This window comes from Schistocerca piceifrons, chromosome 4 (genome assembly GCF_021461385.2).
Source record: "Schistocerca piceifrons isolate TAMUIC-IGC-003096 chromosome 4, iqSchPice1.1, whole genome shotgun sequence".
NCBI classification, from domain to species: Eukaryota; Metazoa; Arthropoda; class Insecta; order Orthoptera; family Acrididae; genus Schistocerca; species Schistocerca piceifrons.
In genome coordinates this window covers 540148263-540436620 of record NC_060141.1, presented here as the reverse complement: position 1 = coordinate 540436620, position 288358 = coordinate 540148263, and the positions used below count along the sequence as shown (strand labels likewise).

Sequence of the window (288358 nt, the reverse complement as noted above, 5' to 3'; positions counted from 1 at the left end):
TCCAGACAATGAGATTCCAGGCCGAAAACTTGTTTGGAGACTCCCCAGTCAACGGTGGGAGATGAACCTCACTGTCGCCCACCATACAACCCGATAACCAGGAGTGATGGTCTGCAATAATACTCATGTAGTCCATAGCAGTCATGGCGCATTCGATTAAACTACGCGTTAATGTCTCCAATAGCATAGAAAAGGAAACTGAGAATGTAATAGATGACGACTTGTTTGGCTTTAGAAAAGGTAAAGGCCCAGAGAGGCAATTCTGACGTAGTGGTTGATAATGTAAGCAAGACCACAGATAAATCAAGACAAGTTTATAGTTTTTATTGACCTGACTAAAGCATTCCACAGTGTCAAATGGTGCAAGATGTTCGACATTCTGAAAAAAGTAGGGGTAAGCTATAGGGAGAGTCGGGTAATATCCAATATGTACAAGAGCCAAGAAGGAATAATAAGAGAGGATGACCAAGAAGGAAGTGCTCGGATTAAAAAGGGCGTAAGACAGGGATGTAGTCATTCGTTCCTACCGGTCAATCTATACATCGAAGAAGCAATGATGATAGTAAAAGAAAAGCGCAGGAGTGCAATTGAAATTCAAGGTGAAAGGATATCAATGATACGATTCGAGGATGACATTGCTGTCCTGAGTGAACGTGAAGAGGAATTGCACGATGTTCTGAATGAAATGAACAGTCTAAAGAGAACAGAATGTGGACTGAGACAGACGAAATAATGAGAAGTAGCAGAAATGAGAACAGCGAGAAACTTAACATCAGGATTGTTGGTGACAAAGTAGATGAAGTTGAGGAATTGTACTACCTAGGCAGCAAAATAACCAATAACGGACGGAGCAAGGAGGACATCAGAAGCAGGCTACATCTGATAAAAAGGGCATTCCTTGCCAAGAGATAACTACGTGTGTCAAACATAGACCGTAATTTGAGGATGAAATTTCTGAGAAAGGGCGTTTGGAACATAGCATTGTGTGGTAGTAAACATGGACTGAGGAGAAACCGGAACAGAAGAGAATGGAAGCGTTTGAGATGTAGTGCTACAGACGAGTATTGAAAATTAGGTGGACTGATAATGTAAGGAATGAGGAAGTTCTGCGGAGAATCGGAGAAGAAGGGACATCCGTTAAGACATCAGGGAATAACTTCCATGGTTCTAGACGGAGCTGTAGAGTGTAAAAACTGTAGAGGAAGACAGAGATTGGAATACATCCAGCAAATAACTGAGGACGTAGTTTGCAAGTGCTACTTTGAGATGAAGAGTTTGGCATAGGAAAGGAATTCGTGGCGGGCCGCATCAAACCAGTCAGGAGACTGATGACTCAGTCAGCCTGAGTCCTGATGCAGTGAATGTTACGAGCAGGCGTTCATCTAGACAACTATTGAACTGGTATAACAAGAAACGTGATTCATCCAACGCGTTTCCATTGATCCACTGCCCACATTCCACCCTCGATGATCTTGTGCCTACGCAGTCGTAATTGACGATGTAGTTGGGTCGGCATACGAGCACGTAGGGGTCGTATGTTGCGGAAACCCAAGTTAAACAATGTGCTGGCATTCTAATCTGTTATCAGATCATCGACAGATCACTGCCCACATTACTTTACTGAGCGGGCACCGAGCGAGGTGGCGCAGTGGTTAGATACTGGACTCGCATTCGGGAGGACGACGGTTCAATCCCGCGTCCGGCCATCCTGATTTAGGTTTTCCGTGATTTCCCTAAATCGCTCCAGGCAAATGCCGGGATGGTTCCTTTGAAAGGGCACGGCCGACTTCCTTCCCCGTCCTTCCCTAATCCGATAAGACCGATGACCTCGCTGTCTGGTCTCCTTCCCCGAAACAACCAACCAACCAACTGAGCGGGCAAGACTCCGGTCTCCATGTTCTGTAATGAGGCGTGGACATCCAACAATCCCAAAGAAATTATGTACTGAGAGTCGTGAATATTGCCGAAGTATCAGAAAAAAACTGGCAGAAGCCGCCCTCGCAGAAGATCAGTTTGGATTCCGGAGAAATGTAGGAACATGCGAGGCAATATTGACGCTACGACTGCTCTTAGAAGATAAGTTAAGGAGAAGAAAAACCTACATTTATAGCATTTGTAGACTTAGGATGGCTTTCGTCAGTGTTGACTGGAATAGTCTATTTGAAATTTTGAAGGTAGCAGGCCTAAAATACAGATAGCGAAAGATCATTTACAACGTGTACAAAAACCAGATGACAGTTACAAGAGTCGAGGGGTATGAAAGGAATGAAGTGATTGAGAAGGGAGTGAGACAAGGTTATAGCCTTTCGCCGATGTTATTTAATCTGTACATTGAGCAAGCAGTAAAGGAAATAAAAGAAAAAATTTGGGTAGGAATTAAAGGGTAGGGAGAGGAAAATAAAATGTTCGAGGTTCGCCAATGAAATTGTAATTCTGTGAGAGACAGCAAAGGACTTGGAGGAGCAATTGAACGGAATGAACAGTGTCTTGAAAGGAAGGTATAACATGAACACAAACAAAAGTTAAACGAGGATAACGGAATGTAGTCGAATGAAATCAGATGATGCTGATAGAGATAATCAAACGAGACACTTAAAGTAATATATGAGTTTTTCTATTTGTGTAGCAAAAAGCCGATGATGGTCGAAGTATAGAGGACGTAAAATGTCGACTTTCAATGGCGAGAAAAGCGTTTCAGAAGAAGATAAATTTCTTAATATCGAGTATAGATTTAAGTGTCAGGAAGTGTGTTTTCTGAAAGTGTATATACGGAGTGCAGCCATGTATGGAAGTGAAACATGAGCGGTAAACAGCTTAGACCAAAAGGAAACAGAGGCTTATGAAATGCAGTGCTACCGAAGAATGCTGAAGGTTAGATGGGTAGATCAGATAACTAATGAGGAGGTACTGAATAGAATTGGATACAAAAGAAATTTTTGGCAGAACCTGTCTAGAAGAAGGGGTTGGTTGATAGAACACATTAGGAAACATCAAGGGACCACCAATTTAGTATTGGAGGGAAGTTTGGGGAATAAAACTCATAGAGGTATACCAAGAGACGAATGCCGTAAGCAGATTTAGATAGATGTAGGTTGCAGTACTTATTTGGAGATGAAGAGGCATGGACAGAGCAGCATGGAGAGCCGCATCAAACCAGTCTTCGAACTAAGGACCACAACCACAAGAATAAAGAAGAAAGTAAAACACACTCGTATAGATTTTATAATTAAATGTTTCCCTGAGACATTCAAGTCTCTTTTTATTATCTACGATAATGATCGAAGCAGACGAAATGAATTACAATTTGTACTGCGGCCGGGACTCCAACCCGGGTCTTTTTGCTTGCTAGGCAGAAATGCTAACCATTACACTACCACAGCACGATGGTCAGCATTCCTGCACGAACAACCTAAGCTGAGTGCCCTTCCCAATACAACCTTCAATTCATTTTTTCCTTATACATTGTCACTACTGCCAGGGCTCTCCGATATTGGCGAGCACCCCAGCATTGGACGTAATGGGTCGCCCTTGTAACATTGGTGATCTTATAGATATTATTATTAAATGATTCCCTGAGACATTTAAGTGACAATATATAAGGGAAAAATGAATTGAAGGTTGTATTGGGAAGGGCACTCAGCTTAGCTAGTTCGTGCAGGACTGTTGACGATCGTGCTGTGGTATTGTAATGGTTAGCATTTCTGCCTAGAAAGCAAGAAGTCCCGCGCTCGAGGTCTGGCCGCAGCACATATTTTAATTCATTTCGTCTGCTTCGATCATTAAAACACACTCAGTTACTGTTTCCAGCTTGATCCTCCCTGGCATGGGAAAACTATGAGAAGACATAGAGAGAGAGAGAGACAGGACACTCTGAAGAAACTAATGAAACCACGGAATTATAAATTCATAAAATTTTGTGAAAGGTGGACTGACCCCCGCTTTTCAGTCTCTGCTGGCCTTCCATACACTCTCCTTACGGCGTGACGTGCTCGCATCTCACTCTCGCGGGGGTTAGTAGTCATAACGTTTTTGCTCATCGGTGTATTATATCTCTCTGTCCAGAAAGGATTACAAAGCGTTGCAGATTCTCGGGACAGCCACGCCTCTGCAGGCACCAATACCAGTGACAGTCCTGCTTTTCCTGCTGCATAGAACGCCGCCGCCGCTGCAGCCGCCGCCAGTGAAACTGTCGCAGTCTCGACGAAGCTGCCTACCTTTCTGCGGATCGTCGATCGCATGAATTCTGCCTGATTGTGCTTCCCCGCTTTGCACGCCGCGGAATGACGCACAGCCTCAAACAACTTCCTCCTGAGGCTACGACGCCCGTGGCATCGAGCTGATTCATTCACACATCGTAATCCATACTGTGCTTCCTGACGGAGGAATGTCAAGTTTGTGGGACGTGAACCACAGGCACGCAGCTGTAGTGAACTGCTTCGCTAACAGGTGTTAAAAAGTAACTGTCATGGTAAAGCAGTCAAGACATACCTGTGGTGACATGCTCTACAGTTATACAGGCTGCATGCTTATGTATTGCATAACTAAATCGCTGCTTCCGAGAAAACTTCACCTTTTTTTCCCTACTTAAACTGTACTTGTATAATGTTAACGGTTGTATGAGTGTATTGATTAATTCCGCACTGTGCGGATGTCGCTTATTTGTTGTGAACAGTTTATCCTACAGTATTAAAGGTATTTACAACATTCACTTCATCAATACGAGGAATAACTATGATTTTAGTTTATTCTGAAAGCCTAAGACAGTGATAAGTTGTTAATTTTATTTACTCTAATAAGAATTTCACTTATTTTTCAAGACAGGGATGCGAACCCGAATGTAAATTAACGAATATTTCTTGTGGAGATATCTCTTAAACATGGACCATTTTTTTTACTTGTTCGCTGCGACATTTCGGACCATCACATGAAGATTGCTGAAATAAGGAATTTTCTATTGCATTTCATTTTTCCGTTCGTGCCTCAGTGTTTTTTATAGAGTGGCAGCAGGAAATTAATAATAAAAATTAAATGTAAATGGGAATTGCTTGAGCTTCGAATTTTTACCGCAGTCCCCGATATGTCATATTGCATAATCGAAGGTAGTTTTCATACCTACATATTTTTGTCATAGTAAAGCAAAAGATCTCAAACCTTTCCTTTTGAGCCTGCCCTCCCTTATAAAAAGTCATGGTTTTAACAAAACTGTATTAACTAATGCAATTTGCAAATGGATTTTTGTGGTTCAAATTTTTTTTCGGTAGGTTTGCGACAGCAAGCACTACCTTAAAGCATTCGAAAACGCCGCTCATAAACATGGGATTCTTCCGGGACCCATACTTCGGGTTCTGTTTGTGATAGATAGGTAGGACCAAGTCTTTCGGATAGCCCTTGTGCGGGGAACATTTGTATACTCAACAAAAGGATCGTCTTAGTGTCAGTATCCTACAGTACAGGGTCAAAGAGTGAATATTAACCGCTTCCTCGAGCTAAGGCAAATGGAACAAATCGGTTGATTCTCTTTGTATTTGACATGGTCTACAGTAGGCCTTAAAGGGCTCATCGATGCACCATTTGTTCCTTGGAAAAACCCCTAAAATATAGTTTTGTCGCCGGCCGCGGTGGTCTAGCGGTTCTAGGCGCTCAGTCCGGAGCCGCGCGACTGCTACGGTCGCAGGTTCGAATCCTGCCTCGGGCATGGATGTGTGTGATGTCCTTAGGTTAGTTAGGTTTAAGTAGTTCTAAGTTCTAGGGGACTGATGACCGTAGATGTTAAGTCCCATAGTGCTCAGAGCCATTTGAACCATTTTATAGTTTTGTCATATTTTCGTACCAAACCAGAGCCGCAGATTCCAAGACGACTATGCATAGCAAATGTCTGAAATTATTTCGATGTATTCCTAAGACCCCGACCACGACAACGTTGAAAGTTGTGTTGATGCCTTTATCCGTTTCCGAGATACGGAGGTTCATACACTGAAGCGCCAAAGAAACGTGTATAGGCATGAGTATTCAAATACAGAGATTCGTAAACAGGCAGACTACTGTGTCGCGGACGGCAACGCCTGTATAAGACAAGTGTCTGGCGCAGTTGTTACATCGTTTACTGTTGCTACAATGCTAGGTTATCAAGATTTAAGTGAATCTCAACGTGGTGTTATAGTCGGCGCACGAACGATGGGGCACTGTACCTCCGAGGTAGCGATGAAGTGGGGATTTTGCCGTAAGATCGTTTCACGAGTGTATCGTGAATGTTAGGTATCCGGAAAAACGTCAAATCTCCACATCGCTGGTGAGGAAAAAGACCAACGACGACTGAAGACAATCGTTAAACGTGACAGAGGTGCAACCCTTCCGCAAACTGCTGCAGATTTCAATGTTGGTTCATCAACAAGTGTCAGCGTGCGAACCATTCAACGAAACATCATCGATATGCGCTTTCGGAGACGAAGGCCCACTCGTGTATCCTTGATGTCTGCACGACACAAAGCTTTACGCCTCGCCTGGCCCTGTCAACACCGACATTGGACTATACATGACTGGAAGCATACTGCCTGGTCGGACAAGTCTCGTTTCAAATTGTATCGAGCTGATGGACGTTTACGGGTATGGGGACAACCTCATGAATCCATGAACCCTGCACGTCAGCAGGGGACTGTTCAAGCTGGTGGAAGCTCTATAATGGTGAGGGGCGTGTGCAATTTAGTGATATGGGACCCCTGATACGTCTAGGTACGACTGTGACAAGTGACACGTATGTAAGCATCTTGTCTGATCACATGCACCCATTCATGTACATTGTGCATTTCGACGGACTTGGGCAATTCAAGCATAACAACGCGACACCTCACACGTTCAGAATTGCTGCAGAGTGGCTCCAGGAACACTCTTCTGACTTTTTCGCAGTGAACACATAATGCGTAGTGGAGCGATCACTCTGTTGTGGAAATAATTCAAAAGCCAAGATCGCTTAAATACTGTTTACTGGATAACCGGTTTCAACACATTAAAGGTGCCATCATCGTATCTGAATGTAGATTAACATTTATAAACCATTTGGATATAACGATACATGAGGCAAACCAGCTGATATAGAATCATTGTCAGAAACAAAAATAAAAATAACTGCTCTCATGGCCATTCTTTTTCATAAGATATGTAAAACCGAAGTCACAAGATAAAACTATTTAGTACATGGCTGCTGCTCGACTAACAACGTTCGGGCTCACACATCCGACGATGGCACCTTTAGTGTGTTGAAACCGGTTATTCAGTAAAATGTATTTAAGCGATCTTGGCTTTTGAATTATTTCAACACTCTTCTGAGTTTGAACACTTCCGCTGGCCACCAAAGTCCCCAGACATGATCATTACTGAGCATATGTGGGATACCTTGCAACGTGCTGTTCAGAAGATATCCCCCACGCCCCTCATACTATTACGGATTTACGGACCGCCCTGCTGGGTTCGTGGTGTCAGTTCCCTCCAGCACTACTTCAGACATTAGTCGAGTCCATGCCATGTCGTGTTGCGGCACTTCTGCGTGCTCTCGGGGGCCCTACACGATATTAGGCAGGTGTACCAGTTTCTTCCTCTCTTTAGTGTAGTTACCTATCATGTACACGTAAAATATGCACGTAAATTCCAGTGTGAGGCTAAATCCAAATAATGAATAACAGCAGTAAACTGTTCAGATTTTAACGTTATCTTCTCAAGGCATTTATCTAGAAGTTCTATCTTTCCGTTTCCAAAAATCTTTATTCGTTATTAAGAAAAACCCTAAAAACATGGTCTTTGGATTCCAGAACCGAGCCGCAGATTCCAAGGCGAATACGCACAGCAGACTGGTGTTATTTTTACGATGGCTTCCAAGTATCCCGATCTTGAACAACCTAGAAAATTTTCCTAATGCGTTTATCTGCTGCACATGTGAAGGTGTGTAAATTCTTCTGGAAGAGAGCAGTCTTATCTGCCTTAAAAAGTGAGAACGTGTCGAGAATTCACGCACCCCACAGGTTCTGGGAGGCAGCGTAGACACAAAGCGCCAAGAATTCGCACACGGTGGCGTATGAGACTAAAGAAGTGTGTAACAAGTAGCCCTGCCGAAAAAGATGTTTTCTGGCCTGGAAGGACATTGCTTATAAGCCACGAATGCCAACAGATACTTAGACGAAACACAAACATGAGACTGTCCAAGCCTCACACAGAGAGAACCGTTACAAAGAAGTGTTGTGCGGCTGGCTTCACAGCAACTTAGTAATGCAGGAGAACATCGAAATAATGTGCGATCAACGCTGAGAACAGCCTTGGCAGTGAAATCGTGAGAAAGACGCCAGTTCCCGAGTCACACACGAGCCCACTCAAGACTGAGAATTTCCACACTGGAGTGGGAGGTGTGTCCATGAAACGGCAATCAGTCACTGGGAGGCACTACAGATTTAATCCGCCGACGAGAATGTCGAAAGGAAGAAAATTTAGAAGAGCTGAGAGATGGATGAGGAGTGAAGAGGAAAGTCAGTGAGACTGCGCGGAAGCAAGAGGACATGAGGGCTCTTTCAGCCAACATCCGCCTTCCGACACCGTAGTAACGCTGCTTCGGCTACGGCAATATACGGCAACCTTTCAACGTGGAGACCGGTTCGGGCCCTCGCTGAAGAGCCGAGAGCTACCGAGGAGAGCGATCTGCTCGCGCGGCACAGCTCCGAGGCGACGCAGCTTACTGAACCAGCGCTGCTGCCGACATCACCACAGGACGAATAACAACCAAGAATGGTGATATGGTTTACCCTCCCCTCCAGTTCTCGTTAATAACTGACTCGTGTCCATGCCCAATCAAATTGGCCCTGAGATTTGTATTTTTTTGTTTGTTTCGTTTTGTGTGTAAAAGTTACTGAAATAAATGCAGTCATTTCATGTTTTATTCACCTGAACAGTCTGTTCAATTCGCTCATCAATCCCTTAACCACATAAACTTTTCTTCACTTAAGGGGGGTAGGACGTCAAACAGGCCGTCCTGGAGCAGCAGAGACACCACAGGACATTTTAATTTCCAGTGTCTATACTTTTACGAATAAATTCATAAAACTATGTCAGCATGACCAGGAAGGATTCAGGATTCACAATCATAGCAGTGGAAGTTCAAAAAAATAACAAAATAATTTTTTTTACATGTGAAAGTTCATCATTTTTTCACTTCTATTCGCTGCGTTTGTTGCTATAGGTACACGTTTCTTCATATGTAAGAGAGATTCTTCGATGAATTTTGCACAGCATACAAACCATACTTACAGGTGTATGAAACTCTAGAAATTATTTAATTTATGAAAAAATGAATGTGCTGTTATATTTTAAACTTCATGTTTAGAAAAAACTCAAATTTTATAGTTAATTATCTCAATTTTTACCACAGTTTTTAATAGATTTCGAAAATTCTAGAGTTTCATACAGCTGTAAGTATGGTTTGTATGTTGTGCAAAATTCATCGAAGAATCTCCCTTACTTATGAAGGAAAGTGTACCTATAGCAATAAATGCAGCCAATGGTAAGAAAAAAAGGTGAAATACAAATGTCAAAAAATAAATTATTTTCTTATATTTTTGAACTTTCACCACTATAAGTGTAAATCCTGAATCCTTTCTGTTCATTCTGACAAAGTTTTATGTATTTATTTTTAAAATTATAGACAGTGGAAATTAAAAATTCCAATGGTGTCTTTCCTGCTCCAAGTCGTCCCGTTTGACGTCCTACCCCCCTTAATAATTTATGTCGCTTAATTATTGGTTCCCAATCCGGGGCAATATAATTAGTAATCTGTATGTCAGTTTACGCAAGAGATCAAAGAATTCCCAATTCATTACATTTTTGATACCCAATGTGAGCCGATTTGCATGCTGTGTGGTATAAAGAAGTCTTACTTCCCAACATTTTGCCGCCCAATGTCGGGCTATCTCATTACTTATCTTAAGTCATTTCATATCATAGAGGAGATATTTTCAATTCACTACAGTACTATTATCTGAAGTGTGTTAAACTTCCAAAAATTTATAATACAGTTCGAGTGTTATGGTAAAAGCAACAATAATGAATTTAATTAATGACTTGGTCATTACTCGGATGTTCACGCACATCACAACCAGTGCAAGCACATGAATATTAATGTAATTGCCGTATTTTTAGCCAACGCCTTCTCGTTGCTACTCAGCTGTTGCAAACAGAAAAAAAATGGTTCAAATGGCTCTGAGCACTATGGGACTTAACTTCTGAGGTCATCATCCCCTAGAACTTAGAACTACATAAACCTAACTAACCTAAGGACATCACACACACCCATGCCAGAGGCAGGATTCGAACCTGCTACCGTAGCGGTCGCGCGGTTCCAGACTGTAGCGTCTAAAACCGCTCGGCCACCCCGGCCGGCTGTTGCATACAGAAGCCGACATAAATATGTGCACATTTACTCAAGCGGCAGACGTAACTACCAGAGTAGATTGTCTTTATTTAGGTAACAAACAAGTCCAATTTCAAAAAAGGCACGGGCAGACAGAAATCAATATTATCAATATTGCCGAACTGTCAGTTTCATAAGTCATGCTTGCAAAGTATTGGATACTGTTAGTAATTCTCCTAAGGAAATATATTTCCTAACAAAAATATGTCACCCAAAAGACATGGTTGGATGTGAATGTAATTTTTACATGTACGTACCATCGACGAGTATGTAAATAATGGAACGGCCACCACAGTGCATTGGCGCTGTTCCAATTTACCGTTGTTAACAGGCATGGTAGGGTATATACGCGAGTGAACAGCGTCAGCTATTAAGTGATACATACGAAGACATTCGTCTGAAACATTGTTATCAGTACCAGTTATACTACACTGAAGCGCCAAAGAAGCTGGTATAGGCATGCGTTCAAGTACAGAGATATATAAACAGGCAGAACACGGGGTAGCGGTCGGCATTGCTTACATAAGACAACAAGCGTCTGGCGCAGTTGTTTGATCGGTTGCCTAGATTTAACTGCGTCTGAACGTGATGTTATAGTCGGCGCACGAGCGATGGGACACTGCATCTCCGAGGTAGCGATGAAGTGGGGATTTTCCCGTAAGACAGTTTCACGAGTGTATCGTGAATATCCGGAATCCGGTAAAACATCAAATCTCTGACATCGCTGCGGTCGCAAAAAGATCCTGCAAGAACGGGACCAACGAATCGTGAATCGTTCAGCGTGGCAGAAGTGCTACAGTTTTCAATGCTGGGCCATCAACAGGTGTCAGCGTGCGAACCAGTCAACGAAACACCATCGATATGGGCATTCGGAGCCGAAGGCCCACTCGTGTATCCTTGATGACAGCACGATACAAAGCTTTACGCCTCGCCTGGGCCTGTCAACATTGGCATTGGCCTGTTGATAACTGGGAACATGTTGCCTGGTCGGACGAGTCTCTCAAATTATATCGAGCGGATGGACGTGTACGGGTATGGAGACAACCTCGTGAACCCAAGGACCCTGCATGTCAGCAGGGGACTGTTGAAGGTGGTGGAGGGTCTGTAATGGTGTGGGGCGTTTGCAGTTGGAGTGATACGGGAGACCTGATACTTCGAGATACGACTCTGACGGGTGACACGTACGTAAGCATCCTGTCTGATCACCTGGATCCATTCATGTCCATGGTGCATTCCGACGGACTTTGGAATTACAGCAGGACAATGCGACGCACCTCACGTCCAGAATTGCTATAGAATGTCTCCAGGAAAACTCTTCTGAGTTTAAACACTTCCGCTGGCCACCAAACTCCCCAGACACGAACATTATAGAACATTTCTGGGATGCCTTGCAACGTGCTGTTCAGAAGAAATCTCCACCCCTTCACACTCTTACGGATTTATGGACGGCCCTGCAGGATTCATGGTATCAATTCCCTCCAGCACTACTTCTGATGTTAGTCGAGTCCATGCCACGTCGTGTTGCGGTACTTCTGCGTGCTCGCGGGAACCCTACACGATATTAGGCAGGTGTTGCAGTTTCTTTGGCTCTTCAGTGTCGTTAGAAGGAGCCTGACTGTTAGTCTCCATTTGGCTAGCTTGTGAAGCCGTGGCCGTGCAAATCCAGACTTAGGGGGCATTCATACATGACAGTGGCCTCATTTTGGACTGAATGGGTACGTGAGGGCAGACATATTGCGAAGGTTGTTTCGACCATGCGCCAGAAGTTTCGCTGGAAGGCCTTGACACATCCTATATACAATCGCGATCTCTCCCTAAGCGTTTTCCATACTTTTAGACCACTGAAGATAGGCCATCGCGGTCGTCGATTTACATCAGATGAAGAGGTGCACTTCGGGGCACAATTATTGTTCCGTAAGTAATCGCAAATGTTTTTCCATGAAGGCATTAGCCGCCTTGACTCAGAGTAGGCTAAATGTATTAACAGTTCTGGTAATTGATTTTGGAATAATAAACAGTTCACTTACTATTTTTGTCTGTTTCCTTTCCAGTTTACTACATCTTATGTATTATCATTCTTCAGCTGCACAAACTTACACTATAACTATTAAATTAGTAAATCAATTGCGCAAAGTATTTCAATTCTGTGTATTCGTTCTCTGAACGCTGGGCTCGGCACGAGACGCTCCAGGAGGTGATTGGACGTTAAACCCAATCCTCCATCCTTCTTTTCGTTCGTGGGTGGCATTTGTCGCGATGAAGTGCCTGCGTGATACTGAGGTGATCCCTTGACCAGCAATATTCCCAGATCTGTCGCAGATAGAATATGTGTGGTACCTACTTGGACTTGAGCTCTGTCTCAGTGCCAGTATTCAGGATATCAAGGACAACTTACAGTATCTGTGAACCAGCTCGCCTCAGGCTTTATGACAAATTTCCCAACCGAATCGATGCGGGCTTTGATGCTGGAGGGGATGCAACTTCTAACTCGTTGATGGACTCCTACTACCTAGTTCTTCGTAAATTTGACTAGATTTTGTAATCACTGATATAACAGCATATAGCCACTGGAGCTGTGTAGTTTCAATTCGCTCCCTCCTCCGCTTTGAGTTCTCCACTTTTTTTTTGTCAGGTGGTATATTATACGAGAGAAATTTCCAGAAACTGGCTGTATCGCAACGTACAGCGTGAGGGAGAAGTCCCCATGCACCTGTAACTGTAATCATTGTTTAGTAACAAATGTTATTATGCAGCTTGGTAATTATGTTACTTCTTACCAGTTGTTAGAATGAATTGTTGTAATTCATGTTTACATGCTTTGACAGTCGCAGTCGAAGTCGAGTTTTAATTTGCAGCCACGGTAGATGTGAGTGGTTGTAATTACGCTGTTGAGGAGCTCTTAATCCAGGAGTGTGGCTTCAAGAACGACAACAAACAGGGCAGAAAATGAGACAGATTATGGATGCATTCCAGGAAACGACTCCACCGCGAAAGGCAGCTCTTCTGGACTAAGAAAGATTTACCGGTACTTTCTTGGCAGTGTTAAAGACAGGCTGCGGAGTAGAAGGAAGAAGACACGAGAGAAACATTGTCCGTAGTCTCTGCTTTGGTTAAACAATCTTCTATCAAGTAGACACATAAACGCGGGTCGGAATTCGGTACACCGAGAACTACAGTGTGATTTCACATGAAAAAAGACCTTAAGGTCAGACCATTTCGACAGACATTCGTAAACGACGCAGACCGAAATGAGCGCGTTTTAGCATGCCGTGCTTTGTTAACTCAATTTTCAGATGAAGCAAACCGCGCCAAGATTGTGTTTTCAGATGAATGTGCTATTTATTGCAGGTCACGTGCTGGAGATATGGACTTCTGGCCAAAAAGAATCCTCATTATACATTCGTGTAGGAGGGAACCTGCCTCACGTAAAGATATGGGTAGCTATGATATCCAACATCTGCTTTGGCTGTACTTTTCTGGAGGGACTGTGAATGGCACAAATCATTTACACATATTATAAACATGATTACTACCTGAGCTTCTGGAAGGGACCTCATAGAACGCATACATTGATAAGCCAGAACATTATGTCCACCGAACTATTACCGATATAAACCCGTCCAGGCTATAGTGCCGTCACCTGACGAGGAGTCACTGCTAGTCAGACAAACGTCCGACGGCAGATTGCGATGGCCTGGAGGCTCGGCATGAGCATTTCGGAAACTGCACGACTTGTCCGGTGTTCGAGGAGTGCTGTGGTGAGTTTCTTCAAAACGTGGCGAAACCAAGGGGAAACCATGTCCAGACATCGTGGGATTGGGGGGGCGGGGGGGCACTCCTCATACGATGTCGGACGTCGTAGGCTGGGCAGACTGGCAAAGTAGGAAAGACAACGACGTGTGGCGGAGCTAACATCAGACTTTGATGTTGGACAGATTGTATGTGTGTCTGAACCCATAGTGCATCAAACACAGCCTTCCGAAATGCCTTCACAAAAAGAAGATGAAGTAAATATTCCAGAATTCGAATCGAGAACAGCTGCCAACATGAGTAACGTAGAAGTAAATATCCTCGGAGCAGAGAAGCAACTTAAATCACTTAATAAAAGCAAGTCTTCTGGTCCAGACTGTATACCAATTAGTTCCTTTCGGAGTATGCTGATACATTAGCTCCATACTTAACAATCATATACAACCGTTCGCTCGACGAAAGATCCGTACCCAAAGACTGGAAAGTTGCGCAGGTCACACCAATATTCAAGAAAGATAGTAGGAGTAATCCACTAAATTACAGGCCCATATCGTTAACGTCGATATGCAGCAGGATTTTAGAACATATATTTTTTTCGAACGTAATGAACTACCTCGAAGATTCAAAAATGGTTCAAATGGCTCTAAGCACTATGGGACTTAACTTCTGAGGTCATCAGTCCCGTAGAGCTTAGAACTACTTAAACCTAACCAACCTAAGGGCATCACACACATCCATGCCCGAGTCAGAATTCGAACCTGCGACCGTAGCAGTCGCGCGGTTTCAGACTGTAGCGCCTAGAACCGCTCGGCCACTTCGGCCGGCTGTTCATTCTTTCCGCCCGCATCTCGTGGTCGTGCGGTAGCGTTCTCGCTTCCCACGCCCGGGTTCCCGGGTTCGATTCCCGGCGGGGTCAGGGATTTTCTCTGCCTCGTGATGGCTGGGTGTTGTGTGCTGTCCTTAGGTTAGTTAGGTTTAAGTAGTTCTAAGTTCTAGGGGACTGATGACCATAGATGTTAAGTCCCATAGTGCTCAGAGCCATTTGAACCATTTGAACCATTCATTCTTTCCGCGCGCTGTACGAGATTGGAATAATAGAGAATTTAGAAGGTGCTTCGATGAACACTCTGCCAGGCACTTAAATGTGATTTGCAGAGTATCCATGTAGATGAAGATGTAGATTCCTACCGATGGCCTCCACAGCTGACAACCCATGCATGTGCCAATGTTAACACCACGACATCGGCAACTATGACTGAAATGGGCGCTTTCGGCACTGGATGTTGGCACAGTGACAGAGCGTTGTATACTGATGGGAGGGCGCGAATCTGCCGTCTTCCAGGGAAACAGTTTTTTGACATCTGCACTGTGGGACGGAGAAAAACTGGCGGCGGCTACATTAGGCTCTGGGGAACATTCACGTGGGCATTCAGTGGGTTCAGTGGAGCTAGTACAAGGCACTATGAGTATCGTATACTGGTTGCAGACCACGTATACCCCATCAAGACAATCATGTTTCCCGCGGGCAGCGACATTTGTCCACAAGATAATGCGCCATGTCACAAGCCCAGGAATGTGATGGAGTGGTTCGAATTCCAACTGATGTGCTCCCCCCTCCCCCGCAACTCGCCAGATCTGGACCTGATCTTGGCGTCAGAGCTCATCGACCACCTCGCCAGAATTTACGGGAATTAGGTGACTTGTGTGTGCAGATGTGATGCCAACTCCCTCCAGCCACCTACCTAGGCCTCATTGATTGCATGACACGAAGCGTCACCGCTGTTATCCGTGCCAAAGGCGGACACACCGGCTATTAGGTAGGTGGTCATAATGCACTTGTAAGGCGCATCTTCCTAAATGAACACTTCCATGATGTTGGATAGGTCGTGGTTCATTAGGAACAACACCTCCCTTGACATGGCCGCCAAGAAGTCCTGGACTCTCCACACCTGACAAGTCGTTATGGGAAGCCATTAAGTCGGATGTGTCTGCACATCGTTATGCTACAAATGAAGAACTGCGCAATGCTCTTGAGGATGTCTTTCTCACTGTAACGCTGGATGTACTCAAAAATATGTCAAGGAGAATACGGGCCGGCCGATGTGGCCGAGCGGTTCTAGGCGCTTCAGTTTGGAACCGCGCGACCGCTACGGTTGCAGGTTCGAATCCTGCCTCGGGCATTGATGTGTGCGATGCCCTTAGGCTAGTTAGGTTTAAGCAGTTCTAAGTTCTAGGGGACTGATGACCTCAGATGTTAAGTCCCATAGTGCTCAGAGCCATTTTGAAGAATACAGAGGAGTATGGAAATGTGTTTACAGCATGATGAGGAAAATACCGATATACTGGACAGTTTACACGTAAGTAAGTACTTATGCTAAAACAATCCAATCAGTTAGCATTCAAATTCTGAATGTGGCAGGAGTAAAATACAGGGAGCGAAATGCTATTTACAATTTGTGCAGAAGGCAGATGGCAGAGTCGAGGGCCGGCCGCGGTGGTCTAGCGGTTTAGGCGCTCAGTCCGGCACCGCGGGACTGCTACGGTAGCAGGTTAGAATCCTGCCTCGGGCATGGATGTGTGTGATTTCCTTAGGTTAGTTAGGTTTCAGTAGTTCTAAGTTCTAGGGGACTGATGACCACAGATTTCAAGTCCCATAGTGCTCAGAGCCATTTGAACCATTTTTTTTTTTTGCAGAGTCGAGGGGCATGAAAGGGAAGCAGTGGTTGGGAAGGGAGCGAGACAGGATTGTAGCCTATCCCCGATGTTATTCAATCTGTATATTGAGCAAGCAGTAAAGGAAACAAAACAAAAATTCGGAGTAGGAATTAAAATCCATGGAGAAGAAATAAAAACTTTGAGGTTCACAGCTGACATCGTAATTCTGTCAGAGACAGCAAAGGACCTGGAAGAGCAGCTGAATGGAATGGAAAGTGTCTTGAAAGCAGGATATAAGATGAACATCAACAAAAGCAAAACGAGGATAATGGAATGTAGTCGAATTAAATCGGGTGATGCTGAGGGAATTAGATTAGGAAATGAGATGCTTAAAGTAGTAAATGAGTTTTGCTATTTGGGGAGCAAAATAACTGGTGATGGTCGAAGTAGAGAGGATATAAAATGTAGACTGGTAATGACAAGGAAAGTGTTTCTGAAGAAGAGAAATTTGTTAACATCGAGTATAGATTTAAATGTCAGGAAGTCGTTTCTGAAAGTATTGGTATGGAGTGTAGCCATGTATGGAAGTGAAACGTGGACGATAAATAGTTTAGGCATGAAGAGAATAGAAGCTTTCGAAATGTGGTGCTACAGAAGAATGCTGAAGACTAGATGGGTAGATCACATAACTAATGAGGAGGTACTGAATAGAATTGGGGAGAAGAGAAATTTGTGGCACAGCTTGACTAGAAGAAGGGATCGGTTGTTAGGACATATTCTGAGGCATCAAGGGGTCACCAATTTGGTATTGGAGGGCAGTGTGGAGGGGAAAAATTGTAGAGGGAGACCAAGAGATGAATACACTAAACAGATTCAGAAGGATGTAGGTTGCAGTAGGTACTGGGAGATGAAGAAGCTTGCACAGGATAGAGTAGCATGGAGAGCTGCATCAAACCAGTCTCTGGACTGAAGACCACAACAACAGTAGGAGGTACGGGGACTTCTCGCCCATCCTGGATTGAGGCGCTGGGGATGGTTCGGTTGAGAGGTGCTGGGTCGTGTGTGGACGCAGTGGGCGCCAGCGGCCGCCACGTGTGTGCAGACGGCAGGCTCGACCCTCGCGGCGGGCCCCGAGTCCCTAGCGTTCCGCGTCCGCCCCGCCGGTGTCGCCTTTCGTTCCGGAAGGCAGTGGCAGAGCAGTGCAAAAAACACCGCCGCCGGCTCCCTCGCCCCGTTCCCGGCCGTAAAGTGGAACGCCAGCTCGGAGACAACGCTACGCGCGCCGGTCGAGGCGGCTGCGGCGGCCCCGCTGTCCTGGAATAAGCGTTCCGCCTCGCTTTGGCGCGCTTCAGTAGGCCAGCTCCTGTTGCGGGTGTGTTGCAAAGTCGCACGTGAACGACCACCACACTGTCAGAGTCAAGAGACTAACACGCGAGCATTTTCTCGCAGAATTATTGTCTTCGTCACAGCTATTTTATATTGCAGTTTTCCTAACGACATGTTTGGGCATAGCCATAATCGATTCAGTATAAAGGGGGTCCTACTGTGGATGCACCCCTCTGCCTGTTCCCACTTGCCTGTGATACCCTGTTCTACGACGGCGGTGACAACACACCGGTCTCTCCTAGAGAGAAATGTGGTCGTCGCTAGGGTGACTATATCGAGAAATAAATATGTAGCAAGAAGAATAAAGATGTAGAATGTTAATAGAGTTTGCTTTATTTAAAAAGCTTGAGATTTCGAGTAAAAATTCGGAGGCATTACTTACCGGCGCGCCCTCGTCAGATAATAACAGCCTCTGATAATGAGCATTTAAGAGCGAAAATCGTAATTCATGATAAACTGATAGAACAAATAAGTAGTTTTAAATACCTGGGATGTAAGATCTCATATATTACATCCAATGATCAAGAATACAAAATGCGGAAATTTCGACAGTTAATAGGTACTATAATTTGCAGTCTCCACAAAAAAGTTAAAAAAGAGGTAGTATTAAAAAGCAGCAAAGATGTGACTCCTAACAAGGGAACCTCCCCATCGCACCCCTCTCTGATTTAGTTATAAGTTGGCACAGTGTATAGGCTTTGAAAAACTGAACACAGATCAATCGAGAAAACAAGAAGAAGTTGTGTGGAACTATGAAAAAAATAAGCAAAATACACAAACTGAGTAGCCCATGCGCAAGATAGGCAACATCAAGGATACTCTAAGCTCAGGAGCGCCGTGGTCTCGTGGTTAGCGCCTCTTCGACGCGATAAAACTTCGCTTTCTCCTCTCGATGTAGATGCTCCACTTTTTTGTCTGTTGGTGTATTATCGGCCTGGAAATCTTGTAGCTGTGGACGCAGTCGCGGGAGTCTTGAGAACTGCTGATGAGAGACGCAGACACCGGGCAGACAGCACGTGACATGGGGCAGTGATCTCGCACGCGTGTAGCGTCTCCACTAAGTACGCCCCCACAACGCTGAGCGACAACGATAGACACAGTGCGGAGAGAGATAAAATGTCTGTCTGTGTGTGTGTGTGTGTGTGTGTGTGTGTGTGTGTGTGTGTGTGTGTGTGTGTATGAGAGAGAGAGGGAGAGAGACAGTGAGTGTGTGCGAACGGCTTTCCTTATGATTACAAATACCTTTGCACTAGTGCTTTGTTCTCAGTGTAATACGCTGTTAGGTACGAATAGTATACTAATGACAACACACATCCTTATTTTATTTACTTGTTGGTATTAGTTTGTGACCTGCACCCTAGGTACTCTAGTAGGTCGTGTTACAGCTATTGCGAGTAGTACAATTTCCAACTGACTGTACCTCTATGCAGCGCAATGTGAGGCTACCAACCATCTTAACGCGTTACGACGTTACAACAACAAGTCTTACGATAACATTTTACTATGTTAGTATATTACAGCATCTCACTACACTGTGCGATTAGATTTCATTTACTCATTCCGTTGTCACATGTGATGCATCTTAGATCTGCTGGCCTCCGTCTTCACTACTGCTGTTGCTGTTCCTACCTTTCGTCTTCCGCCATGGTCCAGTACGTAAGTTTTATCAGTGAACACAGCCGCTCAATTATATTTCGGTTTTGATTCTGAATTATATTGATGCATCTCGCTAAATACTGGGACCAGCCATTTCTTTCATTTAAGCTGTATCAACTGGTCTTTCATTTAATTTACATCAACTGGGCAAGGAATTTTTACGCAATGTATTACTTGTATCTAAAGCATTACTCTGGTAAATTCAAGAACATTGTTTCAGTAATCAGATAGCTTTTGATGTCGAGAGCACGTGCGTATTTAGTCTTGAACTTACTGGTGGTAGCACAACCTTCCGCTCTCTGACATTTGCAGGAAAGAATTTACCCTCAGTCATGCAAATACTATTATTCACTGAATCCAGTTATCCTCGGTTATTATCACACAGACTAAACAATAACCTAGAAAACTTCGAAAATATTTTAATATCTGAGTTACTGTGCTGGAAGTACAGTATGAATGTTAACCGCTGTTAAACTAAAAGAAAGGCTAAGTTTTAAAATTTATCGTTCATTTTGCCTGCTCAGTTGCAAATGTAATATTTCAGAATGATAAGTTTCGATCAAAGTTGATTACCTCAAAATCTATGTAGCTATGGAAGCAACACGTCATGTCCATTTGGAACTACACATAATTATACTGAACGCGATGGGCTGCATAAACAACTACATAAACTGAAGATGATCAACTTTGATCGAAAATAGTCATACCAAAAAAACTGCAACTGAGACGACAAAATTAACGACAATTTTAATTGTCAAAACGCTTGTTAAATCTCTCGTGACGAATATGTTGGCTATAGTGAAGATTGCTCATTTCTTTGACCAATCTCCACAGCTGAAATGACATAATAAAGGTGTAACAATCACAGACGACCTCGCAATAGGGATTTCAAACCGTAGTTGTGATCACGATTATCGTGATATGAATTTGACAGGAAAAACGGAGGTGCTGGAGCAAAGTTCATGATAAACGGGTCATGCACTTGTGTCACGAAAGAAAGGTAGGACGGAAGATTTTGGTGTAGCATACCCTCGACGGTGATGTCATCAGAACTAAAGCACAAGTTGGGACAGAAAAGGATGGGAAAGGAAATTAGACCTGATCTTTTTACAGGGACCATTCAGCAATCCCCTTAATCTATTCAGAGAAACAGGAAAAACTGGAATTCGGATGTACGGACGGGGATCTGAATTCTTACAGGTTCCCCCTCAGCCAAAAAACATTTTACTGAAAGTGTTTGCATTTGCACATATATCAATTTTCGAAACAAATTCTTCGAATAACATTTGGAAAATAAAGTACGAGGGTGAGTCAAATGAAAACCTTAAATTTGTAGCAACAAATCGAAATTTCCCGCCGTTATCCTGTAAGTTTGTAAGAGTGCTACAAACAGCGTGTAGAATGGCCTGTAGGTGGCAGCATAGTGCAGTTGCACACATACCGTCACAGTAATAGTATAAAGATGGCCGCCCCACTTGCGACTTGCACCAGGGAAGAACAGCGTTCTGTTATTCGGTTTTTCCGTAGTGAAGGTGTGAAAGCTATTGAAATTCATCGACGAATGAAGGTTCAGTACGGTGATGCATGTTTGTCACAGCAACCAGTTTACGAATGGAGTAGGAAGTTCGCAAATGGTGTGACTTCAGTGGAAGTTGCTCCTCGTCCAGGTCAGGCACAACGAGTTGTGACTCCACAGAAGATTGCAGCAGTTGAAGCCATAGTTACTGGGGACGAAACCTGGGTTCACTTCCACCAACCGGAAACGAAGAGAGCGAGCAGGGAATTGCGCCATTCCTCATCACCAAAACCAAATAAGTTTCGAACAGAACTATCAGCAGGGAAGGTTGTGCTGACTCTCTTTTGGGACGAAAAAGGTGTCATTTTTGTGCATTACATGGCTAGAGGGACCACTGTCACCATCATACACAGATCTCCTCAAAAGTCATCTGCGGCCGGCAATCAAATCAAAGCGACGTGGATTGCTGTCAGCAGGTGTCCTGCATTTTGAGTGTCTTCCTCATCCACCATACTCACCAGACCTTGCTCCAAGTGATTTCCATATGTTAGGACCACTCAAAGACGCAATGGGAGGAAAGAAGTTCCGTTCTGATGAAGAGGTACGCCACGCGGTGCATGAGTGGTTGCGCAGACTACCAAAAGAATTTTTTTCTTAAGTAATTTATGCACTTTGTAAGCGCTGGGGGACTTGCATTGAGCATGGGAGAGTTAATGTTGAAAAGTGATACAGCTTTGTACCACTTCTGCAAAATAAGTAATATTTAAAAACATATTTAAGCTTTTCATTTGACTCACCCTCGTAGCATGTATTTGAATCCGTAGAGGGTAATGTAAACTGTAAAGTTACCGGAGGAGCAGGAATGTAAAAGAACTGCGTAATGGTTCAGTTTTATTCAGACTGTAATGAATACTGACACATCTAAGTTAATTACTCATTATTTACAATTACGCTAAAATCCGTAAATGAAAATACACTTCCGGCCGGTGTGGCAGAGCGGTTATAGGCGCTTCAGTCTGGAATCGCGCGACCGCTTGTAACACCATAGCTCTTATGCTGTACGGATTTATTTTGCTTTTGTTTCATTTAATGTTACATCATTGAGCTTCTGTAAACGTGTTTGATTGAATAGATAACACAAAATTGTATACTCCTTTCTTTGTACAAACTTTGATGTCATGGTTTGGTTCAATGCAAAGTAGTGTATATTTCATTTAAACTCTTTGTCCCATTTGGAGGGAACAAAACTTACTGTATATAATTGTAATTTTGTGTGAATAATTTTTGGTAGAAACGTCAATATGTGCAAATGTTCTGTTTTATTTAATGTACGAGGGTAGTTCAATAAGTAATGCAACACATTTTTTTTCTGAAACAGGGGTTGTTTTATTCAGCATTGAAATACACCAGGTTATTCCCCAATCTTTTAGCTACACAACACTATTTTTCAACGTAATCTCCATTCAATGCTACGGCCTTACGCCACCTTGAAATGAGGGCCTGTATGCCTGCACGGTACCATTCCACTGGTCGATGTCGGAGCCAACGTCGTACTGCACCAATAACTTCTTCATCATCCGCGTAGTGCCTCCCACGGATTGCGTCCTTCATTGGGCCAAACATATGGAAATCCGACGGTGCGAGATCGGGGCTGTAGGGTACATGAGGAAGAACAGTCCACTGAAGTTTTGTGACCTCCTCTCGGGTGCGAAGACTTGTGTAAGGTCTTGCGTTGTCATGAAGAAGGAGAAGTTCGTTCTGATTTTTGTGCCTACGAACACGCTGAAGTCGTTTCTTCAATTTCTCAAGAGTAGCACAATACACTTGAGAGTTGATCGTTTGACCATGGGGAAGGACATCGAACAGAATAACCCCTTCAGCGTCCCAGAAGACTGTAACCATGACTTTACCGGCTGAGGGTATGGCTTTAAACTTTTTCTTGGTAGGGGAGTGGGTGTGGCGCCACTCCATTGATTGCCGTTTTGTTTCAGGTTCGAAGTGATGAACCCATGTTTCATCGCCTGTAACAATCTTTGACAAGAAATTGTCACCCTCAGCCACATGACGAGCAAGCAATTCCGCACAGATGGTTCTCCTTTGCTCTTTATGGTGTTCGGTTAGACAACGAGGAACCCAGCGGGAATAAACCTTTGAATATCCCAACTGGTGAACAATTGTGACAGCACTACCAACAGAGATGTCAAGTTGAGCACTGAGTTGTTTGATGGTGATCCGTCGATCATCTCGAACGAGTGTGTTCGCACGCTCCGCCATTGCAGGAGTCACAGCTGTGCACGGCCGGCCCGCACGCGGGAGATCAGACAGACTTGCTTGACCTTGCGGCGATGATGACACACGCTTTGCCCAACGACTCACCGTGCTTTTGTCCACTGCCAGATCACCGTAGACATTCTGCAAGCGCCTATGAATATCTGAGATGCCCTGGTTTTCCGCCAAAAGAAACTCGATCACTGCCCGTTGTTTGCAACGCACATCCGTTACAGACGCCATTTTAACAGCTGCGTACAGCGCTGCCACCTGTCGAAAGACAATGAAACTATACGAGACGAAGCGGGAATGTTTGAAAATATTCCACAAGAAATTTCCGGTTTTTTCAACCAAAATTGGCCGAGAAAAAAAATGTGTTGCATTACTTATTGAACTGCCCTCGTATTTGGTTGCTGTTATGTAAACTGCTGATCCTCACTTAGGGTTCTTAGTTAGTTTGTATGTAAAAGGTGTAGTGGTTCCCCTCGGGAACGGAACTGTGTAGCGCGCGCAAATTGTGGTTGGCCTATGTAGGAAAGGTGGAACAAGAGTCAGTCGGAGACGAGCTACGAGTCGGAGATGAGCTACCAAACTGTGCACTGCCATGTAAAAATTGCATATTGTGCTGGTTCCGAGAGAGACTTTTCTGCTTCTTTCCAATGCCTCGGATGGATGGATAAATAGCTGGAACTATTCTGGAATTAGTATCTATCATCGCCACCAAGAAATGACAGAGTCCAGCAATTCTACCTGCAACTCCACCTACCAACATGCAGTTGCCACCACATTGCGCAATCATTGCATCGGAATGCTATAATGATGTACAATGAAGGATCAGCTTAATGGATGTGTTAGTGTGTTCAAATATAAGGTAATTTATATCTGAATTTATATACCAACCTTGATTTTTCTCCTCATCATAACACCTCTCTGGTTCCTCTCCGTTTGAACTAAAGTGATTTCCGAGTGTCCTTACTGAAAGAAATTAAAGCCTAGAGTTTTGCTAATTGATGCCTCTTGAACATAGTAAAGAGAAAGTTAAAGTTAATGTGGCAAGAGAGTGAGTTAAAGTTAATGATGCTTGCTGAAAATATTCCTATTAAAACTGCTTATTAAATTGCAGTAGCCAACTTCAAAATTAAAAGTTCTTAAGACTGAGGCTTATAAAGTAAATGATCACATTGTTGTCTGTAGTAAATTCTAAAAGGTGAGTTAGTTTCTTGTAATTTTGCCAACATTGTGTCTCACTGTAGTAAAAGTGGAAAACTGCAATAGTAGGAAATTATATGTTCATGATTGCTAAGTGTTTATCTCTCTTGTGTATTAGAAGTGCATATTAATAGTAATGTTATAAAGACCATTCACTTTGTGTAAGCCCTGAAAGTAATAGTGTGTTTCGGTATCTGTTATAATTTTGCAAATCGTTTCTGCTGCTCTGTTAGTTCCAATCTTATCGTAAACATATGTATGTGTAATAGTTCACTGCACTCGCGTGTGACAAAGTATAGGTTGTGTGGATCCGTTATAGCTACTGATAACTATTTTCTTAAACGAGAATGTTAATCATTCTCTTGCCTAGTTAGGCTGGCGACCGTTTTCTTTCTCAATTGAAAAGTACAGATAGACAAAATTTTGTTAGTACTGTTCAAATATTTATGTAATTCTGACTTTCATTTTCGATAAGCCATTCCCGTTAGGTACAGCACGGTCAACCTAACAAAATTCCTCTCAGAGGGTAACACTGCTCTGTTGCTATATACCATAATTGCTTGAACAAAATAGTTTTATTTCATAACCTGTTTCCAGTTTTAAGGTTATGGTACAGTAGTAGCAGACAGGAGTGTTATACGCTACGGTCACAGGTTCAAATCCAGCCTCGGGCATGGATGTGTGTAATGTCCTTAGATTAGTTAGGTTTAAGTAGTTCTAAGTTCTAGGGGACTGATGACCTCAGATGTTAAGTCACATAGTGCTCAGGGTCATTTGAACCATTTTTGCAAATACACTGTAAGAAAAAAAAAAAAGATACGCCACGAAGAAATTATCCGACTGGGAAGGAAATCAATAGATGTGAGGTTCTCATACAGACAAACAAATGATTACAATTTCGGAAAAAGTAGATGGTTTGTTCAAGGGAAAGAGCTTCACAAATTGACCAAGCCAATAACGCGTAGGTCCAACTCTGGCTCTTAAGCAAGCACTTATTCGGTTTGGCGTTGATTGATAGAGTTGTCGGACGTCCTCCTGAGGGATATCGCGCCAAATTCTGTCCAACTGACACGTTCGTCAGGTTGGTATACCAACGCTATTCGGAGCCTCTCCAGACGCGTCTTCGGCCTCGAACCCCACGTAGTAGAACTGTCTTCAGTGGTGAGTCCTGCTTCGAGCTGAGCCCCGGGGAAAGCGGAGACGTACCTGGAGGCGCCCCAGACAACGGTGGGGTACCAACCTAACTGTCTGTCGCCGTATGACATGACAACCAGGAGTCACGGTCTGCGGTGTCGTTTCTTTTCATAACAGGACCCCTTTGCTTTGGTTGTCATCCGCAGCAAGCACACAGCACAGCCGTATGTCGACGACTACGCTCCGTTTTGTTGCCCTTCATGGCAAGCCATCCTGGACTTACACTTCAGCAAGATAATGCCCGCCCGCACACAGCGAGAATTTCTAGTGCTCATCTTCGTGCTTGTCAAACCCTAGCTTGCCCGACAGTGTCACCTGATCTCTCTCAAATTGTGAACGTTTGGAGCAATACAGGCAAGGCCCTACGATCTTACGTGCGAATTGGACAGAATTTGCCAGGAGGACATCCAACAACTCTATCAATCAACGCCAAGCAGAGTAACTGCTTGCATAGGAGCCAGAGGTGGACCAACGCTTTACTGACTTGCTCCATTTGTGATGATCTTTCTCTTGAATAAATCATCCAACTTATCCCATTCCAATAATTCCTTCGTTGTGTGTCTTTTTTTATTTAGTGTGTGTTTGCCGTTTGGCGAACAAGGTGCGCGGGCAAAGAGCTATTACAACCTATTAACCGAGTATCCATTCACCACTGTTCTACCCTCGTGTCGGCCACTAGACCCAACTGAAGATGTAGCCTGCTGGTCATTGTCCCTCCAGTACAAATAGTTCTAGAGGGAATTGATTTGTCCAATCAATGACTCGGTCAAATGTAGCAACCAAAGAGCATGAAAACTAAGAGTTTGAAAAACGGAATGGCATTCTAGGAAAAAAAAAACTTTGTGCAACACAGGTTTCTTTTTAGTTGTTTGTCTGACTGCTTCCCACGTTGAACATTCTAGAGTGGAATAGGTGCCTATTCACAGGCTGATAACGCTTGCTTTCAGTAACAAATCTGATAAGTCAAGTGGTTCAATTGGCTCTGGGCACTATCGGACTTAACATCTGAGGTCATCAGCCCCCTAGAACTTAGAACTACTTAAACCTAACTAACCTAAGAACATCACTCACATCCATGCCCGAGGCAGGATTCGAACCTGCCACCGTAGCGGTCGCGCGGTTCCAGACTAAAGCGCCTAGAACCGCTACGCCCGATACAGTCCGGGAGCGCACAGGAAGAACCTGCAAACCGTAGAAAACTGAGTACGAGAAGACAGAAATGGAAAGATAGTCCCCTATGAAAACATAGCACTCACTCCGTCTTCAGGCCATGAGTGGCCTACCGGGACCATCCGACCGCCGTGTCATCCTCAGTGGAGGATGCGGATAGGAGGGGCGTGGGATCAGCACACTGCTCTCTCGGCCGTTGTGATGGTATTCTTGACCGAAGCCGCTACTATTCGGTCGAGTAGCTCCTCAGTTGGCATCACGAGGCTGAGTGCACCCCGAAAAATGGCAACAGCGCTTGGTGGCCTGGATGGTCACCCATCCAAGTGCCGACTACGCCCGACAGGGCTTAACTTCGGTGATCTCACGAGAACCGGTGTATCCACTGCGGCAAGGCCGTTGCCTTATGAAAACGCAGACAGTCCCAAAAGTAGGAATGACTGAAAGAAACGGCATTCCCACCATTTACAAACCTGCACAGTCATAGTCTGTGGATTTTTGTTCATAAGTGTAGTACTACGTGAATCACTGTTGAAGATAATTGTGTAATTCTTTTATTATTACGTAAGCTAGCGAATCTTCCACATGTGACACCAAGCATCGACGACCACACTACTTGTCAGGTTTGGCGGTAATTTAGTTTTTAGGTCATTGTGGAGAGTTATGGGTAAAATTCAGAGAACAACATTACGAAACTGAATATCGTCAATTTCATACAATTTTAAAAGATTTGGTCACTTGGCAGCTGCGAAAGTCTGTGGTAGCTCGCGCCAGCCTCTAGGTAGCAATAGCATGCGCCGGCCAGCTGCTGCAGTCTGTCAGCCTTACACCTACCTCCTGTGTTCATAAAAATTCCTCGTGAATCAGTCACTCTTATTAGTCAAAACCATATCGGAATTGCTACAGCAGTTCCTGAGAATAGCTTTCACATATAGGCAGAAAAATTTGGCAGGAGACCTTAATTTATAATACATATGGATGATTCCATGGTGTTCTGCTATTCACCACTAGATGGCAATGGCATTGTTTTCACAGTGATACAGGATTTTAATTCATAATAATTTGTATGAAATATTTATCAATTACACAAACTTTCCTAATGAATCAGCCTATTTGTTACCGAAAATCCCCAGTTTAACCTGAACACACTGACAGGGGTGGTAATGAAGCAGTTTATATATGTATCGATAAACAGAAGATAGATAGAAGAAGATAGACAGATTATATCGTTGTCATACCCTGATTCCTTAAATCGTAATGACTGTATATTATTGAGCAAAGCATTTAAAAACTAAGGCAATCTGTTCCGAAACGTAACCAATACGGGATGGAGAAATGTACGTATACTACCAAAAGTGAGCGTCTACTCTCCTCTTTTCAATGCGTGCTGATTTTGATAAAATAGGATGTAAATCGCTGTGGGACTAAAACGGCAGAAAAAACGCTGTATTTGCAGAAAATAAAAAAAGCAATAATTACTACAAAGCGTTCTGGTCGTCAGTCCACAACGGACAATTCCACTTAAAAACAGTGGTTCATATAATTTAGACATTTTCATTATTGTGTGATTGCGTTGCGATTACAAATCGAAAATTTGCTTGTCCGATTCAAAACATAATTACTCTGATTTGAGAAAACGCACTGCCTGCCAAGTTTTAAAGAAAAGTTAGTATTATATAATTTCGAGAGTAATTATTGAGACTCTAATAATATGTACACGAGAATACAGACGTGCCGCGACACAATAGCGTTTACTGGCACGGATTTGCTCTCATTACTCTGGCCAAAACTATTAAAATAAGTTTATTGAATAACAAATGAAATAATATTGCACTCTGAGCGGTGATTCAACGTCAGAATACTGCATGCCAGGCCACAACGAGATCGACTGAGTAAAATCACGGATACATATACAGTAATAATCAGCATGTGTGAAAATCTTGGACAAGAATACCTATTAGCACACAGATAAATAAACTACTTTCATTTTTAGACTAAAGATTCTTACTAAAGTCTAGAGACCAAGAAGAAACATTTTTGAATTTCTACTGCTCAGTTTCATCACAGATATGCGAGTAATTTCAAACACCCAAATAAACTATGTTATGAATGGGAAGAATATGGGATCATATCGCAGCTAATAATGATCTGAGCTAAGGACGGATATGGGCATCTGGAGAAATTTATCCAAGAGGAGGCAAGACTCTGACATTTTAAGAACCAAAGTGCCCAAAGAAATCAGTTTTTTAGGAAATATACAAAGCTTACTGTATCTTAAAACGTTTAATAGTTATCCTGTAAACATTTTTTTGAAGGTAGATTACTGTGTAACTTGAAGGTAAGCACATTTCATGAGCGTAGCGGTATCCGAAGTATAGCTTTTGTATCCTTAAATGGATATGGCTGTAGGAAAAATTCGAAAACAACCATAAAATTGGTCGGCAGAACCAACTCTTAACAGCCGAGGTCTGAGTCAAAATCATCCTCGCCTCCCTGCTTTGGCACGTGACTGTGTAGCCATGGCAACTGCGCTATAGAATTTTGTCACTCTAGCTGGAAGTCAAGCTGGGTTTCACTCCGTATAATTCAAGAACCGTGTATTTTAGGAAGGTCTAAACAGCTTTTCGTCCTTGATATTTCACCATTTTTTCCTCTCTTCCAGAGCAGAAATTGGTATTTCTTGTGCATTTGAGTCTACAGACAAAGAATAGGTGAATACGCCTGCACTTATAGCATGATCGTGTTCTTCATACTCTAGTACAATCAGTCTACCGTGTAAAACTGAATGAAGTCTCAGCAAGCCTTGACGTATCAAATGCGAATCTACTGTCGACATTAAGATGTGCAGAAGGCGACAGGGTAATTGAGGACTCTCGTGTTGTGCAGGTACATTGCAGCCACGTTTGTACTGCGCTGGGTGCTGGAACTGTTTGCTATCTAATTCTGTGTTGGCTGTGGATGTAGGCGACAGCGCAAAAGATCGGCTGCTTTATTTCGGTAATGTTCAGTAAAGGTCCGCATCCCTTGAGATAGCAAAACAACACACCGAGACTGCCGCCATGAGAAAAAAAACGACATAATTTCTCGTAAACAATCTGACAACCAAAGACTGTGGTAGAATGAAATTTTCACTCTACAGCGGAGTGTGCGCTGATATGAAACTTCCTGGAAGATTAAAACTGTGTGTCGGATCGAGATTCGAACGCGGGACCTTTGCCTTTCGTGGGCAAGTGCTCTACCAACTGAGCTACCCAAGTACGACTCACGCCCCGTCCTCACAGCTTTCAAAGACTGTAGTGTTTACTAAAGCTACAGCATTTAGTAATACAAGTCTGCAATTCAGCACAATCAGAAACAATCATTTCTAGAAATATATAAGAATTCCCTTAAGAATAAAGGGTCTGTACCCTAGATTCCAGGAGGGGGCAAGTGGCCCTTCTTGCCGCCCCCCTCCCAACCTTGCGGACGCCGAAGCTGGCGAACGCTGTGGAGTAGCTACAAAACTGCAATTAGAATAAGACATCTGTTTTATTGTTTAACCACTCATGCGATGGCACTGTCTTTTACATGGTAAACCGTCAAAGCGATGCTCCTTACAAATTATTAAGTTCTTGGTTTTGGTGTCATCAGATGATGGTTATCTTCGTCTCTTTGGCTCTTCGCAACTGGGGTGCAATAATTCTGTTTTGGACTTTTGCCAAACAGCACCCCACCGAAGGGCCAAAGAAACTGGTATCGGCATGCGTATTCAAATACAGAGATGTGTAAACAGGCAGAATACTGCGCTGCGGGCAAAACAAGTGTCTGGCGCAGTTGTTAGATCGGTTACTGCTGCTGCAATGGCAGGTTATCAACCTTTAAGTGAGTGTGAATGTGGTGTTATAGTTGACGCACAAGCGATGGGACACAGTTTCTCCAAGGTAACGATGAAGTGGAAATTTCCCCGCACGACCATTTCACGACTATACCATGAATATTAGGAATCCAGTAGAACATCAAATTTCCGACATCGATGCGGCCGGAAAAATATCCTGCAAGAATGGGACCAATGACAACTGAAGAGAATCGTTCAGCGTGACAGAAGTACAGTCTTTCCTCAATTGCTGCAGATTTCAATGCTGGGCCTTCAACAAGTGTCAGCATGCGAACCATTCAACGAATTATCAATAAGGGATTTCGAAGCCGAAGGCCCTCTCGTGTTCCCTTGATGACTGCACAACACAAAGCTTTACTCCTTGTCTGGACTCGTCAACACCGACAATGGACCGTTGATGACTCGAAACATGTTGCCTGGCCGGACTAGCCTCGTTTCAAATCGTATCGAGCGGATGGACGTGTACGGGTCATGAATGCATGGACCCTGGATGTCAGCAGCGGACTGTTCAAGCTGGTGGAGGCTCTGTAATGGTGTGGGGCGTGTGCAGATGTAGTGATATGGGATCCCTGATACGTCTAGATACGACTCTGACAGGTGACACGTACGTAAGCATCTTGTCTGATCACCTGCATCCATTTATGTCCATTGTGCATTCCGACGGACTTAGGCAATTCCAGCAGGACAGTGCGACGCCCCACATGTCCAGATTGCTACAGAGTAGCTCCCGGAACACTTTTCTGAGTATAAATACTTCGGATGGTCATCAGACTCCCTGACATGAACATTATTGAGCTTATCTGGGATGCGTTGCAACGTGCTGTTCGGAAGAGATCTTCACCCCCTCGTACTCTTACGGATTTATGGACAGCCCTGCAGGATTCATGGTGCCAATTCCCTCCACCACAACTTGACATTAGTCGAGACCATACCACATCGTGTTGCAGCACTTCTGCATGCTCGCGGGGTCCTACACGATATTAGGCAGGTGTACCAGTTTTTTTTGGCTCTTCAATGTATAATGAGTACACTAACTGTTTCACAGTGATTAGTTTCTTTGTGTTCGGTAAATGCTGCTATTAAGTTAACGAAAAGCCGGTCCAGATAGTTGCTGATATGTGATTTATTTAAGTCCCTCGACCGATTCTGGCCTTCACATTTAGATTATTTTCGAATGGATGTGAAAGTGTCATTGTTGATGCATAAGGAACCGTGCGACAGCGCAGGATCGATAGAAGATGTCAGTGTATTTTTACTTAACTGCCGTGAGCGTGCTTGCTTTCTACCCCCAACAGAGGGCAGCCGGCACAACGCTGAATTAAGAGCTCGTCTTATGAGTGGTGTGGTGGAGATAGCTGTGATACTATGACCGGTGATGGTGTAGGCGTGGTACATTGTCACGTTATTCTATGTTGTGACGGGATGAGAAAGTTGTTTTTCGTGCGTTTCTTCTTCCTGTGCTTTTCCTACTGTACAGAGCTCATTGTCAGCTGGGTGAAGTGCCGTGAGAAGAAAGTTAGTCCAAATAATAAGAGTGGAACATGATATCGAGGACTACCAATCCTTTACTCCAGGACAATCAAAGAGGCTAATCAGTCGGTGAGAACTTTATGTTAAGCTTATTGCTGTCATCGCTCCAGATCTCACCCGAAAATTGACCTGAACTTTTACATGTTTTGGTTGTCATGATTAATGCTTTAGTTGTGTATTCATCAAAGTTATTTGAACGTTAGTGTAAGTGACGGCAGTTAACGATTTTTGAAGAATACGTCTTATCTTTTTCTGCGTCGGTTGGTAACTGAGGGCTTTTTATAACTATCGAATTTTTAAATTATTGTGATAATAAAGGATAACTAAGCAGAACATAGTTTTAGCAGCATTGGGCAGCAACTGCCTTTTATTTATATTCTGTTATAACTTTTTTAATTTTTCAGAGCATATTGGCATATTAAACTTTGATTATTTATTGAAGTATAATTGATATTTCTTTTGCTTTTTATATAGTCAAATCTTGTTTTGGAGATGCAAATGCTTTTTTTAAAAATGATTCTGCATCCTAATTGTTATCACTATTCCGAAGCTCTAGTGGGCTTTTTATGTTACTGGCTGTGAACCTAACTATTTTAGAAGTATATTCCTTTAACCGTGCTGAAGTCAAAGTTATTTAATGAGTTTAAAAGTCATTCAAAGGCCTTCACTGCTTATTAATTTCACAAATACTGTATTATAAATCAACTGGATGAATGTTCTTGTCTTATTAAATGTTGAGATCTACTTTTTCAAAAAATTCTGTGTCGAAAACATTTATTATTATTCCTGAAAGCCAATTTAAATTTTGTCATTTCTGCTGAAGGCCAGCCTAATGAAACTGTTGTGCAAATATCCAATCTCATTCATCGTCTTACCATGTAAACCTACCTGATTGCTCCTTCTCACCTAATATGATGGATATATTATTACTTTGCATAGTAAGTTACAAAAAACGAAACATACAGATGTACAGTATAGGTACAGAAAGAATGTATATCTTACAATGATTTGTTGTGAAGCCGTGTCAAATGACAAAAAGATGTAGAAATCTGGCGGATTTAAAGGTTACATGCCGAATGATACCGTGAAAAAAAAGTATATTATTTTAAACAAATTCGATACCCTGAAAGTTTGGAATGCTATAGCTTTAAAATTGAAATTTAAAACTTCGAACAACTCAGATTACAGCTCCTCTTAAACCTAAATAATGCACATTTAAAGCCCTCCAAACACGAATTGCTTAGTATTAGTGAACCACTTCCGGCTTCACTTAAGCCACCCAGTGGCAAAGTTCAAATGGTTCAAATGGCTCTGAGCACTATGGGACTTAACTACTGTGGTCATCAGTCCCCTAGAACTTAGAACTACTTAAACCTAACTAACCTAAGGACATCACACACATCCATGCCCGAGGCAGGATTCGAACCTGCGACCGTAGCAGTCGCGCGGTTCCGGACTGCGCGCCTAGAACCGCTAGACCACCGCGGCCGGCAGTGGTAAAGTAATGGACGTCATGGAGGTGACAGAAATGTATACCCATCTAAGGGACATATCTGCTAAGAGTTTCGAAAGGGCTAAAACGCGAGATGGAAAATTTCTGGACAATTTTGCTCCTATTCTGCCTGAATGGGTTGCATGACGACAAGCAGCGCAGTCATCACTTCGATGACATACCTGACCACTACTTCAGACGACCATCATAAGTTGTGGTGGCTCTATTTTATTATATAGCAGTCAGGGTAATCATTTATTGCATATTATTCTTGTTGAATGATAAATCGTACACCTTGGTCATTTTATTTAAACCTCTCCCATATTTTCTGACTCTTTATTTTCAGGAGATTGTGACTCACAACTCTTTATATTTGAAATGCGTCATATTATCGCCTCTGCTGGTAAAATTGTTTATTTACAGAACCAGTTTCAGTAATCTGACCATCATCAGGGTCATAAACAAGTACGCTACCTAGTATAGTTCTTATGGAATGAGGATGTAATTTATATTAGATATGATAACAGTATACAATTCATGATTTTATCATTTGACGATAATGATTTTACATTCCCCTTATATGATCCTGTGAATACTTTTATAAACTTGATGGTGGTCAGACAATTGAAACTGGTTCAGGAAACAAATAATTTTACCAGCAGCTCAAAAAGGCGGTAATACGACATTTTTCAAACTCATAACCCTATATGAAGGTAGCTGATAGCCAGACTATTCAGTACACGTGTGTAAATCATCTCTATTGTCGAGTACATCACCTCTGTATGTCTGCTGTGTGCTCTAACGAAGAATTCTCTATAACAATGTTTTCCATAGGGTTATGTCTGCATTAAGTACTGTACACGCATAATGTGAGGGTAAATACATCCATACATAATTTAAAAATTTATGTATGTATGTATGTGTTCCGTATCTCCTCCTAAAACACTTGATCGATTTCAACCAAACTTAGTTGTATTACTGGGTAGGTGAGAACCCCCCCTCCCCCCAACTTCCTACTGGGATAGGGATGAGAACGTGGCGACGGAGAGAGGATGGGGAAGGATGATATAGACAGATGGGGAGGGGGAAGGAGGAGATTCCCACATACAGGGGGAGGAGGGGATGGAAAGATACAAGGAGGAGGAGGAAATAAACAGAGAAAGGGAAGAGGAGGAGGTGGACAGAGAGAGGGGGGAGAACGAAGTGGACAGACAGAGGGGGAAGGAGGAGGTGGACAGAGAAAAGGGGGAGGAAGATATGGACAGAGAAAGGGGTAGGACGAGATGGGCAGGGAAAAGGGATGGAGCCGATGGATAGAGATGGCTGAGACGTATATGGGCAGAGAGAGGGGAGGGGCAGATGCACAGAGAATGGGAGATGGTGGGAGAGGGCAGAGAAAGGGTGAAGAAGGAGATGGACTAATAGAATTTTGGAATAAATACATACCCAGGCAAGGGCAGGTTCTCAGCTAGTGTAATTATAAATTTGTGACATGAACCTGTATTAACAGTGCTAATGACACTAGTACTATGACAACCAAGAAATTTGCACTCACAAACACAATGACATTGGCTATTACCCTTGGCTGCTCTCAGATTAGGAATCTTGCTAAGGAAAAATTTCCTCGCTGCATCATCACTGTATTTGTCATTACCATTGCCATCAGCTGTCACCGCCAGTAATTTTCTTCGAAGCCAGCCATTGATCTCACTGCCACCAATCGCTCTCGCCAATAACCATCAACCTCGCTGCCAGGAATCAGTTTCATAAGATTTAAGTTTTTCTGAGAGGGTAACGTGATCTACGCAATCAAACGACGAGAAAAAATCCACAAACATACCAACTGGAGGTATTTTATTATTTAGGCTTGTAATATTTCGTAAGTGTATTTGTAAATAGTATTCTCAGTCGAGGAAACCTTCTGGCATCCAAAGTGTGACGTGCTGAGTAAAAAGACTTTGGTAACGTAAGAAGACGATGATACTTAGATCTTCATCCTCAGCTTTCTGATAAACAGGTTTAACGACTGCATATTTTAATCCGTCTGGAAAAATTCCCTGCACGAGTGATGCATTTTATATATATATACAGGGTGATTCAAAAAGAATACCACAACTTTAGGAATTTAAAACTCTGCAACGACAAAAGGCAGAGCTAAGCACTATCTGTCGGCGAATTAAGGGAGCTATAAAGTTTCATTTAGTTGTACATTTGTTCGCTTGAGGCGCTGTTGACTAGGCGTCAGCGTCAGTTGATGCTAAGATGGCGACCGCTCAACAGAAAGCTTTTTGTGTTATTGAGTACGGCAGAAGTGAATCGACGACAGTTGTTAAGCGTGCATTTCGAACGAAGTATGGTGTTAAACCTCCTGATAGGTGGTGTATTAAACGTTGGTATAAACAGTTTACAGAGAATGGGTGTTTGTGCAAAGGGAAAAGTTCTGGATGGCCGAGAACGAGTGATGAAAATGTAGCACGCATCCAGCAAGCATTTGTTCGCAGCCCAGGAAAATCGACTCGCAGAGCTAGCAGAGAGCTGCAAATTCCACAATCAACTGTATGGAGAGTCCTACGAAAAAGGTTGGTTATGAAACCTTATCGTCTGAAATTGGTTCAAGCACTGTCTGCAGCTGATAAGATTAAAAGAATCGATTTCTGTGATTTTATCCTTGCTCAAATGGAAACAGATGAATCTTTCGTTTCAAAGATTGTGTTTAGTGATGAAACAACTTTCCACACTAACGGGAAAGTCAACCGTCACAATGTCTGTATATGGGGCACTGAGAATCCGCGGGATACAACTCAGTATGAACGTGACTCGCCTAAGGTGAACGTTTTCTGTGCCATTCTGGACTACAGTATCTGGAGATGTTAGAGAATTGGCTGTTCCCTCAGCTCGAACAAGAAGCACAACAATTCATATTTCAGCAGGATGGAGCGCCACCACATTGGCACTTATCTGTCCGTAACTACCTGAACGTCAACTACCCGAGGCGATGGATCGGCCGCCAGGCAGCCCGTGACAGAGCACTTCATCACTGGCCTCCAAGAAGCCCTGATCTTACCCCCTGCAATTTTTTCTTATGGGGTATGTTAAGGATATGGTGTTTCGGCCACCTCTCCCAGCCACCATTGATGATTTGAAACGAGAAATAACAGCAGCTATCCAAACTGTTACGCCTGATATGCTACAGAGAGTGTGGAACGAGTTGGAGTATCGGGTTGATATTGCTCGAGTGTCTGGAGGGGGCCATATTGAACATCTCTGAACTTGTTTTTGAGTGAAAAAAAAACCTTTTTAAATACTCTTTGTAATGATGTATAACAGAAGGTTATATTATGTTTCTTTCATTAAATACACATTTTTAAAGTTGTGGTATTCTTTTTGCATCACCCTTATATATATATATATATATATATATATATATATATATATATATATATATATATATATATATATATATATATATGCCTAAGGACATTCCTTTGAAGTTCGAACAACTTTCCAGAATTCTGTTTGAAAATATATGAAGAACATATCAGTCTATTTTCTGTAATTCCATTAATTTCGTTGAAAGCTACTGGTGCTATTTCTAGTCACTTAAAAGTTTTTTGGAGTGATGTTTTTAATAAACTTCCTTGCGTCTTTAAATGAATCGTTCAATTCTGTTTTTGCTGCTATACTTGGAAACTGATTCTTAAAAATATCTCAATCCGAGAATTATCTATCAAAACATTATCATTTAGTTTAATTTTTATGATATCTTGGATACTGGCTTGTTGTCCTATCTCCTGTTTCACAATATCCCGAACAGTTTTAATTTTATTATCTGGGTTATTAATTTGTGTTAGGATGTGCATATATCTGGACATCTTAATGACTTTCCTTAAACTATTACAGTATTTCTTGTAGAACGTAAGTAAAGACGGATGTTGACTTATTATGGCTTTTATATAGATTTCCCATGTCACCTTACATGAAATTTTAATCCGTTTAGTTCTCCACAGCTTTTTTTTTTTTTTTTTTTTTTTTTTTGTAAATGACTTTCTGTATTAATTTTTGGGAGAGTTACTTTCAAATGTGGGCACAAATTTACTATGGGATATACTGAATTGCACGTAAGCAATTTTTTCTAAATGTTAGCTGGATAAACACTAAATTTTTAGTGGATCCCATACCACCACATTTAACTTATTTATAAAAACACGGTGCCCTGTTCTCGTTAACAAACCTCGCCACTTAATATGAATATGCCTCAGAGCTATAAGGTGCTACATTGCTACATTAACTATGCATCATGATTGGAAAGCACATTAACAGTTGGTTGCATTTTAATAGTTTCAGCCACAGCACTGTGTATAAAAATGTTGTCAAGCAAGGTCCTGCTATCTTACTGCACACGAGTTGTAAAATTTACTTATGAAATCAGATTTAAACAGCCAAATAATCATTCCTGTTTATTTTTCTTGTCACAATCTTCTAAGAAATCTGCACTGAATCTCCACAAGCTACTAACTGTTGCTCCTTTCTGACAGATAGCTTAGTAACTCACCTAGATTTCTCATAAATAGGTGAAAGTGTTCTGGATGTGATCTGTAGACTGTTCCAGTTGCAAGAGAAGTATTCTGCAGTAACAACTCACAGACACATGCTTCTAGGTTCTGATCTACATAAAAACTGCTTGTTTCAATATTTTTGATTCTGTCTCCAGCATTTACATAGTTTCAACTCCTCCTTTTTCCATGTTAGCTTTGCACGAAAATACTGTAAATCTTTTTCAGTCCCCTAACCTTGTGATGAAATATACTAATTTTTTTGCTTTCCTGGCGACTGTTACATACTGTATTTCAGGTCCTTTTCTTTTCTAATTTCTCAAGTCTGTCTACCTATAACTTGATTCTAATCTAAAAAAAAAAAAAAAAAAAAAAAAAAAAGCCGGCCGCGGTGGTCTAGCGGTTCTAGGCGCGCAGTCCGGAACCGCGCAACTGCTACGGTCGCAGGTTCGAATCCTGCCTCGGGCATGGATGTGTGTGATGTCCTTAAGTTAGTTAGGTTTAAGTAGTTCTAAGTTCTAGGGGACTGATGACCACAGATGTTAAGTCCCATAGTGCTCAGAGCCATTTGAACCATTTTTTTTTAATCTAAAAAATGTGCCCTCTGACTCCAGTAATCAACGGGATTTTTCCTTACGTGCTTGTCCCAGTCCCCTCCTACATTTTCTGCAAGATTCACAGGTAATCTGTTGTCCCCTTCTTATTCAGGTGAGGGCCACGTCTTGTATATTCCCATCTTCCAACCGCACCAAAAGGTACCGCACAGGCTTCATTTCAGCCAAAATCCATCCACTCAGTTCCTTTTTTACAGAGCTGACTGCTTTGTCACCATTAGTGTTGTTCGTGTTTAAGGTTTAATGTAGGCACTGTGCACCAGATTAGAGTCAAAATTCCGAGGACACACATTCCAAAGCGAATGAATGGATAGAGGGTGTTTCAAAAAATATCCCATATTCGTAGATCTAATTGATCAAAAGTAGAAAAAAGAGCGGGAAAGAAGTGCTTGTTGGGATCTAGGACATCTTAATTGGTCGAAGACGATTAATATTCCGTGGTGTAAACTTTCTTTCTATCAATCTTCATTTGTCCACTTTTATTGGTCGACATTTTTTTTTTTTTTTTTTTTTTTTTTTTTGCCTCTGTACTTAATTTCCAGATTGTGAAGCTGTTACCAAACATATCACGTACAACTGGCTGGTTTATAAGCCATCCCGTGCGTATCATTTAGAGGTTGAACTGACATCAGAACAAGATTAGTGATTCCCTGTACAGTACACAATATTGTAGTGAAATAGTCTTATTTTACACTGGAATGGCAGGCATGGTATGTCGTTTAGCCAACTGCTTAATCGAAAACCGTGCAATCAACAATATGCCGAAGGAGATCCTCAACGCCCCTTTCCATAAAAATGGTCGGTCGAGGAGGTCTTACTTGATTTTAACAGCTTAGATTTTTTCCTAAAGATCTAGTGTTGTCAGATCCAATTTGCAGAAAATCGGGTCTTAGGGTCTGGTGGATTAATAAATTTGTAGATCAAGGAACTAAACGTTGGGACATGAAAAAAGAAGGAGAAAAAGAAATGTAAGTTTTAAATCGTTAGATAAATTACGTATATTATGAACAAAGGTGGTACATTGTTACAGCTACAGTAACAGACAAAAGATGGGATCTCCTTACAGTTATAAATGAGAAAATTTTTGTCATAACTCAAACAAATGCACATAAAACTATTTTGAACCTCCAGTACGGTGCATTGAGTACTTGCAAAGCTTTCTTGGCCCACTGTAATCGCACTGCCTGTCAGAGCAAGTCAAGCACCCTGGAAGACATGACTGGATGTCAGTGTAACTTCATACACATACATACCATCGACGGGTAGTAAGTGATCAAAGTTGCAGTTCTTTGTGACAGGAAGGAAGGTCACCAGAGGCGTTAGTGCTGCTTACGTTTAGTATCGTTCCCAGACCTAGTATGGTATACAAGAAGAGTGAACAGCGTCAGATATTACTTGATCACGGAGATTCCACGTTCTCGTGTGAGACAGGGTTATCAGCACCGGCTTGTTTGTGGGTCTCCACTTGGCCGACTACTCGAATAGTGCAATAGCCACGATTGTAAGGCATTCGCATCTGACACGGACTCGATAATGGAATGCATGGGAATGTAAGAGGAGGCGACAAACAACGGACTCCCTGCAAACATTCCGTATCATCCTGCACAGTTGGTCAGCGACTAGGGTACTTCTGTCCCGGGAAAAGGCTGTCATTAAACAACACAAACTCCTGTGTTAGCAGTGGTGCCGTGACCGGGATGCATTGTCTGCTGATGAATGGTGTCACATTGTGTTAAGCGACCCAGTATGTTGTCCTCGACGGCGAGTGTTCATCAGAGACACGAGTATCGTCAGGAGTGCCCAGGGAAGTGTGATAGGACCGCTGTTTTTTTTCTGTTTTTCTTTGTGGTCATAAGTCTTCTGAATGGTTTGATGCGGCTCGCCACGAATTCCTCTCCTGCGCCACCTCTTCATCTCAGAGTAGCACTTGAAACCTACGTCCTCAATTATTTGCTGGATGTATTCCAACCTCTGTCTTCCTCCACAGTTTTTGCCCTCAACGGCTCCCTCTAGTACCACGGAAGTCATTCTCTCATATCTTAACAAATGTCCTATCATCCTGTCCCTTCTCCTTATCAGTCTTTTCCACATATTCCTTTCCTCTCCGATTCTGCGCAGAACCTCCTCATTCCTCACCTTATCAGTCCACCTAATTTTCAACATTCGTCTGTAGCACCACATCTCGAATGCTTCGATTCTCTTCTGTTCCGCTTTTCCCACAGTTTTACTGCCATACAATGCCGTACTCCAGACGTACATTATCAGAAATTTCTTCTTCAAATTAAGGCCGATATTTCACATTAGCGCACTTCTCTTGGCCAGGAATGCCCTTTTTGCCATTGCTAGTCTGCTTTTGATGTCCTCCTTGCTCCGTCCGTCATTGGTTATTTTACTGCCTAGGTAGCAGAATTTCTTAACTTCATCTACTATGTGACCATCAATCCTGATGATAAATTTCTCGCTGTTCTCATTTCTACTACTCATTACCTTCGTCTTTCTTCGATTTACTCTCAGTCCATACTCTGTACTCATTAGACTGTTCATTCCGTTCAGCAGATCACTCAGGATAGCAATGCCATCCGCAAATCGAATCATTGATATCCATTCACCTTTAATTTTAATTCCACTCCTGAACGTTTCTTTTATTTCCATCACTGCTTCCTCGATGTACATCATTGTCTTACACCCTTTTTACTACGAGCACTTCGTTCTTGGTCGTTCACTCTTACTAATCCCTCTTGGCTGTTCTACATATTGTATATGAACCGTCTCTCCCTATAGCGTACCCTACTTTTTTTCAGAATTTCGACCAATTTGCACCATTTTACATTGTCGAACGCTTTTTCCAGGTCGACAAGTCTTATGAACGTGTCTTGATTTTTCTTTAGTCTTGCTTCCATTATTAACCGCAACGTCTGAGTTGCCTCTCCGGTGCCTTTACCTTTTCTAAATCCAAACTTATCGTCTTCTAACATATCCTCAATTTTCTTTTCCATTCTTCTGTATATTATTCTTGTAAGCAACTTGGATGCATGATATGTTAAGCTGATTGTGCGATAAATCTCGCACTTGTCAGCTCTTGCCATCTTCGGAATTGTGTGGATGATGCTTTTCTGAAAGTCAGACTCATACATTCTACACTCCAACGTGAAAAGTCGTTTTGTTGCCACTACCCCCAATGATTTTAGAAATTCTGATGGAATATTATCCATCCCTTCTGCCTTATTTGATCTTAAGTCCTCCGAAGCTCTTTTGAATTCTGATTCTATTACTGGGTCCCCTATCTCTTCTAAATCGACTCCTATTTCTTCTTCTATCACATCAGACAAATCTTCTACCTCGTAGAGGCTTTCAATGTATTCTTTCCACCTATCCGTTCTCTCCTCTGCATTTAACAGTGGAATTCCAGTTGCACTGTTAATGTTATAACACTTGCTTTTAATGTCACCGAAGATTGTTTTGACTTTGCTGTATGCTGAGTCTGTCCTTCCGACAATCATTCCTTTTTCGATGTCTTCACATTACCTCTTTCAAATGATCTCTCATGCAATCACCACGAAAGTAAACTTAGAAAAACTGGTGTGAAATCAAGGGGTATGGAGAATTTTTCTACTAGCGCAGCAATCACGAATGAGATTTCAGACCGGGACGTGGATGACTTTGGTGCACGATGTACGCTCCACAACACACCGTTTTTCCTATAACATCTGCAATCGGCAAGCGACTTTACTATAGTGGCTTGTCGAGTGCAGATGTTGATGTAGGAAAAACGGCCATAGTTTAGAAAAACATGCTGAGGTACTACGTTGTAGATGTCAAATAGATTGATGGAAACCGAGTATTGAACCAGCGCACTGAATGGTTTCTTACACAAGAGTTGACTGCCTTTATCTCATCAAAATCGCTCTAGTACTTTCGTGACTTCCAGTCCAAGTCGAGCTTAAGAAGATTTATAATTCACGGAACTTTCCCAAAAACTAAAATTTCTCCGAAAGAAACACGTAATATACGATTTATGTCTCATCCATATCAGCCCTGAGAGCAGATATTGTTTTCCTCCTTTAATGGAAACCACGGTAACTCTGCAGGGACCGCCACCAGTCACCTAGGCGCCGGCAAACTCTAATCAGAAAACAAAGACCGAAGAAGTCAAGATTCATGTGAAGTACTCCAGCATCGACATGAACCACAGGTCGTCGCTATCGATCAGCTCTATATTATAAATCGTTTTTATGTGAGTGCAACGACCGACTGTTGATACCAGCGCGGGGGCGACCATGTGTGAGCCTCTTTGTGTAGAAAGATACAAGGCCTAGTCTGTCTCTCGGCACGACACGTATCTGATCTGAATAACAGGTACAGATTACTCGTATTTACTGCTCTCAGTCATTAAGCATAGCACGGAAAACACACGAAGATGATGTACATTAATAATACGTGCCTTCGCTACGGGAACGACGGTTTTTGGACAACATGGTTGTGGAGAGAAGTAGCGATTAGTATGATTAATCAATAATTCAGAAACAGTCTTAATCGCATTTATTATTGTGATAATACCGCCAACCGGTTTCAGTTAGCAGTGGCACCACCAGCCAGAAGAGGACCCCTACGTCGGGTTGAAACCGGCTGGCGGTATTATAACAATAATAAATGCGATTAAGACTGTTCTTGAATTATTGAGGAACGACGGTGACTGAAGTTACGAAAAGAATGTATGTCGGTTTAAAATCTTCATTGTTCATGGTAGTTTCCCGCAAAAATGCTTGGGTATTCCGTCAACAGTGTCGTTCACTATTGTACATGAGATGGTTTTCTTCACACCTTAATGCTGTTTTTTGTACTAGAATTAGCTTGTAGCGGTTCATTACGATACTTAAACTGGTTTCTTTCTGTGTTGAGCCTTTCAAAACATTCCGTAATTAATGATTCAATCGCCCTTAATTGTCTTCCATAAGAGATGAATTTGAAAGTCGTTGAAGGTAACTGAAACTAACTTTGAAACTTGTAAAGGAATGTGTAGCTGTCACTGCGGAAGTGCATTTTGACTAAAAGAAACTGTATGGAACTTAAGGAATATTTTGAACAATAATAAGGAAAAAATGTATAAGATAACTGTGTTCTTTGAATTCTGGGATGCTCCAGGAACAGACCTCCTCTCTGATAGAAATTGATATAAAAGTAGCATCCTTTTTCATACATTTAACACTGTCACAAACGGGTGAAAAATGACAGTTGTTCACGTAGCAGATTTCATATTGCTTGTTCCAATACTTTGCTATGAAGCAAAGTTGTAGAATGTACAAGATGTAACGGATATAAGTGCAGATATTTCTATTGGTGACTGAGGACGATGTACTGAACAACATTAGATCAATGTTTACGTTATGTGCAGACTAATCATTATCGCTATTACAAGTCGTATGTTGTTAGGTTGGGTAGCACCTCCAAGTACATGTGGTAAGAGCAAGCCATTAACGCTTGCTTCCCACCGGGCAGTAGGTCAGATGTAGAAGTGCGGACACGTGGACGCAAAACGGTTACCCTACACTGACAGACGTAGTCGCTTACAAGTGGTGCAGTTTACGACCATGCAGAAAACATCACGTTCTTAAGTTTGCGTCGAGTTTGTGGGAAGATTGTTAGATGCAGAGAAAAACCAACAAACACAATGATGTGCATACATATTAAGGTATCACATATTAAATTATCTGCAGCTATACCCGTTGCACTCCGTATTTGAAGAGTGGATGTGCCAAACCTCACGTTTGACAAGAGCATAAGTAAAAAAATTCTGTTTTTTGTTCGTAACTTATTTGTATTCAAAACATAACATTGAGATGCTATTCTGATACTACAGAATTAATTTGCGCACCTATCATGCCATATATATATTCGTCAAGAACAGTCTAAGTGCCATACACAGGAAACTGACTGATACTAAGTGATAATAAGGAAGTGCGATTAATGTAGTGGCACTTCGTTTTATTTGTACTGAAATACAGCAGTAATACTTTAACTAGTAGAGCTGTGGCCTACAAAAACAATTTCTCATTTATTTTATATCTTTTGCAAGAGAATAAAAAAACAAAATTATTTAAAAGTTCTCAATATTGACTGTTTCTTAGACAACTGGATGCTTGGTTTCAGAGGTTGCGAAGTTTACTGTAAAACTCCCTGTGCTGTTGAGGAAGAAATGGTAACGTCGTCAACAGGTCTCTCTCTGTTTTAAACTCACGAACATGAGTGATCTTTAAGGTGCAATGCGGCATGGCATACACCTGTCATGATCCCTCCTCCTTTGTATACACATTCATTTTCCCATTCTTCTGTTTCACAATAACAATTCTTGATAGCTATTTGAGATGGAGGAGTACGAGGCACTTTGATCGTACTGCATTTCGAGATCTCACACATGGGCATTGACGACATCGTTTTAGCAGCATTTTTAAAATCAAGAAAGTCAGTTGTATGCATTATAATTACCTGGAATGGGTTCATAGCTGTAAATGACTCAAAAATGTTGTATAAAACAGAGACGGTGACGCAAGGCACTTGGAACTCCTGGGAAAAACCTGCTTGGCACAAACATGAGCACCGTCCATTTGTGAATGTTGGGAACATTCTGTCCGTGATTTGACACTTGCAGAAATTCCAGGGACACGCAACGAAGTACCAGGATCACAGTACCACTCACACAAGAACTGTACATGATTATTTTAAGAAATTGTCCGGCCATGGTTTCTCTAAAACGTATTGGCTATGTGCATTATACAGTCTGACAGTTCTTTTTATTTAAAATTTACTGATGACATGAAATGTGTAGTTCATACCTGAAACTTTTCTTGGATTTTTCTCCGAGCAGAGGGGTATAAAGCATAATATAAATAACTGTACAAGCAGCTTGCGTGAAACCAAGTCTTCACTGAAAGTACGCCTACACAGAGGTGATAGATATAAAAAAATGTGCTTTAAATATTTGAGGAATTAATTTTTACTGAGAAACTTAGAAATAACTCGTAGCTAACAATATATTATTTATATCGGGATTTCGGTCAATTTTTAACTTTAATATGGCTTTACGGTAACTAGTAAGTCAACATTCTTGTTGCCACAGTGACTTTGTGAACAGAAAAAGGACATATAATTTAACTTTATCTACTTCAGTCAGTGTTTCTTCCGTCACTGTATTACTTTCGTAAAATAAAGAGCAACCTTCTTCAGTTTCAATCGTGATTTTATTTCAATGCACGATGCATTTGGAGCCACGGAGGCCCGTCTTAGGGCGATTTGACAGTGTATTCGTCAAAGCACCTGAAGATGTGTCCCCGGGTCTCGAAACGCGTCGTGTATTGATATAAAACCGTGATTGCGAAGGTTGTTCTTTATTTTAAGAACATTTAATTAAGGATCGACAACAAGATATGTTCTGCAACGCCGTGTAATTGTTGGCATTTAACGGCAGTAGCCTATTGTCAGGAGAACGCTGTGTAATTGTTAGCATTTAACGGCAGTAGCCTGTTGTCAGGAAACGAATGGAAACGTTCCCTCAGCAGTGAGGTAATAATTCATGACCAATTGCAGGGTCGACTGAAGAAACGTGAACGAAACTTTATCCCAGAGTACGCCTGAAGTCGTTTAGGAAAACCGTGTGCAGTCATGATCAGGATGTTCGGACGGGAATTGGGGCTGCCTCTCCACACCACAATTTCAGCCAATTGACCACAAGAGTAACCTCTTAGACTGCAGTGAAACAGAGAAGAAGGAAGGATTGCGGATTTACGTTTAATGTCCCATCGCCAACTAAATCATTACAGATGGAGTAAAAGTTCTCAAGAGGAAGGTTGGGGAACGTCACCGACAGTGTCCTTTTCGATAGAATCAGCCCGTTATTTATCTTAAGTGGTTTAGAGAAATCATGGAAAACCCAAGTCTGGATAGCCGGACGCGGCTTTAAAACGATATCATTTCGAATGTAAGTCCAATCATCGAATGCGGTGTCTTCCTCACAATGATTAATAATTTGTTCACTCCAAATTCGGTCTTCGTACCCGAACTACTAACACCCCAAGACGGAACCTTATTTCTGCATAGATGTGCAGTTTACAGCAAAATGGTCTCACACGCACTGTCAGCAGATAATCGGTCGCCAAAACTATGGGGTTACAGCAAGACTTGGACAACATGGAAACAGCACAATCCAAAAAACTATAGTCTTAAATATATACAATATGCACTAGTTATATAAGCTGCTTACTTTTAAGCACATGCGTAATGGACCTACGTGTGCACCACCAGCATCACAAGTGATCAAGAAATTGTACAAGATATCCTAGAAATACTGCAACAATCTTCGAAGGGTTGCAGAGTGCGGCTTGAGGTGCATATTGAGGATAGGAACTCGTGTCTGAAAATGACATGCAGCGACGCTACAGAGCGTCGAAGTTACAGGCGCGGGGGCCTACCGCTAGGTCACCTCTCCGGCACCAAACGTGCACTGTACGCTGATGCAGTGTTCTTTGTTATTAAGTGATCGCAATTGACTGGCACGATGGCCAGGAGCTGCGTAGAGAGGCCTTGTCCCCTGTGAATGCTCTGTTGCCCCACTTGATGACGGTTTCTGACATGGGTTTCTACCTGCAATTTATTTTTCTCTTGTATACCGAAAGACAATGGAGATTTTAGAGGGTCCCAGGAAATCTGTAACTTGGACGCTATGCAGCGTCGTTGGATGATGTTTCTGGACACTGGTTCCTGTCCTTGATTTCTTCCTCAAGACTCCCTCTACAGCTCATTTTCGTTTTACGCAACATTTCTTTGCAACCCTGTACATAAATTACCTAAATCAGGCAACAAACAAAACAAAAAAAGTCATATCAATTCTTATCAGAGAGGACAAGGTTGTTTCTCACTGTGTTTAAGTTCGTTTCCAACCTGCCAGTCAAAGAAATTTATTGAAATATGTTGCCTGTAGTTTGCTATAAAGATAGTAAATTACATCTGAACAAACGTAACAAGTTTCTCAGAATTAAGTGAACTAGCACAAGAAAATTCTTGTTACAGAGTATTACCCCACAGATCAAGCTACTTTTTTTGTACTCAGCGTACTCTAAGTATATCAGGTCCATTATAGAATCTCAGTTCTTTTCATTCAAATACGAGATGAGTAGATAATGGGAGGGAATTACAAGTACCAGCATTCGTCTTACAATCAATGTAGGGAGTGGATTTCCATTTTTGGCATTTTCTTTAAAGCCGGAGGAAATCTCCTGAGAACAATGTCCGGAATCATGGGATGGGAACTACTTTTTAATTTAATTCTCAGGCGGTACGTCCCACACAAAAAATTTGCAAGCTAATGTATGTGTTCCTGTGTGTTTGCTACTTTTCACTCCTTCCCCGGAAAAGGGGAAAGGCGGGCACTTTGAGAACTTTCTTCCTTCGTGACTTGTTTTAACTTCTGTTTTCTGATTTCACTCAATTTACTGACAGATTTGCAAGGGTGGGTGGGGAGTGGGGGCGGACGGAAGATCCGGCATATCCCTTCCGGCCAAGGACTGCCTCCGTTACAAACGTGGCTGGTTGTGAATGTGTGACGTCGGTGTTATCTAACAAATCGCTCATGCAGTCGCAACTGCGAGAATTAGTTACACAGAATGGAAGAGTGACAACGCGTCCCTGAGATCACGCTGTTTTTATTCGATAATGTGTATTGCAAGTATTCACTAAACTTTTAAATAATTGATTACCGTTCAGTTTTGCAGTCCTACTTGTTTAATCATTGTTACTGATGTATACAGAGGTAGAGGGAGTGGCAGTTTTGTTTGAACGACTACAAAATCAAGGGTATTACGTTCTCCGGTGATTGCCTTACTCGCTGTTCTATTATCTGTTTATAATTATCTTTGACAGCCGATGCGCTATTTGACGATGTTATTTTGTACCTTTAATTCCAGTATGCGAAAATACCAATTGCTCTTTCAATTTATCTGTCGAGTACAAACCCTCCTTCAGATAACTTGCTGAAAACTGAAAACCAGCCTGACAGAAACACGATTCGGGATGTGGGAGGTAATTTTTCTTCACGGGACTGAAGACTCAGGTATTTAAATTTCTGATATATGCACAGAAACTGAAATTTCTTAACACGTGCCTGCACGTTTGGTTCTCAGAAGACCACTGAATTATGAAACCACGCCTCCACAACATTTTTATAATTGCTACTCACACCAGCAATAGTAATTATCTTTCCTTCATTGCATTACACTTGTATTTTTAAATTAACACTGATTTCCAAACTGCTTGGCATACTTTGTACTTCTCATATCCGCTTCTCGATTTCCAAAAAGTCATCAATGTGGCTACTACATCCATTTTATCATATTATATGTCGCATTACATATTAACATATTACATGTCTTTCCGCATAGCTTAGATATGATTATTCTTGAGAATCTTGTATCATTTTACATTATCGGATACATTTTCTAGGTCAACAAATTCTATGATCTTATTCTGATTCTGCTTAAGTCCAGTATCCATTATCAAGCACGACGTCAGAACTTCCTCTCTGGTCTCTTTTAACTTTTCTGAAGCGATACTGATCGTGATTTTCCTTTCCGTTCTTTTGTATTTATTCTTGATGGCAGATCTGTAGCATGGGATTTTCAGCTGATTGTAAAATAGTCCACTTATCTGTACTTGCTGTCCTCGGGATTGTATGGATGACATTTTTCCGAAAGTCTGCTGGTATTCTCCACTGTCACAGATTCTATAATCCAACTTGAATAGTGGATTGATTGTTACTTTTCCCAATAATTTCAGACATTCCAAACGAATGTTACCTATGCCTTCCGCCTTATTTGATCGCAAATCTTCCTAAGCTTTCTTAAACTCTAATACCGGGTCACCCGTGTCTTCCACACCGACCCTAACTTCTTCTTTTGCTACTCCAGATTCTCCCCTTGCAGAGGCCTTCAGTGGACTCTTTGTACGGTTATCAACTCTTTCCTCTGCGTTTAACAGTGGAATTCCTCTGATACTTTTGATGTTGTGTATTTATAAGCACAAATAATTCGTAGTGTGAACTGCTGAAATGATCGACATATTCCGTAAATGTGTTATTACCTGCTCGATCATGTTCTGCTGAAGAGTCGTCTGCTATGTTGCGATGGGATTGGGTAATTATACTCACACATGTGTGAGGAGCAGAATCCACGCACCTGTTTCAGATCCATCTGTTTCGTTAATCGCTGTTTCCGGTTCTCCGCAACGTCGTGGTTCCCCGGCTGGTAATAATCATGTTGTTCCGGTACTAGGCGCTTCAGTCTGGAACCGCGCGACCGCTACGGTCGCAGGTTCGAATCCTGCCTCGGGCATGGATGTGTGTGATGACCTTAGGTTAGTTAGGTTTAGGTAGTTCTAAGTTCTAGGGGACTGCTGACCTCAGATGTTAAGTCCCATAGTGCTCAGAGCCATTTGAACTATTTTTGAATCATGTTGTTCTTCGAGTAAATGTGTAACTAGTTATTTCCCAGAAATTCTGGCAATCCTTTTGTTATGCTCGTCCTGGTATATGTATCTCATTAATTTGTTGAAACTACTATTTATTGGCACCGGTGAAACAGTGTCCTTACTATTAACCTGAACAACTAACTTGCGGAAGTTTCTGTAATCTACATGACATTTTATGAAAGGAATGGGGATGAAACTCATTTACTGGTGAAACTCTACGTTTATACAAGATGAAACAGGAGAAAGGCTGACCTCATGAGTACGGAGATCCTCTGGGATAATCGTACATAGCAGAATGCACGCTGTTAAACACAAAGTAGACCTACCCACTTATTCAGTGTGAACTACTACTCCACCGACATGAATTCAGAGACTTTTCATTGATACATTCTGAGTGTTTTGGTACAACGAACCCACAGCCTCCAGCGGCTCATTACAGAGTAACACACTGAGGTGAAAAAAAGTCATGTCATAGTGATACGCACATATACAGATGGCGGTAGTGTCGCGTACACGAGGTATAAAAGGGCGGTGCGTTGGCGAAGCTGTCATTTGTAGTCAGATGATTCATGAGAAAAGGTTTCCGACCTGATTATGTCCGCACGACGGGAATAAACAGATTTTGAACGGGGAATGGTAGTTGGAGCTAGACGCATGAGACATTCCATTTCGGAAATTTTAGGAATTCAATATTCCGAGTTCCACAGCGTCAAGAGTGTGCGCAAAATACCAAATTTCAGGCATTATCTCTCGCCGCGGACAATGCAGTGGCCAACGCCCTTCACTTAACGACCGAGATCAGCGGCGTTTGGACAGAGTTGCCAGTGTTAACAAACAACAATGTGTGAAATGACCGCATAAATCAATGGTGAACGTATGCCGAACTTATCCGTTAGGACAGTATGGCGAAATTTGGCGTTGATGGGCTATGGATACGGTAGACCGACGCGAGTGCCATTTGCTAACAGCATGACATCGCCTGCAGCGACTCTCCTGGGCTCCTGACTATGACGGTTTGACCCTAGGTGACAGGGAAACCATCGCCTGGTCAGATGAATCCCGATTTCGGTTGATAAGAGCTGACTGTAGGGATCGAGTGTGGGTTATGTTTATATGGAATGGACTGGGTGCTCTAGTCCGACTGTACCGATCATTGACTGGGGACGATTATGTTCGCCTGCTTGGAGACCATTTGCAGCTTTCATGGACTACATGTTCGACACAAAGATGGAATTTTTATAGATGACAATGCGCGAAGTCAGAGCTGATCGCGATTTATTTGAAGGACAGTCTGCACAATACGAGCGAATGATTTTATCTCTCTGATCGCCCGACACGAATGCCATCCAGGACTTGTGGGACGTAATCGAGAGTGCACCGGCAATATCTTAGCCGTTATGGACGGATAAAGAGGCAGAACATCTCAGTATTTCTGCACGGGACTTCCAACGACTTTTTGAGTGCATACCACGTCGTGTTGCTGCACTACGCCGACCAAAAGGAGGTCCGACTCGCTGTTAGGAGGTATACCATGACTTGTCACATCACTGTACTATAATTACGATTTATTTGGCTTTCTACCTCCGTAAATTCATTTCACTAAAAATGCCTGCAAAATAGTGAAAAACCCGGTAGTATGCCACCTTTTGAAATATGGAAGCACATATTTTCTCGTATGTGCGCATGTAGAGATTCAAAAGTACTTTGAGGTTGTTAGAATTACTGCGGAAACATCTCAGCATAGTGTCAGTGTGTCATTCTTTCATTGTATCGAGTGAAGCCGTACAACAGGCAAACACCAGTCAACTCTTCACCAGTAAACCTCGTATTCATACCGTGTGTGACACAGCTAACCTGCAGTTAAGATTCCTGGAGAAACAAACGTAAGCAGTTCTGAATGCAACTTTGAAGGTGAGGTGTAAAGTGGGCATTCTGCTGTCAACAGTAAAAACAATGAGTGAACGGAAAAAGTTTGTCTCCAAACAATGTGCATACCGCATACTGTCAATATTCGCACTGCTGTGTACTATTTTCAGTGCAATAAAGCAACGAGCTGCCGGTGACCATAGGTCCCCTATGCCAAAATACTACCAAGATATCCCTGAACAACTTACGGGACTTCATCGGTGGAGTTCTGGTTCAGGCTGCATATGCTGGTTATTCAAGCATATGAATAACGGGTCCACGTCCGCACCTCTAGAATCAGAATCGGTCAAGAAATTATGTATAAATTTCGTAAATCAACGCAATTAAACGAAAGAAAGCTTTCCAAATAGCCTAGCGTAATTTCATCATCTCCTTCCAAGGACTAGGTGTTGTAATCACCTGTTCTGGTCTCCATCATCCATCCATCCGTATGTAAGGAGGTTTGTCTAGTTATCTCTTTCCAGTCGGCTGATAATTCAGTACCTTCTTTGACAATCTATTTCCTGCCATTCTATCAACATGATCCTTCCATTTCTTTCTATTCTCTTCTATATTGGCGTAACTGGAAATATTTTTAAATCTGTTTCATTCTTTACTTCATCCATTCTATTATAGCCTCTTACATATCTCATGAACTTCATCTCTACTGTTTGTGTACGTAATTTTTTTCTTTTTGTTACTATCCATGATTCGGAACCAAATACAAGAGTAGATACACCTATAATTTCAGCGAATTTAATTTGTATTTCATTTCTTGTTTTTCTTCCTAAAATTCTTCCAATTGTTCGGCAGATAGCTTGATATTTATCAACCTTCTTCTCAATGTCTTTGTCACAGTTAAAACTAATATCACTAATCATAGATAATTGAAGTGGAATACTTATTCTAAAATGTTCTCATTTATTTTTATTTTCGGTCTTCCTGGATTATTTCCTTTGAAAGTCATTGTCTTTGTCTTATTTGGAAATATACTTGAGTTGTCATATATTGGATTTTGGTTCAAGCTACTTACTGCTCTTTGTAAGTTATCTTCTGTTTGCTGTATAATTATCTGGTCTTCAGCATATAACAGAGTATTTAATGGTACGCTAGATCGTCTTTTAATTACTAGGTGTATTGCATCTTTTCACTTGATAACTAGGTCGTCAATATATAAGTCGAATAAAGTGGGTGGTAGGGTACGCCCTTGCCTAACACCTTGATTTGTTAAAATTCATCTTAAATTTTCGGACCTGAACTGATAACTATCTTTGTATTTACGTATAGACTCTTTATGGTATTAATAAGGTGTTTTGGAAAACCCTTTATTTCCGATATTTTCCGCAAAAGGGATCTATTCACCTAATCAAAGCCTTTCTCAAAATCAATAAATGCTAAATGCGTTTCTAAGCCAAATTCCCGAGGTTTTTCAATAATTTGCCTTTTATAAATATATTACCACCACACGAATGTCCCTTTCTGAATACAGTAATCGAGTCAAGCACAATTCTTAACGCTGAGCGTTTGCTCCATCAGTACCGAGAGTAAATAAATTGCATGTAGTATTATCTTTATAGAGAGAATCTGTAAACCTTGAAAGCGTGTTGCAGGCTAGATTGTGCTGAGAAAGAATTGTTAAGAAGATGTTCGATATGTTGCACCTTCTCCGAGTTAATTAGCGTTGAAGTTTGCCAATCAGGCCGTTGCGCGCTCAAATTCAAGCGGTCCTCCAGAGACGGTGTCGGCAAACGCGTTCTTCGTTTAGTTTTCTAAAACCGAACAAGAGAGCATGTAAAAATTGGACATGGAAGGTAGTAAATATCGAACCCGAGCCAAATGTTGAGCACTCTCGTGCACTATCATCTACGCTCTGAGGAAAACTGACACTTATTGTAGCCGGCGGACCGCTTGAATATGCACGTGCTACGTCCTGATTGACTAACTTCAGTATTAATTAACTCGGAAACGGCGGAAAGTATCGAACTTTTTCTTAACAATTATTTCTCAGCACAACCTACTCTGCAACACCCTTACAAGCTTTTCACACTGTTTCTGACTCTCCTGCATATACCGTTTATGTTATTCATAGGGCACAATATTGTTTTGAGCTCGTCAGATAATTATTAGCATGCTGCCATATGATAAATTAGCTCGGATTATTGTAAGCGGGCGATATTTTCAGCAACATCTCTAAAAGAATGTTCATCACATGGCAGTTTGAACACAGTCTCTGAACCTCTCTGGCTCAAAACTATCGTGGATTTTTGTGACATTAAAAGTTATTTATGGAGAAATAAAACAAAAGACAAGTGAGATGACCCAGAGCTTATACTTAAGTTTATCAGGTGTGGGCCCAAGTTACATCACGAGTGATTTACGGTCACTCACGAACAGGCAGTTACCAATTTATCACTGAAAATGGTGGCGACGAGAAACACTGCCACCACCAGGATTCGAACCGGAAGCCATCATATCAAGTGCCACTATCGTGTGTGCAAGAGAGACAGCGAGTTTATAGGGAAATAAACCCGTTCTGATACAAAATAAATGAAAGTTGTGGCTACACCCATGCAGTATTTTACGGACTACATGATGCAATTTTTCTTCGAAAAACTGCCTCTAAAACTCAGGTGCGTCTTATACTCGAAATTAATATAATAAGTCCAGTGTTGTTTTAAAATTCCTGTCAGTCTTAAAAATGGACGTTTATTCGATGCCGCGGGAAACCCATCTGTGTCTGGCGACAATGTATTCAAATGGCAATAGTAGCGCACCTATGCGACGAATATGAGTTGCGGGGATTCATAAACTTGCTAACACTGTTTCCCTCCCGCCTTGCCACCACAAACCCAGAACACTGTCTAGCCTATGACGCCTGATTGCAGTCTACGGTGCCAGCGAAACTGGAAGTGAATTTTGTTATCGGTAACAGTACAATATTTTTGTTTGTAGCTAGTTTCATAACGGAAAAAATAAAAATTATTCATATGATGCGAGGAGCTATAAATTGGAAGTAAGAACACATGCCGAAGAACGTAGAAACAGAGCCGCTGAGCGCCTTTTAGGCCCTCAATCAGCAGAAAAAACTTTCCGTGATTGGCGGGGTAGTAAAGAAGAACTGAAAAAAATAGGGAAGACTAAATGTGCAAATAGAGGACTGAAAGCACACTGGCCAAAACTGAAAGATGACGTATTGAAATGGTTCAAGGACACCCTCAAAATGGCATTGGAATTAATACAAACATGATTCAAATTCACGCTCGTAGCCGGCTGCGGTGGCCGAGCGGTTCTAGGCGCTTCAGTCCGGAACCGCGAGACTACTACGGTCGCAGGTTCGATTCCTGCCTTGGGCATGAATGTGTGTGATGTCCTTAGGTTAGTTAGGTTTAAGTAGTTCTAAGTTCTATGGGACTGATAATCTCAGATGTTAAGTCCCATAGTGCTCAGAGGCATTTGAACCATTTCACGCTCGTAAGCTATCGCTACAGTGGAACTTACCAGACTTTAAAGGTGGAGTTGCATGGTGCTATAGGTATATGAATTAGCTTTCCATCGCTTTATTTTTCGATATCGAAAGAAAACTAGTGTGGACCTAAGCCAAATAGCGAATGTTGACGAAACTCCTCTGATATTTGATGTGCCGAGTAATGGAACTGTTGCAATGGAACTGTTGCCATTAAAGGTGCTAAAGTTATAACTATAAAAACTAGTGGTCATGAAAAATGCACTACACAGTTGTCCTTTCGTGTTGTGCTGACGGTACTAAACTTAATGCAATGATCATTTTCAGGCGCAAAACAATGCCAAAACTTTCTGAAATACCTCTCACATACATACCAAGGATTGTACGGACGAGGCTGGTGTGAAATCATGAATTAACAGAGTGTTGGAGAGAAGGAAAAGCGCTTTATTGAAAAGCAATTCTCTTTTTGTGCTAGATCAGTTTAGAAGTCGTTTGAAAATATCCGTGAAAGAGAAACTGTGACAGGGAAATACAGAGCTTGCTGTTATTCCAGGAGGACTTACTTTACAATTGCAACGTCTTGATGTCTCGACAAATAAACCATTTAAAGTATATATGAGAGGGGATTGAAGCAAATGGATGATGCAGGAAACCCAGAATGAATTCACGCCGAATGGAGCTTTAAAATGACCTACAATCAAGCAAGTTTGTCAGTGGATAAAACAGTCGTAGTCTAGAGTGAGAATAGACATTACTGTTAAATCATTCAAGAAGTGCCGCGTAAGTAACGCTCACGATGGCAGTGACGACCATCTTATATATGAAGAGGACAACGATGACAACGAAGAGGAAGAATGAATATAAGAAAGATGAGATGACGGTTTTCAGGGATTTTAAAGGTCAGTTCGGTTTCATAAACCAAGTTTTTTTATGTTTTGTAGGGAGCACATTGTGCTCATGTGGGAGCGACCTAGATGATTGTAAACAATAAACTGGTAGCCAAGATCGCAGGAATTCTTTTTACTCCATGATCGGCGAAACTAAAGCCGGCATCATCGGATCTAGGGAGGACAGAAAACACTATAAAAGTGGGTTTGGATTCCAGATGTGCACTTGCGTAACTAGTCATATGACCAGACAGATGTGTATTTGTCTAACTCGGCAGTCTCAGAATTATGTACAAGCCCTAATGACGTAGTGACACATGCAGAGCCTGTTAAGACGCGAGCTGTGACAGTCATTGGCGCCTCTTCTGCTAGCGCCGTCTCGCGACGCGGCCTGTAGTGTAAGAACAGAGCCGGAGTTGCGGTTGTACCTAGCTTGCGCTTGTATGTGATGGAGACACTTAACATTTATAATTTCATCTCTCTTGGACGCCTATGTGCTACTTACGACAATTTTGTAATGCCAGCGTGTTATAGGCAACTATTAATATTACCATTGTTTGCCTTAATGTTGTAACCAGTATGTGTCCTAAGGTATGTACCTAAATTTATATGTATACATGTTATTTAAGTGGAATCCAAGCCCACTTTTATAGTGTTTTCTGTCCTCCCTAGATCCGATGGTGGCGGCTTCAGTTTCGCCGAAACCGGTAATCATGGAATAAAAAGAATTCCTGCGATCTTGGCTACCAGTTTACTGTTTTACAAGTTTTTTTGTTTGGCTTTGCAATCTAGTAATAAAAATGTGAAAAATGTTTAAAAAAACTGCTTAAAATTAAGGTGCTTCTTATAGTCCATATCGTTTTATAGTCCGTAAATACGATGTTTGATTGGTTGAAGAGCGTTGGCTGCGTCACATGATGTGGGTGCCCCAACGTAAGCGAAATTTGTTCCCGTAAAGAAAGAAAAAAAGTCCTTCTGCAATCACTTAAGGTGCAATATCCTCAGAGCGTCTGTCTCTTTTGTTCTTGTCTCCTCTTCCTCAGAACTGGAAAATTTCATGAACTGAAAAATTTTCTGCTTGTCATTCCACTCTTTATTTTGTAAGTAGGCTGTTTAGGTTTTTATATTAGTAACGCCACGTAGCGCTCGGTATGAAAATCAGTGGCTGTGCTGTGTGCAGTCTGTGGCTGGTTTGCATTGTTGTTCGCTATTGTAGTGTTGGGCAGCTGGATGTTAACAGCGCGTAGCGTTGCGCAATGCGCAGTTGGAGGTGAGCCGCCAGCAGTGGTGGATGTGGGGAGAGAGATGGCGGAGTTTTGAGAGCGGATGATCTGGACAGAGACAGTAAATTTGTAAGACTAGACGTCATGAACTGATATATATATATTATGACTTTTGAACACTATTAAGGTAAATACATTGTTTGTTCTCTATCAAAATCTTTCATTTGCTAACTATGCCTATCAGTAGTTAATGCCTTCAGCAGTTTAAATCTTTTATTTAGGTGGCAGTAGTGGCGCTCGCTGTATTGCAGTAGTTCGAGTAACGAAGATTTTTGTCAGGTAAATGATTTGTGAAAGGTATAGGTTAATGTTAGTTAGGGCCATTCTTTTGTAGGGATTATTGAAAGTCAGATTCCGTTGCGCTAAAAATATTGTGTATCAGTTTAAGCACAGTCATGTATAATTTTTCAAAGGGGACGTTTCAATTTGTCCTGAGTGCAACAGTAACTGCATCTGTTTCCATCTAAAACACAACACATACTCATCACCAGGCACGAATTTCACTTGATCGGGCTGTACAGTGATGAGTTGTTATTGTATGTGTTTCACTGAGGGGATCCACAACCGCCTGCAAGAGCAGTTAGTGGAACACGCTAAACTTGACACCTCCATGGGGGCTTCGACCGCCAGGGCCACCCGTAGCTCCGGCACACCTGCCGCGGCGGATCTTTTGGGCTGTTATCTTGCGGACGTGACTAGGCCCGAGGCGCCGGAATAAGGGCGCTCTCAGCTTTTACGACAGCCAGCATGCTCCCGGTGAGTGTTTATTGCGGTAGCCGCGCAGCTTTCTGCGAATTCATTAATCACCGCCGCTGGGACAGTGAACGATGACTGCGCAGCCGATAAGGCCGCGAATAGAGCGGCAGCGCGCGAGCAGCTGCCCCGCGGTCGTTCACATATCAGGGTCATTTGAATTAATACCGCGGGGGCGGCCCCGAGAGCCCCCATCACTAAATGAAAAATTATCCACGGGGTGCGACCTTACTTGGCGTAAACCGCCATCTTACGATGCCCACATTTCAGGAGGGAGAGTGTCTAGATAGTTCTGAGAATTTTAGAACTTCCGTAACGGAACGGAAAGATAGTTTCTACAATGATCAGCCTGACAGGTGCGGATCCAAGGGGAGGGGGCCGGAGGAGATCACTTAGATCATGATACCTCGCCCCCCCCCCCCCACCCCCTGCAAACCAAACGGCTGTGTCAACTACTGATGTAAACGATCCCTGTGCCACGTTAAATGTGTGGGTGACCGAAAGTTATGTCTTGTGAAGCGGGGGGGGGGGGGGGGGAGGTTGGGGGGAGGGTTGTAGGGGGGGTGAGGATAGCGAATAACTTTGCCCCTTTCAAAACCGAGCCCCGAATCCACACCTGAATTCACCGAGGCCATAATGATCCTCCTATGCACTCAAAACAGCTGTAATTTATCGGGCCATGATTTACACAAGTGCGTGGTACGAGGTTGAAGATGGAAGATAACACATGCTGAAACATAGATTACACAGTTATTGCAGTATAGAAATATCGAAGAGATAGTTTGTGAGTCTTGTCTTGGCTTTCGGTGATAGACTGTGCGTGCCTGATATGGACGACAGTGCAGTTCTCTGTGGAACTCTTGAGGAACCGCACGCTGCATGCTTTGTAACATTTCACGTTCTTTTTATTATCGCATATACGAAAAGAGTTACGTGAAATACTTTTAGCAATGCTGTGCTTTGCTTTTCTTTATCATCATTACCCTTTAGCGGAATAAAATGTATATATGGAAGTCTTATTGTTCTGTATCTGGCCTACAATTTAAGGAACGATTTTTCGTAACTGCAACTCATGCTAAGAATCAATATATCTTCCCTACTTCATAGTGATTAAAAGCTGAAATTACTTTGTTATGAGCACTGATGTTACAGTCCATGTGATCGTTCAAAAACACAAGTTCGCAGTGGATTTTATTTCTCGTTAAAATGCTATTTCATACCACGACTAGCCCAAGAACATGAGACTCTCATTAAAAAATACGTTGTCACTATAAAGTTTGCCAGATCAGAACGGAGCACAGCAAGATTCCTATCAGATTCTGAAGGTACATTAAATTATTTGCACTGTAAATTATATCCTATCAGCAGCCCGCGTCAATCTGCAACACATCATAAAATCTGCTGATCTTCACTGCCAGTCTGGGAGCTAAAAGAAATAATATTATTTTACTATTATTTTACCGCTTCCTTGCGGTATGCTCGACTATATTGTAAGTCGTTTAAATACGCCGCGGCAGCGGCTCTTCGTTCTCCACGCAGCTCAGCACCACAGATAATATTTATATAACTGAAAAATGTCTCAACAGGATGGGATAATATGCAAGCAAGCTTAACAATAAATAATACAAGTTTTCATTTAAACAACTCTATTAAAACCTTTAAATATCTCAGTGATTACAGACCTTTGTGAATTCACACGTAATGGCGTACATTGCTTAGTCTCGACAAAAGAATGCTACACTAGCGTTCGCTACTACGACACAGGACATCTTACTCGTTCGACTCCCAGATGAAGAAGACAAAGAAATTGCTATTCGTCACGTATTATATACTAGTTACTTATTTAATCTCTGTTTAACATTTATCTTCTGTGTCGGTTTTATTACTCGCCGACGCAGACGTTTTCAGAAATAAATAATAAAAAAAAAATACATAATTTTATACAATAACACAATATGATACATATAATGTTCTCGTTACTACATAATATGTTGTTTTTGTTTCTTACTAGACGTTACAAACACACAACAGGTCATGCTGACAACCACCTAAAAAATAAAGTATTATCTCCAAAAACACCTGCAGAAGTCCTAGGAAGGTAAAATAATAAATTGCACGACAGCTGAAGACACCGGTCCAGCCAAAATAAAAATAAGTAAGCGGCCTTCCCTATTATATATTTATAATGTTGTTTATCAACTTCATGATATTCGTTGGTACTTCGACATATGCTTATTGTCTTCAGACATCAAATCTGCTCAGCACACTAGCTACCTTTCCTGAAGCCTATTAGATACTCACCAATCAAATGTTCTGTTTACTGTCCAACTCTGTTTAAGAGAGATCTGGATAAAACCTTGTACATAAGTGGCGGAAGAGACAGACTTCTGTAGTTGCTAGTGTCTTCTATATTACCTTTTTTATACAAAGGTTCTAAAACAACTTTCTTCCAGTCCTTTTGGAGTCATTTTCGTTTTCCATTGTTGTTGTTGTGGTCTTCAGTCCTGAGACTGGTTTGATGCAGCTCTCCATGCTACTCTATCCTGTGCAAGCTTTTTCATCTCCCAGTACCTACTGCAACCTACATCCTTCTGAATCTGCTTAGTGTATTCATCTCTTGGTCTCCCTCTACGATTTTTACCCTCCACGCTGCCCTCCAATACTAAATTGGTGATCCCTTGATGCCTCAGAACATGTCCTACCAACCGATCCCTTCTTCTGGTCAAGTTGTGCCACAAACTTCTCTTCTCCCCAATCCTATTCAATACTTCCTCATTAGTTATGTGATCTACCCATCTAATCTTCAGCATTCTTCTGTAGCACCACATTTCGAAAGCTTCTATTCTCTTCTTGTCCAAACTATTTATCGTCCATGTTTCACTTCCATACATGGCTACACTCCATACGAATACTTTCAGAAATGACTTCCTGACACCCAAATCAATACTGGATGTTAACAAATTTCTCTCCTTCAGAAACGCTTTCCTTGCCATTGCCAGCCTGCATTTTATATCCTCTCTACTTCGACCATCATCAGTTATTTTGCTCCCCAAATAGCAAAACTCCTTTACTACTTTAAGTGCCTCATTTCCTAATCTAATTCCCTCAGCATCACCCGACTTAATTAGACTACATTCCATTATCCTTGTTTTGCTTTTGTTGATGTTCATCTTATATCCTCCTTTCAAGACACTGTCCATTCCATTCAACTGCTCTTCCAAGTCCTTTGCTGTCTCTGACAGAATTACAATGTCATCGGCGAACCTCAAAGTTTTTATTTCTTCTCCATGGATTTTAATACCTACTCCGAATTTTTCTTTTGTTTCCTTTATTGCTTGCTCAATATACAGATTGAACAACATCTGGGAGAGGCTACAACCCTGTCTTACTCCCTTCCCAACCACTGCTTCCCTTTCATGTCCCTCGACTCTTATAACTGCCATCTGGTTTCTGTACAAATTGTAAATAGCCTTTCGCTCCCTGTATTTTACCCCTGCCACCTTTAGAATTTGAAAGAGAGTATTCCAGTCAACATTGTAAAAAGCTTTCTCTAAGTCTACAAATGCTAGAAACGTAGGTTTGCCTTTCCTTAATCTTTCTTCTAAGATAAGTCGTAAGGTCAGTATTGCCTCACGTGTTCCAGTGTTTCTACGGAATCCAAACTGATCTTCCCCGAGGTTGGCTTCTACTAGTTTTTCCATTCGTCTGTAAAGAATTCGTGTTAGTATTTTGCAGCTGTGACTTATTAAGCTGATGGTTCGGTAATTTTCACATCTGTCAACACCTGCTTTCTTTGGGATTGGAATTATTATATTCTTCTTGAAGTCTGAGGGTATTTCGCCCGTTTCATACATCTTGCTCACCAGGTGGTAGAGTTTTGTCAGGACTGGCTCTCCCACAGCCGTCAATCGTTTTCCATATATATGTTAAGAGTGCATAATTTTTTCTTATCTCATCGTACACTCCTATTTTCAACATTTCTGCAGTTATGACATCCTTTCCCGGCGCTTTTGAATGGTTCAACGCTCTCTTTTATTTCAGGAACCGTTTCAGGATGAGAGTGTGGGTTTGTTACAGGTTCTTCAAAATATAGTCATACAATGGAGGATCACAGTTCACTAAATTTTGAAAGTAATCAGCCAATATCATGCAGTCCCCTTTATTGTCTGTACTCAGATTTTCATTAATTTGACGCAAACACAATGTTGGCGGTTTATACCCACATAAATCATCGCAGAAAGTCTTGTAGATATTTCGGGTATTGCTTTTATGAAAATCCTGCTCTGTCCTTAAGACCTTGCATTTGCGTAGGCACGTTACTCACCGCGAATTGTTTTCAGGTAGATTTTTTGATCTTCATGAAGAACTCCCGTTTTTTAACCGTCTGATATCAGCTCCAGTGATTCGATGCTTTGATTCTCATTGCCAGCTTTATTGCAGGTTGTGTTCGATGTCCTACCACCTGTATTTTCATTCATGGTTGATGTCATTCGCAGAAAAGAGTCCTCTTCGTTAATTCACACTTTTCTCAACATCCAAAACAATTACTGATTAATCCAAACAAAGCAAAAAACGGTCTTTGGGCACTTCCCAGGATCGTTGAGAGACATTCCCGCAGCGTTAGAGACTGTGTATTTTTTCCTTTCGTGTTGCAAAAAAAAAAGAAAAATAAAAAAAAATCACAGCATTAATTGAAACTTCTCTTCTTTCTCTTTTAATAATAATAATAAAATACCTTTTATGTTTAAATATATTGTATATCATGCTTTATGAACAAAACTTGAAAATAAAAAATTTGAAAAAAAACTGTCAAATGTGTCATGAAATCAGTTGTCTAAACGTAAGAAATAAACTAGGTTAGAGAAACATTTGACGTGCCTTTGAATGATGAAATCATCATTTACAGCATTACAACAGTTGAGGTGCTAATTGAGAATTTGAATTTCAATATTTGATTTGCAGTCTTAGAATTTTAAAGAGTGTTTGGAATATCTGTATGGTGGATTATGTAGACAGTGCAGTCCGCTGTTGTGTCTTCTTGATATAATTTTATCATCTACGTCGGAAGGTGTAAAAATGATTTTATCATCTATGACAGAAGCTGGAAAAAAGTGACAATAACTTTAAGTCTCAAAAATGTCTCAATAATATTTCAAATACCAGAAAAGAGAGTAAGCGTGGCGCGAGAAGTAATGTCTCCCTTACAAATTCTGTCGTCATCGTTGCTCTTGCTCACTTATTTTTCCTAACAAAAAAATCTAAATGCTTTCGAGCATCATTCAAAGACAAAAAATTTCATAAAACGTTTGGCCCTTAACAAATATCCACAGTACCTTGGAGCTATAACTGACAGAACGCTGTCAGTTAAACAGCATCTAACAAAGACAGCAGCTAAACTGAAGTCAAAAATTAATAATCTGCAAAAAAAGTGTGGTACAATGTGGGGTTTGCACTTAGGAGCTTATTATCACCTGACTTGGGCTTGTCTAGTCATAGAAAGAATATTCCAGTCGTGTCTGCATAAATAGCACCCACACAAAGCTGGTAGATACGCAATAATATCAGACGGCACAGATTGTTGCAGATACAATTAAGTCCACTCCAGTTCTCTGACCACCTGTCCAGGGCCGTATTACACCACCTAGCATGAGAAGAAAGAACAGCCTCCTGAGGGAATATACGAAAATCATCAACAACGAGCAGCTTCCTATTCGTGAGGACATAGCAACTACCTGAATCAACAGACTCCACTCCAGATATCCCCCATTCATAACAGCTACCAACCTGCTGGACCATAACTTCTATTCTAAGAAACTTGGACGTAAGAATGGTACAACACTACACTATAGCTCCACAATACCTCCAAGTCGACAACAAACCATGGGTACTTGGTCTGCCCTATAGGACACGAAGTACATTCAACAAGATCCGAACTAACTACGGAAAATGCAGTCCTGTTGTTGAGGTAGCGAAAAGCAACCACTGCGGAGTTCACCTTTGGCTCTGCAAAACACGCTGACGCTTATTGTCGATGAGTGCCATTGAAATTGGTACCCTGGAATATTCTTGAACTTCTTGGACACCACAGCAGATGTGATCAGTTATATAAATAAGCCGGCCGAGGTGGCCGAGCGGTTCTAGGCGCTACAGTCTGGAACTGCGCGACCCCTACGGTCGCAGGTTCGAATCCTGCCTCGGGCATGGATGTGTGTGATGTCCTTAGGTTAGTTAGGTTTAAGTAGTTCTAAGTTCTAGGGGATTGATGACCTCAGCAGTTAAGTCCCATCACTGGTGTGATGTGTCTTGCTTCTCTTTTCCAGGGTCTCTCAATAACATCGGTAGCCAGTACAAGCAGGCGTATCGTATGAAATCGCTTCTGAGTAACAGACATTCCACGCGACTCCAAGCGCTGTTTCGTTAGTGCCTGAAAAGACTCGTTATTCTCATTAGAATTATCTATAAATACCTCCAGCTGCTGACGGACGTTGATATATATCAACGGGGACAGGTGAAAATGCGTGCTCCGACCGGGACTCGAACCCAGGACCTTCTGCTTGCATGGCAGGTGCTCCATTCATCTGAGCCACCGAGGGCACAGAGGATAGTGCGACTGCAGGGACTGTCTCGCGTACGCCTTCCGCGAGACTCACATTCTCACCTTATATGTCCACACACTACAACCGTAGTGTCCTTACCCAACACACTCATTGCTCGTGGAAGACATTCTTACCAAGCCCCGTAATAGTTCGGGGAATATGTGTGCATTTTCACCTGTCCTCGTTGATATACACTCCTGGAAATTGAAATAAGAACACCGTGAATTCATTGTCCCAGGAAGGGGAAACTTTATTGACACATTCCTGGGGTCAGATACATCACATGATTACACTGACAGAACCACAGGCACATAGACACAGGCAACAGAGCATGCACAATGTCGGCACTAGTACAGCGTATATCCACCTTTCGCAGCAATGCAGGCTGCTATTCTCCCATGGAGACGATCGTAGAGATGCTGGATGTAGTCCTGTGGAACGGCTTGCCATGCCATTTCCACCTGGCGCCTCAGTTGGACCAGCGTTCGTGCTGGACGTGCAGACCGCGTGAGACGACGCTTCATCCAGTCCCAAACATGCTCAATGGGGGACAGATCCGGAGATCTTGCTGGCCAGGGTAGTTGACTTACACCTTCTAGAGCACGTTGGGTGGCACGGGATACATGCGGACGTGCATTGTCCTGTTGGAACAGCAAGTTCCCTTGCCGGTCTAGGAATGGTAGAACGATGGGTTCGATGACGGTTTGGATGTACCGTGCACTATTCAGTGTCCCCTCGACGATCACCAGTGGTGTACGGCCAGTGTAGGAGATCGCTCCCCACACCATGATGCCGGGTGTTGGCCCTGTGTGCCTCGGTCGTATGCAGTCCTGATTGTGGCGCTCACCTGCACGGCGCCAAACACGCATACGACCACCATTGGCACCAAGGCAGAAGCGACTCTCATCGCTGAAGACGACACGTCTCCATTCGTCCCTCCATTCACGCCTGTCGCGACACCACTGGAGGCGGGCTGCACGATGTTGGGGCGTGAGCGGAAGACGGCCTAACGGTGTGCGGGACCGTAGCCCAGCTTCATGGAGACGGTTGCGAATGGTCCTCGCCGATACCCCAGGAGCAACAGTGTCCCTAATTTGCTGGGAAGTGGCGGTGCGGTCCCCTACGGCACTGCGTAGGATCCTACGATCTTGGCGTGCACCCGTGCGTCGCTGCGGTCCGGTCCCAGGTCGACGGGCACGTGCACCTTCCACCGACCACTGGCGACAACATCGATGTACTGTGGAGACCTCACGCCCCACGTGTTGAGCAATTCGGCGGTACGTCCACCCGGCCTCCCGCATGCCCACTATACGCCCTCGCTCAAAGTCCGTCAACTGCACATACGGTTCACGTCCACGCTGTCGCGGCATGCTACCAGTGTTAAAGACTGCGATGGAGCTCCGTATGCCACGGCAAACTGGCTGACACTGACGGCGGCGGTGCACAAATGCTGCGCAGCTAGCGCCATTCGACGGCCAACACCGCGGTTCCTGGTGTGTCCGCTGTGCCGTGCGTGTGATCATTGCTTGTACAGCCCTCTCGCAGTGTCCGGAGCAAGTATGGTGGGTCTGACACACCGGTGTCAATGTGTTCTTTTTTCCATTTCCAGGAGTGTATATCAACGCCCGTCAGCAGCTGAAGGTATTAATATATAAATCTAATTTCGTTCTAGCCGTCTGCAGGTCATCAATGGTGTCTGTTCTTTCAGACATGTCCGAAAGAACAGACACCATATCCATATAAGCATATAGTTCTGGCAATACACGCTATGACCTTCCTCTTCTGTGCGGATGCACACATATTACCCGAACTCTTACGGGACTTGGTAAGAATGTCTTCCACGAGTAATGAGTGTGTTGAGGAGGGACACTACGAATGTAGTGTGTCGACATATAAGGTGAGAACGTGGATGTCGCGGGAGGCGTGCGCGAGATAGTCCCTGCAATCGCGCTATCCTCTATGCCCTCGGTGGTTCAGATGGACAGAGCGTTTGCCACGCAACCAAGAGATCGCGGGTTCGAGTCGCGGTCGGGGCACACATTTTCTTCTGTATCCGTTGATATATACCAACGCCCGTCAGCAGCTGAAGGTATTAATATATAATTCTAATTTAGTTCTAGGCGGCTGCAGGTCATCAATGGTGTCTGTTCTTTCGGACAAGTCCGAAAGAACAGACACCATATCCATATAAGCATATCGTTATTCTAAGTTTTCTTATCCGCATGCGGTTCATGTGCGACTCAGACAGAGATGAAAAGTTTTGTATTCCACCAATTCGATACTCTCAGTGGACCCAAAATAACTGAAACATTTCGGTACTCACTTGTTTCTTTCCGGCTTAGAAGTTTTCATATTTGTCCAGTATCTCATTCTCAGTGGAGCAAATCGTTAGCGACACAGAGTACCGAATACATTCTCAGTCGCCATGTTTTCTTTCTCGCGTGGAATTAGTGCACGTAGTCCTCCAACTCCCAGATCACAAGTGCGGTGCCTGGTTTTTTTTTTTTTTTTTTTTTTTTTTTTTTTTTTTTTTTTTTACAAATTATTCACATCGATTATACACGGTCCAGTCACATTAATGTGGCCATCACTTATGTTCGACGTCAATGTGCAATAACCACTCACAGACCGCAGGTGACAGCACTAACAGTGGAGGATGTATTAAGCTTGTCAGGGGGATGTGGAAAACACTGCACTGCGGAAACGGAGTCATTTATCTGACGTCCAAAATGGCATGGTCATTGGTTTTCGGGCTAAGAGTGGAAGCATTTCCATGACAGCTATGTTTGTAATCTGTTGGTGTGGTGTTGTGGCTAAAATATACCATGCATGGCAAAATGGCGCAACCCGAAACTGGTGCACCACGGACCATAGATGACGGGAGTGGACGACGGCTGCTGGGATGTGTACGGACGAATAGACGTGCAGCTGTTGAGCAACTGAGTTCCAGATGAACCAACGTTGCCTCCTTAAAGACGGTTCAGCGAACATTGCGTCCTGAGCTCCGCGGTTGGCACCTAGTTCCTGTGCCCGCGCAGGCTGGAATTTACATACTAAAACCGTAAATGGACCTCCACTGAATGGCAACAGGTGATTTTTTAAAAGATGAATCGTCTTTTATGATTCATCAGACAGAAAGCCTTGGCGTGTGTGACGTCTCCTGGCAAGACATTTACAAAATCGTCATAATATACACTACTGGCCATTAAAATTGCTACACCACGAAAATGACGTGCTACAGACGCGAAATGTAACCGACAGGAAGAAGATGCTGTGATGTGCAAATGATTAGCTTTTCAGAGCATTCCCACAAGATTGGCGCCGGTGGCGACACCTACAACGTGCTGACATGAGGAAAGTTTCCAACCGATTTCTCATACATAAACAGCAGTTGACCGGTGTTGCCTGGTGAAACGTTGTTGTGATGCCTGGTGTAAGGAGGAGAAATACGTACCATCACGTTTCCGACTTTGATACAGGTCGGATTGTAGCCTATCGCGATTGCGGTTTATCGTATCGGGACATTGCTGCTCGCATTGGTAGAGATCCAATGACTGTTAGCAGAATGTGGAATCCGTGGGTGTAGGAGGGTAATACGGAATGCCGTGCTGGATCCCAACGGCCTCGTATCACTAGCAGTCGAGGTGACAGGCATCTTATCCGCATGGGTGTAACGGATCGTGAAGCCACGTCTCGGTCCCTGAGTCAACAGATGGGGACGTTTGCAAGACAACAACCATCTTCACGAACAGTTCGACGACGTTTGCAGCAGCATGGACTATCAGCTGGGAGACCATGGCTGCGATTACCCTTCACGCTGCATCACAGACAGGAGCGCCTGCGATGGTGTACTCGACGACGAACCAGGGTGCACGAATGGCAAAACGTCATTTTTTCGGATGAATCCAGGTTCTGTTTACAGCATCATAATCGTCGCATCCGTGTTTGGTGACATCGCGGTGAACGCACATTGGAAGCGTGTATTTGTCATCGCCGTACTGACGTATCACACCGTGTGATGGTATAGGGTGCCATCGGTTACACGTCTCGGTCACCTCTTGTTCGCATTGACGGCACTTTGAACAGTGAACGTTACATTTCAGGTGTGTTACAACCCGTGGCTCTATCCTTCATTCGATCCCTGCGAAACCCTACATTTCAGCTGGATAATGCACGACTGCATGTTGCAGGTCCTGTACGAGCCTTTCTGGATACAGAAAATGTTCGACTGCTGCCCTGGCCAGCACCTTCTCCAGATCTCTCACCAATTGAAAACGTCTGGTCAATGGGGGTCGAGCAACTGGTTCGTCACAATACTCCAGTCACTACTCTTGATGAACTGTGGTATCGTGTTGAAGCTGCATGGGCAGCTGTAACTGTACACGCCATCCAAGCTCTGTTTGACTCAATGCCCAGGCGTATCAAGACCGTTTTACGGCCAGAGGTGGTTGTTCTGGGTACTGATTTCTCAGGATCTACGCGCCCAAATTGCGTGAAAATGTAATCACATGTCAGTTCTAGTATAATATATTTGTCGAATGAATACCCGTTTATCATCTGCATTTCTTCTTGGTGTAGCAATTTTGATGGCCAGTACTGTATAAAAAAATAATAAACATTTATGTGTATTATTATTATTTCATTACTGTATAATTGGTTGTGGATTATGTATAAAAGGAAATATCAATTTTTCATTTTTATGTTTCTGCAATATTTATGTTTTATATTTCACAAATAACGTGTGGGGTCGACGAATGTATATATCGAAGCAGACAGTGATAATTAGAAATATGTACAAAGATGCTTATTAAATTGCCTATAAATAGTGGAGGTTAAAACATTACTGTCTCTGCCTTCTTGTAGCCGTTAAATTTGTAAGAGCCTGTGACGCTCGCTCGAATGCTTAGGTAGCCTTCGTTTGTCCTTTGATCGAGAAAGACGCCGTTGGAGGCTGATGTTTGCAAAAGGTGTGTACTTTCAATTTATGTTGATTTTTTGAACATAGAAATTGTTAAAATTATTACCTGTAATAGTTTATTGCTATGTTGCCCAAGATTTCATTCCACATTCTTAGCCGTTTTCAGCATATCAGGTATTTTTCATGACGCAGAGCCGTGCAGTGATCGCGGGAACCTCTGCCGCCGCAAATTCAAATCAAACTGAAAGAAAGCAGTTTTGCCGCAATATAGCGGGCAGGTAACGGTACATTAAAATTATCTCTTTCAGCTTCCTGGAGACTTCAGAGAGAAATTGTGGATTTTATTATGTCATTTTCAGGTGGACATGGGCAGCTGCTATTATGTTATCAATTACGTAAATAATTCATGAGTGATAAAATTTTACTTGTGATCAAAGACTACTGTGCAAAATCTGTTCTGGCTACCAACATAAAAATCAAATTTCATTTTTTTTAGTTTCATGCTCTCATGTTAGTCGTGGCTGTTAATAGTGTTCATATATTTTTAAAAAAATCCACTGCAGCTTTTACGTTTAGCGAACATAACATACTGTAACTTCCGTACAGGTAATAAGAGTAATTTTCAGTGCATTCTAGAGATGAAAGAAAGTAGCGAAGGGCATTTGTTTTTCATAGCAAGTTACAGTAATGATACCATGTTCCATATCTAACAAGCTAGATCAGTATTATATAATAATAGTTTGCAAATTAAAGATCGTACGTCGACAGCAGGAAATCTTTCAGTGTTGTGCGTATCCTTACATAATAGGTAAACGTGCATAAGTTAAAATACTTTCAACTTCAGAAACTAATAGTGAGAATCGTATTTTATCTGTCGTGCTCACAACAATAAGCAATATAAAATTAATTAAAATATTATGCCTTATAAACTGCATATAAAGTAAAAAGGGTGTGCGGTGGGGATTACGTAACACGTGTACGGCGTGAAACGACTCACAGCAAACACCTTGCAACAATCGTCGGAAGGGTCCAGGCCGTCGCTGGAAGGGTTATTTTTTACTGAATGTTTTCGTGGCATTCCCTGGGTGATCTCGTCATTCAGTAAGGCACAGTGGAACAATACAAGTACGGATCTATCCTTGGGGACCATGTCCACCCATAAATGCAGTTTGTTTTTTCCTCTTCACGATGGCATCTACCAGTAGGACAATGCAACATGTCACACAGCTCGCAGTGTACGTGGAAGAGCACCAGGATGAGCTTACTGTATTTCCCTAGCCACCGGACACCCTAGATTTAAACCCAATCCAGAAACTGTGGGGCCACCTCGATCGTGCCATTCGCGCTATGGATCCTCAACAGAGAAACCTAACGCAGCTGACCGCGACACTGGGGTCGGCGCGGCTCCACATCTCTGTCGTTACCTTTCACAACCTCACTGACTCTCTTCCTGAATGTCCGCCCTGCCGAAGACGGTTATTAAGGCTTCAGACAGATGGTCACGTTAATGCGACTGGACCGTGTAAAACTGTGGCCTGAGGCGAATGGTGAGATTAATTCAATTTTACAAACACTCGTTACACATCTGCGTCTACATGAGCACTCACACTTAAGTGGTTGACAGAGGGTTCATAGAACCACTTTAAGACTATTTACCGACCTTTCCACTCGCAAATAGCACATGGGAGAAATGAACACTTATACATTTCCGTGACAGCTCCGATTTCTTTTACTTTCCCACGAAGGTCTTATTTTCCTATGTAGGTAGGAGTTAACAAAACATTTTCACATTCGGGACAGAAAAGTTGTTAACTCAAATTTCGAGAAAAGTTCTAGCCGCTACGAAAAATATGTTTGTTTCAATTATTGCCTCCCCAACTCGCGTATCATACCTGTAACACTCTCTCCACTATTTCAAAGTCCACCATTAATAGTATTTGGTAAAGACCGTTTACAACGCAGTAGTAGTCTAGAAGAGAATGGATAAGCGTAGGGTTAACAATCTCTTTAGTTAGTTGTTACATCTTATAAATATGCCACCAATAAAGCGCATCTTTGGTTCGCCTCCCCCATTGCATTACCTGTGTGGTTGATCAAGTTTAATGGGGATATGAGGTTTAAAAAATAGTTTTTTCAAAAATATGCCTGTTTTGTAGCGCATGTCCTCCTGAATAGTTTGATGTCTAAAACATGTATATTGGAGAAATTATGAAGCACGTTACTTGGTCTTAAGTGTACCAAGGCGCAGCTCCAAATCCCTTTCCATAGCATTCTTCTGTCATACGTAAGTGTATTTCGCTCTGTAGAATTCGAATGTTTATATTTTCGCCAGAGATTCTCTACCAACCGCTGTAATGGAAGCCATCAAACCTATACTCACGGACCTTGCTAATGAAATGAAAACTTATTCGCAAATGTCTTCATGGCGGTACCCAAAACCCAGATGAAAGTTTTAACCAGTTTGTATGGGAAAGATTGTGCATAGCTCGTGGTCTTGTGGTAGCGTTCTCGCTTCCCGCGCACGGGGTCCCAGGTTCGATTCCCTGCGGGACCACCTCCGCTAGAACCTTGCCTAGTACGGTAGTGCGGGTCTCCCGCATCGTCCCCTACGCTCCTCGGAGTATGGGACCTCATCATCATCATGGGAATGATTGCCAAAAACAATTTTTGTGGGACGAAATGCACTTGCTATTGGTGTTCATTAAGCAGCTTCGTGTTTTAATGATGGTGTGCAAAGTAAGAAATACGTTATACAGAAAATGGGAATTAAGCCCGGAGTGAACTGCATCAGAGCTTTGTATGCGATAGACAGAGAGCGTGTAGTGTAAGCAGATAAATCATTTGTGGAGGTGATAAAATCAAGAAGAGTGCATCATAGGAATGTGAAAAGGAAGAAAACTGATTTGTAAAATTAAAAATAACCTGCTTATGGAGCTTGGCAGTTCTAAAATAATACCAAATACAAACAGGAACTTTAACAGCCATTTTCCGCAAAACACAAATTTCTGTACTTAGGTACATGTAACATCCAAAATAAATATCGTATTACTTTAAAACTTGGTATGCTTACTAAATCACAAACTCCTTAGTGAAAAACTCTAGAATTTTCCAAATCTATTAAAAACTTTGGTAAAAATTGAGATAATTAACTATAAAATTTGATTTTTTTCTAAACATGAAGTTTAAAATGTAACAGCTCATTCATTTTTTCATAAATTCAATAAATTCTAGAGTTTCATACACCTGTAAATACGGTTTGTGTGCTGTGCAAAATTCATCGAAAAATCTCTCTTACTTATGAAGAAAAGTGTAACAATAGCAACAAATGCAGCCAATAGTAAGTGAAAAAGTGGTGAAATTTCACATGTAAAAACAAATTATTTTGCTATGTTTTTGAACTTCCATTGCTGTGAGTCTGAATATTGAATTCTTCCTGGTCATTCTAATAAAGTTTTATGAATTTATTTGTAAAATTATAGGCAGTGGAAGTTAAAATGTCCTGTGGTAACTCTCCTGCTCCAAGGCGACCCTTTGACGTCCTATCCCCGTTAAATAGTTTGTGATTGTAATCCTCAGTTTCATTAGCAGACGCTTGTGAGGACCGGTGTCAAAAGCCTTCTAGAAATTAAAAATTTGGAATCAGTCTGAAATCCCTTGTCGACAATTCTAATGGCTTCGTGTGAAAAAAGAGCAAACAGATGTCAGTGACATGGATCTATAATTCAGCGGATTATTTCTATATTCTTTCTTGTGTATTGGTGTTTCTTGTTCGACTTTCCAGTCACAAGGTACGGGTTTTTCGTCGAGCGAGCTATTGTATACGACTGCTAGAAATGGAGCTATTTCTCAATATACTCCGAAAGAAACCCATTTAATATACTCATACAATCGGACCGGGAGTCTTGCCTTTACTGAATGACTTAAGATGCTTCGCTACACCGAATGTATCTAATTTTAATTAATTATTCATGTTGCCGGTTGTACTTGATTCGAAATCTGAATTATTCACTTCATCTTCTTTGGTGAAGCAATTGCGGAAAAACATGTTTAGAACATCGGCGATAGTAGGACTTTCACCGGCAACATTAGCACTGTAGATGCGCAGTGAGGCTATTGATTGTGTCTTGTCGCTGGTATTCTTTGTATACCAGCGGAATCTCTTTGAATGTGCTGCAAAATTTTGCGACAGAGCTGCATTGGAGGAACTATTAAAAGCATCTCGCACTGAAATCCGCGTGAATTTCGGGATTTTGAAAAACGCTTCCAATCTTGGAGATTTCTGCATTCTTTTAAATGCGACATGCTTTTTTCTTGCCTATGCGACAGGGCGCTGACGCGTTTTGTGTACCGTGGGGTATCTGTTCCACTTCGTATTAACTCACTTGATGTGAAACTTTCAATTGGTATCAATGCTGTTTCTTTGAATTGGAGCCACATCTGGTCGACACTTATACAGTCTGAAAGGACTGGAGACTGCCTCTTGGGAAGGCGTTAAGCAAATTTTAATTTTTTGGGTATATTTACTTGGAGTTCATTTTTGGTGGATTTGGATGTTTGATGATTAGTCTCGCTATAACGATCTTATAGTTACTGATCCCTGTATACATCATGATGCTCTCTATTTGCTCAGGATTTTATATCTCTAAGAGATCTGGTACGTTATCACAAATAATTTTTGGAGAAACTATTTACAACAATTTCGGGAAATTTATACTCTTCGTATGAGTTCATATTAATGGTAATTTAGTACACTTCCTCATCGTATAATACAATCGCCATGAAGCGGAAAAAAAACAAATTGTGAGCTTTTTTTTCAGAGAAGAGGAAGGAAACAAAGCAATGTGAAATTTATGTTTAGTCAGAGGAGGCTCCATGAAAAATTACTTGGTAACGAAACATCGATGACTTTTATTTCCATCAGAACTGCAATAAGATGTTTCTGCACTTCCATTTCCCATGTAAACAGCGAAAAAATGCTCAGGAAAGTCATAAGAGTCTATATGTTGTTCAATTTCAGTCTCCTTCTGTGAAAAATTCGAGACATACCAACGGCTCAGGTTTTGTTAAAGAACATATTAGTATGGTCGAAATAGATGTTGACATAGTCCCGTAGAAGAAAAAATGGCTCTGAGCACTATGGGACTTAACATCTGAGGTCATCAGTCCCCTAGAACTTAGAACTAGTTAAACCTAACTAACCTAAGGATATCACACGCATCCATGCCCGAGGCAGGATTCGAACCTGCGACCGTAGCAGTCGCGTGGTCCCGGACTGAAGCGCCTAGAACCGCTCGGCCACCACGGCCGGCTCCCGTAGAAGATTCAGACTTTACTGAACTACTCATCTTCTTCTTTTTCCTGGTCTTATTCCGTAGCTTCGCAGGGTATGGATTTGGCAATGTTAGCAGTAAAGGATGACCGGATGACTTTCCTGACGCTACACTTCCAACTCCCCCTCCCTCCTCCAGCCTCCAGTCCCCTTCCTCGGATCGAAATTTGTTTATCAAACTTGTCTGAGGTCTAGTGTTATCCAATCTGAAAGTATGTGAACCGTTTCTAAACGATCGTGAATCGTGTAACTGGGGCAGGACTCGAGTATCATCCCTGTATTCACCTAGTCGGAGGTGGGAAACCGCCTGAAAACCCGCTTCCTGGCAGGACAGAATACCGGCCTTCGTCGTTAGTCCACCGGTCGGATTCGACCCGAGGTGGCACACCTCCCCGAATCCCGGAAGCTGCATGCTAGTGCCCGCGGCTATCAGGGAGGTTGTTTACTGAACTACTCCCTTACATGGAAACAAATTATGCAACTTCATCGCGACATTTGCTGAGTGCTGATTTATCTAATACTCGTTTTATGTCGACATGCCCTTTTCTGCCAATTTATTTCAACAAATCGTGCCGAAATTCGCCAAAGAATAGGAGTAGAATTATTTTCGTCGCCAACAAATTATGATAAAAACTATCCCATTTGACATTTTGCCTTCTCAACTATGAAACCAAATCTGACAAAAAAATCTTTGAATATATAAAAAATCAGCGCGTTCATTTTTCAAAGGGAAAGTTATATTCTAGAGGCTTTGTCCAGCAACAAAAGTAACGAGTGAGAAACGAGTATGTTTTGCGGCAACACCGAATGCATACGATACAGAATTTAGTCGTTACTTTCACAGCCCTAAATACAAGCTCCGACATCTCCGTCACGTGGCACAGCAGGCTAACTGATTTTCTGTCACGGAATTAGTTTCCAACACAGCGGTTGTCTTTAAATGAATTGTTTATGCAAGTAAATAATTTATAGCACTTGTAGTGTAATTTAACGCAAGCATTGCAGCCGTGCCATCTCATTCACGCGTGATACACTTTCAGTTATGCAAGCATACCAACAACTACACGTTCCAGCGTGGCTAGCGACTTCCTGCAAGTTTGTATTGGAAAACGTCGGTTGAGATTCGGTCTATGTTAGCGGTATTTTATTGAGTGATCTGGAGAAAGCTATCGCAAGCAATTGGGAGAATTTATTAGCGCTTAGGAAAAACAACCTTGTCTCTGTAGTGCTTTATCGGAAGTTCACTACGACAAGGAAAAGAGGGATGCTACTTACGACGTGAATTAATATGTGGCAGTTTACCTTACCACATAGATAACTTTAATTAATAAAAATGTAAGTTCCTTGAGGTCCAACTACAGATGGGAAAGTGCAAACCTAGCTGCTAATTCCTTAATTGAGGGTACTACTGGTTAGGTGTGTAGGTACTACAGACGCCGATGCACGATCTGATCAAAAGATCTTAGTGGACAGTTTATGGGTTGTGTCCGCCATTCCCCTTTATGATGGTTTCACCCCTCCTTGGAACAAACAGGTATGTAAATATCTGTGGACGAATAGCAGCCTATTATTCCCGAAGAGCCGAAACCAGAGGGATGTAGCGACGATGTGCTCTGGGGTCTCTAGGGAATTTTACCTTCTAACTCAACCAGAGGTGTTCCATCGGATTCAGTGTGGAACTATGGGTAGGCCATCCGACTTGCAGGAATAGGAATGTCCACAACCCATTGCCTCATAGATACTGCTTTATGAGAGTGGGCGTTGTCATGTTGATAAAAACGGGTATGGAGGCAATCTCATGAATCAATGGACCCTGCGTGTCAGCAGAGAACTGTTCAAGCTGGTGGAGGCCCTGTAATGGTGTGGGGCGTGTGCAGTTGAAGTGATATGGAACTCCTGATACGTCTAGATAGGAGTCTATTAGGAGACACGTACGTAAGCCTCCTGTCTGATCACCCGCATCCATTCATGTCCATTGTGCATTCCGACGGACTTGGGCAATTCCAGCAGGACAATGAGACACTCCACACGTCCAGAATTGCTACAGCGTGGCTCCAGAAACACCCTTCTGAGTTTAAACACCAGACTCCCCAGACATGAACATTATTGAGCATATCTGGGATGCCTTTCAATGTGGTATTAAGGAGAGATCTCCACCACCTCGTACTCTTACGGATTTGCGGACAGTCCTGAAGGATTCACTGTATCAGTTCCCTCTAGCACTACTTCAGACATTAGTCTAGTCCATGCCACGTGTTGCGGCACTTCTGCGTACTCGCGGGCGCCCTACACGATATTAGGTAGGCGTACCAGTTTCTTTTTCTCTTCAGTGTATATTCCACTTAGCGCATAACCTATAGTTTTCTCACGTTACAAGAAAACAACGAGTGTTTCTTATTTGAACTCAGCACATTCGAAGCACAAACAAACGCTGATACAATCAAGTTTGCTTTGTTTTTCAGAATTTATTTACACGAGTGAGCAACTTAAATCTTCCATATTTCTTATAAGAAGGAGGGTGAGGAGCAGATTAATGTTTAACCTCCGGTCAACAACAAGTCCATTAGAGATGGAGCACAAGCTCTAATTAGGGAAGGGTGGGAAACGAAATCGGCCGTGCACTTTCAAAGGATCTATCGCGGCATTTGCCTGAAGCGATTTATGAAAATCACGGAAAACCTAAATCTGGACGGCCGGAATCGCGTTTGAACCTCGCTCGTTCCATGTTGCTTCTTATAATGGTTATTTTATGTTAGCGTTGTGCTTTCCTAATGCGCCTTTGCAAGCCTTTCATTGTGTCTTTCACGTTAAAGCTAATAAAAAGTGCGATGTGATGAAATCAAGTTTTCTATTCTTTTGATACGAATTTTTATTTGTTAATTATCCCATTTTATGCAAACGGCAACTATGAAAGTGTCTTCTGTGCTACTACTACGTAAATATGCCTAACTGTAAAATCTGAGGCAATTCTTGTGATGCTTACTGGTAGAACAACTTTATATTCAAGAATGAAACTATAAATCTGAACGCTTCACTTCAGTTTATTCATCTTGAGAGAAAGATATTTGTTGTTATTTCACAGCACGGTCGATAGCCTTCAAGATACTGGTATGGAGGAAAATATTGTAACAAACATCTTTGAGGAGTGACTGTCATAGGCTGTTAACGTAAGTATATTAGGAACAGAAAATGCAGTCTTTGACAGTATAACTGCAACATTACGCTTGTGTTTGTGCGACACGAGTTTCATTTCACAGTTACTGCTGCTATCGTACTGTGAAAGATTGTTTTTATTGCAGTCGCTGTCGTTTCAAAGTAGCTTTTGATGTTTTCCTGTATATTATCTCTTTTACGGCGATAGCCAGCTGTCACATGTTGACGACGTTGAAAGCTGTAAAAGGCTTGCAACGTAAACGAGCTGGATCGGAACGTAAGGAGTTCTGTTATTCACCTACATACAGCTGCAAGCGTGAAGGAAACTGGCAGTTTAGTAATTTTCCAGTAAGAGGAAGATTGTTTCATTATGTTGTGTATCAGCGACCTCCTTTTAAATGCTATGGTACTACATTCTATCCTTTTACCAAGGAGGCATCGCTATTGTTCATTGTAGAACACTGTTTTACACACGATGTGGGACATGGTAGGATTTTTAAGAAAGGGTGCAAGCTTGACTAATAGTTTTTTTTTCATCCACAGGTCTCCTAATAGACATTCTTTCATCTACAGGCCCTTTAAGCCTTCAGAGCGTATTACTGTTTTCTTCCTCATTATGAAACGCATGCGTGGCAACGTTATAAACGTTTACAACCATGTTATCAAGGGACACTGGGTTCTTGTTGCATAATCAGTAGTCGACGGCAGTCTCACTCGTTCTCATTAGCAAAATTTTGCTTTTTTTAATGTACAGAAGGCAGTACACTGCGGGATCAGGAAGTGTGCTCTCCTTTGTTACTTAGCTATATAAATGCAATTTATAATGTTCCTATACATCCAGTCCAGCATGTATACTCATAATCGAAATTCTTTTTCACTTTTTGTGGGCCAGGAAATTTGTCTGTATTTACGAAGTTACAAGAAAATGGAAAGAAATCAATGTGATTTTTAAAATTTTTGAAATTGAGCGTGAACTATGAGTATCAAGTAAAAATCATCCTGTGAATGATTACCGTGTTTTAATTCCCTGTCAAGGCATCTAGATTTAGATTCCACATGGTTTCTCTAAATGCTGGGATGGTCCTTTTGAAAAGAACACGAGCACTTACGACCCCCTTTTCCCCACGTGCCGTCTATGTATTTGCTCAAATCCGAGCACGCTGAACATTAAAATTTCTTGCTTCCTTCCTTTTGAACGGAGTACCTAGTACCAGGCAGATGGCAGCCGTACACTGCTTGATGAGGCGTTAATTGACTTGGAGGCTTTTTATTTTCTTGTGGCTCAGTACGCTTGTGAGTCTATAAGCAGGCGCATGAAGTCCCAGTCCCCTTCGCTAGTCTCACCACTGTTGCTGTTTGTGGTATCATGAGCATTCGATTGACTTTAATGGATGAGGAAAACTCAGAAGTAACAATATTCCCACGTGAAATGACTTAAAGCGACACTAAAAACGAACCCCACGAAACTCAAAATGTATAGAAACGCCAACAGCTGTTTCTATTTTACACCCGGTTTCGTCTTTTGTACCACAATAAACACATGTTCTCTTTATGATTTCCTAACATTTTTCAACTGTTGATAAGGAAGTTTTGATACAAACTGGCTTCATAAACATGTTTTACAATCATAATGTGAGCTTGTATTCACTATGGTGTGGTTTGTATATTTGAAGAGGACCTGAAAGATGTAAACTGGCTGAAAAATAAAAACAGTTCGCCTAGAAGCTGGTAATGTATCTATACATAAGTAATTATACAAAGTACTCATCAGCTGCGTAGAAGCTCTTAGCAAAATTGCTCAAAAGTACTTTTGGGATATCTTTTATAAAATTTGGAGCCCTGTTGCGTCTTTTATAAAAGATATGTCAAAGATCTTTGGCCAGTCTTTTATAAAAGATTTGTCGAATATATTTGACCGTGTAATACGGGCCATTGTACTAACGTCGCATTTTCAAATGGTTCAAATGGCTCTGAGCACTATGGGACTTAACTTCTGAGGTCATCAGTCCCCTAGAACTTAGAACTACTTAAACCTAACTAACCTAAGGACATCACACACAGCCATGCCCGAGGCAGGATTCGAACCTGCGACCGCAGCGGTCGCGCGGTTCGAGACTGTAGTGCCTAGAACCGCTCGGCCACTCCGGCCGGCTCGCATTTTCAATTATGCATCTGTTTTTGTGAGGTCCAAGAGCAAAATGAAAAAGTTGAGATCGTATAGGCAGAGGAAAAGACATGGTCAATTCAGTAGTCTTGCTCAACAGCAACCCATTAATGCCACACTTCAGACTAGATGCCGTCGGCGTCACGATGACTTACAATTTTAAAGGCTTTACTATTCCGGCTCAGGACCAAGTGACGCTGGAACATAAAAAGGTTGGCCAAAAAATAGAAACACCATCAGGAACGCATGCATATGAAACTTCCTGGCAGATTAAAACTGTGTGCCGGACCGAGTTCGAGTCTCGGTCCGGCTCACAGTTTTAATCTACCAGGAAGTTTCATATCAGCGCACACTCCGACGCAGAGTGAAAATCTTATTCTGTAAATGCAGATGCTAGCGAATCCTGCAGGGGGCAATGTTGTATTTGACTACGAACACCACCTGTGGAATGTCCCCAACGCGTAGAAGGCGTCAGCTGTTGTCAGACCAGTGTTCTATTTTTAGCCTGATCTTGTTAACCCCATGTACAATGCTTGTTCCCCAACGGTGATGCAGTGTTCCAAGACAACAGAGCTCCTGTTCATACAGCTCGCGTAGTACCGAACTGGGGAAGAATTGTTGCATCTCCATTGGCCAACACAGCCACCAGTCCTAAATATTATTGAGCCTTTGTGTTCTTCTTTCGAGACAAGAGTGCATGATTGCTTCTCACCTCCGTCGTCGCTACCTGAACTCAACGCTATTTAGGAAGAAGAATGGTATAAGATTCCGGAGAAAATAATACAGGATCTGGATTTACCTATCCCGAGACGACTGTAAGCTGTTTTGAATTCCAGTGGGCTTCCTACCGGATGTGTTAACTTTGTGATGTTTCCATATTTTTGTCCAACCCCCCGCATTTCATAAGTCGTTGCAGGAAGAGACGTATCTGCAGCTACATCTATACTCCGCTGGTCACCTTACTGTGTGCAGTGTATGATACCTTGTTCAATTCGCTAATGGTGCACGGGAAGAATGGCTGTCTGTAAGTCTACGTGTCAGCTCGAATTTCTTCTCTACCTATTCTGTTAATTAAAACTGATAAGCCGGCCGCGGTGGTCTAGCGGTTCTAGGCGCTCAGTCCGGAACCGCGCGACTGCTGCGGTCGCAGGTTCGAATCCTGCCTCGGGCATGGATGTGTGTGATGTCCTTAGGTTAGTTAGGTTTAAGTAGTTCTAAGTTCTAGGGGACTGATGACCACAGCTGTTAAGTCCCATAGTGCTCAGAGCCATTTGAGCCATTTTTTAAAACTGATAAGAGTCCCAAATTGATAGGGTATGCTCAAGAATCGGCCTTATAAGCGTTTTAGAAGTTGCTTCTTTCGTGAATGAATTAGATCTTCCATTTAAAAGTGGAATATCCATTGTACTCTTAATGTTACCACCATTGCTTTTAATTTCACCGAAGTCTGTTTCACTTTTCTATTCGTTGAGTCGGTCCTTCCGACAATCTTTTCTTTTTCGCTTCCTTTACGTTTTTCATGCACATATTTCGACTAAGCTTTCCTGCACTTCCTATTAATTTCATTCCTAATTTACTTGTATTTCTCTATTCCTGAGTTTCCCTCAATATTTTTGTACTTTCTTCCTTCGTCGATCAACTGAATAATTTATTCTGTTACATGGGTTCCTTGCTGTTAACATACTTATACTTATATTTTACTTTCCAGCTTCAGTGATTGCCCTTTTTAGAGATTTCCGTTCTTGTTGAACTGAACTGCCTACTGAGCTATTCACCATCGCAATATAGCCTCAGAGAACTTCAAGCGTATCCCTTCATTCCTCAGCATTTCCGCATCCCACTTATTCGCGGATTGATTCTTCCTCACTTGTCTCTTGAACTTTAGCCTACCCTTAATCATTACTGAATTGCGATCTGAGGCAATATCTATCCCTGCGTACGTCTTACGTCCAATATCTGATTTCGGACACGCCTTGAAGTCTAAAATCTGATTCTGGAATTCCCCTGTCCTTGATGTAATCTGACTGAATCTTTTTGTACCTCCCGGCCTTTTCCAAGTACACCTACTTCTTTTGTGGTTATTGTACAGTAAATTCATTATTACGAGCTGAAATATTTTGCAGAGCTCAATTAGTCTTTCTCCTCTCGCATTCCTACTACCAAGCCCTTATTCTCCTGTAACCCTTTCTTCTACTCCTTCGCCTACAACCACATTCCAATTCCTCTTGACTGTTAGATTTTCAATTCCTTTTACGTACTGAATTGCCCTCAATATTTCTTATACTTTCACTACCTATCCGTCTTCTGTTCCGGTGTTGGCAGGTATAACAGAACTGTTGTTGTCGGTGTTCGTTTGCTGCCGATTTCGACGAGAACAACTTTATCACTGAACTGTTCACAGTAAATCACTCTCTGGACCACTTTCCTATTCATAAGGAATTCTACTCCCGCTTTATTGAAATGGCTCTGAGCACTATGGGACTTAACATCTGAGGTCATCAGTCCCCTAGAACTTAGATCTACTTAAACCTAACTAACTTAAGGACATTACACACATCCATGTCCGAGGCAGAATTCGAACCTGCGACCGTAGAGGTCGCGCGGTTCCAGACTGAAGCGCCTATAACCGCTCGGTCACAACGGCCGCCCCCTTATATTAATTTCTGTTACTCTTGATATTACCCTATACTCATCTGATCCGAAATCCTTGTCTTCTCTTGGTTTTACTACTCTGACTACATCATTATTCTATCTACACTCCTGGAAATTGAAATAAGAACACCGTGAATTCATTGTCCCAGGAAGGGGAAACTTTATTGACACATTCTTGGGGCCAGATACATCACATGATCACACTGACAGAACCACAGGCACATAGACACAGGCAACAGAGCATGCACAATGTCGGCACTAGTACAGTGTATATCCACCTTTCGCAGCAATGCAGGCTGCTATTCTCCCATGGAGACGATCGTAGAGATGCTGGATGTAGTCCTGTGGAAAGGCTTGCCATGCCATTTCCACCTGGCGCCTCAGTTGGACCAGCGTTCGTGCTGGACGTGCAGACCTCGTGAGACGACGCTTAATCCAGTCCCAAACATGCTCAGTGGGGGACAGATCCGGAGATCTTGCTGGCCAGGGTAGTTGACTTACACCTTCTAGAGCACGTTGGGTGGCACGGGATACATGCGGACGTGCATTGTCCTGTTGGAACAGCAAGTTCCCTTGCCGGTCTAGGAATGGTAGAACGATGGGTTCGATGACGGTTTGGATGTACCGTGCACTATTCAGTGTCCCCTCGACGATCACCAGTGGTGTACGGTCAGTGTAGGAGATCGCTCCCCACACCATGATGCCGGGTGTTGGCCCTGTGTGCCTCGGTCGTATGCAGTCCTGATTGTGGCGCTCACCTGCACGGCGCCAAACACTCATACGACCATCATTGGCACCAAGGCAGAAGCGACTCTCATCGCTGAAGACGACACGTCTCCATTCGTCCCTCCATTCACGCCTGTCGCGACACCACTGGAGGCGGGCTGCACGATGTTGGGGCGTGAGCGGAAGACGGCCTAACGGTGTGCGGGACCGTAGCCCAGCTTCATGGAGACGGTTGCGAATGGTCCTCGCCGATACCCCAGGAGCAACAGTGTCCCTAATTTGCTGGGAAGTGGCGGTGCGGTCCCCTACGGCACTGCGTAGGATCCTACGGTCTTGGCGTGCATCCGTGCGTCGCTGCGGTCCGGTCCCAGGTCGACGGGCATGTGCACCTTCCGCCGACCACTGGCGACAACATCGATGTACTGTGGAGACCTCACGCCCCACGTGTTGAGCAATTCGGCGGTACGTCCACCCGGCCTCCCGCATGCCCACTATACGCCCTCGCTCAAAGTCCGTCAACTGCACATACGGTTCACGTCCACGCTGTCGCGGCATGCTACCAGTGTTAAAGACTGCGATGGAGCTCCGTATGCCACGGCAAACTGGCTGACACTGACGGCGGTGGTGCACAAATGCTGCGCAGCTAGCGCCATTCGACGGCCAACACCGCGGTTCCTGGTGTGTCCGCTGTGCCGTGCGTGTGATCATTGCTTGTACAGCCCTCTCGCAGTGTCCGGAGCAAGTATGGTGGGTCTGACACACCGGTGTCAATGTGTTCTTTTTTCCATTTCCAGGAGTGTATATTGAGGCATAGAATTTCCCTTTTTATATTTTCTATCTTCAATACCACTTTAAAACTTCTGATATTCCATGCCCCGACACGTAGAACGTTGTCATTTCTATCTTTAAAAGCAAGGACGTTAACATTAGGAGTACCGTTAAATGCAGAGAAGAGAGCGGATCCGTGGAAAGAGTACACTGAACGCCTCTATGAGCGGGAGGACTTGTCTGCTGATCTGGTAGAAGAAGAAACAGGAGTTGACAGGGAAGAGATATGGAATCAAGTATTAGAATCAGAGTTTAAAAGAGCTTCGGGAGACTTAAGATCAAATAAGGCAGAAGGGATCGATAACATTCCAACGGAATTTCTAAAATCGTTTGGGGAAGTGGCAACAAAACGACCATTCACATTGGTGTGGAGAATGTATGAGTTTGGCGGTATACCATCCGACTTTCGGTAAAACGTCATCAAAACAGTTCCCAATATTTCAAGAGCTGACAAGTGGGAGAATCATTGCACATAAGCTAGCTCATGGATCCAAATTGCTGACAAGAATAATATAAATAAAAATGGAAAAGAAAACTGAGCACCTGTTAGATAACGATCAGTCTGGATTTAGGAAAGGTAAAGGCACGAGAGAGACAACACTGACGTTGCGATTGACAATGGAAGCAAGAATAAAGAAAAATCAAGAAACGTTCATAGGATTTGTCAACATGGAAAAAGCGTTTGACAATGTAAAATGGTGCAAGACGTTCGAAATTCTGAGAAAAATAGGGGTAAGCTTTACGGAAATGCGGTAATATACAATATGTACAAGAACCAAGAGGGGAAAAATAAGAGTGGGAGACCAAGAACGAAGTGCTGGAATTAAAAAGGATGTAAGACAAGGATATCGTCTTTCGCCGTTACGGTTCAATCTATACATCAAAGAAGCAGTGAAGGAAATAGAAAAAAGGTTGTAAGGTGGGATAGAAATTCAGGGTGAAAGTATATCAGTGATAATATTCGCTTATGACATTGCTATCCTCACTGAATGTGAAGAAGAATTGCACGATATTTTGAATGGAATGAACAGTCTAATGAGTACATTATATGGATTGAGAGAAAATCGAAGAAAGTCGAAAGTAATGAAAAGTAGCAGAAAAGAGAATGCTAAGAAATTTAACATCAGAATTGATCACGAAGTAGATGAAGTTTAGGAAGTCTGCTACCTAGACAGCAAAATAACCAATGACGGAAGAAGCAAGGTGGACATAAAAAGTACACTAGCACAGGAAGAAAAGACATTCCTGGTCCAGAAATGTCCGCGGTATCTAACATAGTCCTTGATTTGAGGAAGAAATTTCTGAGAATGTACGTTTGGAGTACAGCATTGTATGGTAGTGAAACATGGTCTGTGGGAAAACCGGAACAGAAGAGAATCGAAGCATTTGAAGTGTGGCGCTGCAGACCAACGTCGAAAATTAGGTGCACTGAAAATGTAATGAATTGGTAAGTTCTCTGTAGAATTGGTGCAAAAAGAAATATATGAAAACACTGACAAGAATAAGGGACAGGATAATATAACAACTGTTAAGACATCAGGGAACAAGTTCCATGGTACTGGAGGGATATGTAGAAGGTAAAAACTGTAGAGGAAGCCAGATATTGAAATACATCCAGCAAATAATTGAGGACATAGGTTCCAAGTGCTGCTCTGAGATGAAAAGGTTGGCACAGGAGAAGAATTCTTAGTGGGGCCGCATGATTCTTTTTAACAGAAAAAGTAAAACTGAAGTCCTTTCAATGAATCTCGTGTGCTCGGATTTCAAGTTCATGTGAAAAGTATGGTCCTAACTGTTACTCCTACGTGTTAAGGTTTCCAGCGATATATCGCTAGTAGTGTTAAAGAACATTAACAGTTCACTTGCCCTAACATTATGTCATACTTATTTACTGCCAGGGTCGAATGCCAATTCCTGCACCAATCGTCGAGCTCCTACAGATCTTCCTGTATTTCGCTACGTTCATCCAGCGTTGTAACCTTTCTGTAGACAACAGCATCGGTCACGAACAGCCTCACGGTACTTCAGATATTAACACAAATTTACAAAGGTAGCTGATGAGATACCTTTATCAGATTCATTCTATACACTCAAAGGTTATCAAAGCTTTTAATCGCATTACATTTATGTGTTTCACGTGCCCTGTTGATGGGTGAGAAACTGTGAGACAATCTCCATACAAAATGGCAGCTCCTCAAGAAAGGATACAGTGTGTATTTTGGTTTACTGTAGCCTCAACTAAACTTTAGAACTTAGTATCGAAGACATTCATCGACATGTCCATCAAATAATGCATGGCGCAAGAAATTTGTGGAGACAGGGGGAGTAATCGATAAAGCGAGGAATGAACGACTGAGATAGTATGAAGAAAATATTGATAGTGTAAAAGATATCGATTGTTCTTTCAGAAAATTTGTTCATAGCCCTTACTGCTGTCAGACAGTTCAAGCTCTTAATTGCAAAGTGTACAAAGACGCACACAAAAATATGTGAGTATAAAATTTGTGATTGTACACGTACAAACTGCAATTGTTACAGGCACGGAAGTTAAACGATAAGAAAAGTGTTTCAGTTAACATGCTTGAACCGGATCCATGCGGTTGAAACATTCCTCAACCGAATTTATTTCAGTGTCGAGGCAACCATTCATCTTCCATGAAAAATGATGACACACAGTGCGGGAATCTGGTGATCATAAAACGTCTATGTGACTGGCGAACTCCAGCGAGATACTCCAAAAGTGATTGTGTGGCATCGTGTGTAGCCTCATCACTCGTCCGTTTTTTCTTCGGCGAGGCATCAATCGAGTTTAATTGCACCTTTTGGCTGAATACGTGGCATCGCAACTACACGACTTTCAACAAACCATCATTAACCAGCTAGATGATACTCCATCGCATTGGGTACTACATGTCCATGTGCTTCCAAATGAAAATTTTCCAGACCGGTGGATTGGAAGGGGCTGGTCCAGTTTCCCGGCCAACTCGTCCGCCAGATATCATTCCCTTCGACTTCTTTCTATGGTGTTGTGCTGAAGACGTTACGAATCGAATACAAGCAAAGGAGATCACTGAGCTCAAGAAGAGTCTTAGTGATGCCATTGCCACCAGGGACTGATACAGCGAACGTGGCAAGAAATCTAAAGTCGTCTTCATGAGCTTCATGTAACTAATGGTGCACATATGGCAGTGTACCAGTTAGCGCAAAAAAAAAAAAAAACTTAAATATGTGTGTCTCGTTTTGTTATAAATTACGAATGTGTGATAATTTTTTTTTTGAATTTATATGGAGGTATAGTGTACAAAATAACGTAATCGAACGATACTGAATCTCTTCGCCCATCATGCGCAGTACGGTACATTTATTTACTTTCAGGATCGACTGCCATTCGCTGTACTATTCATTTACCCTCTGCAGGTCTTCCTGCATATGACTCCCGCCTTCTGGCGCTGCAATCTTCCTACAAAAGACAGCGTCGTGTGGGAACAGCTTCATGGATCTTCCGACGATATCCACTACTCTATATATACATTCCATTTAAATATGTGAGTTCCCCATCCCCCTCCCCCCACCTCCTTTAAGAATGACATCTTAAATTCCATATGCAAAGAAGTCAATCCAGTTACAAGTTGAACCCGATTTTTGGTAATCGGTAATCTCGTATTTTATTCATAAATCCCATGCGAAACTTTGCCAGTTGCTTCCGAAAGTGAAGGAGCATGGTATCAATCTGGGAACCGTTATTATTATTGCAACAAGATGAAGCAAGACCCCGTGTTCTCCGTTCCGCTCTGACCTACTTCGATACAGAGGGTGTTCGACTGTTGGTCTGGCCAGCACGTTCTCCATGTCTCTTACCTGTGACATCTAGTTATAGGTTACTGGGAGGCTAACACACCACCACTCGCCGGCCATTGGTGAACTCTGGCACTGAGATGAAGCACCGTGGAATGAAGTACCCCTTCCCGTCATACAAGATCAGTTCAAGCCGATACCCAGCTGAGTTGAATTCGTTGTTGCTGGCAGAGGTGGCAACTCTTCACAATCTGATCAAAAGTATCTGGACACAGTGGACATTAATAGGGGTGTAAGGTGACTATAATTTCGCACCTTACAAGCACTCTTCTACACACTTTGCCGTGATTTACAACCGCAATTAGGTATCATTTGATAGGTTGTATACCGTACATATGAATATTTAAAGAAGACTGACATTATCACGTTGTTGTTGTTGTTGTTGTTGTGGTCTTCAGTTCAGAGACTGATTTGCTGCAGCTCTCCATTCCACTCTATCCCGTGCAAGCCTCTTCATCTCCCAGTACCTACTGCAACCTACATCCTTCTGAATCTACTTAGTGTATTCATCTCTTGGTCTCCCTCTACGATTTTTACTTTCCACGCTGCCCTCCAATACTAAATTGGTGATCCTTTGATGCCTCAGAACATGTCCTACCAACCGATCCCTTCTTCTAGTCAAGTTGTGCCACAAACTCCTTTTCTCCCCAATTCTATTCAATACACCCTCATTAGTTATGTGATCTACCCATCTAATCTTCAACATTGTTCTGTAGCACCACATTTCGATAGCTTCTATTCTCTTCTTGTCTAAACTATTTATCGTCCACGTTTCACGTCCATACGTGGCTACACTCCATACAAATACTTTCAGAAACGACTTCCTGACAGTTAAATCTATACTTGATGTTAACAAATTTCTCTTCTTCAAAAAAGCTTTCCTTGCCATTGCCAGTCTACATATTGTATCCTCTCTACTTCGACCATCATCAGTTATTTTGCTCCCCAAATAGCCAAACTCATTTACTACTTTAAGTGTCTCATTTCCTAATCTAATTCCCTCAGCATAACCCGATTTAATTCGACTACGTTCCATTATTCTCGATTGGCTTTTGTTGATGCTCATCTTATATCCTCTTTTCAAGACACTGTCCATTCCTTTCAACTTGCTGTCGCTGATATAATTACAATGTCATCGGCGAACCTCAAAGTTTTTATTTCTTCTCCATGGATTTTAATACCTACACCGAATTTTTCTTTTGTTTCCTTTACTGCTTGCTCAATATACAGATTGAATAACACTGGGGATAGGCTACAACCCTGTCTCTCTCCCTTCCCAACCACTGCTTCCCTTTCATGCCCCTCGACTCTTATAACTGTCATCTGGTTTCTGTACAAATTGTAAATAGCCTTTCGCTCCCTGTATTTTACCCCTTCCGCCTTCAGAATTTGAAAGAGAGTATTCCAGTCAACATTGTCAAAAGCTTTCTCTAAGTCTACAAATACTAGAAACGTAGGTTTGTCTTTCCTTAATCTATCTTCTAAGATAAGTCGTTGTACAAGTATTGCCTCACGTATTCCAACATTTCTACAGAGTCCAATCTGATGTTCCCCGAGGTCGGCTTCTACCGGTTTTTTCATTTGTCTGTAAAGATTTCGTGTTAGTTCTTTGCAGCTGTGACTTATTAAACTCATGGTTCGGTAATTTTCACACCTGTCAACATCTGCTTTCTTCTGGATTGGAATTATTGTCACGTACGCCTTGTAAACAATTGTTAACGCTTATTGCATGAAAGGGGATGGAGTGTGTTTATTATGATTGCCTATACTAGTAGAGGTTGGAACGCTAGTGGAAATGAAACGGCAGGCGTAACTCAAGACCTGGATGGAAAAGCCCGCACAGGTGTATTGGTCCTGCTTCACAGAGGAAGTGCCAAGACAGACGGTCTGGTCACCTGAGCGCGGAAGCACAACACAGTGGCGGCCGGCCTGTTTGTAGCGAGGCCGGAAGGATAACCGGAAAATACTTCGTAATCTCTGAAAATCTTGGACGCTGCAGAGAGGAACGAGGAAGCGTTACCTCGGAAATCGTAGACTGGGTTATTTCCGAGGATTTTTATTGTGAGAAGTGTCCCATTATATGAGTATAGGTATTTCCTTGTAAACTTACCGCTCTGAACAACAAAAGACTAAAATATGGTTGGTCGGCGGTCGGAAGAATCTGTAGAGAGGGAGAATATTCCGTGGTTTCGAGAATACGATTGGCCTTCTGCAGTTACGAGGGAGAAGAGTAGAGTTTTGCTGGGAAGCCAGTTGTGGAGAGGTCTTCCGTTTTGAGCACCTGGGTTTGACATTCGCTCAGTATCAACTTTTGTTGGTACAGACGGACTCACTGTCTTTGCTCTCAGGAGATTTTGTAGTTAAAACGGTTAGGCACTGTACTGTTGCGAACTTATACGGTTTCTAACTTCGCTTCCAGGTAGGGAGTCGTCGTTGAGTACGCAGCATTCAGTGACTGAGGGCACTTCTACTGTCCGTACTCATGTAAAGACGTTGTCTGAATTCCGTCCTTGTGGCTGCGAACTCGCGTTTCTTGTCTGTAGAGCACAGAGAGGAGAAGACAGTATTAGATCATATTAGTCAGAGGACAGCCTTCTGCCGTCCTAGTGTTTGACAGTGTTTTTATTTGTGGCTGGAGTTCTTCATCGTCGCAGACGTGTACGAGAACCATCACTTCGAAGCACCTGAAGCAGTACATACAGTGATATTGATAATTGCTTCGGCTTATTAGGGATATGAAGCTAAACAGCTATGATCACGTAAGTTTTATTTCCACTGAGGTTGCACACCACTGTAGATCATCTTTGAAAGTAGTGTCTTCTAGTGTTTGGTACGTAGATGATATCAGTCATTTGGCGTTATTTATATTAGATCGCGTAGCTATAAAAAGGGGCAAATTTCGGCAACTGATCAATCGTATTAGTTAGGAAATTCATCTGTATCTCTTGATATCCATTGGACGTTAATATATAAACAGTTGTAATATAAAGGGGTTTTAATCTACAATAAGCAGGAACAGCATTTATCATTTTGTAGTTACAAGTTCACTTAATCATTCATTTATGTTTATGTTGTAATTTATATGTTAAGGAGCAAGAAGGAGGAGATATCGTCATTAAGAGATCCTAAGATCTGCTTCAGGGGGTAGTCAGACAGGGCCAAATCTTCATTTAGCGTTCAGTATTTTCCGTTGCACACATTCATTTTACACCCGCCTGGAGTAGAATATTGGATGGGGTGCGTCCACCCGTCGCTTTTATAACGAGTTGACCTCTACTGGGAACTTTCTCAATGAGGTGTCTCGGTATCTGTGTAGGAATGGCGCCAATTCATCCCCAGGAGCCGAAATCGTCGTCTTCGAATTGTTCCGCTACTGTAAGCAGTACACAACGCTGTAAAATGTGTTCGTATCCTCCCGCATTTAGTGTTTCCTTAAACTCAAAGAGAGGGCAACAATCTAACCACCAAAATCACCTCCGTTCCGTAACACCACCTCCTCCGTACTTCAGTGTTGGTACTACACATCATGGCAGGTAACGCTTCGCAGGCGTTTGCCAAACCGAAGCTGTTCCAGCAGATTGCCGCAGAGTATAGCGTGATTCATCACTCCAAATCACTAGTTTCTAGTCATCCACTGTGGAGTGGCGTAGCTCTTTACACCATCTCAAGGCCTATTAGCACTGACAAGAGAAATGTATGGCTTGCGAGGAGCTGCTCGGCCACTGTAGACCACTATTTTTAACTCACTATGCACAGTCGTTGTGTTAGCTGCAAAGTCGGTAGCGCTTTGGAACTCACGAGGGATTCCTTACGTTTATTTCAGGCTCAACGGTACCTGTTTGTCAGTACATGAGATGTGCCTGGTCTTCGTTTAGCTATGCTTGTTCTTTTGCGCTTCCACTTCACAATAATGTCGTCGAGTGACGACTGGGACAGCTTTCGAAGTGATGAAATATCACTGATGGATTTGTTACTCGGTGACATCCAGTGACTACTCCACGTTCGAAGTCACTGAGATCTCTTGACCGACCCATTCTGCCGTTACTGCTGCTCTACTGCCAACAGAACACTCCACGCCTCCATTTATACCGGCAAGTCCGCCTCTCGTGGCATCTAATAGTCAATTCTGCATTACATAGAGGGTTATGCTACTTTTGATCAGACAGAGTATACCATACTAAATTTCACACCCTGTCTTCGAAGACTCAGCCCGCGTTTCGTAACGTGAGAATCACTAGTAACCGAGTAATTTGGGGCTGCTGCTGAATACGAGGTTTGTCCGGAAAATACGTATAAAAGTTGAATAATAACTTTATTTTACAATTATTCAGGTATTACAATATGGTCTCCTTCAAAGTACTCGCCCTGAGACGCGATACACTTCTGGCAACGCCGTTTCCACTGTTGATAACATTGCTGAAAGTCTTCAGTTATGATGTTGTTCAGTTGCCGTATCGTTTCCGCCTTGATGGCTTCCACATCTCCCAACTGCCGCCCCCGAAGCACCATTTTGCATTTCGGGAACATGAAGAAGTCACACGGGGCTAAATCGGGTGAATAAGGAGGGTGGTCTGCCACGGAGATTGAGCTTCGGGCTAAAAACTCGCGCACAACGAGCAACGTGTGAGCGGGCGCATTGTCGTGATGAAGAATCCACCGGCCCCCTTTTGCCAACTCCGGTCGAACTCGGGCCACACGAGCTCTGAGACGTATCAGAACTTAAACGTAAAATTTTCCGTTCACTCTCCGGCCGGGAGGGACAAATTCCTTGTGAACAATGCCGCTAGAATCAAAGAAAACAATCAACGTTGTCTTCACATTGGACCTTGATTTTCGCGACGTTTTTGCTCTCGGTTCTCCTGCTAGTTTCCATTCCTTGCTTTGAGATTTGAGCTCCACATCGAATTCGTAAAACCAGGACTCGTCTCCAGTTATGACTCGGTTGAGAAAGTCCCCTCGTTCCTCTGCTTCCAACCAATCCTCACAGCACTCAACCCTCTTCGCTTTCTGTTCTGGCGTCAAGAGCTTCGGTACGATTTTCGCACACAATTTCATCTCAAGTTTTTGTGTCAGGATTTCGTGAACGATTGTTTTGTAGATTGACAGCTCGTCAGCATTCATTCTGACTGTCAATCTACGGTCTTTAGGAACACAAGCCCGAATTCGTTCAACATTTGCATCGGAACTCGAAGTCGACGGGCGTCCTGGGCGAGGGTCATCGTTCACTTCTTCTCAGCCATCCCGGAACCTTTTTAACCACTTGTTCACGGTTGGTTCCTTCAGAGAATTGTCTCCGTAAACCTGTTTCAAACACTCAAAAATCTCACGGCCATTCTTGCCTAGCTTTGAAGGAAACTTGATGTTGGCGCGCTGCTCCACAGTCAGAGAGAGCTCCATGCCGACGGCAGGTGAAAAAGGGTAACTGTCAACAAGCTGCCGCACACTCCCACCTTCACGCAGAGTGCTCTGACTCGAACTGAGCGTTGATGGGATTGATTACAGCAGTAGTCCCACCTGGCGGTGACTGCAACATGTAACATAAAGACATTATTCAACTTTTATACGCATTTTCCGGACAAACCTCGTATACTGAACAGGCAGCACCGTGTTTCTAAGTGACGGGCATGGGGACCTCCTGTAATGGAGGTTGCTACTGAATGTACTGTGCAAGTAGTTCTGGACAGATCACTTATGGCCACGACACAACCCTGTCATCTGCTCGGCGATTACCATTGAAAGCTACCCTAGTTCTATCCAACCCCTTTGCGATGAGACTAAGTAGGGTAAAGGGCGATTCTTACAGAAACTTCTTTGCAGTCGTGTCACTGACCTCGGCGATAACTGGTCATACGCTGGGAGAGGGAGTCTCAAAAATACGATTAGTGTCGTGGGTTCAAATGGCTCTGAGCACTATGGGACTTAACATCTTAGGTCATCAGTTCCCTAGAACTTAGAACTACTTAAACCTAACTAACCTAAGGACATCACACACATCCATGCCCGAGGCAGGATTCGAACCTGCGACCGTAGCAGTCCCGCGGTTCCGGACTGCAGCGCCTAGAACCGCACAGCCACCGCGGCCGGCTAGTGTCGTGGGTAAATACCACATTAACAAGTGGCAAACGCTGGGATAGCTGTTAGAGAAGTCGGCCTACGCGGTGGCCTGGACTAGAAACCGAACCCCGAGTGGTCTCGGCGATATTGGTTTACCGGTGAACTGCGCGGACGGGAAAATATCACAACAACAAGGAGTTGTGCGACATAAACGAATGTTGGCAGGTGTGTTTCTGCGTCTGAAAGTTGATGTTTATTCGTATTTCCCACCAGTCGTGTAAGAGTGGCGATAGTAGCGCCACTATAAGGATGCAAATCAGATTTGATTTAAATACGAGGTGTAGAGGTCGTGAGCATTAGTTACGTTTGAGATTGGACGCGGTGAGTGCATGCTAGGCAAGGACGCCTCTGCGGCGACAAAGACGCCATTATCAGCATCTCACTGAGTTTGAACGAGGTCGTGTAAAAGAGATACGAGAAGCTGGATGTTCCTTCTGCGATATTGCAGGAAGACTTGACAGGAATGTAGCCACAGTACATGATGGCTGGCAGCAGCGGTCACGGGACTGTGTAGTCGCAAGAAGACTGGGCTGCGAACGGTCACGTAGCACTACCCAGAGACAAGACCATCGTGTTCGGCGTATGGCTCTAGCACATCGTACTGCATCTGTAGCAGTAATTTTAGCAGCAGGTGGAAGCATACTGTCACAACGAGCTTATTACAAATCGGTTACATCAAGGACAGTTCCGAGCCAGACGCCCTGTAACGCGCTTTCCACTGACTGCAAACAACCGCCATTTGCGACTTCAGTGGTGTCAAGCGAGAGCTCGCTGGAGGACAGAGTGGAGGTCTGTTGCGTCTTGTGATGAGAGCCGGTTCTGTCGCGGTGCCAGTGATGGCCGTTTGTTGGTTAGAAGGAGGCCATTTGAGGGAGTGCAACCAAACTGTCTGCGTGCTAGACACACTGGTGCCTACAAAATTGTACGGCATTCTGATGATTCGACTTTTTGTGCTGCCATTCATGAATGACATTCCTGATGGTGTTTCCCAACAGGATAACGCTTTAAACACATACCGTTCTTGTAAGCCAACATACTCTACGGAGTGTCGACATGTTGTTGCTTGGCTTGCTCGATCACGAGATCTGTCTCCAGTTGAGCACTCTACGGCGTGTCGACATGTTGCTGCTTGGCTTGCTCGATCACGAGATCTGTCTCCAGTTGAGCACATATGGGACATCATCGGACTACAACTCCAGCATCATCCACCGCAACACAATGCATGCACGTTTGCATGTTTTCGTTCAACAGCCTGGCGGTTACACCTGTCATGAATGTACCAGCATTTCACATTTTCAATGGCTTATCTCGCGGTTACATGTGATCTCGCACTGTTAATCACTTAAATACAGTATGTTACCTAGAAAACTATATTCCCGTTATTTCATTACTCTACATGAATTATGTTTTAGTGTTGCAATTTTTTTCCGTCAGTGTAGTATCCAACTTCTCTTTAAGAGATACGATGAGCCCCTTGGCAGACCGTATCACAGTTACCCACGAGGTGTCTGGATTCTACGTCATCTCTTGTTTTAAGATGTTACAGAACAACGGGCGTTGAAGTCAGTATGAGATGAGCGGTAGAGCACGCGAAATGTCTTCGGCAGTTACTCTTCACATGTGGTGGGACTAACACAGCGACACGAGTGTTGTTCGCAGTACACTGTATGCGCACAGTAAGTAAAGTCTCATTATTTGGTATCTTCCCTGCCATTTCAGTTTAGGAATGGGAAAAACCGACCGGTTAAAACCGGTACCAGTGTTTTAGTCCCGAATAACCGGTATTTTTCGGTATATATTTGGTCTCGGTTATAACAGATGTTTTTATTTTTTACTAATAACCGGGTACAAAACAGAAATATCAATCAGTTACAGCAGCAGGGGTGAAATTTTTCGGTTTTAAATAAATTGGGAATTAATTTTGAAAATTTGTGGTAAGGGCTTATGGGACCAAACTGCTGAGGTCATCGGTCCCTAAGCTTACACACTAGTTTTAATCTACCTTAAACTAACTTACGCTAAGGACGATGGAGGACTCGAACCTCCGACGAGAGGAGCCGCGCGGACTGTGAAAAGCCGCCTCAGACCGCGCGGCTTTAAATAAATCTTTTTTAAAGAAAGTCTAATATTTGCATTGAGTTATTATAGAAAATGGGAAAGTGATCAGTACTATTTTGCAAACAATGCCGACAGAAACGAGCAACAAACACAAGGCATTAGAATTAGCAAAGCACTGCAGAGAGAATAATGTAAGTGTTATCATGTTGCGCGGCCTATTAGATGGTGTGTGCAGGACTTGCTCCATCTGGTCTATGTGGTAGTTTCTCACTGTCGTCCTCGGACACCAGTTGTAGTACAGAATGAGACCGTCCTTAGGCTGGAAGTATGTTACGAAGTGCTGTATCAGTGAAGTGCAATGCTCCATTTGCTTTTAAAGATTAAAAACGGCAGAAGCCACAACAAACGTGTGACATAATATAAGGATAAAACATAAAACTTAACGATTAATTCATATTTACAATAAAAATAGACAGCAGCTGATCTGCTGCCTGTGTCTACATAACACGCCTGTAGCCCTTTAAAACGAACAAATTAGCGCGAAAAATAAAATTCTTCTACTTCGGTTTCCACTCATTAGCAGTGTATATTCGTAACGTCCAAATAGTGGTATGATCTCCGATTACTACATAATTTTTGAACAGTTTCAAAAAATTGGAATCAGTAGGAAAATACTGGTGATTTTTTGTAGTAGTCAACCACTTATCACTTTTCGAGAAAAGCAGTGGAACAATGGATGGCCTAAATTTTCTTTTATTTGCCTATTTCATTTAATATTTTGATTCTACGTACGTTGAAACTGAAGGAGTTAAAATGTTTCAATCTTTGTTTGATATCTAAATGTATTACAGGAAATAACGGGAATGTTGTTGTTGATGTAGTTATTGTGGTCTTCAGTCCGAAGGCTGGTTTGATGCAGCTCTCCATGCTACTCGATCCTGTGCTAGACTTTTCATCTCCGAGTAACTACTGCAACGTATATCCTTCTCAATCTGCTTACTATATTCATCTCTTGGTCTCCCTCTACGATTTTAACCGCTCCCCCATTCCCTCTCCACTTCCCTGCAGTATTGAATTGGTGATCCCTTGATGGTTCAAATGGTTCAAATGGCTCTGAGCACTATGGGACTTAACATCTGAGGTCATCAGTCCCCTAGAACTTGGAACTACTTAAACCTAACTAACCAAAGGACATCACACACATCCATGCCCCAGGCAGGATTCGAACCTGCAACCGTAGCGGTCTCGCGGTTCCAAACTGAAGCGCCTAGAACCGCTCGTCCACACTGGCCGGCGATCCCTTGATGTCTCAGAGCATATCTTATCGACCGATGCCTTCTTCTAGTTAAGTTGTACCACAGATTTCTTTGCTCCCCAGTTCTATTCATTACTTCCTCATTCGTTATATGATCTACCCACCTAATCTTCAGCATTCTTCTGTAGCACCACATTTTAAAAGCGTCTGTTATCTTCTTTTCTAAACTGTTTATCGTCCATGTTTACTTTTATAGACAGTTACACTCCGTACAAATACTTTCTGAAAAGCCTTCCTGACAGTTAAATCTGTACTCAGTCTTAAAAAATTTTTCTTCTTCAGAATTTCCTTCCTCGCCATTGCCTGTTGACACTTTATATCCTCTTTACTTTGGCCATCATCGGTTATTTTGTTGCACAAATAGCAAAACTCATCTACTACTTTAAGTGTCTCGTTTCCTAATCTAATTCCCTTCGCGTCACCTGATTTAATTCGACTATATTCCAATACCCGTGTATGCTTTTCTTGACGTTCTCCGTCTTCCAAGTCTTTTGCTGTGTCTGAGAGAATTATAATGTCATCGGCAAACCTCCTTTCTCCTCCCCGGACATTAATGCCTACTCCATATTTTTCTTTTGTTTCCTGTACAGCTTGCTCAATGTATAGATTGTATAACATCGAGGATAGGCTACAGCTCTGTCTAGCTTCCTTCTCTGCCACTGCTTTCCTCTTATAACTGCCACCTGGTTCCTGTTCAAGTTGTAAATATCCTTTCACGTCTTGTATTTTACCCCCGCTGTCTTCAGAATTTCAAAGACGGTATTGCAGTCACCATTGTCAAAAGACTTCTCTAAAAGTCTGCAACCGTTATAAATGTTGGTCGGCCGTTCGTTAACCTATTATCTTTGATAAGTCGTAGGCTCAGTATTGCCTCGCGTGTTCCTAAATTTCTCCGGAATCCAAACTGATCTGCCGGCCGTCGTGGCCGAGCGGTTCTAGGCGCTTCAGTTTGGAACTGCGCGACCGTTACCATCGCAGGTTGGAATCCTGCCTCGGGCATAGATGTGTGTGATGTCCTTAGGTCAGTTAGGTTTAAGTAGTTCTAAGTTCTAGGGGACTGATGAACTCAGATGTTAAGTCTCATAGTGCTCAGAGCCATTTCAAAAAAACTGATCTTCTCCGAGGTCAACTTCTACCGGCTTTCCATTCTTCTGTAACAGAAATAAATAACCGAAAATCGGTTATTTCACAAACCGGTTATCCTGACCAGTTTTAACCGTCCGCTTAAACAGTTATCGGTTGTTTCGGTGATTACCGCCATCCCTATTAGAGTTGCAATGGCCGGCAGTGTATTTGCCTACTACTAGCGTAAGGGGCCGGTGTTTGCGACCTCAGCCACATAGGTGTGACGAGAGCAGGCCGCAGTGGTGACGGTGGTCTCCTGAGGTGCCGCGCCGTTTGTACGACCACCGCAGGTCGTTGCCCCGGCAGGTGTTCGGCGAGGAGCGGTGCTGCACTGTAACGATAGCTCACCACCGCCAGCGCTGCCGCCCCACTGTCAAGGTAATGACGGCTATATAGCTGGGGGCCGGCCCGGTGCTCGCATTTTGCACCATGCCCGCCTGCAGGCGATTGCTGCTACTGCCTCTTCTGTTGCTGGCAGCCGCCGGCGTCACCACGGATGCTTCGTTCACACCTGTTGTCGAGGTAAGCATTGCCCCTAGTTAACGCAAGTAGGCGACGATACCATTCTTTTCTGTGGCGTTCGTGTAGCAGCTACACATGTCGTCCCACACTAGGATCATTGCGTTACAAGAGTAGCAACTTGTCAGTATGGTCCGCGTTTCCTTGGCCCGCAGTTCTGCTGTTGTACGGATGGCAGAAGCATCTCACGAGGAGGACGACGGTTCAAATCCGCGTCCGGCCATACTGATTTAGGATTTCCCTAAATCGCTTCAGGAAAATACCGGGATGGTTCCTCTGAAAGGGCACGGCCGTCTTCCTTCCCCACCCTTCCTTAATCCGATGGGAGAGATGACCTAGCTGCTTGGTCGCCTCACCCAAATCAGCCAACCAATCTCATGAGAACACGGCAAGTTCCATAACCCGTTTTGCCAGAAACTTCACTCAGTAGAAGAGAGTTCAAAATATGCAACACGTGTCTCGAGGTATCCTTAGATTACCAAAAAAATGTTCAAATGTGTGTGAAATCTTATGGGACTTAACTGCTAAGGTCATCAGTCCCTAAGCTTACACACTACTTAACCTAAATTACCCTAAGGACAAACACACACACGCACGCCCGAGGGAGGACTCGAATCTCCGCCGGGACCAGCCGCACAGCTAGATTACCTTTACTGACAAAATAACGATCAAAGTGATTCAGACCAACCGAAGCGGTGGTATAGTGGCTAGCTTCGCGACTTTTAACTCATCCGTCCCGTGTTCGAAATCCGAGCACTATTTTTATTTTTATTTTTGTTTTTCATTTATCTATCCTCGTCCATAGAAGATTACTGCACGAATATTTTCCATTGTATATTGAAGTAACGTTGTCCTTATTCGTCTACTAACTGTATGTCATTTGAATTAATTTTAAAAGAAAGGAAAAAATAAATGAATGGAAAAATTGTTTGAAGTTTTTTCGGGAAAATTCCTATGGTGTATCTTGATTCATAGTCAACTGCATGCGCCGGTTTTCGGCAAAACGATCCGTTACGCGTAGTTTCATACGAAATTATTGCCAATGAATGAAATGTTCCGCAATTCTTATGACGTTCTTTTGCCAAGTGAGTTACATACGAAGAAATGTCGGTGATGCAAACCTGGCTTCGACCGATGCTCGTGGTGTTCAGAATTTGTGTGTTTCGAATGTTTCTGCATCATCCGAGGGAATGCAGCACATCTTCATGAAGAATAAATGTAACAATAAAATAAAAGAATAATGCATTGATATAAGAATTAAATACAAGAATATGAGAATCTGAAAAGATTGTAACCCCTGGAAATACCAGGAAATACCACAACACACATATATAATAAATGTATGGTACATATTTTGAAACCCAGTTGTAATTTTACAATTTATATGACGCCCTTATATGCCCTAAACTGATAAGGGACATTCGTTTAGGAAGCTTCTACTGCCATGGAAAAATGAATGAAAAATGAAATAAAAATAATAATCGACTTTCGAACGCAGGACGCAAAAGTTGGAAGCCACGACGCCATAAACTATTCCAGCAATTATGATTAACTTACCGCTCACTAAATGGCATCTAAATTACGTCGAAAACTTTGTTTTCTTAGAAACGGTCGAGACACGAGTTCGCTTATTTTGGTTCCTCTTACACTCAGCGAAGTTTGTCTGTGTGTTACTTTAATGATCTTTTGGATATCGTAGCTCTTCTTACTTTCCGTGTTTGGAAACGAAAATCAGCAATGTGAATTCCGTCTTATGGAAGACACAGTTTATTTATTTTTCATTTAACCATACGTGTTTCAGCAGTTTATCGGTTATCTTCAATGAGTTTTTCTGTTAATCTGTCTGAAAAGTTATTGTGACATGATAACGACTTTTGGATACGAAATTCAGATCGAAAGTATTCCTATGTAGAAAAGGATGATAACTTGACTTTTAGTTACGCATTCGGCCGAAGCCAATAGTTGAGCCATGGGCTATGCTGTAATAAAAATTAGGCATCCAGTGATATGTTATAAATTTAGATAGCTACTTATAATTTACCTCACATATAAATAAATGTCGACTGCAAGTAACAACACGTTTTCTGTTTTTCCGTCTTTCTTTCTCTTCAGTCTGAAAATCGCTACCACATCGCGTTTTGGCGTGTTACTTACCGTTTCTCCTGCTGTCGTCTTTACTGTGTATTAGACGTGTTATATAATCATTTGCCTGCTATTGCATTAACATTGGTACATGTATTTATTGTGCTACTGTAAAGATGTTTTTCACTTTTTCCGCTAGTTCAGAATTCAATAATTCGCTTTTGCTTTAGGCGTAAATGCGCACGTGGCAACTAATTTTAATCGCGGGATAAATGTAGAAACTATGCATGCTAAGCGTTCGCTTATAAGTCTTTGATTCTTGTAAAAGTTCAGGCGCTGGCTTCATGATTCCAAAGAAGGCATTTAAAAGAAAATGGACGATTTTAGCTTACTGTTATGAAAATTTCTAACGGCCAAATATGCCGTCACATTTGATGTATTCATTAATGTTTGCAGTATAACTTCAAGTGACGTTATTGCTGATCAACATTATAGGTTTTTTAGCAACTAAGTTCCAGCGTACATACTCTACAGAAAATTGAAATTGTTGTGGAAGACAGTTTATCCACACTCTCATAATATTATAGACTAAAATTCAGAATCACAATCCTAAAAATTTTCAAGCGGAACCATTGGTTAATTTTCCGTTTATGTTTTGTTGCAGAGGTTTTGTTTCTTAATACTGCCACCCCTAGCTCCTCCCAGTCACACATGGTATTTGCTGAGAATGTAATCAGCTGGAAGATGACATATCCTAACACAGTCACTAACAGGATTTAACAGCAACTGTGCATGACTTGAACGTGGATCACCTGTTCGTTGTTACTTTTTTAAGTCAGCATGAACCCATGTCCATTGTTGTTGTAACTGAGAATGCCTTTAGACTAACAGGTGCATATAAGAGTCGTCGTTCAGGAATTTCAATTGCAGCGCTGTACGGAGAATAGAGTATCCGCTGGCACTTTTGGCTCAAAAATGGTTTAAATGGCTCTGAGCACTACGGGACTTAAATGCTGAGGTAATCAGTTCCCTAGAACTTCGAACTACTTAAACCTAACTAACCTAAGGACATCACACACATCCATGCCCGAGGCAGGATTCGAACCTGCGACCGTAGCGGTTGCGCGGTTCCAGACTGTAGCGCCTAGAACCGCTCGGCCATTCCAACCGGCACTTTTGGCTCCCTGAGAACTATACGCCTCTGTCAACTGTAGCATGGATTATAATTCAGTCTGCTTAAGAGATTAGGAAATCATGTTACTCTGTAGAATGTGTCAGGCACTTCCAACGTCTTATCCCGCATTATCTAATCAATTTCGCACACATTGACCCACTTTCGCTAGATACTGTTCGGTGAGGTCGTGCATTGTCATGCGTAAAAATAATGTCAGGGTCGAATGCAACCCTGAAAAGACCCGCAAGGGAAAGGAGTACAGTCTCTTAGTAGGTCGAGTGGTCAGTGCACCGCATCGAAGAGCGTGGTTGAAGGAGCTCTTGGAAAGAGAGGATATTCGGCGAATGGACTCACTGTCTGTTTTCCCGACTTAAATACCAACGAGCAGATGTGGGATGCGTGGAGGGGACGTTTTGCCGCTCGTCCACTTGCACCAACGACGATCCAGCAGTTGAAAACTGCGCTGATGGAAGTGTTGTTTGTTGTGGTCTTCAGTCCTGAGACTTGTTTGATGCAGCTCTCCATGCTACTCTATCCTGTGCAAGCTTCTTCATCTCCCAGTACCTACTGCAACCTACATCCTTCTGAATCTGTTCAGTGTATTCATCTCTTGGTCTCCCTTTACGATTTTTACCCTCCACGCTGCCCTCCAATACTAAATTGGTGATCCCTTGATGCCTCAGAACATGACCTACCAACCGATCCTTTCTTCTAGTCAAGTTGTGCCACAAACTCCTCTTCTCCCCAATTCTATTCAATATATCCTCATTAGTTACGTGATCTACCCATCTAATCTTCAGCATTATTCTGTATCACCACATTTCGAAAGCTTCTCCATACAAATACCTTCAGAAACGACTTCCTGACACTTAAATCTATACTCGATGTTAACAAATTTCTCTTCTTCAGAAACGCTTCCCTTGCCATTGTCAGTCTACATTTTCTATCCTCTCGACTTCGACCATCATCAGTTATTTTGCTTCCCAAATAGCAAAACTCATTTACTACTTTAAGTGTCTCATTTCATAATCTAATTCCCTCAGCATCACCCGATTTAATTCGACTACATTCCATTATCCTCGTTTTACTTTTGTTGATGTTCATCTTATATCCTCTTTTAAGACAATGTCCATTCCGTTCAACTGCTCTTCCAAGTCCTTTATGTCTCTGACAGAATTACAATGTTGTCGGCGAACCTCAAAGTTTTTATTTTTCCTCCATGGATTTTAATACCTACTCCGAATTTTTCTTTTGTTTTTGCTTTACTGCTTGCTCAATATACAGATTGAATAACATCAGGGTCAGGGAGAGGCTACAAACTTGTCTCACTCCCTTCTCAACCACTGCTTCCCTTTCATGCCCCTCGACTCTTATAACTGCCATCTGGTTTCTGTACAAATTGTAAATAGCCTTTCGCTCCCTGTATTTTACCCCTGCCACCTTCAGAATTTGAAAGAGAGTATTCCAGTCAACATTGTTAAAAGCTTTCTCTAAGTCTACAAATGTTAGAAACGTAGGTTTGCCTTCCTTAATCTACACCACTGGCCATTTAAATTGCTACACCAAGAAGAAATGCAGATGATAAACGGGTATTCATTCGACAAATATATTATACTAGAACTGACATGTGATTACATTTTCACGCAATTTGGGTGCATAGATCCTGAGAAATCAGTACCCAGAACAACCACCTCTGGCCGTAATAACGGCCTTGATACGCCTGGGTATTGAGTCAAACAGAGCTTGGATGGCGTGTACAGGTACAGCTGTCCATGCAGCTTCAACACGATACCACAGTTCATCAAGAGTAGCGACTGGCATATGGTGACGAGCCAGTTGCTTGGCCACCATTGACCAGACGTTTTCAATTGGTGAGAGATCTGGAGAATGTGCTGGTCAGGGCAGCAGCCGAACATTTCTGTATCCAGAAACTCCCGTACAGGACCTACAACATACGGTCGTGCATCATCCTGCTGAAATGTAGGGTTCCGCAGGGATCGAATCAAGGGTAGAGCCACGGGTTGTAACACACCTGAAATGTAACGTCCACTGTTCAAAGTGCCATCAATGCGAACAAGAGGTGACCGAGACGTGTAAGCAATGGCACCCCATACCATCACGTCGGGTGATACGCCAGTATGGCGATGACGAATACACACTTCCAATGTGCGCTCACCGCGATGTCGCCAAACACGGATGCGACCATCATGATGCTGTAAACAGAACCTGGATTCATACGAAAAAATGACGTTTTGCCATTCGTGCACCCAGGTTCGTCGTTGAGTACACCCTCGCAGGCGCTCCTGTCTGTGATGCAGCGTCAACGGTAACCACAGCCAAGGTCTCCGACATGATAGTCCATGCTGCCGCAAACGTCGTAGAATTGTTCGTGCAGTTGGTTGTTGTCTCGCAAACGTCCCCATCTGTTGACTCAGGGATCGAGACGTGTCTGCACGATCCGTTACAGCCATGCGGATAAGATGCCTGTCATCTCGACTGCTAGTGATACGAGGCCTTTGGGATCCAGCACAGCGTTTCGTATTACCGTCCTGAACCCACCGATTCCATATTCTGCTGACAGTCATTGGATCTTGAGCAACGCTAGCAGCAATGTCGCGATACGATAAACTGCAATCGCGATAGGCTACAATCCGACCTTTATCAAAGTCGGAAACGTGATGGTACGCATTTCTTCTCCTTACACGAGGCATCACAGGAACGTTTCACCAGGCAACGCCGATCAACTGCTGTTTGTGTATGAGAAACCGGTTGTAAACTTTCCTCGTGTCAGCACGTTGTAGGTGTCACCACCGGCGTCAACCTTGTGTGAATGCTCTGAAAAGCTATTCATTTGCATATAACAGCATCTTCTTCCTGTCGGTTAAATTTTGCGAATTTCGCATAAGTAGTACGTCATCTTCGTGGTGTAGCAGTTTTAATGGCCGGTAGTGTATCTTATAAGATAAGTCGTAGGGTCAGTATTGCCTCACGTGTTCCAATATTTCTACGGAATCCAAACTGATCTTCCCCGAGGACGGCTTCTACCAGTTTTTCTATTCGTCTGTAATGAATTCGCGTTAGTGTTTTGCAGCCGTGACTTATTAAACTGATAGTTCGGTAATTTTCACATTTGTCAACACCTGCTTTCTTTGGGATTGTAATTGTTATATTCTTCTTGAAGTCTGTGGGTATTTCACCTGTCTCATACATCTTGCTCACCAGATGGTAGAGTTTTGTCAGGACTGTCTCTCCCAAGGCTGTCATTAGTTCCAATGGAATGTTGTCTACTTCCGGGGCCTTGTTTCGAAAAAGATCCTTACCAACCTCGTGTCCAGCATGGGAAAATGTTGTAGAGCGTGCATTGCTGTCCGTGGTAATTGCACACCGTATTAAGGACCATGTCTCGCCTTTTTAATGTCCAGGGACCATCACAAGTCGCGGTCCATGTCCAGGTGTGTCAGAATGGCCAGCGAAGGAGTTCCTGATTTCAAAATTAAACATTTCGAAAACTACGCTTGACAGGCGAGTGTAACCAAAGGTGTGTTTATTGTAAAGCTGTAAGAATTTTGTACTGAAGTTATACAGAATTTCGAAATAGTTCAAAAAGCTGGTTACAGGCGAGGCTGTGCGTTGTTCAGCTCGTACAGTATCACGTTGCATAATTGAACTTGTCCTTTGCGTGTAGTCTTTGCAGTCACATCGGAATATTTGCGAAATGCCCACTACTCGTGAATATTGAGGCTAGTCCATCCAAGTTTCAATGATCCAACGCAATGATTCTGTTCCCGAAGTATTCATCAAGAAACCGAAACACATGTTCGGTGCGATGTGGTCTGGCCCCATATTGCATGATCCACTGGGTGTATGGTCGATTCTCCAACGGTAGCTGTGTGGCAACAAACTGTTACAAAATTGCAAAGTAACATTCAGTTATCGGTTGTCATTTGAAAAATGTGCCAACAATGCCTCTGTTGCATACCTCAGCCCAAACAATAACTTTGGGACAACACAGAGGTTTAGCTTCACACAAATAGCGATTTTCGGAACCTCAGAATCACCGTTTTGTTTATTCACTACTTCATTCAAGAGGAAGTGTGATTCATCTGTGAGCCAGATGCAGCCAGCACCAAATCATTCAATATTTATCATTGTGAGGGTCTGGTTCGCAAAGTCGACACTCTTTTGCACTGCTCGTAGAGGTATGGCCTGGTGGCTTTGGATTTTGAATGGAAACATCTGCAGGCTCTGTCTCGGTATTTCCTGCGTGCTGGAACGCTTCAAACCATTCCCTGGTGCAGTTTTTCGGACGGATTCCCTTGGAGTCTGCTGAATATTTTCAGAAACCGCAGTAACTTTTACAGAAATAACTACACATTGTCTGGGATCAAAATTCCCCATTAGGTCATCAACCCCGCTGCCTGTCCGTTGAAATTTGCCGAAGAGCTTCCGAATGGTTTTCGCACTGGGTCCTTTTGAAACATTAAATCGTATCTGAAAACTGCGCCTTCTTGTCGCAGCACTTTGTTGTAACATGTTTCTCTTCTTCAGAAACTATTTTCTTGCCATTTCCACCCTGTATTTTATATCCTCTCTACTTCGGCCATCATCAGGTATTTTGCTGACCAAACAGCAAAACTCATCTACTGCTTTTAGTGACTCATTTATTAATCTAATTTTTCAAACATCGTCTCATTCAATTTGACTGAAATTCCATTACCCTTGTTTCGCTCTTATTAATGTTCATTTTAAGCCCCTCTTTCAAGACAACTGTTCCCCTGAACTGTTCTTCCGAGTCATTTTCTGTTTCTGACAGAATTATGATGTCATCGCCAAACCTCTAAGTTTTTGTTTCTTTTCCTTGAACTTAAATTCACTTTCCAAATTTCTACTTGTTTTCCTTTACTGCTTGCTCAGTGCACTGACTGAATAAGATCAGAGATAGGCTACAACCCTGTCTCACTGCCTTCTCAACTACTGCTTGCCTTTCACGCCTCTCGACTGGTGTCTGGTTTCTGTACAAGTTGTAAATAACCTTTCACTCCCTGTATTTTATGTCTGCTGTCTACTAAATGTTCAAGAATGTATTCCGGTAGACATTGTCAAAAGCTGTCGCCGAATATAAAAAAAAACTGAAAACGTAGGTTTGCCTCTCATTTGCCAATTTTCTAAGATGTTGTTGTTGTTGTGGTCTTCAGTCCTGAGACTGGTTTGATGCAGCTCTCCATGCTACTCTATCCTGTGCAAGCTTCTTCATCTCCCAGTACCTACTGCAACCTACATCCTTCTGAATCTGCTTAGTGTATTCATCTCTTGGTCTCCCCCTATGATTTTTACCCTCCACGCTGCCCTCCAATACTAAATTGGTGATCCCTTGATGCCTCAGAACATGTCCTACCAACCGATCCCTTCTTCTGGTCAAATTGTGCCACAAACTTCTCTTCTCCCAAATCCTATTCAATACTTCCTCATTAGTTATGTGATCTACCCATCTAATCTTCAGCATTCTTCTGTAGCACCACATTTCAAAAGCTTCTATTCTCTTCTTGTCCAAACTATTTATCGTCCATGTTTCACTTCCATACATGGCTACACTCCATACAAATACTTTCAGAAATAACTTCCTGACACTTTAATCTATACTCGATGTTAACAAATTTCTCTTCTTCAGAAACGCTTTCCTTGCCATTGCCAGTCTACATTTTATATCCTCTCTACTTCGTCCATCATCAGTTATTTTGCTCCCCAAATAGCAAAACTCCTTCACTACTTTAAGTGTCTCATTTCCTAATCTAATACCCTCAGCATCACCCGACTTAACTCGACTACATTCCATTATCCTCGTTTTGCTTTTGTTGATGTCCATCTTATATCCTCCCTTCAAGACACCGTCCATTCCGTTCAACTGCTCTTCCAAGTCCTTTGCTGTCTCTGACAGAATTACAATGTCATCGGCGAACCTCAAAGTTTTTATTTCTTCTCCATGGATTTTAATACCTACTCCAAATTTTTCTTTTGTTTCCTTTACTGCTTGCTCAATATACAGATTGAATAACATCGGGGAGAGGCTACAACCCTGTCTTACTCCCTTCCCAACCACTGCTTCCCTTTCATGTCCCTCGACTCTTATAACTGCCATCTGGTTTCTGTACAAGTTGTAAATAGCCTTTCGCTCCCTGTATTTTACCCCTGCCACCTTTAGAATTTGAAAGAGAGTATTCCAGTCAACATTGTCAAAAGCTTTCTCTAAGTCTACAAATGCTAGAAACGTAGGTTTGCCTTTCCTTAATCTTTCTTCTAAGATAAGTCGTAAGGTCAGTATTGCCTCACATGTTCCAGTATTTCTACGGAATCCAAACTGATCTTCCCCGAGGTCGGCTTCTATTAGTTTTTCCATTCGTCTGTAAAGAATTCGTGTTAGTACTTTGCAGCTGTGGCTTATTAAACTGATTGTTCGGTAATTTTCACATCTGTCAACACCTGCTTTCTTTGGGATTGGAATTATTATATTCTTCTTGAAGTCTGAGGGTATTTCGCCTGTTTCATACATGTTGCTCACCAGATGGTAGAGTTTTGTCAGGACTGGCTCTCCCAAGGCCGTCAGTAGTTCCAATGGAATGTTGTCTACTCCAGGGGCCTTGTTTCGACTCAGGTCCTATAGTGCTCTGTCAAACTCTTCACGCAGTATCGTATCTCCCATTTCATCTTCATTTACATCCTCTTCCATTTCCATAATATTGTCCTCAAGTGCATCGCCCTTGTATAGACCCTCTATATACTCCTTCCACCTTTCTGCTTTCCCTTCTTTGCTTAGAACTGGGTTTCCATCTGAGCTCTTGATGTTCATACATGTGGTTCTCTTATCTCCAAAGGTCTCTTTAATTTTCCTGTAGGCAGTATCTATCTTACCCCTAGTGAGATAAGCCTCTACATCCTTACATTTGTCCTCTAGCCATCCCTGCTTATCAATTTTGCACTTCCTGTCGATCTCATTTTTGAGATGTTTGTATTCCTTTTTGCCTGCTTCATTTATTGCGTTTTTATATTTTCTCCTTTCATCAATTAAATTCAATATTTCTTCTGTTACCCAAGGATTTCTACTAACCCTCTTCTTTTTACCTACTTGATCCTCCGCTGCCTTCACTACTTCATCCCTCAGAGCTACCCATTCTTCTTCTACTGTATTTCTTCCCCCCATTCCTGTCAACTGTTCGCTTATGCTCTCCCTGAATCTCTGTACAACCTCTGGTTCTTTCAGTTTATCCAGGTCCCATCTCCTTAAATTCCCACCTTTTTGCAGTTTCTTCAGTTTTAATCTACAGGTCGTAACCAATAGACTGTGGTCAGAGTCCACATCTGCCCCTGGAATTGTCTTACAATTTAAAACCTGGTTCCTAAATCTATGTCTTACCATTATATAATCTATCTGATACCTTTTAGTATCTCCAGGGTTCTTCCATGTATACAACCTTCTATCATGATTCTTAAACCAAGTGTTAGCTATGATTAAGTTGTGCTCTGTGCAAAATTCTATCAGGCGGCTTCCTCTTTCATTTCTTAGCCCCAATCCATATTCACCTACTACGTTTCCTTCTCTCCCTTTTCCTACACTCGAATTCCAGTCACCCATGACTATTAAATTTTCGTCTCCCTTCACTATCTGAATTATTTCTTTTATTTCATCATAGATTTCTTCAATTTCTTCGTCATCTGCAGAGCTAGTTGGCATATAAACTTGTACTACTGTAGTAGGTGTGGGCTTCGTATCTATCTTGGCCACAATAATGCGTTCACTACGCTGTTTGTAGTAGCTTACCCGCATTCCTATTTTCCTATTCATTGTTAAACCTACTCCTGCATTACTCCTATTTGACTTTGTGTTTATAACCCTGTAGTCACCTGACCAGAAGGCTTGTTCCTCCTGCTACCGAACTTCACTAATTCCCACTATATCTAACTTTAACCTATCCATTTCCCTTTTTAAATTTTCTAACCTATCTGCCCGATTAAGGGATCTGACATTCCACGCTCCGATCCGTAGAACGCCAGTTTTCTTTCTCCTGATAACGACATCCTCTTGAGTAGTCTCCTCCCGGAGATTCGAATGGGGGACTATTTTACCTCCGGAATATTTTACCCAAGAGGACGCCATCATCATTTAATCATACAGTAAAGCTGCATGCCCTCGGGAAAAATTACGGCTGTAGTTTCCCCTTGCTTTCAGCCGTTCGCAGTACCAGCACAGCAAGGCCGTTTTGGTTATTGTTACAAGGCCAGATCAGTCAATCATCCAGACTGTTGCCCTTGCAACTACTGAAAAGGCTGCTGCCCCTCTTCAGGAACCACACGTTTGTCTGGCCTCTCAACAGATACCCCTCCGTTGTGGTTGTACCTACGGTACGGCTATCTGTATCGCTGAGGCACGCAAGCCTCCTAAGATAATAATTGAAATTATGACGTCAAATACCACTTTTTGCGTACTACAGCAACGGCTGCGAGCAATTGGTGATATCGCAACTGTAAGGGTCAACTGTGGTTCTTCAAGGGCACCCCGCACTCTCAAATTTGGAGATGACATCCTTTGTCACGTAGAAGAGAACCTCACGACGATTACTCACAACACGACCCTATCATGGGCTCCTGTAGAGCACGCTGGTCGGACTTCATTGTCTCCGCTATGTGCAGAAGAAATTCTATCTTCTAACTTATTATGTATCTAAATGGTACACTTAGGGCAATATGTTCCTTTACAGATATTTGTCTACCAAGTACCCTGTACAGCCTCTAGAAACTTGCAATAGGAATTATGACCACCATGTACATGCATGTACAGAAACCATATACTATAGCACGAGTGGTGCTATATCGAGTAGTATTTCACATGAAGAAGTGTGTAGTGATTCAAACAGACTTGAGGTTATGCAAATAACAGCGACGCTAAACGAAGGAATACCCCATAATCGTGGTAGCAGACTACTCTTCCTGAAGTAAGCGAAAAACAGACATAGAATACCCCCACTGACGATGTTTCACATCAATAAAACGGAAGGCGTATGGTGATATAATACCCACTTTCTCGTAGTTGCACAAATGGTTTTAAAATCCTGTAGTGATTGTAGAGGAATTACGAACAGTATGGCCACACAAATGAAGAATCAGCTACAGAAAACCAGGTAACAATAGTGGTTGAACTATCCACAATGAATACAACTTGCTCAGTGGTATTTATAGCACCGCACTGCCTGGGGTAATTTGTGATGAGAATTAAAGGAAGAGGACATGACAGTATATAACAGTATCGTGAATTTCTTCACAAAATAAGAACTGCAAGTAGTTTTAAAATGTATGATAACAGGAAATCACGTGGACCAGATGGTATTAACACCGAAATTGGAACAGTTGGTGGTCCCTTTTGTGATTTTAAATTATTATATTTATTTAATGAAAGTTGGCACGGATGTAAAATATCGAGCTCTTGGAAAACTTCAGAAGTGGTATGAATTTCTAAACAAGGTCAAAGAAAGAATTGTGGAAGTTACCGAGCAATTAGCCTCCAAATCTCAGCCTATAAAAATAATTAATAATTTTATAAAAACCATGAGAGACACTCCCCTAATATAAGAACAAAGTGAATTCGAAAAAGGTCATTCATGCAGTGAAATTTTTATGCTAACCACAAAAAGAATTTTAGAGATGTCAATATAGAGACATATGTCGTTGTCATTGATTTCCAAAATGCTTTTGATTAGATTGAATTAGAAATTAGATTAGATTTACTTTCATTCCAATGAGAGTGCGAATAGAAAGAGACTGTGGGAGATAATGCCTGAAGGTGGATAGCCTATACATCTTACTGAAGCTTTAAAAAGCTTGTACAAGGGTACAAAAATAATAAAAATTTGCGATAATAAAACTGAAGGAATCAGTACCAATAACGGACTTAAAGGCTATAGCCTTTCACCAACATTATTTCATGTGTATATAAATGATTGGATCGAGAACTGAAGACAGGGGGTACATCCACATGTACAGATTAATAGAAATAAATTTGTTAATATCTTCATGCACATAGATAACGTAAGAATTTTGGAAGCAAGTGAAAATGAACAACAAAAATCATAGAATAAACCACATCAATCAGTGAGAAGAGAATATAACCTTCGTCTATCAGATAAACAAAACTAATATTATGGCTCATGATGGGAAATACCCAATTCCCTAAAAAATAGTGATAGATAAACCCCCTTGTGCAGGTCTCCAGCTATAATTTTGTGGAATACGATGTAAGCTATTGTATGAACAAGGATATAGAACATAAGACTAACAAATATCAGTCAATATAAGGAATCAAAAAAGCATTTCAGAACAAAATTAAAATTTTATAAAATCGTGGCTACAACTGTATTGTATGGAAGTGAATCATGAACCAATTTTTCTGAGAAATATTCTTCTGCAGTAGTAGATTAGGTGCCAGCACGCATTCGCCATGTATCTTGGCTGCAAAATGACGGAGCTCCAACTCATTTTTATGCAAATGGTGAAACGACATGGTCGCTAGATCAATGGACTGCTAGAGAGAGAACTGTTCTACCTGGTAACTGTTCTACCTCCTCCACGCTCACCAAATGTTGCACGTGATCATTTTGTGTGTGGTAGGCCTACTGGGAATACTATGGTATATGTTACTCCTATGACGTTGGGCGAGGACTCTAACGTACTGACCTACGTTGCAGTCGCAACGAGCACAAAGCCACACACATTTCACAGTGTGCGTCAGTCTCTAAACGGTCTAAGTGCGCTCTGCAGTCAGGGTGGGTGTTAAAGCGGTTAAACCATTTAGTAACCTACTGCATGGTGTGATACTCTTGTTGGATTTTTGGAACGAAATGTGGAATATTGTCCCATAACTATAATGAAATTACCTCTAACTTTGACAACCTACAGTGTCCAAACCAAGAACTACCGAACATGGATCCCGAAACGAAAAATTATCGGTTTGCTGTTGCGCTCACCGTATAAAGCGTTCGGCACACGCAGTCATTGCGGCCACTTTACACTGATGGCTAATGACTTTCATAACTTTATGGGCTACCAAATACACCTCCAAGAAGACGTGACGTTACCGTCCTCAAATTACGACGCCTTTCAGCGCCGAATCTAGGCATTTCCGGGCAGGGATTTGCTCCGGAAAAATACCTGTCTGCCGACTCAGAACATACTAAAAGGTGTTGAAGTTTTTTGGTACTTCTATTCTTGCTCATTTTATAAGCTCTTTCTTTCTGTTCATATGATCTTCGAGTCAATTTCCGCTCCTAATAGGATTATTATGTCACCGACAAAACGCTTAAGTTTTTAATTCTTCTGACAACATCCCATTTGTTGAATATTTAATTACGTGTCCCATAGATCATCTGAAAGATTTTTGCCATCAGAATGATATGGAACAGGACAGTTTACATTACACGTATACATTATTAGTTCCAGTACTAATGAACGTATGCATTTTTGAGCCCGACCCATGCAACTACACTTAAAAACGAGTTTTTTTTTTAAAGGCTGCCGTTTTTAAATAAAAATTCTCCTATAAAATAGGAAGACTTGTCTAGAATAAGCCGTTTTAGATTAGACTTACAACTCGCTTTACTGTCTGTTATATATTTTGTAATGTTAGGAACACGATCAAAAATTTTTGTTGATGCATAATGAACTCCTTTCTGAACCAATGACAGATCTAATAATAAAGGGAATTGTTTCTTTTAATTTTGTCCATATAGACATCGCTATACTTCACGAGCTGTGATTTATCATTTATAACGAATTTTTTGGGCTAGTATATGTATTGTGAAGGGGCAGTAAAAAAGGCTAATTCCTTGAAGAGGTACCTACAGTTTGACTGCGGGTGGACACCACATATTATTCTTACTGCACGCTTTTGAGGAATCAGTATTTACTTTCTAAGAGATAGGGTATCAAAGAAAATTATTCCACGAGACATTGTTAACTGGAAATGAGCAACATATGTTTGGAGGCTGATACATTGTGCTTCCCAGAGTAACAATTACACGAAGAGAAAAAGTAGCTGAACCTACCTGTTTGATCAGTTTAGTAGTATGTTTCTTCCAGTTGAAGTTTCCAACAATATGCACACCTAAAAATTTGGAGATTCTACCCTGTTTACTGACTCATGGCCATGTTCTACATCAATTGTTGGTATGACTACAGTTTTGTGAAAATTTAGAGGAAGCCTCTTTTCTGATAACCACTTCATAATTCTTTGAAGAACGTCATCACCATTTCATTTTGTTGTGTTATATCAAATGAGATTTATTATAAGACTGGTATCGTCAGGAAAAGTACTAATACTGCTTAATGATTGATGCATGGAAGTTGATTCACATATATTCGTGTAAGGAATAGGAATGGACTTAAAATGGAACCCTGTGGGATTTCTCCACAGTCACTATTATTTCCACTCCTTCTCACATTGTTTGAATTATTGATCACAACCTTTTTGCACTCTGATATGAATGCCTGAAACCAGTTGTTAGTAAAGCCATCATTTGTACAAAACAAAAGTTTTTCCAAGAGGATAACATGATACACTCACTAAAACATCTTGGTAAGATAAAAAAAAAACCGTTGGTGATACGTTATTATTTAAGTCTTGTAATATCTGGTGGGTGATTATGTAAAAAGTTGACCAACGCCTCTGGAATCCTAACTGTGATGGTCTAAGTAAAATATTTTGTACTTAAATATGAGACTGGTCTTGAGTACACTGCTTATTATAATATTTTGGAAAAGGATGTTAGTACGTAAACTGGACAGCAGTTATTTAAGTCAATCTTGTCACCTTTCTTATAAAGATCTGTCTGGAAAAATGTCCTGTACCATTGAAGCAATATATACACCACTAAGAAATGACATACAAAGCTACAAAAGCTCTTCAGAATTCTTTTTTTTTATATTCCATCATCACCTTACGAGCTTTTTTTTACAATTTTTATAATTGTATTAATTTCAGTGAAGGATATTGATGCTACTTACAGCTCCTTAAAGTTTTGTAGACTGACATTAATATATTCTCTTGGTTCTTCATCTGGACCATATAATCCTGCTTTAGGTGCTACGTTTAGAAACGTATTACTAAAAATAATGTCAGTTTGTGAATTATCAGTCGCAACATTTTCGTTCATTTCAATAGTGATAATTTCTTGTGCAGAGAGCGACTCACCTATTTCCTGTTCCACAATATTCCATACAGATTTAATCTTTGCGCAGTCGCTCCATGGAATCCTAATGGGAGATTACTTTATGTAGAGCTTTTTACCTGTGAAGATTCAGTCATTATTAAATCATGCGGTAGAGCGACATGTAGTCGAGAAATATAATAGCTGCAATGTCCACTTTGGTTAAGTTGTTCAGCAGTATCGAAGTAGCAAAGCCATGTTAGTTAATTTGAAAAAGCCCGATTAATCTTCTAGACTGTTACAACCTGTGACTATTGAAAACACTGCTCCCTCTCTTCTGGAATCATAAGTTAGTCTGGCCTCTCCACAGATACTCGTTCGACGTAGTTGCATGTTTCCTCGATCAGTCTTCTGCCTGCTTCGATGATACCCTCCACGAATTCCTCTTCTGTACTAATCTCTTCACAGAGTGCACGCTATATCCTCACTTATTTGTTACATGTATTCCAATCTCTGTCTTCCCTTACAGATTTTACCTTCTACAGCTCCCTCTAGTTTCATGGAAATTACTCCCTGATGTCGCAACACATATCCTATCATACTGTCCCTTCTTGTCAGAGATTACCACATGTTCATTTCTTCGCCGATTCTGCGGAGAACCTTTTCATTTGCTTGCCTTACTAGCGGAGTTCTCTTGGTCAAGAGTGACCTCTTCGCATGAGCTAATCTGCATTCTATGTCCCTCTCTATGTTGGGGAGGACTTACCTGATGACGTGACAGAGGAAGAGACAGGAATTGATAGGGAATAGATAGGGGATCCAGTATTACAACTGGAATTAAAATAGGTTTGGAAGACTTAAGATCAAATAAGGCAGAAGGGATAGATAACATTTCAACAGAATTTTTAAAATCATTGGGGAAGTAGCAACAAAACAACTATCACGTAGGTGTGTAGAATGTATGAGACTGGTGACATACGAGGTGCGACAATAAAGTAATGAGACTGATTTTCTTTGCGAGATGTGGCAACCCTCCAGGCTTGCGTAGGCACAATATCTTTGACCTTGTTCTATAAGCTGCTTCTAGTCCAAGCGGCACATCGATGCAACTGCTTAGTCGTGAGTTGTGCTGTAATAAGTTAGCACGTGTTTGTGTCTCTCGTCACGGAAATGGAACCGCATACTATTGCGATTTCTTTTTGCATTAAACTGGATGAAAACGCGACGACAACTTCACAAGACTTTTGGAGAGGAGGTTATGTCAAGAGCTCAAGCTTTTCGTTGGCATAAAATGTTTAGTGTAGGCAGAGCGAATGTTGAAGATGGAGACCGCAGTGGACGACCATCAACCTCACGTACGTATGTCAACTTGGCCAGGGTGCGTGAACTCGCACGATCTGATCGAAGATTACCCGTGAAAATGACTGCATAAGAACTGAACATCAATCGAGACACGGTTGGTCTAGTAATAACTGAAGATCTTGGTATGAGAAAGATTTGTGCAAAAATGGTCCCCAAAAATCTCACACCACAACAGCGAGAAACACGGAAAAATGTGGCAGCCGATCTGTAAGAGCAAACGGAAATCAATCCAGAATTGTTGAGCTGTGTTATCACTGGTGATGAAAGTTGGTTTTTTCAGTACGATCCAGAGACAAAACGCCAAAGTTCGCAATGGTGCTCAAAGGGATCACCCAGACAAAAAAAAGCTCGCATGTCAAAGTCAAAAGTGAAATTCATGCTTGTGTGCTTCTTTAATTCCAAGGGAATTATTCATAAAAAGTGGGTGCCTCCTGGACAGACAGTTAAGCAATATTACTACAAAGAAATTTTAGAAAGAGTTCTTCATGTCCGTGCAAACATTGTTGATACTTGGATTCTGCATCATGATAATGCGCCATCCCATACTGCTCTGTCAGTACAGAAATATTTAACCACAAAACAAATTTCAGTACTACCACAGCCACCTTATTCACCAGATATCGCTCCGTGCGACTTGTTTTTATTTCCAAGAGTCAAAATGGCGGTCAAAGGACACCATTTTCAAACAACACAAGATGTCCAAAAAGCTGTGACGCGGGTCTTGGAGGATATTACAGAAGATGAGTTCCAAAAATGTTACCATCAATGGCAGAAGCGCTCGAAAAAGTGTGTGCAATCAGAAGGAAACTACTTTGAATGAGACAACACTAAACTTGACTAACACGGTAAGCAACATTTTTTTTTCACATCAGCCTCATTATTTTATTGTCGCACCTCGTATCATTGGACAGTGGGAAAACACAATCTACACAATTCTGAAGATAGCAAATCCGACAAGAGCGAGAATTATCGCAAGGTCAACTTAAAAGCACAGGCACCCAAGTGGTTGACACGATATCCTGAAAAATGGAAAAGAAAACTGAGGATTTGATAGATGGCGATCTCTTTGGCATTAAGAACGGTAAAGGCACCAGGCAGTTCTAACTTTGCGGTTGATAACGGAAGCAAGACTGAAGAAAAATCTAGAAACGTTCATAGAATTTGTCGTCCTGGAAAAAACGTTCGATAATGTAGAATAATACAAGGTGTTCAAAATTCTGAGGTAGCTATAGGGAGAGACGGGTAATATACAATACGTACGAGAACCAAGCGGGAATAATAACACAGTAAGACCAAGAACGAAGTGCTCGGATTAAAAAGGTTGTAAGACAGGGATGCAGTCTTTCACCCATACTGTTCACTCTAAAGGTCGAAGAATCAATCTCTGAAGGAAAAGGTAGTTTCGATAGTGGAATTAAAATACAAGGTAAAAGGATATCAGTGGTAAGATTCGCTGATGTCATTGATATCTTGAGTGAAAGTGAGGAAGAATTAAAGGATCTGCTGAATGGAATGACAGTCTAATGAGTACAGAATATGGACTGAGAGTAAATCGAAGAAGGACAAAAGTAATGACAAGTAGTAGAAATGAGAATACCGAGAAATGTGTGTCGACGAGGTACAAGAAGTTAAGGAATTTTGCTACCTAGGCAGGAAAATAACCCATGACAGACGGACTAAGGAGGACATAAAAGCAGACCAGCACTGGTCAACAGGAGTCTACTAGTATCAAACATAAGCCTTAATTTGACGAAGGATCGGCGAGGAAAGGAATATATGGAAAACACTGACTAGAAGAAGGGACAGGATGATAGGGCATCTGTTAACTCATGGGAGAATGACTTCCACGGTCCTAGAAGAGTATGTTGAGCAGTGGTTCCCAACTTGGGGGAAATTACCCCCTGACGGGTAAAATGAAATTTTATGAGGGGTACAAACTAAAGGATTCGATTTTGTTTCAGTCAGGAAAGTAAATTATTTTCAAAATATCGTTACTAATATCACAGTTTTGTAAGACTGTAATACTGATTATGTAAGTTATTACTAATTACTTTTTCTCAATTAATAGCAATAATGCGGTGGAGATTACAGGTTCCTTACATAGTCCATGCATTACACTCATATGTTGTGCTTTGCCCCGCAAATCACTTATGATAAAAGTGAGACATATACGTAACAAATAATAAATATCTCAAGAAAATGTCTTCTCCAAGTTGTAGATGGTGCCCGCAGTAATCCATAAACTGGTTTATTACTTGCTTCCAAACAGATAAATGAATTACTTGACAACACAGCACCTTAGTACCTATAAAGGGCTACTATAGTGCTGTACACAGTATTATTATTATTATTATTAGAGTGTTGAGAGACAAAGCATTAACAGCCTGTAGTCTTCCAATTTCTGCCAGTTCCAATGTAAGGAGTGCAGCTATCAAGTGATTTACGAATGGTAAATATACTGGACACATATGAACTTGTTTGATTTTAAATGGGGTTGCAGTGAGCAAGTCAAGCAAGTGCTGCAATGGAAATGAGTATTGGAGGGGAAGTATGTTTTGTAACACGTGTCTACCCTCACTGTGGATAGTTAGCTATCTTATCTGAAAAGAACTTGTGGATAGCACTTGCGTTGCACCACAAATTCCTTCGTCATTCATTATAACACCCCCCTCCTCCCCCACACGAAGTAAATATAATTCATTTTTTATCAATTTCAAAATAAAAGTGTGCTAAGAAAAGTCGTTTATTCTAGAATTTAGTGAGGTGCTAAAGTTGGCGATAATGTGGAGATGGGGTAAGGAAAACAGACGGCTGGGGGGGGGGGGGGGAGGGGGGTACTAGCTGATGTGTGACTGCGTTCATCAAGGGTAATGGTCTAAGAAAGGTTGGGAATCACTGCTGTAGAGAGTAGAAACTGTAGAGGAAGACAGAGACTGGAGCAGAACCAGCAAATAATTGAGTACATAAGTTGCGAGTGCCACTCTGAGATGAAAAGATTGGCACAGGAGAGGAATTTGTGGCGGGCCGCGTTAAGCCAATAAGAAGTTGAAAACAAAAAATTCCTTTTTGCTTCATCGTCCCGTGTTCAAATGGCTCTGATCACTATGGGACTTAACAAATGGTTCAAATGGCTCTGAGCACTATGGGACTCAACTGCTGAGGTCATTAGTCCCCTAGAACTTAGAACTAGTTAAACCTAACTAACCTAAGGACATCACAAACATCCATGCCCGAGGCAGGATTCGAACCTGCGACCGTAGCGGTCTTGCGGTTCCAGACTGCAGCGCCTTTAACCGCACGGCCACTTCGGCCGGCTGGGACTTAACATCTGTGGTCATCAGTCCCCTAGAACTTAGAACTACTTAAACCTAACTAACCTAAGGACATCACACACATCCATGCCCGAGGCAGGATTCGAACCTGCGACCGTAGCAGTCGCGCGGTTCCGGACTGAGCGCCTAGAACCGGTAGACCACCGCGGCCAGCCGTCCCGTGTTGTTTTGCTTCCAGGCTAGAGGAATTCATTAACTTTGTCTACTTCGTTGTCCCCAATTTTGATGTTAAGTTTATTGTTAATCTCATTCCTGCTACTCCTGTTTACTTTAGTCTATTTTTCTCTTTTCCTCAATCCTTGTCTTATGCCATTTCTAATCGGCGTATTTCGTTGTTGGTCTTCCATTCTTATTTTCCCCATTTGTTCCTTGTGTGTGTTTTATATTACCCGTATTGTAGCTTTAGCTTATGAATTACGGAGAATTTTCAAAAACCTTGTACCATTTTACAGTGGCGAATGCTTTTTCTAAGTAGACAAATCCGATGAATGTATCCAGAATGAGATTTTCACTCTGCAGCGGAGTGTGCGCTGATATGAAAGTTCCTGGCAGATTAAAACTGTGTGCCCGACCGAGACTCGAACTCGGGACCTTTGCCTTTCGCGCGCAAGTGCTCTACCAAATGAGCTACCCAAGCACTACTAACGCCCGGTACTCACAGCTTTACTTCTGCCAGTGCCTCGTCTCCTACCTTCCAAACTTTACAGAAGCTCTCCTGCGAACCTTGCAGAACTAGCACTCCTGAAAGAAAGGATATTGCGGAGACATGGCTTACCCACAACCTGCTAGGTTCGCAGGAGAGCTTCTGTAACGTTTGGAAGGTAGGAGACGAGGTACTGGCAGAAGTAAAGCTGTGAGTACCGGGCGTGAGTCGTGCTTCGGTAGCTCAGTTGGTAGAGCACTTGCCCGCGAAAGGCAAAGGTCCCGAGTTCGAGTCTCGGTCGGGCACACAGTTTTAATCTGCCAGGAAGTTTCTATGAATGTATGTTGCTTCTGTTATCAAGCTCGACGTCAGAACTGCCTCACTGACGTCGCTACCTTTCCTGAAGCCCAATGGTTCGTTAAAAGTAACGATGAGGCATGCAAGCATTCCTGTGACGACAGTAACCACATTTCACTGGGCCTTTGGCCGTTATCACGTTCTTCTGGTACTACCAGGCCGTTAATGTTCGTTTGAAATACGCTGATGCCATGCTGCAGCTGGGTGTGACGCGTTTGTCGGCAGGCGCTGCACGAGCACATGACGGCGGACGAGCTGGCGTGGTACTTCGGCGGCGGGGCGCGCGTCTCGGTGCCCGACTACCAGGTCGTCTTCCTGCTGCCCGCTGAGCCCGAGCTCAGCGACGACGGCGGGCCCGGCGAGGGCCACCTCCGCTACAGCTTCAGCGCCTTCGGCAGGTCAGTGAGATCACCTTGCGAGCAATGTGGTACAGCGCAGCTGCAAGCCCTGAATACAGTACTGCCGTGAACAGTTCACAGCCTCACGTGACCAGATGCCAAAGTGGAGACGTATCATTAACCAGTATACTGCATCCCAGTGGTGCTAGAGAAACACGTAACACAGGAGGCAAACATTACAGGTTAAAAGATGAACTTCTACATCTACATCTACATCTACATGATTACTATGCAATTCACATTTAAGTGCTTGGCAGATTGTTCATCGAACCACATTCATACTATCTCTCTACCATTGCACTCCCGAACAGCGCGCGGGGAAAACGAACACCTCAACCTTTCTGTTCGAGCTCTGATTTCTCTTATTTTATTTTGATGATCATTCGTACCTATGTAGGTTGGGCTCAACAAAATATTTTCGCATTCGGAATAGAGAGTTGGTGACTGAAATTTCGTAAATAGATCTCGCCGCGACGAAAAACGTCTTTGCTTTAATGACTTCCATCCCAACTCGCGTATCATATCTGCCACACTCTCTCCCCTATTACGTGATAATACAAAACGAGCTGCCCTTTTTTGCACCCTTTCGATGTCCTCCGTCAATCCCACCTGGTAAGGATCCCACACCGCGCAGCGATATTCTAACAGAGGACGAACGAGTGCAGTGTAAGCTGTCTCTTTAGTGGACTTGTTGGATCTTCTAAATGTCCTGCCAATGAAACGCAACCTTTGGCTTGCCTTCCCCACAATATTATCTATGTGGTCTTTCCAACTGAAGTTGTTCGTAATTTTAACACCCAGGTACTTAGTTGAATCGACAGCCTTGCGTATTTCTTTTGGAACTCACGTGGATCACCTCTCACTTTTGGTTATTTAGCGTCAACTGCCACCTGCCACGCCATTCAGCAATCTTTTCTAAATTGCTTTGCAACTGATACTGGTCTTCGGATGACCTTACTAGAACAATCTAAGAGAACTGCTCAGATTGTCACCCAGGTCATTTATATAGATCAGGAACAGCAGAGGTCCCAGGACGCTTCCCTGGGGAATACCTGATATCACTTCAGTTTTACTCGACGATTTGCCGTCTGACAGGAAATCACGAATCCAGTCGCACAACTGAGACGATACCCCATAGGCCCGCAGCTTGATTAGAAGTTGCTTGTGAGGAACGGTGTCAAAAGCTTTCCCGAAATATAGAAATACGGACTTTGATCAAGAGACCAGACACAGAATGCTGTGTTCCTTTACTCGACGTAAATTTAAGCCAAATTGTCAAAAAAGGCACAAGTGATATCAGTACTGGTGATACAAAAAGTTCAGAGTCTAGAGTATGCTTAGCTCATAGGATGAACAGTGAAAGTTGTTGCAGCGAGTGCAGGAATCGCAGCATGCCGTCAAACTGTTAGACAGCCTCTGCCCTTTCCTCTTAACGCCAAAGATCGCGAGTGACGAGTCTACGTTCGGCACCGAGGACGAAAGCACTAGTGTCGACCAGAGCGATGCGCCAACGCAAACTGTAATTGGCCTGCATCCATAGATGCCGCGCCTCGATCCAGCTCCATGTAAGACGCTGGCGTTAAAAGCGACTGCTGAACTTCGGGTCAAAGCATCGTTGGACTGTGAAGACGGCAGGTGCTGGTTGGTTGGTAGACACTCCCCCGCGCTGTTAAGGATGGTATTCGAGACCAGAGTTTAGTATCAAGACTTAGGTCAACCCTTTAAAGGGCACTTCGGAGAGTTTTAGATGCTGTAGAATTGGTTGGAGGCGGTCAGGTGTCCTTCAAACGCTGACTTAAATCATGGCAATGAAGTGGCGTGTATGTGGTTGTCGGTTGTACGGAATCAGCGCAGTAAGACAGGTCGGCAGCAGGCGTGACAGAATAGCATGACATTCACATGACGAAACCGAGAATAAAGTTCGAAGATTTGATTATACGCTGAAGCGGCAACGTAACTGGTGTACGCATGCGTATTCAAATACAAAATATAAATGAGTGTACGGCACTGTGAGCCGGGAGTCCCCCATTCGGGGAAGTGTGGCCGCCGAGGACAAGTACTTATTGCATTCGACGCCACATTGGGCGATTTGTGCGTCGGAAATGGGTATGAAATGACTATGAGAACAACACAACACCCAGTCCCTGAGCGTAGAAAATCTCCTGCCACAGCCGGGAATCAAACCCGGGCCCCTTGGCATGGCATTCCACCGCGCTGACCACTCAGCGAACGGGTTCGGACATTAAAATACAGAGATATATAAACAGGCAGAATACTGCTCTGCGGTCGGCAACGCCTATGTAAGACAACAATTGTCTGGCGCAGTTATTAGGTCGGTTACTGCTGCTATAATGTCAGGTTATCAACATTTAAGTGAGTTTAAAAATAGTATTAAAGTCGGAGCACAAGCGATGGGACACAGCATTTTCGAGGTAGTGGGAATTTTCCTGTACGACCATTTCATGACTGTACCTTAAATACCAGGAATCCGGTAAAACATCAAATCCCCGACATCACTGTGCCCGGAAAAAAATCCTGCAACAACGGGACCAACGACGATTGAAGACAATGAAGAGAATCGTTCAACGTGACAGAAGTGCAACCCTTCCGAAACTGCTACAGATTTCAATGCTGGGCCATCAACAGCGTGCGAACAATTCAACGAAACATCATCTATATGGACTTTCGGAGCCGAAGGCCCACACGTGTACCCTTGATGATTGCACGACACAAAGCTTTACACTTCATCTGGGCATGTCAACATCGACATTGGACTGATGATGACTGGAAACATGATGCCTGGTCGGACGGATCTCGTTTCAAATTCTATCGAGAGGAAGGACGTTTACGGGTAGGGAGACAGCCTCATGAATCCATGGACCCTGCACGTCAACAGGCGACTGTTAAGCTAGTTGTAGCTCTGTAATGGTGTGGGGCGTGTGCACTTGGAGTGATATGGGACCCCTGATACGTCTAGATACCACTCTGACAGGTGACACGTACGTAAGCATCCTATCTGATCACCTGCATCCATTCATGTCCATTAAGCATTCCGACGAACTTGGGCAATTCCAGCAGGACAATGCGACACGACACACGTCTAGAAGTGCTACAGAATGCCTCCAGGAACACTCTTGTCAGTTTAGACACTTTCGCTGGCCACTAAACTCCCTAGACATGAACATTATTGAGCATATTTGGGATGCCTTGTAACGTGCTGTTGAGAAGAGATCTCCGCCCCCTCGTACTCTTACAGATTCGTGAATAGCCCTGTAGGGTTCTTGGTATCAGTTCCCTCCAGCACTACTTCGGACGTTAGTCGAGTCCATGGCACGTCGTGTAGCGGCACTTCTGCGTGCTCGCCTGGCCCCTACACGATATTAGGCAGGTGTAGCAGTTTCGTTGGCTCTTCAGTGTATAACAACGAGCAATGGTGAACCACTCACTCGCCAAGCAAAAAGGCGTAAGACCAGTGGCCGTAAAAGGACTCTATCCGACAGAAACCAGAGACGAATGTCACGTGTTATAAAAGGTGTAGGGGTCGCCCTCTGTCGGGCTGGAGACCCCGACTATTTTGTCAGGATGCAGACAGAGGAGCTGTGTGGCGTCGTTAGACACAATAAAACAGTATTCAAGATTATCACACTTATTACTCGGAATACGTTGCCATGTCTTCTGCGACGACTGGTGTTTATGTAGTCTGGAGATGAATCCCCTGAATCCAACAGCGAAATCACTGCTGCCGAGGACGCTGCATCAGCTAGGAGCACAAGGCGATGACAGCCTGGTGCGCCGGTTTGCCGTCCCCTGGCGAGGTATGATCGCGTGCCAGGTAGCCTCGCTTGGAGATGGCGGTGACAGCGACTTGTTTCTGTGATTCACACGCCGTTCCGGGGAGTGCTCATTCCCCCCTAGATCACTGCCCGTGTCGTTCCCTCCGGTAGACCGCGATGACGGGTGCCATGATGTCGTGATGAATGCTGAATCTGGCCCACCGGTATTGTAGGCCAACAGACTCGTGAGACGCTGGAATTTTACTCTCCAGTTTTACTGCTAATTTGTCGTGTAACAGTGGCAATAGGCGTCAGTCAGTGCAGGTCCGTCTAAACAAGTTTTCGGGCGATCACTGCGAAGGGAAAAGCATGCGATTGGCATTTGGTGTCATGTACGTCACAAAAGGGTGTTATTAGTAGTTGGGGACGAAACTGCACGTTTTCACTGGCTCAAACAACGCAGAATCTGTGTAGTAGTTGACTGGAGGCGTGTAATGTGGTGTGCAGTTTTACCTCTTTTGAAAAGGTGCAAGGCGTCGTCTGCACCGACAGCTCAACGAGGCGTCAAAGCAGCAGGGTGTGGAAGGTGCATTTCAGTCGTAGCTATTTCTGTTATCTTTTGCGAATATTTTTCGTACCATGACTTGACTCGTACCGATTATTATGAACATGACTCGGAATTGATTCCACTCCATTTTGGCTGTCTGATGCCGCAACCGGTTGAGAATATTTTTGAATGAAAACAGTTTCGGTTGCAAAATTGTTTTTGTTAATGAAAGTTGCGCGTTTCGCTCTTGTAAGGGATCATCGGATTATCTGGAGACAACAGAACAAATAATCAATATGACGAAATGGGGAAATAAAAGCGGCCCGAACGAGTGGATACGACTGAACGTGAACGTATGGATATGACCACACCCCGTGACGCGCACACCACGTGTATGCCCGCTACGTGATGGTTCAAATGGCTCTGAGCACTATGGGACTCAACTGCTGAGGTCATAAGTCCCCTAGAACTTAGAACTACTTAAACCTAACTAACCTAAGGACAACACACACATCCATGCCCGAGGCAGGATTCGAACCTGCGACCGTAGCGGTCGCGCGGTTCCAGACTGTAGCGCCAGAACCGCTCGGCCACCAGCGGCCGGCTCGCTACGTGATCGATACTGGTTCAGAGCGTAGTGCGGGCTGTATCACTGTGACTGGAGCAGCGCAAAAGGGACGAAGATACCCGCAGTGGAGCAGCGGGTGTTCGTTGTGGAAAGTTTCGTGACAACAAAGTGGTGGAAACGGTGTGGTCAATTGTTTGCCGAGACATTTAGTGGTGTCAAAGTGCCAGCAAAGAGTACCATGCAAGACTTAGTCCGAAAATGGCGTCACGCAGGATCTGTTTTGAACAAGTCAAGAAACAATCTGAAACGTGCCGGCACACCAGAAAACGTGGTTGCAGTTCAGCAGAAAATGCTTTTGAATCCTACCAAACCAACCCGACAGGAGAGCGGCATATCACGTCGATCATGCGGACGCATAGTCCACCTGGACCAGCACATGCATCCCTGCCGAGGGTCTGATGTTCACGCATTAACACCAGCAGATGCTTCTCAGCGCCTCTAGTTTTGTGAGTGGCTGTTCACTGAGATAACAATGAATGGCTTTGACATAGATCTGTTCTTTATGTCTGATGAAGCCTGGTTTCATCTGAGTGGTTATCTCAAGTCATAGAACCGCAGGTTCTGGGCAGCGAAAATTCCCATAACTTCACGAAACACAACTACATGATCAGGAAATTGGTGATTGGTGTGCAGCGTCTGCACGCCGCATTATTAGTCCCTTCGCCGTTCATAAGACGCTGATTTCGGCGCGTTACATTTTGAACATTTTAAACCATATGTGGCAGCATTAACGAAGGAGGAAAAGACCTACAGTTACTTGCAACAGGATGGAGCAACTGCCCACTAAAGGCAGCCGAACCTTGGAGCAGACTTACACAATCTTCACGCCTGACGGAGTTGCAAGCAGAGGTCAGTCTGGTTGCAACACTAGATGACGAACCAGGTCACCTGACCTGTCAGTGTGCGATTACTTTCATCTACATCTACATCCATACTCCGCAAGACACCTGACGGTGTGTGGCGGACGGTACTTTGAGTACCTCTATCGGTTCTCCCTTCTATTCCGCTCTCGTATTGTTCGTGGAAAGAAAGATTGTCGGTATGCCTCTGTGTGGGCTCTAATTTCTCTGATTTTATCCTCATGGTCTCTTCTCGAGATATACGTAGGAAGGAGAAATATACTGCTTGACTCCTCGGTGAAGGTATGTTCTCGAAACTTCAACAAAAGCCCGTACCGAGCTACTGAGCGTCTCTCTTGCAGAGTCTTCCACTGGAGTTTATCTATCATTTACGTAACGCTTTCGCGATTCCTAAATGATCCTGTAACGAAGCGCGCTGCTCTCTGTTGGATCTTCTCCATCTCTTCTATCAACCCTGAGTGGTACGGATCCCACATCGGTGAGCAGTATTCAAGCAGTGGGTGAACTAGTGTACTGTAACCAACTTCCTTTGTTTTCGGACTGAATTTCCTTAGGATTCTTCCAATGAACCTCATTCTGGCATCTGCTTTAAAATGGTTCAGATGGCTATGAGCACTATGGGACTTAACATCTCAGGTCATCAGTCCCCTAGAACAGAACTACTTAAACCAAACTAACCTAAGGACATCACACATATCCATGCCCGAGGCAGGATTCGAACCTGCGACCGTAGCTGTCTCGCGGTTCCAGAGTGAAGCGCCTAGAATCGCTCGGCCACATCGGCCGGCGCATCTGCTTTACCGACGATTAATTTTATATCGTCATTCCATTTTAAATCATTCCTAATGCCTACTCCCAGATAATTTATGAAATTAACTCCTTGCAGTTGCTGACCTGCTATATTGTAGCTAAATGATAAAGGATCTTTCTTTCTATGTATTTGCAGCACATTACACTTCTCTACATTGATATTCAATTGCCATTCCCTGCACCATGCGTCAATTCGTTGCAGATCCTCCTGCATTTCAGTACAATTTTCCATTGTTACAACCTCTCGATATACTACAGCATCATCCGCAAAAAGCCTCAGTGAACTTCCGATGTTATCAACAAGGTCATTTATATATATTGTGAATATCAACGGTCCTACGACACTCCCCTGCGGCACACCTGAAATCACTCTTACTTCGGAAGACTTCTCTCCATTGAGAATGACATGCTGCGTTCTGTTATCTAGGAACTCCTCAATCCAATCACACAATTGGTCTGATAGTCCATATGTTCTTACTTTTTTCATTAAACGACTGTGGGGAATTGTATCAAACGCCTTGCGGAAGTCAAAAAACACGGCATCTACCTGGGAACCCTTGTCTATGGTCCTCTGAGTCTCGTGGACGAATAGCACGAGCTGGGTTTCCAACGATCGTCTTTTTCGAAACCCATGCTGATTCCTACAGAGTAGATTTCTAGTCTTCAGAGAAGTCATTATACTCGAACATAATACGTGTTCCAAAATTCTACAACTGATCGACGTTAGAGATATAGGTCTATAGTTCTGCACATCTGTTCGACGTCCCTTCTTGAAAACGGGGATGACCTGTGCCCTTTTCCAATCTTTTGGAATGCTACGCTCTTCTACAGACCTACGGTACAGCGCTGCAAGAAGGCGCGCAAGTTCCTTCGCGTGCTCTGTGTAAAATCGAACTGGTATCCCATCAGGTCCAGCAGCCTTTCTTCTTTTGAGCGATTTTAATTGTTTTTCTATCCATCTGTCATCTATTTCGATATCCACCATTTTGTCATCTGTGCGACAATCTAGAGAAGGAACTACAGTACGGGGACTGGTGACATCAGATGTTAAGTCTCATGTGCTTAGAGCCCTTTGAACCATTTGAACTACAGTGCAGTCTTATTCTGTGAAACAGCTTTGGAAAAAGACATTTAGTACTTCGGCCTTTAGTCTGTCATTCTCTGTTTCAGTACCATTTTGGTCACAGAGTGTCTGGACTTTTGTTTTGATCCACCTACCGCTTTGACATAAGACCAAAATTTCTTAGGATTTTCTGCCAACTCCGTACATAGAACTTTACTTTCGATTTCGTTGAACGCCTCTCGCATAGTCCTCCTCACACTACATTTCGCTTCGTGTAATTTTTGATTGCATGCAAGGCTTTGGCTATGTTAATGTTTGCTGTGAAGTTCCCTTTGCTTCCGCAGCAGTTTTCTAACTCGGTGTGGGAGCCCTCAAATCTAAGGTGCATCGCAACCCCTCATAGTCTTCGAGGACAACAGCAGAACATTTCGGATTAGGCTGCAGAAATTCCACAGTCCAGCTTCGATCCACCTTCAGCAACTTGCTGACCAGAACCCATTACTGCCAGAAGGTGAATGGTGATCACTTTCAACATCTGCTGTAGTCCGGTTAGTACCGTATATCCTTTCCCCTGCTGTGTTTCTTTGCGTTACGGAACTCTGCTCTCTAGGGCACTTTTATTTGCCCCATCCTGCAGAATGAGGCATGGTTCTAAGTTGTGCAGCCATGAGTACAAGGGACAGTAATGTAAGCATGAACTCACCTAAAAATATAGCGGCGTGAGCTTCATCCGTCAACTGCCGCTGAAGAACATTAAATATGAAGAAGAAGTGTTTGGACATAACATCCGGCTGTCAGATGACTTATCAGATATGTGAAGAACCTAAACGGGAAGTAAGAGGAGAAAATTAAAATTAACCAAGAAAAATGAGAGTCTAAAACAGATAAAATACTAGACCAATTAAGTACCTTATGTATACTGATACAGGTTCAGCATGGTGTGAACAGCACACAGACACTAGTACAAGTCCGTGATGTACTGCAGTGTTGACAACGTGATTGAGTTAGGAGTATTGACGTTAGTATCATCAGCATTTCACTAAACGCCTGCTCGGAGCAGGAACTCGTTCTAGTTGACCTAAACTTTAAGTGACTCATATCGAAATAAATAACTTAGAGCGGCTAGACACTGATGCAAGAAATTGTCATCTTGCACTAAGGTACAAGTTATGAGTCAAGATCGTAATACCAAAAGTAGGGGTAAATGGAATTGTAATGACATGACAGTAAAAGTAGCCTAACGTATCTTGCAATCCCAACGTAAAGTCGCTGAAAGTTTTCATTGAATACTACATGCGAGATGGTAATTAAATGCGTATAAGGTGTGGATTCAGTTGAAGTTGAATGAGGGAAAGGAGGAGCACTGGATGGGTGGAAGAGGCAAATAAAGATAAGAAGCATAAAATGGTTTCGAAACTAAATCTGGAAATGGGAGACATTTATAATGAAATTGATTAATTAGTAGTTCAGAGCTCTTTCGGATAAATGACCATCCTCAGAAACATAGGAACTTTGGTCATTGTTCACTGTAGCGATTATTTTTCAGATTTCACATTTTTTTGCGAATGTAGTCCTTTAAGCTGGGATGAAACTTAAGGAAGTAATGCGGAAAGATGGTACCACACAGTCTACACTCTAAATCTATTACAAAGCGACAACAGAGTCGTTTAGCGTTTTTCCATAAGAATAAAGCAAATATAAAGCAATAGTGCTAAGGGGAATGGCTCTGTGTAATTATTCTGCAGTATTTTGATCAAAATAGGTACAGACCTCGACTTCGCCATTACATAATTTGATTTACGCCAGCACGTGTCATAAATAGCACAAAGTGGAATGCCTGATCAACTGTTCAGCTGTTCTTGGAAGAAAATGAGATATCCCATAAGTTTTTAGGAAGTAGCTGTGTGTGTATGCATTAAAGCGAGAAACAATTCTGAGATAAATCCAAAACGTATACCAGAAATGCAATGCATTCACAGGCATAATAAGCAAGAGAGGTTTTGCGAACACGGACACAGTGTTCCTCAGTCTGACTTCTCCTTTTAACTGGTTTCCTCTGGTCATCAGGGCAGTGACGTTGCCTTACCAAGGCACTCTGTACATCAGTGAAGGCACCACCTTCAGAGCTTTCATGGTGTTGGGAACTGAAGTCGGCCGGCCTTGTGGCGGAGCGGTTCTAGGCGCTTCAGTCTGGAACCGCGCGACCGCTACGGTCGGAGGTTCGAATCCTGCCTCGGGATAGATGTGTGTGATGTCCTTAGGTTAGTTAGGTTTAAGTAGTTCTAAGTTCTAGGAGACTGATGACCTCAGCTGTTAAGTCCCATAGTGCTCAGAGCCATTTGAACCGTTTTGAATTGAAGTCGTCGGGACATTTATATCCGTGATTAATTATACTCTTTGTAAAACGTAATATGTTGTAAATTCGTCGTTAAATGTATGTTCTGTGGCTTCTAAATAAAGTGGTGTGTTGGGCTGCCAATCGATGCTTACTACTGTGATTCACAGCATAAGAATTGGCGCTGAAAAGCGGGAGATTTCCAGGATTGTAGATTTTTAACGTAGGGCGGGCTGGCAACAGCTTAGTACGCCGCTCTTCAGCCTACAGAATTTTTAAAACATAAGAAGATAAGAAACAATAAAAACAGACGATAAAACGGTGACGTAAAATGTTACTACGAGAAGCTCACTGCAGTGATTTGTCACTCCACGCAACAAATTATCCGACGACAACCGCCTGCATACACAGCTAAGTTCAACTGGATTATCAAGCCTCATATTTTGTAGCGTCATTTGTTAAGGGAATTGATTACATTATTGCTCCTCTATACCCGGTAGTGCTATTGTAGCTTTGACGGATTATCAGAAGTTACGCTACGCCTGTAGATTGTTTATGACTGGCGCTGCCATCTGTTAGTTGTTTACCAAACTACGTACTATCTTGATCCGCTTAAACGAGTGCAATCACATCACGATGTCTGACATGGAAAACGCTGATAGCAACCATCAGTTACAACGCTTGAAAAGAGCTAATATCACACATATTTTGAACGAAGTACATATATTTAATGACACAACTACCATTGAAGATTATGAATATTTCGAAAATCGATTGCAGGAACTGTTGTGTTCACTAACAGGTCTTAATAACAAAATACACAATGTTCTCGATGACGCTGATTACGCTGCTGATGTGCTCAAATGTGAAGAATACATAGACGCAGCTAAGCGAGCTATCGTACGCACGTCACTGGGAATAGAGGAGAAACTTACGAATTCTAAGGCTCACACTACCATCAGTTATAAAAAACCTGCCGCGACAGTTAACTTCAATTGTTTCTTCGCCTAGTACGAGACTGCCCACTATAAAACTTGAGACGTTTTCTGGAAATGTTGAGAGCTGGGCTCGTTTTTGGGAACAGTTCTAGCAATCGATTGATCAAAATCTCACGATATCCACCATTCACAAACATATTTGTCACCGTGGCTGCTTAGAAGGGGAACCAAAGCATTTAGTTAACGGTATTGGTGTGATCTCTGACACATATAAAGAAACAAAGAGAATCCTCAGAGCACTCTATGGCGATTAACACAAAATTGCACAAGCTCACCTTGATTATTTAGAAACCATTAAACCCACTCAGTTTCCGAATCCAGAATCCCTTAATTCTACATTTATCGAGCACAACCGCCGCGTCCAAGCTTGTACTCTCGGTGAAGACGAAAATACTTATAGCTGCCTGCTAGCTCCAAAAAATTCGCAGAACTTTTTTTTTCCTGATGATAATTGCCGACGCAGGCTCATCCGCGTCAAGCAAACCGGTCTTTCAGAAGGGAACATACTTCGGTTGATGGAATTTGTAGGAACGGAAATAGACGCAGCGCCTTCACCGCAGAAGATCCGCTGTGACAATAAAACGTTGACTTACACTCCTACAGCTGCAGCCCGTCATGTCCGCGCTAATCAGAAACAATCATTACCCAAGGGCATTGAAAACTACGCTCCATACTGCGTCTTTTGCGAAGAATGAGGACATTGCGCCCAAGAACGTAATAAAGTTACCGATCTCACTGAAAGAAAACATAAATAGAAAAGTACTAACTGATGTTTTCTATACCTAAACAGAGGACATAAAATGTGAGATTGCGGGAAGAAGGGAAGGGAATTTTGTGCTAACTGTAAAAAAAACATATCACAAGTCGATATGCATGGAAAGTACGACGTGTAAGAAAGCAGCAGAGAGCAACGTCACTTCTGCTGGCAAAATAGACGCAACTACAGCCTCATTTATCTTCCTGTAAACTGCTCAGGTGTGCATCGTAGGACCAACAGGATTAAGTAAACTCACTCGATGCGTGCTAGACAATGGAAGCCAAGCATCCTTCATAGCAAAGTCATTAAGAAGATTTGAAACTGTGTGCCCTGGACCAACGGCGACTTTGTATTTACACGATCGAATCTCATACTAGCTCGTCACTGTGGCGTAACCTTGTAAATTTCTAAATTAGAGGAGTCTGGACTAATTCTGCGACTTACATAAACGCGTATGAAAGTGAACACTACTTCACGCCTCAACCAAGAGTTCCACAATATACTAGGAATGCAACACATGTCTGATCCACAGACAGATTCCCAAGAAGATATGCCCATCGAGCTTTCCATTGGTGGTGATCATTAGTGAAAGACTGTTACCGATGATTTACCAATCCGCATTTCTAAATCCATTCCTCTGTTTCCCACCATGCTCGGTTGGATCCTCAGTGGCTAGAAATCTGCTGTCTCTGCGAATTTAGCTGTTGTTAACTTTGTACTTCAGACTCAGATGTCCACAGATGACCAGTTGAGATGACTCTGGGATCCAGATACTATTGGCATGTTGTTGTTGTTGTGGTCTTCAGTCCAGAGACTGGTTTGATGCAGCTCTCCATGCCGCTTTATCCGGTGCAAGCTTCATCGTCTTCCAGTACTTACTGCAAGCTACATCCTCCTGAATTTGTTTAGTGTATTCATCTCTTGGTCCCCCTCAACGATTTTTACCCTCCACGCTGCCCTCCATACTAAATTGGTAATCCCTTGATGCGTCAAAATATGTCCTACCAACCGATCCCTTCTTCTACTCAAGTTGTGCCACAAACTCCTCTTCTCCCCAATTCTATTCAATACCTCCTCATTAGTTACGTGATCTACCCATCTAATCTTCAGCATTCTTCTGTAGCACCACATTTCAAAAGCTTCTATTCTCTTCTTGTCCAAACTATTTATTGTCCATGTTTCACTCCCATACATGGCTACACTCCATACAAATACTTTCAGAAACGACTTCCTGACACTTAAATCTATACTCGATGTTAACAAATTTCTCTTCTTCAGAAACGCTTTCCTTGCCATTGCCAGTCCACATTTTATATCCTCTCTACTTCGACCATCATCAGTCATTTTGCTCCCCAAATAGCAAAATTCATTTACTACTTTAAGCGTCTCATTTCCTAATCTAATTCCCTCAGCATCACCCGATTTAATTCGACTACATTCCATTATCTTCGTTTTGCTGTGTTGATGTTCATATTATATCCTCCTTTCAAGACACTGTCCATTCCGTTCAGCTGCTCTTCCAGGTCCTTTTGTAAATAGCCTTTCGCTCCCTGTATTTTACCCCTGCCACCTTTAGAATTTGAAAGAGAGTATTTCAGTCAACATTGTCAAAAGCTTTCTCTAAGTCCACAAATGCTAGGTTTTCCTTTCCTTCATTTATTTTCTAAGATCCAAACTGATCTTCACCGAGGTCGGCTTCTACATAACTGCGCATAATGATGCGGTAAACACTAATAGGTATTCTCCCTCCTCCAAGAATTTCAGGCATGCTATCTTGTGCAGGATCGTCGAAGAGTTGCTCGTCTTCCAAAGAAACAAAATATTATTTTATATTCTACTAACCGACTGAAGGCAGAAAGTAGATTTCGAAGTTTACATAAAAGACTTCTTAGCAACGAATCCTCAAAGGACACTTACCACCGTCTTATGTTGGAGTGTATTACAAAGAATCGTGTAGAAGTTGCTGCTCCTGAAGAGCCAGGTACTATCATGTTTTACCTTCCACATCGTGCAGTTAGGAAGGAGAAACTTGCGAAATGAAGTGGAGGATCGTTTTTGATGTGTCTTCTCACGTGATCGACGCACCCTCTCTCAACAACACTTTAGAGACGAGACCAAATCTTCTGCCAGAAATACTTGCTGCTCTGATACAGTTTCGAATACGCCCCGTGGCTATTATTAGCGATATTACGTAAGCATTGCTGCAACTAATCTTGCACGAAGACGACAGGGACTTGACTATGGCACAAAGTTTTTGAAGACAGTCGCGGTAACTACCATACGACAAATGAAGTAACGACCGTTTCACTTGACTTCCATTCGACCTAACATGCTGTCCGTTCTTGTTTTCGGCAACGCTGAAAGAACATGTTTCTAGACATGAGACCTCATTTCCCGTTGCCGCATAGGTACTAGGCAACGATGGATGACTTCGTGTTTTGTGCAGATGGCGACTATGAAGCTATCGCTATGTATTACGAACTAACGGCCCTTATGAAACTACTGATTTTAATTAACGAAGTGGGTCACTGCTCCAGATCAGTTACAGGATATATGGAGATCCGAAGAACGAGAGATTACAACATCTATTCAAGTTTTAGGCGAAAATTGGATCACAATAACGGAAGCTTTTATTTTAAAACGGATGATGTCACAGAAATATTATCTCACAAACCTGCTACCAAACGGAAAATATTACGGATTGTAGCTAAATTTTACGATCTACTAGGATTATTCTCTCCTGTGTCAGTCATGGCAAAACTATTATGCCGAAAAACCTGGTGTAGGGGAGTTGACTTGAAGAATTGCTACCCAACCATCTGACAACATACTGGAATTCTTGGGAGTCTAATTTACCTCCATTCTCTTGCATTACTATCCCACGATGGATATTAACTACCAAAGATCGTGATGTTCAGATACACGTATTTTGTGATGCTTCGGAACGACCGTATGGTGCAGCTCTGTGCATCTGCATAGTTGTACACGGCAACACAATGGTTCATTTGGCCTGCAGCAAGAACAGACTTGCACCTGTCAACTGTCAAACGGATGACACTGCCTCGTCTCGAACTTATAGGTGCACTTGTGGGAGCACGATTACTAAAATATTTTTGCAGAGCTACAGGGTACTGGTCCCTTTAATCCCACAAACCAACCAACCAAGCTACATGGTACGTCATTACATATGCAATGTTGTGGGCGGACGCTGCAGTGACTTTAGGCTGGACACGTAGTAATGCGAATCGATGGAAGACTTTCATGTGTAATAGAGTGACAGAAATTCTAGATTTACGTCCCTTATTCAATGGAGGCATTGTCCTGGAAATATTAACCCAGTGGATCACCTAACACGGAGTTTTCTTGGCAACCAAATCCAATTTGGGCGTGTTTCTTGGGAAGGACCGCCATGGCTTGCACACCCAGAAGAATGTTGGCCATCTGGTACTCCAAACATGTATCATGAGCTCTCGAAAGAAAGAAAGAATTTTAAAAAAGTGATGGCAGTTACTGTACCTCCCAGTATCATAGACATTTCCAAATTCAGTTCCTACTGGAGACTAATTTGCACAACTGGCTGGATCCTTCGCTTCATACGTAAGATTCGTCACAAAGATAAAGTTGCTGAAGAGTTGGTAGCAGTCGAGCTCGCAAATGCAAGCACTTACTGGATCAAAACAGTCCAACGCCAGTGCTTCACGCCGGAATTCCACGCACTCCAGAACGGTAAACCGATCCCGCAAACACTAAAATTGGACACTTTCACCTATTCCCTGAAGACGGACTTGTTCGACTGGGAGGTAGACTACAGTCTGCAGACCTCACTAGTGAGGAACGACATCCGTTACTTCTAGATGGTACACATCGCTTCACGAGACTCCTGATATTTCAAATACATATTGATGTTCATCATATGGTGTCCGAATTGTGTCATCCAAACTTCGGCAAGAATTTTGAATACTTAAAGGTCGTCAAACTATTAAAAGATTCCTACTATGCAAGATCATAAAGACTTCAAGAGGAAAACAAATTGAAGCTCGCCCACCAACAGATCTAATGAGACCATCTAAGCCTTTTACTGTCAGTGGCTTAGACTTTGCTGGTCCTCTTTACATCAAGACACTCATGGCCATGGGAGAGGCCTACATAACACTCTTCACTTGCGCAACGACACTTGCAGTACATTTATAGCTCTGCTCCAATAAGAATACCAACACATTTTTTATGCCTTTACAGCGATTTGCTAGTTGTCGTGGATTACGTGGATTGCCGCATACCATCTACACCGACAACGCAAAGACCTTTCACGCCGCTGATCAAGAATTCAAGAATTATCGCAGCTATGGAACTCACTATCCATCTCAGAGTCCCATAATTTTCTCGTCAAAAACGGAATCACTTGGAAGTTTATTGCGCTACGGGCATCTTGCTGGGGAAAATGGTGGGAGAGGATGGTGGGCACCGTCAAGCGATGCTTACGGAAGGTGTTGGGACGATCAAGTCTAACTGCAGAGCAACTCTATACCATCTTGATCAGCATCGAAGCTGCAGTATACTTAAGGCCAATCTCTCCAGGAGAAGACGCAGAACCTCTGACACCAGCACACTTTCTGGTTGGTGAAGACCTGTTAAATGTGCCACCAGGATCAGAACCTACCGTCACACACAGTGTGACCAAAGAACTTACACTACAGCAGAAATAGCAGATGAATGTTGGAACCGATGGTCCAAGGAATATCTCAAGGAGCTTAGGAACTTCCACGAAGTTATCGACGCATGTGAAAGATGTATTGACTTCGACCTGGTGCTCTGGCTTTGATTCAAGAGGATGGACGGCCAAGATACATGTGGAAGAAAGGGAAAATAGAAAGATGTGTACAGGGAAGAGACAATATAATACTGCGGACACCAGAAGGACAGCACATAGCACGACCGGTTCAGCTGGTCATCACCCTGGAGGTTGACAAGTGTAGGGAGGATGTTGGGAATTGAATTCGTCGGGACCTTTGCATTTCTGATTATTGATATTCTTTCTAAGACATAACATGTTGCAAACTCTTTTTTATGCATATGTTCTGTGACTTGCAAATGAAGAGTTGGGATAGACTGCTAATCGCTGCTCATTACCGTGGTTCACAACACATGGTGATGGTCACACATACCCCATCACAATAAAGGTCGTAATGTAGACGAAAAATCATCAACATAATCATTTAATGTACTCAAACCGTAAGATGATGCAGAAATTTGTGAGGCAAGGTCACAAACGAAAAGTTACAGTCAGATACCAATGTTGCTACTTGGCCATTGATACGTGTAGCGCCAGTTGAGACGCGATGAGAAAATAGCCTAGATAATGGACAAATACACTACTGGCCATTAAAATTGTTACACCAAGAAGAAATGCAGATGATAAACGGGTATTCATTGGACAAATATATTATACTAGAACTGACATGTGATTACATTTTCACGCAATTTGGGTTCATAGATCATGAGAAATCAGTACCCAGAACAACCACCTCTGGCCGTAATAACGGCCTTGATACGCCTGGGCATTGAGTCAAACAGAGCTCGGATGGCGTGTACATGTACAGCTGCCCATGCAGCTTCGACACGATACCACAGTTCATCAAGAGTAGTGACTGGCATATTGTGACGAGCCAGTTGCTCGGCCACCATTGACGAGATGTTTTCAATAGGTGAGAGATCTGGAGAATGTGCTGGCCAAGGCAGCAGTCGAACATTTTCTGTATCCAGAAAGGCCCGTACAGGATCTGCATCACGCCCGTCGTGCATTATCCTGCTGAAATGAAGGGTTTCGCAGGGATCGAATGAAGGATAGAGCCACGAGTCGTAACACATCTGAAATGTAACGTCCACTGTTCAAAGTACCGTCATTGCGAACAAGAGGTGACCGAGACGTGTAACCAATGGCACCCCATACCATCACGCCGGGTGATATGCCAGTATGGCGATGACGAATACACGCTTCGAATGTGCGCTCACCGCGATGTCGCCAAACACGGATGCAACTATCATGATGCTGTAAACAGAACCCGGATTCATACGAAAAAATGACGTTTTGCCATTCGTGCACCCAGGTTCGTCGTTGAGTACACCATCGCAGGCGCTCCTGTCTGTGATGACTGTGATGCAGACATTGGTCCCCATCTGTTGACTCAGGGATCGAGGCGTGGCTGCACGATCGGTTACATCCATGCGGATAAGATGCCTGTCATCTCGACTGCTAGTGATTCGAGGCAGTTGGGATCCAGCACGGCGTTCCGTATTACCCTCCTGAACCCACCGATTCCATATTCTGCTGACAGTTATTGGATCTCGACCAACGCGAGCAGCAATGTCGCGATAGGCTACAACCCGACCTTTATCAAATTCGGGAACGTGATGGTACGCATTTCTCCTCCTTACACGAGGCATCACAACAACGTTTCACCAGGCAACGCCGGTCAACTGCTGTTTATCTATGAGAAATCGGGTGGAAACTTTCCTCATGTCAGCACGTTGTAGGTGTCGCCACCGGCGCCACCCTTGTGTGAATGCTCTGAAAAGCTAATAATTTGCATGTCGCAGCATCCTCTTCCTGTCGGATACATTTCGCGTCTGTAGCACGTCACCTTCGTGGTGTAGCAATTTTAATGGCCAGTAGTGTACATGTATTAATCAAAAGCTCCTCTTTGAAGAAAAGTTAATCACTACAATAGTTTCGGTAAGTTCGTGATCAGCATAAGTTCGAAATTAGGCTGGCGACTATGATGATGAAACATTCAAAGTTTAATATTCACTATGAAGTAGAACGAAATAACGTAGTGAAGGTCGACGGCCGATACCAGGTTCCTGCTCCTCTGTAGTGCACAGGCCAAGTCCTTGCGATGGTGAGGCAGACACCGGCAGCTCCATTGGTGAACGGTGGCTGGCGAGCGGCACGGCGTCGTACGTAGCGAAGATTCCAAACGAGACTCTGATGGAAGGACTGCGGATGCAGTTGGCACCTGGCCCAGAGCTCGACAGAAGACTGCTTGGCTTGGATCGGCGTTTCGCCTCCATAAATATCGATGCCACGTAGAGATACCAGAGCAACTATTTGTGTCCACGTGGCCCGCGGAAGCAAACGAGTCCTCGAGGCTGGCGACCTCCAGTGGCGCCCGCGCTGCCATCTGTTGACCTAGTCAGCGTGTGTGATTGAAATTCTGTCGTCTGATGATGTAACCCCTTCCGCGTTAGCCGCGGTGGTCTAGCGGTTCTAGGCGCGCAGTCCGGAACCGCGCGACTGCTACGGTCGCAGGTTCGAATCCTGCCTCAGGCATGGATGTGTGTGATGTCCTTAGGTTAGTTAGGTTTAAGTAGTTCTAAGTTCTAGGGGACTGATGACCACAGTAGTTAAGTTCCATAGTGCTCAGAGCCATTTGAACCATTTTTGAACCTTCCGCGTTAGGCCGCTTGCTTACCACAGGTGGAAGAGGGATTGCAGATCCGTCGGACGAGGGGCCCGTACGCCACATGCAGTGTCTCCCGAAGTAGGCGGCGTGTATTAGGCTGGTGCGGAAGTTTGTTTTTGTCTTGCAGGGTGTTTTATTTCGGTTGCTACAAGTACATTACTGTTGTGTACATAGTTCCGCGTAGTCAGCGCGTACACAACTTTCCCATTAGAGCGCGCCCCACTAAGCACAACAGCGCAGGCGCAGCGCTCGTCCGTCTCCGCACTACGTGATGGCGCTGCCATAGAGAAGGACCAAATTCTGCTTCCGCCGATGAGCGTATTAATATGGAACGCAGCCAATGAGATTGCTGCAACCGTAGAACCTTTTCTCCTCACGGATCACACTCGCGCAGTGATACCTGAACGTGCGAGGTATTATAACGAGTGTACAGACCTCTGATTAGTCAGTCTGCATTAGTCTGCATCAGTCTGCATTGGCCTGCATTTGTCTGTACCAGTCTATAGTCAAGTTTCAGTCTGCGCCTAATAAGATTACCATATTCCTGTACATAGCCATGAAGAGAAATGTATAGACACTTTGTCAAGTATCAGAGATATGTGACAATAAGATTAACATACCAAGACCAAAGGAACTTCAGATTGTCAATTGTAAATAGCATCCAGAATCAAGTTAAGTAAGGTTTATGATTGTTATTATTTTAATAAATGTGTGTGAAAATTAATCAAGTTCTGTTTAAAGTTGGTCACCGTCAATCTGCTACTCTAAGCGAGCAAGAGGCATTTCTATCGTCTGACCTAACAGCAGAAGATAAACACGCCACGATAAGACCACGAGACATATTGCTGACACTCGCCTACTTCGCTAGAGCGACAAGTCAAATAACCTGATGGTGTGTGTACCGAAAGTCTTACAGTACGCACACCACAATTACAAAGTGTCATTTTTTTATTTGTAGGTTGCTGTTGCTATTTGAGTTATATATTCTCATTTTGCCATTTGGAGATAGAGAGTGGAGCTGTGGATGCTATAAAATGGAGTGCCAAGTAGAAAAATCGAAACATTTACGACATTTTCTTCTGTTCGAGTTAAACAGAGGGATGACAGCATCCATACACATTCGCGCTGTGCATGGGGACAATGCCACTGAAAAGAGCACGGCGATCAAATGGTTTTCTCGTTTTAGAGATAATCATTTTGACATTAGTGACACTCCGCATTCAAGATCTTCGAGGTATGTTGAAGATGGTTTAAATCCATTAATCTACAATGATCCACGTGAGTGTACTCTAGAACTGGCATGTGTGATGAACTTTGAGCATTCCACCATCGTGCGACTTTTGTATGCAGTGGGAAGGTTCAAAAAATGAGTGTATGGGTACGGCATGCTCTAAGCCAAAATCACAAAATTCAGCGGACGGCTATATGTACATCTCTGCTTGCTCGTCATCAATTGGCTCGTGAACAACACCACCATTCCTGTCACGTATCATTATGGTGACTAAAAATGGTGCCTTCGTACTAACATATCCCCCCCCCACCCCCCACCTCACCCTTAACTACGATTCCAAGGATATCTAACATGGCCAACGTCTTGACCAAGGAAATGTAACAGTTTCAAAACGTGTAGCTATGTGGATGCTTGGATCCACCTCTCTCCTCCCCTCCCAACCCTCTCCTCCTCAGCTCTTCCGCCAGATATGTGTTCCTTGGGCCCTGATAAAACCAGTTTCTGTCAGTTTAGGGCGGGAGTTGAGTGGTCATGCGATTTCTCCCCAACGATTTCGTTGTCTAGTGGAGACCGTTCCGCGTGCATTGTTGACTCTTCTTGGCGAAAATACAAGGGACGTTCAGTTAGTAATTTTTTCTGAATGCAAGTTGGCTTTACTCAGAATTCCAGTACACTATATTATGCCCCACACTTTTGTCTACAAAAACCTATTTTTCAACATAATATCCGACCAATGCGACGGCCTTACGCCACCTTACTGGGAGGGCCTGAATGTGGGAATGGTTCCACTCTATTGGTTGATGTCGGAGCCAACGTTTTACTGCATCAATAACCTCCCCATCATCCACGTACTGCTTCCCGCGGAATGCATCATTCAGTGGGCCAAGCAGATGGAAGACGAAAGGTGTGAGACCCGGCCTGTTGAGTGGATGAGGAAGAACAGTCCAATGAAGTTTTGCGAGCTCCTCTCAGGTGAGCAGACTTGAGTGTGGCCTTGCGTTCTCATGGAGAAAGAGAAGTTCGTTCTGCATTTTTGTGGGGACGAACAAGCTAAAGTCGTTTCTTGAGTTTCACAGCTGTATTCTAACGGCTGTGAGGCCAGGGATCGTGTAGGTTTGGGCGACCTTGTTGCGATGGTGACAGACGCCTCGGTCAACGATTCACGGTGGTTTTATTCACCGCCAGATCTCTACAGGCATTCTACAAGTGCCTACGAGTATCTGCGATGCTTTGTTTTTCCGCCAAAAGGAATTCAATGAAAGCTTTCTGCTTGGAATCACCTCCGTTACAGACGCCATTTTATAAGTTACGTACAGCGCTGCCACCTATCGGAGCTTCATGAGACTATGGGGTCTGAAGCAGGATTATTTGACGATGTCTCGCAACAAATTCCGCATTTTTTTTCAACCGAAAGTGGCCGATAAAAATATGTATTGCATTACTCATTGAACGCTCCTCATACACATGTTACTAATCTCACCGAACAAAATGTGAGTCACCCACTTAAAAGGGCACAATGGTCGCTTTAGAGCTCTGTGGATGGTGTAGAATTGGTACCAGACAGTATGTGACCTTCCACCCTGACTTGTGTGAAGTGGTGTGTGTGTGTGTGTGTGTGTGTGTGTGTGTGCAGGAGGAACAGTCAATATGGAGAAGTGACGCTTTAGCAGAAAGGAGCTACGTATTTAAATGTGCAGATATGTCGGCATTTCAACGCCAAATGTCTAATGTGTCTACAGCTAATGGTGTCAGACTCACACCCATCTAATAAATGCGAAAAGCAGTGGTCATTAAACTGATAATCGGCGGGGCCACAGACGAGTGTAACGCCTCACCAGTGACCATCGGTTTCAAACTTTATATAATGTGTGAGCATAAAACATATTCCATAACTTTGTTCTTAGACGTGTCGGGCACACAAGCAGCTGTTCCGTTTTCACTTTTTACTGCCGCTTTGTGCTGAGTCTTCCTACGTCTCTTCTTCCTCTTGGCTGGTGCTCCTTCTTTGTAGGTGATGTTTCCTTGAAGTTTTATTGTCTTCAGTCTTTTGCATTGATTTTATAAATATCTACTTGCTTCCTAATATCTCGATTTATTGCTTGTCCTTCCTTGGTAACACCTCAAACTTTAATGAGAAATTTCATTTTTCCTCCTTATGGTTTACTTCTATCACGTTTTTTAGTGAGCCATGACTCACTTCAGTACAGCAATATGGGTGTAGCCACAATTTATAAAATTTTAGTTTTATTTCCACCTGTATTTCTAAATTTTTTTAATTCGCCTATTGATTGATATTTGGTAATCTTATTTTCTACAGAGTGCTTCCATGATAATGTCACAAACTTTCAGGAATGATGGAGAAGGGTAATTGTACGAACTTGAGGTAAGGGACCACGGTCGATTCGAAAGTTACAAGTGAATATTGTTCTGATACCTCTGATAGTGGACCTGTGGACCTCTTCTTTGCACATTTTGGGAGGAGGTAGTATGGACCACAGCATGAAAAATTTGTCTTGTACACTACGGCTCTCAATTACTTACGTTAGGAGTTATGAGCATTTGTTCAGTAGAAGACATGTGTTTCATACTATCAATCATGAACAAATGCCCATAGCCCTTAAGGTATGGATTTTGGAGCCGGTGTTGAATAGTAATTTTATTGTTATTTTGGTCCATATTACCACCACTCAAAATGTAGAAAGCAAAGACCTTGCAGTAGAAGAGGTCCACTGTCAGGGGTATAGAACGATTCTGGCTTATGTGGAACTGTACGTTAGCACTTTCCATCTTCCCTTAAAGTCTGTAACATCATCACGGAATTATCCTATATCTTTTTTTTCTTTCTTTTGCTTGTGCTGTTTTCCTGCGGATACCCAGGGTCGGCATGGTTAATCGGATGTGGCAATGTTAGTTGAAGGGATGGCCGGTGCCATTCCTGCCGCCACCCCGTACCCCCCAGGAAGGAATTAGTGTACCTCAACTGTCTGCGACTAGTGTAATCCATGGAATAGTACGAAAGTGTTCAGATGTCTGCGAGCCATGTAACTGAGGCGGGACGTCGGGACCAGCCCGGTATTCACCTAGGGGGATGTGGAAAACTGACTAAAAACCACATCCAGGCTGGCTGGCACACCGGCCCATGTAATTAATCCGCCGGGCGGGTTCGATCCGGAGCCGGCGCACCTACTCGAGTCCAGGAAGGAGCGCGTTGGCGTGCTCGGCTAACCTGACGGGTCCACGGAATTATCCTGTATATCATTGTTAATATCACACACTAAAAGTGTGAGCTGGATACCTGCTCAAGTGGGGTTCTATCTTTTATTATTTTTGATTTTTTGGATATTCTGCATGGGTTGTGGGTTGTTTTGGAGGAGGAGACCAAATTGCGAGGTCATCGGACTCATCGGATTAGGGAAGAATGGGTAACGAAGTCGGCCGTGCCCTTTCCAAAAGAACCATCCCGACATTTGTCTGAAGACATGTAGGGAAATCATGGAAAACCTAAGTCAGGATGGCCGGACGCGGGACTGAACTGTCGTCCTCCCAAATGCGAGTCCAGTTTGCTAACCACTGCGGCACCTCGCTCGGTATTCCGCATGATGAGCCGTGATTTCAGTTTTCTTCATTTTTTCCCTGGTTGTAGCTTATAGATTGGTTTTTGTAGTTCAGCTTCACTTTATTCCAAAATTGTTCCATTACCTATATACGTAAGAATATTAACATATTTATTTCCATTGATCTGTAGCTCCTGATTTACACTACTGGCCATTAAAATTGCTGCACCACGAAGATGACGTGCTACAGACGCGAAATTTAACCGACAGGAAGGAGATGCCGTGATACGCAAATTATTAGCTTTTCAGAGCATTCACACAAGGTTGGCGCCGGTGGCGATACCTACAACGTGCTGACATCAGGAAAGTTTCCAATCGATTTCTCATACTCAAACAGCTGTTGACTGGCGTTGCCTGGTGAAACGTTGTTGTGATGCCTCGTGTAAGGAGGAGAAATGCCTACCATCACGTTTCCGACTTTGATAAAGGTCGGATTGTAGCCTATCGCGATTGCGTTTTATCGTATCGCGACATTGCTGCTCGCGTTGGTCGAGATCCAATAACTGTCAGCAGAATATGGAATCGGTGGGTTCAGGAGGGTAATACGGAACGCCGTGCTGGATCCCAACGGCCTCGTATCACTAGTAGTCGAGATGACAGGCATCTTATCAACATGGCTGTAACGTGCAGCCACGTCTCGATCCCTGAGTCAATAGATGGAGACGTTTGCAAGAGAACAACCATCTGCACGAACAGTTCGACGACGTTTGCGGCAGCATGGACTACCTTCTCGGAGACCATGGCTGTGGTTACCCTTGACGCTGCATCACAGACAGGAGCGCCTGCGATGGTGTACTCAACGACGAACCTGGGTGCACGAATGGCAAAACGTCATTTTTTCGTATGAATCCAGGTTCTGTTTACAGCATCATGATGGTCGCATCCGTGATTGGCGACATCGCGGTGAACGCACATTCGAAGCGTGCATTCGTCATCACCATACTGGCGTATCACCCGGCGTGAAGATATGGGGTACCATTGGTTACAGGTCTCGGTCACCTCTTGTTCGCATTGACGGCACTTTGAACAGTGGACGCTACATTTGAGATGTGTTACGACCCGTGGCTCTACCCTTCATTCGATTCTTGCGAAACCCTTCATATCAGCAGGATAATGCACGACGGGCGTGTTGCAGGTCCTGTACGGGCCTTTCTGGATACAGAAAATGTTCGACTGCTGCCCTGGGCAGCACATTCTCCAGATCTCTCACCAATTGAAAACGTCTGGTCAATGGTGGCAGAGCAACTGGCTCGTCACAATACGCCAGTCACTACTCTTGATGAACTGTGGTATCGTGTTGAAGCTGCAGGGGCAGCTGTACCTGTACACGTCATCCAAGCTCTGTTTGACTCAATGCCCAGGCGTAACAAGGCCGTTATTACGGCCAGAGATGGTTGTTCTGGGTACTGATTCCTCAGGATCTATGCGCCCAAATTGCGTGAAAATGTAATCACCTGTCAGTTCTAGTATAGTACATTTGCCCAATGAATACCCGTTAATTATCTGCATTTCTTCTTGGTGTAGCAATTTTAATGGCCAGGAGTGTGTTTTGGAAGGGGTGATCGATGTTTTGTTCGATGTGGTTAGATTGGTCCTGAGTGCGTTAGAGAGTACATGTGCCACAGAGGGACACGGCAGTGGAATATTGCTGTACTTGTTGGCTGCGGACAGGCCCGTGGAGCTCCGGCTGCGACCGAATACAGTGCTGGCGCCGCCGTGGCTGCGCGTGCTGAGACGCGACCGCCCTGGCGCGCCGCCCCAGCAGCTGGAGGCCGGGCCGCCGCCGCCCTGCCACTACCTGCACGCCGACAGCGCCGCCGTCGCCGCCGTCTCCCTCTGCCACAGCAGGGCCGTGGTGAGTCGTTATGCCAGCAGCATGTGACGCACGGCGAAAGTCATGTGTCCTCAAATATACACCAAATCGCCAAAGAAACTGGTATGTTGTTGTTGTGGTCTTCAGTCCTGAGACTGGTTTGATGCAGCTCTCCATGCTACTCTACGCTGTGCAAGTTTCTTTATCTCCCAGTACCTACTGCAACCTACATCCTTCTGAATCTGTTTAGTGTATTCATCTCTTGCTCTCCTTCTACGATTTTTACCCTCCACGCTGCCCTCCAATACTAAATTGGTAATACCTTCATGCCTCAGAATATGTCCTACCAACCGGTCCCTTCTTCTACTCAAGTTGTGCCACAAATTTCTCTTCTCCCCAATTCTATTCAGTACCTCCTCATTAGTTATGTGATCTACCCATCTAATCTTCAGCATCCTTCTGTAGCTCCACATTTCGAAAGCTTCTATTCCCTTTTTGTCTAAACCATTTACCGCCCACGTTTCACGTCCATACAAATACTTTCAGAAAAGACTTCCTGACACTTAAAGCTATACTCATGTTACCAAATTTCTCTTCTTCAGAAACGCTTCCCTTGCCATTGCCAGTCTACATTTTATATCCTTTCTACTTCGACCATCATTAGTTATTTTGCTCCCCAAATAGCAAAACTCATTTACTACTTTAAGCGTCTCATTTCATAATCTAATTCCCTCACCATCACCCGATTTAATTCGACTACATTCCATTATCCTCATTTTGATTTTGTTGATGTTCATCTTACATCCTCCTTTCAAATCACTGTCCATTCCGTTCAACTGCTCTTCCAGGTGCTTTGCTGCCTCTGACAGAATTACAGTGTCATAGGCGAACCTCAAAGTTTTTATGTCTTCTCCATGGATTTTAATTCCTACACCGAATTTTTCATTTGTTTCCTTTGTTGCTTGCTCAATATACAGATTGAATAACATCGGGGAGAGGCTACAACCCTGTCTCACTCCCTTCCCAATCACTGCTTCCCTTTCATGCCCCTCGACTCTTATAACTGCCACCTGGTTTCTGTTCAAATTGTAAATGGCCTTTCGCTACCTATATTTATTTTACGTATGCCATCTTCAGAATTTGGTATAGCCATGCATATTCAAATACAGAGATATGTAAACAGGCAGAATACGGCGCTGCGGTCGGCAACGTCTACATAAGACAACAAGTGCCTGGCCTAGTTTTTAGATCGGTTACCGCTGCTGCAATTGCAGGTTATCAAGATTTAAATGAGACTGAACGCGGAAGTAGAAAGTCGGAGCATGAGCGATGGGACAAAGCATCTACGAAGTAGCGATGAAGTGCGGATTTTCCCGTACGACCATTTCACGAATGTACCATGAATATCAGGGATCCGGTATAACATCAAATCTCCGACTTCGCCGCGGCCAGAGAAAGAACCTGCAAGAACGGGGCCAACGACTGAAGTGAATTGTTTAACGCGACAGAAGTGCAACCCTTCTGCAAACTGCTGCAGATTTGAGTGCTGGGTCATCAACGTGCGAACCATTCAACTATATATCATCGATATTAACTTTGTGAGCTGAAGGCCCACTCGTGTACCCTTCATGACTGCACGACACAAAGCTTTACGTCTCGCCTGGGCCCGTCAACACTGACATTGGACTGGAAACATGTTGTCTGATCAGACGAGTCTCTTTTCTGATTGTACCGAGATGGTCGTGTACGGGTATGGTGACAACCTCCTGAACCCACGGACCCTGCTTGTCAGCGGGCGACTGTTCATACTGATGGAGGTTCTATAACTGTGTGGGGCGTGTGCAGTTGGCGTGATATGGTGATGTGGGACCTCTGATACGTCTAGATACGAATCTTGGCAGATGACACGTACGTAAGCATCCTGTCTGATCACCTGCATCCATTCATATTCATTGTGCGTTCCGACGGACTTAGGCAATTCCAATAGGACAATGGGACACTCCACAAGTCCAGAATTACTACAGAGTGGCTCCAAGAACACTCTTCTGAGTTTAAAAACTTCCGCTGGCCACCAAACTAACCAGACATGGACGTTATTGAGCGTATCTGGGATGCCTTACTACGTGCTGTTTAGAAGAGATCTCCACCCCCTCGTACACTTACCGATTTATGCACAGCCCTGCAGGGTTCTTGGTGTCAATTCCCTCCAGCACTACTTCAGACGTTAGTCGAGTCCATGCCACGTCGTGTTGCGGCAGTTCTGCGTGCTCGCGTGGGCCCTACACGATATTAGGCAGGCATACCAGTTTCTTTGGCTCGTCAGTGTGGTTCTATTTCCCACCTTGGCATTTATACATCGTGCTTGCGTATGACGTTCTAAAATTTTCAGAGATTGTAGAAGATGAAATTCGGAAAAATATGCAGCAAGCCGGAAACGTAAAATAAAGTTTCCACTTCTATGGGAGGTTTTTGACCTCCTACCACGTGGGTAGCTAAGCACTCATCTACTGACGTTATGTTATTGCTGAGGAGCTCAAGGCTGAAAACACACAACCACAGTATCTACCTGAGCTTGTGAACAGGGAGTCGTTTAGTATTGCTTGCCCTCCTTCAGTTGACCCCTGACACACATTGGCACTGTGCTATAAACACACGGCTCATCAACCTGAGTCAGAGGGCAGTTGTCCCCTTGTTGTGCTTTACATACTTAAGTTCTGACTTCATGGATGTTACTTAATGATCTGGAGAATTTCATGATATGCATTTCTGTTAACGGGAAAATGCTAGTGCAGCTCGTCGGCTGTGTGCAGGAAAGTACCGAAAGAGGCCATTCCTAGCATTCCTTATTTGCCAAATATGATTGTTGACTGAAGGTGCTGGGTAGGGCCAGGGATGGATGTCAAAGAATAAGTGGTTGCCGAGACAGAGAGCAATATAATTAGAAGCACACATAATACGTATGTAACGTCGTTTACTTAATTTTTTTCTGCAAGTCCAAATAGTATTCCACACTAGTCCGTTACACGTTCGTCATAAACCAGCACAATAACAGAGGCAAACTACTCTCATGCTAATATATTAAGGATAATGCTGATACATGGTAAAACAACGCTCTGGTGACCGGTTTGCGGGTTTAAATCGTATCGGGGTATGACTATGCGGTGCATGTGACCTCTGGTCGTCGCACTGTGGCGCTGGCAGCAGTCCACGTACGCAGAGGTGTGTTGGTGCATGTCAGCGTACGGTGCAGCGAGTAAGTGTGCAGACGTTTCCAGACGTGCCAATGGTGACTGTGTGTTGAAAATGGCTCAAAGAACACATATTTATGACGTTATGAGGGGTAGAATACTAGGGCGACTGGAGGCTGGTGAAACACAGCAGGTCGTTACACGGGCGCTCCGTGTGCCACAAAGTGTGATCTCACGATTATGGCAACGATGGCAACGACTCCAGCAGACAGGAAACGTGCCCAGGCGCATGAGTGCGGGACTTCCACAGTGTACAACGCCACAAGAAGACCGATATCTCACCATCAGTGCCCGCAGACGGCCACGGAGTACTACAGGTAAGCCTTGCTCGGGACCTTACTGCAGCCACTGGAACTGTTGTATCCAGACACACAGCCTGCAGATGACTGAAAAGACATGGTTTATTAGCCCGGAGACCTACAAGGTGCAATTCCACTGACCTCTGTTCACAGGAGAGCCCGTAAAGCTGTTGTCAAGAACACAGTACATGGTCATTGGAACAGTGGTTTCAGGATGTGTTCACAGACGAGTCCAGGTAAACTCTGAACAGTGATTCTCACCGGGTTTTCATCTGGCGTGAACCAGGAACCAGATACCAACCCCTTATGTTATGTTATGTTATGTTATGTTAACCGGGGACCTAGAAACGACGCAGAAGCTCTGTCCCTGGCGCAGCCGCAGCCCCACGACGACTACCGCAGTCGACTTCACCCCCTCCGCCGCCCCACACCGAACCCGGGGTTATTGTGCGGTTCGGCCCCCGGTGGACCTCCCAGGGAACGTCTCACACCAGACGAGTGTAACCCCTATGTTTGCATGGGTGGTGTACGCTTATGTGGAGAACTTGTTTGCGCAGCAATCGCCGACATAGTGTATCTGAGGCGGAATAAGGGAAACCAGCCCATATTTGCCGAGGCAGATGGAAAACCGTCTAAAAACCACCCACAGACTGGCCGGCTTACCGGACCTCGACACAAATCCGCCGGGCGGATTCGTGCCGGGGACCAGGCGCTCCTTCCCACCCGGAAAGCCGTGCATTAGACCGCACGGCCAACCGGGCGGGCTACCAACCCCTTAATGTCCTTGAAAGGGACCTGTATGGAGGTTTTGTGGTGTGGTATGGGGTGGGATTATAATTGGTGCACGTACACCCCTGCATGTCTTTGACAGAGGAACTGTAATAGGTCAGGTGTATCGGGATATCATTTCGCACCAGTACGTGCGCCTTTTCAGGGGTGCAGTGGGTCCGACCTTCCTCCTGATGGATGATAACGCACGGCCCCACCGAGCTGCCATCGTGAAGGAGTTTCTTGAAACAGAAGATATCAGGCGAATTGAGTGGCCTGCCTGTTCTCTAGACCTAAGCCCCATCGAGCACGTCTGGGATGCTGTCGGTCGACGCGAGGCTGCACGTCTTCAAACCCGTAGGACATTTCATGAGCTCCGACAGGCACTGGTGAAAGAATGGGAGGCTATACCCCAGCAGCTGCTCGACGATCTGATTCAGAGTATGCCAACCCGTTGTGCGGCCTGTGTACGTGTGCACGGTGATCATATCCCAAATTGATGTTGGGGTACATGCACAGGAAACAGTGGCGTTTTGTGGCACATGTGTTTCGGGACGGTTTTCTCAACTTTTCACGAACATCGTGGACTTACAGATCTGCGTCGTGTGTGTTCCCTATGTGCCTATGCTGTTAGCGCCAGTTTTGTGTAGTGCCACGTTGTGTGGCACCACATTCTGCGATTATCCTTAATTGATGAGCATGAGTGTAGTAACGCTGCGAAGGCTCAGGGTTAACTCGACGATTAGACTGGATGGCGTCGGTGCGGCGTCTTCCTAAGGCGGCTCGATGGTGGCGGTACTGGCTCGTGCAGCAGTTGATGCGTCTACGGTCACCAGCTGCAGATTGGCAGGGCGGTCACATGTGTTACTGCCAACCTCTGGACGCAGAACGTCTGTCATGGCGTCGATAGTGTGTGTCACCACAGGAGGAGGAAGGAACCGAGACAGCTGATACACATCACACAAGTGCAAACGAAGGACACGAATATCTGAATCTAAAGGAGACGTTATGGAATTTGCAGCTACCAATCCAAGATCAATCACATTAGTATGTGACTGGTTCTGCATAGTGAACACAAAAAATCCATTACATGGTCGACCCATTACAATTATGGGGCCGGCCGGAGTAGCCGAGCGGTTCTAGGCGCTACATTCTGGAACCGCACGACACCTACGGTCGCAGGTTCGAATCCTGCCTCGGGCATGGATGTGTGTGATGTTCTTAGGTTAGTTAGGTTTAAGTAGTTCTAAGTTCTAGGAGACTGATGACCTCAGAAGTTAAGTTCCATAGTGCTCGGAGTCATTTGAACCATTTGAACAATTATGGGACACGATGAGTTTGAACCACGACAACCATTCTCACAGGCGTTCCTTTGTCAATGTCCTGTTGTCCCCAATTTTCCAGATCTCGTGCTGTTTATTGGTGAGTCAACTTTTACAAGGGAGGGTATTTTTAACTCCCGTAACAGCTACAACGGACTGTCGAAAATCTATGCACTACCTTAAGTTACCAGGTGAGCTTATCATAAACACTTAGAATGGAATTCTTGGAGATCAACTTATTGGCCCACACATCTTACTATATTGTTTGAAAGTTGCATGGTATTTCAACTTTCTGTCGAATGCATCGCCTAAACTTCTGCAGGAATTTCCCTTGGAACTGCGAGCTACTCTTGGTTTCAGCACGATTGTGCTCCAGTGTACTTTGATCGTCGGCCCAGGGCATATCTCACAGACAACTTCAAGCGGAAAGTAATTGGAAGGGGAAAACACAGTGGCTTGGCCTGCGCGCTCCCGTGACCTCACCCTTCTTGACTTTTTCCTCTGCAGTTACGTAAACACTCTTGTGTACTCAACACCAGTAGCAGGCCTACCTTACATTGATGGGCTCTTCTTTAAAGCGTTTAATACCGAAGAGGGGAGCATGGAATATTAAAGAGAATCGATACGTGCCAAGGAGATGTTGCTCGCTATCATGTGTTTTTTATCGGTAATTATCACACGTATACTCTACCTTGCACAGATAAATACGTTCATGTTTGCGTCATTTCATGTAATAATAACTTAAATAGGTCAAACGGGATATAATTTCAACGCCACGCGTAAAAAGCACACATAGTTGACTGAGAGCAATAATTACACAGTGGGAAGGCATACCAAGGAGACCACTCACACCATTTCAGGGGCCACCAAAGTCCTGCAAATACTACATACAACCAAGAAAGGAAAAGTTATGGAAACACTCCAGGAAATGTACGCGCATGCTGCAAGGGAGCACCAAAACATATTGAACGACCAAACAGAATTACTTATCATACGGTTTTTAAAGAATATTAGCCAAGTACTTGATGAAATGGTACCGTATACATGCTGTAAGTAAATGCCCAGACAGTCTTCAATTATGTGTATGTTATTGTATGATAACTTACAGCCTTCCAAATTTGTGAAAGTTTGAAATTTCAATGGTTTAAAATGATTGTTTTTTAAGTCTTGACTTCATTTCGTAGAATGACTTATTATATGGCATAACATAAGCATCAACATATTTGTGTGTGAGAGTTGAAATTTATTCCGCCCTGGCTGTTATACATTCATTTTCATTTATAGTACGATCCTTCTCATATACTCGTAAATATCGACTGTCACCCTTTGTGAGTGTTTATAACCGTACATCACCCATTTCAATACGTAACAACTATCTTAAGCAACACGCGTAAGGACAACATTCCATATTCATCAAACCTTTAACATAACAGTGCACCGTAGCGTGTGTAGCTAAAAACTCTTAATACAATAAACAGAACATATGTGCTTGTCGAGACAGAGAGCAATATAATTATAGCACACGTAATGTGTATGTCATGTCATTTACTTAACATTTTTTCTGCAAGTCCAAATGGTATTCCACACTAGTCCGTTGTACGTTCGTCTTAAACCAGCACGATAACAGAGGCAAACTAGTAACGCTGCGAAGACTCAGAGTTAACTCAACGATTAGACAGGATGGCGTCGGTGCGGCGTATTCTTGAGACATTATGGTGCTGGTTTATGACGAACGTGTAACGGACTAGTGTGGAGTACTATTTGGACTTCCAGAAAAAAGTAAAATAAATGACGTTGCATACGTATTATGTGTGATTCTAATTATCTTGCTCTCTGTCTCGGCAACCATTTATGTTTTGACATCCATCACTGGACCTACCCAGCACCTTCAGTCGACAATCATATCTGGCAAATAAGGAATGCTAGGAATGGTCTCTTGATTCGTGGCCGTCCAATTTACAATAAACAGCTGTTCAAAGACATACGGCAACCAGTCACCAGCACCCATCTGATTTCACTTATCGGTATGTGCCGGGGACATGGCACCTCGCAATGATACTCTCTAAGAAAAAAAAGAAGTCACCCCGCAATTGTGTTCTCTAAGGGAAAAAAAGAAAGAAAATGAAAGCGATGCACCGCGAAGAAATTATCGGAACGTGACGCAAATCGATAGACATCTTGTACATGTACAGACAAAAAATAATTACAATTTCAGGAAAGTGGACGATTTACTCAAGAGAAGGAGCCTCACAAACTAAGCACGTCAATAACGCTTTGGTCCGTCTCTGGCCCTTATGCAAGCAATTACTCAGCTTGGCATTGACTGATAGAGTTGTTGGATGCCCTCCTGAGCGATATCGTGCCAAATTCTGTCCAATTGGTGCGTTAGATAGTCAAAATCCCAAGCTGGTTGGAGGGTCGTGCCCATAATGTTTCGAACTTTCTCAGTTGCCGAGAGATCCGCCTACCTTGCTGCCCAATGTTGGGTTTGACAAGCACGAAGACAAGCAGTAGAAAATCTCGCCGTGTGCGGATGGGCATTATCCTTACTGATACGTAAGCCCAGGATGGCTTGCCATGAAGCGTAACAAAATGGAGCTTGGAAAATCGTCTAGGTGCCGCTGTGCTATAAGGTTGCCGCCGGTGACAACCAAAGGGGTCATACTATGAAATGAAATTGCATCCCAGACCATCACTCCTGGCTGTCGGACCGTGTAGCGAGCGACAGTTCGGTTGGTGTACCACCGCTGTCTGGGTGCAGACTACTAATTAAAGTATGAGCGTATGGGATTGGTTCCCAAATATGTGAGTGGCTCGAAGACTTCTTAAGTAATAGAACCCAGTACGTTGTCCTCGATGGTGAGTGTTCATCGGAGGTGAGGGTATCATCTGGAGTGCGCCAGGGAAGTGTGGTGGGTCCGCTGTTGTTTTCTATCTACATAAATGATCTTTTGGATAGGTTGGATAGCAATGTGCGGCTGTTTGCTGATGGTGCTGTGGTGTACGGGAAGGGTCGTCGTTGAGTGACTGTAGGAGGATTTGTGATTGGTGTAAAGAATGGCAGCTATCTCTAAATATAGATAAATGTAAATTAATGCAGATGAATAAAAAAAAAAGAATCCCGTAATGTTTGAATACTCCATTAGTAGTGTAGCGCTTGACACAGTCACGTCGATTAAATATTTGGGCGTAACAATGCAGAGCGATATGAAGTGGGACAGGCATGTAATGGCAGTTGTGGGGAAGGCGGATACTCGTCTTCGGTTCACTGGTAGAATTTTGGGAAGATGTGGTTCATCTGTAAAGGAGACCGCTTATAAAACACTAATACGACCTATTCTTGAGTACTGCTCGAGCGTTTGGGATCCCTATCAGGTCGGATTGAGGGAGGACATAGAAGCAATTCAGAGGCGGGCTGCTAGATTTGTTACTGGTAGGTTTGATCATCACGCGAGTGTTACGGAAATGCTTCAGGAACACGGGTGGGAGTCTCTAGAGGAAAGGAGGCGTTCTTTTCGCGAATCGCTACTGAGGAAATTTAGAGAACCAGCATTTGAGGCTGACTGCAGTACAATTTTATTGGGGCCAACCTACATTTCGCGGAAAGACCACAAAGATAAGAGAGATTAGGGCTCGTACAGAGGCATATAGGCAGTCATTTTTCCCTCGTTCTGTTTGGGAGTGGAACAGGGAGAGAAGATGCTAGTTGTGGTACGAGGTACCCTCCGCCACGCACCGTATGGTGGATTGCGGAGTATGTATGTAGATGTAGACGTAGATGGGTGACCTTCGCTGGTTAAAGTTGCTCCATTCGAAGCGGGATTCATTACCGAAGACAATTCTGCTCCAGTGTCTGGTGACGCCACGGACGGCGGTGTGATACGAACCTGACTGCCGTCCGCCATATGGACAGACAACCAGGAGAGATGGTTTGGGGTGCAATTTCTTTTCACAGCAGGACCCTACTGGTTGACATCCGGGGCACCCTTACAGCATAGGGGTACGTCGACAGTATTCTATGTCCCGTCTTGTTACACTTCATGGCAAGCCATCCTGGTCTTAGGTATCAGCAAGATAATTCACTCCCGCACACCGTGAGAGTTTCTACTGCTTGTCTAAGTGCTTCTCAAACCATACACTGGCGACCAAGGTAGCTGGATATCTCCGCAACTGAGAACGTTTGGGACATTAAGGGCAGGACCGTCCAACCATCTCGGGATTTTGGCGATCTAATGTGCCAATTGGACAGAATTTGGTACGATGTCTCTCAGGAGGACATCCAACAACTCTAACAATTAGTGGCAAGGAGAGTAACTGCTTTCATAAGGGCCAGAGATGGACCAAAGCGTTATTGACTTGCTCAGTTTGTGTGGCTCTTTCTCTTCAGAAAATCGTCCATTTTTCTGAAACTGTAAATATTTGTTTAACTGCACATATACATAATATCTACCGATTGCCGTCAAGCTCCGAAGTCTCTGAACAGCTGTTTACTGTAAATTGAACAGCGACGAATCAACTTGAGTAGGTAAACATTCTGCGCGTTGTATTAAGAGTTTTTAGGTCTGTACATACGCCACTACAGCCTTAATGTTATCTTAAAGCGATGATGAATATGGAGTGCTCTCCTCGCTCATGTTTCTTACGACAGTTATCACACATTAAAATGACATATGTACATTTGAGTACGCTCAAAAGGGATGACAGTGTAAATTAACGAGGTTACGAGGACGCACATGAAAATGGCAAACGGCCAAAATCAGATGATCATGGTGTAAATAGACAGTAGCTATGTAACAGTCAGGGTGGAAAATAGAATTATATTTTAATAAATTTGCAGTTGTGGCACCCAAAATTGAAAAAAAAAGTTATTCATGTGTAGTGTACTTAGCATGTTGTCTTGCTTGTGTACTGAATACCAACTTCGAACGACACACAGAAAATATGAGGGATAATGCAGTAAACAAGAATGAAAAGGGAAAATAGTACCACATAGCTTAGGTCCATATGCTCACAAACCTATATCTGAAGCCGTTGCGGACTGCAGTGTCGTTTGTGTGTGTCTGGACGCAGCAAGGGTTCGTGGTGCTGGACAACGACACGCTGGAGATCACGCCGCTGAGCGAGAGGCTGCACGCGCTGCTGCGGCAGGCCGTCTCCGCAGACGAAGCCTCAGCAGGCGTGGGCGAGGGCGCTGCAGCCCCCGCCGGCGTGCCGCACATCGTTCGCCGAGCGCCCTTCATCGCACCTTCCTTCGCCGGAGACGCGCGTAAGTGCTCTATTATATTTACCCTTCTCAAGCACTCGTGTAGTTCCACACAATGTCGGAAGTGATACTAAACACTATATAACAAAGTACAAAAGAGTAAAAGACTGTCAAAACCGTTTGCAGCTAATACACGAGGCTCCTTCAAATACAGGATGTTTAAAAAGTGTAACTCATTCCTACAGGAGGTAGTATTGGTCAAAAACAGAAGAAGAGTTCTCACAATTACATGACTGGCCATTAAAATTGCTGCACCAACAAGAAATGCAGATGATAAACGGGTATTCATTGGACAAATATATTATGCTACAACTGACATTTGATTACATTTTCGAGCAAAAATGGTTCAAATGGCTCTGAGCACTATGGGACTTAACGTCTGTGGTCATCAGTCCCCTAGAACTTAGAACTACTTAAACCTAACTAACCCAAGGACATCACACACATCCATGCCCTAGGCAGGATTCGAACCTGCGACCGTAGCAGCCACGCGGTTCCGGACTGCGCGCCTAGAACCGCTAGACCACCGCGGTCGGCATTTTTCGAGCAATTTGGGTTCATAGATCCTGAGAAATCAGTACCCAGAACAACCACATCTGGCCGTAATAACGGCCTTGATACGCCTGGGCATTGAGTCAAACAGAGCTTGGATCGCGTGTACAGGTACAGCTGGCCATGCAGCTTCAACACGATACCACAGTTCATCAAGAGTAGTAACTGGCGTATTGTGACGAGCCAGTTGCTCGGCCACCATTGACCAGACGGTTCCATTTGGTGAGAGATCTGGAGAATGTGCTGGCCAGGGCAGCAGTCGAAGATTTTCTGCAACATGCGGTCGTGCATTATCCTGCTGAAATGTAGGGTTTCGCAGGGATCGAATGAAGGGTAGAGCCACGGGTCGTAACACACCTGAAATGTAAGGTCCACTGTTCAAAGTGCCGTCAATGCGAGCAAGAGGTTACCGACACGTGTAACCAATGGCACCTCATACCATCACGCCGGGTAATTCGCCAGTATGGCGATGACGAATACACGCTTCCAATGTGCGTTCACCGCGATGTCGCCAAACACGGATGCGACCATCATGATGCTGTAAACAGAACCTGGATTCATCCGAAAAAATGACGTTTTGCCATTCGTGCACCCAGGTTCGTCGTTGAGTAGACCATCGCAGGCGCTCCTGTCTGTGATGCAGCGTCAAGGGTAACTGCAGCCATGGGGTCGGAGCTTATGGTCCATGCTGCTGCAAACGTCGTCGAACTGTTCGTGCATATGGTTGTTGTCTTGCAAACGTCCCCATCTGTTGACTCAGGGATCGAGACGTGGCTGCACGATCCATTGCAGCCATGCAGATAAGATGCCTGTCATCTCGACTGCTAGTGATGCGAGGCCGTTGGAATCCAACACGGCGTTCGGTATTACCCTCCTGAACCCACCGATTCCATTTTCTGCTAACAGTTATTGGATCTCGACCAACGCGAGCAGCAATGTCGCGATACGATAAACCGCAATCGCCATAGGCTACAATCCGACCTTTATCAAAAGTCGGAAACGTGATGGTACGCATTTCTCCTCCTTACACGAATCATCACAACAAGGTTTCACCAGGAAACGCCGGTCAACTGCTGTTTGTGTTTGAGAAATCGGTTGGAAACTTTCCTGATGTCAGCACGTTGTAGGTATCGCCACCGGCGCCAACCTTGTGAGAATGATCTGAAAAGCTAATCATTTGCATATCACAGCATCTTCTTCCTGTCGGTTAAATTTCGCGCCTATAGCACGTCATTTTCGTGGTGTACCAATTTTAATGGCCAGTAGTGTATTTACGTACACATAACCAACACAACAACACGGTACAAATAACAGCGATAAAACATTAGTTATTGTTCGTTATTAAAACCAAAAGTAACAACGTGGAATAAGAGGTAAATGATAAACTGAAGTAAATAACTGACTGGAGAAAACTTCCTATTACAGCAAAAATTGCGTTGCCTTACAGTAACGTTTACTTGCATGTACACACCTCATGAAATTTGCAAATGAAGTTCATTGAAATGTTCTATCTTTAATAATTGGTAAGGTACATGAGTGAATAAATAAGAACTAGTTTGCTGCAAAATATCAGTGTCGGAATGAGAAGTTGTTAAGCCGTCAGAAAATAACAATCTGATAAACAGCATGGAGTAAAAATATGCAAAAGTTTTGTAGCTTTAACTTGAATTCTAATTTTCCGATCTTACTTCAATTAAACTTAATTTGCTGTTATAATCATAATACCGAACATTGGCCTTGATTATCATGGAACAGAATGACTGACTTGTTGAGGCGTCATTCCTGATCAGTCTCACTCACATTTTAACAACATAACTATTGTGAGGCATATAAAAGCAAAAATGAGAGGTCTTGATATAAAATTAAATGTTGCTGTGATGTTAATGTTTTTGTTTTTACGGTTTCAGTTCCGCTTGTGGCTGACAGAGAGGCACTAGTCAACGAAGTATCTGACATTTTTGTGAGTATCTCTCTCCTACGTTAAGGAAATTCAACAAAATTATCTAAACGTGTGTTTTTTTGTCACAAGTCGGGTCAGAGAAATGGAAACATGTAGCTATCGTACCACGCTGGATTGTTTAGTCTATATATGGAACACAATAAGAAATCTTAAGTCTTAGAAAATGGAATTTAGAGAAACAATATAGCAAATGAAAATTAATTATTAGGGCTTGGATATTATGTAATACCAAATTAATAAATATGTACATAAATATTTAACCAAAATTGGTGAAATATGTAAATTTGTAATGAAGCAATCACATGTTAAATCCAAAATTTATTATTTTTTTTTTTTTTAGAAAATATAAGTTTACATAGAGTCTAGTCTAATACCTATGTCAATTCTTAATCAGTTCACTTTTGCTACGAAGTATTCAAATACAAATGTCTCCTATTCAATCATTTAAGTTACACTGGAACGGGATGCACAATTAATTATAATATAGGCCGGCCGGAGTAGCCGAGCGGTTCCAGGCGCTTCACTCTGGAACCGCGCTGCTGCTACGTTCGCAGGTTCGAATCCTGCCTCGGGCATGGATGTGTGTGATGTCCTTAGGTTAGTTAGGTTTAAGTAGTTCTATGTTCTAGGGGACTGATGACCTCAGTGCTCAGAGCCATATGAACCATTATAATATACTTTTCCAAATGTTCTTTCGCCATGCACAGCCTTCTGTCTGGCAAAAAGTTTTTTATAAATAGAGAAAGCTCGCCCAATTTTGAAGAAATCAACGGTGAGGGATTGTACTGGAATAATATTCCAAGGGGGTTCGACAATTTCACTACTAAATAAGCGAAATAAAATCTGAGTATCCAGGGTTCTTATGCAGCATAGATTGCAGTTCACTGGAAACTACACCACCCACTTCAAGTGGTACAACACAGTCCTTGCGAACTGCATGTTTCATTATTCCCACAGGTATACGTGAAGTCTCCAGTTTCTTGATACTTTCGGTCCGCCAGCTGTAGGGACTGTATGAAATTGAAATGAGCACTTTAGAATTGTTGAATACTGGTAATGAATCACCCCTAGATGGTGTAGGATCAGAAGCAAAGTTCTCCATCACCGACTTACGGATCAAAGTTCTTACTGTAGAGAATCACAGCTTCAATCTATGCTGCCCATCTTGTGATCACTGGCTCTGGAGGCAAAGGTACATCAGGCAGCTGTTGCTTCCAGCGTTGTACACGATGCGGACATTTCAAGAAAACCTTCTTCGTTGCTGGTCAGTGCATTTACTTTTGAGAATTGATGTCTGTCTTAACACCTCGTTGCAATAGACGAGCCTTAAATGTAACATGCACTAAATTAGGATAAAACTCATTAAGTGATTTCCCCGCTTTCAATACGTATGGAGTAGCGTCTTTGTACATCAATAGGACCCTCTCTTCTTTTACGCCATCTGGGCGTAGTACCTAAGTCCATCTTTAATGAATCTAGTAACTGTCGAACTATCTGCTACCTCGAAAGGTTTACAATAAATTAAATAGGGTTTAGATGCTTCTTCAGAGTCCAACTTTCCCACAGTTAGATTAGCGATGAAAAGACCTACAGCATCCGTAGTCCCATCATTAGAAATCCTTGTAGGTGATTTTCAAATGTCATCCCCGATTTTCTTCTACTATGTCAACATAGAAAGTCCAGGTAATTTTTCCTGAGAGTGGGCTCGTCGGGAATGTTGCTGTTGTTGCAGTACTTTTGTAAGAAATGTTTAGATTCACGTACATGAAGTTTTTTCCAGGATATGTTCCCTGCAACCAATACAAAACATTGTTCTTTGTAAAATTCACTATCAGATGATGTAGGATGTGCCTGCAACTATAGAAGTAGAGCCTGTTTCTTAGAAGAAATCCGTTGTTTATTCCTAACACGTAGATTGCATCGTAAATTTTGTTCTTTGAGATTCCATCGTACATCGTATACGTTTATCACAAGTGTGACAGAGGACGATTTTACCATCATTGGTTATAGCATTGACAATAGAAATAATATCGAAATATATAAAATTATGCAGTAGGGTGTGACATGTGCGTTATACCTCAAAATATGTAATTTGCACTTCGAAATAAGGATCTTTTCAGTGTAATTCATCGACATTTTAGTTTTTCTTGTAACTACACGTAAAGAAACGGAATATGTAATTACATATAATCCGGGCTCTAGTAATTCTTAAATTATATTTCGTAAGTGAAAACTTCATATGACTCGTGTGATCACGCTCATATTTTCAGGGTAGGGATCGTCAGTTAACTTCAGCCTCCCACACTACTACTGCAAATGGTTTTGAGAAATTAATTCAGGAGTCCACACCTAGTGTAAGTGATAGCGATAAAATACTACATTTCTTTCGCAACAAACAATCCTGCGAGAATACAGAGAGCGTTGTGAAGGATACTAAGTTTAGTGACTGCAAGATCGTTGTAGCAAGAATGCTTAGCTTAAGAACCAAATTCACCATAAATAAACGGATAATCACTGTATTTAAAAAAGCAGATAAAAGATTTCCTGATGTTTTCATGAGACAGTCCTTATTTCTAGCTATGCAAGCACAGACCCGACCTGGGTCACATTCAAAGATATGGTTCTGACGGCACCTGAGAGTTTGATACCAAATAAATTGATAAGAGACTCAACACATCTCCCAGGTCACACGAGTGTGGTCAGGACACTGTTGCAAAAACAACGGGGAAAACATGCTAAATTCACAAGAATGGAAAACCTCTAAGATATGCATAACCCCGAAATTTAATGCGCAGTTGAATGCGAGACGCTTTTAATAGTTTTCACAACGAAATTCTGTCTCTAGATGTGGCTGAAAGTCCAAACGGATTCTGATGGTATGTAAAGTAAATCAGCGACAAGATTCAATAGACAGCGTGACAGCAACGATAATGATACAACTCATTGGGTACTAAACGCAGTTCTTTGAGATTTATTCACCAAGTAACATGATGTAAATATTCTAGAATTCAAATCTAGAACAGCTGCCAACATGAGTAACTTAGAAGTGCACTGCGCAACATAATTAAAGGATCACTTTTTCGAAGCCCCGTAATTGTCTCCCATTGCGACCCATAACTTAGAAATCTGGCTCCAAGGCGCCTCTGCAACAGTGCAGAAGCGTGGCGCCGTGCGTCATCACCATCAGGCTCATTGACGTATCAGACAGCGAGGTCTCGACACAGGTGAAAAAACGCCCACAGTTTGGAAGTTAATGTTAGCTGTAAAGTAGGTTAATGAAGTCACACTGGTACCAAATTTCACCGCAGGTCTGCCCAACGCCACCTTGGATGTGCCACACGATGAGGAGGTAGCTACAGTCCTCTGACCTACAGTTCGCCCCTTGTTTTGACGTCTCTGCAGTGGAGGTCAGAACCGCGACACACTGAGTTGAAATCACGCGGTTTTGTTATGAGTGACCGAGGAAAACATACCAAACACACCGCCGCTCAGAATTGACAGGAAAAGACCTCAGGTAGTAGCACAACGGGAGTTAAAAAACCACCCCTTCCCTTGGGGCGCTGATTCCACACATTTCGCGATCGAAAACCAACATCTCTCATTACGATGAGCAATAGAAAGATGTTCTTGACAGTCTTCGACGCCTGTGACACCTTCGGGCGTTTCAACCCTTCTCTAACCATAATGTGGGGTACATCTCCACGGAACGTGATCGAACTCATTTGGAGTGCAGCGCGACCGCAATTTTTGCTCACATGTACAGGATGCAACCATGCCATAGAAAGGCGGAAAACAGGAGAGCTGAACGTCGGAGGTCAACCTGCAAACGTTCTTCCATTTGTCGATTGGAACGGGAGAGGAGGGAACTGACAGCGGAATCAGAAGTATCCTTCACAGCAAACCAGAAGTTGTCTTGTGCAGTAGGTGTGTACATGCAGACTTAGATGTAGATCAGCACAGATACGGTTACTTGTTGGCAGGAACCGGAGCGGCAGCGGCGGGGCAAGGCCTCCGGCTACACGGTGGAGGCGGCGCTGTTCTTCGACGAGGCCGCCTACAAGCTGTTCGCGCCCTTCTTCCACAACAGCGACGAGAGGCTACGCGATATGTTGCTCGCCTACGTCAACGGGGTACGTACCAGCCTTCCTGTCAGGAAGGTAGCAGTTCGTAGTAATAGACGGTAAATCATCGAGTAAAACTGAAGTGATATCAGGTGTTCCCCAGGGAAGCGTCCTAGGACCTCTGCTCTTCCTGATCTATATAAATGACCCCGGAGACAATCTGAGCAGTTCTCTTAGGTTATTCGCAGATGGTGCTGGAATTTACCGTCTAGTAAGGTCATCCGAAGACCAGTATCAGTTCTAAAGCGATTTAGAAAAGATTGCTGTATGGTGTGGCAGGTGGCAGTTGACGCTAAATAACGAAAAGTGTGAGGTGATCCACGTGAGTTCCAAAAGAAATCCGTTGGAATTCGATTACTCGATAAATAGTACAATTCTCAAGGCTGTCAATTCAACTAAGTACCTTGGTGTTAAAATTACGAATAACTTCAGTTGGAACGACCACATAGATAATATTGTGGGGAAGGCCAGCCAAAGGTTGCGTTTCATTGGTAGGACACTTAGAAGATACAACAAGTTCACTAAAGAGACAGCTTACACTACACTCGTTCGTCCTCTGTTAGAATATTACTGCGCGGTGTGGGATCCTTACCAGGTGGGATTCACGGAGGACATCGAAAGGGTGCAAAAAAGGACAGCTCGTTTTGTATTGTCACGTAATAGAGGAGAGAGTGTGGCAGATATGATACGTGAGTTGGGATGGAAGTCATTAAAGCAAAGACGTTTTTCGGCGCGGCGAGATCTATTTACGAAATTTCAGTCACCAACTTTCTCTTCCGAATGCGAAAATATTTTGTTGAGCCCAACCTACATAGGTAGGAATGATCATCAAAATAAAATAAGAGAAATCAGAGCTCGAACAGAAAGGTTTAGGTGTTCCTTTTTCCCGCGCGCTGTTCGGGAGTGGAATGGTAGAGAGATAGTATGATTGTGGTTCGATGAACCCTCTGCCAAGCACTTAAATGTGAATTGCAGAGTAGTCATGTAGATGTAGATGTGGAATGACGTAAACACAGGGGGCGCTACCATCTCGTTCAGTCGAGCAGTGTCTTATTGTCTCCGTTTGAACAAATTGAATAAATACATTGTCTACGACTGAAAACTTCAGATGTAGTCGCAAATTCTCATACAACTAGTCTTGTAAAACTTCCTGGCAGATTAACACTGTGTGCCGGGCCGAGACTCGAACTCTGGGTCTTTGCCTTCCGCGGGCAAGATCCCGCGAAAGGCGAAGGTCCCGAGTTCGAGTCTCGGTTCGGCACACGTTTTAATCTGCCAGGAAGTTTCATATCAGCGCACACTCCCCTGCAGAGTGAAAAACTCATTCTGGAAACATCCCCCAGGCTGTGGCTAAGCCATGTCTTCGCAATATCCTTTCTTCCAGGAGTGCTAGTTCTGCAAATTTCGCAGTAGAGCTTCTGTGAAGTTTGGAGACGAGGTGTTGGCAGAACTGAAGCTGTGAGAATGGGTCGTGAGTCGTGCTCGGGTAGCTCAGATGGTAGAGCACTTGTCCGCAAAGGCAAAGATCCCGAGTTCGAGTCTCGGTCCGGCACACAGTTTTACTCTGCCAGGAAGTTTCATATCAGAGCACACTCCGATGCAGAGTGAATATCTCATTCTGGAAACTTGCCTTGTATTCGCACCATGTCACCGCTTGGTCTTTTATCGTCTCCAAAGCACAAATATCTCCTCCCACACCTGCCAAAGCTCTCCGTTGGAGGCAGAGCGTTTTCCACCCACAATTTCTTACCATTTCTGAGTAGGGCGTAATAACGTACTAAATATAATGAATAGAGGAAATGCTCCAACAGTTAATAATGCAAATCCCACGGTTCTGTCATTGTCAAATATTTGTGGATAAATAAATGGTGCTCGTGAAACACGAATTAGTTTCTTTTGCTTTCCGGACCTCTTCTTTGAAATTTTTCACGTAGTTGTTGTAGATGACCTAAATAGTGTTCCCCAGATATCGCTTTACCCTTTGCTAGAAAATCGATGCACCAAGGAAAACACGGGTTATAACCGTTCCGGTGGATGAAATGGACAAATCTTTTTCTTTTAGCAGGGCCACTGAGTTCCTCTTACCCAATGATTTCATTGCTGTTTTGTTCCTACTCTGAAGTGGTGGACTTGCGTCTTGTCCATAGTAAAAAATTGTTGTGTAAAATCAGTTTGATTAGCCTATTTTGACATTTAGTTTTTTATTCGTTTTTGGTTATAATTATTGACGATAAAAGCGTACCGCGCTCTTTCTTCTAGTATGCCAGTGGATTCAAGTATTTAGTACCGTTAACAGTCGATCATCCTGTTGTTCACACGTTTGGTCGTTGTTTTGGGAAGTTCTTCACGTTCATCGTCAGGGGTATTACTACGCACTTAGTTCACACTCTAGTTTCTCGAAAGGTGGAAAATAAAGCTTCGCTCGTTCTAAACTACCTATATTGATTAATATACATCGGTCAAACAGAATAATTTTTTGACGACCCAATACTCGAGTTTTTCTGCTTGAACGAAACTTAGTCCGAATGCCTTCTTTAAAAAGCTGTACAAAAATCTATTACGTAGACCGAATTAATACTTGTCTAGTTTATTGTGCAAACTGTACCAGCATGAAAAAATGGATACATACGCCGTTGCTATAGCAGGCCGAAAACTTTTCACGTAGCCAAGTTAAGATACGTTTTTGCTGATGCTGTAACGCAACATTTTTTTTAATTGGCCAGTTTCAGCTTCATAGTCATTATCAAGCATTTGTATGTAAATGATCATATGTCTAATTGTGACCTGTAAATGAGCCGGCCGGGGTGGCCGAGCAGTTCTAGGTGCTACAGTCTGGAACCGCGCGACCGCTACGGTCGCAGGTCCGAATCCTGCCTCGGGCATGGATGTGTGTGGTGTCCTTAGGTTAGTTAGGTTTAAGTAGTTCTAAATTCTAGGGGACTGATGACCTTAGAAGCTAAGTCTCATAGTGCTCAGAGCCATTTGAACCATTTTGAACCTATAAATGAAATAAAACAATGCCAAGGGATTGTCTACAAACAGCAGAATTACGAACACTTCCAAGGAAATACTTGATAATGACTAAAGAGGTTCAAAGTGTCTAACAGCAAATAAAAATGTCACTTCTAGTTACAGCCTCTACGAAAACATGTCTTTAGTTCATCAGCATTCTATGGCTGTGAATCCACATTGAGTAAGTTCTAGCAGTAGACTCCCAAAAAGAGAGCCAGGTAGTGGAAGCTCTAAATGGACTTTTATGCCTGTGCTGCCAGCTCGGAAGTAATGACGTCTGAAGTATTTGACACTGCTTTCACGATTTGTAATATTAGTGTCTGTTTAGATAGCTCAAAAAATCTTACTTTCGATAATCTAACCATGTAGGTTCGAAAATCCCATCTGTGTAAAAAAATTTCTTAGATTTCAAAGAATATCTTACGCGCCACGGCGCGGAATACGAATTGTTCATAATTTGTATCGATAGAGATATTTTGTGTTTCTTATGTTTTTGACAGCTGAGGAACTGTAATCTTCTTCTGTTAACACAGTCGTGATATTTTTTAAAGACGGCGGACGCGTAAATGGCGTGGTCCGCAATCACTAATTAATTATTATAAAATATTAGTATTGTGCAGTGCTATGTAAGAATTTATGTGTGCAGCTAAGATGAAATGTCGAAAATTCTAAAGGACTTTATTTAAAGAAACAGCCGCCAAGGTATAAAATTGAAATGTACGGATCCTATTGTTAGAAATACTGACTAAGGTAATTAAATTCATTATTGTGCTCTCAGATGCTGTAATGCCTACTTATTACTTAAAGTATTTCTATACTATCCATATCCTATTAATGGCAACAGAAATCACGGTGTTTTTATAGTTTTCATACAGCTACCAGGGACAGACTGCATGTCGGCAAACGTCATAGTTAAGGCAGAAGGCGCATTGCTATTTACCTTGTTTGTGATTTAAATCCACCTTCTTTTAATGTGTGGTGTAGTATAGCAAAGAAAATTCCAGCTCTGTCTGGTCCCTTAGGTTTCTCTGTTCGTAGTTGCTATGTCTCATATACGGTCGTGACCGAACATGATCACGACACAAATAAATTAAGTGGCAATGCGAACTCTGTTCTTGATCCTGAGAAACGGTTTCAGGTGAAATATAGATAAACTATAACTTACAATACTTAAGTCTTTTGAAAAGTCTTTGCTCTTCCCGCCAAGAATTGGTACAAAACTCACAACAGATTTCTGAATCTTCACAAGAGAATAATAATTTGATCAATATATTAAAAAAAACACAGATTACTCTGCTTTTTTCTTAAACTGAAACACAGTCACGGTACAATAAATGAAATAATTCGTAAGCTGTCCGTGTTGTGACAAACTCGACAACAACCACAAATGAACAAGGTCCTTTAACCAGGAACCCCAAGAATCGGAAGCCGAATAGTCGTACGCAGTGAAGTCTCCCAAAGCAGCAATGCGTTAAGAATCGAACTGCACTGGCCATGGCAAATATTCGTGGTCACTCAAGAGACGCCGAAAGCTGCTAAACGATTCGAAGTGAAACTGTGCGGACGTTGTTGGTTCCCAAATACTGGCCACGAGCAGTAATTAAGAGCACTATTGGACGCGTTGCGAACGCTCCCTGGCGGTGGCCGTGGAGTCTTTCCGAGCGTCTCGTAGCGCTGGCTGCAGTGTCTGTCAGCGACTCTGCGGTCTCCATATGTGTGTCTGACTCGGAACCTGAGTCGCCGTTAGGTCGAGATGATAGGAATATATCGGCACTGAAGGAGTAGTCCTTCAGTCCTATAAGCAAACAATTATAAGCTTACACGCACAGGCCTTGTAGCCCCACCACATGTACCCATTAATATCACTGGCATCTCATTGCTAGGTCGAGAAGTTTTGCGTGTGTCCTCATATGTGTAGCGCTCTCTTCAAATGGGAGTCACATACTTGAAGCTGGAGAGGGGCTTTTGCTGGAAGCCCTCAAGTGGCACGTGGTGCGAGCCTTGACCGGATGGTGCCGAGGAACCAACATGAGACTCGATTGGTGGGCAGGTGCAGGCGCTGTACCACCACCCCAGCCTGGGCGGCCGGGTGGAGATCTCGCTGGTGCGGCTGGAGCTGATGAGCAGCCAGCCCGCCGACCTGCCGCACCACGACGGCGAGCGCGGCGCCCTGCTGGACTCCTTCTGCGCCTTCAGCGAGAAGCACAACCCCAAGAGCGACAGCGACCCCAACCACTGGGACATGGCGCTCTACGTCTCCGGGTGAGTACACGCTGGCTGGCTTCTGGCTACTTGTCCTCTTGCTACGGACGCCTCTTCTGCGACGCAAAGGCGACAGGTTACTGTTTAATTACACTGAGCAGGTGCAGAGAAAGTAGTCCCTCTCTCCTTTATTTAAGTGCGTCGATAATTTCTAGTATGAGTTTTCGCACGTTCGCCAGTTTTACATGCTTTCAGCATTGAAATACGCTGCATAGGCGAAAACAGATTGCGTTAGTTCTTTGTGGAAGTTCGCTTCTTAATACAAACACACTTCCAACATATACTATTCACGTAGCTTGTCGAGAAAAAATACAGAGGGGTCCAAAAAAATGTATCCACTGTGTAAGAGTACATAACTGGCCAACTAATTGACGGAGTTGTTTCATCTTTAGAAGACACTGTTATCCTACACAGAGAAGACAAAGGGCGTAGATTAGATTTGTGGGAAGAGTTACAAATTCTCAAACATCTTGAGCTCAAGGACCGTAATATACTGAACGACCAGTTGAACCTTGCTTGAAGACAATTTTTCGAATGCTTTAGCCGGCCGGAGTGGCCGTGCGGTTCTAGGCGCTACAGTCTGGAGCCGAGCGACCGCTACGGTCGCAGGTTCGAATCCTGCCTCGGGCATGGATATGTGTGGTGTCCTTAGGTTAGTTAGGTTTAATTAGTTCTAAGTTCTAGGCGACTGATGACCTCAGAAGTTAAGTCGCATAGTGCTCAGAGCCATTTTTTTTCCGAAGGACTGTTTACAGTATAACATTAATGCTGGTAATCTTAGTGGTTTATTTCCTCAGGAAGCTATGATGCACCTTCAGTGCTTTAAGCTCACTACCCCTTATGTAATGGTGGTTTTGTCACGATGTATGTTTGCTACTACATCGGCCCTTATGTGATTTTGCCTGGCTCTAAAATTTTGTTTTACCTGTGAATGTGTATTAACAGGATCGTGTACCAATATTTGTAATTCCTTCATGAGAAGAGCCATTATTGTCAATTTTAAAGTTCTGACATGTATACCGTTTGTGGGCTTCACTGATATAGTAACGTAATTTTTTTATATTTTGGCTGTATTTGCCACTGGGCGTAAGTTTCTCGGCGTAAGCACCACCTGCCTTTTTTGATGTATAACTACATTATTTGTACCAATGCTCCCATATTGTAATAACGGGAGTGTTAATTTCCTTCCTTTTTTATTGTTACTCTACCTAAGGACGTTATTAACACTGATAATTTACACGTTGCCTTTGTACGGCATTTAGCACAAGTTTCTCGGCACGAGCGCCACCTGCCCTGTTTTCAGAGTAACTACGCTCGCCGATTACACTCAGTCGGTTGTGAGCTCTGCAAGATCCATGAGCTATTTTTTATTAACAAAACAAACCCTAATTCTAGGGCTATATTTTATTTTTGACACATGGATCTATGCCGACAATTGTAAAAACTGCGATGGTACATTAGTCATTACCAACGTAAAATTGTAAGTACCGCTCGTCGTTATCATACTTCTGTAATGCAAGAGTTCTCTAAATTGTCTTAAAATTTATTCTTGGCTTATAAGTTTCATACTTTTCTAATGTAAGCTATGATGTTCATTGTCCTCAGGTTACCGTCTGAAGAAGACAAATTTGTATTTGTCGAAACCTAGGTAAAGAGTTTCTTTATCCATTGCAACTGGTCGGCTGTTTATAATTTTAGTACTTTGGTAGTGTAATAGTTTGTAGTTCCGGCAATCGCCACACAAGCGTCGTACATCCTACGATTACTACACGCAATGAACGAGGACGACCCAGATCGTAGAATGGAGTACTGCGAGTGGTTTACTAACATGGTGCGGAACGATGAAGAGTTTGCAGATATGATTGTGTGGTCTGATGAGGCACAGTTCAAACTAAATGGAACAGTAAATCGCCACAGTTGCATCTACTGGGCCGCCGAAAATGCGAACGTCCATGTAGACAAAGCCGCGAATTTGCCAGGAGTAAATGTGTGGTGTGGGTTGTCTTACCGGGGCTTGATTGGGCCATTCTTCTTTGACGGCACAGTTACCGGTGAGGTGTACCTTCAGAAGCTTCAGACATCCATTTTACCTGCCATCCGAGACTTGTATGGAGACGGAAGAGTTCACTTTCAACAAGATGGTGCCCCAGCCCACTACCAAAATCGTGTTAGGGCGTATCTCGACGAAAATCTACCAGGAAGATGGATAAGTCGTAGAGGTGCTGTGGAGTATCCACCACGTTCCCCAGACCTAACTCCTCTGGACTTTTACCTGTAGGGAACACTAAAGGACGTCGTTTATCGACAAAAGCCATATACATTGGATGAACTTCGAAAATCCATCGTACATTCATGTGCTAATATCCAACTGAACATGTTGCAGTCAGTAGCTCGTGCTGCAGTTCGGCGGCATCGTTTGTATGTAAATGTTAATGGTGACCATTTCGAACACCTACAGTGATATCTTTAAGTTGGACTTTAAGCTACACTTTCACCAAAAATGAGACAACTCCGTCAATTAGTTTGCAAGTTATGGACTTTTAAACAGTGGATACATTTTTTTGGACCTCTCTGTATATGCACCGATCAGGCAGACCATTATGACCACCAACCTGCTATCGACACAAACCCGTCCAGGTGATAGCAGCGTCACCTGCCGAGGAATGACTGCTAGTCAGACACAAGCACAGTGCATGTAGTATTAGTGAGCATGCTGTCCATGTGTAGAACGGGGGAGGCGCCGTCTTTGTGAGTTTGACCGAGGGCAGATTGTGATGGCCCGGAGGCCATTTCTAAAACTGCACGACTTGCCGGGTGTTGATGAGTCCTGTGGTGATTGTTTTCAACACGTGGCGAAACCAAGGTAAAACCACAACCAGATGTCGTGAGATTGGGCGGCTACCCCTCATTACAGATGTCGGGCGTCGTAGGCTGGACAGACTGGTAAAACAGGACAGGCAGCGAGCTGTGGCGGAACTAACATCAGACTTTAATGCTGGGCAGTGTAGAAGTGTGTCTGAAAACACAGTGAACCGAACACTCCTAATGAAGGGCCTCTGTAGCCAACGACCCATGTATGTGCCAATGTTAACAACACGCCATCGGAAACTACGGTTCAAATGGGTACGTGACCATGTTTTTTGAATATACTTTGCTGTGGATGACATGATGTATGGCGAGAAAAACGGCAACAGAAAAAGCACAAAAAATATGCCGCAAACAACGACAATAATGCTCAAAAACATGCTATAATGCTATAATGATAATAATAAATAGGGTAGTGTGAAAGTACCCACTAAAAACTATATTAAAAAAACAAACACTACAAATTTGATAATGTGTTACAGTATTTGTATAGCTATGCTATTTTCTGCATGTTTTAGATTTAAAGAACCTACTGATGAAGACGATATTTGCGCTGAAACTAGTTTGGGGAATAAAGAAGTAAATAAATAACAAAAAGTCTTTTGCATCATGGCCTTATTAATGATAATCGCTTTTCAACCTGACAGGAATTTCTGCTGTGAGTGACCATAACTACACGTCAACTAGTTTCCAACAGAATATTGCGAAGGGAATTGCCTGCAATGGAGATTTCTAATCGGACACCTTGTGGAAGGCCATTGCTCACAGTCGAATATAAAGCAAATCTGCGTTGGGCCAAACGGGTCAGTAGATGAGTGGAGACGCGTAGTGTTGTCTAACGACACGAAAAATTTCTAAATGATGCAAGATGTTGAGTGCACCGACGAACCAATGAGTCGTTTAATCGTCAGTGTGTGGAGAGTGTAATTCAAGCCGGAGGCGATTCTATGATGTTTTGGTGGTGGTTTTAGTATCACTGTGAAATTCCTCTTATTTTGGACGCTGTTTATTTTGTTTGTTTAATAATGTGTTTGAACGCTGCAGTTAGGATAACGAATTCGCTCTCTTAAGCAGCAATATAGACGACTATCGTGGCGAGTAAGAAAGCATTTCCTACATGTGGAAAGCAGGCTGCTAGGCCGTTAAGCGACGTTCAATTATAATGATAATTCTATTAAAATGTACGAAGAACGTTGTGTTTTAATAAATCTACGATACTGCATGTGGCGTTAAAAAGACGTCATGTGTGCATCAAGTCCTGCGAGCAGCTACTTGCGTGAGAGGGGGGCCGCATCGAGAGCTAACGGAAGTCGACAGCAGTTCCTGCGATTGTCGATATTGCGTGTGACGTCAAAATGACGTCGTGTTTGCAGGGTGTCTTGTGAAATGAGTATTACCCGATTGATTAACAGTGTGCTTCCGAGATTTCTGTTGAGTTGTTGTTTAAATTTTCTGCACAATGTTTCGACGACCGGTCCAGATAACTTATTCAGGTGCTACGAGTTGTGCTGTTATGTGTACTCACTGACTGGGTACCAACCAGACTGCGAACTGTTGTTGGTCTCACGCCGCTATTATAGCCGAGTTCGATTCCCGAAGCTCCTTACGCCCTTTGACGCTCTTCTTTCTCAGAGGTGTCACTGGTATTCCGTGAAACACGTAGCCTCCCAGCGTTTTCAAACTCTGGTGGATGTGTTGGCTGTCGAGATCAAAGGGCGTAGTGAGCGTACTGAATCGAAATTTTCTATAATTGGCGGCGAGAGACTAACGTTAGTTTACAGTGTGTTTACACCCCAAGCAGTGTGTACACGTAACAGCACAAGTCGCAGTATCTGAAGAAGACGGCCGTCTAATTCGTCGAAATACTGTGCAGAAAATGGAAACAACAAAGCGGTCGAACACCTGGAAGCACACCATTAATTGCATGAACCAGGATTTTCAGGAAACATTCTCGGTAACCAAGTTTCGCTCTTTCTCCCACATCTTCACGATGAGCATGAGTGGACACTCGCGTGATACAAGATAACAATAAGTGTAATCCCAGGACTGCACCTATTCCACTTGGATTGGACCTCCGAAAGCACTGACCTTAGTCCCATAGAAATGTTTAAGGCTGCTCGGAGCAACGGATGAAAAGTAGCAAGGAGAATCCCCAGTAATTCTGTAGTTTTGCGATATATAATCAGAAATGGGTACGGCATACCCTCTTCCTTGCCGAGATGAAACCGTTGTTAAGGCCGGAGCTGGTGTTGCAGGATTTTACCGTGATGTCTGCTGGGGCTTACTTATTCTTTTGCCGTTATGATTAGTTTCCGAAAAGCAGGAAGTATGAACAGATAAAAGTGTCGCAGCGTGTGCAAGCAGTGGGGAGAAATTATTTTAACATTTAGTACTGTCGATATAGTAGCCAACGCAGCAACGCAGAGATGAACGTTTTGCAATCTGTATAGTTCAAAGATGAGGTCTCATTCAACCGTGATGGGGTTTATAAGTGCCGCTGCAGCCATATCTAAGCGACAAAATTTCGTCTTCCAAGCTCGTCTCAGATCACCAGCAGCGATTCTTTATCCTCTTGGGAGCTACGGTTGTCCAAGAGCAACTAATGTGACGTTATTTGCGGTCACCCACTTGGAATGGTGCACTCTACCTGATGTTCATTCGCTATGTGGTGACACTGTTGTCGCACAGTGTAACTCTTCTTGTCAGTCGGCGAATGTGCTTATGACATGACCGTGCACAGCACCACTTCAGTGTTATTTACCATAAGTGCGTGGCGGAGATGTACCCACTGTACATGATTGCTGGCACCGGTCGACACGATAATGTACGGTTGCAAGAAGACCGGGCTCTGGACTATCACGTGGCACTACCGTCGTGTTCGACGTATGTCTCTGGCACATTGTGCTGCATATTCAGCTGCAATTTGAGCAGCAGTTGGCACCACACTGACACAATTAATTATTACAAATCGGTTATTTCAAGGACAGGGGTAGAGGTCTGTTGTGTTTTGTGATGGTGCCATTGATGACCGTGTGTTGATTAGAAAGAAGCCAGTTGAGCGCCTGCAACCAACCTGTCTGTGTGCTAGACACACTGGGCCTACATCTGGAGTTATGGTCTGAGCTGCGACTTCGTATGACAGCAGGAGCACTCTTGTGGTTATCCCACGCATTCTGACTGCAAATTTGTACGTCAGTCTGATGATACGACATGTGCTTCCATGCATGAACATCATTCCAGGGGGTGTTTTCCAAGAGGGTAAAGCGCAACTACAACCCACTGTTGTAATCCAACATACTCTACAGAGTGTCGACATGTTGCCTCGACCTGCTCGATCACTATATCTGTCTCCAGTAGAGCACATATGGTACATCATCGGACGAGAACTCCAGCGTCATCCACAAATAGCATTAACCGTCCCTGTATTGACCGATGAAGTGCAACTGGCATGAAACTCCATCCCACAAACTGACATCTGGCACCTGTACATCACAATCCATGCACGTTTGAATGCTTGCCTTCAACATTCTGACTGTTACTCCGGTTATTATTGTACCAGCATTTCACATTTGCAATGGTTTTTTTAGCGCTTGCATTAAACTGTGCTCTTGCAAGATGTTTCTTCCGTCAGGGTAAAGAAACTAAATGTGCTCTTGCAAGATGTTTCTTCCGTCAGGGTAAAGAAACTAAAATCCTGTCCCATGCTTCAACTTACTTGGATCCTGTTATTGAAGGAGCAGTAGAAATTAGAATCTGCGAGAACAGTTTCAACCGGGACAGAGACGTTATTAGTGCTTAGAAGCGGGCTCTTGACGCTGAGGAGACACAGAGAAACGCGCTGAACTATTTATGTTCCTACGAGAGCGCTGTTACCACCGTCCAGACATTGGACCAATCTATGGCAGGATGACGTAATGATGATAATCACTCTAGCATTCTGCGTGGTGTCTGTTTGTTCTAAGTTGTGTCTCCCTACCACTTTCGCGAAACGACGCCCTGAGCGCGTTCTTTTAGGGAATTGACTAGTTTAAACCTGTGACCTGTTGCTGGTAAGGAGACGCCAGACCACACATGACATGTAGAGTTCAGAAGAGTTCAGTGAGACTAGCGATGATATAACCAAATACTTAATGATTTCAGCATCAGCTCCATTGCACTCCCTGTAAAAGAATCTTAATACTAACTAAATTTAGTGGAAGGGGTACAAGGCTTTCCTATTTTTAGTTATCTGGTAAAAAACGTCGAAAACAGTTAAGTTTACCATTGGAATCTTTATTCTACTCACTAAACATTGTTTATAAATTGTACTATTGATAAAAGGAAATAATTTAATACAGGATGATAAAAACGAACTGCATTCAACTACAATGTGAACGAATATTCCCTGAGTGGGTTTCCAAGTTCTACAATGACCTATGCCATATCACATCTATAATCTAGGTTAGGTTTAAATTAAGTTTCATAAAAGAGAAAACTATCAAAAATGGTCTGCAGTGACCCTCAATTATCTTTAATTACTTATTTAACTTGTCGTAAATTACAGTGGCTGATGTGGCTGCTCAATAATTATATAACAGAAAAATCATCACGTTTCAGATTTTAACTTCAAGTAGCAAATGTGAATACCATGAAGTTTAATTGACGATCGACACTAGTATTACGTAAAAAGGGGATGCAACAGATGAGATTTCTGCAGTTCTGAGTGAAGCCTTATACGCTCTTATGCGGCATCGCATGCGTTCATTACCTTGTCGGTGGTTAGGCAGCGTCAGGGGCGGCTGGCAGCGCAGCTCCACACACCTCGCCATCTCGGTAGCAACTCTTTCGAGCTTATCTTAACTACTGTTTGCCGAAGTTGGTTTAAGAAAAAGGTATCTGGCTGTGTTTTCAACTGACCAGCCAGCGTCTCAATGTTAACCTAAAGCTCCGCCTACAAAAAATCTGTCTATCCAATGAGAAACGTTATGCTTTTCGTGGTGGGGCAATGTTTTTAATGTTTGCTACGTAACAGAGACGCGTATAGTCTCATGCTAAAAAATGCAGCTGGTGTGGCCCTTTTAGTATTATCGTAAGATCTATACTGTTCTTCTGGAGGGCTCTATCTTTTAACATGGGCTGGGGGAAGGACCTCTTGGCGGTCGGCCGGCGATGTGGGTGTCCCATTGTCCCGCTCTTATCGTAGGGCCTTCTAGCCTACACGGCTCTGTTCTCGGCTTGTGTTCTCGTTTTTCCCCTCGGAACTGCGTCTGTTCACGGTGGGAAGGTATGACATGCATTTAGACGTTCTTGTGTTAGTCTGTGGTATTCCATTTCCACATTCGTTGATCATATTACTTTGGTTAATTTAATGTCAGGATTTATCCGGAGCTGTGTGACATATTGCTGGATTTGCTATCATGTCAGGGTTTCCATAGAAGGTGTTGGATTTGTCTGACACCTTACAACACCGACCAATCACAAGACGTCTATAGACTATGAATGGTCATCACAACGGGAACCATGACAGTACACTGTTCCCGACAAAGACAGTGCAGGATTTCCTCGAAAGCTCGAGATTTTACCCAAATTTCAAGCAACATGTTAACTGAGAATATTTGTACGCAGAAGAGGGGTACTGAAGAGTACAGAAAAACTTTTTGCGATTTTGTGATCGGGACTGGCAGTCGTCAGTATTAAAAGCTGATCCGAGCTTAAGTGATTGCTATCAGATGTAAGTTGTTTACGTCAGCATCGCACCAAATATTCTTTTCTGCCCATTGTTTCCGTATCTCAGTTTAGGATTTTCTACAATCAGTATTATTTTGTTCAAAAAGTTTGAGTCACCCTGTGTGGAGGAGACAATTGTATCTAGGCTTTTACTCTTGAGAACTATGGAACTATCGGAAATAACTGACAGATTGATATTAAGAATCGAACGAACGCTGCTTCGCAAACAATATTTTGGTAGGATCACGTTTTATGAAACATTTTGATATTCGCCGCAGTAGCTATTGCCCTAAATCAATAACCAGAAATTTTCTCATCCAGGCGCCCTAATTTAGATTTGCCAAATCGTTTGTATAGTCCTGTAGCAATGTCAGCTACCTCCCAGATTTGTTGCCCTGCCTATAAAGAGTTTGTAGTTTGACGAAACGCAGAATCAGCCTTCCATCCGTTCTCAGTGTGTTATTCAGAGTGAACTGAGTTTGTTGAAAGCTTTGTTATCACAGATTACATGACACTGAAATTATCACATCAAAAATTTCCTAATTGTTCATTATTTGAAATATACTTTGACTGATAGTCAAATACATAGTTTGTTTTTAAGATGAATCACTCTACATGGTCCAAATAAATGACAGAATACATACATCAGTAAACTCTGATTCTTTACAGAATCCACTCGCATTTCCACCGTGTTGCGAAAATAGTTCGTAGGAAAGAAGTAATAAATTAAACCGTCATGTGTGATGCTAAATCTTTACTGCATGCCATTTTAAGCAGAAGCTAGTTTTTCACGCATCTAAATGTTTATGATGTCATATTTCCTGAAGTATGTGTCATAAAATAATATAACGTAGCAGGTACATTCAGTGGCATATGTGAATACTGTCTGAAAACTGTGTTGTGAGTAGAGTAGGGAATAAAGAAGTAACAAATTTAAACGTCATGCGTGATGCAGCAATTTTGCTGCGAAGATCAGAGCGAAGCTTATAGGAAAATGTAGTAAGCGATAAACTTTTTTCCTTTCTTCATTTTGTGAATAATTCGAGCGAGAAATTATGCGTGAAGTTGGTTGGAAGACGTTAAGTGCTCTCATTCTCAAACACTGGATGAATGAAGTTTGGTATTAGCGCGCCGTTAGTTACGCTGTCTCGGTACAAACACAGCTTCCGATTCTAACAATTGTTTTATTGGGTTAAACTTTTAAAACGAGATTATACTTCTGAATGAGTAGATGATGACAGCGTTTTAAATTTTTAAATTCGGTCAGTAAACACGCTAAATAGAGAAAATGTTCCCAAAGGAAGTCGTTAGGTAGGCAACCTTCTATTGGTCTAGTTTTGCCGGATAACGGTTTAGTAATAAAGATTACAGAAGAATTCCTCACGCGAGATTAGACTGACAAGAGGTGAAGATTCCAAAAAGTAAACATCTCTCTAGACAACTGAAGAGAAAGCTTGTACTGCACTTTACGCTTAATGTAACTTGACACATCGCTCGGAGTCAGCCTATTTCTCCGCTGCTCACATCCCCGCGTAAAGTGATAACTGTAAGGCAAATTCTACTTATAGTATTTATTTTTCCTAGAATGTGTGAAGCTTCTATGTTACCGCTGCATTTACTGCTGTTTTGCAATCACTGCGTCTTTCCTGTTTCAGACTGGACTTCTTCGCGTACGAGAATGGACGCAAAAGTGGTGTTACAATGGGTGAGTACAGACGTCGCTCACGTTTTAGTGCCTCGACACACATAATCAATGCAATTACTTTTGACGTAGTGCTTCGTTAAATTAAATTTATGGTTATTATTTAGGATGATTCTGTGTTCAGTATTTACTACAAATGATACAGTCGATCGTACTGAAGAGCCATTAATTTTTTCTGTAGATTATCTTGAGAATTATGTACACGTTTACTACAAAAACTGAGGACATTTCCAGCGGGAAGGAACATTTCTTAATTACGACAGTAAATATTTAGTTCTCGAGGGTGTTCGGGTTAAACATATAGTGACATACAATTGAATAATTTGAGATGTAATTGAGATATTTATTGGTAGATTGCTTCCACAAGTGTGGTAACTTGAAATGTTTTCTGTGTTTGCATGCGGCAATTGGTACCATGTGCGATGCACTAACTGCTTTACTTGTGTTAATGCGAGCCAGTAGCCATGTGGCATACACGGCAGAAGGTATTCTGTCTGCTTTATTTCGAGGAACTAAAGTCTGTTACAACTGGCACAACGTCGTTTTCGGCTTGAGTATGGACTGCGCCCACCTGGCGATGTTCCCTCTTACGTAATCATCAAGAAATTGGACAAGCGGATTCGGGAAACTGGGAATTTTCTTTCGACATCGGGCCACCACACCAAGCACGCAGTTCTAGAGGCTATGGATGAATGAACCTGTACGTCGTTCCAACGGAACTCATGTAAATATATTCGACAAATAAGTAGGCAGTTACAGTTATCTCGTTCGACACTACATGATTTCATCCATAAAAGACATTTTGCGAACATTGTAAGGGATTTCTTGCATTACGAGTTTCCAGATCGCTGGATTGGCAGAGGTAGTTCAGCGATTGTTTGATCCCGTAGAAGCCTAGACATTAGGCTACTTGATATTTTTCTGTGGAGGTTTAGAAGGATAAAGTGCACCAGACACAATTTCGTGATCTACCAGACCTGCGCCATCGTATTGGTACAGCTATAGCAAATATTGCGCCTGCAATACTGGGAAACATTTGGAGAGAAGTGGAATGTAAATTAGATGCCTGTCGCGCTTCTTTTGGTGAGCGTATCGACGGGTATTAGGGGTGTAAAAATAAATAAATAAAAAAGTAAATAAAATAAAAAATTGAGTTATCATACTTGTAGAAACGTACCATCAATAAGTATGTCAGTTACTTCTGCTGTTATTATGTTTGACATTATTACATGTTTAACCTGGAAACCCTGTATTTTGTTTAGTGTGACTGTAGGCTCACCGGATCAGATATTAGTCATCCCTTTAATAAAATCACACACTAGTCATTTAGGAGCACTGTAGATAACATAGAATTTGTACCAGGTGGCCATGTGACAGTCTATCGCTGACGTAAGTGATGTGTATATGATGAGAGAACGGAGCTGTCGTCTGTGTGCTCATGAATAAGTCGTGAATGTAGCTGCCCGTTTCGCGGTGTATCAACACAGACTATTCAACATGTCTATAAGGAATGGCGTACCATTCATATGCACATAGCACGGCGTAAGAGTTCTGACTCTAAAAAGACAGGAAGAGAGACGAGAGTCACGCGTTGTCAAAGACAGTCGACTTAAAACGCTTCAAGAACTGTGCTGCCAGTGAGTGCAAATCTACCACAACCAGTTTTAGGGAGAACATTGCAGAGGGACTGCCTTCAGTGGACTCGGGTATCTCACAGCATCACATAAAGATGTACCTCTTCAGTCGACCAAACAACTCATAAAACTGCGCAGAAGTTGACTGGAAGCCTACAGTGTCGACATACGAGTCACGATTTAGCCTAATCTCAGATGGTGCAAGGCACCGAGCGCATCGACGGCTCAATCAGAAGTTTAACTTGCCATATGAAAGACGTAGTTCAGGCCGGAGGTTGTTTTGTGATGTTTTGGGGCTGCTTTTTGTAGTACGACCCACTCATTCAGCTTACCATGAAGACGAACTAGAGTTTTTAATTTAACATTCTCGGTGATGAGTATGCTATGGACATTCCCGTTTTCCATTATGACAACAGACGTGTTCACGGTGCTGCATACATAGGTTCCTGGTTTGACAAATAGACTCTGTCACACCTCGACTTGTCCCCGAAATTACCCGACCTTCATCCTACAGAATTGGCTGGAACTGTATGGGAGATAGTGTGAATGTAGCAATTAATATCCTCCCAATTTGCTCTCTCTACGGTATCTAGTCACCAGTAAGTGGCTTCAGCTGGATATGGTATATGTGAAGAAGCTTGTAGACTCTCTTCCTCTCCGAATGGATACCATTGTCTACGTACGGCACAGGTGATGTTACACGGTATCAGCGTGATGTCTCCTTTGAGTGTCAAATTTTTTGTGCGGTGTGCTTTTCACCAGACCTGACACCGTGTACCTCACTGAGACGCTCATGCAAAATCTGGATCCTACGTCCGAGCTTCAGCGAAAGAGTATTTGCTGACAGCAGTGATCACTACGAAGGCGTTTTGTCTCCGTTGAGCCACCCAGATTTGGGTTTGCCATGCTTTCCCTAAATCACTTCCGAAGAATAAAGGCATGTCATTTTCCTTTTCTTCAACTCAGGTTGATTTATCTATGTATATATAAAGAGAATACCTTGACTGACTGCCCAGTCCAAACCCCTAAGGACAAAAACTTGCAATTTGGAGAGAGTGTTGATCTTATACTGCAGGCGTCGTTTAGGAAGGGACTTCTCGAAATTCCATCCCTAAGGGTTGAAATAGGGGATGACGTATTTTTGAAAATACGTCTCTATTAAGGCAGTGTTGAGGCTAGACCTACGAAAACTGGTATTTGATCACTCGGTCAGAAATAAAGATATTCATTTCAGCATTTTTGGAAACTTAATCTCGATGGGGGTTAAATAGTGGGTGAAATTTTTTTGAAAATAAATCATTAGTAAAGAACTACTGAGGTATTTTTGTTCCGTATCCTCTCATCGATCAATCCCTAGAGTTCGTACACGGTGGAAAAAGTCACTCTGTATAAAACGTCTTCAGACATCTGATTTCAATGAGTTAATGTGTACTGGTATCTGACTTCTCAGTTACCAATAGAAATATACGTTTTGTGGGAATCCATGGTGATACAGGAGATGAAAATTTTTATGTAAATATTTGATTATGGAAGTATTTGGCTTCTCGGTTAGAAATGAAAAACACGTGTATCACTGTTTTTGGAAATTCAACCCATAAGGGGGTGAAACGGGTCCACACTGATTCGCTGACTTATCATCGCCCAGCCCGAACCTCTACAGGTACAAATTTGAAATTTGGAGAGGGTGTGTATCTTATAAGCCGGCTGGAGTGGCCGAACGGTTCTAGGCGTTGCAGTCTGGAACCGCGCGATCGCTACTGTCGCAGGTTCGAATCCTGCCTCGGGCATGGATGTGTGTGATGTCCTTAGGTTAGTTGGGTTTAAGTAGTTCTAAGTTCTAGGGGACTAATGACCTCAGGTGCTAAGTCCCATAGTGCTCAGTGCCATTTGAATCACTTTTTGTATCTCATACTACAGGCATTGTTTAAGAAAGAATTGCTCGAAATTCCACATCTAAGGGGTTGTAATAGGGGACAAAAGGTTTTTGAAAATATGTCGCTAGTAAGGCAGTTCTGGAGCTAGAAGAACTAAATTTGCTGTTTGGTCACTCAGTCAGAAATTAAAAAGAAACGTGTTTCAGCAGGTTTGGAAATTCACCTGCTAAAGGGGTAATATAGTCAGAGAACGTTTTTGAAAATAAATCATTATTAAAAACCTGCTAAAGCATTTTTGTAACTACATCTACTAAAATTGGTTTTTGGCTTCTCTGTTAGATACAGAAAAATACGTGTTTCAGGGTTTTGGAAATTCACCCCTTAAGGGGGTAAAATTGTGATGAAATTTTTTAAGAAAATATTTCGTTGTATTAAACAAATTTTAAAGCTTAATTAATGAAAGATGGTATTTTACTTCTCGGTTAGAAAAAAAGAAATATGTATTGGGGATGAAAGTTTCTGTGGAAATATCACCACAAGAACGCAAAAGGCATGATTAACAGAAACGTTGGACTCCAGCTACCAGAATAGTATTTTGGTCAGAAGTATATTAAAAAAAAAAAAAAAGAAACATGCTTATATGGCCTTAATTAGCGTGAAACGCTTAGAAGGTGTTGCAATTTGTGAATAACATAAAAATTCGATTAAAGAAAAGCAAGAAACAAAAAATGTGCATACCATCCAGTGTACGCTAGCAAAACAGCTGGCACTAAGCTTGTTCTATAATAAGTTCGACCTCGATGAGACACAAAGTCTAATCTTTCTTTCGATTTTCATGGAAATGTTGGAAGCGTTAGGTGTTTACTGCCTCATAATAATAAGGAATAAGATGGCAAAATCAGCAGGAACTGTCTGACGATGCTTATTATTACCGGACTTTCTTCGAACTTCGACTGTGGCTTTACACTGTGACAAATTTCATGGAAGTCGTCCACTCCATGCCATCTAAGGTGTTATTTATACGCCATGCTACATACGTTTCTTACACGGCTTGAAACTTTTCTGTGTATCGTTGCAATAGATTTTCCCCGTTTTTGCTTTGCGACGAAGCACAAGAACACGCCTGTAGTAAGTAATCTGTTAGTCCGTTTCCACTGGGTTGATGGATTTTGATGAAACTACTAATAGTACAAGACAAGTAATAACGTGAGTGACCTAGACAGTATACTTTAGCTCACAACATTATCATAATATTATAATTAACAGGAAGCAGTCAGTGGGAAGTGGAAGCTTTGAGCCTAATCGTGGAGCATAATCGGATATCTCCGTTCATAAGACATGTGTACGGAACGTAATTTGAACCAGCCACAAAAGATAATTTACTGACCTGCAGAAAATAAGCCTGCTCTTCGCTCCTCGCCCAAATTATCTCATTGAGACGAAATGGAAATTTCCATCGCAGTAACTGTCACCAAAAACAACAAAACATATCGAATGCCCTCTAGACTGTCGCTGAGAGAAGAAGTAAAGACGGCACCTATCTTCGGCGTAACACCGTTTCTATTTCCAGCCCTTAAAAATAAGCAACCATATTTGATGTGAGGGGACGAAAAACACAAGTGCATTAGCATGGCTGAGCCTCATGCCACAACGAAAAACGTCTGCTGATGCACGGAACTTTTTTCTTTCATCTCCCGCATCAGCTCTCACGAAGCTGCTCATTTGTTTGTAGAAACAACACGCTGTCTGTCACAAGAAACAGTTTCTGTTTGGGATGTTTGTCTTACGCTAGTGGTAACGGGTTGCAGAGGCTTATAAGCGGCGGCTTTCCTGCTAGAGTGTAACTGTTACGTATAATAGCAGAATGTATCAAACACAAGGGCTAGCTGAGGTAAACACTACCTCACAGGTACATTAGTTAGAACAAGCGATGTGAAATGGTCCACAGGTTTATCGGTACAGAAGTCAGCTTTCTGCCGTGTGTAAGGAAGTATCAGTCCATACTGTAGATATCTGCTGATAATTAAAAGGGGGCAGCCAGATTGAAACTAGACAGACTAGTTATATATAACGAGCATGGCGCGAACGTCGGTAACGCAGGGAAGATTGTAAGGCGGTCATATCATTTTGGTGTTTGTATGTTACCGATGTGCACGTCAGAGGGAGAGAGAGCAAATTACATTAGAATTAACCAATCTTTGGTCTTGTCGTGGCACAATCTTTGCCTCTGCACAATCTGATACGTTCTTAGTGAAGTGTGGTAGGTGGTGTACGTACACTCCTGGAAATTGAAATAAGAACACCGTGAATTCATTGTCCCAGGAAGGGGAAACTTTATTGACACATTCCTGGGGTCAGATACATCACATGATCACACTGACAGAACCACAGGCACATAGACACAGGCAACAGAGCATGCACAATGTCGGCACTAGTACAGTGTATATCCACCTTTCGCAGCAATGCAGGCTGCTATTCTCCCATGGAGACGATCGTAGAGATGCTGGATGTAGTCCTGTGGAACGGCTTGCCATGCCATTTCCACCTGGCGCCTCAGTTGGACCAGCGTTCGTGCTGGACGTGCAGACCGCGTGAGACGACGCTTCATCCAGTCCCAAACATGCTCAATGGGGGACAGATCCGGAGATCTTGCTGGCCAGGGTAGTTGACTTACACCTTCTAGAGCACGTTGGGTGGCACGGGATACATGCGGACGTGCATTGTCCTGTTGGAACAGCAAGTTCCCTTGCCGGTCTAGGAATGGTAGAACGATGGGTTCGATGACGGTTTGGATGTACCGTGCACTATTCAGTGTCCCCTCGACGATCACCAGTGGTGTACGGCCAGTGTAGGAGATCGCTCCCCACACCATGATGCCGGGTGTTGGCCCTGTGTGCCTCGGTCGTATGCAGTCCTGATTGTGGCGCTCACCTGCACGGCGCCAAACACGCATACGACCATCATTGGCACCAAGGCAGAAGCGACTCTCATCGCTGAAGACGACACGTCTCCATTCGTCCCTCCATTCACGCCTGTCGCGACACTACTGGAGGCGGGCTGCACGATGTTGGGGCGTGAGCGGAAGACGGCCTAACGGTGTGCGGGACCGTAGCCCAGCTTCATGGAGACGGTTGCGAATGGTCCTCGCCGATACCCCAGGAGCAACAGTGTCCCTAATATGCTGGGAAGTGGCGGTGCGGTCCCCTACGGCACTGCGTAGGATCCTACGGTCTTGGCGTGCATCCGTGCGTCGCTGCGGTCCGGTCCCAGGGCGACGGGCACGTGCACCTTCCGCCGACCACTGGCGACAACATCGATGTACTGTGGAGACCTCACGCCCCACGTGTTGAGCAATTCGGCCGTACGTCCACCCGGCCTCCCGTATGCCCACTATACGCCCTCGCTCAAAGTCCGTCAACTGCACATACGGTTCACGTCCACGCTGTCGCGGCATGCTACCAGTGTTAAAGACTGCGATGGAGCTCCGTATGCCACGGCAAACTGGCTGACACTGACGGTGGCCATTCGACGGCCAACACCGCGGTTCCTGGTGTGTCCGCTGTGCCGTGCGTGTGATCATTGCTTGTAGAGCCCTCTCGCAGTGTCCGGAGCAAGTATGGTGGGTCTGACACACCGGTGTCAATGTGTTCTTTTTTCCATTTCCAGGAGTGTATGTTGCAGTGCTGTGTTGACATGTGATTGTATCTATTAGATGAAGAAATATTGATTGTAAAGGACAGCAAGAACGAAGAAGAAGTATATATTAGAAAGCGAAGAGAACATAAATTTTGAATAATGTTATTATTTCCTGAAGAGAAGAAGCTTGAGGTAAGATTGCAGCACTGCGTAGCTAGGAGGGCTGGTCGGAAGGTAGGGAACGATAGGTCGCAAAATGGAAATCAAAGTGAAAATAAAAACTGTTTTATTTGCAACGGTTAGCTACATCTTCCAGCTACTTCTCTACACAGTCGACGACATCTGTCGTAGCGTTGTACCAACTTTTCAATTCCCTCGTTATAGAAGACAGCCGTGAGTGCTTTTCGACAATTTTCTACTCTGGACTGCAGCTCGTTGTCTGTGTCAAAATATTGTCTTCATAGCCAGCGGTTCATTTGAGCAGAGATGAACCTCAGGGGTAGGCAATTATGGGCTCTTTGTGGGTGATCAAACACTTCCCATCGAAAAGCTGCAGGAGCATCTTCATTGCGCCTGCAGAGTGCGGCCGAGAATTGTCGTGTAGAACGAACCGCATGACAGTTATGTTATGTGGATTGCGTAGCTTCAGGCGAAATCTATGGCCAGGCCCTCATACTTGGCGGGAGACGCTAATTTCTAGCCACCTTTACGTTCTCGCTGTGAGCTCAGAACTGAAAAAAGCGACATGATGCGATCGACGGGCGTAATAGACACAGTGCCCGACGCATCTCTGCAAACCTTCATCAGATTTTCACTGTATTTTCCATTTTGCGACCCTCGTAGTTTGTCAGAATGGTTATTGTCAGCTAGTGAACTTGTACAACCCAGACCCACCAGGTTAGCCGAGAGTGCTAATGAGCTGCTTCCTGGACTCGGGTAGGCGCGCTGGCCACAGATCGAATCCACCCGCCGGATTAACGACGAGGGCTGGTTTCCCGGCAAGCCTGGATGTGGTTTTTAGGCAGTTTTCCACATTCCTCTAGGTGAATACCGGGCTGGTACCCACGTCTCGCCTCAGTTACACGACTCACAGACATTTGAAACACATCCGCACTGTTCCATGATTTACACTAGACACAGACATGTGGGGTCCTCTGATTCCATCCCAGGGGGTACGGGGTGGCGACAGGGAGGGCATCCGGCCACCCCTTCAAATTAACATGCCAAATCCGATTTAACCACGCCAACCGCGCGCGAAATGCGGGACAAAGACGCAAGCGATAGATAGATAGATGGATAGTGAACTAGTACATCCCACTTCCCTGAGTCATGCATTAACATATTAAGTGATTAAGCTGTTTGTTTTTTACAGAAATTTCTCTGTTAACATTGTAACCTCTTTCGATCATTGTCCACTTTGTTAAACACAGTATTGTTCGGATGTGGCCGTGCGGTTAAAGGCGCTGCAGTCTGGAACCGCAAGACCGCTACGGTCGCAGGTTCGAATCCTGCCTCGGGCATGGATGTGTGTGATGTCCTTAGGTTAGTTAGGTTTAACTAGTTCTACGTTCTAGGGGACTAATGACCTCAGCAGTTGAGTCCCATAGTGCTCAGAGCCATTTGAACCATTTTTTTATTGTTTGGATATATGTTATATGTGAAGATCATGCAAGTTTCACTCTGTCTGTTTTAATATATACTTCGTTCTAAAATCGTTGCCTATGAATATCATTTCATAGGAATAGTTACTCTCCCATCCCACTGTTTATCATAACGCCTTTGTCACAACTTACAGTTTGAATACAGTTTGGAAATTTTATTTAAAAATAGAAATTTAGCTTAGCCGCTGCCTGCTTTCTATTTGCTGTTGTTTTCGAGAAATTTGCAACAAAGTTGTCAAGACGCGAGGTAAGTGGAAATTTTTATTAGGGCTAGATAATTGTTTTACTTCAGTTGCGTCTTTAACATAAGACAAGTGGATTCAGGTTAGTTACACTTCAGTTGAAATTAGATTTTGTTTGATGAAAGGTTAGCATATGAGTTTAAGTTGGATAACGGGTTCGGGGACATAGTTTTGGTAATAGGTAGATTTTTATATGGTGGGAGGTAACGTTGAGCTAAATTTCATACTGAAACAAATGTAGTGGGAAGGTTAGAGGATGTGTGTACAGAAATGCCCTCTATTGGGAATCTGGAAGGAAGATCGCGAACGTTCACCGCTGAGTCATTTGCTTTTTAAGAGGTGCTCGATGTGAGGTCAGCGAGTTTTGTGGGCGTCCGGCTTCCCTATGGACGCCGGGTGAAAGGGGCAGTGAAGTGAAGTGCGGTTTTTGTCTGCGGAAAGAATGTTAGGAAATGAAATTCATGCCCGAATGTCTGCTATGTATGGCGAACGCAGTATGTCACCTGCGCATGTGTTCGCACCGAGTAAACGATTTCGAGAAGGTCAGGTGTCAATGGAAGACAGCAGTCGACCAGGAAAGGCTCGTAGTGTCATTACACCTTCTGTCATTGCTGCAGTGGATGCTGCTTTCAGAAATGACCGGCAGCGGACGGTGGAAGACATTCGGCCCACGTTGGGCGTCAGTCACAGTACCGCTCATGCCATCATCACAATCATCAGAGTTTGGTAAAATCTGTACGCAGAGGGTTACACAAAGCCTACCTGTAAAGGAGGAGCAAATTTCAACAAAATGTCGACATCACTGCAGCTCCTGAAACGGTACTCCGGTGAAGAAGGTCGTTTCGTGCCCCGCACTGTTGTGCGACAGGAAACACGGTGTCATCATTCTGAGACGTAGAGCAAGCGTCAGCGCCAACAAGGGAATCACATGGATTCACTCTAAAAAAAAAAAAAGTCCAAAGCTATGCTCGCCAGTTCCAGGAAAGTCGTGACGACCAAAGGCTGTTGCTCATTGACTTTCCAGAACACGGATCCACAATTAAGGGACAGCAGTACGTGGACACTTTGCAAAAAATGAAGCGCGTCATCAAGTCCGAACGCCCAAGAATGTTGACGGACGGCATCATTCTGCTGCAGAACACTGCCCACGCACATATCACCATGGTTGTTACGACTACGCTGCAGAGGTCTCGCCGGGAAGCCGTTACACATCCGCCATGCAGTGTCCATGTCTCCCCATGCGATTTCCATTTTTTTGGTGCCCTGAAGAAAGACATTCGTGGCCATCGATATGTTTCGGACGAGGTGCACGCCTGGCTACAATGATAATTTTTCTATGAAGACGTTGACGATCTTGTCTTAAGTAGGATAAATGTATTAACAGTTATTGCGCTTACTTTTGAAATAATAAACAGTATACTTCCTTTTTTCCATCAGTCTCGTTTTCATTTGACTGATCCTTATAATTTTGAATGACGAGACGATGATCGTGTAATTCTACAATTACATCGACATCTACATTTATACTCCGCAAGCCACCCAACAGTGTATGGCGGTGGGCACTTTACGTGCCACTGTCATTACCTCCCTTTCCTGTTCCAGTCGCGTATGGTTCGCGGGAAGAACGACTGCCGGAAAGCATCCGTGCGCGCTCGAATCCCTCTAATTTTACATTCGTGATTTCCTTGGGAGGTATAAGTAGGGGGAAGCAATATATTCGATACCTAATCCAGAAACGCACCCTCTCGAAACCTGGACAGCAAGCTACACCACGATGCAGAGCGCCTCTCTTACAGAGTCTGTCACTTGAGTTTGCTAAACATCTCCGAAACGCTCTTACGCGTACCAGATGACCATGTGACGAAACGCGCCGCTCTTCTTTGAATCTTCTCTATCTCCTCTGTCGACCCGACCTGGTACGGATCCCACACTGATGAGCAATACTCAAGTATAAGTCGAACGAGTGTTTTGTAAGCCACCTCCTTTGTTGATGGACTACATTTTCTAAGGACTCTCCCAATGAATCTCAACCTGGCACCCGCCTTACCAACAATTAATTTTATATAATCATTCCACTTCAGATCGTTCCGTACGCATACTCCCAAATATTTTAGAGAAGTAACTGCTACCAGTGTTTGTTCCGCTATCATATAATCATCCTTCTTTCTATGTATTTGCAATACATTACATTTGTCTATGTTAAGCGTCAGTTGCCACTCCCTGCACCAAGTGCCTATCTGGTGCAGATCTTTCGGCATTTCGCTGCAATTTTCTAATGCTGCAACTTCTCTTTATACTACAACATCATCCGCGAAAAGCCGCATGGAACTTCCGTCATTTATATATATTGTGAAAAGCAATGGTCCCATAACACTCCCCTGTGGCACGCCATAGGTTACTTTAACGTCTGTAGACGTCTTTCCATTGAGAACAACATGCTGTGTTCTGTTTGTTAAAAACTCTTCAATCCAGCCACACAGCTGGTCTGATATTCCGTAGGCTCTTACTTTGTTTATCAGGCGACAGTGCGGGACTGTCAGGTTGTAACAGATAGGAACATGATTGAACGAAGTCTTTTTACGTTAACATTAACTTTACACTGTATCATGAAGTATACATAAAGTGGTTATACATATTTGAAAGCGTTTGGTGTAGTGATTTTCTTTCGTGCTCTTTTAAAAGTATAACTAATATTTCGTATAGTGAGCTTACGTCGCGTTTCTTTATAAACCGAATACTGCCATTGTATGGCGTAATAAGAAGGAATCATGTTGGATACCAGAAATCACCGCTAATATCTTTTCCAGCATAATACGGGTTGACTCTTACAGAGAAAACAACAGCAACCAGCCACTTTTTACATTGCTACTTATTTATAAAATAGCGCTGTTACCGGTTTCGAACCGAAACGTTCATCTACAAAAGGCTAGTTCACGTCACGACACATTTAACATGTTTTGGTTCATTGGAATCATTTGTTTACATCATCTAAAATCGTTGTGAGCCACAATTACAATTAAAAAGACATTGTCTCACATCTTGTTTTGTTTGTTGGACACCACCACCCCATCGAAATTCCATCATTTGGGAAAACAAAAAGTGAAAGCTAATGTAAAATGTATCGTAACCTGAACTAGCTGTCTGGAGATAAACCTTTCGGTTCTAAACCGGTTATTTAAATAAATAAATAGCATTTAAAAATGTCTGGTTGCTGTTGTCTTCTCTGTAAGAGCCAACCTGCGTCTTGTACACAGCCACGGGCTGAGAATGTCAGTTTTCGACAAAATAGCATCTTTTCCAGCACTGTATAGGGTCACTGCATTACGCACACTGCTTTGGAAGGTGTTTTATTTCTGCATATTGTAGTCAAGAATCGTGTCTTCCATTGCGACGGATTGGAGCACGAAGTCCATTATGTCTCTTTTTTTAAAACTGCCAAGTATTGTTCAGAAATTATTCCAGTAAAATGTGCTTCAGAACTTCTTCCGAGATACTTGTGGTGTCAGATGTTTGCCACTTCAAGGCCTTCCAACGTGAATGATTTTCTTGTAGGGTTTACTCCCCTAGGAAAGCTGGCTACTCTACGCCTCTAGAGACCTCCCTGCCCCCTGTTGTGGGACACACTTCGTCTGGCTCCTCTGTCAAGGCCTGTCCGATTTGGGTGGCCCTGCTGGTACCTACGCTTCCGTCGGCATAGCCCTTGACTTCATCGAAACACGCAAACCCTCGCGCCCCGTTAAGGTGGTGTCCCCTAGGAGGGACAAATCAAGATTACTACTACATTTTTGGCGATATACTCCGCAAGGTAAAAGATGCATTCAAAGACCTGCAAAACGATGGAAGGACCAGGTGTAGCCTGACGCATGACGAGAGAAGAAGACAGAATTTACTTAACATAAGACTCTGTAACAGGAGAATTAAAAAAATTTTCGAAACAAATTTCACATACAGGGTGAGTTAAAAAAGACTTTACAATTTTGGAATTTATTGAGATAACTTATAGAATCAGTAGACGTGTCTTTCTGTAGCAAACAACCTCAAGTTTCATGTAGTGCATTCAGTACCCCATTCTGCCACCAGGAGTGCCAGCATAGTGCACAGTTAAAATGGCTTCATTCATTGGTGCAGAGCGTGCTTGCTGTGTGTTTTGGTTCATGAACGACTTCTTTCTCTAGGGTTTCATTAAAGATCGTGCGTATGTTTCTCCTTTACGAAACAGTCGAGTCGACCTTAAAAATCGAATCTATGCTGCCGTTGCAAAAGTTGCGCCCGATATGGTGCAACCCCTAATGTGAGAAGAAATTGGTTACCGGTGGAATGTTTGCCGCATCACATCGAACCAAAAAGACACTTGGCACTTTTATGTGTTAACGTTGTTTGCGACAAAATAACGCCTCTATCGATTCTGTAAGCTATCTCAATAAATTTCTCTATCATTCCAAACTTGTAAAGTCCTTTATGACTCACCCTGTATTATACAGCGCTTAGATAAGTAGAACTCCTATGTTTTACAAAAGCACAAAACACAACCACATATCTCACAAAAAACATACAGTTGAAAAACATCGGAAATTGTTTATGGTGGTTTCTACTGAGCATTCCTTCATGTGATTCTAAATTAAGTCACTGCATGGAAACAGAAAGAAACATTTTGTATTTCTGGGTACACTATTCTCCAGGTACAACACTCCCCAGTATTAGAGGGAGCAGTAGGGGGTAAAATTTAAGGGAAAATCGAGATTGAAACATGTCACACCAATAACTGAGGATTGGTTTCTTTGCTACTCTGACATGAAGAGTGTAACCGGGTAAACTATTCGCCAACCGGTTTGTCGAGGACGTTACCTAGCTGCATTCCCATTGGTTATTCGAATGTTCATACCGTGCACTATCTTGAGGCTTTCTTCTGTGGTGCAGTGGATGATTTTCAAGATATGTAATACGATATTTGAATTATACTGTCAATTTTTTAAGTGATGCAAATGAGGGCGTAGAATATTGCCAAATAGTACGAACTTCAGTTGGCGATAGACCGTAAAAAGCAAACAGTTTACTGACTTCAAAACTTTTCACTATATCCATTTGACGTAAACATGGATAATGCGCCTATTTTGAGATGGCTTAGAAAGAAAACTATTCTGCAGGTCAAGTGCCAATGTAAGGAAAACTAATTCACGTGTCACACTGATAACTTTATCGACAGAAAGCTGTTGACATCCAAATGCTCTTGCCGCTATAGTTACTGTGCTTCAAGAACGGTGCACCTGGAGTACGAACGCACTCGACGCTCGATCGAAGCGAGGGAGTGGAATGGAGGACGGACGTTGCGAAACAGGTCGGGCCAATTCACGCCACTAAAATCCTGCCCACGTATCCAGCTGCCTGCCGTCGGTCCAACCGTACGGCATGGGCTTTCCGTTTATACACTCAGCGTGCACTGTGCCTGTTTATCAGTGACACAATCAAACTCACTGTCTGCATTTAAAATTGCATTACAGCTGTCAGAGTGTAACAGAAAATAAAATAACCATGCCAGAAGTTAAGGACATGACCAGTATTTCTCAAATGACCGTGGTTATCAAAATCTTTCACCCTCGTCTTAAATAGTACAAAAAGCCTTGATATATTTTTCCTCGTACAATTATTTCCCATTTAAAGTCATGTGCATGACAGTAACTGGGAAAGAACTACTTATACCTGGAGACAATGCATCCTTTTAGTCTCTTCCTTTGTACTGAGAAAAATGAATAACTTTTGAAAAAGCGATTACAAATTTTAGTCGGAGAACTTTGTCGCAACATTTCTACTAGACTAACAATAGCATTCGTACTAAACGTACCTTGACGAGGAACAGCTGAACTGCGAAATAACGAATCAAGCCTTGAGCACATTATTAGGGTGCGGGTTGATGCGATGTGTACTCAGGTATCCCACTGATATGCCGGAAAACAGAATGGGATCGTACCTTCTTGCGGCGACATCCTTTCATAAAGCGTTATTGATTTATTTGCCGCGTCTAATCTGGGTGAAATCTCAAACTTTCGCCTTCGTCAGGAACAGGTGACTGTCGTGATTGCTGCCGCGGTGACCATATACATCTTATGATTGTTTGGTTGTATGACGTAATGACGACGTACGCCGACCAGTCACAAGCCTTAAATGGACTTTAAATGGCATCACGACAACGGCCACGACAGTCACTTGTTCCTAAGGAACACAGTGGGTGACATTGTCAACAGTTTGAGGTTTTATCCAGTTTTGACACAGGAAGTAAACCTAGAAAGATTTATACCAAAAATACCGATTGTACTGTTATTTTAATTTATCAAAAGACAATACGTTCCTTTTCTACACACTATTCTCAGCAGTTCGCGCTAATGTCAGGAACTTAATGATGACAAAAAAGCCAACGTCGGCCGCATAGAATGAATACTGAAATTTTATTATACTCGACTGATATAGAACCAAGTCCCCATTTATATAGTGTGTCTCCGAAGATGGGCTTGTGGCACAATACCAGTCCGATATAGAAAAATTTTAAACGCAATCGCCGGCCGTGGTGGCCGAGCGGTTCTAGGCGCTACAGTCTGGAACCGCACGACCGCTACGGTCGCAGGTTCGAATCCTGCCTCGGGCGTGTATGTGTGTGACGTCCTTAGGCTAGTTAGGTTTTAGTTGTTCTAAGGGACTGATGACCTCAGAAGTTAAGTCCCTTAGTGCTCAGAGCCATATGAACCATTCCTTAAACGCAATCCTAAGTACCGGGTATAGAATTTTTTTGTTATCATGCAGTTCCTGACAATACAATTCACGTCTTTTACTAACACACGAGAGTCGCTATGGTGTTGAAGTATGTTTTAACTGACACTGGTAGTTTCTGAGTATCGTACCGCGTCATAATGTAAAAAGAAAACACCGGAGAAACAGACATTTCGGTCACGGTAACAGTGGCCGATACGTTGGCTTGTCCAGTATAGTTTTTTTATCTTATGGCACGATAAAATATTCAGAAAACTTTTTCTTCGACTGACTCTGGCCGCGGGAGCCTACGCAATTATGTATTTTAACTGTTTCGATTCAATTACTGTTCCTTAATAAAAAAAAAACTGAATGTGGTAACATTTTTATCGTATTCCACAACACCAATCCAATTCAGTAGATGTTGAGCACTATCTCAAACACAGAAACACTTCCACATCAACCGTGATATATCACGTTTTACTTGATTTATTTGGTATTGTCTCAGACGTTTTCTGTTCATACCAACAACAGTTTCATTGTACTTTATGTACGCTCGATAGATTCTTATACGGCAGCTCGACGTAAAGAAACTTTATCGTGTACCCTCATTCTTGGTGGAATGCAACAATTTCAAGGAAACTTTGAAATATCACCTTACATATTTATACCCGGGCCACCGAAACACGTCATTTCAAGGTCATTCCACAGGTGCAGAAAAGTTGGCAGTATGAGTGACAAACAAACGTGGAATGCTAGATGCTGCGTCTAATGAACCAATTAAATCACAGCAACGACAGACGGTTCCAGCGTCGGCGGTACAACGTTGCCGGCTTCTGTGTAAATGTTGTGTGTTAGTGAGCGGCCGTGTGCTTCTCTACAGTTTTTACCGCTTCGAGTACAGTTCCTGTTTATTAAAGAATGTCAACCAAACGACATTGTTCACCAAGTGACAATCCGTTTCGTCTTGGAGCGTCTTTAAATAGTCAGGCTTTGGTGAGCTACGAAGGACGAGTGAGTTTTACGAGCAAGAAACAGAATTTGTTTCTTTTCATGAGCATGCGTCTGTTGCTGCTGATAAAGTATTACAACGCACCTCGAAAACTCTAGGACTCACTCAAAGAACTGTTACAAGGAAAGGGATGCTACTTCAAACCTTGCAATATAGTGTAGTAAACCGTGTGAAACAAAGCCCCTGTGGCGAAAACAGTGTATTTTTAAGTACACCTGAAAAGAAAAAAAACCGGCAACGTCCAGTTACATATCTTGATACGTTCCAAATCGATGTAGTTCGTCGGCACATTGCGGATATTATAGCAGGAAAGAATAACGCACAACAGCGAAGTTGCTAATTTCTTTGAAAGAATGTGAACTTTCCTCAGGGAAAAGGCGGGGGGGGAGGGGGGGGGACACGTCACTTCAAATGGTGTTAATAAGTATGGACTTCCGCTCTAAAAGGTTAGTCGGGTGAAAATTGTTGCTCGAAAAAGCTCGACTCATTTCTTACATGAAATTGTAGGAAAGGATATAGGCCTACATTCATTTATATGGCTAGATGAAACCTAGGGAAGCGCTGAAGAAGCAGCTGCTAAATGCTGGACAGATGATACTCCGAAAAGCGGTGATCATCAGCCAACGGGAAGAAGACCACGATTGTGGCTCATGCAGGTTCTTCAAACGGTTTTGTGCTTGAAGGACTTTTTATTTTTTCGATCGAGAAAAACATGTGACTACTACTAGGATATGGACACCCACGATTTTTGCAAAGGATCAAAAATTTGTTGTCGCAGTTAAGTGTTAGGACAGTGTTTGTAATGTATAGCGTTATACATTACCAATCTGTGATATTAAACAAAACTCCAACATCTAGTGACTGTAATGAAACGGTGGCGCAGTGGTTGTAGGCGAGACATATTGCTGCAGACATGAACATAGCAAAGCCGCTGCTACATTCACTTGCAAAACAAAATAACCCCCTGACGCCTACATATGTTGCAGAGGAAACTGCAAGGGAAGAGGGTCATATGCCAATTAGGCTACTGCCTTATCGCTGCCATTTTAACCCATTTGAATTGGTCTGAAGTGATGTCGAGGCTTACATTTGAAATAATAACAATTCTTTTACAATAGACAAGTGGAACGGCTGCTACGCGAAGGTCTTGCTACTGTAGACGTCAACTCATCCAGGAAGAAAGTAGACCATGTTGTAAGCGTGTTAGAGAATCACGAACCAGAGACGGAATTATAAACGAGAATGTACAGTTAGTGATTTCTCTTGATGATGATGGTGACGATGGTTCTGCCCCAGATTCCGATGACAGTGAAGCAGAACTGGATGGAACTGCGCCACTGACATCGGAAATTGTTGAGTGTAAATGTATATCGAGTTAATTCTTTCTCTCTGCAACCGAGTAGGCTGCAGCTTTCTCTTTATTCCGTTCTGCGATTGTGGCTAGCATGCTCTTTGGCATTCTTAGGTTTACATTATTATGCCACGTTTTATATGCAGCTATTACTATAACAAATCGTAATGACTTCTAATAGACATTGTCATTAACTTCGGGTGTTGTTTGTTTCCGGATTTCATATACTGTAATGTCAAACACTTTTTCTCCGTCGCTATTCTCTCCATTCTTAGAAAAACGTTCTTTGTTGTATTTACGTATACATTATTGTGCGACGGCTTATATACACGTAGCTTACGTTTACAAAACATAATTCGGAGATGTCAGCTGTGATTGTGTGCGGTGGCAGGTACTGCAACCTCGCAATCGCAATATAACCAACTACAAGCGCGCTGTCAAGTGACATGTTTCAGCGGCCCGGATATAGTGTGGCATTTATGGTTACTTAACAGTTTTCCTTTCTTTTCCAACATGTAGTCGGTCATCAAGGAATTTATCTTTTTGATAACGACATTTCTGTCTGCAACATCGTCAGCTGCTCCCATGTTCTGACAACACCAGACAGAATACACCATCATCCCTCTTTACATTATCGTGATCGGCTTTCTGTTTAGTCTTCCGAAATTCGCTCACCAAAGAAGATGCAGTCAATATTCCAGAATTCGGATTAAGAACTGCTGCCAACATGAGGAATTTGGGAGTAAAATTTGGAAATTTATGGTAAGATCTTATGGGACCAAACTACTGAGGTCGTCGGTCCCCAAACTTACAGACTACTTAATCTAACTTAAACTAACTTGCTCTAAGTACCCATGCCCGAGGGAGGACTCGAACCTCCGACGGGGGGAGCCGCACGGACCGTGACAAGACGCCCAAGACCGCGCGGCGAATTTGAGAGTAGCTACCTTCTGTATAGTGAAGCAATTTATTTAAGAAAGGCAGGTCTTTCGATAATTTATATACCATTTAAGTTCAATTACAGACCTATATAGTAGGATTTTGGAACATAAACTGTGTTAGAACATGATGAAATGTCTCTAAGAAAAACAAATAGGACGGATTTAGAAAACATCGTTCTTGTGAGACACAAGTTGTCCTTTTTTCGCGTTAAGTAATGAGTGCTATCGACAGGGACTCTCAAGTTTATTCTATCTTCGTAGATTTCCAGAAGTCTTTTGTCACAAGCGGCTTCTAATCATATTGCGTGCCTATGGAGTATCACCTCATACGTGCGACTGGATTCATGATTTCTTGTCAGAAAGATCACAGTTCGTAGTAACTGACGGGAAGTCATCGAGTGAAATCGGAGTGATAGTTGGTGTTCCCCAAAGAAATGCTTCAGGCCCTATGCTGTTCGTAATCTACGCATACGATTTATGAGACAATTTGAGCAGCCCTCTTATACTGTTACCAGACGATTCTTTCATCAGAAAATTAATACGAATTACAAAATGGTTTAAACAAGATATCCACATGGTGTGCAAGAATAAAAAAAATGTGAAGTCCTCCACATGAGCACTAAAAAAGTCTATTAAATTTTCGTTACACTTTAAATCATACAATTGCAACGGTTGTCTATTCAACAATAAGTAAATACCTAGGGATTACAGTTACAAACAACTTACAGTAGAACTATCATATACAAAATATCGTGGGAAACGCGAACCAAAGACAAGATATAACAAATATACAACAAATATAAGGATACTGCCTGCGCTACGTTTGTCAGTTCTTTTATGGAATACTGCTGCACAGATATATGATCCAACCGCATAGGACTGACGTAAGACATCGAAAAAGTTCAAAGAAGGGCAGCTCGTTTTCTGTTATCGTGAAACAAGAGAGAGAGTGTGTGTCACAGATACGACAAGCGATTTGGGTTGGCAATCATTAAATCAAAGATGTTCTTTCTTGCGGCGAGATCTTTTCACCAGATTTCAGTCATAGGAAGAAATGATCATCGTAATAAAATAAGAAAACTCAGAGATCGCATGGGAAAATTGTGTTAATTTTTCCCAAGTGTTGTTTCGAGGGTGAGTCTGAAAGTGGTTTTACGAAAAACCAGGTGTGATCTGCAGTCCAGTGATTCACGGTTGATTTCTTCGAAATCTCCCTTTATGTCCCCCTACGAAGACTGTCTCGCAACTTCCGCCCTCAGTCATGTACTTGTTTGTGTTCTTGCACAATTAAACGTGACTGAAAATCGACGAAGTCCCACGACGCTTCAACAACCGAATTGCTGGAGCAAAATTATCCTACAAATGCTGAAATATACTTGCGTAAAGTTTTTCTAAGTTTTGCCTTAAGTGCGTTGTTTGAGGACCAAGCTTCAATTCCACATCCGGTCGTAATAGTTCAGATTGCTCGTGGACTTCGGAAAATACATAAGGGGAGAGCTCACTTTAATCTACAATTTACTTTAATTATAATTAAAAATGTAGTCTTCACTCTTCATTGACTCACTCCTTCACAATTCTTGGGATAGGAAACACATTCGGTTAAATGACTAAAAATGAAAATATTGCTGTTCTGGTATCATTTAGTCGCGACCGATGGCCTTTGTTGTCTGGTCCCTTCAACCCCCACAAGCTAACCAACCATATCATTTAGTCAGATATGCAAATCTCAGAAAGGATGATATCCTTGAGAGGTTAGGCTACAAATTTGTCAAAATAAATATGGAATGGGACGGAAATCAGTAGATGTGATATACATGTACAGACAAACAAATGTGGACAATTACAGAAAAATTGGATGATTTATGCAAGAGAACGAGCTTCATGCATTGAGCAAGTCACTAACGCGTTGGCCCTTACGGAAGCAGTTATTCCACTGGGCACTGATTAATAAAGTTATTGGATGTCCTCTTGAGGAAGATCGTGCCAAATTCGGTCCAACTGTAAGTAGGCTGTTTAGGTTTTTATGTTGGTAACGCCATGTAGCGCTCTATATGAAAATCACTGACTGTGCTGTGTGAAGGCTGTGGTTGGTTTACATTGTTGGAGTAATATTCGCCATTGTAGTGTTGGGCAGTAGGCTGTTAACAGCGCGTAGCGTTGCGTAGTTGGAGGTGAGCCGCCAACAATGGCGGAATTTTGAGAGCGGATGATCTGGACGTGTGTCCATCAGAAACAGTACATTTGTAAGACTGGATGTCATGAACTGCTATATATATTATGACTTTTGAACACTATTAAGGTAAATACATTGTTTGTTCTTTATCAAAATCTTTCTTATTCTAACTATGCCTATCAGTAGTTAGTGCCTTCAGTAGTTTGAATATTTTATTTAGCTGGCAGTAGTGGCGCTCGCTGTATTGCAGTAGTTCGACTAACGAAGATTTTTGTGAGGTAAGTGATTTGTGAAGGGTATAGGTTAATGTTAGTCAGGGCCATTCTTTTGTAGGGATTATTGAAAGTCAGATTGTGTTGCGCTAAAAATATTGTGTGTCAGTTTAGTGTTGAACAGAATAAGTAAAGAGCGAAATGTCTGAGTACGTTCAAATAACCTAAGGGGATAACCAGCATAGTAATTCAATAATTTTTCTAAGGGGACGTTACACAACTAACGCGTTAAATCGTCAAAATCTCGAGATAGTTGGAGGATCCTGCCCATAATGTTCCAAATGTTTTCAATCGGTGAGAGATCCAGCAACCTTGCCGGCCAAGGTATGGTTTGGTAAACACGAAGACAAGCAGTAGAAACTCTCACCGTGTGCGGACGGGCATTATCTTGCTGAAATGTATGGCCAGGGCAGCTTTCCATGAAGAACAACAAAACGGGGGCTAGAATATCGTCGACGTATCAATGCGCTATAAGGGTGCCACGGGTGACAGCCAAAGAGGTTCTGCTACGAAATGAAATTACACTCCAGACCATCACTCTTGGTTATGGGGTCGTATGACTGGCGACATTCAGACTGGTATCCCACTGATGTATGGGGTGTCGCCAGACATGTCCTCGTTGGTCATCGGGGCGGAGTTCAAAGAGGGACTCATCACTGAAGACAATTCTACTCCAGTCAGTGAAAATGCAGGCCAGAAACGTGTATGGAGACGTCCTGGATAGCGGTGGGATATCTACCTGTCTGTCGCTGGTCATATGGCGCGACAACCAGGAGTGATGGTCGGGGGTGTTACATTTCATAGCACGACCCTTTGTTCGTCATCCGCGGAACCCTTATAGCACAGCAGTACGTCGAAGATATTCTTCGCCTCGTTTTGTTGCCCTTCATAGCAAGCCACCCTGGGCTTACGTTACAGCAAGATAATGCTCGCCCGCACACAGCGAAAGTTTCTACTGCTTTTCTTTGTGTTCGTCAAACCCTTACCTTGGCCAGCAAGATCGCCACATATCTTCCCAATTGAGAACGTTTGGAGCATTATGGGCAGGACCCTCTTACCAGACCGAGCGAGGTGACTCAGTGGCTAGCACACTGGACTCGCATCTGGGAGGACGACGGTTCAGTCACGCGTCCGGCCATCCTGATTTAGGTTTTCCGTGATTTCCCTAAATCGCTCCAGGCAAATGCCGGCGTGGTTCCTTTGAAAGGGCACGGCCGACTTCATTCCCCGTCCTTCCCTAATTCGATGAGACTGATGACCTCGCTGTCTGGTCTCCTCCACCAAACAGCCCAACCCCTCCAACCAGCTCGGAACTTTGACGGCCTAGCGCACCAGCCGGACAGAATGTGACACCAACAATTCAATGCCAAGCCGAACAATTTCTTGCATGAGGGACAGAGGTGGCCCAACATGTTATTGACTTGCTAAATTTGTGAAGCTCTTTCTCTTGAATATCCCGTTTTTCTGAAATTGTAATTATTTGTTTGTCTGTTCATGTACAAGACATCAACCCATTTCTTTCTCATTCTGATTATCCCTTCGTTGTGTGTCGTTTATATTCTGTTAGAGTGTAGTATGACTATGAAACTGGATCTGAGGTCGGAGTGGTGTAGAACAGACATATACAAAGTGCTGCGTGATATTTTAGGCGAAGGTTAGAGATGTACTGGCGTGTTTTCAGGTCTGGCAACGGTGGGCGGCGTGTGCCTGGAGAAGTACAACTGCGTGATCGCTGAGCTGGGCACCACCAACGTGTTCGGCAAGCCCTACCCGTCGGCCGGCTTCACATCCGTCTACGTGCTGGCACACGAGATCGGACACAAGTAAGACCTGCAACTGCAGCCGATTACACTTTCCATAGTGCCCAGTATAACTTTTATAATTGTTCGTCTTGTACTCCATGGCATCAAGTTCCTTCATTTTTAAAAGAAAAAAAATTATGGGACCCAACGGCATTTGTAGACGTTTTAATCTGTAATTACTTAATTGCATTCATTAACTGCGTGCAGTGCTTGCATTAAAGAAATAAATAACAAAAGGAATAGTTGATCTCGTTTCAGAAATGTAAATAGCGTACTTAACAATAGTTTTATTTCCGCAAAATATACGGGGTGTCCATAAATCAAGTTCCAGTTTCGAAACGATGTGGAAAGAGAACTCTTGCTCAGAATGACGTCAAAACTGAACAGGCTATTATTGTCGCAGGGAGAAATGTCACGTAACAAAAAAATTAACGAGAATTTTTCCAATAGATAGCGCTGTAAGCGTCGTAATGTACACTACCGTTGTTGGAAATTGGTACACCAAGAAGGAAATGCATGAATTCAATTAAGTTAATGCCACAGGTTAGGTAATGACAAGTAACAAATGATTACCTTTTCAAATCTGTACATATCTTTTGAGCCCTACTATTCAGTAAGTCGAGTGGCCACCATGCGCTGCAGTTAGAGCTGCTATACGCCGTGGCGTTGAATCAATAAGGTTCTGAATACGTTCCTGAGGGATTTTCCTTCACGCAATTTGTATCCGAGCCCACATATCCGTGACATCAGTTATTGGAGGACCGTGACGCACCAGGTGCCGACCAACCATATCCCAGACATGTTCGATGGGCGGAATGTCTGGCGAACGTGCAGACCAGGGAAGCAATGGTACTGTCGCTCTTCGAAGAAGGCCTGTACATTCCCCGCAATATGTGGCCGGGCATTGTCCTGTTGAAATGTGACCTGTGGAGAGGCCTGAAGCAGGGGGCGTACCTCAGGCTCCAAAACCTCCGTTAGGTACCGGTTGCTGCTCAAAGTGCACGCAATACGTACGAGGTGAGATCAGTTGTTGTAACCAATGGCGCCCCAAACCATCACATCTGGTTTTCGTCCGCTATGCCGCTCGACAATGCAGCCCTCCAGACTGCGCTCATCACGGTACCGCCGGACACGTATGCGGCCATCACTGTAGGACACATTGAAGCGGGACTCATCCGAAAAGATTAGATGTTGCCGCTCAGCACCCCAGTGACGGTGTTCACGTGCTCATTGCAGTCGGAGGAGCTTACAGTTTCTGGACAATGGAAGCCGACGTAATGCCATGCGTGCAACCAGTGCAACCTGCAGCAGACGGCGACGAACCGTCGATGCAGACAAATTCACACCTGTTGTAGTTCTCCAGCGACGAGCCAACACTGTGGATGACGCTGTACGGTCCGGACAAGATGACGGTCATCCCGTGCTGTGGTCATATTCCGTGGTCCGGTTCCCGCTCGTCGCTGTGTACGCCCTTCCTCCATCCACTGCCTCCACACCCGCATCACTGTCGGAGCAGCATCCCCTGGGTGAGCCAAAAGGTCACGGTATGACAAATGGTTCAAATGGCTCTGAGCACTAAGGGACTTAACATCTGAGGTCATCAGTCCCCTAAAACTTAGAACTACTTAAACCTAACTAACCTAAGGACATCACACACATCCATGCCTGAGGCAGGATTCGAACCTGCGACCGTAGCAGTCGCGCGGTTCCGGACTACAGCGTCTAGAACCGCATGGCCACCACGGCCGGCGCGGTATGACAACCCCGTTTCCCGGAGACCGATCATTCTGCCCCGTTCGAACTCGCACACATGCAGATATGGCTTCCTTTGACGTCAACAAGGCATGCTGGCACTGTATTGTTTCCACCTGTGTGACAGCTCTGCACCGACTACACTAGGCGTAACACCGACCCTGTCGGACCGACACGAGAGGGCTCTCCTCGGCCTACGTGTACGCCATCTCACTACAAAACGTATCACATATTCCCTGCACATCGTCGCCACTTCCAACAAGTGTGGCGCTATTCGGGTAATTCCTTCTCGGTGTTGCACTTTTCGCAAACGGAAGTGTAAATGGGGACGGCTACAAATGACAGGTAAATCGCAATACGATGACTATGGTTTAAGATTCACTTTACAACATGCGTACTTCTCAACGTTGATCACTGCACAAGTTCGGCACTCAACAGTTGCGGCACTGCTAGTTAGGTAAGTCCACCAACCACGGCAAGGCTGCACCACATCGGATGGGAAAATGCTGTTTTTAATTGTTGTGAGGCTAGAAGCCTGATAAAAAGCAAACTGACAACGATTTTTAATTGTTCTGAGGCCAAAAATTGTCTGTAAAGCAAAGTGACATAGGTTTTCAATTGTCCTGGGGTCAAAGCCGCATAAGAAGCAAAGTGACATCGGTTTCTAATTGTTGCGAGACTGGCGCAAGACATGTACAATACGCTGTCCACCGTTTTGTGCCACAGATTGAAATCGACAAACAGCATGTTCCACAATAGATCGGGTTGTTTCGGCGGTAACTTTCAGAATGCGTTGGTCAATGCTTGCCTTCAAGTCATCTACGTTCGTAACTGGAGCACTGAAAACGACATTTTTCAGATAACCACACAGTCAGAAGTCATACGGATTAAGATCAGGTGAACCGGACGGCCAGGCTGCTGAGAAATCGCGACTGATAATTCTTGTATTGCCGAATTGCTTCTGGAGCAGGCATTTCACTGGTTACGCAATGATCCTACACACACAACCACGCTGTTGGAAGACTGGAATGACGTTGGCGTGCAAAAGATTCTCGTAGCATTTACCGATGAGGGTGAAAGTAACAGGACCAGCAGGACTCATTTCCACGGAAAAAATACGACAGTCGTTCATCCCGCGAACCATACGCGACTGGAACAAGATAAAGAGGTAATGACAGTGGCACGTAAAGTGCTCTCCGCCACACACCGTTGGGTGGCTTGCGGAGTATAAATGTTGATGTTGATGTATAAACGATGGCGTCAACATGCACCACACAGTCACCTCTGCAGAAAGAAGCTGTATCGGTATGTTTGCGTTCGGATTTTCCGTTGGACATATTCTGGAATTCTGCGTATGGACATGTCCTTAGAGACAGAAACGGGCTTCGTCTGTCCACATAATGTTGCACGGTCATTTATCGTCCATTTCCATGCAAGCAAGAAATTCCAGAGCGAACGTTTTTCTTGCTGGCAGGTCAGCAGGAAGCAACATCTGTATATGGCTGATTTTGTGTGGATTGCAATGTAGGATGTGTCGTAGAGTTTTATGACCACGCTCACAGGCATATCCAACGTTCTAATAATTCCCCTGCGTTGCGTGCTGTTTTTGCACACCACCGCTCGACCCCCCCTGCAACGCTGTGGCCACATCTTCGGCAGAAGTCGGATCAATTGATTCTTCCCCCTGACACATTGCACTTCAAAAGAACTTTTTTTCGAATTTTGTAATCAATTTCTCCAGGCCCGTAGACACATCGGACTAGTGTCTTTTTTCACACCCTCGAGTGTCTAGAATTTCTGCAGGGCTACTGGCGCACAGTCATCATTCTTGTAGAAGAGCTTTGCCAGCAGCGAGTGATCCTTCACGGAGACTGTCATGCTGGGCTCCCGGACGAAAACTGAGGAACAGCTGTGTTCCGCGCGTCTGTTGGTGTGTATTTTCTTGTGTTTACAGCGCAATCTATTGGTCAACTTTCCGTTAAACTTTTCTGGTTCCATGACGTTTCCAACTGCGTCAATAATATGCTGTTCAAATTTGACGTCTTTTTTAGCCGTGATTCTCTTTCTCCAGCGTTTTGAAACTGGAACTTTTATTATGGAGTCCCTGTACTTCGTTTGGACCATAGTTAGATTGATTGCAGTTGCACTTTATAAGTGTCATTCTGAATCAGTTAATAATTTTTCATAAAACAATAGAATTAAACAAGCAGTATTGTGCCCATAACGTCAACAAGTATCTCAGATCACTTTACAGGCTTTTAGTTATTACTTTGAGACAAGTGAAATATTGTCAGCTAGACTATATCCTACTGCTTCAAAGCACATCATTACCAGACCGATGCATGGTGGCGAGTTGACACAGTGACACTCGTGGCACTTACTCCAATTTCTATGTTGTAGACGTGAAGGCACCAGTTAGACTACGGGTTTTCAAATCTGGCTGGACGGCAACTCTGCCATTCGTGGCACGAACTCCCGCTGACTGCCACTGAGTTCAGTAACAACGTCTTGAGTCGCCTCTAGGCAGTAGCTGAAACCCATTACATTTACCATGCCTGTGTCCATACACCTTGTTTGCCAATCGAATTTATCTTCCAGCAACTTTTGTTGCTGTTGCATACTGATCTCTTTTCGCATGCTACGAGAAACACACAATCTCCAAAAATGTTCCCCTATAGAGGCATTCTTGCTTAATATTAACTGCTGTTTAGTGACTCCAATATCAGCAAAATTTCGTATCCTATTGAGTTATCAGTTTGTCGGATCTCTTCGACAGTCGAGTGTGCCACCACTGTATTGATGCTGATAAACAACACTCTTGCATTGACTGCTTCGGACCTACATCGGCAACTGACCTCTGAAAGGCGCCTACAGGTAAGTTGTCCAACGAGATGACTGACTCTACTTTCCCTGTCTCTGCCTGGGTAGCTTGAGCGTTGCCTTCGAAGTATGTTCACGATCTTTTGCAGAAACTGAATGCTGCTGTCTTCATTATAAGAATACACCGAGGTAACAAAAATCATGGGATACCTCCTATTATTGTGTCAGATTTCCTTTTGTCCGACGTAGGGTAGCATGTTGGTGTGGTATGGACTCAACAATTCGCTGGAAGAAATATTGAGCTATGCTGTCTCTGAAGCCATCCATAATTTGAAAGTGTTGCCGGAGCAGGATTTTGTGCACGAACTAACCTCTCGATTGCGTCCTGTAAATGTTATGTGGGATTCATGTCGGGCGATCTGGGTGCTCAAATCATTCGCTCGAATTGTCCAGAATGTTCTTCAAACCAATCGTCTGGCCCAGTGACATGGTGCATTGTCATCCATAAAAATTTCGGCATTGGGAACATGAAGTCCGTGAATGGATGCAAATGGTCTCGAAGTAGTCGAACATAACCATTTGCAGTGAATGATCAGTTCAATTGGACCGAAGTATCCAGTCCATACAATGTAAACACAGCTCATATCATCATGGAGCCACCACCAGCTTGTACAGTGCCTTTCTGACAACTTTGGTCCATGATTTCGTGGGGTCTGCGCCATACTTGAACCCTACCATCAGCTCTTACCAACTGAAATCGGGACTCATTTGACCAGCCTACTGTTTTCCAGTCGTCCAGGGTCCAACCCATATGGTCACGAACCCAAGAGAGGTGCTGCAGGTAATGTGATCTAGCAAAGGCACTCGCTTCGGTGGTCCGCTGCCACAGCTCGTTAACGCTAAATTTCATCGCACTGTCCTAATGAATACGATCGTCTTACGCTTCACAGTGATTTCTTTGGCTACTTAACCCACTACTGCTTGTCTGTTAGTGTTAAGCAAACGCCACTGATCTCTGTCTTCAAGCGACGGCCGTTGGCCACTGCGTTGTCCGTGCCTGTAATCTAGTATACTCAGCACACTCTTGACACTGTGGATATCGGAATATTGAACTCCCTAACGATTTCAAACTACCATTCCGCGTCCAAACCTGCTAATTCCCGTCGTGCGGCTATAATCACGTCGGAAACTTTTTGACGTGAATTATCTGAGTACAAGTGACAGCTCCACAAATGCACTGCCCTTTATACCTTGTATAGGCGATACTACCGCCATCTCCATGTGTGTACTGCTGTCCCAGGACTCGTGTCACCTTACTGTAACCCCACTGTCTCTGACACAGATATTTGGAGGAAGTCTTGTTTCCTTTGCTTACTTGGTATCACATTTTGAGGCAAACCTGTTACACCTCCTCCGTTAAGACGTAACCCAGGTAAATGCATTGTAACAGACTGACTGTGCACACGAGGGCTGTAGTTTTTGGTGTACAACATCAGGCACATATAGAAATATTTCTCAGCTGGCGTATCTTAGAGACAGTAGATGTGGACGTCCTCTTCTCTGCAGAAGAGAGCTCCTGGCAATTGCTCGGTTTTCAATGTGACGCTGCTAAGTTAAGCTATAATAATAGGAGGAGCTGTTTTGCAGTAAAGGGCACTTCAGTGTTATCTTAGGGATGCCTTGCGACAGCACACAAAATGATTACACTAATGATTACACAATCTGTCATTTCTGTAACTTGCCACTACACAGATCCAGTGGTGCTTCACTACGCTTACAATAGCGCTGTACTTGTTACTACGATCGCACTCGACTCTAATAACACAACATTTCTTAAAAGTCGTCTACAGCCATCTCATACGAAACCGTTCACTTTGGCCATCACCACCAGACTTCAGTAACGCACCATCGTGTCGCGACGCAGTTAACACTTCGCAAGAGGTAATCAACATATTTACCGAACTTCTCTACCAGGAGCTTTGGTTCACGACCGCTTACTGTGGCCGCCAAAACTCGCGTCCACTCCCCCCCTTGTCCACGCCATATTCTGCTCTCAAACTTTTCGGAGAATCAGGGGCCAGGAATTTCCTTGCTACCAAATAAGGTTCGGCTTCTTTCAGCCAATGGGAAGCGACTTCATTGTCTCCAGGTTTGTTTTGACACCGCAACTGGGCACCTGAACGTCACCAGCTTGTAAAAGAATCTCCCAGCAATAGGGCCTGTTACCTATTGCACAATATTACATTTGTATTAACACTAATTTCAAATAAATATTACACTCTGCACCCACCAGCCATATTCTTAATCTAGAAAAGGCCAATCAGACCGATCTGCTGTATTAGTTTTTGAACTTCATGTAGACCATTCTTCTGAGCCTGCCATCCCTATACAGATACACTGCATCATGGGATTTCTTACTGACAATATTGAGTGACTGAGAAGAAACTGAAATATTCGTTCAGCAAACCCTACGCATTAAATGATTTTCATCTGGGCAACAGTTCCTTAAGCATTGTACAGAAGGGTGTGCGCTATTCAACAGGCTTAATGTTCAACAGTGTTCCAATAGAAGTGAAAAAAATTGAATGATAAACCCTAAGTCGAAGGGATTCCTTGTCGTACACTCCTGTTCTGTACAGGAGGTCCTCTCAGTAGCTGATAACTTTTATTTGTTCGTGAACACTCTCACGATTTCTTTCCTGTTTCATTAATTTTTTAGTTACTTTGTTTATAAATTTTCTAATCAGCATTATGTAAACTATCTACATCTACATCTACATCTACGTCCATACTCCGCAAGCCACCTGACGGTGTGTGGCGGAGGGTACCTTCAGTACCTCTATCGGTTCTCCCTTCTATTCCAGTCTCGTATTGTTCGTGGAAAGAAGGACTGTCGGTATGCCTCTGTGTGGGCTCTAATCTCTCTAGTTTTATCCTCATGGTCTCTTCGCGAGATATACGTAGGAGGGAGCAATATACTGCTTGACTCTTCGGTGAAGGTATGTTCTCGAAACTTCAATAAAAGCCCGTACCGAGCTACTGAGCGTCTCTCCTGCAGAGTCTTCCACTGGAGTTTATCTATCATCTCCGTAACGCTTTCGCGATTACTAAATGATCCTGTAACGAAGCGCGCTGCTCTCCGTTGGATCTTCTCTATCTCTTCTATCAACCCTATCTGGTACGGATCCCACACTGCTGAGCAGTATTCAAGCAGTGGGCGAACAAGCGTACTGTAACCTACTTCCTTTGTTTTCGGATTGCATTTCCTTAGGATTCTTCCAATGAATCTCAGTCTGGCATCTGCTTTACCGACGATCAACATTATATGATCATTCCATTTTAAATCACTCCTAATGCGTACTCCCAGATAATTTATGGTATTAACTGCTTCCAGTTGCTGACCTGCTATTTTGTAGCTAAATGATAAAGGATCTATCTTTCTGTATATTCGCAGCACATTACACTTGTCTACATTGAGATTCAATTGCCATTCCCTGCACCATGCGTCAATTCGCTGCAGATCCTCCTGCATTTCAATACAATTTTCCATTGTTACAACCTCTCGGTACACCACAGCATCATCTGCAAAAAGCCTCAGTGAACTTCCGATGTCATCCACCAGGTCATTTATGTATATTGTGAATAGCAACGGTCCTATGACACTCCCGTGCGGCACACCTGAAATCACTCTTACTTCGGAAGACTTCTCTCCATTGAGAATAACATGCTGCGTCCTGTTATCTAGGAACTCCTCAATCCAATCACACAATTGGTCTGATAGTCCATATGCTCTTACTTTGTTCATTAAACGACTGTGGGGAACTGTATCGAACGCCTTGCGGAAGTCAAGAAACACGGCATCTACCTGTGAACCCGTGTCTATGGCCCTCTGAGTCTCGTGGACGAATAGCGCGAGCTGGGTTTCACATGACCGTCTTTTTCGAAACCCATGCTGATTCCTACAGAGTAGATTTCTAGTCTCCAGAAAAGTCATTATACTCGAACACAATACGTGTTCCAAAATTCTGCAACTGACCCTTTCAGAGATCAAGCAGCTTTGGTTCGCATGGCCTCACAGAACTTGATAATAAATACAAAAAAATAATATGAAAATGAAGCCCATATTCATGTTCATGAGGGCCTTAGCACAGAGCTCATTGGTCAGCCGAAACTTGCTGCAATAAGCTTGCGTGGCTGGAGCGGTTATACTGAAAGACATTAGACTTAAAGGAGCAGAGAGTAAGACGCATTCGGAACATTAGCGTTAGTTATAAGAGAATGGCGAATCAAGAAACAAATATCAGCCGCTTTGCACAGTGAGGAATAGAAGTTATGAATTACTGGTGATTTTGTTTCAACTGACCATGGATTTTGCGTCATCGATTCCACTTAAATTTAATGCTTATGTATTGCGTTAACATTATAAGCCTGCATTGAATGTATTTTCTTTGCCACTTTTCTCCCCTTCACCTTAACCATTTCTGCTCTCGACGTTAACTGCTTTGTAATCATTCACGTACATGACATCTGCCTCTCTGCATGGCCCCAACATTCTGCGTTTTATCGAATTAACCACTGACTCAAGATTCCTCCTAAATTTCAGTCATCTTGTCGAAAACCCAAGTTCTATTAGCCCACATAGAACTATACTTGTCAAAACATTCCTCAATCTTCACATGCCTAACTAATCATGCTATGACGTTAGGACAGCAAATATCTTATTCCAAAATTTATTTCATTTTCTCATCGTTAGAGTGGTCCACATCTTCAAGTGGTAAGGAAGTAATAAGACGAATACGTTTTGTGAACAGAGACAGAATGTTTTACAGTGTTGCCTACTTGTTATCCGTCTCCATTCAACAAAACATGCAACAAGTTCTCTCTCCCAGAAGCTGCCAGTGATGGGCATCCTACAAATTCTGTCATTATTTCTAGTTCTGGTGCTCTCTTTACAAATTATACACACGGAACACTGTCGCTCTCTGTTTTTCATGCAATATACACTGCTGCCTATTAAAACTGCAACATCACGAATCTTTTGTCTGTCGAGATGTTGCTTACCTTATCTTCTGACCATCTGTCTGAATAGAATCATCACCCTCTGTACAGGTGTTTTTCGCTGTGGACAACCAAGCATTAGTAGTTGGCAGTCTTTTACTTGACAAATTTCTTGTATTATACCACATTACAAACAGCCTTTGCAGTAGGTATGAATTTCGGCGAAGATATGACATTTTACCTATTTAATCCTTTGAAATTCTGTTGTGAATCTGACACATGTGTCATCAACAGTAACTCATTTGTTTCTGAAGTGTTTGGCTTCACTGTGTCGGACAGCCTGGGCATGCACCACGACGGCACCAGCAACAGCTGTCCCAAGGAGGGGTTCATCATGTCGCCGTCCCGCGGCACCACCGGCGAGACCCAGTGGTCCACCTGCAGCGCCGACGTCATACGCGGCCTTGGGTAAGTAGGACACTCGGTCAGGTTCATTCTAATTTATCTAGTCTAAATTGCTTTATAGCACAGACGATTACCCAGTCTTTCCGCCCGTGGAGAGACAATCAAGGGAATACGGTACCAAGAATGCTAAAAGACATTCGTTATTACATGACGGATGATTCGTATTATGGTACTGGCTCTAATTACTTTTCATCATAGTCACTCCAAGGCACTGGTCCCTGCGTAGAAGAAATGAACTTGAAGCTCCTGCAAACCACGCAATGCGGATGTGATGCACATTAGTGCTGCCTGCGGACAGTTTACGACACTTCTCCAGTAGTTCAATGACATGGAAGTACCTTGGAGCCAAGTGGAGGCTCTACGACGGAGGTAGCGTCGCAACATTGGCCCCCATACAGCTGCTTAATTTTCACCTCTGCGGACCACTGAAGAGGTGAATAGTGATTTGTGATGTTTGAGACAGTTTTGTTTCGTCAATGTACCACACAACGTTGTGACTGGGAACTACGGAGCATTACTTTTATCACTTTGATGTCCAATCATCAATGATGAGAATTTTTCCCATCAACTCATTCGAAGAGAGTAGTGATTCAGTATTAGATCGAAACAAATGTAGAGGCAAATAGTGTAGACAGTCAGAGCCTATTGGAAATGAGTTCGACTTGTTCACCATTCGACATGAGACTCACGAAGATGAATTAGAAACACCCACCTAGTAGCGATCAAGTAGTCCCTTTCACCTTTCTGAGGGGGGCGACGATGCGTGGCATGGACTACACGAGACATCGGAGGCATTGAGGAAGCATTAAGACCAATAATGGCTCCACTGTAGCTCACAGCTCGTGGGAATTGATCAGAGCAGAGTACAACGCCCGCACGCCTCACAAGATGGGGTCACAGATGTGTTCAACAGGTTCGAGATCATGTAACCTGAACGGACACAAAATAGGGTCAATTAATGGCTCACAAAATCATGATTATTTTTTTAAATTTTCGTCCCATCCCTGAAGAGGATGGCGGGCCCTTTTTCGAGCAGGCAATGAGTTCGTTTTGGCCAAGGATAACTGTTTCTTACTGTTGACGGTCTATGATCCCTTCAGAGCAAATGGTCGTCAGCAGCGTTCTGTAGCCGAACAAATGGACTCATATGACTGGACTGCAGATTACAGACCATCCCCCCTTGTCCTCACATTCACACCTCCTGCGATACATTGCAGAACTAGCACTCCTTCCTTTCAGGAGTTCTAGTTCTGCAAGGTATCGCAGGAGAGCTTCTGTTGAGTTTGGAAGGTGGGAGATGTACTGGCAGAAGCAAAGCTGTGAGGACGGGACGTGAGTCGTGCTTGGGTAGCTCAGTTGGTAGAGCACTTGCCCGCGAAAGGCAAAGGTCCCGAGTTCGAGTTTCGGTCTGGCACACAGTTTTAATCTGCCAGGAAGTTTGAGTTTCCTAAATAGGTTGTATCGATAGGCTGAAAATGGTTAGAATAAATTCTCTAAAAAGTAAATAAGCGTAGCAATTCACAAAAGGCTGAATATACTTGAGGAGATGAAAATGCTGAATAAATGAGCGCCTTACTACGCTTTATACGAAGTCAGAGCTCAGGTATGTTGGCTGCACTGTGTTAGGACACAGGGCTTGCTCTCTGCTTGCACGCTCCTCCCCTCCTCCCCGCCCCCAGCTCGCCCGCTGCTTCATCCTCCATTGCATGATCTTGCATACCGAAGTTAGTTTGATGTGGTATCTAATTTCCTAGTATTTTACTTTCTCCCTTTCTAATTCTTTTTAAGCAGATCGTCTGATGATGATTTGCTAAGGATCCGAAACGTAATAATGTCTGTATGACACGAGGCTGAGAAATACATTACAAATAATTCAAAATAAGGCTCTGTCTTACTGAATGCAGAATCTTGCCTGAAAGTGAATTCGAAGGCATATCATACTCTCCTTCGCACGTCTGCCTGGCAGTCTGAACAGTGCAGGCAGCTGTCACGGGTCACAGCTTCCTGGCGTCTCTTCCTCCAAACGTGCACGGCGCGTTATCATTGTGTCCACACAGCGGCAGCCGCCTAGGAACGTGTCCTCGGCGTTATTCCGTCTGACTCACGGCCGTAGATTACCTTTATTCGGGTATGCCGGCTGACTCATTCACTGTGGACGCTGTTAACTCCAATATGCATGCTGTGAGGCACTTCGGGCGCCGCCGGAAGTCCAATACAGCACCAGCGCCGTTCGTCGGAAGAAGTCGTAACTAACAGCCAGCGACTAGCAATCATATTTCAGCTTTGAAATTTCGCGTAACACCAATGCATTTATCATTCTGATGTCAGCTTTGGTTTCTTAGTCTAAGAGATCCCATGAAATATATACTGGATATCAAAATTAATAGCAATACTTATTGACGTGGGTGAAAGTATTCGACAGCGCCAGTAAAGGAGCACTTCGTGAAATAGTGGTCAATATGTGGTTATGAGCCGCCACCGGCTTCATTAACAAGCATTGTCGTAGTTAGAGGAAATATATTTCAATCGTAAACTTTTCAATTAACAAGTTATACATGTTAAATACAGTCTTTTTCAACTGTAATGAAAGTCTTATGATTCAAATGGTTCAAATGGCTCTGAGCACTATGGGACTTAACTTCTCAGGTCATCAGTCCCCTAGAACTTAGAACTACTTAAACCTAACTAACCTAAGGACATCACAAACATCCATGCCCGAGGCAGGATTCGAACCTGCGACCGTAGTGGTCGCGCGGTTCCAGACTGTAGCGTCTAGAACCGCTCGGCCACTTCGGCCGGCAAAGTCTTATGAAGACCAAATGCCGGCCGCTGTGGCCGAGCGGTTCTAGGCGCTCCAGTCTGGAACCGCGCGACCGCTACGGTCGCAGGCTCGAATCCTGCATCGGGCAGGTTTAAGTAGTGCTAAGTTCTAAGGGATTGATATCAGATGTGCTCAGAGCCATTTGAACCTATTGAAGACCAAACGCGGTTCGCTTTCTTTTAAAGTATCTCCAGTAGTCACTGTGAGAATCTGATTTTTCTCTTACAACTCAGTTTTCTGGGATCATGAACGGTACGGGAATGTGGTAGGCTTTAGCTCTCTCTCTCTCTCTCTCTCTCTCTCTCTCTGTGTGTGTGTGTGTGTGTGTGTGTTTATTTTTTTCGACGAGTGTGTGTGTGTGTGTGTGTGTGTGTGTGTGGAGCTAACACATCCCAACTTCTGTGTATGTAAATTATTGCTTTTCTATGATAGTGTGACAGGCGATCTAAGGTGGGAATGACGCCTAGTTTGTGATATTATTTTTTGGTATCTAGGGGATTGTTCTTTAGCTGCAATGTATTGTATCAGCATAAATAATGCTTGGTTGCTTATGTTTGGTCTTTTATTATGTATTTATTCCCTATTTCTGCATATTGGATTTGGATGTTCTCTTGTAAGGTAAGGAGATGTTTCTTGTTACTGAATCTGACTATTTTCACGTCCTTTTCAGTTGTCATAGGGTGGTGGTTTCCTTGCCGAAGGTGTTCTGTAAATTTTGAAGGGCTGGTGTTCTCTATACCTCATTTTAAAAGTTTTGTTGTAAGTGTGTACGTGCAGTGTGGAAGCTTTGCACCCATTTGGTAGTTTTCGCTGCCGTCCTTGGATGGAGAATGGTACCATCTCTAGTTTGGAAGTATTTTGTGAACTCTGGTAGCGATGAAGTACAGTGCTACATTTGCCTTAAAAGACTGAAAACGAGAGGAGGCACAACAAATTAGTAACGTCATATAAGGCGATATCATCCACAATGTTCCTTGGATGGGAAGGTAAACTTGGTTGATATATCTATTATATAAACTTGGGATAATAACTGAACCCTTAATTTTGTGCTTGCTTCAGGGTGAAAAATTGGCATCAAGCAAAAGAGGTGATGCAGGGAAGTCGTCAGCCTACGACCTTTCGCTGTCGCTGCCGCTGCCGCCACGCCCATCTCCTTCATTTTCGCAATTTTTGCGGGAGACAATAAAACCGATATCTGTCCCAGGCTTAACCCAGTATCGTTCGGGATCTCCTACTCCTTCACTCCGCTAGAATTTAAAGTCTTTGTCCCAAGCTTACTTTTGTTACTGGAAGTAATAACATTTAAAAACCGAAAATGGGTTATTTCACATATGGGTTATTTTGAGCGGTTTTAACAGTCAGGTAAATCTGGAGACGAAAAGAACTGGTGTAATCTAAAACCGGTGTTTCAGCGATAACTACCATCCCTAACCTGTATATTTCGCTGCTGACGTAAGACAACATCTAACGCATCAAGATGGATAGGTCCAGCAGGGCTTGTCCCTTGGCCTTCGAGATCACCTCACTTCAATTATCTGAATTCTTCTGTGCGGGACCGTCCAAATAGTGAAGTATACAGCATTCCCGTTGATACAGTTGAAGAAATGGAGTGTCGAGATGTACAATCTTGTCAATACTTACGATATGATCCTAGGGCGCTTGAAAAATTTCGTAATTCATCCCAGATACGACTGCAGTATTGGTTTCAAATGGAACGAAGACTTGTAAAACACGATCTATACAGATACTAGTTTACAGTAAATTGTAACGCGTAACGTGCTGAAGTAGTATTGTATTTCTTGCTAACGTAGACCACGGGCGAAATTTTATCCCATTTACACGGTGACCTAATCGCAAAGTTTAATTTCAAATCACGTTTGTGCTAACTAAGGCAATATTTGATACAGAAGTCAGTCGTGGTCTGTAACCTCACATTCGACTCTTTATTTTGCAAACAGCTCGTATGCGGACCCATGTTTACTACGGGAATGTTTTTTTCTGTTATCGTATACTTTCACCTATATCAGTCAGTTTCAGCTATTAATTATGTTGTACCCTGTATAAAACTAATTCTGTCCCAGATTCTGAAAATGAGTTTTTGGGGCAGACCCAGGATTTCTCAATTGTTGATCGAAACTGTGCTAGAGAAGGTGATGTGGTGTTGCTTTCTTTCGACCGCCTTTTAAGCATACAAGGAAACCTCCGAGCTTCACGTCCCCATCCAAAGAAAGTATTACCATCGACAATGTCACATGTCCTCTGTGCTTAGTTCACGAGAAGCTACTGAGAAGATTTGAATTGTTCCGAGAATATGCACGAATTTTGGTTACCAGTATCTGTGCACCATCACCTCTCCTCTTCTTACCGCAAGAGAAACGCAACACTTCAGTGTCTTAAAAATATATATTTTAAATTTTTAATTTTAAATCCTAGCGACTTTTATGACACTAATCTACTATTTTATGGTAAAATAACGTGGTACGATCCCACCTAGGTGTCAAACAATGAAGAAAGGCGATTATAAATAAAAAAATGCGGAAGTAACACGAATGGATTAACACTTCAAGAAAACTTTGAGAAAGCTTACGAATGGCAATGCATCTCTCTTTTGGCTTTCTGCTCTTCACTATTCATTTCACAGACCTCTCTTCACATTTTCAAAAGTGAATCTTATTTCCTCTTGCGCCAGTCACGGCATCCAGTCTTTGGGTATGCTCCAGATTAATGCCGCATTGTCCTCTTGAGCAATCGTCTTCTCTTGAGCAATCTTGCCCCATACCCGCCGTATACCGTCAGGTGATCTCAGATCAAATCGCAACTCATCGGTGAACATCACTTGCTCCCATTATTGTACTCTCCTGCCGGGATATTTCCTTCCGAAACGTAGTCGAGCTGAGATTCTCTCTGGCATGTTCTGAGCAACTTGCAGGTATTCTGGACTGAAGATTGACTTCTCCCAGTCTTCTTCGGACGATTCTCTCTCTAATATTGACCTGTAAATCTTGATTGCCTTTTCGTACTTCAACGGCAGTGTTGATGCCGTTGTGAAGTATTTGTAGTTGGGAGAACTGGCAACCTCTTTCGAATATTGCTCTTCTAGCACCTGATCCTGGTTTCTTGCGCACCCTCCAGTTTCCTTGTACCTTGAAATCGTGGAAGGTGTAGCATTTCGTGGCTTCACGGCGTGTTTACTCCAGGACGCTGATTATGATAGTCACAAAGTTTCTACAGACACACGTAACGTGATGGAAAGAGGAGCAATACAAGATACTACATTAGATTGTACTAGCGAGGAAACAAATTATTGTCTCACGTTCAATGATGTGTGTTTCATGTTGTACGGGAGAAAAACAATTAAAGTTAGTGCTATAAACAATCGCCGCTTCATTGTTTTCTGGAAAATCAACGCCAATAACATACCCCGTCTAAAAAAAAGGGATAAACTGCTACACTTTGATTGACTATATTCTTGCACATTATTTATTATGTGTTGCATTTTTCGAGCCGGTCAGTGTAGTAACGAAGAAAATGTGTTTCCCCACCAGGATCCGAATCAGCTACCTCTCACTCGAGCGGAGCTGAGCAGCCGTAAGTTAGCGACTGTTGTGAAACTGAAGTGGAACTAAGTGAGCACTTAGCGTTAGTAAATTATGGCACATAGACTAAGCGAATTCTGCATTGTTTCCTTGGGATAAGAAAAGACCGGGAACGTCCTAACGGATGATTCACGACATAAAGAAAGTATTAGGACGAACTCGGCTACGAGACTATGTAATTGTAATGGGAACGCCTGGAAGAGACCTTTAACAAGCACTGGATGATAAACGGTGGATGTCAATCAGATCTAATTTGTAATGATGAAACAATAATTAAACTTTCAAAACATGAAACCGCATTATTTGCACAAAGCCAGTAGCTTTAAGGGGTCACCGCGATCTACCTAATACCTAACATACGAGGGTTATTTTTTTTTCCAGCTTCCCATCGGTTGCTAAATAAAAACCACAGTGAAAATCCGTTGAAGCTTTGCACAGGTGCATTTTGCAGTGTCTCTTGTAAGCCTGTCTAGCTCCTCACATTGCAATTTTCAATTCTGACGCACACTGAGCGCATAAAGATACCTAGAAAATAGTGTCTCCAGCCAAGTGTGAAGTCCTGCAGAGGGATTTCGCCTGATTTCATGCAGCCCGAATAACGTAACTCTCACTCGTTGTCTCCTCCATGGCAATTCTCGGTGGCATACTGCAACTGCAATGCAGACGCTCCTGCAGCGATTTCAATGGAAAGTCTTTGCTCACCCACCGTTCGGTGCGGAAATGTCTCCCTCTGATTTTCATCCCCCCGTTCACATGAACCATTGGCTACGAGACCGTCGTTGAGGCATAGACAACGAGCTGCAGACCAGAGTAGGGAATTGGTTGAACTCATGGGCGACTGTCTTCTGTGATGAGGGTAATGAAAAGCTGGGGCCACACTATGAAAAATGTCTAAGCGACTATGGAGAGAAGTAGTTGGAAGATGTAACTATATACTGCAAATAAAACATTTTTAATTTTCACTGTGCTTTCCATTTTAGGCTGATTGGAGGTCGGAAAAAAATCCTAGTATATTACTAAATGGCTAAAGTGGTTACCCGGTGATCTAGTGCTATTTGCAGGTTGCCCATCTAACGGCTACCAGGGGCAACAAAATTTCATTATTTCTCATGATAATTAAGCAAATTTAAAAATTTAAATGCTATCGTAATCTACTCCTTAGGATGTATAACCTTACATTAAAGATTTAAGACAATAAGTCAACTATTAAACCTAGAAACTGTCTATATGCCTAGAGGCAGCATTACTTACGATGCACAAATTACTCGAACTATATTAAACCGGTAGTAGAGAATGGCAGCACTTCGCGACTTCCAAAAAACTTCACACATTATTTCAAACAATTTCTAAACTGTTTCTCGTTGACATCCCCGCAAAATTATGAAACAAAAAAGTTTACCGTTTATTAAATTTTCGCTGTTCGTGCTGTAAAGCTTCAACATCAGGCATTACGTTTTAATTTATTACTTCTTTACTATTAACTCCATTGGCAACACACTGTACAGACACTGTCCACATACATCACTGAATGTACCTGGAAAACTACACTGAAGAGCGAAAGAAACTGGTACACTTACCTGATGTCGTCCATAAATCCGTAAGAGTACGAGGGAGTGGAAATGTCTTCTGAACAACGCGTTGTAAGGTATCGCAGATATGCTTAGCAATGTTCATGTCTAGGGCGTTTGGTGGCCAGCGGAAGTGCTTACACTCAGAAGAGCGTTCCTGGAGCCACTCTATAGAAATTCTGGACGTGTGAGGTCTTGCACTGTCCTGTTGGAATTTCCCAAGTCTGTCGGGATGCACAGTGGACATGAATGGACGCAGGTGATCACACAGGATGCTTACATACTTGTCACCTGTCAGAGTCGTATCTAGACGTCTCAGGGGTCCCATATCACTCCAACTTCACACGCTCTACACCATTACAGCGCCTCCACCAGCTTGAACAGTCCCCTGCTGACATGGAGGGTCCATGGATTCATGAGGTTGTCTCCATACCCGCACACTTCCATCCGTTCGATACAATTTGAAACGGGAATCGCCGACCAGACAACATGTTTCCAGTCACCAACAGTCCAATGTCGGTATTGACGGGCCCAGCCGAGGTGCAAAGCTTTCTGTGGTGCAGTCATCAACGGTACACGAGTGGCCCTTATCGATGATATTTCGTTGAATGGTTCGCACGCTGACACTTGTTGATGGTCCAGCATTGAAATCTGCAGCAATTTGCTGAAGGGTTGCACTCCTGTCACGTTGAACGATTCTCTTCAGTCGTCGTTGGCTGCGTTTTTGCAGTATATTTTTCCAGCGGCAGCGATGTCAGAGAATTGATGTTTTACCGGATTCCTGATATTCACGGTACATTTGTGAAATGGTCCCCACTTCATCTCTTCCTCGGAGATGCTGTGTCCCATTGCTCGTGCGCCGACTATAACACCACTTTCAAACTCACTTTAATCTTGATAACCTGCCATTGTAGCAGTAGTAGCCGATCTAACAACTGCGCCAGACACTGATAGTTTTAGGCAGGCGTTGCCGACCGTAGCGCCGTTTTGTGCCTCTTTACATATCTCCGTATCTGAATGCGCATGCCTATACCAGTTCCTTTGGCGCTTCAGTGTGTATCATTGTACGCAATATAAATGAGGTAATATGGTGCCATAAACATCGAGATTCGTGAAAAAAAAACAAGAATTTTTTGTATTCGACCATAAAGATTTTGAATGCGTAATGTGAAATATTTAGAACGATAACTTATTTGTAAAGTAATGAGACGTCTGAAAATGTTTTGTTCATGGGACTTCGATTATTTAAAGAATTGATGAGAGGGGTGCTTACTGGCATTTTTTTAAGAGTGTGAGATGAGTTGAGAGAGACATGACATCTCTCGAGCCAAAAGGTGCTAAACTCTAGTGAAAAATCAATATTAAGACTCAACTCCCCGTCGGTGTCGATGTGATTAGAAACGAAGCTGGAAATAAATTTGAGGAAGCACATCAACTATGTCGGTTTCTCAATAACTATCTTTAATCAGTTTACGGAAACCATGGGAAGATATAGTTGGCTTTTCGTGAATTTGAAGCTTCCTTTACGGGAATGAGAGTCCAGAGTCAACCACTTTGCCATTTCCTAGGATAATGTTGCACCTAAACCCAGCCTATAGGTTCCCGGTTCAGATCCTGGTCATGGAAGAAATTTTCATTGTTGACAGCTTGAAATTATGTTCTGTGCTGATTATATTTCTGCTCAAAGGATTTTGGACTACCTCTATGTGTTAAAACTCGAAATAAATGATGGAAGAACCAGTAATGAGACACTGCTACTAGAAATACTCCCCGCACGTAAACTGAGGATTAAACACGCATTTCTTCCCATAACTCTCCTGTAAGTACCTCAAAGTCGATGGGATGTTAATCTCATAGTATATTTTCATTCTTATTTTGTGCTATTATTGGCAAATTTGAACATAATGAACATTAACGGTAATAATGTCTTTCGTTCACTAATTTGTTTTCCATATATTTCAGGCTGAAGTGTCCGATATCTCCCTCAACTTAGTGAGAAAGAGTGATGGAAATCTTTTGGTTAAGTGGTACTTCCTTGAGGCACGTATTATCAACGGTATATACTTCCAGTTCTTGTACTCACCATAAAATAAGTAACTGAGTAAGACTGTAGTCTACGCCATCATCGGAAACATTTTGTCCATAAAGTTAATCTCACATCAGAGCACTCATCAGCGAGTAGGAGATGTTAGTTGAGTGATAAACTCTCCAGTTCGACGGCTGGATAAGCCATTTTTCCCCTAGTTGACATTAAGTGCGGTTCCTCATTTTATAGCGGCGTTTGTAGCTGGTGTATTACCAGTACGGCAATTGCGAAGCGAGGCCACAGTAATTACGATTAACTGCCTAATTCCTGAAAGGCATTAAGGGAGAGGCTGCTGGGAAAATGTGAGTCATTCGAATCCAAAAGTCGACAATACAGAGCAAAGACTAAGCTATATCTCTTCTGACACGAAGAAAACTTCGTTATTTCGTATATATGAGGGAGATGAATTTTCGAGGCCGGATTAGTCTCACAGAAAGACATGTCAAAAATCCCTTGAACATCTATTATGTTTCTAAGAGTAACTAAGAGAACTGACGATTTACAGATATGGTGTAACAAAGATATGAAGTAATCAAATCATACTACCACGAAGAATGTCTGCTGCCGAGTTGAATGATTGACTAGGGAGAAGAGAAGTATGCAGGAAACGCGAAGATCAGAAATGTTTTGCAGATTGTTAGTTACTATACACTGTAAATTTTCTTATGAAAGTTCCTTTTACTACTGTCTTCGTCTACCGCTTACTATTAAATGACCTCTTTGCGAATGAGAAGACGTTGAAGGTGAACGTGGCAATTTAATAACTTTTAGCAATATTTAAGTATTATTATGTATCTGCACATATTAATTTCTACATTTACTTTAATGATGAAGAACCACACCCTAATGCTCCTTTCATTGTTATCGTTCGTTTTTAAACGTATTTCTATTGAAACTGCCGCATTATACAATTTAATTTAGTAATTATTCACGAGACACATATACTTCATGGTAATGTTTGCTCAACTAGTTCCAAATTTCAAGCAATCGATCTGTTTACTCATTATTAACTACAGTACTCAACAATGAATACCGCTTGTACAAAAATGTAAGACATAAATAAACGAATTTTAATAAATAGAATCACAGGGTAATTACAAGTTACATCTTATCAGCCATCTCAGCCACTAAGAAAGGATCTTATTCCTCAAAACCGTAAACGCATTTCTGAATTAATAGATGTCTGAGATGGTCCTTCCTCGATAGAAAGGGAAAAAACAAAAAAAATCACGAGGTTTCTGTGTTTTTACACCTGATACAGTTTTATGGTGATGAAGCACAAGATTTGCTATTGGACAATGTTCGGCACCGTCCGAGAACCATATATCTTACCGAGGTGGGCTGGCTTGCGAGCCTCAGCGATACAGATTGTCTTACCTTGGGCGCAACCATAACAGAGTGGCATCTGTGGAGAGGTCAGATTAACATGCAGTTCCGGAAGATGGGCAGAAGTCTTTTCAACATATGCAGGAGCAACAGTGTGGATGACCGACTAATTTGGTCTCTTTAACTTTAGCTTAGTACTGCTAGTAATGCGATCAGCTGAAAGTTCTTATTTTTTTCACAGGGTACGCAGATTTAAAATGTGAATTAATGATGATGGCACCCTCTTGCGTAATATATTCCGGAGGAGAAATAGTCTCACATTCAGATGTCCGGTTGGGGACTACTCATAACGATGTCGTCTTCGGAAAGAACAAGACTAACTTTCTACTGGTCAGAGTGTGGACTCTTAGATCCTTTATTAGAGTACGTAGATTATAGCCTTCAAAAAGAAAAATGACAGTTTGAAGTAGGGTGTAGTGGGAATTAGTGAAACGTAGTGACAGGAAGAAGAAAACCTCTCGCCAGCAGAGAAAAGGGCTATAAATACGAAATGAAATAGGGGTAAGGCAGGGGTACGTGTAATAATGAATACGAGAAAAGGAATTTGGTTAAATTATTATAAATACACAATCGTGGGCAAGACAGATACGGAGGCAACATCTACCGCACTAGTGCAAATTTACACGCCGACCAGCACCGCAGATACTAAAGAATTGAAAGAACGTATGATGGGATAAAAAAAATGGTTCTTATAATTAAGCGAGTCAAATTTAAATGCGATGAGGACCTGACTGGTTGTACGAAAATGAAAAGAAGGAAAAACAGTAGCAGAACATGAACTGGGGAAAATAAATGTAAGGGTAAGCTGCCTGTTCAATTTTGCACAGAGCATAATTTAATCACCGCTAATATTTAGTCTAAGAATCACTGCAGAAGGCTGTATAAGTGGAAGAGAGTTGCAGACAAGGGAAGGCTTCAGAAAAATAATTTTAAGCTAGATTAAAAACTGCAAAAATTTCCAGGTCGCGATGGAGACTTTGATCAAAATTTACTAGTTATGAACTAGAGATTAAAACTGAAGAAACTACAGAAAGATAGAAAATTAAGTAAATGTAATGCAGATAAATTGAAAGTATCAGACGTCGTTGAGAGTTAAAGGGAACATCAAGGAATGACTTATTGAAATAGGGAGAGGGATTACAATAGAAGAGGAATGGGTAACTTTGTGAGCTGGAGTGAAGGGAACAGGAAACGTAAATTTAATAACGAAGGGAAATGCGTGGAATAAGCAGTGTAGAGGGAGACCTGACGTTGACTGCAGTGAGCGGGTTCAAATAGATATAGTTATCTGTAGGGGTGCAAAGATGAGGATGCTCATACAAGATATAGTGACGTGGAGGGCTTCTGATTGAAGACCACAAGAACAGTATTTTATCGCCCCTGAAACTTCATAATTTTGGATTCATTGTGTAGAACTACGCTGTTGTGATATTCAGTCAGAAGACTGGTTTGACACAGCTCTCTACGGTACTCTATTCTCAATCTCCGAATAACTGCAGCAGTCTGCATCCATTTGAACCTCCATTCCTAGGTCTTGACGATTTCTTTATAACTCCTCCATGTCTAATCAACTGATCCCTTCTTTTAGACAAGTTGAGCCATAAATTTCTTTCTCCAGTTACAATTAGTATGCCCTCATTAGTTACTCGGTCTTCAGCATTCTTCTGCAGTACAAAATTTCAAAAGTCTCTATTCTGTTTTTTTTTTATCGTCTATGTTTTACTACTGTACAAGGCTGCATTCCAAACAAAAACCTTCAGGAAAGACTTCCTAAGACTTAAATTTGTATTACGCTTTAAAAAACTTCCTCTTTTTCTTCCTATTGCCAGCCTGCATTTTACATCTTCTCTACTTTGGCCATCATCAGTTATCTTTCTGTCCGAATAGCTAAACTGATCTGCTACTTACAATGTCTTGTTTCCTAATCTAAGTCATTCAGCATCAGCTTATTTGAGTCGGTTACATTCCATTACCCTTCTTATACTTCTGTTGACTTTCATCTTATAAAGTCTTTTCGTGACACTATAAATTTCATTCAACTGCTCTTGCAAGTCTTTTACCATCTATGACAGAATGACAGTGTCTGTGGCAAACCTCCAAATTATTATTACGTTTTGCTGAACTTTAATCATATCTCCAAATTGCTTTTGGTTTCCTGAACTGCTTTCAGAATGAACAGATTGAAAAATGTCGGGGAAAGGCTACATCCCTGCCTCACACTCTCCTCAACCACGGCTTCCCTTTCATGTTCATCAGATCTTATAACTGCAGCTTGCCTTCTCTGCAAGTTGTAAATAACCTTTCGCTCTCTGTATTTTATACTAAGATACCGGAGCGGAACAATATTTTGCAATCAACTGAAGGAAACAGGAAGAAATAGACATATTCGGCAGCAAAATCCAGCTGTTACGTGTCTCTTGACAGATCTGTATCTGACTTAGATGATGACTGAGTATTGACGACGATGATGATGATGACGACAATAATGATGGTAGCTTGCGAGAATACTTGCTAATGTAGCGGCACCTAAGTTGTAGGAGGGCGAGTGGGTGATAAAGCCGCAAGTTCTCGAGCGGCAGATGTTCCGCGGTGTCGTCGACCCCGCCCACGCCTCGCCGGTCGGAGGCGGCTAACTACGGGAACTGGGCCCCAAGGTCTGGACCCTGGACGTGGCAGCGTGCCAAGCGCAACAGCACGCCCACCAGTTGGAGGCGGGTGGGCCGTCGCTCACATGACAAAACTCATAGGATAGCAGTATGCACATACACTGAGGAGCCAAAACATTGTGACCACTGTCCACCTCGGCGTTGGTTGCAAGCTGGTGGCGTGACAAGGCAGAAAAAGTGTGTGATCGGAGCGGACACGGACAGGGGATCACTCTAGCCAATATATGAGCTGCAAATGTGGAAATCCATTGAGATAATTCACTTTGACAAAGGGCGGCTTATTATTACGCAGAGTCTGTGAAGCAGTATCTCCAAAACGGCGAATGTTCACGTTCTACTGTCGTGAGCATCTACCGAAAGAGGTACAAGGACAGTGAAACCACCATTAGGCGCTAAAAGTTAAACGCCCGAGACTCTTCACGGAAATTGGTGTTCTGAGGCTTGTATGCTCTGTAAAGTAGCATCGACAGTAATCTGTGGCATCTCAGCCAAAACAGCACAATGCTGGTGCACGCACAGGTGTTTCGTAGCACACCGTTCATCGTTAATTGTTGATCACGGAGATCAAACCTTACGTGTTCACATGTTGACCGAACGACATCGCCAGTTACGATTGCAATGGACACAGGACCATCGGGATTCGACAGTTAATCAGTGGAAACCTTTCGGCTTTTCGGGCGAATCACATTTTCGCTGCACTAGATCGCTGGTCGTCTCCATAAACGCCGTCATCGAGATGAACGGCGGCTCGAAACGTGCAGCTAGCGTTCTCGCTTCCCGGGTTCGATTCCCTGTGGGGTCAGAGATTTTCTCTGCCTCGTGATGACTGGGTGTTGTGTGATGTCCTTAGGTTAGTTAGGTTTAAGTAGTTCTAAGTTCTAGGGGACTGATGACCATAGATGTTAAGTCCCATAGTGCTCAGAGCCATTTGAACCATTTTTTTGAAACGTGCACCGCCCCACGGACGCAGGCTGGTAGGAGCAGTATTATGGTGTTGGAGACATTCTCCTGAGTTTGTATGGTACCTGTGGTAGTAATCGAGGACACGCTGACAACTGCTATCCACCTGCATCCCTTCGTGCTTGATGTCCTTGGGGTTCGGAAGCTTGTCCGTATCTCGGAGCCAGAACCGTGCTGCAGTGTTTGAGTGACATTATGATTAACTCGCGTTGAGGTGTCGGCGACCAAGATCACCTAATGTAAATCCTATGGGACCCATCTTGGTCGCTATCGGGCAGCCGGCCGAAGTGGCCGTGCGGTTAAAGGCGCTGCAGTCTGGAACCGCAAGACCGCTACGGTCGCAGGTTCGAATCCTGCCTCGGGCATGGATGTCTGTGATGTCCTTAGGTTAGTTAGGTTTAACTAGTTCTAAGTTCTAGGGGACTAATGACCTCAGCAGTTGAGTCCCATAGTGCTCAGAGCCATTTTCGCTATCGGGCGCCATCACGGCATACGTAAATCAGCGGCCCGTTATTTACGAGAATTACATGACCTATGCTTAGGCATCTAACGCCACATACCTCCACAAACCTACCAATAAGCTGTCGGGTGTCTGATACACAGAATCTGCTATGTATTTCATTCCAAAGAAGGACAAAACGTGTATTAAGCAGGTGATCATAATGTTTTGGCTCATCAGTGTATACAGATAGCGGTAGTATCGTGTACACAAAGTACAAAAAGGATGAATTGCTATGGACACATCATCGACAGACGTCTGATAAACTGCTTTCCTCCCTCTGCAACACTGCACTTCAAAAGAACCTGTCTTTGCGAATTTTGTAGTCATTTTTTGCATACCTTTAACTGACGTCGGACCAATGTCTTTTTTCATGCCTCTGAGTGTACGGAACTTCTACAGGGCTAATGGCGCACACTCCATGTTCTTGTAAAAGGGCTTCACCAGCAGCGCGAGATCCTTCATGGAGACGTTCATGCTGGACGTCTCGGACGCAAACCGAGGAACAGCTGTGTGTCACGTGTCCATTGGTACGCATATTCTGATGCAAACAGCGCTAGCTGGTGATCAAATGATTGTTATTTTTTTTCTATGACGTTTCCCCCTGCGTCAGTAATATGCTGTTCAAATTTGACGTCATTCTGAGCAGTCTTCTGAGCAGTCAAATGGTTCAAATGGCTCTGAGCACTATGGGACTTAACTTCTGAGGTCATCAGTCCCATAGAACTTAGAACTACTTAAACCTAACTAACCCAAGGACATCACACACATCCATGCCCGAGGCAGGATTGGAACCTGCGACCGTAGTGGTCGCGCGATTCCAGACTGAAGCGCCTAGAACCGCTCGGCCTCCCCGGCCGGCCTGAGCAGTCATTCTTTAATTATGGAAACCCTATATTTCCTCGGATTTCATCCTCACTCTCATCATGTTCTACTCTGTCACAGATAGTTTTTCGTACTGATGTTTTACCGGAGCAGACAGTTAGGTGAAACGCAGGAACTAGTTTCCAGAAGTTATTAAACCTAATATTAACCATCTAGAAGAGGTTATGATGATCTGTATGCCTTTTGTTCAAGACAAGGTTCAAAAACGCGAACTACCTGTTTGCGTTCTGTCATCGGGGCGAGCATGTATGGACCAGTCAGACTGTCACCTACCAAACCAGCCCGAACGTTGACGGCGGAGTGGTCTCGGTGAACAGAGAAAATGTCCGGACTTTCGCGTACCCACATGTGTTGATCGTAGCTGTTGAAAACAACTTCCCTTGTAAAGAGGATGCTTCAGCGATAAAAACTAGGAAGTGTGGGAATTCAGGTTGAATGGTACACAATTTCAAAAACCAATAGCAGAAGTCAATGCGATGCGGAAAATCTTCTGTGTTAAGGGCTTGTACTTCTTGGAGGCGCTAAGAATACAAATCATCTTCCTTCCAAACACACCAGACTGTGGAATGGCTTACATCCACTTCTTGCGAGCTTGTTGAGGGCGTGTTTTGGAGCAGTGATAACGTCTCCTCTTCGAACTACGCGCTCTGTATTGACGACCGCGTCCGTTCGGCCTTTCGCACAAAAGGAATGAATCAGGTTTCGGTGTAGGCCTTAAATGTTCATGCCCCACTACGGTTCCTTGTGAGTGGATAACTCACCTCAAGTGCACCTGTGGATGGCGGTGACCATGTATGAATCTGGCACCCGATGATTCGGAAACTACTGAACGTACAACCATTGTGCCGCCCCGTAAGCACAGCCGTCTCGTAAGCACAGTGCATACCTACCATTTCCTTACAATAAAATCGCTCCGTTTCCCGTAAGGCTCCATACAGTACTGAACACTAGAGTATCGCCGTTTGTTGACACGCTGACCAAGGGCGATCCACACTCTGCATTGCGCGCAGGTCCCGTCCTCTGTGCGACATCGTATCAAACAGACATTTGCACTGCAAAACGCATCGAGTTCGTGTCGCAGCAAATGCCGGAAGCAACTCCGCGGCGATGTCCCTCCTGGAATATCCGACACCATTTCGACTCGGATGTTGGGTTGTATGTCTACCTCCCGGTGGCGCCGAACGGTAAGAGATGCGGGCTTCCGTTCTTATGTGAAAGTTGCTTAGTATGACCCACTATACCAGCCCTTTCATTTTTACAGTGATTTTAGAAACACATAGCCACTTATCGAGAAAGAAGCAAGCACCTATAGGTATGATTCATCTTGAGTGTGAGGTAATCTCAGACACGCTGTGACCATGTACAAAGCGCACAGATCGTGTGCGCCGTTTGTTGGTGACTCGTGTGAACTTTGTTATGCGCCTTACAGTATTTTATCTGTTTGTGTATCGTAGTTTCTGAGGCGGAAGATGTGAACCAAACCAAAATGTACCTAAACGATCGTCCGAAATTGCTCAAAACTCAAACTAGGCTGACTGCTGTATTAGAGCAAAAGGTCGACCTACCCATCGTGCAGGTAGATTTTGATCCAAATAGGCTCTGACATGTCTGTGGTGGTGAGGAGGTGCACCACCTTGTTGTAAGTAGAATCTTTCATGTCCAAACACCTCTCGGATGGCAGGTAAAATCGATGTTCGCAGCGTATGAAGATACATCTCACCAGTTACGGTACCTTCAAAGAAAAACGGGCCAATCAAACTGCGTTATGACAGACCACACCACACATTAACACCTAGTGAATTAATATGATTATCCACATGAATAAGAGGATTTTTAGGAGCCCAGTAAACGCAGCTTTAGCTGTTTACGGTACCAAAATGTTCCAATGTGTGTGAATTCCCATAGGACCAAACTGCTGAGGTCATCGGTCCCTAGACTTACACACTACTTAAAGTAACTTATGCTAAGAACAAGACACATACCGATGCCCGAGGGAAGAATCGAACCTCCGGTGGGAGGGGTTTACGGTATAGTTCACTCTTAAGTGCGCATCGTCAGACCACATCACCATACCTGCAAATCGTTCATTCTCGGGAAGCATACCTTCAAACCACATACAGTACTCAATCCCTTGATCCGGGTCGTCCTTGTTCATAGCGTGCAACGATCTTGGAGTGTACACTTTCCACTTTGCAGCCTTCAGAATACGTCGTACGTTTGATCGGCTTAGCCCGCTTTCAGGTGCACAGATTTCTGAGGTGACCTAGTAAAATATTGCTGGATTTGGTGATGTTTTTGGTCGGCCAAACCAATCCTCATTCGAAACCAGAACAGCTGTTAACGTGAGTGACATGTCCGAAAGAACAGAACCGTATCCATATAAGTATATAGTTCTGGCAATACCGGCATGAATTTCTTCTTCTGTGCGGATGCACACATATTGTCCGAACTCTTACGGGACTTGGTCTTCCACGAGTAATGAGTGTGTTGGGGTGGGACACTACGAATGTAGTGTGTGGACATACAAGGTGAGAATGTGGGTGTCCCGGGAGGCGTGCGCGAGATAGTCCCTGCAGTCGCGCTGTCCTCTATGCCCTCGGTGGCTCGGGTGGATAGAGTGTCTGCCACGTAAGCAGGAGATCCCGGGTTCGAGTCCCAATCGGGGCACAAATTTTCGCCTGACCCCGTTGATCTATATCAACGCCCGTCAGCAGCTGAAGGTATTAATATAATTCTAATTTCCTTACCAGGTAGGATTGACGGAGGACACCGAAAAAGTGCAAAGAAGGGCAGTTCGTTTCGTGTTATCGCGCAATAGGTGTGATAGTGTCACAGATATGATACGCGAGATGGGGCGACAGTCACTGAAACAAAGGTGGTTTTCTTTGCTTCGAGATCTATTTACGAAATTTCAATCACCAACTTTCTCTTCCGAATGCGAAAATATTTTGTTGACACCCACCTAAGTAGGGAGAAATGATCATCGTAATAAAATAAGAGAAATCAGGGCTCGAACGAAAAGATTGAGGTGTACCTTTTTCCCACGCGCCATTCGAGAGTGGAATGGTGGAGAAGTAGTATGAAAATGGTTCGATGAACCCTCTGCCAGGCACTTAAGTGTGAATTGCAGCGTAACCATGTAGATGTAGATGTAGGTGTTTTCCAAAGATATTGACTATCAAAGAGTGTCTACATTTTTTCTGGACCCCTCTACAAAAATGGTTCAAATGGCTCTGAGCACTGTGGGACTTAACTTCTGAGGTCATCAGTCGCTACTTAAACCTAACTGACCTAAGGACATTACACACATCCATGCCCGAGGCAGGATTCGAAACTGCGACCGTAGTGGTCGCGCGGTTCCAGACTGTAGCGCATAGAACCACTCGGCCACTCCGGCCGGCGGACCCCGCTACACTCCACAGTGATTATGAAGGCATAGTTTCATCATTCCTGTTGTAGGAGGTGAATTCGACGCTTCAGGCACCGTCGTGGTAGACAATAGGACAGTGTGTGTTTGTTTCACCTTTTTCCACCGCAATGTCCTGAGCAGTGACTGCCGCCGCTGTCCTGTCGATAGCGGTCGGGTGTAAACAGCTGTGACCGGCGTGTTGACAGGAGTGCCAAGTGCCTGTTGGACGCGCCAGGTCCGACGCCCAAGGAGCGCGACCACGCGCGCTTCGACGACCTGCCGGGCACACTGTGGGGAGCCAAGCGCCAGTGCGAGGTACTGCTCAGGGACCCAGACGCAGTCACACACGCCCAGCAGAACCAGGAGGTAAGGTCGCCCTGGCTCTCTCTCTAACTCACTCATCGTCTCCCAAGCCGAAATCGTATTAATCAATCAAAGTATAGATGCGTGTGTGTGTATGCATGCGTGCGTGCGTGCGTGCGTGCGCGCGCGCGCGCGCGCGTTTCTGTGTGTGTGTGTGTGTGTGTGTGTGTGTGTGTGTGTGTGTGTGTGTGTGTGTGCGTGTGTGTGTGTGTGTGCGCGTCTGTGTCCATATGTTTAGATGTATCCGACCGTGCTGTTATCCATTTCATCTCAGAGCAGCACTTGCACCGTTCCTATCCGTTGAGTATCTTCCACTCCCTATCTTTCTCTACTCCTTTACAGTTTTTACCCTTTACGGCTCCCTCAAGCACCATGGAACTTATACCCCGATGGTTAACACATGTCCCATCACGCCGTTCCTAGTTACTATCAATGGTTTCTATATATTCCCTTTTCTGTCGATTCTGCCGGAAACCTCCTCATTCTTTATCTGATCAGTTTTAGTGTTTTATACACGGTCACCTTTATGGGCTACCTACACTATCCTATAATTCTCCCAATAAACCGACGTCGACTATTCAATTTCTCTATTACCGACCTTACGTGCTCGTTTCATTTCTCGTCACATTGTAACGTTACGTGACTGCGTCAAGCAGCACATCACTAATACTGTGTTCTAACATTAGACGATTGTTTTTCCCAGTCATCCACGTATCCACGTTAAAGGGGGTAGGACGTGAAACGGGCCGGCTTGGAGCAGGAGAGGCACCACAGGACATTTTAATTTACACTGTCTATACTTTTACAAATAAATTCATAAAACTTTGCTAGCATCACCAGGAAAGATTCAGGATTCACACTCATAGCAGAGGAAGTTCAAAAACATAACAAAACAAATTTTCTTTACATGTAAAATTTCATCATTTTTTCACTTGTTATTGGCTGCATTTGATGCTGTAGGTACACTTTCCTTCATAAGTAAGAGAGATTCTTCGATGAATTTTGCACAACATACAAACCATACTTACAGGTGTATGAAACTCTGGAATTTCTCAAATCTGTTAAAAACTGTGGTAAAAATTGCTATAATTAACTATAAAACTCGAGTTTTCTCTAAACACAAAGTTTAAAACGTAACAGACCATTCATTTTTCCATAGATTAAATAAATTCTAGAGAGTATGGTTTCTAAGCTGTGCAAAATTCATCGAAGAATCTCTCTTACTTATGAAGAAAAGTTTACCTATAGCAACAAATGCAGCCAACAGTAAGTGAAAAAATCATGAAATTTCACATTTAAAAAATATTATTTTTTCGTGTTTTTGAACTTCCACTGCTATGCGTGTGAATCCTGAATCCTTCCTGGTCATGCTGACAAAGTTTTATGAATTTATTTGTAAAAGTATAGACAGTGCAAATTAAAATGTCCTGTGGTGCCTCTCCTTCACCAAGTCGGCCCGTTTGACGTCCTACCCCTCTTAACTTACATTTTTCTACATTTGGCGCAAGTTGTCGTTTCTTACACCAAATAGAAACTGTGTCCAAGTCATTCTGTATCCTCCTACGGACACGACGACGACACACGATAAAACAAGACAACAGTTCACTTTTTATTAATACTTATTTGTTTACATGTCTCGAATATAACGCAACATTTGGCTCTGAGCACTATGGGACTCAACATCTTAGGTCATAAGTCCCCTAGAACTTAGAACTACTTTAACCTAACTAACCTAAGGACATCACAGACACCCATGCCCGAGGCAGGATTCGAACCTGCGACCGTAGCAGTCCCGCGGTTCCGGACTGCAGCGCCAGAACCGCTAGACCACCGCGGCCGGCTTCTCGAATATAGCCCAGCATCTGATAAAAAGATTTAACACAACGTATCGAGTAACATAATTACTATCTTAACATTGGAGCTGAGCGAGACCCATTTTCTGGTGTTCTGGCGATGGGCTATACCAGGAACACCTAAACGAATGAGGTTTTAACAACTGGAGTATTAAGAGCAGCCAAACAAGCAATGAAATAATACTTTCTTAGGAGTGACATAATGGTCACACGTCTCCTGTGTGACTTTTTGCCAGCTTCAACCAGGAGAAATATTTCAGTTCTTCCATTATTGCATAGTTCAGAAGTTTGGTTAAAAAGCAAGTCATTACCCTGCCTTCTGTTACTCTTCGTCAAAGTAGCCTTTATATTATATTTTGTGCTACTTATTCTGCCCATTCCTTTCAGCAGATCTTCTAAGCCTTCCTTACTCCTCCGGCCGGACAGTACGTCGTACGTGAATCTTCGCGCTGGAATCTGCTCTCCTTGTGCTCTTATTCCTCTTCACAAAATTTTCTTTGACATCTTCCATTGTCTTTTTGGCATGCAAATTCAATAACAGTGTTGATTACGATACCACTGCCTTACAACTTTTTTAACACTAACTTGCCTTTCTTTTCCCTACACTTTAATTACTCTCACGTGGATTTTTTTAGCTATTGTAGATTAACTGCTTGTCTATGTACCTTAGACCCAGACTTCTCAGGATTGTGAATATATTATTCCACCTTGCACTGTGTCGAAGCTTCTTTATGCGTGCACAAATGCCTTCCATTAATAAGCGAGACTTCAGAATTGCTTCTCGGTTAAATTCTATCTTTCTTAAACCAAACTCATATGCACCCATAAGTTTTCAACATTTCCTTGAATGTTCTGTATGTTATTTTAGTCAGCAGTTGATAAGCGTAACTTGCAAATCCTTCTACAGTGTTCGCATTTATCCATAACAAGGTATGAGAACACTTTTGTGTGTTTACTTACAGGATATCTGCCAGAACCTGAAGTGTAGGACGCCTCATAGGTCTGGGTTTTACTTCGCCGGCCCTGCCCTGGAAGGCACCACCTGTGGGAAAGACAAGGTGAGTTACAGCCTGGCACCGCTTAGTATCTTCCATTGTTCACAACATCTTGGTAATCCGCGGCAGAAAACCTGTTGGAAATTATTCCCAATTCCTTATCAAAGTTGCCTTCGTAGTCGTCTTAATGGCTCATGTACGCTGTATCAGTTGGCAGCCATTTTGATTAAGTAATTCATTTTCTGATCCTCTGTTTCAGACTGTAATTGTTACTCCTGAAAATTATTACTGTCTAATGATGGGTTAAAATAAAGTATGATACATAATTACTTGTGAATCAGTCACTTAGTATTTGTACCAAATATTTTGCAAACTTCATAATTAGATCTTGCTTCACTTTACCCGATATAAATTTTAGAAATTTTAATTTTATCAAAATTTGTTTTTCATGCAACATACTGAAGCCAATGATCGTAAAGACATGACGTCTTTCATAGGACAGTGTGTTAAGTGATTCAACACACATTTCAGTCACAATTCAATTTGCTTGTTTTTTCCATATCGAAGTTTACTGTCTGAATCTGTAGAGATACATAGTAAAATGCAGAGTATTTTACTCGTACAGCTATGTGTTGACTTCCCTGAGTAGTAGAAATCTTACTCGGAATAATATAAACTTCCAAATTGGAATACGCGATTCATGAATGGTGATGTTTGGAAATAAAGTTGACCTGATATAAACAACAAAATGATGAGCTTACCGAAAGTCACTAAAAATTATGTAACGTTATCTTCACGTCTCTGTCGTTAGTTAATCATATTCTCCACCAATGCTTAATGGCTAATCATGAAACAAATTATTTGTCATTGACCACGTTTTTATTCAACTGCTTGCTCTTAAAAGATAATTACAATTACTCTCGGGGAGAAAGTCTAGTTTTACGATTGGGAATATGAGACCATGCGATGATGGTCGCTTGCTGCAACATTCTCTGCCATAAGGCGTCATTGCCTCGAGGTATAAGAACTTGGGTGACACTTCCCAGACACATTGCTTGTTCATCTGAGAAGAGTGCATGTGATAACTTTGCGATTTTTTAAAGTTCTAGAACCATCAAGGCTAATCATAAACAGGATATGTGACCGCAGATTATCTGGAGAAAATAGACAGATCAGGACATGCATGATTAATCACTGGGTTTGGTGTGACTTTAAACTATTGGTAAGACAGGACAGGTCCTTCCTTCTTTCACACCAATCCTTACATTAGCATTGTGCAATCATTTAATTGACAAGACTGAATGAGCAGTACGTGTGTTGATACAGGTAGCCTGATTAATCCATTCCCTCCTCTTCCAGATATTGTATCGTTATATACGGTATAATACTGTAAGTAATCACTCCACAAGCACTTAGTAAGCTCTGCGGACTGCCAGCAACATAGAAGCTGATGTAACTGTGCGCTGTGAAACTTTAAGCTTTTAACGTATTTTTCTAAAAATAAGAATATTTACGCTTATAATGTAAGATATGAAACTACTTCTGTATCACAGTTTCTAGCAGCTGAAAACTTAGTCATCCTGGGAAAAAGGTGCTCGTACAACCACCCAACTACACTCCTGGAAATTGAAATAAGAACACCGTGAATTCATTGTCCCAGGAAGGGGAAACTTTATTGACACATTCCTGGGGTCAGATACATCACATGATCACACTGACAGAACCACAGGCACATAGACACAGGCAACAGAGCATGCACAATGTCGGCACTAGTACAGTGTATATCCACCTTTCGCAGCAATGCAGGCTGCTATTCTCCCATGGAGACGATCGTAGACATGCTGGATGTAGTCCTGTGGAACGGCTTGCCATGCCATTTCCACCTGGCGCCTCAGTTGGACCAGCATTCGTGCTGGACGTGCAGACCGCGTGAGACGACGCTTCATCCAGTCCCAAACATGCTCAATGGGGGACAGATCCGGAGATCTTGCTGGCCAGGGTAGTTGACTTACACCTTCTAGAGCACGTTGGGTGGCACGGGATACATGCGGACGTGCATTGTCCTGTTGGAACAGCAAGTTCCCTTGCCGGTCTAGGAATGGTAGAACGATGGGTTCGATGACGGTTTGGATGTACCGTGCACTATTCAGTGTCCCCTCGACGATCACCAGTGGTGTACGGCCAGTGTAGGAGATCGCTCCCCACACCATGATGCCGGGTGTTGGCCCTGTGTGCCTCGGTCGTATGCAGTCCTGATTGTGGCGCTCACCTGCACGGCGCCAAACACGCATACGACCATCATTGGCACCAAGGCAGAAGCGACTCTCATTGCTGAAGACGACACGTCTCCATTCGTCCCTCCATTCACGCCTGTCGCGACACCACTGGAGGCGGGCTGCACGATGTTGGGGCGTGAGCGGAAGACGGCCTAACGGTGTGCGGAACCGTAGCCCAGCTTCATGGAGACGGTTGCGAATGGTCCTCGCCGATACCCCAGGAGCAACAGTGTCCCTAATTTGCTGGGAAGTGGCGGTGCGGTCCCCTACGGCACTGCGTAGGATCCTACGGTCTTGGCGCGCATCCGTGCGTCGCTGGGGTCCGGTCCCAGGTCGACGGGCACGTGCACCTTCCGCAGACCACTGGCGACAACATCGATGTACTGTGGAGGCCTCACGCCCCACGTGTTGAGCAATTCGGCGGTACGTCCACCCGGCCTCCCGCATGCCCACTATACCCCCTCGCTCAAAGTCCGGCAACTGCACATACGGTTCACGTCCACGCTGTCGCGGCATGCTACCAGTGTTAAAGACTGCGATGGAGCTCCGTATGCCACGGCAAACTGGCTGACACTGACGGCGGCGGGGCACAAATGCTGCGCAGCTAGCGCCATTCGACGGCCAACACCGCGGTCCCTGGTGTGTCCGCTGTGCCGTGCGTGTGATCATTGCTTGTACAGCCCTCTCGCAGTGTCCGGAGCAAGTATGGTGGGTCTGACACACCGGTGTCAATGTGTTCTTTTTTCCATTTCCAGGAGTGTATTTTAAACCTTCGTGTTGACTAACTGTCCGTAGCTCAATGGGCAGCGTGTCTGACTGCTATGCGGATGGCGCTGGTTCTCATGCTGGTACTGCCAGGAATTTTTCCTTTGTCGGAGGACTAAAACAGGGTGCACTCAGCCTCGTGATGCCAATTCAGGAGATACTTGAATGAGGAGCTGTGGCTCCAAGGTCAAGAAAGCCTACAACGTCCGTAAGAGCGCTGTGTTGATGCCATGCCCCTCCATACGGCATCCATTGACAGCATTTTCACAGGACGACACGGCAGTTAGTCGGTCCTGATCGTACTTTCAGGGAATATTGACGAAATGGGATCACGTAATAACTTGTTCCTCTTCTTTCTTTGGTTCTTATTTTTCCACTACTCCTTCATCTTCCCCATGTTGTCTTTTTCTTTCTTCTGCCCATGTTGTTTCCAATTTATTATGTCTTATGTCTTGCAAGTATACTCCTTCGTCTTCCCCATGTTGTCTTTTTCTTGCTTCTGTCCACGTTGTTTCCAATTTATTATGTCTTATGTCTTGCAAGTAAGAGCCAACGATGTACAGAGGACACAACTGTAGAATTAGAACACCATTGGGGGAACTCTGAATACTTCGAAATAAGACAAGGGCTTAAGCAAGGAAGTATTCTATCTCCTGCACTTTTTAATGTTGTGATGGAGGGAATGAATAGGGCAGTTAAAGATATAGTAAAAGAAAAAGACAAAAATATGATTTTTGCAGATGATATGGTAATATGGGGTGATAAAGAGGTAGATGTACAGTTACAGCTTGATGCGTGGAAGGAAATAATGGAAAGGTTTGGATTAAAAACAAATAAAGACAAGAATGAAGTAATGGTATTTGGAACAGAGAAAGGAATCAACGGAAATATTGCCTTGAATGGAGAACCCCTCAAAGTGGTAGAAAGTTTTACTTATTTAGGGAGTGAAATATCTAGGGATGGAAGAATAACTAACGGAATTAATAGGAGGTTACGGAAGGGAGGCAATTTCTACCAAACAATAAAACACCTGATTTGGAGTAATGAAGTTTCAGAAAGAGCAAAACTCCTTATGTATAAGAATTATTACGTCCCTATTGTCACATATGGTGGAGAAACATGGACAATGACAGAAAGGGACTGGAGCAGACTGCAAGTAGGGGAAATGAAATTTCTCAGAGCAGTTAAGGGAAAAACAAGAATGGACAGAGTAAGGAATGTAGAGATTAGAAAGGACCTCAAACAAGAAAGTATGAGAGAGGAAATTGAAAGAAAGAGATTAAGATGGTATGGGCATGTTAAGAGGATGCATGGGCAGAGACTCCCCAAAATTATGGAAGAACTAAAGATGGATGGGAAAAGACCTAGAGGGCGCCCAAGAACACGGTGGAAAATGGGAGTGAGAATATCTGTAGAAAGGAGAGGTGTGACCTGGCAACAAGTGGAGGAAGAAAAGTGGTGGGAGGACCGAGCCAAATGGAGAGGACTCATGAGCACCCAGACCCGGCAGTAGCTGGAGCGGGATTCGGATATAGATATAGATGTCTTGCAAGTCTTCTAAATTCGCTCTTTTATTCTTAATTAAGTTTTATTACGATTCTTTGACGTTGTTTCTTTCTTGATTATAATATGCACTTTCACTATGTTGTGCCTAATATTTCAGCTTTTCTTAATCGCGCGTTTAACTTTGCAATATTTGTATGTTTTTGTGGTATGATCAGCTTAAATTAGTAGAAGCAAGTTCTTTGAGCGCTCGCTGTGTGACACCAATGATGGTTTTTGTATCTTTGGAGGCCTGTTGGGCTGTCAGGCAATGGAAAACGTCCGCAGGGCTGGAACCATAACCCGATATACACACATCAAGGAAAGTTATGCATCACCTCGGTTCCGAGAGTTCCGGAACCTGTACAGAAAATTAGAATAGAGATCAGCCTAAACATCATATCCTCCCTTTTTATTGCTCATTAAAATCACACATTGCATGTTGTACCACCATACAGCGAGACCTTCAGAGATGGTGGTCCAGATTGCTTGCTGTACACACCGGTACCTCTAGTACCCAGGAGCACGTCCTCTTGTATTGATGCATGTCTGTATTTGTCGTGGCATACTACCCACAAGTTCATCAAGGCACTGTTGGTCCAGATTTTCCTATTCCTCAACGGCGATTCGACGTAGATCCCTCAGAGCGGTTGGTGAGTCACGTCGTCCATAAACAGCCCTTTTCAATCTATCCCAGGCATGTTCGATAGGGTTCATGACTGGAGAACATGCTGGCGACTGTAGTCGAGCGATGTCGTTATCCTGAAGGAATTCGTTCGCAAGATGTACACGATGGGGGCGCGAATTTTCATCCATGAAGACGAACGCCTCGCCAATATGCTACCGATATGGTTGCTCTGTAGGTCGGAGGATGGCTTTCACTTATCGTACAGCTGTTACGGCGCCTTCCATGACCACCAGCGGCGTACGTCGGCCCCGCACAATGCCACCCCAAAACAGCAGGGAACCCCCATCTTGCTGCACTCGCTTGACAGTGTGTTTAAGGCATTCAGCCTGACCGGGTTGCCTCCAAACACGTCTCCGACGATTGTCTGGTTGAAGGCATGTGCGACACTCATCGGTGAAGGGAACGTGATGCTAATCCTGAGCGTTGCATTTGGCATATTGTTGTGCCTATCTGTACCGCGCTGCATGGTCTCGTGACTGCAAAGATGGACTTCGCCATGGTCGTCGGGAGTGAAGTTGCGCATAATGCAGCCTATTGCGCACAGTCTGCGTCGTAACACGACGTCCTGCGACTGCACGAAAAGCATTATTCAACAGGGTGGCGTTGCTGTCAGGGTTCCTCGGAGCCATAATCCGTTGATAGCGTTCATCCATTGCATTAGTAGCCCTTGGTCGGCCTGAGCAAGGAATGTCATCGACAGTACCTATCTCTCTGTGTCTTCTCCATGTCCGAATAGCTTCGCTTAAGTTCACTGCGAGAATCCTGGACACTTCCCTTCTTGAGAGCCCTTCCCGGCACAAAGTAAACTTGCGGACGCGATCGAACCGCAGTGTTGACCGCCTAGGCATGGTTGAACTACAGACAACACGAGCCGTGTCTCTCCTTCCTGGTGGAATGACTAGAACTGATCGGCTGTCGGACCCCTCCGTATAATAGGCGCTGCTCATGCATGGTTGTTTACATCTTTGGGCGGGTTTAATGACATCTCTGAACAGTCAAAGGGACTGTGTCTGTGATACAATATCCACAGTCAATGTCTATCTTCAGTTCTGGAAAACGGCATGATGCAAAATTTTTTTGATGTGTGTAGTTTTCATTGCGTTTCCACCCATCTGCGTCTGGATTCGGTGTCGGAGTCTGTTCCTGGTGTCCGATTCGGGAGGCAAGTGGGTCAGTTCTCCTTCTTGTCTTATCCGGTTTGTATGTTTTGTGCAACACCGCTACACACAAATAATTACTACAAGTACAGGAACATGTCCTGAGTACTAAGCTCCATAAACGGTCGCTTCCAGTACTAAACACCCGTACAGAGACAAAAATCAGTTACCACGTTGCTGGAAAGACTGTGATGGTCCCTACCCTCGTGACCTGTTGACTTGTGGCCGGCAGATTCTGGACCAGTAGCGGCTTCCTCCCCACTAGTGCTAAAGCAAGCTCCAGCCTGCTTAGATGATATTCTCTGACATAGAACTGGCGAAGACAGACTCCGGGCCGCCGGCGATAAACCTTAAGTAGTCGCGGAACCCTGAACTCTTGGCTCCGCAGATGATGAACTCTAGTGAGCTCCCACTGAACTGTGTTTTGACTCTCTGAACTGCGAGTTATAAAGCGTCATGGATTACGACAACGATTCCGCGCTACTGGCTGATATTATGGGTGATAAACGGATGCCCAACTCGTTGTCTCCTCATGCAGGGTAATGTCATCGTTATGTACGATTGGCGCACGTGAAGAGACGTGATGAGTAGTGGCAAAATAGCATGGTCGCCAGGAATCCAGCGACAACTGCCGAAATTCTTACTGGCCTCGCCTAGATGCAGGCTCATTGATACGCCATTGTGACAGAATGGTGGACTACCCGGCAGGGGTAGTGACATGTGCTGCAACAGTTTGATGTCAGTGCGAGCTGATTCGGAGTTTTTACAGTGTTAAAGATTATGGGTGAGATCTTTTCAATTATTGGTTAAAGAGTCTAGCACGTGATGTAGCGGTTATTTCAGTCGAGCTTTCTAATTATCTGCACAGTTATTTTGCGATCATGCTGTGTACAGAAGTTGCGAAGGTATCCTTCTGGATAGTGGAACGAAGATGCATAGCTCGGACACTTTTAGTGAAATGGAGCCTTATCTACTATCGAGTAATGCCTTTCAATCCCTCATGTTGTAGATTCAGAATTATCATTCTCTCCAGCATTAGAAATGATTAATTTTTGCATACAAGAAGTCGTGTATTGAGAATATGGAGTTTCGCTACTTTGATAAACTTACTTGTATTAACTGCACTGAGAATCCACGCGGGCTTTGTGAATGTCTGCACGTAAAATAGCAACATGCTGCCATCCGTCCGCGCTTATTGCTTCAATTCTCTCCACATCTCTGCTCAGATGTGACATGAACAGTTATTAACTGAAATAATCGTACGCTACTGTCGCAAACCATTAGCAGTAAACATTCTGTTCTTCGCATGGATTCAGGTTACAGGTGAAGAAAGGAAAGTCATCAGATGCTGTTCTGTAAGACTGATGATTTCTGAAGACAATACACCGTGCTCTGGTATATTAATGAGATGACTTGTGGAACACATAATGGCAAGGGGCTTTCTGCTTACGGTAGTAAGTGGAGAATTTTTTCTTAAACTACAGTGTGGTCTATGTGGTTTAATTAAGTATTTCAATGAGTTTTCTTTCTAAGCGTATATGCAAAGATTACGGATAGGAGGAATCATCCTCATTGCAAGACTTTTGGCTGTAAGTTGAAAGCATAACATACTATATAATTTTTGGGCAGAATTTTGAAGAATTATTACCCACTGGTTGATGTTTAAATAACTAGCTATGCAAAGTACATTTCCATTGCGCGTACTCTAAGTAACTGTGTGTGTCTGTTATTACATCGTTACACTGAGTGCTTCTAATTTGTTTTCTGCGACATAAATGTTCATCGACAACTGCATAGCTTCATAGTTGAGGGCTTTAGTTAATTGTTCATGATAGTAGCTAATTTTTATTACACAACACACCATTTAAAACTTCTTTTTCCAGAAATACAGCAAACTTTCGTTTCATTAGCCTGTCTTGATTCATTCTGCAGATGCGTCCAAAAAAGAATAACTATCGCTTCGCCACAATTCCTGATTTTGTCGTATACTTTGATAGATCCTCTCATTTATTTTCATTTTCCAACCAACTGCAGTTTGTATTTCACCCATCATTTCTCCAATAATCTGTGTTTCAAGTAGCTCTATCTAGTTTATAGTTCTTTGTTAAGCATACGGAAGAGTGTTGTACGATGAGCATAGTGTACCTAGGATAACATGATGGTATTTGCTCTGTACTTCAGTCTGGTGTTTGATTTTAAACTCACATGAAGGAATGCGCACTAGAGATGGCCATAAGCAGCTTCTGCCATTTTTATAGTTTTTGCTGATGTTAGACATAACGCTCTGTTTTGTGCAGCGTTGGCAAATATTTCGCGTTCGGCACATTTCAGTGCCGTTTAATATATTGAAGCTATTTTTAATATATTGTTCCTTTTTCAGTTTTATTCACCTCCGTAGTTTTCAGTGACTGTAGCATATATCTCAAAATAAAATTCAGCCATCTGCTGGGAAATATACTTTTATTTGGCTTACTGTAAATTGTCAGTCTGTGTTTACAATTATCACATTTTTGCGCTTATCATGACATTAGGCTCCCATGAAGAAGATACTGACGTCTGCTTAACTAAGTAAGTTTCTGTGGTATACTTCGTATACTTTACATAAATGTATAGCCAAGGTCTAAAGATTTGTAATATACCTAATTTCGTAGACTTCTAAAGATGACAAATTAATTTATTGAGACTGGTAAAACGGAATAAAAATTTATTTGCAACTGAGCTGAAATTACTTTTTGAGCTACAGAATTTTATGGTGAATAAAACGCTATATATTTTTAGAACTATTTATATGCTATGTGGATAGGTAAGTCATATTTCACCGTTCATAGACCGTCTTGTACTTTGAAGTAGAAGGTATTTTCCATCGAACACATAATGCATGAAAATGAACTGAGTTTCTTTAATGCTTTAACAATTTCACCTGCCTTTAAAGTAGAAATTTGTGTTAATTTCTGTAAGCTTCTACTTCAAAACCTGTTTTAACTTGTAACTGGTTTTTGATATCACTTCTGATTAATTTGACTTCACTTACTGGTTGTAGGAGTGTAGTACAGTAATAATGTAACAGAAAGACGATTGCAACGCTTTTAAACTTCACTGGAATATTTGTTCGTAGGTGAACGACCATATTGTACCTTGGAAAATGTTTTCTCATTTTGGCAAACCTTAACTTTTTGTAGTAATTTCTGTAATGTCAAGGAAAGCCTGCATCACTTCAAAAGTAAATGCCGAGATTTAAAAATCTGATAGGAAAACATATTAAACTTCTATTAGAAGGCTGGTTAGAGGAGGAAGGATGAAAAAGGTGCCAAGGAACATCTCTCCCCTACACACGCATCAAAGCAACTACAAGGACGTGCTGGAAAGTAATGCCTCCGAATTTTTTAAGTGAAAGTCCTTAAAGATGTTGAAATAAAACAAACTTCATTAATATTCCATATCTTTGTTCTTCATGTCCTCATATTTATTTTTCAACTTAGTCACCATGGCTACGACCACATTTCTTCCATAGAGAGGGCAGAGTGTTGATACCGTCACTTTAGAATGTTTGACTTCGTTGATGGAGTCACAACCTCGGTTCTGCTTGCACTGATTCATCACTATCCAAGAGAAGTCCTCGAAGGGGTTCTTTAAGTTTTGGAAACAGGTGAAAATCGGATGGGCCAAGTCGGGACTTTATGGACTATTGATCGATGACAGTGGACGCAAGGCGTCTGGTCCTTACAGACGTCGTAGCGCTCGTGTGTCGTCTAGCATTGTAATGCTCAAGGAGAGGGTCCACCATGTGTGAACGAACTCTTCCAATAAGAATCTCGATTACAGAACGCTGTTTCTCACGCACCGATATAGTTACGTTTCACCCCGCCACGTTACATGCTACAATCCGGAGCCCTCTAGCGGCAGAGGGCTACTTTTTGAGCTACAGAAAATAAAGATGTAGAACGTCAATAACGTTTGTTTTATTTAAGAAGTTTAAATAGTTCTCACATTAAAATTTCAGAGGTATTACTTTTCTGCATGGACTTGTATGGGATAGTATTTTAGTTTTGTGTTTCTTGATATTCACGGCTTGTAAATATTTGCAACCAAACAATAATCTCTTTCCACTTTATTCATTCTCATCCAAGCCAGATTTTTCTACTCCTTTATCCTGTGTGGTTTCTTCAATAAAAATCTGACAGGAGCAGTTGCTTAAATAAGTCATCTGTAATGAAATTCCAGAAGAATTGTTCTCAGAATTTCTACTGAAAAAAAAAATTATATTGGTGATAAGTATAAAGAAACTTTTTTGAAAGAAATTTACTCATTTTGACTCCTTTTTATTGTACACAGTCATTATTTCGGATTTGTAGCCGTTTTCAAGTGCATATTGACGTGTTAAAATCTGTCTGACGTGTCTGTGACATATCATCGTTGAAAAAGTATTTTTCTGGTCTTAGAAACCAGTTGTCGTTGTAGAGAATACAAGTGTATAAAATATGGCTGAGAGATCAGTAACATACAGTGTGGAGTATTTACTAGCTAATATATGCTTGTGACCTGCATCCATCACTTCTGTTCATCAGATGAGCGCAAGTGATAGATGCAGGTCATAAGAATATATTAACTGCTAAATACGCTACACTAAACCACACTATATATAAAATTTCTTTCAAAAAATTCTCTATGACTGTGATCCCCCACGAAGGAAAGATCATTGTAAAGAATGCACCACTCAACTTTATTTTATAATATTCGTCCAGTGCACGACATAGCGATGTTATGGCCTGTAAATAGCCTGATCATCGAGATTTTTCGTTTGTTACTTGACTGAATCGAGTGTCGTTATTTTCCGCTAACGAATATCTACACGGCTATCCCATATTTTCAGTGTGTATGCAGCATAGTAGGTTTAGCGTTTGTAGTGGGAAGGATGGCGTAATTTCCATTATAAAGCCCAGGTGCCGAACCCTTGCACCTGTGCGTGTTCTTCCCACAGTTTGAGACGTGTCACTTCAGGAAGAGAGTCTTCTGAGAATTTTGTTAAGTGGAAGCCGGTATGCGCGCTCTTGAACTCAATCTGTTTTAAGAAAAACGAGTCGGCACGTTGCTGTTAGGTTTGAGTGACGTTTGCCGTGTATAGGCCACAGTAACGATGCTGAGGAGCTTTTTCCGTCGTGCCTCCCCGTGACGAGCTGTTGGTGCGTGCTGTTGCAGTGGTGCCAGGGAGGGTCGTGTGTGCCAGCCAAACGCAAGAAGCCACCCAAGGTCGTGAAGGGGGGCTGGAGCGCCTGGAAACCGGAAGCTTGCACCTCGGGCTGCATCATCAAATCCAAAGGTGAGTTCGTCTTGTTAACCAGTGGATGACATTCAATTTGCTTCTCTGTAAGGCACCACTTTCATCACAGAAAGGCCATAACTTTCATAACCTGAATGGATAATTCACAAGGGCGGAGCCGGGTTTATGGAGGATGATTCGATTTTATCTTCCTGCCAACGTCGACATCTTTAGAGATAGAGCACTAACTACGAGGGGGACCGAAATGGGTGCTGAATGTGGCCTTGTTAAAGAGACATTAGTCACAGGAACGCCGAGAAAGAACAGAAAACCTAAGTACTGAGTGCTATACAGTGATTTCAAGCCTAGTGAACGAGAATTCGAGTCTAAGTCATTGCGTTTTACGTCATCGCGCTCGGTGCCTGGTAATGGCGGGACATTTACATTAATTTTTAGACAACATAGTTGTATGGAGATAAACAGCGATTAATTTACTTATAAAAAATTATTCAAAATGACAGTCACAATCGCATTATTTAACTTGCCGCCAAACGGTTTCAACCCGCGATGGGGTCATCTTCAGGGCAATTTACACCATTTGGTCGCTCGCTGGAGTCGTCACCCTGCCTGTGCACGGTTGGTGTAAATTGCCCTGAAGATGACCCCATCGCGGGTTGAAACCGGTTGACAGCTAAATAAATAATGCGATTCTGACTGTCATTTTGAATAACTGACATTTACATCAACCACACTACTTGTACATACAAACGCTCACGAGATATTCAGATGTCGGACGATGGTGTTTCAACGCCCCAATGACAAGCTCTGAGCAACAAGCATTCGCACACAGAGGATCAAGTCGTGTCCTCTTCGAAAGAATCATTGACTTTAATCTATTTAGGACGGCCATCGAAAGTCTCAGTTTGGGTGCCCAGAGGAGGATTTCAACCAGGCCTCTCAAATACGAGTCTAATGTCGGGAAGCTTACTTTACTAAGTGGGCCACGAATGTACCAATACATCACTCCCACCTGTCAATACTCGTCTAGAGCTCAAATTACTGCTGAACTCGTGCTTGTTTCCCTCCTCAGCTGTTTCTAGTCCAGTGTTTGGCTTTCATAATGTGATGCGTCTTGGATTTACTACACACACACACACACACACACACACACACACACACACACACACAACGCTCTCATGTGTGCACACAGCATTTAAATTAGAAATAAATTCAAGTAAGCAGTGCACGGAACACGAATTACTAGTTACTTGGCCAACATATGAAACGTGGAAATGTTAAATGATGTTCTAAGTGCTATATTTTTCACGTAACACGTTTTCAGTGTTATTTTTCTCGGTATTATGCTGCAGTCCCTCAAGGTGGCAAATGAAGGAGAAAATGTTTCAAACGTTCGTTACTGGATGGCGCATGGTAGATGATAAGTAAACAAGGTCTTTGTACCACAAGAGCTGCAGAAGACTGTTGAGTCAGCTAAAACTATGAACCAACTACATGAACTTCCACCGCATACAACTGACTTCTTTGATTTTAAACATGTTGCTGAAGTGTTGTTGTCAATGCAGGCGTGTAAGATCTCCAAATACGGTATGATCAAAGTCTCTCATATTTACCCATCTCCAATAGTTATTAAAAAATCGTACTTTGAAACAGAAGACTAAAAAAATGTCAGTGTCTCCAAAGAAGGAAATACCACAGGTGATGTATGTCACACCATACTTCATCTGACTGACCGCTCATGTTCATCAATTCCAAAACACATAGGTCTGTTGACGATGTTGCCATTCCTTCCTCAGCTGCGCAGGAAGCTCTATACTAAACTTCGGAACACCTGATCCCAAGAACGCAGTTGTATAAGAAAGAGAAGTCAATACTGAAAGACATTTATTCTTGAAACTAAATTTGTTACTCTCTTGTAACAAATTTGAATGATATGAGAAATGGTGTTTGTTGACTATAGTGCAACTATTTGAAACATTATTGCTGTATTTTGGTACTTGTATTATCACACGTAAAACGTAGTGCCTCAGTATTAATCGTACTTGAAACAAAAACTTCCTTTTTGGCTCTTAGAACCAGTCACTCCCCTTGCATGATGTTTAGAACGTACTTAATAAATTATTTTTTTTGTAAATTATTTTTTGGAGTGAGAGGTCAGCAGCATATTTCTTTGGTATCAGAATACCTTCTATATTTTTTGGAAACAAACAAATTATGCACAAAAACAGATAAGTTGTTTTTTGATTCTCCTGACAAATATAAAATTTACATTCACCAAGTATTCTTCATATTTCGTAATATACATAACAGACTGCGTGTCCTATCATTTGTAATACCACGAAAAATTTGTAGTGTCAGCAAATTTCTGCTAGAGCAACAGCCATTGCATGCAATGAAAGTCGGGTAACGGAATACTTCTGGCTGGCAGGTTTCCAACGGCGGCGGCGCAGCTGCGACAACCCGAAACCCGTTAACACGGAAGAAGGCTGCCCCGGACCCAGCTTCGACGTCGTGCTCTGCAAGGACGATAAGGTTCGTAGCTGAGCTGTCGCAACCAAAAATTCTTATTTATTTCGCAGTTCGGCCCCATTTTTCCGTCCTTCTGCAAACACCAACGGTTTTCTAATCCCGGAACAGCGATACTGCTATAGGGTCTTTCCTAAAACCTCTCAACAGATTCTGCGTTTCTAATATGCTAATTCCTTACCACGTTTGTTGCACAGGGTGTTACAAAAAGGCACGGCCGAACTTTCAGGAAACATTCCTCACACACAAATAAAGAAAAGATGTTATGTGGACATGTGTCCGGAAACACTTAACTTCCATGTTGGAGCTCATTTTAGTTTCGTCAGTATGTACTTTACTGCCTCGATTCACTGCCAGCTGGCCCAATTGAAGGAAGGTAATGTTGACTTCGGTGCTTGTGTTGACATGCGACTCATTGCTCTACAGTACTAGCATCAAGCACATCAGTACGTAGCATCGACAGGTTAGTGTTAATCACGAACGTGGTTTTGCAGTCAGTGCAATGTTTACAAATGCGGAGTTGCCAGATGGCCATTTGATGTATGGATTAGCACTGGGCAATAGCCGTGGCGCGGTACGTTTGTATCGAGACAGATATCCAGAACGAAGGTGTCCCGACAGGAAGACGTTCGAAGCAATTGATCGGCGTCTTATGGAGCACGGAACATTACAGCCTATGACTCGCGACTGGGGAAGACCTAGAACGACGAGGATACCTGCAATGGACGAGGCAATTCTTCGTGCAGTTGACGATAACCCTAATGTCAGCGTCAGAGAAGTTGCTGCTGTACAAGGTAACGTTGACCACGTCACTGTATGGAGAGTGCTACGGGAGAACCAGTTGTTTCCGTACCATATACAGCGTGTGCAGGCACTATCAGCAGTTGATTGGCCTCCACGGGTACACTTCTGCGAATGGTTCATCCAACAATTTGTCAATCCTCATTTCAGTGCAAATGTTCTCTCTACGGATGAGGCTTCATTGGCTCTGAGCACTATGGGACTTAACATCTATGGTCATCAGTCCCCTAGAACTTAGAACTACTTAAACCTAACTAACCTAAGGACATCAAACAACACCCAGTCATCGCGATGCAGAGAAAATCCCTGACCCCGCCGGGAATCGAACCCGGGATGAGGCTTCATTCCAACGTGATCAGATTGTAAATTTTCACAATCAACATGTGTGGGCTGACGAGAATCCGCACGCAATTGTGCAATCACGTCATCAACACAGATTTTCTGTGAACTTCTGGGCAGGCATTGTTGGTGATGTCTTGATTGGGCCCCATGTTCTTCCACCTACGCTCAATGGAGCACGTTATCATGATTTCATACGGGATACTCTACCTGTGCTGCTAGAACATGTGCCTTTACAAGTACGACACAACATGTGGTTCATGCACGATGGAGCTCCTGCACATTTCAGTCGAAGTGTTCGTACGCTTCTCAACAACAGATTCGGTGACCGATGGATTGGTAGAGGCGGACCAATTCCATGGCCTCCACGCTCTCCTGACCTCAACCCTCTTGACTTTCATTTATGGGGGCATTTGAAAGTTCTTGTCTACGCAACCCCGGTACCAAATATAGAGACTATTCGTGCTCGTATTGTGGACGGCTGTGATACAATACGCCATTCTCCAGGGCTGCATCAGCGCATCAGGGATTCCATGCGACGGAGGGTGGATGCATGTATCCTCGCTAACGGAGGACATTTTGAACATTTCCTGTAACAAAGTGTTTGAAGTCACGCTGGTACGTTCTGTTTCTGTGGGTTTCCATTCCATGATTAATGTGATTTGAAGAGAAGTAATAAAATGAGCTCTAACACGGAAAGTAAGCGTTTCCGGACACATGTCCACATAACATATTTTCTTTCTTTGAGTGTGAGGAATGTTTCCTGAAAGTTTGGCCGTACCTTTTGTAACACCCTGTATTTCCCTCGAGTACTTTTCACAGGAGTAAACTAGGTTTATCGGAATAATATTGTACACCATGAATGACTCTCGAGAATACTGAAGAAGCACTTCAATAGTGCGTTAGAGCATTTTGATGTGAGAAACGAGTCTGCAAAGATATCCAGTAATCCACAGCAGCTGTCAAATTCCTAACGAGTGAGAGAATCATTCCAAGCTAATCTGTAGTTGCCCATGGAGGACAAAGTTTAGAAAGGTGTTGTGCAATTTGCACCCTCAAATTAGTCCAGAAGAGAAGCGTTTGTGAAGCACATTTCGACCTTTTTGCCTCTGCACCCATTTCCACCGCCTAGGTACCCTTGCCAACTCAAGCTTCGTGCTCTGGAGGAGCTCAGAAGCTACGGATGTCTGGCACACAATAATTTTTCCGCCACTGCGCCAGATTTTGTGCACACGTACGGGGAAACAAAGTACAGGATGCTGAACTAATAATCTTATTACTCTATACATTGTTGCTTGTAATAAAGTTTTAAGCAATTTTTTTCTGTTTGTCAAGTTTATTTCGTTCCTGCTGCAGCTTTAAAAAAAGAAATTAAAAAAAAAACTTATTCCAGAAACACTGACATAGTGTTTGCTGTATGTAAATGGAATGCCAACTCCAGCTCCGAATGAATTGGTTTACTTGACGTGAAATCCCAATGGAGGCAATGCACAACTCCATGAACTTACCCAACATTAAAACGGTAACACAACGGAGAGAATGGTGTCAGAGGGTCGAATCGCGAATCCTTTCACTCAAATTTTGCTCAGACTTGTTACATTATTTCTAATTTTGAAACTCCTAATGGATCAACTGCCTCACCTCAAACTCGATCAGCTGGCATTTTTGCCAATGGATCACCAACAAAATACGTGGGCTATCCACAAAGTACATTACGTTTTGGAATTAAAAATAAATAAAGTATTGGAAATTTTTTTATTATATACAGATGAAAGCCATACTTCAATACTACTTTTTTACATAGTTGCCATTTAAATTAAGGCACTTATCGTAGCGATGGACGAGCTTGGAAATTCCTTCGTCGTAAAATTCGGCCGCCTGCGCCTTCAACCACGTGGTTAATCAGTAACCCAGTAGAAATACGACTTTTGTAGATTTCCTGTAAAGAGGCACTACAATAAACTCTCAAAGGTATTGCTAAACTCTGCACAACCTCAGAAGAGCAATACAAAACAAGCGCAGGGGAAAGTTGGGCTCAAAGATCTTGATGATTCACGACAACGCCTGGGCCCACACGGCAAATGCCACTCGTGAAGTTCTCGAATCTTTTAAGTGGGAGTTGTTTCCTCATCCGCCGTACAGTCCCGACCTGGCACCGAGCGACTTCCACTTATTCCCAGCAATGAAGAAGTGGTTGGCTATGCAGCGTTTTGATAATGACGCACAGCTTCAAGAAGAGGTAACCACGTGGTTGAAGGCGCAGGCGGCCGAATTTTACGATGAAGGAATTTCCAAGCTCGTCCATCGCTACGATAAGTGCCTTAATTTAAATGGCAACTATGTAGAAAAGTAGTATTGAAGTGTGGCTTTCATCTGTATACAATAAAAAAAATTTACAATACTTTATTTATTTTTAATTCCAAAACGTAATGTACTTTGTGGATAGCCCTCGTATTAAACATTGTAATTGCTTTCATTTCTAAAATAAAATACCAAATACACTGACGGAAAGAAATCGGAACACCAAGAAGGAGTTGTGCGGCATAGACGAAGGTTGGTAGGCGTGTTTATACACATGAAAGATGATGTCCATTCAAATTTCACGCTGGTCGCATAAGAATGGCGCTAGTAGCGTCACTATGAGAAAGCAAATCATGTTTGCTCTAAATACACGTTGTAACGGTATTGAGCGCTAGTTACCTTTTGGACTGTACGTGGTAAGTTGATGCTGTATTGTATTGTATGTTAACCGGGGACCTAGAAACGACGGAGAGGCTCCGTCCCCGACGCAGCCGCAGTGGTCCACAACCCCACGACGACTACCGCAGTCCACTTCACCCCTCCGAAGCCCCACTCCGAACCCAGGGTCATTGTGCGGTTCGGCCCCCAGTGGACTCCCCACCCCCCGTCCCCCACCCCCACTTCCAGGGAACGTCTCACACCAGATGAGTGTAACCCTTATGTTTGGTGGTAAAGTAATGGTGGTGTACGTGTATGTGGAGAACTTGTTTGCGCAGCAATCGCTGACATGGCGTAGCCGAGACAGAATAAGGGGAACAAGCCTGCATTCGCCGAGGCAGATGGAAAAACGCCTAAAAAGCATCCACAGACTGGCCGGCTCACCGGACCTCGACACCAATCCGCCAGGCGGATTCGTGCCAGGGACCAGGCGCTCCTTCCCAATCCGGAAAGCTGTGCGTTAGACCGCATGGCTAAGGGGGACACCGCTATAAACACCTCACTGAGGTCGTGTAATAGGGCTAAGGGAAGCTGGATATTCCTTCACTGATATTGCAAAAAGACTTGACTGGAACGTAGCCACTGCACTTGTTTGCTGGCAGCGATGGTCACAAGAGAGTACCATCGCATGAAGCCCAGTCTCCGGACGGCCACGTGCCACCGCCGAGAGGGAGGACCATCGTGTTCAGCGTATGGCTCTGGTGCATCGTACTGTATCTACAGCAGCTATTTGAGCAGCAGTTGGCACCATACTAACGCAAAAACTATTAAAAATCGGTTACTTCAAGGACAGCTCCGAGCCAGACGCCTTGTAGCGTGCGTTCCACTGACCCCAAACCACCATCATTTGCGACTTCAGTGGTGTCAAGTGAGGACTCTTTGGATTGTAGGGTAGAGGTCTGCTATGTTTCCTGACAAAAGCTGGTTCTGCCTCGGTACCAGTGATGGCCGTGCGTTGCTTAGGATGAGGTCAACCTGTCTGCGTGCTAGACACCTAAACCTAGAGTTATAATCTATCTCTATCGTGGTTAACTAACGAACCCTACATGCAAATTAGTACGTCAGTCTGGTGATTCGACCTGTTGTGCTGCCATTCTTTAACAGTATTCCAGGGGGTGCTTTCCAAAATGGTAACGTTCGCCCGTATACCGCTGTTGTGAGCCAAGGTGCTCGCAGAGTGCCGACATTTTTCCTTTGGCCTTCTTTATCACCTGATCTGTCTCCACACGTGATACATTATCGGACGATATCTTCAGTGTCATCCACAGACAGCATTAACAGTCCCTGCACTGACCGACCACGTGCAACAAGCATGGAACTGACTTCCGTCAACTGTACAACACAATGCATGCAAGTTTGCATTCTTGCGCTCAACATTCCGGTGGATACATTGGCTATTATTGTACCAGCATTTCACATTTTCAATTGCTGTGGTCTTGCAATTTTAATCACTTAAGTATGTTACCTAGACAAATCTATTACCGATATTTCATTGCTCTACATTGCTTATTTTTTGGTGTTTCGAATTTTTTTCGTCAGTGTAATATATAGATCTTCTTCAGAGAGATTATAAATATCAATGGGTATTTAATATACTAATATTTTTGTTTGTAGAAAATACCTTGATAAATAACATGCTCTGTGGGATATCGCATTGTAAGAAAATGAGTGAGGCAGTAGGCTTCGAAAGGCCCAGAGTTCTTATTATAGTCGCAGTCTAGATCCACAATTCGTGTGGGGAATGCTGGGAGTGATGGGATAGCCAGACTCCCTTGAGATCGTTCCCAGCATCCCTCGCACGGTGTGTCAAGCTAAGCTGCACTTACAGTAAATGTGCGCCAGTCTTTGCTTATTTTAGAACATCACTTTCATTTGTATTTATAATCCGAATTTCAACAGGTCAATACAACTCACTTCGAGAACTAATTCAAACAGATACGAATCCTTAATAATTCATGAATGTCCGTAAGGTTACCTTCCATTCAGACAGCTGTTGCACTCAGCGACTGTTATTTGACTTGTAAATTATAGATTGCAGTGATCAGTCGTCCTTTTTAAATTTTATTGTGCAGATCTAGATTTCGAATAGAAGCTAGCCATTCTCAATGAACTATTATTTTCGCTCAGTGTCTGTAATTCCCTGTTGGTCGGGCTTCATCCACAGTTCACTGAATACAATTACATGCATTGAGCGAAAATAAAAATGCGCTGAGAGTGGCTAGCTTCTAGCTGAAATCTAGATGTGCACAATGAAATTTAAAAAGGACGACTGATCGCTGCAATCTATAATTTACAATTCATAAATATGTGTATGTAAATCTGTAAATTTATAGCAATACATATTTCATAAGACCAAACAATACGTTTACTTTACTTTTGTAGTGTACGTTACATTGTAATGAACGTTCAAGAAATTTAAACAAATAGTATAAACTTTCCTTTCTTCATCTTCACGTCTCAGGTAGGTGAAGTCAGTCATGTTTTAAAAAAGACATTAAATAACAATACTCGTAGTTGATAAAATGTGTCATAGCTCTTCATGTGGTAGAATAATATTAGTTATAATATTAAAAAATATACATTTCAGAATATATTAATTTTCGATCACTCAATCGTCTAATATTGAAGTGAGCATAAAAATCGTTTCATTCATGTTGCCTAGGTAAAGACCTGTTTTTTAAGGCAGTAGACCACGTGTGCCTTTATTCTACCACGCAAGTGTTGAAGTTCGTTGCACTGAATCAGGGTTCACAGATGACAAACGCTGCCATGTGAAGATGACTTGATCGCTAGCCAGTCCAGCGAATGCTAGTGTCGTGAAAAGAATTTGTGAAGTAAAAATAAAACAAACAGTTATGGAACACCACAAATAAGTGGCATTATAAAAATTATTTCTAAAAGTGGGAATGAACAACCTTGCAAATGAGAACTGTTTGTAACTGCATTTGTGTCACATAATAGTCTCGTCATAGATATGGGGTGTTAGACAATTCTCAATGGGCACATTATAGGATCCAAGTTAATTTCCCAGAATGTTTGCCTACAGAAGCCGGGGGCTCCAAACGATAGATATCGAACGTGAGATTCTAAATCGGTGCGGGCGTTATGGTAAATTATTTGTGAGTTGCTAAGGAAACATACACGATTCATGTCAGTAGTGACTCGGGATGTCTGCTGTAGTAGACGTTTCTTCGGTCGATTGCCTCACGTGGAAAAATCATTCTCATTATGTAATGTAGAAAATTGCTTGAATTTTTGTCGGAAATATGGACTCATACCGGATGACGAAAGGAGGGACTGTGGAGACTGTAGTGGGGCGAAGTCTATAAAAGTTCGTACGAAGAGTACTAATAGTGAAATTCCTTTACAGTTTCATTCTGGAAACTGTGGTTCACGAATGACTACCTGGAAGAATACATGGTTTGACTATTCGAAATTATCGATCCAGAGCAGCATAATTCTTGTGTCTTGCTAGAGTAGGGACTATACGCTGCAAGCAATAGCATCGTAAACTGGATTATCTACCAATACCGTGTACGACTATTTCAGATTCTGCACAGATGCGCGTTACGTAATAGTGAAGAACGACAGTGTACCGATCGGTGAACCAAATAAAGTTGTTGAAGTGGACGAGCCGCATATAGCAAGAAGGAAAAATTAGAGAGGACCTTTAAAGAATGAAGTCGAATATATTTTGGTATTCGGGGGCATAGTAGGAGAGTCCCGGAAGTGCTTTGTGGTAAGTGCGTTCTCCTGAGACAAGGTGACTTTAGTCAGTTTGATAAAGCATTTTATACTGCCCGGTAGCAAAGTGATTATAGACGGCTTTCAATCCCACAACACCTTGAAAGCACAAGGATTCAACCACGAGTTCGTGAACCATTGCGTAGAGTTCGTGTCTACCGGTGTTCCCAATGTGTACACTCAGAACATCGAGCGGCTGAGGAAATTAGTGAAATGTTCCATTAAAAGAGCAGGGCGTCCAGGAGGAACAGACCAACTCCACTTGTTTCAGTATCTGTATTTCCATAACTTGCTGTTGCAAGGAAAAGTCGACGCATGTGACACTCTACACATATCTTTGCCTGACATACTCAGAGTCTAACCAAGGTTATGGTAACAAGGGAATGCTTCCCTATACGTCAAATGGACTTTCTCATGACGACGATGTCGACGACGAGTGAGGTAAGTCATTTCCTTTGCAACTGCAAGTATTTTAGTCAACGCTCTTCGTTTGTCGTTGCTGTAGTGACCACTGTAAACACTGCTTATAGCACGCCACTACAGTTACGTGATCGATTTAGAATCGCTTGTTCGATATCTATTGTTTGGAACCCGCAGCTTCGATAGCCAAACATTCATGGAAATTACCGGATCCAGTATGAAAAAAAAATATAAAGGTCAATAAAATAATAAAAGAAATTGGTAATAAATCTCACATTAAAAATATTGTTGAGTAATTGATTGTGTCACTTCTCATTATGTGTAAGTAACGGCGAAGTGTGTTGAGTATTTATCTTATCGTCTTCAGTGATTGTTCAGTATTCACAATTATTTGTTTGTACAGGAGTACACGTCTGTAGCAGTCGTTTTCGGAACTAGCAATAACTTTTTACCTGGAGTCTCTATCAGCATTCATAGTTTGATAACAGGCAGTCTTATGGTTTAGCTCGTTTTACAGTCTGCTTACTTCTATTTTACAAGGTATATCAGTCATATCTTTCATTATAGGCTTCATTTCCCATCATTTTGACATTGCATAATGAGAGTAAGCCTGCCGAAAATGCTAGTCTTGCTCCTAAACAATGTCATATTAATGCAGTTAAGCAGAGTTCATCACAATGATTGAAAGTTTGCCAGCACTTTTTCGTGCAGAAACTCGAAATTTTCTCTTACTGGTACTGCGAGAGAGACAGAGGGAAGGGAAAACTTTTAATCTCCAGTAGCTAGCAGCCAGAAAGATGAAAGATGACTGCGTTCGATTTATGATCTCCAGACCGTGTAGTAAGTCCTTAGTTTAATCTCAAACCTCACGGCACTGTCTCAGTGAATGGAAACATGTGACTCTGTAGTTGGTGCCGGGTGCATTGTATACGTCATAGGATCGACGTCTCCTTGTTGCTGTTCTAATGGAATGAGCTACCATCGGATTGCTTCCTCTTCCATTTCCCAATGCATATTCAAAATTAGCAACACATCCACTGATCAGCCAGAACATCATGACCACCGGCCTACTATCGATATAAACCGGTCCAGCGATAGCAGCGTCACCAAGCGAGAACGACTGCTAGTTCAAAAATGGTTCAAATGGTTCTGAGCACTGTAGGACTTAACATCTGAGGACATCATTCCCCTAGAACTTAGAACTACTTAAACCTAACTAACCTAAGGACATCACACACATCCATGCCCAAGGCAGGATTCGAACCTGCGACCGTAGCGGTCGCGCGGTTCCGCACTGAAGCTCCTAGAATCGCTCGGCCACACCGGCGACTACTAGTCTGACACTCGCACGGTGCATGTAGCATCAGTGAGCGTGCTGTCCGTGTGTAGAATGGGGAAGGCATGCGATCTATCTGAGTTTGACTGAGGGCTGATTGTGATGACCCAGAGGCTCGGCACGAGCATTGCGGAAACTGCACGACTTTTCGGGTGTTCGAGGAGTGCTGTGGTGAGTGTCTTAAAGATGTGGCGAAACAAAGGTGAAACCGCCTCCAGACGTCGTGGGGTTGGGCGGTCACCCCTCATTACAGATGTCGGACGTCGTAGACTGTGCAGACTGGTGAAACATGACTGGCAGCCGCCCGGTGTGGCCGTGCGGTTCTAAGCGCTTCAGTCTGGAACCGCGTGACCGCTACGGTCGCAGGTTCGAATCCTGCCTCGGGCATGGATGTGTGTGATGTCCTTAGGTTAGTTAGGTTTAAGTAGTTCTAAGTTCTAGGGGACTGATGACCACAGATGTTAAGTCCCATAGTGCTCAGAGCCATGACTGGCGCCGAACTGTGGCGAAATTAACATCAGACTTAAATGCTGAGCAGAGTACAAGGGTGTCAGCACACACAGTACACCGAACACTCCTAACGATGGGCCTCCGCAGCCGACAACCCATGCTCATGGCTATGTTAACACCATGACATCGGCAATCACGACTGAAATGGGCACGTGACCATCGACACTGGACGTTAGCGCAGTGGCAGAGCGTTGTATGGTCTGATGAATCGCGATACGTTCTCCATTATGCCGACTGGAGAGCACGACTCCATCGTCTTTCTGGGGTCGTCTTGCTGCACTGCGAGAGGGAGGCAAGCCGGCGGCGGCTCCATTGTGTTCGAGGGAACATTCACGTGGGCATCCATGGTTCCTGTGGGACTCGTGCAATATGCCATGACGGCCAAAGAGTATTATACACTGGTTGCAGACCACGTACTCACCTTCATGACGACCATGTTTCCCGACGGCTGTGGCATTTTTCAATGCGCCATGTCACAAGGCCATACGTGTGACGAAAAACACAGTGGCGATTTTCAGTTGATGTGCTGGCCACCATCTTGCCAGATCTGAACGCGATCTGGGATGCGATTGAACGTGGCATCTGGCCTCGTCGCCTCCCTCCCCTGAAGTTACGGTAACTAGGTGACTTGTGTGTTCTGATGTTGTGCTAACTCGCTCCATGACCATTGCTCCATTTCATGATGCGTCGCCACTGTTATCCATGCCGAAGGTGGACATGCGGGCTATTTGGTAGGTGGGCGTAATGCTCTGGCTGATCAGTGTACTTATCAAACAATCATCGCAATCGCCCACACAATACAGATATGAGCTGGATGCTTTATCATAAATAAACAAGAGGAAAACAGTGTCAAATCATTTCCATTGAAAGGCCGTTCATTATAGCAATTCAGGATTTCCATACCGTTCCGGAAGGTCATGGGACGGACAAGGCGGTCGTAGGATCATACCATGCCGACAAAAGACGGCTCATAGTAGCGTGTCTCTCTCTTTACACTATATTTCCATAGCTGTGTCCCTTTTTAAAACAGACTATTCATACCTGTTTCTCGTGTTGAGGGCAGTGTTTAGAAATCGATGTCCCTTAACGCCTTGTATTCATATTTACGTCCCTTATCAATGGAATGTATTCATACCTGGATTGCTTGTTATTGCAGTTTATTCATATCTGTGGCCTTACTAATGCGACTGAGCGAGGAGATGATGTGGTTAGCAGAGTGGACTCGCATTCGAGAGGATCATGGGTCGAATTCGAGTCCAATCTGCAAGATTTAAGTTTTCTGTGATTATCCTAAATCGATTAATGCAAATGCTGGGATGGTTCCTTTGAAAAGTCAAGGCTGACTTCCTTGCCCCTCCTTACCCAATCCGAGTTTATTTTACGTTTCTAATGACCTCACTGGCGAGGGCCATTAAACCCTAATTTTCCTTCCTTCTTTTTTCTTACTTATGCTGCGTATTCATACCAGTATCTATGGTTAACGCTGCGTATTCTTACCCATGCCCCTTATTAACGCAGTGTTTCCATACCCGTGTGACTTGTTAAAGCAGTGTTTTCATACTTGTGTCCCATGTTAGCGCTGTATTTTTAAACCAATGTCCCCTGTTAACGCTGGTTTTTAAATGGATACCTCTTGTTAACGTTGTGTTTTCAAACCGACGGCCTTTGTTAATTGTGCATTTTAAATGAAAGTTCCTTGCTGAAATAGTTTATTAATTTTTGTTTCTCCTGTTAACGCCTTGTATTCATCCCTGTGCAGCTGTGCAAGAAGAGTAAGCGGCAGACGGCGGCGGCGTACGCAACGTCGGCCTGTGGACAGTTCGCCAAGCTGCTGCCAGAACTGGACCCGAAAGCGGCTGGACTGCAGGCGCCGCACGAAACCGGTGAGTTACCTCTGCATTCCACACAAATTCGAAAGCTAGTGGGCCAGTCGCTGGGAGAAGTATCTTACACACCTCTGAAACATGTTCTTGCCGGCTGGCAGAGTATAATCAACGTGACAGAAATACCTTGATACGTAACCTTATAGTACGGCAAAGAAACAGAGCCAATAGTGCTGACGTCGGAAGCTACTGATTTATACGTTTATTGCAAGTGAACGTGCTTTTGAACTTTAATCAGTAAGCTACCCAATCAGACTGATTCCTCTACTCCTACGGTGTCATTTCTCTTAATTCCGCAACCTTTGCTGCTACATTGCTTGACATTTGTTAAGGAACAACTGCCAGTTGCTGTGAAGCATCTACTTATCCGCTTACTACTTATCCGATGTTCTTGCAGTACCCTATGAATCACTGAATCATGACGTTATACCTAAAAAAAAAAAAAAAAAAAAAAAAAATTGGCTTAGGCATGCTTATTCAAATATAGAGATACGTAAACAGGCAGAATACAGTCATGCTGTCGGCAACGCCTATATAAGACAACAAGTGTCTGGCGCTGTTATTAGATCGGTTACTGTTGCTTGAATGGCAGGTTATCAAGATTTAAGTGAGTTTGAACGTGGTGTTATAGACGGTGCACGAGCGATAGAACACAGCATTCCCAGGTGCTGATGAAGCGGGGATTTTCCAGTACGACTATTTCACGAGTGTACCGTGAATATCCGGAATTCGGTAAAACATCATATCTCCGACATCGCTGCGGCTGGAAAAAGGTCCTGCAAAAACGGGAACAACAACGACTGAAGAGAATCGTTCAACGAGGCAGAAGTGCAACCCTTCCGCAAATTGCTGTAGATTTCAATGCTGGGCAATCAACAAGTGTCATAGTGCGAACCATTCAGCGAAGCATCACCGATATGGGCTTTCGGAGCCGAAGGCCCACCCGTGTACCCTTGATAACTGCACGACACAAAGCTTTACGCCTCGCCTGGGCCCGTCAACACCGGCATTGGACTGTTGACAAATGAAAACATGTTGGCTGGTCGGACTATTCTCGTTTCAAATTGTATCAAGCGGATGGATATATACGGATGCGGAGACAACCTCATGAATTCAAGGACCCTGCATATCAGCAAGGGACTGTTCAAGCTGGTGGAGGCTCTGTAATGGTTTGGGGCGTGTGCAGTTGTAGTGATATGGGACCCCTGATACGTCTAGATACGGCTCTGACAGGTAAGCATCCTGTCTGAGCACCTACATCGATTCATGTCCATTGTGCATTCCGACGGGCTAGGGCAATTCCAGCAGGACAATACGAGACCCCATATGTCCAGAATTGCTATAGAGTGGCTCCAGGAACACTTTTATGAATTTAAACACTTTCGCTGGCCACCAGACTCCCCAGACATGAACATTATTGATCATATCTTGGAGGCTTTACAACGTGCTGTTCAGAAGAGAGCTCCAACCCCTCGTACTCTTACGGATTTATGGACGGCCCTGCAGCAATCATGCTGTCAGTTCCTTCCAGCACTATTTCAGACATTAGTCGAGTCCATGCGATGTCACGTTGCGGCACTTCTGCGTACTCGCGGGGTCGCTACTCGATATTAGGCAGGTGTACCAGACTCTTTGGCTCTTCGGCGTAGTTTATTATCTCTTTGATAACCGATTCGCAATAAGTTTCGCAGACAGTACCCACTCATGTCGCTGAACGTACCTAATATGTCATTGTACGACACGTAGATCAGGAGATGTGACATCGTAAAGAGTGGTATGTGTGAAAAACTGCCCCATCATGCATTACTTTCAAATTTATTACTTCGCTGCTATTACTACATTCGCAACTCATTTTGCAGACAGTCTCCATATATTGCTCTGAATGTATCTACAGAATTATATCATTGTGCGCACATAATTAAGAAGGTATGACATCACAAAGATTGAGAACAAGGCCAGACTCTGCACGGTACCAGCGCAGACGCACAACTATACATAAATACCCGAGCATCGCCGGGTTTCTCTGCTAGTCATCAATAAAACTAGCGACGTGAAAGCGAACACTCACGCCTGCCTGAAGAGATATTTTCTATTGTCACTAACACTGACTACATTGCGCGGTAACTATGTGCACTATTTTAAACTTGAACGTGGTTGTACATTGTTACGTGGCCGAGTTAGTTCCCAATACAGAGATAGGGGATCCAGTATTAGAATCGGAATTTAAAAGAGCTTTGGAGGACTTACGGTCAAATAACGCAGAAGGGATAGATAACATTCCATCAGAATTTCTAAAATCATTGGCGGAAGTGGCAACAAAACGACTATTCACGTTGGTGTGTAGAATATATGAGTCTGGCGATATATCATCTGACTTTCGGAAAAGCATCATCCACACAATTCCGAAGACGGCAAGAGCTGACAAGTGCGAGAATTATCGCACAATCAGCTTAACAGCTCATGCATCGAAACTGCTTACAAGAATAATATACAGAAGAATGGAAAAGAAAATTGAGAATGCGCTAGGTAAGATCAGTTTGGCTTTAGGAAAAGTAAAGGGACGAGAGAGGCAATTCTGACGTTACCGCTAATAATGGAAGCAAGGCTAAAGAAAAATCAAGACACTTTCATAGGATTTGTCGACCTGGAAAAAGCGTTCGACAATATAAAATGGTGCAAGCTGTTCGAGATTCTGAAAAAAGTAGGGGTAAGCTATAGGGACAGACGGGTCATATACAATATGTACAACAACCAAGAGGGAATAATGAGAGTGGACGATCAAGAACGAAGTGCTCGTATTAAGAAGGGTGTAAGACAAGGCTGTAGCCTTTTACCCCTACTCTTCAATCTGTACATCGAGGAAGCAATGGTGGAAATAAAAGAAAGGTTCAGGAGTGGAATTAAAATACAAGGTGGAAGGATATCAATGATACGATTCGCTGATGACATTGCTATCCTGAGTGAAAGTGAAGAAGTAGTAAATGATCTGCTGAACGGAATGAACAGTCTAATGAGTACAAAGTATGGTTTGAGAGTAAATCGGAGAAATACGAAGGTAATGAGAAGTAGTATAAATGAGAACAGCGAGAAACTTAACATCAGGATTGATGGTCACGAAGTCAATGAAGTTAAGGAATTCTGCTACCTCGGCAGTAAAATAACCAATGACGGACGGAGCAAGGAGGACATCAAAAGCAGACTCGCTATGGCAAAAAGGGCTCTTCTGGCTAAGAGAAGTCTACTAATATTAAATACCGGCCTTAATTTGAGGAAGAAATTTCTGAGGATGTACGTCTGGAGTACAGCATTGTATGGTAGTGAAACATGGACTGTGGGAAAACCGGAACAGAAGAGAATCGAAGCATTTGAGATGTGGTGCTATAGACGAATGTTGAAAATTAGGTGGACTGATATGGTAAGGAATGAGGAGGTTCTACGCAGAATCGGAGAGGAAAGGAATATGTGGAAAACACTGATAAGTAGAAGGGACAGGATGATAGGACATCTGCTAAGACATGAGGGAATGACTACCATGGTACTAGAGGGAGCTGTAGAGGGCAAAAACTGTAGAGGAAGACAGAGATTGGAATACGTCAAGCAAATAATTGAGGACGTAGGTTGCAAGTCCTACTCTGAGATGAAGAGGTTAGCACAGGAAAGTAATTCGTGGCGGGCCGCATCAAACCAGTCGGTAGACTGATGACCAAAAAAAAAAACACCTGGGTAGACTGTACGCTTTACTAGGCTTGGAGACCGAGGTCCCCGATTCCACTGTACAGCCGTTGCGGATGTCTGGGTTGGGGCGACAAACGGTCGCGTCTTTCCTGCTAGTGCCGCCGCACGTTATTGACCCAGAGTATTTTCTTTATCCAGCAGTGGAATATTTTCCTGCCTCAAAGTCTCGGGCTGTTCTCTGATTATGGGGCTGGACCTTGGCACTTCTATATGGAGACGCTCATTACTCGCACCCTGATTTTTGACTGTACTTGTAGACTGCACATGCGGAGGTTCCGCGCTGTTCCCGTTATCGCGCGTATTTTGCCAATTACAGCCATTTACCACGCCCCAACCCATCGTGGGAGATACGTTCGCGATTCGGAACGAAACGTGACACATGTACACCTTGGACTAGGCCCGCCTACCATGCTCTATCGCCTTGCGGGGTTTTCGGGGTTCCGAATGGGTGAACTAGTTTTCATTTGTTTTTCCAATGTATATATTTGCAAATAAATAAACAAATAATATAAAAATGAGCAGTTTGAGGGTGCAACATAGCGGTGGGAGTGGGGAGAGATCGTGGCCTGGTCTCAGGATTTGGGGATTTGACCCCAACCCACCTTGTTTCCTCCTGCCTGTAACTTACTGACCCCCCCCCCCCCCCAAAAAAAAAAGAAAAGTCGTTAACGTAAGCTTCTACCGTACGCCCTCGACCCGGGTGGTAAGCCGGTTCGAATCCTGGTTGTGGAAAAAATTTTCGCTGTCAGTGTTTGGCCGGCAAGGGGAGGAGAGATGTGGCGTAAAGTTTCTGATCGCCAGACTTCGCACCAATGTCTTTGTTTAAATACCAAACCTCTTCGCAGTGTCTCATGAAGTGAGGGCGTGTGACTCTGTTGATGGTGATCCGTCCATCGTATGGGGACGTTAAGCTCGGGGGCCACCTTGGTGCTATTCGCGAGGAATAGGCTATGTGTCGTCAGCGGGTTTCGCACTCTCCCTTCCCTCATTATTATTATTATTATTCTATCATCATTATCATACAACACAAACGTTGCACTCCACACACACACACACACACACACACACACACACACACACACGGCTCTAGGTGACTAGAAATGTGAGGAAGTTACAAACATACGTAATGAAATGCATCGGAGTGAAGAAAACTTGTCGATTACAATTACTGTCTGCGCAGCTCGCCTGTGGATGGGGTGCGCCATCTTCTGCCGGCGCAAGGACACGGGCTCGTTCTACACGCCGCGGCTGGACCTGAACGACATGGGCGTGGATCCGTACTTCCCGGACGGCACCTGGTGCCACAACGAGGCGGGTGTCAACTACTACTGCCAGCAGCACCACTGCCTGCCAGAGGTAAGCCGCACGTTGCCCGCCCTGTTTCCCTCTACAATAAGTCTACCCTCTGGTACAACTGAGACGTGGTACCAAGGAAGGCCGGATAGGGTTGCGATTGTGGATGGAGCCGTAATCAATTATTGTTGGTAGTTTATTTTTCAATCACGTACAATTTATTTGGAAACAACAACAAATAAAAGGTGACAATAAATTAATAAGTGTTCCACAGCTGAATGCCTTAATGACAACAAATTCAAACTATTCCTCGGCTGAATGCCCCAATAGTGGTTCAAATGGCTCTGCGCACTATGGGACTTAACATCTATGGTCATCAGTCCCCTAGAACTTAGAACTACTTAAACCTAACTAACCTAAGGACAGCACACAACACCCAGCCATCACGAGGCAGAGAAAATCCCTGACCCCGCCGGGAATCGAACCCGGGAACCCGGGCGTGGGAAGCGAGAACGCTACCGCACGACCACGAGGTGCGGGCCCAATAGTGGTAATTTAAAACTGTTTCACAGCTGAAAGTCTGAATAGTAGTCTTAAAAACCAGTTAAACTACTTCAACCAGCAATTACAGTTATTAAAATATTTTTAAAAGAACAATCATCAAAATCTCACTCCTAGAATACAATTGTCTGATTAAAATTTTAAGACAAGTAACACTTACGGCTGAAAACTTTAATGACAACAAATTCAAACTACTTCTCGGCTGAAGGCTCCAATAGTAATATTTTAAAACTGTTTCACGGCTGAAGGTCTGACTAGCAATCCTTTTAAGAACCAGTTAAACATCTTCAAACTTGTAATTACAGTCATAAAATATTTTTTTAAAAAACAAACATCAATCTGACCAAATCAAGGGGTAGACGTTGCTCCAAGGATCGACCCGGGAAAGTTCCTCATAACTTCGTAAGCGATGAGACAGGCAGCCAAGACTTGCATTCACTTCACGAGATGGTAACTCAGACTAGTGGTCTACCTAACGTGCGATGACCAATGCAACGACGAAATATCACAGAACTGGCGGTCAGCACTACGTACTATGTCTTCAGACTCCGGTGTTTAGAGAATCCGGAAGCAGAAGGGAACCACTACTACCACAGTAGAAGAAAACAAAAAACACCACTCGGCCTACAAATCAAGGAAGCTGTCGAACTACACGCCTTACTGGACAGCAGCGGCAAGGCGAGGAAAAGTACAATTCTGTAACATACACTAAGCTCCAGGGCAGGTAACTGGGGAGCTAGTGGCCACTAGGCAGGAAAAATACCACTGCTCAAACTTCACAAATAATAACATATAGAACGCAACAATTAATAACAAGAAACGGAGGAAGGCTAATTAGGTCCGCCTTCCCCAAACGCTCCACTCGCTGCTCTTCGTCTCGGCGACACTGCGAGCAGCAACACACGAGCAATGGTGAGATCTCACAATGGTGGAGGTTTCACTACTTGCATTAAGGCCCACTCAACTTAAACTTCATGGGTCCGGTTGACAACGAGGTTGTACCTCTTGCGACTAGATCCCAGTGCATGCGTGCCACCAGTGGTCCCGGCGTGTTCTCGCGCTACGCGGACCTGGTTGTTGGTCCGTCTCCACCCGAACTCCGACTCACACGGCACGGAAACACCACAACGTCTCCCCAAACGTAGTACAACCATTACTAAATATCGATAACCGCCGCTGCTGCCTTTAGCGGACAGACAACGCTTGGAAACGGAGTGGCGCCAATGAACACAAGAAGAAGACGACAACCATAACTATACCAACTAAACGATGCCAACCTAGCAACCGCACCAACGCGAGCCGCAGCACGGCTCAACAATTAATTTACGCCATTCTACTACAGTGTTGTCTCCCTTAATGGGACCACATATGTAGCTCACCTCTGCGATGTCACTGTGGTGAGCAGTGCATAACACTGAAGCTCGAACCAGCCTCGTCATATGCCGAGACGCTTACATCAACACTCGCACGATGTGAAACAAATAACATGGAAACAGCTCCCTATTAGTTAAAATTAAATGGCTCTGAGCACTATGCGACTTAATTTCTGAGGTCATCAGTCGCCTAGAACTTAGAACTACTTAAACCTAACTAACCTAAGGACATCACACACATCTACGCCCGAGGCAGGATTCGAACCTGCGACCGTAGCGGTCACGCGGTGCCAGACTGAAGCGCCTAGAAACGCACGGCCACACCGGCGGGCGGTTAAAATTAAATTTTCATTACTACAGACTGTTGATTCCCTCGTTACAACTAACGCTCTAGTGAATTTAATTTCTATTCAGGATGGACATTAATGAAACCGACGAACTGCAGGGATGGATTTATGACAGGAAATAGAGGAAGTTCAAATGGCTCTGAGCACTATGGGACTTAACAGCTGTGGTCATCAGTCCCCTAGAACTTAGAACTAATTAAACCTAACTAACCTAAGGACATCACACACATCCATGCCCGAGGCAGGGTTCGAACCTGCGACCGTAGCAGTCGCGCGGTTCCGGACTGCGCGCCTAGAACCGCGAGACCACCGCGGCCGGCGAATTAGAGGAAGAAAGGGTCTATGAACATGTGTCTGGAAATGCATCGTTGCCACAGTAGATGGCGCTGACGAATGGAAGTTTCTCTGACTTCGTATCGTATGTTCCTTTTGTGTTATAGGCTGTGGGATTGACGCAGCATACTGTAAGTAGCATAATGATCAGATATTCATGCCGGGAACAAGCTGAGTTGGTAATTCTTCAAGCTTTCCCGGCGAGGCGTTGTCATGTTGATTAATCGCGTTTCTGCCGGTTATTCGCGTCTTTCCTGCACGATATTTCAACTGCGTGACTCGCAGTCTTCTTCAGGTGCTGTCCGATACTGATTCCAGTGTGGAACGAGTCCGGTATTTATGTCTACGTTGTGCTAGGCGCTCCCACTGCGGTCCCCTCCGCGTCTGGCGCTCTGTCCGTGGTGTGCGCCGACCAATAGCAACGGCTGCAACGTTTTCTTATAGCCGCGGCTGTTCCGAACGCTGTGCGCGTACTTTGTGGTTATTATCCGTTGTCAAGATAGCTGAACTAAGTTCTGAATGACGACCAAGCTGTGATAGACATTTTATCTTCCGATTGTCGTCATTTGAGTCCTTCTGTTGTGTACCGCAAACCTACTCACACTCACTTGTACCTGCAGGCCGGCAGTTGCCACCACCCGCCACAAAAAAATGATGTACTCAGAACACTGGTTCACGGGGCACGAACTCTGTCAGATCCGGACAATTTGGCGACGGAGATAGGACATCTACAATCCGTGTTCTACAAAAATGGGTACTCTTCTCGAGATCTTCAAAAGGCGCTGCGCTCTGTTTCCCCACTAGCGGTTCCTGAAGAGGTACAAGAAGAAACGCAAAAGGTTGCACATTTGCCATATGTTGGGCCGATATCTCCCAAAATCAGCAGACTTCTCCGCAAACATAACATTAAAAGCGTTTTCCGTCGACCCACCAAAATTAAGGCTCTGCTAGGGAGTGCGAAGGATGACCTGCGTCTACAGAAACCGGGAGTTTACCACATACCATGTGAATGTGGTATGGCATACATCGGCCAGACGACCAGGACTGTTGACATCAGGTGAAAAGAGCACCAAAGGCACACCAGACTGTGACAGGCAACCAAGTCAGCGATTGCCGAGCATTGTTTAGAACACCAAGATTTTAACACAAACATCGAGATACTGGGACAGCGTCATCAAAGAATATATTGAGATTAAGGTTGCGGAGAATCTCATTAACGCTCTTCTGAGTCTCGAGCGACAATTTGAACACAACCGGCCTGAACATAATACTGCAACCTCTCCTCGCGGGCAAGAATTCGGACGGAACGCCTAACACGACACAACACGGTAACAGAACGTCCTATGTCACAGAAGGATTCAAATGACGACAGTCGGAAGATAAAACGTCTAGCACAGCTTGGACGCCATTCAGAACTCAATTCAGCTATCGTGAGAACGGGTAATAACCACAAAGTACGCGCACAGCGTTCGGAACAGCCGTATCTAGAAGAAAACGCTGCAGCCGTTGCTACTGGTCGGCGCATACCACGGACAGAGCTCCAGACGCGGCGCGGACCGCAGAGGGAACGCCTAGCACAACGTAGGCTTAAATACCGGACACGTTCCACACTGGAATCAGTATCGGACAGCACCTGAAGAAGACTGTGAGTCACGCAGTTGGAATATAGTGAAGGAAAGACGCGAATAACCGTCAGAACATGACAAGCTGAGTTGGTGTTGGTGTGTGGCCAAGCAAATGGAAACGGTTGAGAGGCAACAACGGCTATACAAGAAAAAGTATCCTCACGAACACCAAGTACATTACACAACGTTTCAAGCACTTTTTGGGCGTTTGTGTGGTAATGGGTCCTTTCAGACAGAAGTACCGTTAGGGGGGCGGCGGGCGGATTTGGAGGAACGGATTCCGCAGGATATTGCGACGAACCCAGGCAAGAGGACCGCCAACATGGTACAAGCCAAAGAACGCTTATGTGAATCTTGCATGAAAACCGCTACTATCCCTATCACCTGCAACTAGTGTAACGATTATCAGCGGCGGATATACACCTACCGGAAGGATTTTGTGTATGGGTTTTGAACCAGACCATCACAGTCATCAGTCCTCTTTACCGACGAAGCAACCTTACCAGAACTAACACCATCAATCTGCATAATCTTCATCTGTGGGCTACAGCCAATCCTCGAGGAATGGTTGAGGTGTCTAGTCAGCTTCGATTCAATGTCAGTGTGGTGGTCAGGTATTCGTGGCGACCACATACTTGGAACGGTTATTGTTCCACTACGCCTCGACGGAGGAGCGTACCTGAACTTCCTGCGAAATACTATGCCTGGGCTGCTTGAAAATGCGCCTTTGGCAATACGACAGGTTATGTGGTTTCCGTACGATGGAGCACCACCACATTTCCACATTACCGTTCGCCGACATCTCGATAAGATCTTCCCCCGACGCTGGACAGAACTCGGAGGGCCTGTAGCATGGTCTGCTCGATCACCAGACTTAAACACCCTGGATTTTTACCTCTGGGGGCAACTGAAAAGCGTTGTGCATGCTGGATCAGATCGTGATGCGCAGATCCTTCGGTAGAGTGTTGACGACGCCTGTGACGCTATTCGGAGAGAGCCCAGAACGAGCGAAAGACTGCAGCAACCCATGATGGGACCTGTGAACGCGTGTATTGCATCCCATGGAGGCTACTTTCCACATCTGTTGAGATGTGGATGCGATGCAGCTATACAGGGTCGTCCATTGATCGTGACCGGGCCAAATATCTCACGAAATAAGCGTCAAACGAAAAAATTAAAAGAACGAAGCTTGTCTAGCTTGAAGGGGGAAACCAGGTGGCGCTATGGTTTCCCCGCTAGATGGCGCTGCCATAGGTCAAATGTATATTAACTGCGTTTTTTAAAATAGGAACCCCCATTTTTATTACATATTTGTGTAGTACGTAAAGAAATATGAATGTTCTACTTGGACCACTTTTTTCGCTTTGTGATAGATGGCGCTGTAATAGGCACAAACATATGGCTCACAATTTAAGAGGAACAGTTGGTAACAGGTAGGTTGTCTTATTAAAATACAGAACGTAGGTACGTTTGAACATTTTATTTCGGTTGTTCCAATGTGATACATGTACCTTTGTGAACTTATCATTTCTGAGAACGCATGTTGTTACAGCGTGATTACCGGTAAAAACCACATTAATGCAATAAATGCTCAAAATAATGTCCATCAACCTCAATGCATTTGGCAATACGTGTAACGACATTCCTCTCAACAGCGAGTAGTTCGCCTTCCGTAATGTTCGCACATGCATTGACAATACGCTGACGCATGTTGTCAGGCGTTGTCGGTGGATCACGATAGCAAATATCCTTCAGCTTCCCCCACAGAGAGAAATCCGGGGGCGTCTGATTCGGTGAACGTGCGGGCTATGGTATGGTGCTTCGACGAACAATCCACCTGTCATGAAATATGCTATTCAATAGCGCTTCAACGGCACGCGAGCTATGTGCCGGACATCCGTCACGTTGGAAGCACATCGCCATTCTGCCATGCAGTGAAACATCTTGTAGTAACATTGGTAGAACATTACGTAGGAAATCGGCATACTTTGCACCATTTAGATTGCCATCGATAAAATGGGGGCCAATTGTCCTTCCTCCCATAATTCCGCACCATACATTAACCCGCCAAGGTTGCTGATGTTCCACTTGCCGCAGCCATCGGGGTTTTTCCGTTGCCCAATAGTGCATATTATGCCGGTTTACGTTACCGCTGTTGGTGAATCACGCTTCGTGGCTAAATAGAACGCGTGCAAAAAATCTGTCATCATCCCATAATTTCTCTTGTGCCCTGTGACAGAACTGTACAAGACGTTCAAAGTCGTCGCCATGCAATTCGTGGTGCATAGAAAGATGGTACGGGTGCAATCGATGTTGATGTAGCATTCTCAACACCGACGTTTTTGAGATTCCCGCTTCTTGCGCAGTTTGTCTGCTACTGATGTGCGGATTAGCAGCGACAGCAGCTAAAACACCTACTTGGGCATCATAATTTGTTGCAGGTCGTGGTTGACGTTTCACATGTGGCTGAACACTTCCTGTTTCCTTAAATAACGTAACTATCCGGCGAACTGTCCGGACACTTGGATGATGTCGTCCAGGATACCGAGCAGCAGACATAGCACGCGCCCGTTGGGCATTTTGATCACAATAGCCATACATCAACGCGATATCGACCTTTTCCGCAATTGGTAAATGATCCGTTTTTACACGGGTAATGTGTCACGAAGCAAATATCTTCCGCACTGGCGGAATGTTAGTGATACCACGTACTTATATGTTTGTGACTATTACAGCGCCATCTATCACAAAGCGACAAAAGTGGTCCAACTAAAACATTCCTATTTCTTTACGTACGACACGAATATGTAATGAAAAATGGGGGTTCCTATTTTTAAAAAACGCAGTTGATATCCGTTTGATCTATGGCAGCGCCATCTAGCGGGCCAACCATAGCGCCATCTGGTTTCCCCCTACAAGCCAGACGAGTTTCGTTCTTTGTAGTTTTTTCGTTTGATGCTTATTTCGAGAGATATTTGACCCGGTCGCTATCAATAGACTACCCTGTATAATGTGTTCCGGGACGATTTGCTGTCGTTGCAGCACACTTCAAATGGTTCAAATGGCTCTGAGCACTATGGGACTCAACTGCTGTGGTCATTAGTCCCCTAGAACTTAGAACTACTTAAACCTAACTAACCTAAGGACATCACAAACATCCATGCCCGAGGCAGGATTCGAACCTGCGACCGTAGCAGTCGCACAGTTCTGGACTGCGCGCCTAGAACCGCGAGACCACCGCGGCCGGCGTTGCAGCACACTTCTGGACACTGGTGCACAGGGCGTGTTATCCTACATTTCCAATTAGGAACCTGTCCCTGCAGTTTGTCGCGTTTGTAATGTTCACCTTCTGTATAAATTTTTGCATCTTTACATTCCTCCTTCAGAGAAAAGTTGGAGACTGTCGCCTAGAAGCACACGCAGCTGATGAATTTAGCCAGAGTGGTGGAAGTGTGTGGTCAGGCAATCATCATAGGCCGCACCACTCGCTCCTTTCGCCTCCATGATTTCTACCTCACCCTTTATGGTCATCCCATCCAGCTCACCCCCACCCTGAGATACCTTGGCCTCACACTCGACCGACACCTCACCTGGACCCCTCATCTCCAGACCATCCAGCAGAAACCCCATTCCCGCCTCCGCCTTCTGAAACTCCTGTCTGGCCGGACATGGGGATTGTATCCTTCTACCATCCTCCACACCTACAAATCCCTCATCCGTCCTATCCTTCGTTATGCCAGCGTTGCCTGGATCTCTGCCCCCACCCGCTTTTACAAGGCCCTCCAAATCCTCGAACGCCATGCGCTCCGCCTTGCCTTCCGTATCCACCTTTCTTCCCCCACACGGCTCTTGTATGAACTGATCCCCTTCCCCCACCTCCTCCTGTTCCTCCAACATCTCCACATCGTTTACATTGTCTGCAGGCTTGATGCCCCCCACCCTCTGGTTTCCTCCTTCCTCTCCACCCCCCGCCCATTGCTGCGCCTCTATCACTGTATCCCTCCCTCTCTCCACCTCCACACCCTCCATCTCCTTCATCAGGGCAATTTCCAGCGCCTCTCCCTCCCGGATGACGAACTTCGCTGTGACATCTACCCTTCCTTCCAACTGTAACCTGGCCTTGTTCCCCCCCCCCTCCTCCCCAGGGCCCCCTTTTTCCTCTTTCCTCCTCCTCCCAGAGCGGATTTTCAACCTTCCCCCCCCCCCCCCCCCCCTGGGACCCTGCACCCCATAATTGCCTCTTTCCTTCCCACGTCCCTCCCTACATGGCCCTCTTCAGCGCGCCCCCCCCAAGCCATCTCCCCCCTCTCTATCCCCTCCCTCCCTCCCTTCCTTCTTCCAGGTCTCCCTCATCTCCTTGCGCCTGGCAGATCCTCCGTTTTGATCATTGTCAGTGTGCCACGTCAGTGTTATGTTTAGTGCTGTTTCTCCTGTGCGTCAAGAGGTGTGATTTTAATTGTGTACTGCCTTGAGGCTCGCTGTCAGTGTTTGTTATGTGCTACGCCATCCGTCGATACTTTTTATGCTCCAGTCCTACTGTGCCTTGTGTTCTTTTAATTGTCGCAGTGTGTGGCTTTTTGTGTGCGCTACTTTTAAACAGTTTTTTATCTCCATTTTACAGTCCCCCCTGTTTTTGTCTATTGCCTTCCATGATGTTCCCCCTTTTTTATATCTATGTTCACCATATTTTCTCCTTCGTATATTTTTAAATGTCTTCTCTTGTTTGTTCTATGTCTTTCGGCTGAAGAGCAGCGCATATGCTGCTGCCAGCCCGCCCCGATGGGGAATTGAAATACAATAAAGAAAATAAAAGCAAAAAACAAAAAAGTGTGTGGCCTCGGTGTTGCAGACGGGTCGCATGGGGAAGAGCCTGCCGCCCAGCGAGGACGTGCCGCTGCCGCAGAACGCGCCGCCCAAGCCGGGGCCCATCCCGGACGAGCTGCTGCGCTACCTGAGCGTGGGGCCGGACGGCAAGCCGCTGCTCACCACGCTGTCGCCCGGCTCCACCAAGCCGCCGCCCGACGAGGACTGGGCCGACCACGACTACCGCGAGCTGCCCGCCGGCGCCACGGGGCGCTGACTGGCATCACGTGGCATCCACCTCACCACTCAACGGCCGGGCGGGCTGCTCTCTGTCAGTCAATAAAGGTGGCTTTCGCAGCCATTGTCGACGATGACAGAGCTTCTTGCGCATTAGTATCGCGTCATTCTTGTAAAATATTCACTTTGAACAATCCACAGCTCGTGGCCTACTGGTCAGCATCGCTGTATCTAGAGTGCGAGCTCCCACGTTCGTTTCTTGACCCGGTCGAAGATTATATTCCCTCGAGCACTTCGAGTTTGTGTTGGCCCACTCATTTCATCTCGCCTTCAATGACACGCAAGCCGTCAAAATTGTGTCAGACAGATATACACTCGCACCAGGAAGCCGAACATCCCCAGATGGCGTCTCGCGGCCGATAACGTATACAATCATTTCATTACTGTTTTTTTCAGTTGACATGTTTTGGCCTTCTTGCTGAGGCTCAAATGGTTCAAATGGCTCGAAGCACTATGGGACTTACCATCTGCAATCATCAGTCCCCCTTGTTGGGGCGTTTTTCTACATGCGCCGCTACATACATACTTAACAAGCCACCTTAAGGTGCATGGCGGAGGGTGCCTTGTAGCACTGCTACTCATTCCAGTTCCTGTTCAACTCGCTAATAATAATAACATTTTTTTTTCAATTTATTAGCTTTCGAGCCGTGCCCATTCATGAATTCCAATAGTAATGTCAATTATGACGATACAAATGTAAAGACAACACAACTCCCAGTCCCCAAGCGGAGGCCGGCCGGTATGGCCGAGCGGTTCTAGGCACTTCAATCTGGAACCGGGCGACCGCTACGGTTGCAGGTTCGAATCCTGTTTCGGGCATGGATGTCCGTAGGTTAGTTAGGTTTAAGTAGTTCTAAGTTCTAGGGGACTGATGACCTCAGAAGTTAAGGTCCATAGTGCTCAGAGCCATTTGAACCATTTGAACCCAAGCGGAAAAAATCATGTCGTCCTCCCTCTGACAACTGACTTTTGACTTCAAGGGGCACTTCCGCAATACTCGCGCGTTGATTTGGTAACAAATGTTGCAACATGCCCCTGAATTGCTTGGATGTGTTCCTGTAGTCCGACCTGCTCGGTTCCGAGACTGAGAGCAGTAGACGTACTTAAGAACGGGTTACACAAGTGTCTCATACGCGGTCTCCTTTATGGATAAGCTACACTTTTCTAATATCCTCTCAAAAACCGAATTCGAGTATTGGCCTTCAGTGCAGCCGACCTTACGTGCTTGTTCCATTTCATATCGCTTTGCAACGTGACTCCTAGATATTCAATCGCTGTGACTGTCAAGCAGTAAACCCCTGATATTGTATTCGAAGATAACATGATCACTTTTCCACCTCGTCAGCAGTACTAGGTATTTTCCCACATTAAGAGCATGCTTCCATTTATCACATGTAATAACTCTGTCCAAATCATCATGAATCCTCCTGCAGTCAGCCATGACACTTTGCCGTACACTATAGCGTCGTTACGGAAGTCACAGATTGCCCCTCGCCCTGCCAGATCGCTTATGTACGAGGGTTGGGACTTAAACAGTGGCAACTACTTATTTACAGCTCGTACAAAATAGATACGTGTTTCAAAGTTTTACTGACCTTCAGAGTACTCACCAGCAATGTGTATAACCGGTTGCCAGCGATGTGGAAGTCGTAGGATACTCTTAGCAGTGCCAGGAGTGTTGACAGTTCGAGCGGCGCGGTCTATTGCCCAACGAATTTGTAGCAGTTCTGAAGCGAATGACGTGAAGTATTTCCGTCAGTTTATAAATCAAGGGGAACTCACGAGAGCTTAAGTCAGGGGAGTGCAGTAGGTGGTATAGCACTTGGCAGCGCCATCAGTCAAACAAATCAGTAACATCTTGCACTGTACGTGCCTGAGCATTGTCCTGCAAAATGATGGTCAGGTCCTGCAGAAAGTGTCATCACTTCTGTCTCTATGCTCTTCATTTTTGGAACACAACCTTCGACCAGCTTAAGAGACAGAAGTGATGACAGTTTCTGCAGGACCTGACCATCATTTTGCAGGACAATGCTCAAGCACGTACAATGTAAGCTGTTACTGATTTGTTTCACTGATGGGGCTGCTAGGTGCTATGCCACCTACTGCACTCCCCTGACGTGAACCCTAGTGAGTTCAACTCAATTTCTAAACTGAAGAAAACACTTCACGGCACTCGCTTCAGAACTGCTATGAACTCGTCGGGCAATAGACCGCGCCGCTCGCTTTGTCAACACAACTGGCACTGCTAAGAGTATCCTACGACTTCCACATCGCTGGCAACGGGTTATACACAATGCAGGCGACTACTCTGAAGGTCAGTAAAATTTTGAAACGCGTATCTATTTTGTATGTGCTGTAAATAAACAATTGCCACTATTAAAGTTCCAACCCTCTTATATAGAATCCAAGAACGGTCCTATCATACTTCACTGGAACACTGCGACGATAACCTTGTCTCTGATGAACGTTCCATTTCCAGACACTGACTGCACATTGTGCCGTACCATGAAAAATCCGTTATCTGAGTACACGTTTGTTGCCGTATAGATTATTCGCTATTCAGTGCCTTTGCTATGAGTGATGGAAGCATTCACCCGCGCACTATGGACTGGTTACTGTAGAAAGCCGCAACGTTGTTTCAACAGGTACCTTCTGCAGTCACGCACAACAGGACTTCAATCTCGAAGGCGATAGAAAGTTACTTTCAAGCCTGTACCCCCCACAAAAATACAAATAAATAATCCCAAATTCACGTCTGGTACACCTCATAGCGTCTCTAAGCATGTCAAAAATCTATTCTTAGTTTTAATTACGACCAGAGTTATGTTAATTTTTTTCTTTTTTTTGGAAATGGGTGAAATTTTTTCCTTCGGCAACATCTTCAAACCTACCACGCCAGATCTCGAAAACTGTTGAACTTACAGCAATATTTTGGTTTTGAAGGTTACCAGGTTCCTTTAGCTGCAACGAATCTTTCCAAAATTACATATTGTATTGCATTTGCTACGTGCAGGCCTTACAAGACTTTTTCTCATTTTCGTAACAAATGCTTGATTCGTAAAAAGTATGAAGTCCTAATTTTCGAGTATGGTACGGACCTCTGTAGTGTCTCCAATATGCCGCGCCCCTCCTGTTCCGCTACTCTCATCGTACATCGTAAGGTATGTGAAACTAAACATTACACAAATCTCGTAGTGGAACGGACTGCAGGAATAGTTCTGTGCGCACAGGAAGTGCCTACACAGTGAGAACGGACAATGCCAGACCCCCATTGATGTATTGCTAACAGGACAGTCAAGCCCGCTAGCTGTCAGATTCCAAATTGTTTAAACCGAACTATAGAGTGATGTGCAGATAAGAAGGTGGGTCGTAAGGCAATGTGCATTAGCAAGGAGCGATGTACCACGTGACACTAAAGCCAATAGCCTCATTCTGCTTCAACTGCCAGTGTTCCCCTCGCTGCGTGCTTTGAACATTGTGCACTGGTTCAAATGGCTCCGAGCACTATGCGACTTAACTTCTGAGGTCATCAGTCGCCTAGAACTCAGAACTTATTAAACCTAACTAACCTAAGGACATCACACACATGCATGCCCTAGGTAGAATTCGAACCTGCGACAGTAGCAGCAGCACGGTTCCAGACTGTAGCGCCTAGAACCACACGGCCACTCCGGCCGGCTGTGCACTGGTGTTCTTGTCTGTTTAGGTACGGTGAGGATGTTTAGCCACTCTTGTCTTCGTTATGGACGACGTAAAGAAAACCTGACAAGTACTGCGGTGCCAAACAATGGCGACAATTCTCCGAGTACATACAATTTTCGAGAGAGCGTGAGAAACAGAAACAGTTGCCCAGTGGGTCACCTCAGCGTAGGACTGCCAACGGCTGGAGTGTGTGGTCTGGAACAGAGATAGAGAACACACTGGTGGCACCACAAAACACAGGGCTTTTCATAAATATCTTTATGGTCTCAGAACACGAATGCCTGAAAATTACAGGCGTACAGAAAAATTGCGCAAATCAGTGGATAAGCATCTCTTCAAGTTTAGATTTGTAACATGTGCTGTGGCGTAGTTACACTAGGGGATAAGGGCGTCAGAACGTGCAGGCAAGTCATCCGCTCTATAATGTCGCATCGAATTAGTTCAGGCCTGTAGATGGGATGCAAAACGAACAGATCTGCAAAGCGGGCTGCTGTCAACATTTGCATAGGACTACTGACTTTTGCTGCGTCACAATCTGTGCTCACAAGTGAGCTACAAACTTGTGGAGATTCTGTACCCACTGATACGTGTTCATTTTCTGTGTGTCTTGCAGTTTTCGCTTAGAAGTCTTCTGAAACCACAGAGATTCTTTAGAGTAACCCTGTATTCGCTATCTCGCTCTGTGCAAAACGTGTTATGTACCTGCCTTCTTACACGCACGCAAGTACAGTGTCTGGGATGTGTTCGTTCGTGACGCCTTGTTTGTGAGTATTGGGAAGATCATCTGACATAAAGGTTTTAAGCCATTCATATTTTCCAGCAATCACTAAATATATTTGAAGATCGACTAAAGGTCAAAAATGTTCAAATTTGTGTGAATTCCTGAAGGACCAAACTGCTGAGCTCATCGGTCCCTAGACTTATACAATACTTACACTAACTTAAACTAACTTCTGCTAAGGACAACACACACACCCATGTCCGAGGGAGGACTCTAACCTCCGGCGGGAGGGGCCGCGCAATCCGTGAAATGGCGCCTCTTAACCGCGCTGCCACTCCGCGCGGCGACGAATGGTCAACTAGATCCTTTACGGACGACTGGAGCGTACGAAATTAGGTGCAAGTGTAATAAAATTCACACTGTAAGAGAATACTTAAAAAGTAAAAGAATACTTAAAATAGCGTGAATGACAGGTGCCCCTCAAGCAAATTAGCATGTCGACTGCAGCAGTGTATAGAGAAATGTGTGGTCGGTATATAGGCTTTGCTAATATTCATGTAAGCACAATATCAGTGTAAACGAAAAGCTAGACGGTCCGTTGAAATACGTAAACGTACGAACAGTTCCAGTTGTAACGATGACGACTTTTAAATAACGGGAGCATGGCTGCCTAGCTCCAGTGCTACGAAAGCACTAGAGGCGTTTGCAGAGATCAGCATTAACACAAACAAGGTGACGATCATAACCCGCCCTCCAACCTCTCGTAACCCAGGGAGCGATTGCTCCAGTCACGGCAACGTCGTTCAACAGCTTCTCATCAATATATGAGGTGGTAAACACGTGCAGTATTATCCTTAAATTAATGACAGTGCGCCTCACTCTGAAGTCAGTTCACACAACAACAAGAATGCCAAAACGTCGAGTCCGAGGATTCTACAAGAATGACGCGGAACTAGTAACCAAGAACATTTGGCATCATTCTCTTCATTATGTTCCTAACTGTGTACGATGATCCACATCAGGACAAGTAGAGGCTGCTGAAAAAATTTGTGGCTAGTCTCGCATTGCAGCAACCATTAATAGACGTGATAAAATTTAATTCTAGTCATACACGTATTAGCCTGTTCATTTTTGATTATTACTTTCTTGATAATAATCTCTCCAGTTCTGTGTAAATGTGGGCTTTAACATTCAGACATGTGATTCGAAGAGTTACATTCGTTCCTCAAGCTCAGGTCATATGCATAGACGTAGCCACAGAGACATTTATATCTAGGCTATGGATTCTGTGTTTAAATAATGCGTTTTTAGGACTTTTAGCGTAATTTTCCACTTACCTCTTTTTAAGTATAGTATAATCATCTATTTTAGAGAAATAAATTTTATACTAATATTGATTATATTAGTGCTAACTTCTTGGTAATGTGTTGGCGAACCAAGTAAATAAATGGTAGGGAAAAATACTATTTTCAGTTACGTTCTACGATATGTGTATTACTTTTTCATATCAATGAGAAATATGTATTAAGTAATAAATAAACGATACTTTAGTTTACTAAAATACTTTTTAATTGTTGCACAATTAATTTTTAATCCTGTTGATCCATTTTCAATACCTGACATCACGAAGGGTCACATTATACAAGGCAGTTCTATACCACCTTTTTCGAGTCATCAGTCTTCTGCCTGATTTGATGCGGCCCGCCATGAATTCCTCTGCTGTGCCATCCTCTTCATCTCAGAGTAGCACTTGCAATCTACATCCTCTATCAACGGCGTCATTGAATGAACAAACAGGAGCGTGTGGTCAGCACACCACTCTCCTGGTCGTTGTCGGGTTTCTTGACTATGGAACAGCTACTAACCAGTGGAGTATCTCCTCAGTTGGCCTCACGAGGCTTAGAGCATCCTGCAGCAATCCTCTCACTAAGGGAAGATCCCTAGCAGTACCGGGAATAGAAGCTGGATCACATGCAGATCAGTCAGTTACGGAGGCGGACTTGAGATGTGGTAGTATGGACCAAAACTACAGAAACATATTCAGTAAACATGGGGTCTAAAATACATTGTTACAGCGTAAGGTCAAGCGCCGGAACGCCAGTCCGAAACGAGAGAGCAGAAGGGGCTGCGAATAAGACGTCAGGGATTTGCACGATGACCCAACCCTCTCCAGGACGACAATACGACGGCAGCGCCCTCTGCGCGAAGACGACATAAGCGCCGCGCCGACTGGCCGTGGCCCAGTTCACCGACGTCAACAGCAACATGGAGATTAGACACTTCGAGATCAGCGACTTAGGAATTGTATGTGTTGTTGTGGTCTTCAGTCCTGAGACTGGTTTGATGCAGCTCTCCATGTTACTCTATCCTGTGCAAGCTTCTTCATTTCCCAGTACTTACTGCAACCTACATCCTTCTGAACCTGCTTCGTGTATTCATCTCTTGGTCTTCCTCTACGATTTTTACCCTCCACGCTGTCCTCCAATGCTAAATTTGTAATCCCCTGATGTCTCAGAACATGTCCTACCAACCGGTCCCTTCTTCTTGTCAAGTTGTGCCACAAACTTCTCTTCTCCCCATTTCTATTCAGTACCTCCTCATTAGTTATGTGATCTACCCATCTAATCTTCAGCATTCTCCTGTAGCACCACATTTCGAAAGCTTCTATTCTCTTCTTGTCCAAACTATTTATCGTCCAAGTTTCACTTCCATACATGGCTACACTCCATACAAATACTTTCAGAAACGACTTCCTGACACTTAAATCTTTACTCGATGTTAACAAATTTCTCTTCAGAAACGCTTTCCTTGCCATTGCCAGTCTACATTTTACATCCTCTCTACTTCGACCATCATCAGTTATTTTGCTCCCCAAATAGCAAAACTCCTTTACTACTTTAAGTGTCTCATTTCCTAATCTAATTCCCTCAGCATCACCCGACTTAATTCGACTACATTCCATTATCCTCGTTTTGCTTTTGTTGATGTCCTTATATCCAACTTTCAAGACACTGTCCATTCCGTTCAACTGCTCTTCCAAGTCCTTTGCTGTCTCTGACAGAATTACAATGCCATCGGCGAACCTCAAGGTTTTTATTTCTTCTCCATGGATTTTAATACCTACTCCAAATTCTTCTTTTGTTTCCTTTACTGCTTGCTCAATATACAGATTGAATAACATTGGGGAGAGGCTACAACCCTGTCTCACACCCTTCCCAACCACTGCTTCCTTTTCATGCCCCTCGACTCTTATAACTGCCATCTGGTTTCTGTACAAACTGTAAATAGCCTTTCGCTCCCTGTATTTTACCCCTGCCACCTTTAGAATTTGAAAGAGAGTTTTCCAGTCAACATTGCCAAAAGCTTTCTCTAAGTCTACAAATGCTAGAAACGTAGGTTTGCCAGGAATTGTATATACTGATGAGATTTTATTTTGTGTGTCGCCCTTTGCTTGCGACACACCTGTTTAACAGAAAGATTAGTATTGTAATCGTTTCCTTTTGTAATAAAATTCATTAAGACTGTTTACTTGAATTGTTGTCTAGCGATCCGAGAAAGCAGATTTCCTAGGTACCCCATATTTGACGAGCAGACAGGATGCAACATGCATAACTGAAGAGCTGTGAGCACTTGTTTATCTTCCATTCTCTGAAACACATCACTTCTACTGCAAGCTCTTTGCTATTAAAAAAGACCTATATAACACAGTAAACAAATGAGGGCATATTCCTCCGTTATTGTACATGGATGTAGCATGCAGTTGTGTTGTTACTGCACGTCGTATTTACAGTTCTGACAAAGTGCAGCGCATACGTTAATTTTAATGCAAACAGTTTGTGTTTTGATAAATTTGTAAAATGGTTTTGCATTGTAGTTTTGTCTTTGCACTTACCATCGTAATGGAAGCCTATTGGAAATGGTGGACATGATCTTCTGTTATGGTATAACAAAATGGAAGCAACCGTCGAGCGCATTCCCTGTATGCTGAAAAATGTCTAGAACGCAGGGTACCATCTGCACATTATTCAGCCGTCTTTTACAGCGAACAGCAGATTTACGTTCTGTTAGAATTAACGTATGCGCTGCACGTAGCCAGATCTGTGAATAGGGTGTACAGTAACAACACTAGCAGATGTTTACTGCATGCTGTATCCATGGACAACAACGGAGGAATGTGTCCTCATTTGTTTACTGCATTCTGTAGGTCGTTCGTAGAAGCAGAGAGCTTGTAGTAGAAGCGATGTGTTTCACAGTAGCGAAGATGAGCAAGTGCTCTAGCTCTTCAGCTCTGCGTTTTAGAGGCCAATTTAATGGACATTTTTCTTGTCTTGCGCCATACTACCAACTCTCAAAGTATGGAATACTTTTTTTTAACACCCTATATATATATATATATAGAGCAAGCAGTAAAGGAAAAAGAGGAAAAATTTGTTGCAGGAACTGAACTTCAAAGAGAAGAAATAAAAAGTTTGAGGTTAACAGATAACACTAATTCTGCCAGAGACAATAAAGGAATTGGATGATCGCTTGAACGGAATGGATAGCGTCTTGAAAAGATGATACACGAGGAACGCAAATAAAATTAAAACAATGATAATCACGCGTGTAGTCGCATTGAATCAGGCATTGCAGAGCTAGTTATATTAGGAAAGGAGATACTAAAAGCAGTATAAGTCTTTTCTATTTTCCCAGCAAAATACCTGACGACGGCAGAAACAAAAAGGATGTAAAATACTGATTAGGAATTACAAGATATAAATCTGAATATTCGGAAGTATTTTCTGTAAGTATTTGTCCGAAGTGTAGCTGTTTATGGAAGTGAAACGTGTACCTTAAGCTGCGCGAAGAAGAGTGCTCAAGATTATCTGGATAAGTTGAATCGAATTAGAGAGAGAAGAGCTTTAGGAAGCAAGTTGACTAACATAAGAGATACATTGTTGGAACACGTCCTGAGACGTCAAGGAATAGTCAGTTTGGTAGCAAGGGGAAGAGTAAGGAATAAAAATTCCAGGAGAGGCGTGGCTACTGTAAGCAGGTTCTAACGGATATAGTGTACACTAGCTCTGTAATGAAGAAGACATTTACAAGGGTAGGCTAGCGTGGACAATCTCATCAAACCAGTTTTCTAACTGAAAACCACAAA

The 288358-nt window shown here is 43.4% G+C and overlaps 1 protein-coding gene across 1 annotated transcript; it reads left to right on the top strand.

Annotated features, from left to right (window-relative positions):
• Positions 1–100372: 100372 nt before the first annotated feature.
• LOC124795987 (A disintegrin and metalloproteinase with thrombospondin motifs adt-2-like) lies at positions 100373–278772 on the top strand. The gene is made up of 16 exons (XM_047260067.1): positions 100373–100465; positions 122825–123001; positions 159594–159789; positions 162246–162298; positions 166279–166428; positions 171482–171693; positions 181920–181969; positions 205182–205323; positions 215212–215340; positions 235420–235579; positions 238392–238487; positions 250049–250169; positions 252556–252659; positions 264302–264425; positions 269341–269516; positions 278542–278772. Exons 1-16 carry the CDS (start codon positions 100373–100375, stop codon positions 278770–278772), a joined length of 2214 nt encoding a protein of 737 aa, XP_047116023.1.
• Positions 278773–288358: the final 9586 nt, after the last annotated feature.

Excerpts from the sequence above, each read along its gene's own strand:
- LOC124795987 (XM_047260067.1), top strand. The coding sequence starts at position 100,373 with ATGCCCGCCTGCAGGCGATTGCTGCTACTGCCTCTTCTGTTGCTGGCA. Across the intron at positions 171,694-181,919 it reads ATGGCGCTCTACGTCTCCGG|ACTGGACTTCTTCGCGTACG; the intron begins GTGAGTACACGC and ends TTCCTGTTTCAG. Across the intron at positions 235,580-238,391 it reads ACGCCCAGCAGAACCAGGAG|GATATCTGCCAGAACCTGAA; the intron begins GTAAGGTCGCCC and ends GTTTACTTACAG.